The sequence below is a fragment of the Chiloscyllium plagiosum genome, unplaced genomic scaffold (genome assembly GCF_037043375.1).
Source record: "Chiloscyllium plagiosum isolate Xiang-an unplaced genomic scaffold, Cpla_swu_hap1 HiC_scaffold_44, whole genome shotgun sequence".
Classification (NCBI taxonomy): domain Eukaryota; kingdom Metazoa; phylum Chordata; class Chondrichthyes; order Orectolobiformes; family Hemiscylliidae; genus Chiloscyllium; species Chiloscyllium plagiosum.
In genome coordinates, this window is record NW_028270182.1 from 5,157,689 (window position 1) to 5,412,046 (window position 254,358).

General features: G+C 44.1%; 3 protein-coding genes, 1 long non-coding RNA gene and 1 pseudogene across 5 annotated transcripts; 3 read left to right on the forward strand and 2 right to left on the reverse strand.

Annotated features, from left to right (window-relative positions):
* Positions 1 to 25,261: 25,261 nt before the first annotated feature.
* LOC122544294 (arf-GAP with coiled-coil, ANK repeat and PH domain-containing protein 2) lies at positions 25,262 to 154,400 on the reverse strand. Its single transcript, XM_043683385.2, has 22 exons — positions 154,234 to 154,400; positions 97,669 to 97,726; positions 94,694 to 94,813; positions 85,549 to 85,602; positions 84,216 to 84,274; positions 82,291 to 82,474; positions 78,443 to 78,487; positions 77,839 to 77,934; positions 72,238 to 72,312; positions 66,382 to 66,494; positions 59,698 to 59,749; positions 57,631 to 57,731; positions 51,550 to 51,658; positions 50,592 to 50,791; positions 49,204 to 49,273; positions 48,447 to 48,541; positions 48,123 to 48,322; positions 36,557 to 36,753; positions 31,987 to 32,096; positions 30,948 to 31,058; positions 26,989 to 27,050; positions 25,262 to 26,141 (listed from the first exon to the last, which is right to left on the reverse strand). Exons 1-22 carry the CDS (start codon positions 154,284 to 154,286, stop codon positions 26,035 to 26,037), a joined length of 2,271 nt encoding a protein of 756 aa, XP_043539320.1. The 5' UTR covers positions 154,287 to 154,400; the 3' UTR covers positions 25,262 to 26,034.
* LOC148136867 (uncharacterized) lies at positions 110,937 to 114,715 on the reverse strand (annotated as a pseudogene).
* Positions 154,401 to 155,912: 1,512 nt separating the features above from the next.
* Positions 155,913 to 162,088, forward strand: LOC122544295 (zona pellucida sperm-binding protein 3-like). 2 transcript variants are annotated; one of them, XM_087982939.1, is made up of 8 exons: positions 155,913 to 156,277; positions 156,425 to 156,720; positions 156,827 to 157,004; positions 157,090 to 157,207; positions 161,105 to 161,196; positions 161,266 to 161,366; positions 161,621 to 161,749; positions 161,833 to 162,088. In XM_087982939.1, the coding sequence occupies exons 2-8, from the start codon at positions 156,714 to 156,716 to the stop codon at positions 161,961 to 161,963; spliced, it is 756 nt and encodes a 251-aa protein (XP_087839065.1). In that variant the 5' UTR covers positions 155,913 to 156,277; positions 156,425 to 156,713; the 3' UTR covers positions 161,964 to 162,088. The 2 variants fall into 2 exon arrangements, with proteins under 2 accessions (XP_087839065.1, XP_087839066.1); XM_087982940.1 differs by lacking the exon at positions 155,913 to 156,277 and having other exon boundaries at positions 156,356 to 156,720.
* Positions 162,089 to 174,312: 12,224 nt separating this feature from the next.
* LOC148136868 (uncharacterized) lies at positions 174,313 to 180,271 on the forward strand. Its single transcript, XR_015754349.1, has 2 exons — positions 174,313 to 174,546; positions 179,926 to 180,271. It is a non-coding gene; the product is annotated as an uncharacterized LOC148136868 (long non-coding RNA).
* A 9,006-nt stretch (positions 180,272 to 189,277) lies between these two features.
* Positions 189,278 to 218,147, forward strand: LOC122544296 (beta-1,3-galactosyltransferase 5-like). Its single transcript, XM_087982921.1, has 3 exons — positions 189,278 to 189,517; positions 195,671 to 196,266; positions 215,541 to 218,147. The coding sequence occupies exons 1-3, from the start codon at positions 189,513 to 189,515 to the stop codon at positions 215,981 to 215,983; spliced, it is 1,044 nt and encodes a 347-aa protein (XP_087839047.1). The 5' UTR covers positions 189,278 to 189,512; the 3' UTR covers positions 215,984 to 218,147.
* The last annotated feature ends 36,211 nt before the right edge of the window (positions 218,148 to 254,358 follow it).

Sequence of the window (254,358 nt, forward strand, 5' to 3'; positions counted from 1 at the left end):
TCTAGATGGAAGTGGTCATGGGTTTGAAAGGTGCTTCGGTGAATTCCTACAGTGCATCTTGTTGATAGTACACAGCTGGTACCGAGTATCTGTGGTGGAGGGTATGGTGCACGTTATGTATGCTGTTTTGTTTTGGATAGTGACAAGCTTGTTCAGTGTAATTTGAATTGCACCTATTCAGACTAGTGGGGAATATTTCATCACACTTCTGACTTGTGCCTTGTAGATGGTGGAAGACTTTGTGGAGTCAGTTGGTGAGTTAATGGCCACAGTATTCCTAGTCTCTAACCTGCTCTTAAAGCCGTTGTATTTATGTGACAAGTTAAGTTGAGTTTCTCATAACCTCAGAGATGTTGATAGTTGGGGATTCGGTGATAGTAACACCATTGAATGTCAAGGGGTGGTGATTAGATTGGGAGAAAGTGAGGACTGCAGATGCTGGAGATCAGAGCTGAAAAATGTGTTGCTGGAAAAGCGCAGCAGGTCAGGCAGCATCCAAGGAGCAGGAGAATCGATGTTTCGGGCATAAGCCCTTCTTCAGGAATGCCTGAAGAAGGGCTTATGCCTGAAACGTTGATTCTCCTGCTCCTTAGATGCTGCCTGACCTGCTGTGCTTTTCCAGCAACACATTTTTCAGTGGTGATTAGATTGTCTGTTATTGGAGATGGTCATTACTTTTCCATTTGTGCAGCCTGAATGTTGCTTGTCATTTGACGAGATATTATTGTATTTGTACAAGGAATTCTTGTTCAAAAGCCAAGGCTTTTTCATGCCCCCTTCTCAGTCCATTTTTAAGTTTCCTAGCTATCCTGTAAATGAGTTGATGGGGGATGTGGGGAGAAAGGGCATGTGGTTTATTTGGATTTTTAGAAAGCTTTCAACAAAGTCTCAAATAAGAGAAATCCATGGGGGTATTGAGGTGGATAGAAAACTGGCAGATAAGAAACAAAGTGGGAATAAATGGGTCTTTTTCTGTGCTATATCTCAGACTCCAGTACTAGGACCTGTGTATTTAGATGAGGAAACTAAATGTAAAATCTCCAAATTTGCAGACAACAGAAAGCTGAATGGGAGGGTGAGCTGTGAGGAGGATGCAGACATGCTTCAGTGGGATTTGGAAAAGTTGAGTGAGTGGGCAAATGAATGTACTGCATCTGCCATTGTGGATAAATGTGAAGCTATTCACTTTGGTAGCAAAAGCAAAAAGGCAGATTAGCTAAATGGTTGTTCAATGAGAACGGGAATATGCAAGCAGACCTTGGTATCCTCATATAACAGTTGCTGAAGATAAGCATGTGGGTTCAACAGGTGGTTAAAAAAAGACAAAAAAGACGAAAAGAAAAAGACCCATTTATTCCCACTTTGTTTCTTATCTGCCAGTTTTCTATCCACCTCAATACCCCCAATCCCAAGTGCTTTAGTTTTACATGGTATTCTCTTATAGTAAGAGAATGTGAGTATAAGAACAGAATGTCTTACTGCAATTAATCAAATCTGATTCCACACCTGGAATATTGTGTGCAGTTTTGGTCTCCTTAACAGAGGATGGATATTCTTGCTATACAGGGAGTGCAGCAAAGGTTTGCCAGACTGTTTCCTGGGATGGCAGGCCCAACTGTGAGGAGAGATTGAATTGGTTCGGGTTATATTTTGTGGAGTTCAGAAGAATTAGGCAGGGTGGGGATGACTCATGGAAACCTATAAAATTCTAACGCAGGTAAATGCTGAAGGATGTTCTTGAAGGCAAAGGAGTTCAGAACCAGGGATCACAATCTAAGGATATGGGGCAAACTACTTAGGACTGAGATGAGAATTTTTTTTCTCCCCCTGAGACTGGTGAATTCATTGCCACAGAAAGCAATTGAAGCCAAAATGTTTGATTGCAAGATAGGGATCAGAATGATGGGGGGAAAACTGGGAACAGGCTATTGTATAGGTTGGTTAGCTAAAATCGTAATGATTGGTAGAGCAGTCTCAAAGCTCTGAATGGACTACTTCTGCCCCTATTATATGTGCTTCTAAGTTTTAAACTTGAAAAGTATGGAATAGAGTGAAGAGATCACCTGTGAATAGATTTAATGTAGTTCAAAGAGATTATTTAACTCAGTATTTATGTTGTGTCGTTATAGAAAAGTTTTGTGACTTTGGAACTTAAACCCTTCCTGTACAAATATGGATTATGTTAATATGATGATATTTGAACACTTAATCTCTATTGTTAGCCCACTAACATTTCCATTGTACCTAACTATTTGTACGTGGGTCTATACCATTAAAAAGCTTTGAATTAATGTCTGGAATTAATGCAGAATCTCCAAGTCACTTTGTCAATGAAACAATATGCCTGTTAGTCAATGTTACTGATCAGTGGAGTTGGAGATGTAACACTGCCCATGATCTGACCTTTCTAATTGGTCCAGTGTGTTTCATTAACAGGTCTTTTGAATGATAACATTGCAGATATTACAGCAATAGAAATGAAAAGTGGACAGTCTAAATAAAAATTAGGGTTCTTTTCATTCCTACAGTTATTGATCTGGAAGTGCAAGTGAAACAAGAAGACCGGTCTGTACTGAGGAACATGAGATTTTAACAAACTTAATACTGGAGAAGTATTTTCTAAGAAAAGGCTGGTGTTTAAGCAAACCTAGTGAAGATTATACGGTCAAACTGCTTAAGTGTAATCAGATCCAATTTTTCAAAACCAGTTCTCTGAGCCGTGGTACAAGAGATGTACAAGTGAAAACCAGAAATGTCTGTGCTGCACTGTGCCCGGGTCATTGTTCAGCAAGTCTGCGCTATCTTCATTTTCATTTGCAATATTCTTCATATGCTTTTGAAGGGCTGACATTACCTTGATTATACATTTTCTTCTAATTTAGTTGTAAAGATCTTGTTCATGGTAATCTTCTGAATTTTTTTAAATTTCATTTTCCTGCTATCTTTATTTTTCTTTTCATCTTTTCCAATTGTCTGTATTCAACTGTTCATCTGTAGTTCTCCATGGTGACAATTTCAAACAAGGAAATTAATGCAAATGGATGCAAGTTTGTTCACTGAGCTGGAAGGTTCATTTTCTGAAAACGAACCTTCCAGCTCAGCGAGCAAACTTACATCTGAGCTACAAATCTTCTCAAAACTCATTAATGCAAATGGCAAGATATAAATTTCAAAGAAATTGAGGCAGCTTGAGAGATTTGTTTAAATTATCACATTGTATTGAATGCAGTGCCTGCAAGGGTGGTGAAAACAGATTGAATAATCTCTTTTCCAACATGTATTTACCCATTTCTTTTTGAATACATTTATACAGTGAAAGAGATTGGGAAGTGTAATTAACTGTGTAACTCTAACAAAAATCCAGTCAAAGAGTGTGGTGCTGGAAAAGCAAAGCTGGTCAGACAGCATCCGAGGAGCATGCGAATTGACGTTTCAGGCATAAGCCCTTCATCTGGACTTCTAACAAAGATCCAGCACAGGAACCAGGGGCTGAACAGCACTGTGTTTTCCAGAGAACAGGACTCATTCAGCCTTTCCTGATAAATATGTTCTGTAAGTTTTGGTATCATCATTGTGAATCTATTTTGTACTTTTCCCACTACCTTTATATTTTAGATTAGGTTAGATTCCCTACAGTATGGAAACAGGCCCTTCGGCCCAACAAGTCCACACCGACCCTCCAAAGAATAACCCACCCAGACTCATTCCCCGACCTGACATTTACCCCTGACTAATGCACCTAACACTGGGCAGTTTAGCATGGCCAATTCACCTAACTTGCACGTCTTTGGATTGTGGGAGGAAACCTACACTTACACTGTGAGAATGTGAAAACTCCACACAGACACTCGCCCAAGGCCAGAATTGAACCTGGGTCCCTGGTATTATGAGGCAGCAGTGCTAACAACTGAGCTGCCGTACTGGCCCAGCCACCATTTATTTTGTAATATGCAAGTAGTACTGCTCACAGTACTCAACATCCAGGGTTTCTAGTCTTCTAGGTGGTGACTTCGGAAGGCTGTTCAGTGTTCAATGCAACCATTTCCACCTCCAATATTGTCTTTTCAAGTATGATGACTGTACTCCAATAAAGCATAGAAGCCCTAAAACTCACACCCCCCACCCACCTCCCCTCCTCCCAATTCAATCTCCAGAATGGGACTTGAAGCCAAAACTTTTGATGAGTATAGTTTTGTTTCTTTCTTTGTAACTCTAAAGACATTCACTGTATTCTTAACATTGTAGTTCAAAGGCTTCGCTTTGCAGTATTTGAGTTGCCCTCTGATGGCTGCAGAATGGCTGGATTTCTGTTTAGTTTTGTTGGTAAATGCTGATACTACTCATATCTTTGAGCACCAACATAGTTCTGAACAAGAACCTACATAAGGTAATATAACAATTCATTATTTTCAGATTCAGTTGGTTTTGGATCATTTTTGGGGTAAGGGCATAACAACAATTAAACACACACAATGTTCGTTTAGTCCATTGAACGTTATTCTGTATCTTAACATTCTCATTGAAGCCCATCCATCTGGCATTCCAACTCTAATGGAAGCCAAATCACTCCTATATCCTGATACTCCTATTGATGCCCTTCTGACTACTATCCTAACTATTAGAGAGTCATGGAGTCATACAGCACGGAAACAGACCCTTTGATCCAACTTTTCCATGCTGACCAAGTTTCCCAAACTAAGCTAGTCCCAGACAAAAACAGAATGCTGGGTAAGCTCAGCAGGTGTGGCAGCATCTGGAGAGAAATCAGAGTCAATGTTTTGGCTCAAGTCACCCTTTCTGAGAATAGTCCTATTCCCACACTTGGCCTATTTCCTTCTGGACCTTTCCTATTCATCTATAGTGAAAAAGGTTACCTCAGATTGCATTGGAATCTTGATCAGATGTGCCAATGGGCTGAGGAGTGGCAGATGGAGTTTAATTTAGATAAATGTGAGGTGCTGCATTTTGGAAAAACAAATCAGAGCAGGACTTATACACTTAATGGTAAGATCCTAGGGTGTGTTGCTGAATAAAGAGACCTTAGAGTACAGGTTCATAGCTCCTTGAAAGTAGAGTTGCAGGTAGATAGGATAGTGAAGAAGACATTTGGTATGCTTTCCTTTGTTGGTCAGAGCATTGAGTATACAAGTTGGGAGGTCATGTTGCGACAATGTTCAGGACATTGGTTAGGCTGCTTTTGGAATATTGCATGCAATTCCGGCCTCCTTCCTATTGGAAGGATGTTGTGAAACTTGAAAGGATTCAGGGAAGATTACAAGGATGTTGCCATGGTTGGAGGATTTGAGCTATAGAGAGAAGCTGAATAGCCTGGAGCTGTTTTCTCTGGAGCGTCGGAGGCTGAGAGGTAACCTTATAGAGGTTTATAAAATCATGAGGGGCATGGATCGGATAAACAGACAAGGTCTTTTCCCTGGGTTGGGGGAGTCCCGAACTAGAGGGCATAGGTTCAGGGTGAGAGGGGAAACATATAAAAGGTACCTATGGGGCAACTTTTTCACACAGAGGGTTCTGCGTGTATGGAATGAGCTGCCAGAGGAAGTGGTGGAGGCTGGGTAAATTATTGCAGCATTTAAAAGGCATTTGGATGGATAAATGATTAGGAAAGATTTAGAGGGATATGGGTCGTGTGCTGGCAAATGGGACTAGATTAGGTTAGGATATCTGAGCATAATGGACGAGTTGGACCGAAGGGTCTGTTTCCGTGGTGCACAGTTCTATGACCTTTCCAAATGTCTTAATGTTGTAACTGTATCTACCACTTCCTCTGGCAGTTCATTCCACATACGAATCACCCTGTGTGAAAAAGCTCCCCCTCAGATACCTCTTAAATCTTTCTCCTCTCCCTTTAAAATTGTGTCCTCTGGTTTTGAACTCCCTTACCCTGAGAAAAAGACCTTTGCTATTTATCTTATCTATACCCCTCATGATTTTATAAACCTCAATAAGGTCACCCCTTAACCTCCTATGCGTGAAGAAAAGAAGTTCTAGTCCTAGACAGAAGTGGGAAGTTGAGTATGGACCCAGTGGAGACCGGAGAGGTGCTAAACGGACATTTCTCATCGGTTTTCACTCAGGAAAAAGAGAATATTGCAGAGGAGAAGAATGAGATATTAGACTAGAAAGGATCGAGGTTAGTCACGAGCAGGTGTTATCAATTCTAGAAGGAATGAAAGTAGACGTGTCCCCTGGGCCAGATGGGATTTATCCGAGGATTCTCTGGGAAGCTAGGGAGGAGATAACAGAGCCTTTGGTTTTGATAATTGAGTCGTCATTATTTACAGGTTTAGTACCAGAGGACTGGAGGATTGCAAATGTGCCCTTGTTCAAGAAGGGCAGTAGAGATGACCCAAGTAACTATAGACAACTGAGCCTTACTTCTGTTGTAGGAAAGATTTTGGAAAGGATTATAAGAGATAAAATTTATAATCATCTAGCAAGCAACAATTTGATTTCAGATAGTCAACATGGTTTCGTCAAGGGCAGGTCATGTCTCACAAACCTTATTGAGTTTTTTGAGAAAGTGACCAAGCATGTAGATGAGGGTAGGGCAGTTGATGTGGCATACATGGACTTCAGTAAAGCCTTTGATAAGGTTCCACATGGTAGGCTGTTGGAGAAAATACAGAGGCATGGGATTGAGGGTGATTTAGCTGTTTGGATTAGAAATTGGCTTTCTGAAAGAAGGCAGCGTGTGGTGGTTGATGGAAAATATTCAGCCTGGAGTCTGGTTACTAGTGGTATGCCACAAGGATCTGTTTTGGGACCACTGCTGTTGTCATTTTTATAAATGACTTAGACGCAGGCATGGGTGGATGGGTTAGTAAATTTGCAGATGATATTAAAGTCGGTGGAGTAGTGGACAGTTTGGAAGAATGTTACAGGTTGCAGGAGGACTTGGATAAACTGCAGAATTGGACTGAGAGGTGGCAAATGGAGTTCAATGCAGCTAAATGTGAGGTGATGCACTTTGGGAAGAATAACAGGAAGGCAGAGTACTGGGTCAATGGAAAGATTTTTGGTAGTGTGGATGTGCAGAGGGATCTTGGAGTCCATGTACATAGATCCCTGAAAGTTGCCACCCAGGTTGATAGGGTAAAAACAATGACTGCAGATGCTGGAAACCAGATTCTGGATCAGTGGTGCTGGAAGAGCACAGCAATTCAGGCAGCATCGAGGAGCTTCAGCAAAATCGACGTTTCGGGCAAAAGCCCTTCATCAGGAATAAAGGCAGAGAGCCTGAAGCGTGGAGAGATAAGCTAGGGGAGGGTGGGGGTGGGGAGAGAGTAGTCGTAGAGGGACTGAGTTCCGGAGCCGCAATATGATGCTGCAATTATACATAACGCTAGTGCGGCCACACTTGGAATATTGTGTACAATTCTGCTTGCCATATTTCAGAAAGGAAGTGGAAGCATTGGAAAAGATGCAGAGGAGATTTATCAGGATGTTGCCTGGCCTGGAAGGAAGATCTTATGAGGAAAGGCTGAGAAATTTAGGTCTGTTCTCATTGTAAAGAAGAAGGCTAAGAGGGGATTTGATAGAGACATACAAAATGATCAGAGGATTAGATAGAACAATACAGCGCAGAACAGGACCTATGTTCTATTCAGTTTCTCCTTATAGATCAAACCCTCCAGTCCCAGTAATATCCTTGTAATTTTTTTGTATACCCTTTCCAATGGAATAATATCCATCTTATAGCAATGCAAATAGAACTGTATACTGTACTCTAAAAATAACCTCACCTACGTCCGGTAACATGATGTCCCAACTCTTATACTTAGTGGTCTGAGCAATGAAGGCAATCGTGCCAAACTCCCTCTTCACCACCCTCTCTACCTGTGACACAGCTTTCAAAGAACTATGTACCTGAACCCCTAGGTCTCTTCGTATTAGTGATGCTTATTTCTCCTATACCCTATTTCTCTATTATCCTGTTACCAATACTCCTATTGAAGACAATTTCTCTGACAACCTAACTCTCCTTTGAAGTGCCTCCTTCTTATACCTTGAAATCAAAACAGAATAGACTGAAAATGCTTAGATGTCCTGTAGCATTTGTGGAGTGAGAAACAAAGCTAATGTTTCTGTTTAATCACCTTTTCTCAAAACTCGTATCATAGTAGTAAAATTACTAGATTGGTAGTCTAGAGGGCTGGACCATTCTCCAGAGTCATGAGTTCAAATCTTACCTCTGCAGGAATTTAATTCAATTAGTTAATAAATCTGAAGTAAAAAGTTAGCCTTTACGATTATCATGAAACTTGTTATTAAAAACAGGTTCATTTACCTTTTGTATATGTGAATCTGTGCAGGAATGTGATTGGTGTATAAATATTTGCTGAAATGGCCTAACAAGCTAATTGTTGGTTCACTGTCCAGTTTTCAAAGGCAACTAAGGATTGGCAATGGATATCCCCGTCTCATAAGCACATATAAAATTCTCTAGTCATTACTTAATAGAGGCAGATTGGAAGTTCCAACTGGAGGCCCATACTCAATATCAAATGATAATTAGAATTCCTTAACAAAAGAACATATTTATGACACTTTCCTGGCTTTGTCAGTCTTTGAGGAAGTTTCAATTCTCATATTTATTTCTTCAGCAACATCAACTGATTTGATTGAATTCAACTACACTTGATTGTGGTGCCCTTGAGGTGAAACACACCACCTGTGTCATTTCAGAAATGAGACATCACTCTTTTATCCTCCAGGAGCATGGCAACTTTCACAACAACTCTGGATAATCAAACCATTAAAGAAATATCAACATAATGTTTCATTTACTTTTTTTAAGCATGGGCCATTGCTGTCTTGTGTGATTCAGAATGCATTCCATAACTGTTGCTTCATTTTAAGTTGCAGTTTTACAAGTATCATTTATAATTTGGATGATACATGAACCATCAAGCTCTTCTGTTTGATTCACCCTAGTCTAGTTTCTGGTTTATTAGTATTCTGTTCCCTCCAAACTTGCACCCTCCTGCAATAAATGTGGGAATGCTGTTTTTTTTTGTCATTGGTCAGGTCTCCTCATTCTCCAGGATCTCAATAATATTCTTTATCACTGCCCAATATTTCGCAATTTCTTTGGATTTGCATTCTTTGACTTTAAAAGTGCATCTTCTACCTAATAAAGTTTTGGAAGGCCAAACACAAGAAGATATAAGATTCACCTGAAATGACAACTGCAAACTCAACCTTGTTGACCCTATAAAGTCCTCATTAATTATTGGGGCTCGTGCCAAAATTGAGAGAACTGTCTAATAGACTTGGTAAAAACAAGGACTGCAGATGTTGGAAACCAGAGTCTAGATTAGGGTGGTGCTGGAAAAGCACAGCAGGTCAGGCAGCATCCGTCAAGCAACAGCCCAACCTAATCATACTAATAGAATCATACCTTACAGATAATGTTTTAAACTGCATCATCACCATCCCTGGGTATGTACTGTTTAACTGTCAGGATAGACCTACTAGAGGTGACAACACAGTGGTATACAGTTGTGAGAGTTCCTCTTGAAGCACTCAGCATTACCTCCGAACTCCATGAAGTCTCTTGGCATAAGGTAAAAAATGATCAAGGAAGCCTCTTATTGATTGCCATATACTGACTACTACTGCAATAGGCTGATGAATTTGTCTTCCTGCAAGTTCAGCACCACCTAGAGGAATCACTGAGGATAGAAATGGTGCAGAATGTATCTTGGGTGACGTACTTCAATGTCACCACAAAGTGTGGCATGTCAGTATCACTAGTGACAGCTGGTTGAGTGCTAAAGGATATAGCTGCTAGATTGGAACTGTGGCAGGTGGGAAAGAAACCACCATGAGGGAAAAACAGACTAGACCATCTACTCACCAATATGTTCACCACAGATGTACATGTCAATGACAGTCTTTAAAGGAGTGACCAGCAAATAGACCTGGAAATGAAATAATATCTTCATATTGAGGATACCATCCATTGTGTTGTGTTGCTCTATCAATATGTTAAATGGGATAGATTTTGAACAGAGATCTCAATACCACCATTACTAACAAGTGGAGGGATCAACCCTGGTTCATTGAAGAGGACATTAAAAATGAGGTATCAACTTGGTGAAGCTACAACTCAAGATAACTTGCATGCCAAATAGTGCAAGCAGCAACTCTTAGATTAGCTAAGCAGTTCAACAAGCAACGGATCAGATCTATTCCTGCTGCCTTGGTGTGTGCAGAATAGTGAAAGACTTCTCTCACCCCAGTTATACTTTCTTCCATCCTTTTCCATTGGGCAGAAGGTATAAAAGTTTGAATACACGTACAAACAGATACAAGAACAGCCTCTTCGTCTGCTTTTATTAGTCTTTTGAATGCACTTATCAAATGTTAATGTTGATCTCTCACTCTGTCTTCTCTGTGGCTGTAACACTATTCTACACTCTGTTCTGCTACCCTAAATACACTTTGTATGGTATGGTCTGTCTGTATAACACTCATAACAACACTCCTCACTGTATCTTAGTACACATAACAACAATAGATCAATCAATCTAAGCTCTAATCCTACTACACCCAATTGTGAATGGTAGTACAGGTAGTTCTCCTGTAGGGCTGTAGTTGCATTCCAGTGAAACCTCACTAAATGGAAAATCATTGAATATAAATGATGGGGCTCATGGGAAAAGTGGGGTTGGAGCAGATGATCAAAAATTATGACTCAAGATCCCTCAAAAATTAATCAGAGGTCTAACATAAATTATAGCACAGCCTGAATGAAGGTGTAAATCATATTTATCAATGGAACAAAAGTAAATTTAACAGAGTACATTTAAAAAATTTAAGTAATCTGCTCTCTTATAATATCTCTCATGGAAAGCTGCTTTGTCGGTAGCTGAAGAAGGGCATGTGCCCGAAACGTCGAATCTTCTGTTCCCTAGATGCTGCCTGACCTGCTGTGCTGTTCCAGCAATAAAGTTTCAGCTTTGATCTCCAGCGTCTGCAGACCTCACTTTCTCCTCCTTTGTCGGTAGCTGACATGGTCACGTGCAGTATGGCACGAAGACTGGTGCTGACATTGCGCGTGCATAGAATGGCACGGAGACATCAGCATGGACATTGACGCCTGCGCAGAATGGCACAGAGATTTCGGCATGGACACTGGTGTGTGTGCAGAATGGCATGGAAATTTTGGTATGGACATTGGTGCGTGTGCAGAACAGCATGGAGATTTCAGCGTGGACATTGACGCATGTGCAGAATGGCATGGAAATTTCAGCATGGACATTGGCGCATGTGCATACCAGAGCACGCGGACTAATCCCTGCTTGAATCACATTATTGCAAACAGGGGTGAGTGTTCTCGAAGATACTGTCACCTAATTCTTCAGCCAAATCTGCTAAATTGCACGTTATCCCAGAACCACCTGTAGAAGATTAAACAACTTAATGAAGGAGGAGGCTCCCAAATACACCACCATCAATGATGGTGGTCCAACACATCTGTATAAAAAAATAAACATTTTCAACAATATTCAGCAAGGAATGCTGAGTGGATGAGTCCCCAGTATCATAGATGCCAGTCTTCAGCCAATTTGATTGACTCCATATCACATCAAGAAATGACAGACAGCACTGAATACTGCAAAGACTATTGGCCCTGATAACATTCTGGCAATAGCATTGAGGCACGTGCTCCAGAATTTGCAAATCCCTTAAGCTTTTCCAGTATAGCAACAACAGTGGCTTTTAGTGGCAATATGAAAAATTGTCCAGGCATGTCCTATACATAAAACACATGCCATTCCAACCTAGTTAATTATTATTCCATCAGTCTACTATTGATCATTGATAAAGTAATGGAAGGGGTTGTCAAAACTGCACTTGGCATTAATGTGCTGAATATACTCACTTTGGGTTGCATCAGGGCCACTCAGAGTTTGACCTCATGGGCTCAAACATGGTTGAAAGGGTACTAAAGAGTTGAATTCCAGAGGGGAGGTGCGGATGACGGTTCTTGCCATCAAGGCTTCATTTCAACGCCTTGAGATTACCAAGGGACTACCATTGACCAGAAACCATACTAGTCCTGCAAATAGGTTCTGTGGCTATAAGAGTAAGTTAGGGGCTAGGAATCTTGCAATGGCAGCTCACCTTGTGACTCTCCAAAGCCTGTCCACCATCTACAAGGAATAAATAAGGAGTGTGATGGAGTACTCCCCATATTCACTAAAGATCCTTAGATAGAACCTTCCAAACACATGGCCATTTCCATCTAGAAGGACAAGGGTAGCAGATACATGGGAACACCACACGTACAAGTTCCCATCCAAGCCATGTACCATTCTGACTTGGAAATATATTGCTTTTCCTTGATTATTGCTGGGTAAAAATCCTGGAATTCCCTTCCTAATGGCATTGTGGGTCAACCAAGAGCAGATGAACTGCAACAGTTGAAGAAGGCAGCTCACCACCACTTTCATACAGGCTGTTAGACTAGATAGAATTGTGGTACATAAGGAGGAGGTGTTAGCAATTCTGGAAAGCGTGAAAATAGGTAATTCCCCTGGGCCGAATGGAATTTTTCCTAGGATTCTCTGGGAAGCTAGGGAGGAGATTGCAGAACCTTTGGCTTGGATCTTTATGTCATCATTGTCCACAGGAATAGTGCCAGAAGACTGAAGGATAACAAATGTTCAAGAAGGGTAGTAGGGACAACCCTGGTAATTATAGACCAGAAAGCCTTACTTCGGTTGTGGGTAAAGTGTTGGAAAAGATTATAAGAGATAGGATTTATAATCATCTGGAAAGGAATAATTTGATCAGGGATAGTCAACACGGTTTTGTGAAGGGTAGGTTGTACCTCACAAACCTTATTGAATTCTTTGAGAAAGTGACCAAACAGGTGGCTGAGGGTAAAGCCATTGATCTGGTGTATGTGGATTTCAGTAAAGCATTTGATAAGGTTCCCCATGGTAGGCTATTGCAGAAAATGCAGAGGCATGGGATTGAGGGTGATTTAGTGGTTTGGATCAGAAATTGGTTAGTCGAAAGAAGACAGGGTGACGGTTGATGGGAAATGTTCATCCTGGACTTTGTTTACTAGTGGTGTACCACAAAGATCTGTTTCAGGGCCACTGCTATTTGTCATTTTTACAAATGACCTAGATGAGGGTGTAGAAGGATGGGTTAGTAAATTTGCGGATGACACTAAGGTCAGTGGAATTGTGGACAGTGCTGAAGAATGTTGCAGGTTACAGAGAGACATAAATAAGTTGCAGAGCTGGGTTGAGTGGTGGCAAATGGACTTTAATGTGGATAAGTGTGAGGTGATTCGCTTTGGAAGAAGCAACAGGAATAAAGAGTACTGGGCCAATGGTAAGATTCTTGGTAGTGTGGATGAGCAGAGTTGCCATCCATGTTGACAGGGTTGTTAAAAAGGCATACGGTGTGTTAGGTTTTATTGGTAGAAGGATTGAGTTTCGGAGCCATGAGGTCATACTGCAGCTCTACAAAACTCTGGTGTGGCCGCAATTGGAGTATTGCATACAGTTCTGGTCACCACATTATAGGAAGGATGTGGAAGCTTTGGAAAGGGTTCAGAGGAGATTTTCTAGGATGTTGCTTGGTATGGAGGAAATGTCTTGAGGAAAGGCTGAGGGACTTGAGGCTGTTTTTGTTAGAGAGAAGAAGGTTGAGAGTTGACTTAATGAAGACATACAAGATGATCAGAGGATTAGATAGGGTGGACAGTAAGAGCCTTTTTCCTTGGATGGTGATGGCTAGCCCGAGAGGATATAGCTTTAAATTGAGGGGTGATAGATCTAGGACAACTGTCAGAGGTAGCTTCTTTACTCAGAGAGTAGTAGGGGCGTGGAATGCCCTGCAGCAACAGTAGGAGACCCACCAACTTTAGGGTATTTAAATGGTCAATAGAGAAACATATGGATCATAATGGAACAGTGTAGGTTAGAATGGCTTCAGATTGTTTTCACAGTTGGTGAAACATTGAGAGTAGAAGGGCCTGTACTGTGCTGTAATATTTTATGTTTCATTTTCTATGTTCTCAAGGGCAGCTAGGCATTGACAATAAATGCTGGCTACCCAGCAACATCCACATCCCATGAATGAATAAAAAAAAAGAACTTGACAGGACACAGTAGAAGTGATCTTGATCTAACATACTTTCCAGTCAGTTGATAAATAGGGATCAGGAGAGGCATCCTATCTAGTCGATTGTCTGATCAACAGGTGCTGGGGTAGATGCTGGTGAGCCAACTGCTTTTCAGCTATGGAGTGGAGATTGAAACTGAGATCAAACGGGTCTGGATGGCTGATCTAACCTCTGTCTATACCCCCAAGTCCCATCTCAGAATGGCAATAAAGGTTTCCAGAGTTATACCATAGACCACAGATTCCTACCATACCCTTGGCAAGGTTTCTTGCACCTTTTATTAAAGCAGCATCGAAACAATAAACTTCTTAACTCAGCTTATGCCCTGGCACTGTGTGCTCTGCATTATGACACACAACAAACTGACTCAAAGTTTTAAAGGTTTACTAACAGCTGTATTTTCCAACTGACTGACCAATAAGCGTGAATGACAGCTCAGGATTGCATGAGAGAGAAGGTGATATCAAAAGTGGTTATTGTCATTTGGAGCATAAAACCTATACTGTCAATAGAATTGGAAATTATACCTATTGTTCTTACATTTTTATGTGTGAATACAAACACAATTTATAGTGATTTCCAGTAACTTGTTTTTAAAAATCCAACTTCTATCACAGTCCTTGGTTCAAAGCAGTATCCTTTTCTACTTTGGTGTCAAAATTAAAATAAAGACATTTTTAAAAATGTGATCTTAATGTTTAAAAAAATTCTTGGACCCACTCCTTTTTCTCTCAAACTGAATGTAAAATTCAGTCATGTCATGGTGCTGGTTCCTACGGGTACCTTCATCATGAGATCAATAATTAATCCTATCTTGTTGCACAAGACAAGGTTTAGAATATTCTGCTCTCTGGTCACTTCCAGAATGTGCTAATAAACTATCCAAAACACACCTGACTTTTCCAGTCTGCAGGTGGATTAAAATATCCCATAATGATCACCATATCTTTCTGACAATCTCCCATTATTCCCCTTTACATCACTCCTGCAAGTGACTTCTTGTATTCATTATTTCTTCTCTCCATTCAAACCAATTTCATAAATTAGGTTTACTCTCTCAATATTATGCTAATACAACGAGCAAACCACCCCACCCATTTTTCTAGCTTCCTGTCCTTTCACTCCTCCACCTTTTCCTAATTTTCTGTGCTTCCTAAATGACTTGTACCTTTCAATATTCAGGTCCCAATCCTTGTCATCTGACAGCCATGCCTGTGCAATGACTACCAGATCATTTTTATTTATATCTTTTTGTACTATTAGTTCATCTGTTTAGTTTTGATCTTTAATTCTTTTTTGTAAATTCTATTTGATCTAACAATTTACTCTCAGACTCTTAGTTTTGTGTTGTATATCCCTTCCATCCTGGTCTATTTATCATTTCCTGTATTAATAACTTTGTCTCTTGCCTTAACTCTTCAACAACTCCACAGAGGCTGGTATTCAGTCACAAAGTCACCCTTTATTTACATATGGAAAGTCCTTGACACTAATCCAGCTCCCTCAGAGCCAGCTCTCAGAGTGAGTAGGATGTCTGTCGCTCCTTATATGTCAGCCAGGGCTCCCTGATTGGACCATATCAAGCCCCATTCAAAGAATTCATATTCTTTGAGGTCCACCTGGCTGACCGAGTTAAATTGCTACAGTCTCTACTGTTTACTTTGTCACATCTTCCAAATATTATCTCTTGCCCCACTAGTAGGAATTCTGCGCTTCCATTTTAGTTTAAAATTCTCTCTACTTGTTTGCTTAAGTGGCTTGCAAGAAACCAGTACTAATATTGTTCAGGTGGAGACTATCTTGTTCCAATTTGGCCTTGCACTGGTGCCAATGCCACACAAACCGGAACCCACTCCTCTCACACCAGCCTTTGAGCCAAGCATTTATCTTCCTTGTCTAATTAATTCTCTAACCTGATTTCTTCAACGTAGTTTGCATGTGGTTCACGTAATAATCCAGAAATTCTGGGGTCTGTTTCTTAATTTGGTGCATAGCTCCTAATACTGATAATTCAGAACCTGCTTTGTTCTGCCTTTGCCATTGGTACCGACATGGACATCAACCAGTCTCTCTCCTTTCCGCTGCAAATTCCTCTCTAGTCTGAGCCTGCAAGAAAGGATGGAATAGTATGTGCTAATGAAAGATATATGTAAAGAACGGTGTTATGTCAATAAATAAAACAATTTGTAGAACCTACTTAAGTCAGATAACAGCTGCTCATAAGTGAGAGGAAACCATTACAGGCCATAAACTATCAGAAGAGGCAAGGATAGCCATCTCTCATCTGCAGTGTGCAGGATAGAACTTTGAGGCACAAGTCTGATAGCAACAGAAACCACTTACAGAGCAAGAGATTTTCAAATTTGAAAATGAGAAGCAGCTTTACCCAAGGCACACTGCAATTGTGTGATTACAGCAAATTCTGGCCAAGGTATGCAGCTTTAATACAGAGTGTACCACAGCGTTGGTCTTATTTCCTTATCAGTTTATCAATTTACTATCATTGAACTTTCACAGTGAGGTCAGAGGCCACTTGGCACATTTGGTCCATGTAGGCTCTGCAAGATCCTAACCACAAATCACACAATACCAGTTTATAGTCCAAGAGGTTTATTTGGAAGCACTAGCTTTCAGAGCACTGCTCCTTCATCAGGTGGTTGTCAACCACATGATGAAGGAGCAGTGCTCTGAAAGCTAGTGCTTCCAAATAAACCAGTTGGACTATAATCTGGTGCTGTATAATTTTTAACTTTGTACACCCCAGTCCAATACTGGCATCTCCAAATCATGACGTTGCATGAAAACATTTTTCCTCATATCACCGTTGTTACTGTTGTCTTTCAGTTTAAATCAGGTTCTCTACTGTTCTGGCAATAGGAACAGATTTTCTGTTCTGTTAGATCCATCATGATTTTGGATGTATTTGCAGAGAAAGCTTCATCCAGAGACGGATTGCTGATTAGTTTGTGTAATGAAGCTCAGTTGTGGAGGCCAGAACTCACCAACATGACAGCTGTTCACTGATTGGCTCTTTGGGAGGTGAACATCTTGTATGAGTGAACAACACGGAGGAAGAAGCTTCCAGAATGGAACCGTGAAAAGGGTCTCTCACTCTCAGTGATATAACCAAAACTCGGAAAATGGGTAGCTCTTCTCTTCCATCAGTTGGTGTAAACTGTTGCCTCTAACCAGTGACTGAAAACTGTGTAATAGATATGCCAATTGCATTATGTCTTCAAAGAACTGAAAGAATCTGGATGAGGAAATCAGAGAACAGAGGGTTTGGAAGCTGTAAAATTGACACCTCATTGAATCTTGTGGGCTGGTGCTATTGAACTATGTTTCCCCAGTTCATCAACATGGTGGCATGGTGGCTCAGTGGTTAGCACTGCTGCCTCACAGCTCCGGGGTTCCAGGTTTGATCCCAGCCTTGGGTGACTGTGTGGAGCTTGCACATTCTCCCTGTGAATGTGTGGTTCCCCTCTGGGTGCTCTGCTTTCCTCCCACAATCTAAAGGTGTGCAGGTCAGGTGAATTGGTCGTGCTAAATTGTCCCATAGTGTCCAGGGATGTGTGGGTTAGGTGCATGAGTCAGGGGTAAATGTAGGAATGTGTCTGGGTGGGATACTCTTTGGAGGGTTGATGTGGAATTGTTGGGCTGAAGGGCCTGTTTCCACATTGGAGGGATTGTAGTATTTTCCCTTCCTCCCATATGTTAATTTGAAAAAGATCTTGTCTGCATGCCTGTTTTGGGGAGGTGATGGTGTAGTGGCATTATTGCTAGACTTTTAATCAAAGATCCAGATAATGTTCTGGGTACCCTGGTTTGAATCCTGCCATGGCAGATAGCCAATTTGAATTCGGTAAATAAAAACTGGAATTATGAGTCTAATGATGAACATGAAACCACTGTTGATTGTTGGGAAAATGCATCTGATTCACTAATACTCTTTAGGGATGGAAGTTGCCATCCTTACCTGGTCTGGCATACATTTGACCCTAGACCCACCGCAAAGTGGTTGACTGTTACCTGCCCTCTGGGCGATAATTACTGGCCTAGCCAGCGACACCCATATCCTATGTATGAATAAAAAAAATCAGCTACTAGAGTTTTATGTTGATAATTCATAGTTCTGTTTACCTGTGGCTAGAATTTATTTCTTTGCAATAAATAGTAGTTTCCTGTTAAGTGTACAAACCTGACCAATGTTTTCTGTAAACCTGAGTTTATCATACAGGAAAATTGATAAATTTGAGTAGTTTAATTAAATCTTTTAACTTCTATAATGATCCTGGGAGTAGTGGGGCTTGAATATCAGCAAATTTTCCCAAGTGGACCAAGACATTAAACAAGGCCAGTTATGAAGGCATGAAACAAAATTGACTAAAACTGAATTAGACAATCAGGTTAAAGGGTAGGTCAATAGAGAAACAGTGGCAGACATTTCAGGGGATATTTCAGAAGTCAACAAATTTGGAAAATTCCAGAGGACCCAACATTCATTGTAACTAGAAAAGTTAAACAAAGTATAAAGTATTAAGAAAAAGTATATAACGTGTGCAAAGTCGGATGGCAAATCAGAAGGTTGAAAAGAATATAAAAAATCCAAACAATTAACAAGGAGACAAAAAAATTGAGTTTGAGACAAAGCAAGCTTGAAATGTAAAAATATGTTAAGAGTTTAATAAATGTTTACAAAAAAATAAAGTGAGGATTTGTCCTATAGAAAATGAGTGTGGAGAATTGATATTAAAAAAAATGAAGGCGTGGCAGATGAGTTAAGTGATTATTTTACATCACACTAATCTTCACAACAGAAGGTAAAATCCCAGAAGCAGCTATCATTCAGGAAATTGAAAAGAGGGTCTTGGGAAAATTAAAATAATTGGAGAAGTGATACTGAGTAAATTGTTGTGGGTGCAGGCTCATAACTTATAATAGCATTTAGTTTGGTGTTTGGATTTGAGCTAATGGCATGTGGGCTTTGATCTGTGTGTTTCAGTTGATTTAAAGACTAACTTGTAGATATTTCTCTCGTCATGGTAATTTTGTTTGAAAAAAAAGACATATTTCTTGGAGGCCAATGGGACTTTGCTTCTCATGGGAGAGGTTTTACAAATCCACAACGTAAACACTTGTGTATTAGGCTTTCAGTTCAGAAGATCAGCAATTGATATTTTTCTTTGGGGAGAACACCCAGAGTTTGGAAAAAGCTTTTGATTTCGGTTTGGCAAGTTTGCAGAAGTCCTTGTTGAAGTTGGATACCTAAAATAGTCATTCCTCAGAAAGTGAAAAATCACACGACACCAGGTTATAGTCTAACAGGTTTATTTGAAAGTACAAGCTTTCGGAGATCTGTTTTTGGGAAAATTTTAGAAACCATTAACAAAGCCATCATAGCAAGGAACTTCAGTAAATTCCCTGTGATCAGGCAGAGTCAGCATGGTTTTGAAAAGTGATACCATGTTTAACCAATCTGTTGGACTCTTCCACCCCAGGGAAAAGACCTTGTCTATTTATCCTATCCATGCTCCACTCTCTTTAAGAAAGTAATGTGCTGTGGATAAAAAGGAACTGATGGATGTAATGTACCTTGATTTCCAGATGGCATTGGATAAGGTGTAACATCAAAAGATATTATGGAAAATAAAATTTCATGTATCAGGAGCAGCATTTTGGCATGGAAAGAATATTGGCTGGCTAACAGGAAGAATTGAAAAGGGTGGTGCTGGAAAAGTACAACAGGTCAGATAGCATCCAAGGAGCAGGAGATTGGATGTTTCAGGCATAAGCCCTTCATCAGGAATGTGGAGAGTGAAGGGGGAATGAGAGATATATAGCAGGGGTGGGGCTGGGGTGGAAGGTGGGTGGGATGACAATAGGTAGACTCAGTTGGGGGAGCAATTGTAATAGGTCAGTGGGGAGGGTGGAGTGGGTAGGTAGGTAGGAAGGAAGATGTACAGATAGGACAGGATAAGAGGTCGGTGCTGAGTTGGAGGGTTGGATCTCGGATGAGGTCGGGAGGAGGGGAGATTTGGAAACTAATGAATTTGATGTCGATGCGATGTGGTTGGAGGGTCCCAAGGCAGAAGAAGAGGCATTCTTCCAATAAAGAGTAGGCATAGTGGTGTCTTTTTTCGATTGCAAGATGTAATGAGTAGTGCTTCACAGCGATTGGCACTGCGACTTGACTGTTTACAATGTATATAAATGACTTGGATGAAGTGCTGAAGGTATGGTTGCCAAATTTGCTGATAAGAAAACAAAAAGTCATAGCAGGTGTAGGTCGTTTGGCCCTTGAATGCTTCATCATTCATGAAGATGACAGCTAATTTGCCCATGCCTCAGCTCATTTTTCTCAGGCCAATCCATCATAGCTCTCAGTTCCCTGTTATTATGAAAAACTATTTACCTCCTCTTTAGAAGCTAGCAGTGATGCAATCTCCACAACTCTTTAGGGGAAAGAATCCCAGACATTCAATACCTTCTAGCAGAATAAATGCTTTCACATTTTAAATGAGTGTCCTAACATTGTCCCCAATTCAAGATTTCCCCACTAGTGGAAATATCTTCTCAACATCTACCCTGTCAAGTTCCCTCGGGATCTTGTATGTTGCAATAAGGTTATCATTTTGACTGGAAGATAAAAAAAAAAGCAAGCGTGTTATCTCAATGGTGAGAGACTGCAGAGCTCGGAGCTGCAAATCTGGGTATCTTAATACTTGAATCTCAAAAGGCTAGTATGCAGGTATAATTCCTAATTGGGAATGCTTATAGAATGTTATTTATTGCAAGAAGAATTGAATACGAAAATAGGAAAATTATACTTTAAATATGTTGGTACTGCCTGATCACATGTGGAGTGCTTTATACAATATTAGTGTCCAGTCAAGGAAGAATGTGTGTAAATACACTGGAAGCAGTGCAAAGAATGTTTACCAGGCTGACACCTGGAATGGTCCATTTGTGAGGGACTGGGCTAAATAGACTCGGCTTGTATCTGTTGGAATTTAGAAGGGGTGACATGATTGAAACATTTAAGGTCCTGAGGGGTCTAGACAGGGAAATGCAGAAAGAATTTTTCCTGCTATAGGATAATCTAGAACTTGGGATCACTGTTTAAAAATAAGGTGTTACCCATTTAAAACAGAGATGAGGTGAGTTTATTTTTCTTCGAGGATTGGGACTCTTTGGAATTCTCTTCCTGCAAATGAAGTGGGTGGAATCTTGGTAATCAAGGGAGTGAAAGGTTATTGGGGTTTGTGAGATGGTGGAGTTGAAAGATCAGCCATGATCTTATTAAATGACGGAGTAGTCTTGAGATACCAAGTGGCCAACTCCGGTTCCTTGTCTATATGCTCACCTGACTGCTGATGTCATTGTTACATCTAGGTAAACATCATTGCATTATCATAACTATTCCCATTGAACTACTGTAAGTTGTTGGAAGTATGAGCTAGCAATGTTGCAGCAGTGATAGTGAAACATTTTTGACTCAAATGAAAAGCAGGGTCAACAGTTAATCCATAAACTGGTGAAAGGTTAAGAAAATAAAGTAAGAGGGTTGGTAGGAGAGAAGAAACTGTTAATACAGGTTAGAAAGATAAAGAAAAAGGGATACCATTGAGAAGAGATTGGGAGAAATGTGTGACCATATGAACGTGTTCCTACACACATGTATACAATTCCCTGGAAGCTGCTATGCTTCTTTTAACCTGACACAGTTATCTCAGTTTTTTAAGATACTAACACAGGTCCTTAGTTTGTGTCTGCCGAATAAGGGGTGTTCCTTCAGGAAGTCACTGATAATCGCCTTTAAATGGCTGCAAATGGAACATGAATACAATAGTTGGCACCTTGAAGATGTGTTTTGCATGTCTTGGGTGTAGTATCGAGAGTGTGGTGCTGCAAAAGCACAGCAGGTCAGGCAGCATCTGAGGAGCAGGAGAATTGATGTTTCGGGCATAAGCCCTTCATCTTCTCATTCCTGTGCTGTGCTTTTCCAGCACCACACTCTCGACTCTGTTCTCCAGCATCCACAGTCCTCACTTTTTCCTATGTCTTGGGTGTACTCATGCTTGAAGTGCACTTGATAAACTGGTTTGATTTTGAATTGGATCATAGATCCTGCCTTAAAGACAATCACTGATGGACAAGAAATGCTACAAAAGATCATCGTCACCAACAATCTTTTGTTTATCAATACCTTATCTGAAGATCTGGAGAAGGAAACAGCCTTCCATGTCTGGGTATGCTCCTGATAGCATCAATGTGAGATGGATATCAGCATGCAGTCTTTGGTGGCAATAGTAAAAAGCATTTTCATTCTGTAAACATTCTCATTGAGGATTTTAGTTCACAATAGTAGACAAACATATTTAGCAAGGGATTTGTATTTGTCATGTGCTTAATTCTGCTACATTCAAAGATTTGAATGAAACTACCCATCAGTGATTGAGGTCAGAGATGTCCTGCACTTATAAATGCTGCTATACATAGCGTGCCACACATTGATTTGGAAGAAGTGGAGACAGCCTACTCATTTCTTATGCGACATTGCATTAAGGAGATTGGTGAAGTGGCTCATTGTGCAGGGACCTGTTGGTATTGCAGATGCAGCTGCTGGGTTAGGCGGGATCGGCTCTAGGGGCACAGGAGTTGTCCATTTTAGGAACCATTGCGAACATCCTGTTCAGGGAAAACACCTTATTTACTCCATGATTGTTACCAATCATTTTCAGCTAATTGTTTCATATTACTGAGTGAACCTTGTACCTTTACAGGGAGGTGTGCAGCTGTTGCATGCATTCTGAGTGATACTGCACTTGTCTCTCCATGGGACTAGCCATTCTGTCATGATTGGATGTGTGGTTGAACCCCCGAGCCAAGAGAGCACACCACTGTTATAGACTGCTGCATTTTCATTGCACAGACTTGCATTGATTTACAAAATGGTGAAATGTCCACATATCTGGATAACAAGGATACCGTCAGGCTCCTATTTATTGACAGATTCAAGATTAGTAGAATGGTGCTGGAAAAGCACAGCAGGTCAGGCAGCATCAGAGGAGTAGGAAATCGAAGTTTTGGGCAAAAGCTCTTCATCAGGAACCCCTTCCTGATAAAGGGCTTTTGCCCGAAATGTTGATTTTCCTGATCCTCTGATGCTGCCTGACCTGCTGTGCTTTTCCAGCACCACTCTAATCTTGACTCTGATCTCTAGCATCTGCAGTACTCACTTTCTCCTATTTATTGACTACAGCTCTGCCTTTAACACTATAATTCAAACTAATCTCCAAACTTTGAGACCTCGGTCTCTGTTACACTTTGCAACTGGATCCTCGACTTTCTGACTCACATACTACCGTGAGAGTAGGTAACAGCACCTCCTCCACAACAATTCTCAATACTGGTCCTAGCAAGGCTGCATACTTAGCCACTTGCTATACTCCTTGTACACTCATGACTGTGTGACCAAATTTCATCCAAACCCCATCTACAAATTCACTGGCCATACCACAATTGTAGATGTGATTCAAACAACGATAAGGTATAATATAGGAAAGACATTGTTGTCTTGACACCACACTACCAAGCACTCAATCTCTTATTTAACGTCAGCATAACAAAAGAGCTGATCATTGACGTCGGGAAGCAAAAGGGAGGGCACCCCTCTACATCAATGGAGCTGAGGTGGACATGGTCAAGAGTGTCCAGTACCTAGGAGTCATGATCACCAACAATCTGTCCTGGTCCACCCATGTTGAAGCAGTGGTTAAGAAAGCACAATAATGCCTCTATTTCCTCAGGAGGCTAGGGAAATTTGGCTTTTCCATAAAGACTCTTCACAATTTTTATAGATGCAACAAAGAAAGCATTCTACCTGGATGCATCATGGCTTGGTATGGCAACTGCTCTGGCCAGGACTTTAAGAAACTACAGAGAGCTGTGAACACAGCCCAGTCCATCCTGCAAGCTAACCTTCTAGCCATTGACTCCATCTACACTTCTTGCTGCTTCAGAAAGTCAGCCAATATAATCAAAGACTTCTCCCAACCCAGTTAGAAACAGTGGGCAGAAGGTACAACAGCTTAATCACATGTACCAACAGATTCAAGAGCAGCCTCTTTCTGCTGTTATTAAACTTCTGAATGGATCTCTGAAATTTCAGATTTAATGTTTATTTCACTCTTTGTGCATCTTCTCTGTAGCTATAACATTGTATTCCTCGCTTGGTTGTGTTACCCTTTATGCAGTTTACTCAGATCATTTGTATGGTATGATCTGCCTGTTCTGCATGCAAAACAAAACTTTTCACTATAGGTACACGGCAATAATAAATCAAATCAACATCTGCTGCTGATGCTCCAAATATTGTGCTCCATAGGGTGATCCCTGAGACCTTATCCCTATGCATAATGGAGCATTATTGTGACTACTGTCCCTCCTCCAGGGATTTATACGAAGGTGTCACTGACTCAGTTCCTTCACCTGTACTCACCAAATACTACTGATTCTATATGCATGCAACATTCCTCTGATATGCTACCAACCACATTGAGAAAATGCAGGCCAATTAAAAATGCTGCTGCTTCCTTGAATGTCTTTTCCTCCTAATGCCCAAGTATAAAGTTGATCCAGTGAGTTGTTGGGGTGGAGAGAGAAGCAGTAAGTAAGTGAGCTGGGACCTATGTGAGTTATGAACAAAATGTAATGAGGTTTGACCCTTCATATTGAGAGCCATCTTGAAATATGCGATTTACTTTAACCTCTAATCACAACTGTATTGCTTGTATTATGCAACCGAACCATGTACTTGAGATGTAACATTTGTGATTTTTATAGTGTGTTTGCACGATACTAGTTGTACACTAGTAGTATATGTGTGTCTGAAGGGGTTTAGTAATTAATGTGTAAGAACTATAGTACAGATGAGAAGCAGGGGATCTGTACTTTTTCCTTCTGCAACCAAATGGCACTCAGGCCATTGATAGTAACAGCTTCAGCACAGTTGGTGGGAAAGTGTGGATCCCAGAATCTCTCGGTTTAGCACAGTACAATATACTAATTATATATAATGTGAGAAACTGAAAGGCTCCTCTATCTTTATTTCTTGTCAAGGTAATCAATCAAATTTCAATGAAGCATATAAACTGTACATTTCTTTTTAAAAAGGTTTATTTTTTTCAAAACCTCAAGCAAAGCTCTGTTTTATATAAATAATTGTTACAAACTAATGTATTATTTAAAAAAAACTTTCAAAGTGAACTGTATCACAATGTAATAAATTGCCTCAAATTTCTGATACATTTCTTTTGAATCCTGCTATTCATTTTTGAATCCAACAGCTTCAACTTTGGCCTGATCGATTTCCGCAGTCTTAAGCTATGCATGGGACCCGGAATAAAAAGTTGCTCCTCACTTAATTCTGAATTTGAACCTCAAGATCTGTTTGGATTACTGACTTTGGATATCTAATGATTAATAGGAGTCTGATTGAAACTTTATCTGGAAATGTTATCCTGAGATGTTCCAGACTGTAGCTGAATTCAGACATGTTGAGAAGAGAATTAGTTGAGTTCCAGAGTTTGGAGATCAAGGGAAACAGTGTAATTAGATTGGATTTCAATATAGTGAAGATGGAGGGAGCAAGAATCCCCTGGTGCTGGAAAAGAAATGGGGTTCCTCAGTTCCTTATTGTTGTTGAACTCTTAAAAATGATATTCCTGCTGTATGTGAACAATCAACATTTTTTTTTGCTTTCTGTGCTTTAGCTAGTTTGGAAGAAGCATGTTGCACCTGTTGAGGGAATCATACAGCAGCCTGTAGGATATCTCTGGGTGATTGCCAGGTAGGAACACTTAAAGCGTTGAGGTTCTGAGTTCATGACTCTTACGTTTTAACTTCTCCGGGTTATTTGAAGCCATATGCGAGAAATCTCGGAAAATGTCGTTGTACGTTTCATCTCCTGAAAGGAGAAGAAAAAGATATAAAGTGAAAGAAAACATGGGATCAGAAAAGCAAGAAATTCAAACCTACTGACACACAATCCTCAGCATCAAGTAGGGTCAGAAGCACACAGGCATACAGAGGTTTGGTGAACAAATATCTTCTGCTTGATGTACTACACAAAAAGCAGGAGGCGCAAGATTCTGTCATAAACTCACACCAAAATAGTTAATTAGCTACAGTCACCTTCAATATCCCTGGGCTGGGATGGATGGTATTAAAACCAGCTCAGAGCTTCGCAGCTAATCACTACCCATGCCTCTATTGCTAAGTGTGTATATGGATTGAATATAGCTATCATATCTTTTACAGCTGAAGAACTCAATGACTCCCACTGTCCTGGATAACACAAATAATCCAGCAGAGCAGAATGGAGGAACACCAAAATGAAATTACAGCAGCTACTGGGCAAAGGGTACAAAACCGCATTGAAATAACCTCAATGTTATGTGGCCTGAGAACGATCAGAGGGGAAATGCTTGTTAGAGCTAGTTCCAAGTCCCACAGAGATTAATACCAGGGAAATGACTGAATGTCACTCTACATCCCTCATGTTTTGTCAATTTTCTTCTTAAAGAAATGTAAAGAATTCAGTGGCAATCAAACTGCTTCAATTTGATTTGGTTTTCATATCTTTTTTTGGCTACTTGCCTACTCTACTGTGACACAGCAATAGTGCTTTTTTCCCTCACTGCACCCATGTTGCGTGTGTGTACTGATTCAGATTTCAAAGTCCATATTAATTTAACACGTCTTTGATTTAAACCTGGTTGATGACATGCAGCACTGGACACAAAGATACTGACCTGCTTGTCCAAAGACTCCCTCTGCTTCTCGCATCTCTTCATTCATCTTAGCCAAACGAAGCCTGAAAATTCAATGGGCAGATTATTAGGGTTTAACACAGTGAGTCCTTCACTTGGGATCATAAAATCAAAGAAAGAGATAGGTCAGTCCTTCATGTCTATTCGCCTCTTTGAAACAGCATCCAGTTAGATTACTCCCCATCTCTTCCTAACAATCCGGATTTTTGTCCTTCAGGTAAAGAAAATCTTGGAATTTAAGGAATAGCATAGAAACCTTATAGTGTGGGAATAGGCCATCTGGCCCAAGTCCACATTGACTCTCTAAAGAGCATTGCACCCAGACTCACCCCCCTACACTATCCCTGTAACCCTGTATTTCCCATGGCTGATTCACACATCCCTGAATGCTATGAACAATTTAGCATGGCCAAACTACCTAACCAGCACATCTTTGGACTGTGGGAGGAATACGGAGAACCCAGAGGAAATCCACGCAGCGATGGGTAGAACGTGTAAACTCCACACAGACAGTCGCCCGAGGTTGAAATTGAACCTGAGTCCCTGGCGCTGTGAGGCAGCAGTGCTAACCAGTGCCACACCTATACATGAAGTGTTTTGTAATCCCAGGACGTTTAAAAGTGTTCAGTCTATGTTGTGAAGAATCTGGGGAAAACTCTCTTCCCCTTCTTTGAATGGTGCAGTGGGATATTTTACATTACCTTGGGGGCAGATAGAGCTTTAGATGAACATTGGAACTAGAAAAAGAAATCCAATTCCCTTAAAGAGTTGGCATGATCTGCATAGATTCTTGATGAATTTTATGGGCCCCTCCACCCAATGGGACAAGATGATCTAAAAAAAAGGCTTATCTAAAATAAATATTGCTGGGCTTAAGAGAGCTGGAGTGCTTCCCCAGGCCTTGACTCAAATTTGTGGACCAATGTCTTTCTTTACTGTCTGCAATCATGTCAGAACTCCTTCACTCCACCTTCCCTCTGATCGCCACATACAGAACTTATGTCATCCCTCTGCAATTTGATGTGACACCCTTCACCTGGAGTCAAAAATCGGTACTTGATCTTTCAAGAATTAAATTAGGAAATACTTCACACAACGATGGAAACTTGGAACTCTGATAGTAGATCGTTTATCAATTTTTAGGGATGGGCAATAAATGCTGGCTAAGCCACCAATTCCCTATCCTATGAATGGTTAAAAAAAAAATCAGATTGATTTCTGTTAACCAAAGGCTTGGCAATATATTGGAAAAGAGTCATAGAGTCATAAAGGTGTACAGCACGGAAACAAACCCTTCCGTCCAACCTGTCCATGCCAACCAGATATCCCAACCCAATCTAGTCCCACCTGCCAGCGCCTGGCCCGTATCTCTCTTAAACCCTTCCTATTCATATACCCATCCAGATGCCTTTTAAATGTTGTAATTGTACTAGCCTCCACCACTTCGTCTGGCACCGCTCTCTGAGTGAAAAGGTTGCCTCTTAGGTCTCTTTTATATCTTTCCCCTAAACCCATGTCATCTAGTGCTGGACTCCCCCACCCCAGGCAAAAGACTTTATGTATTTATCCTATTCATGCCCCTCATGATTTTGTAAACCTCTATAAGGTCACCCCTCAGCCTCCGACGCTCCAGGGAAAACAGCCCTAGCCATTCAACTTCTCCCTATAGCTCAAATTCTCCAAGCCTGGCAACATCCTTGAAAATCTTTTCTGAACCCTTTCAAGTTTCACATCTTTCCAATAGGAAGGAGACCAGAATTGCATGCAATATTCCATAAGTGACCTAACCAATGTTGTGTACAGCCGCAACATGACCTCCCAACTTCTGTACTCAATACTCTGACCAATAAAAGAAAGGAAGGTGGCATGGTGGCTCAGTGGTTAGCACTGCTGCCTCACAGCGCCAGGGACCCGGGTTCGATTCCAGCCTCGGGCGACTGTCTGTGTGGAGTTTGCACATTCCCCCCATGTCTGCAACACTCCTGAGGACATTACCATTAAGCGGGTTTCCTCAGGGTGCTCTGGTTTTCTCCCACAGGCCAGATGTGCAGGCCAGATGAATTGGCCATGCTAAATTGCCCATAGTGTTAGGTGCATTAGTCAGAGGGAAATGGGTTTGGGTGGGTCACTCTTCGGAGGGTCGGTGTGGACTGGTTGGGCCGAAGGGCCTGTTTCCACACTGTAGGGAATCTAGTCTAAACTCATTGATTTAGGCATGAAATCATGCAACAAATGACTCCCCAAAAACTCCCACCCACCACCTTACCACTTTAAAGCCTTTGCCCCCTTGTTCCTTCTAAATATATTTTCAGTGAAGGCGTGAGAGCCAGTCCTGACAGTGTAGCTCCATCATGTCTCAGACTGTTGCTAATGCCAATTAAACAGACTTTCAGTGACTAGCTCTCCATTGTGACTGTCCTCCATGCAATATTATTCCTTGATCTCATAGGTCATGAGTACATTGTAACTGTTGGGTAGATTCCATGTCTATGGGGCCTCCTCTAAAGATGTGTCTAAGTTCTGTATAATATTGTCCAGACATTCTTCTGACTCCCTTCTAGTCATACCAAACACCTTCTTCACTATCCTATCTACCTGCAACTCCATTTTCAAGGAACTATGAACCTGCACTCGAAGGTCTCTTTGTTCAGCAACACTCCCAAGGACTTTACCATTAAGTGTATAAATCCTGCTACGATTTACTTTCCCAAAATGCAGCACCTCACATTTATCTAAATTAAACACCATCTGCCACTTCTCAGCCCATTGGCCCATCTGATCAAGATCCCGTTGTAATCTGAGGTAACCTTCTTTGTTGTCCACTATACCTCCAATTTTGGTATCATCTACAAATTTACTAACTATACCCCTTATGCTCACATCCAAGTCATTTATATAAATGATGAAAAGTAGTGGACCCAACACCAATCCTTGTGGCACTCCACTGGTCAAAAGCTGGAGATGTGGAGTTAGATCACAGATCAGATAATTTTATTGAATGGTGTAACAGGTTTGAGATATATAACGACCACCTCCTTTTCCTTCCTTCCCCTGCAGTCCTATATTACTGCTGTCTCTATCTTTTCTCCAGAGACGATGAGTTGTAGCAGACACAGTTTACCTAAGCTGTATATAATCTGCTCTCAACATAGTTAACCACTTTCACTCACTGGGGAGTGGGATGGGGAGGAGATAGCTATTCAATAATTAACATTCGGAAGCATTCCCGAGAGCTGGGACTAATCTTCCAGAGCTAAGGTTCCTGAGTAAATCCATATAATCATTTAATGGTGGGGATTATTGTCAGAACTATACAACCTGCTCACTGGCTCCTCTCTTAGCTTAGATTTTAAGGATAGTAGCTTGTGTTACTTAATCACAGAGAGCAGAAATATAATATATTCAGTCTCAAGTCCCTGTTAACTTACTTGTCATGATTTGGAGATGCCAGTGTTGGACTGGGGTGTACAAAGTTAAAAATCACACACCAGGTTATAGTCCAACTGGTTTAATTGAAAGCACTAGCTAGTGCTTCCAATTAAACCTGTTGGACTATAACCTGGTGTTGTGTGATTTTTAACTTTGACTTAGTTGAGTTTGGATAGTGCAAATTATTAACTGCAACAAATGATCTTTGCACCATTGAACCAACCAAGCTATAAAAGAAAAAGCAAGCAAGGGTTTCTGCTTTTTAGTCATTATTCATTGACTCATATGAATGTCAGCTGACTATAAACCAACATCCCATGAACATTCATTGCCTTGATGCAGACATGAGCAATGAGCCCTTGGGTGAGGAACCAGGAGCAGACTGGATACTGTTGAACACAGCCCAGCAAAAGTGAGCATCTTTGTGAGTGGAGAAGGGAGGTAGAAGAAGAGAAGGTAGAGAGGTAAAGAATAGAGGGTAAGAAAGATATCCTGGATGTTGTGGCACTCACAGTGTGACAATGTCTGCATTCGCAGTATCGATAGCGATTGTAATTGGATCTTTGCCATTTTCATCTACTGCAGTTTGGCTTGCTCCACGTTTCAAGAACAGGCACACTAGACTATAATAAATCACAGATTGTAATAAACAGAACATTTTAAAAACACAAATTAAGAGTTGGCATTAATAACTCCGATAGGTGTCAACTGAATTATTATTTAGGAATGCATTATCTTAATGAATAACAATTCACACACTTCAGTGAAGCTGGTATAGTTATTGAAATTTCTTGAGAGCATTGTTCTGCATTAATGTCATCAGGCAAATCGACAGTTAGTGTGGAGCTAAAAACAATGCAATAAGATGACAACTTGTATTTATCTAGCAGTGTTAAACGAGTGAAACATTCCATGGCACTGCAGAGGAATTTAACATTGACTGTGTCATGGAGGTGACATTATGATAAGTAACTAAAGACTGTGCCACAGAGATGTAGAGATGACAAGCTCAAGGGACTAATGGGCCTTTTCCTATTTCAGTGTTTCTAAAGCAAAAAAAAAATAGAAGTCACCTTTGTCCTCTTCTGCCATTGGGATCCAGGATGAAAAATGTTTCTGTAACTAACTTTTACAGTGCCTGCCCTGGGAATATAATGACAGGGAGGTGTAAAGAGATCTTTATTCTGTATCTAACCCATGCAGTATTGGTCAGAATTGATTTTGATAGGGATTGTATGGGTAGAGTTCTAACAGTATCTAACCCTGTGCTGTACCTGTTCTGTGAATGTTTGATGGGACAGCAAATAGGAATTTTCTCATTGTTGTTTCAAACTTTCTAAATTTGACTCAAGTTTTTGAACAAAAAAAACCCAAAGAAAGTGCCAGAAATGAGAGACCAAATCATGATCTCCCAGTATGAATCAATTTTCACTTCTGATTTATAATTAGCTACATTTCCTTTTTAAATAAGTTACATCATTTATGGTGTCAAATCAGCACACATGATTAATTTTGCAGCACTAGATGCATCTAGTGCCAAGCCAGCCTTACCCAGTGTGCCCATGGATAGTAGCATGGTGGAGAGGACCACGACTGTGAATGTCCATTTGATTCACGTTGGCTCCGTTCTGCAACAGAAATTCACAGGCTACCAAGGAACCCTAGGAACCATATCATGGAGCCGAAGAGAAGGAATGTAAAGATGGAACAAAAAAAAGTCAATGGTTAGTCCATTTAGGATCTGAATCACATTTCTCAATGATACAAGGAGCAGGATCTCCACAGAACACACTTAGTCTTATTGAGTACATGTAATTCAGCACAGAGTTATCTTTCTGTCTTTGCATGATTTGACCAAACAGATTACCCACCTAATATACACTTGCCCATTTCTTTTCATTTTAGTTTAGTCTTGAGGGATAATATTTCAAGGAACAATCTGAGCTATTTTTCCTTCCACTCTAGGGATCCTCATAGAATAAATACCAGCTTTCTATTAGCTCTCATTAAGAAGATACCCAATGATGTAAATCACATGCACTTACATGTCAAAGCAAGTACCACTACAATTTTTTAAAACAAGAATATTCGGACAAGATTTCAAGTGAAATCATTATTTATCATTGTATATCATTGTTTAACCAGGCTATGGTGGATTTGATTTGATTTATTGTAGTCATATGTACCTAAGTACGGTGAAAAATTTTGTTTTGCGAGCGGTACAGGCAGATCATAACAAACAAGGACATACAGATCACAGGATGCGTCTATGATCACAGAGCGAGGCATACAGAGTAATGGCACACAGCAAAATCAACATTAGATTTGAAATTGGAGAGGTCCATTCAGCAGTCTAACAATAGCAGGGAAGCAGCTGTTCATGAACCTTTTGTACCTTGTGTCTGATAGAAGAGGTTGGAAGAGAGTATTACTGGGGTGGGAGCGGTCTTTGATGAGCATTGATGAGATTGTGGATCAGAGATTATTGTTGGATTGTGATTATTCCAGCTGTGGCTCAGTGAGGGGAGCACATCAGTTAGAAAAGAAAGACACAAGGGAGTCAGAGTACGTAGTAACTCTGAAGAACTAAACTGCATTTATTTCAATGCAAGGGGTTTTACAGGTAAGGCTGATGAACTGAAGATATGTTTAAGAACATGGGATTGGGACGTCATAACTATTACAGAAACCTAGATGAGAGATGGACAAGACTGGCAGCTCAATGTTCCAGGTTTTACACGCTGTATGAAGGATAGAAAAAGAGTGAAAATATATGGGTAGAAATTACAAATAAGAAAGGAAAGATCACTTTGATGGGATTGTACTATAGGCCCCCCAATAGTAAGAGGGAGATTGAGAAACAAATAAGTAGGGATATCTCAGATATATGTAAGCATTGTAATAATGGAGGATTTTGATTTTCCAAACATTGACTCGGGCTACCATAGTGTTAAAGGCTTGAATGGTGAAGAATTTGTCAAATTTGTTTGAGAAAATTTCCTTTTTCAATCTATGGATGCTATTACTAGAGAAGGAGGAAAATAAGATCTTCTTTTGGCAGGACAGGTGACTGAAGTTAAAGTGGGGGAACACTTTGGGTCTAGCGATCATAGTTCTATGAGTTTCAAAATGGCTATGGAAAACGTTAAGCCTTCCATTTAGAATCATAGAGATGTACAGCATGGAAACAGACCCTTCGGTCCAACCCGTCCATGACCCAATCTAGTCCCACCTGCCAGCACCCGGCTCATATCCCTCCAAACCCTTTCTATTCATATACCCATCCAAATGCCTCTTAAATGTTGCAATTGTACCAGCCTCCACCAAATCCTCTGACAGCTCATTCCATACACGTACCACCCTCTGCATGAAAAAGTTGCCCCTTAGGTCTCTTTTATATCTTTCCCCTCTCACCCTAAACCTATGCCCTCTAGTTCTGGACTCCATGACTCCAGGGAAAAGACTTTGCCTATTTATCCTATCCATGCCCCTCATAATTTTGTAAACTTCTATAAGGTCACCCCTCAGTCTCCGACGCTCCAGGGAAAACAGCCCCAGCCTGTTCAGCCTCTCCCTGTAGCTCAGATCCTCCAACCCTGGCAACATCCTTGTAAATCTTTTCTGAACCCTTTCAAGTTTCACAACATCTTTCCGATAGGAAGGAGACCAGAATTGCACGCAATATTCCAACAGTGCCCTAACCAATGTCCTGTACAGCCGCAACATGACCTCCCAACTCCAGTACTCAATACTCTGACCAATAAAGGAAAGCATACCAAACGCCGCCTTCACTATCCTATCTACCTGCGACTCCACTTTCAAGGAGCTATGAACCTGCACTCCAAGGTCTCTTTGTTCAACAGCACTCCCTAGGACCTTACCATTAAGTGTATAAGTCCTGCTAAGATTTGCTTTCCCAAAATGCGGCACCTCGCATTTAATTGAATTAAACTCCATCTGCCACTTCAAGGTAAATTTTAATGCCACGAGACAAGAGCTTTCAAAAGTTGATTGGAGTAGACTGTTCGCAGGTGCAAGGGTGTCTGACAAGTTGGAGGTGCTGAGGAATGTGATGACGAGAGTTTGGAGGCATTTTATTCATGATAGAGTGGTATGATTAAGGAACAATGGATGAATAAAGATATTGATGTTCTTGTCAAGAATAAAAGAGAATCGTAATTTAGATACAGACAACTTGGTTCAATTGAATCTCTTAATCAATATAAAGAGTGTTGGAGCATTCCTAACAGAGAAATTAGGAAGTCAAAGAGGGGAAAAGATAGCATTGGCAGATAAGGTTAAGGATAATCCAAAGAGATTCTACAAATATAGTAAGAGTAAGGTAACTGAGAGAGGGTAGAGCCTCTTAAAGATCAAGGAGGTCATAAGAACTAGGAGCAGGAGTAGGCCGTCTGGCCCTTCGAGCCTACTCTGCCATTCAATAAGGTCATGGCTGACCTTTTCGTAGACTCAGCTTCACTTACCTGCCCATTCACCATAACCCTTAATTCCTTTATTGTTAAAAAATAAATCTTAGTTTTAAAAACATTTACTGCAGAAACCTCAACTATTTCTCTGGGCAGAGAATTCCACAGATTCACAACCCTCTGGGTGAGGACGTTCCTTCTCAATTCAGTCCTGAATTTGCTCCTCCTAATTTTGAGGCTATTCCCTTGTGTCTTAGTTTCACCTGCCAGTGGAAACATCCTCTCTATGTCTATCTTATCTATTCCGTTCATAATTTTATATGTTTCTCTAAGATCCCCCCTCATTCTTCTGAATTCCAGTGAATATAATCCCAGTCTACTCAGTCTCTCCTCATAAGCCAACCCTGTCAACTCCAGACCTAGGTGAACCTCCTCTGCACCTCCTCCAGTGCCAGTATATCTTTTCTCAAATAAGGAGACCAAAACTGCATGCAGTACTCCAGGTGTGGCCTCACCAGCACCCTGTACAGCTGCAATATAACCTCCCTGATATTCAACGTAATTCCTTCAGCAGTGAAGGACAAAATTCCATTTGCCATCTTAATTACCTGCTGTACCTGCAGACCAACCATATGTGATTTATTCACAAGGGCACCCAGGTCCCTCTGCACAGCAGCGTGCTGCAACTTTTTACCAGGAGATGGGAGAGATACTAAATGAATATTTCTCATCAGTTTTTAGTGTGGAGAAAGAAATGGAGACCAGAGAATGCAGAGAGAGAAATATTGATGTTTTAAAAACAGTTCACACTACAGAAGAGGAAGTTTGGGAGGACGTGGAGAATATAAATGTGTGTAAATCTCCTGGACCTGACCTAATGATCCCAGAACATTGTGGGAAGAAAGAGAGGACATTACGAGACCCCTCGCAGAAATATTTACATCATCTGTAACTACGGGTTGTGGGGGGGGGGGGGGGGGGGGTGGGCGGTGGCTGATGACTGGAGGGTAGCTAATGTTGTACCTTTGTTTAAGAAAGGTTGTAAGGGGAAACTGGGGAACTAAAGACCTGTGAGTCTGACTTTGACTGGCAGGAAATTTTTGAAGGTGATTATAAAAGGTAGGATTTATGGACATTTAGAGAGGCAAAATTGATTAAGGATAGTCCGCATGGTTTTGTGCGAGAAAAATCGTGTCTCACAAACTTGATTGAGTTTTTTTGAGGAAGTTACCAAAAAAGTTGATGATGGCAGAGCAGTAGACATTGTTTATTTGGATTTTAGTAAAACGTTTGACAAGGTTCTGCACGGTAGGTTAATTAGTAAAGTTAGGCCACATGGGATTCAGGATGAGCTTGCCAATTGGATACATAATTAGCTTTTAAGGTGAGTGGACGGAGATTTTAAAAAAGACATAAGAGCCACATTTTTAACACAGAGAGTAGTTCGTGTGTGGAATGAACTTGCAGAGGAAGTGGTGGATGTGGGTACAGTTACAGTGTTTAAAAGACATTTGGTTAACTACATGAATAGGAAAGGTTTGGAGGGATACGGGCCAGGAGCAGGCAGATGGGACTAGCTTGGGATATGTTTGGCATGGACTGTATGTTTTCGTGCTGGGTGACTCTATGATTAGGTGTAGCGCTGCATTCAGCAGATATCACTCTCTCCATCGAAAGTAATGAATTCTTTTTACCGGTGTCACTGCCTGGATAAGTGGAGTTTTGTTCTCATCTGATGCATTCACCCAGTTCACATCAGCCCCATGTGCCAGTGCATCAGCCATGACTGGGAGATTTTGGAGTGCGGCAGCTCGGTAAAGTAGTGCCCCTGGATGGAGGTCTCGCAGCTCGTCACAGCTCTCAGCATTTGAGGCTTCTTTATCATTCACGCCTACAAACAGGGAACAGGAGAAAGAGAAATTGAAATTAGTGAACCTGACCTGACAGTGCATTTCAGCATTTTACGTTTATAAATTCATCTTTAACATAGTAAAAACATTCCAAGGAGTAGCTAGGTAAAGGAAAATTGACATAAGAAAAACGAAGATATTGGGACAGATATGTGAACATGGGACATTGGAAACAGTCCTTTGATTCCTGCTGCTTCATTCATTAGTAAGATCATGGCTGATCTGGCTGTTGTTTCAATTCCACTTTCTAGTCCGTTTCTGTTCCTGGGATAATGGGGTATATTAGGGCCCAACAAATGAGTCCTGGATCACTGGAGCCCCCCCCCCCCCCCCCAGTCCTTGCATGGGGCAGGGCTGCTGTGCTCAGTTGGGGTCCTGAACTAGTGGGGTCTTTGATTTCTGTACCTACTCCTGGACTGCATCCCATAACTTCTAATTCAAATGTTTATCATAAATCTATCCCGGCCCTGTTTACAGACCATTCTCTTCTGGAGAAGAATAATTCCACATTCTTAACTGATCACAGGATACTAAAGTTCTTCTTATCCCTATCTTAAAAGTAACATCCTTTATTTTTCAAGTATGTCGTCTAAATTTAATCTTCAGCACAAAAGGAACCATTCTCTGGGTATCCATCCTTCCCAGTCCCCTGAAGTTTTTGTTTCAATAGTACTAGCTCTTTTTATGGTGGCATGGTGGCACAGTGGTTAGCACTGCTGCCTCACAGCGCCAGAGACCCGGGTTCAATTCCCATCTCAGGTGTCTGTCTGTGTGGAATTTGCACATTCTCCCCGTGTCTGCGTGGGTTTCCTCTGGGTGCTCCAGTTTCCTCCCACAGTCCAAAAATGTGCCGGTTAGGTGAATTGGCCATGCTAAATTGCCTATAGTGTTAGGTGAAGGGGTAAATGTAGGGGAATGGGTCTGGGCGGGTTGCTCTTCGGAGGGTCGGTGTGGACTTGTTGGGCCGAAGGGCCTGTTTCCGCACTGTAAGTAATGTAAATCTAAATCATTCTTCCAAACCCCTAATTTCTAATGGCCAACTGTCCGATGTTTCTTCATAAGATAAGCCCCTCATCGCAGGAATGAGTTGAGTGAACCTTCTTTGAATTATTTCTGAAGCAATTCTACCTTAAAATCAAAATTATGACACCAAAACTACATAGCACTGTAGACATATAACTGGACCTCCAAGGGCCTTTGTTCCAATATAATCTAATCTCAATCCTTTCAAAGGAACATTTCAATTCATCTTTCTTGATCAAAAAATAGATGAAACGTTGAATTCTACCTTTTAGTATATTGTCAATATACTAAATTCAAACTTGATTAGAGTTTGTTTTTTTGGGGGTATAATTTAAACTGATTAGCCAAATTCAAAATTGTTTTTGTCTCTGGGCAACCAGCTATCCTAGCTGCTGGACCACATGTTACATTGTATCTTATTCAGAACACTTGGTGCTGTTGGATAGTTCTGCTCACATTTAACTCTCTTACAGGTACAGTACACCCACATCTTCATAACAATCTATCCAAGCAAGAATCGATTAAGGTATAGATGTTGAATATTGCTGCAAAAAGACATTTTGTGAAAGCTTTCTGTCTTGCACTCATAACAAAATGTTGCAAGAATACCAACTCAAGGGAAAAAAAATCCAACCTTAATGCTACATGAGAAGAGATGGCTGATTGGTTGGCAAGGGGATTCTGATTGGTAGAGATACTCTCCCTGGCAACATCTGTGCAAGTAACATTCTTGCCCACACAATTCCCAGTCAGCCAATGGATATCTCTAACAAGAAAGAATTTAAGCAACACCTCTCCATTCAATGGCACATTGTTGAATCCCCCACTATCAACCTTGGGGTTACCACTGAGCCGAAACTGAACCAGACTAGCCACATTAATACTAATCTACAAGAGCAGGTCAGAGGCTAGGAACCTTGAAGTGAGTAACTCACCTCCTGACTCCCCATAACTTGGAGAAAGTGAGGACTTGGAGATGCTGGAGATCAGAGTCGAGAGTGCGGTGCTGGAAAAGTACAGCAGGTCAGGCAGCATCCGAGGAGCAGGAGAATTGACGTTTCAGGTAAGAGCCTTTCATCAGGAATTCTTGATGAAGGGCTCTTGTCTGAAACGTCGATGCTCCTGCTCCTTGGATGCTGCCTGACCTACTGTGTTTTTCCAGCACCACACTCTTAACTCCCCATAGCTTGGCCACCATCTACAAGGCACAAATAAGGACTAGGATGGAATCCTGTCCACTTGGATGAATGCACCTCCAACTACATTCAAGTGGCTTGACACCATCCAGGACAAAACTGCACTCTTGAGTGATATCCAAAAATGTTTATTCCTCTCACAACCAACACCCAGATGCAGCAATATGTACCATCTACAAGAGGCACCAGAGAAATTTATCAAGACACCTTTGGTAGAAACTTCAAAACCCATGACCACAACCATCTAGAAAGAAAATGGAAACACATACATGTCACCATATGCAGGTTCCTCTCCAAGTCACTCACCATGCTGACTTGTCACTGTTGGTGAGTGAAAATCCTGGAACAGCATAGTGGGTCAATTTACAAATGTCCTGCAGCTGTTTAAAGTGGCACTGTTACTTAATATTGATCTGAGATTTAATAGAATAAGTGAACAGGGTTAATTGGGTATGAATTGATTGAATAAATATGGGGAACTAAGAATCAGTGGAGTGTGAATTTTGTGGTGTATGGTTAACTGAAATGAAGCTCTCGCTGAAAGTATGGACTTCAACTGTTTAAAAACAGCTATCCTGTAATGTATAACAGTAGTAGTGGAGGGTGGTTGAGTCAAACTGTAAAGTTTTAGGGTATGATTTACCCACCTATTTCCTGAAAATGAGCCTTATGACCAGTGGTGTGCATGTCCACATAATATAGAATAGACCGGCTAAACTGCGACCAGGTTTCTGAGTAATAAAGATCGGGTTAATGTTAGAAAATTTGAGAGTCCCATTAATCTCAGACTTTTGGGAATGATAACACACCAGAAGGAGCTAGCCAGTGGAGAAATGTGACTATTAAGTCGGGCAAAGAAGGCCACTGGCAAATGTAAAAGCTGGTTGAACATATAGGGTAAGGACAGGAAGTTAGGTCATGGAGTGGGAATATGAAGATAGAAGGGAATAAAACACTTAGTTGTTGGCTTTGTTAGTAACAAATGCTTGGAAGAGTAGATTAAATAATATTGTTTCTTAGTCCTCCAAACAAGCCACCAAATAGTGAAGCAAAATTAATGTGTATTTTACCTAAATACTGCCATTCCAGTTTGGTACTTCTCAACGAGGTGTGCCTTGTTAAAACTGGGCTGTCAAGTTAAAAATAGACTTTATCATGAGGAGCAGCTTTCAAGCATCTTTATGTTGTGTGTGAATAATTGTTTGTTGAGTGGAAGCAGGAAACTTGAAAACATTGTGATAAGTGGGCTTAAAGAAGAATTCCAAGTTGGATTCTGGAGCTTTTTCACAAATTGGATTGGAAATCAGGTTGAAATGACTGTGTCACTTTAGCAACCTTACCTGGGAAATGTTAGGCTCATTGTTATTAGTCAAAGGGCCTCAGAAAAAGAATGTAGCAGCTTAGAAAACTGAAATGGACTAAATGCAAAGTCTAAACGGACAGCTGAATTGACTTGGTACCCAAACAAAACCAGATGAGAGAGTTTTGTAGCAATACAGTTGAATAAAATTATGAAAAATCCCAACATAGGAGATGTTCTGGTAAACAAGACATTGAAAAAAAACATTTAAAATAAAGCTTTTTGTTAAAGTTTGTATCAGTGTGAAATGCCAGAAACCTCATCATGCTTTTCATCATGCTTCCTAAGCAATCTGTGATGGATTCTTAAGTACAGGAGAGTTTGTAATTCTTCTTGTGAGATGGGGAAGAAAATATTGCAGTTTAGCTTCGGAAGGTAAAAAGATCAGATTTGTAAAAGGAAGGTACTTAGCAACAGAAACTCGCTTTTGTTAAGGCTGTGGATATGGTGTTTCTCTGCAAAAATATTGGAGGAAATTGTAAAAAGCAATTGAGTAGCAACACACTTTGAGTGCTACATTGATAGTACTTTGCTATGGAATAAAATACACTCAACAATTGTGCAAATGGGAAAATACTGAGGCTTGATTTTGTAGTTTTAAAACAGAGACTGGAGAATGGAGAAATCTCCAAATTGGAATGGGTGGATAGCAGGAGTCAGCTAGAGATTATTTGTAAAACAAGAGAGCAAATCCTCAGAAACTGCCATCCATACTGGAAAAGGGATACTTGGAATGCCAATATGCACAGAAGAAATGGGGATATAATATGTTGTCATTTTATATGACTTGTTTTATTTAATTTAAAAAAAGATTTAAAAGGATAAAGAGAATCTGTTATTGTCTAATATAGTCTGAAGGAATGCCTGAGACCTAAAAATTTAATGATAGTCTTTATATACCTTGGTAATTGAGATGAAACACGATTCAGAAAAAGTGTTTTATCATGAGATACATGATGCAAAGATGACAAAACACATGACTTTTATCTGTTCATCCACCTCCTGCCCCCTTCCAAACAAAAATACAAAATTTCAGCATTTCTTAAATCTTTAACTTATACCATCATTTTACACTCTGGGCAATGCATCTGCAACCACATTATTTGCTCCAGAAATATGAATGACCTTACCATTAAATGGTTGAAGTAATATATTCTGAGTAAGTCTTACATTTCAAGTTTTGAACTTATGAATGAATACCAATGGATCACTGTCACTGTAGATTAATGTACTGTACATCTGTTATCATGTCAAACATAAACTTCAAAAAATTGAAGACAATGACATTCTCAAAATCTCTTTTGTAGAGTACATCCACTGAGAAGTATGTCCTAATAAGTTACTCTTGCACTTGTGAATACACTTTTGGGCAAATTTATTACAAAACCAGCCAACTGTAATTTCTTAGCAAGTTTGCTACTGGTCTGACATGTTCCTCCCAGATGTTATTATATATCTCAAAGCCAAAATAGATGTGCAATTATGAATTTCAGCTATGACTTGATTCATTAGCCTTTGGAATGTAGTTTGGTCATTCTTTAATCCAAATGGCATTACTTGAAACTGTTTGTGACCCTTCTTCTTGTTTGATGTTCAGGGCACTTGCCAGTACCACTTCAATACATTTATGTCAGAAAGGAACACAGCACTGCCAACCCATAGAAACACAGGAACATGAGTGGACTATTTTGGCCTTGAGCCTGTTCCACATTTAATTAGATTATGGCTCATCTGTGGCTTAACTCCATTTATCTGCTTTTGGCTCATATTCCTTCCTACCATTTGCTTAACAAAACATTATCTATCTCTGACTTAAAATCAACAATTTTAAGCATTTGCTGATGTTTGTGGAAAAGGCTTGCAAACATCTATCACCTTTTGTGTATAAGAATGTGTAGAAATCTCTCCTGAATAGCTTACCCTAATTCTGAGACTATGCCCCCTAGTTTTAGAATCCCTAACCACTAGAAATAGTTTATCTTTACTATCTTTTCCTGTTAATACAGTCTTCCAATAGTGGGAATGAGTACAAATCTTATTTTCTGACTGCATTTACCTTTCTGTAATCTATACAGTATCTAGTTGATCTATCCAGTTTATAAACTGACAGTATCGTTGAAAGCGAAGTGCTTTGATTGGGTTCATTAAAGTAATTTTCCAGAATGTATTGAATTTATTTTTCCTCCCCGGAGTTTGTTTTTCTGAGCTGAACTGATAAGGATTCTGTCTTATTGGTATGAAGTCTCCATATTATGCCGAGCTAACACAGCACACCCATGCGAGTATCTACAGATTATCTAATACTTCCTCGGTTGTTTTGCAAGATCCTTCCATTGTCCATCATGTAATCATCTCCATGAGGTCTTCATTTAGCTCTGTCTTTTAATCGTGCAATCTTATATCATGATCCTGTAGGTTCGTGTTGCTTTGCTATTATCAGAAATAATATCAAACTTGGAGGTGTGGGAAACAACATGGATGATATCAAACAGCTGTAACAGGGCATGGGCTACTGGAAGAGATAGACAACTGGTAATTTGAATTTAATACAGAGAAATGTGAGGTGATGCATTTTGGCAGAAGGGTTAGGGAGAGGTAGTACATACTGAAAGGTACAGTGCTAAAGAGAGCGCAGTTCCAGAAACATCTGGGAATTAATGTATATTAATCTTGAAGGTAGCAAGACATACTGAAAGAATAATTAGAAAACTTTCTAGGATCTTGTCACACCATAAATAGAGACATTGAGGATGAAAACAGGGTAGTTACGCCTAACCTATATGAAGCTCTGGTGAGACTGCAACCAGATTATGGTGTCCATTTATGGATACTGGACTTTAGGAAGGATATGAGTGTCCTGCAGAGGGTACAGAGGAGGTTTACCAGAATTACTATAGGGATGAAGGATTTGTGATGATGCTGCTCCTTTAACAAGGTAATGTTATCTTTGGTTTTTGTTTTCAGAGTGATTGTAACGACACAGATTCAGAGAGAGCTAAGTTTGAAGGGTATTAGGGCCAATTTGATTATAGCTAACAGATACTGCCTCAGGCAAAAGGTTTTCAAGATTTGAAATAATCACTTGTACGATAAAATGGGAGTGGCCAGTTCTCCCAGCCCAGCTTTTCTCTGCTTTGGTTTGGGGTTTTAGCGAGCAGTCAGTGGTGAAGCTGCAAGACCCAAAGAAGCAGCTCCATGCTGATCCTCCCCCTCTCTGACATCGCTCCTGGAAGACCCTGGGTTTGATTTTACCTTAATTGCCAAGGGGGTGTTTATGGGGATTGTTGCAGGAATTTGGAACAGCATCATTAAGTGGGGATACTCTGTTGGGTTTTCAGACAGGCTAAGTTACTCTATTGTCTGTACCCTTTTGTTTGTGTTTCATTCGGTAATATCGCAAATAAATTCTGTTTTGTTCAGAACTGAGTGGTTGGCCAAATGCATCTCTTCTGGAATATCTACTATAAACCTACTTCAAACAACTAGCAAAGTTAGTGTCCATGCTACTTTCTTGAAATGATTTGAGGGGGACTGTCCTGGTCCATAACAGATTGAGGGCTTGTCTGGGATTTGTTCAATGGTTCCAGTTGGGATTCGTGTTGTTGGACTTAGAGGCAGCGAGTGGCAGGTGTGAGTATCTTTTATTCTGCGTGTTCATTTTGGTTGGTTTAAACAGTGCTTGGGATAGCAATGGCTCTCTCAGTCACTAAGAGTTTTCTGGGGTTGGAAGAAGTGACTTTGGGGGTTTCACAAAAAGAGAATAAGGCCAAGCTGCTGGAATTAGCAGACAAGCTGGGATTGGAGCTACCTCCTTCTGTGTGGGAAGGAGAGATAATTACAGCAATAGCTCAGCATTTAAATTTGTTGGAAAAGCCATCAGAATCTTTCGAGATGGCTAAAATTCAATTGAAAATGAAGCAGCTTCTGTTAGAGGCAAGGAACAGGCAACAGAAATGAAATGGTTTGAATTATGATTAAAAGCAGAGGAAATGGAAAAAGAACCCTGAATCTTTTAGCAGAACATAAAGAAAAAGAGAGAGAGAGAGAGGGACAACAGATAGAAAGAGACAGAGAGGAGAGAGAAAAGGAGAGGGAAGAAAGAAAGGAAGAAAGAGAGGGAGTTTTAACTTCAGAAATTGGCACTGAGACAGGAAAGTCAGCTGAAATGGATGGAGATGAAGGCTGAAGGGAAGTTTAGTGAGGAAGAGAGTGAGGATGAGCAAACCCATGGTAGCTAAAGGGCTGGGGAGAAACTGTTTAAAGCCTTGCCTAACTTCGATGAGAGGAATGTGGAAGCCTTTTTCATCTCATTTGAAAAGTTAGCTAAACAAATGCAGTGGCCAATCATCTTGTGTTAATCCAAACAAAACTTGTAGGTAGAACTAGTGAGGTATTCACGTCACCATCAGAGGATGTATCTGGGCCGTATGAGGAGGTGAAGAAAGCCCTTTTAAGTGCATGTGAGCTTGTGCCAGAAGTCTATAGATAATGTTTCAGGAAACTAAGGATATCGAGTTTGAAAGGATCAAACAAATAATTTTGATAGATGGATAAAGGCATTAAAATAGAGCAAACCCATGATGTTCATAGAGACAATTATTTGGGAGGAGTTCAAAAATTCACTTCTGAAGTAGTGAGAACTTATGCAGAAGAGCAGAGAGTTAAAAACGGCAAGGTTAGCAGCTGAAGTGGCTGATGATTATGAGTTGGTCCATAATTCAAAGTTTAGCTTCCAAAATCAATTTCAATCCGTGAGGGATAGAAGTTGGGACAAAGAGAAATCCTCACGTGGATAGAGAAAAGTAGATCTTGGTGAAGATCATGAGGATAACTTACCACAGGGTACAAAAGGAAACCCTTGAAGGGGAAAGAGAAGTTAAAAAGCTCTGGTGCTTTCACTGCAATAAAGTAGGCCACATGAAATCACAATGTTGCTGGGCCAGGAAAAGCACTGGGAAACCAGATGTAGGAAAAACAGGATAAGCCAGTGAATTTTGTCAGAGTGGTAATGGAAAGCACAGTGTAGGCTAAAAAGCTGACCAGAATGTACAACTTGGTCAGAGGTTGATTAAGGAGGAAGTACCAGATCTTCTTAAACCATATACCTTCAAGGGTAAAGTGTACTCACATAGGCCAGGAGCAGCAGGTAAAGAGGTTACAATATTAAGAGATACAGGATCCTCTCAATCTTTGATGTTGAAAGATGAGGAGCTATGTACCCCTGAAGGACTATTGCCAGAAAAGGCAATCCTGGGATTGAGTGGGTTTTATCGAAAATTCATCCCAAACTTTAGCAGCGTGGCTGCAGAAAGGCAAGAAGTTTCATTGGACAGCGGACTGTCAGAAGGCATTTGACAACCTGAAGGCTGTGTTAACCACTGCCCCGGTATTAGCCACAGCTAATTACGCAAAGTCAATTTAAGGCGATTATCGACGCAAGTGATGCGAGTGTCTGTGCTGTGTTCTTGCAAGAAGATGATGAGAGATAGAAAGACCTATCAGTTATTTCTCAAGGAAATTGAACATTAATCAGCATAAATATTTGACAGGTGAGGAGTCAGAAAAGATTTACAAGGATGTTGCCAGGGTTGGAGGATTTGAGCTATCGGGAGAGGCTGAACAGGCTGGGGCTGTTTTCCCTGGAGCATCGGAGGCTGAGGGATGACCTTATAGAGGTCTATAAAATCATAAGGGGCATGGATAGGGTAAATAGACAAAGTCTTTTTCCCTGGGGTGGGGGAGTCCAGAAATAGAGGGCATAGGTTTAGGGTGAGAGGGGAAAGATATAAAACAGACCTAAGGGGCAACTTTTTCACACAGGGTGGTACGTGTATGGAATGAGCTGCCAGAGGAAGTGGTGGAGGCTGGTACAATGACAACATTTAAAAGGCATCTGAATGGGTATATGAATAGGAAGGGTTTGGCGGGATGTGCGCCATGTGCTGGCAAATGGGACTAGAGTGGGTTGGGATATCTGGTTGGCATGGACGTGGTAGACCAAAGGGTCTATTTCTGTGCTATACATCTCTATGACTCTATGAGTCTTTGAACTTGGTGTTAACGTCATAACATTTCAATGTTTATGTTCCCAGTAATGTATCTGAGACAATCATATACACTGATCAGAATCCACTGAAGTTTGTGGAGAAATTGAAGGACAAAACGTCAGACTGTTTAGATGGAGCATGCTGTTACAGCCAATTTCAAAATTGTGCATGTGGCCGGACAAGAAAACATGATTGCTGACGCCTTTTCGAGTCTCAAATGAGAAACGGAGGTGTTCGATGGCAGGAATACAACAAACTGAAACAGAGTGTAGCAGGGCATATTTGCACAATTATTGTCAATGTAATTTATATGGTTGTTGTGGTATACTAACAATTGAAGATAAAGGGGTTTTAAAATGAAGCTATGTTTGGATATTGATGGTTCATTTTTTTTAAGTGGGGAGGTGTGATGATGCTGCTCCTTTAACAAGGTAATGTTACCCTTGGTTTCTGTTTTCAGAGTGGTTGTAAAGACACAGGCTCTGAGAGATCTAGGTTTGAAGGGTTTTAGGGCCAATTTGATTATAGCTAACCGATACTGCCTCAGGAAAAGGGCTTTCAAGTTTAAAGAAGAACTTGTACAATGAAAGGGGAGTGGCCTGTCTCCAAGCTCAGCTTTTCTCTGCTTTGGTTTTAGCGAGCAGTCAGTGGTGAAGCTGCTAGACCCAAAGAAACAGCTCCATGCTGATCCTCCCCCTCTCTGACATCGCTCCTGGAAGACCCTGGGTTTGATTTTACCTTAATTGCCAAGGGGGTGTTTATGGGGATTGTTGCAGGAATTTGGAACAGCATCATTAAGTGGGGATACTCTGTTGGGTTTTCAGACAGGCTAAGTTACTCTATTGTCTGTACCCTTTTGTTTGTGTTTCATTCGGTAATATCGCAAATAAATTCTGTTTTGTTCAGAACTGAGTGGTTGGCCAACTGCATCTCTTCTGGAATATCTACTATAAACCTGCTTCAAACAACTAGCAAAGTTAGTGTCCACACTACTTTCTTGAAATGATTTGAGGGGGTCTGTCCTGGTCCATAACAGATTTTAGTTACAAAATAAGGTTGGAAAACCTAGAGCTCTTCTAAAAGCAAAGGGGCGGAGGATGGACCTGATTAAGAAGAACAAAATCATCTAGGTTTCCATTCCTATTAACTGATGATGCAAGCCCTATAGGACATCAATTTAAGTTTTTTGACGAGATATTGGTGTATGTGAGGAAGAACTGTTTTCAGAAGTACTGTTCATAGAATCTCTACAGTGTGGAAACAGGCCCTTCAGCCCAACAGCTCTGCACCGACCCTCCAAAGAGTATCCCACCCAGACCCATTCCCCAACCGTTTTATCCCTGCCTAATGCGTCTACACATCCCTGAATGCTATGGGACAATTTCCCATGGCCAATCCATCCTCACCTGTACATCCCTGGACACTATGGGTCAATTTAGCACAGCCAATCCACCCTAACCTGGACACTATGGGACAATTTCCCATGGCCAATCCACCCTAACCCACACATCTTTGGACTGTGGGAAGAAACCGGAGCACACGGAGGAAAATCACACTGACATGGGAAGAATGTGCAAACACCACACAGACAGCTGCCTGAGGCTGGAATTGAACCTGAGACCCTGACGCTGTGAGCAGCACTAACTACTTGAGCCACCTTTGCACAGCAAATGGTAATGACCTGTGGTCGATGGTATTTAAGTGAAAGGAAATTTCAATCTTACCTGAGTTCGAGGACGAGGTTTTCCCTCTTGGCTTCAGGAAAGGTTTTGGTGGTTTTTCAGGTTTTTGGGCTTTCTCCAGAGTGTTGGTACGCTGATTTCGCTTCAAGCTGCATCTTCGAAGTCTGATGCCACTTTCTGGAAGTTTGTGGATAAATTTCTTCTCCACATACTTGGCCCGAATCCAGGCTTCTTTCTCCTGTCTAAGGAAGGAGAGTAGTGAACGAGGCTGTTATTCACTGTGCCTTTTATCAACTTTCAGGATCATGGTAGAAAAAGACCTTTGCAATCTTAAGACAGATGTTATCCTCAAAATATAATCCTTACCGAGGAGATCCAGGGTGAGGCTTTTTCACTGTCATCTCTTCAATTCGAGCTTCATAGATCCGATTAATGGTAGAGTTCCCCAACTCACACATCAGCTGTTTGCGAGAGAAACATAAAGAGTGAAAGGGATGACAGAGTGACGGGAAAATCAAAGCAGGGTTGGGGTAGTAGTGAAAGCTCAGCGATGAAGGAGAGATCTGATGAGTAAACACAGGTTGAGGGCCAGGGGAGTGGGACACAATAAACAGTGAGAAATGGAGATGAGTGAGGGGGTGGAACAGAGGTGGGGGTTAAAATCAGATGTGGATAGGGCTTCAGGGAAAATAACCTGGGAGGAGAATTGGGAAGAAAACGGGGAGAGCCTGACGAAGCGTGGTGGAGATGGGAAATAGAACAGGAAAGGGAAAGGGAAAAGAAATAGGAGCCGTAGGGAAGAGATAGAACAAAGAAAAGGGTGAAGGGGGAAGCAAAGAAGATGGAGGGGGGAGTAAGAGGAAGGGAAAGGTGAAGCAAAGGGTGGGGACAAAAAGATGAATGTGGGATAAAGGTGAGAGGAAGGGAGGGAAAGCAGAGAGAAAGAGGGGGGCATAGGAAAAGTAAAGGAGAATTCAGATGTAGAAATCCAAGGTCACAGGTCGGTGCAACATCGAGGGCCGAAGGGCCTGTTCTGTGCTATATTGTTCTATGTTCTATGTTCTAAATGTAAGAAATCCCATATTATATAGTTTAAACTATATTAATTCTGGAAAGTACTGACCTTTAACAATTCAGGCTCCCAGGAATCAAGAGTCAGTGATCGGACTTTGGAAAAATGGACTCCCAGACTCCTGACAGAAATAAGAGAACCAAAATTAGTTCTCTCTTGCTCAGTACATACTTCCAGTTGTCATGTCTTTAGCCTCTTTTCTGACAGTTACAGCTTCATCCCACTCCTGACATTCTTACAAGAAGTTCCTCAAGATCAGTGCTGGGCTTATTCCGAACACTTAGATTTGTTACTTGTTCCCAGCGTTCAGCTCAAAAGTTCAGAGTTTACAATCCCATTAATAGGTAACCACAGGAGAATAAAATCTGGAAAGTTTATGAATATGAATCTCTGGGCTAAAGTAACAAGGGTTTTGAAAGAAAATAACTGAGAACACTGAATTACTTACTCGTTCTGTAATCAGTATTAGAATAGAATCCCTACAGTGTGGAAACACACCCTTCGGCCAACATGTCCATACCGACCCTCTGAAGATTATCCCACCCACACCCATTCCCCTATTACTTAACATTTCCCCTGACTAATGCACTTAAAATACACATCCCTGCACAGTATGAGCAATTTCTCATGGCCAGTTCACCTGACCTGCACATGTTTGGACTGTAGGAGGAAACCGGAGCATCCAGAGGAAACCCACGGGGAGAATGTGCAAACTCCACACAGACAGTCGCCTGAGGTGGGAATCGAACCTGGGTCCCTGGCGCTATGAGGCAGCAGTGCTAATCGACACTCCCTAACCACCCGATGCCTGGAGGAAGATTGCCTCATCTTCCACCTTCTAACACCATGGCATCAATGTGGGTTTCACCAGTTTCCTCATTTCCCCTCCCCCCTCCATATCCCAGATTCAACCTTCCAACTTGGCACTGCCCTCATGACCTGTCCTACCTGTCCATCTTCCCAGCTATCTGCTCCACCCTCCTCTCCAACCTGTCACCATCACCCCCCCCCCCCATCTACCTATCGCACTCTCAGCTACCTTCCCCCCAACCCCACTCCTCTCTCATTTATTTCTCTACCCCAAGCTCACAAGCCTCATTCCTGAGGAAGGACTTTTTCCCGAAACGTCGACTCTCCTGTTCCTCAGATGCTGCCTGATCTGCTGTGCTTTTCCAGCACCACACTCTCCACTCTAACCACTGAACCACCATGCCGCCTGTATTGTTTAATCCTTGCCAATAATTTGCCTTTATTAAGAGTTTCATGTATAACTAGTTCAAACTGTTAAAGAACTTCGCCAAATACGTCTGAAAGCCTCTATATCTAATATCATACTTTGTTCTACTCAATACTTTAGTCACCTCAAAGGGTGTATTCAGCGACTGCACCAAATTAAAATTTGGGTGAGTTGGCAAATGTGCCTGACTCTTGCCCTTTACCTGTGGATTCCAGAACATTCTATGCAGAGGGTGATGCCAAGATTGATGCTGGCCCATTCTGGCAGGTGTTCATTGCAGTCACAGCACTGGGCATTCCCTGGGATAGCTTGCACCTGCTCCAGACCCTTTTCCTTTCCGGGTCTTGCTTCGTCTGAGAAATCCAAAACTCCTGTAGACATAGACGAAGTCCTTTCCAACTTCTGAAAAGACACCAAGCTGAACTCTAACAAATATAGATAACACTGAGAAATGCTTTAAAAAAATGTAGTCCGTAGCTGAGCAGAGCCAGGATAATTTTCAGGAAGGATGCTGAACAGTTTTTCTGGACAAAGTTATGGGCATTGAACCACACAAACCAAATTTCACTCACATTCTGGTCCTTGATTTCAATTTGGAGGAGGGTAATCAAGGGACCATGACTAACTTCTTGTTTAGAGAAGTGTAAAAATCAGCTGGGTTCCTGTTCCTGATCACAGTCCATTAGTCACTCTGGAAATATATGGCTCTGTGATGTCAGGCATTCACTTCGGCTGTGATGAGCTATTGAATATTTTACAGTCTGCAGCGTCAGAAATGAAAGAAGTCCATTTTGTTAACATAATGGAAAACTGTAGTGGCTTTGCCCCCACCCCTGCCATTGAGAATCAGTATTTGTGAACATTACCAAGTGAGAATTAATGACTGCATAATTATTTATCATTGTGAGTGGAACACACAATGTGCGGGGAGTCCATATTCCTGTGAGAGTCATTGTGTGTAGAATCCAAATTCCAGTGAGTCAGTGTGTGTGCAACCATATTCCAGTGAAAGAATGTACGGGATCAGTATCCTAGTGACAGCTAATATGTTGGAATTATGCCTCTTGAGTGTCAGCATGCATGGAATCCATACCCCTGTGAGATTCAGTGTTTGTGCGTGGAACTTGTAATTGCGAAGTTTCAATGAATTTATTTTGTACCGTATAATTGTCCTCTCGCCTCTCATTAAAGGCTGTTGCAATGCTTGATTGTACCGCCAGGATCCAGGTTTGCTGGTGTTTCTCAGAATCAGCCTGAAGCATGCAGCTCCTGCCAGGGAACATAAGGAGAGCATAAGAACAGGGAACTTGCATCAAGGCTGCAAGTCTTGTAAATGTTAAAACGACTACTGTTTAAAACAGTGTTCTGACAGCAGCACTCGTGTATGTGTGAAGGGAAACATGAGGGATATTTCAGTCAAACGTTGCCCTTCATGGAGTTTGAGGCTCTGATTGCTGTTTAGTTATTATGGGATGTGAGGCTAATTGGTAAGGTGCATATTTATTGTCTGTTTCTTGTATGGTTCTACAGACACTGACTCTCACTAAACACAAGAGGCAATAGCCTGTGAGGGCCAGACCAGAGTGGGTAAGGATAACAAAGGACATTATGAACTGTTTAGGGTTTCGTGACTATCTGATAGATTGTGGTCACTTTTACTGGTACAGCCTTTTATTTTCAGATGTGTTAAATTGAATTCAGATATCTTTAAACATCAATTTGAAATCATGCTTTCTGGTTTACTAGTTCAATAATACAGGGAAATCGTGGTAACACAAATTTGGATAACCTGAAACACTGGTTGAGGTGAAGCTTTCAGTCATTCCCAATGACAGAACAGTAAGTACAATCAAAAGATGCCCACGATAAACCAAATTGTTTTAGCTGAATTCATGCATGCATATGACCAGGGCAACAAATCAGAGCAGAGTTCAACTCACTGGAACATGAAATCACAGGCAAGTTAAGAGTGAACATCAAGATCAAAACCTCTGTGAAAGAATGTTCACCTGCAGGAACGGTTAAACTTATAGAGAAAGTTTAAAATAGATTGGAGACAAAGAGAAATTTGTATGACTCGATATGCAGTGGAAAATCGCAGTGTGAAATAGTGGGACCTTCCACCAGTGAGTTTGTTGACCATTCTGAAACACTGCAGCATGAAAGCACAGGAAATATGATTTGGAGGTGCCAGTGTTGTACTGGAGTGTACAAGGGTAAAAATCACCAACACCAGGTTATAGTCCAACAGGTTCATTTGGAAGCACTAGCTTTCAGAGCGCTGCTCCTTCATCAGGTGATTGTAGAGTATAAGATCATAAGACACATGATTTATAGCAAACATTTACAGTGTGATGTAACTGAAATTATATATTGAAAAAGGTCTGGATTGTTTGTTAAGTCTCTCATCCTTTAGAATGACAGTGTTGATTTCAGTTCTTTCATATGTAAATCCCAGAACTTTTTAAAAAAGTTACATTCTCAGGTTAACTTTAACAATAGGTGCCATGTCGTCTCAGATAATATATGAAGGTGTGAGCTGCCCCAATCTGTGCCCCAATGTTCAGACTGATTCTATTTCTAAAAAAGGAATTTACAGAGTCTGACATGGATTCATGCAGTTTTTGAGCAAAATAAAATATAATTCTGCACGAAATATGTTTGACTTGAATTGACAATATGGTCAACTGTATTGCACTCACTCAAAGACAGTTAGGTGGTGGATCATGTTACGAAGATGTGCGTGTACTTTAAGAAAGTTAAAAGCAGCCAAACTACCGGACAGGGAACCAAGTGTTCTCAATAAGGCAACAATGTAACACTTGGTCGAACAACTCAATTAGATCATTGCCTGGAGACAAAAACAAATTTGAATTCGGCCAATCAGTTTAAATTATACCCCCAAAAATATCAAACTCTAATCCAGTTTGAATTGATTATATTGAAAATCTTAAAAGCCAATGATGCAATCCAATGCTTTGGGTGTATAAGACTGGGGAAAATTGACCAGTTGGGAGGAGAACTGCCAAGCTACCAGCATGTAAACAGACTGCCTGAAAAATAGCTCTCTTAAAAAGGTACCTTATCGATCAGTAACCTGTAATGTAGAAATTCCTAAGAAGAAGAAAAGAAGACACAGGAAGATCTGAACAGAAGAATGAAAGCTGCTGGGTTTTGAGATAAGAAGTCGTGTTTATAAATCTTAATTGGGAGTTTTATCAGACTAGTTTATAGAAGGGAAGGTAGCAGATAGATTAGAGTAAGGAATGGTTAATAGTTGTTAGTTAATTATTCTCTGTTATACTTTAGGAAATAAAGTTGTTAATTTTTACTTTAAATAGTTCGTGGCCACTCGAATTTCTACAGATTATTGCATGGTATAAATCTTTGCTGTGTTGCTGGTTTTAAATTAAACAGGAGGGTTTACCTCGTGTCGTAACAATCGCAAGAAAAGAATTTGTGGAATGTCTAGAAGATGGGTTTTTGGAGTAGCACTAGTAAATAGGCAGTTCTGGATTTAGGGTTGTGCAATGAAAGCAGACTTGATAAGAGAGCTTAAGGTGAAGGAACCCTTAGGAGGCAGTGACCATAATATGATAGAATTTATTCTGCAATTTGAAAGGGAGAAGGTGGAATCAGATATAATGGTATTACAGCTGATTAAAGGCAACTAGAGAGGTATGAGAGAGGAGTTGACCAGAACTGACTGGGGGAGGAGCCGAGCAGGAAAGACAGTGGAACAGCAATGGCAGGGGATTCTGGGAGTAATTCAGGAGACATAGCAGAGATTCATCGCGAGGAAAAGGAAGCGTGGCCCAGGGAGGATGAGGCAACCCTGGCTGACCGGGGAAGTCAGGGACAACGTTAACGCAAAAGAGAAAGCATATAATGCAGTGAAGGGCATTGGGAAGCCACAGGTTTTGGAAGCTTAAAAAGACCTACAGAGGACAGCGAAGAAAATAATAAGGAGGGAGGAGATTAAATATGAGAGTTAGCTAGCCAGTAATATGAAGAACGATTGCAGGAGTTTCTTTAGATATATAAAGAGTGATAAAGAGGCAAAAGTGGACATTGGGCTGCTGAAGAAGTAGCAATGGAGAACGAGGAAATGGCTGAGGAACTAAACAAGTATCTTGCATCAATCTTCACGGTGGAAGACACAAATAATATCCCAAAATTCAACAGACAGAGATGAGTACAGTGGCCATCACCAAGGAAAAGGTACCAGAAAAACTGAAAGGTCTGAAAATAGATAAATCACCTGGACTAGATGGACTGCACCCCAGATTTCTGAAGGTGATAGCTGAAGAGATGATGCAGCCTTCAGTAATAATCTTTCAAGTATCACTGGAGTCAGGGAGAGTCCCAGAGGACTGGAAAATTGCTGACATATCCCCTCATTTAAGAAGGGAGTAAGGCAAAAAATGGGAAATTATAGGCCAATTAGCCTGACCTCAGTTGTTGGTAGGATTTTAGAGTCCATTCTGAAGGATGAGATTTCTGAGTACTTCAAAGTGAATGGTAAAATAGGATAAAGTCACATGGTTTCATCAAGGGGAGACCATGTCTGGCAAATCTGCTAGAATTCTTCGAGGAGGTTACAAGCAGATTAGACCAAGGACAGCCAATGGATGTTATTGACCTGGACTTCCAGAAGGCCTTTGACAAGGTGCTGCACAAGAGGCTGCTGAGTAAGATAAGGGTTCATGGTGTTAGAGACAAGGTACTAGCATGACTGAAAGATTAGCAGAAGGCAGAGAGTGGGGATAAAAGGGACCTTCTCAGTATGGGAGGCATTTCACAAGGGTCAGTGTTATGAACGCAGCTTTTCATTTTATACATTAATGATCTGGATGAAGGAACTGAGGAAATTCTTGCTAAGTTTGGGATGGTACAGAGATAAGTGGAAGATGTAGACAGGTTAGGAGGGTGGGCGAAGATATGGCAGATTGAATATAATGTGAGAAAGTGTGAGGTGATGCACTTTGGTAGGAAGAATAGAGGCATGGGCTATTTTCTAAATGGGGAGAAACTTCATAAATCTGAAGTGCAAAGAGACTTGGGAGTCCTCGTCCATGTTTCTGTTGAGGGAAACTTGCAGGTTGAGACAGTACTTAGGAAGGCAAATACAAGTCATTCATCTCGAGAGGTTTGCTCTTCTGAGGCTTTGTAAAGTTCTGGTCAGACCACATTTAGAGTATTGTGTGCAATTTTGGGCCCCATACCTCAGGGAGGATATATTGGCCCTGGAGTGGGTCCAGAGGAGGTTCATGAGAATGATCCTAGGGTTGAAAGGCTTAATATATATGAGGAATGTTTGAGGACTCTGGGACTGTACTCAATGGAGTTTAGAAGGATGCAGAGGAATCTGATTGAGACTTACAGAATACTGAATGGCCTGGACAGAGTGGATGTTGGGAAGATGTTTCCATTGGTAGGAGACTCGAGAGCCTTTGAGTAAAGGGAAGACCCTTTAGAACAGAGATAAGGAGAAACTTCTTCAGCTAGAATGGTGAACTATAGAATTCACTGCCATAGAAGAAGTTGTGGTGGTCAGATCATTGAGTATATTTAAAACCAAGGTAGATAAGTTCTTGATTGCCAGGGGGATCAAAAGTTATGGGGGGCAAGTGGGAAAATGGGGTTGACAAACCTATCAGTCACAATCGAATGGCAGACCAGACTTGATCGTCTAAATGGCCTAATTTCTGCTCATCTGTCTTATGGTCTTGTGCTAAGTTGAAAAAGATTAGAGATTTATCAGTCCTAACGTCAAGCATTTTTGAGAGAGTTTTTACTGTACAATGTCATGCATTTAAGGTGTGAGAAAAAGTAACGACATTTTCACAAAATCAGAATTTTCATTTCTTTTTGACAGAGCTCGTTTGTGGGCAAATCAGGTTAGATAGGAACTTGGCTCGACTATCTCAAAGCTCTGCTTAACGTGGATTTGTGGGTGGATTTTCTAATGTTTGGTGCATTAGTCTAGGCAAAGCTACTGTATCCCAAGTTCTATTGATAGACACTAGACGATTGTCAGGTTGTATCTGATTCCTCAACACTTATTATTGAACTTGACAGAAATGAGCAATGCTCTTTCCTCATCAATCTCTTAATCTTTCTGTCGAAAGGATCTTGTTTATTATTGTGCACAAAGTTTTTTCATGGATGGATAGTTCAGGATAAGGAGGAGTCTGACTACCTTAAATTATTTACTAGGCCCAGCAAAATTGAGATTGTTTTTGCATTAGAGCAGAAAAGGCTATGGGGAAATTTAATTGAAGTGCAGAATCTTCAAACATTATGTGGAGTTTTGATAGTGAATTAGGAGAATTCTTGTAATATTGTCAGAAGTTTTGTATAATTAGAGCACATTGATTTAAAATAATTGACAAAATAACTACAGGGGACATCAGTTTTTTAAAAAAGTCACAGAGAGCAATGCTCTGTCTGAAAGGGTGATGTAAGCAGGTGCACTAGTAACTTTGAAAGGGAATTAAATTTTAAAAAACTTTCAAAAGTAAACATTCGAAGGCCGTGGAGAATGAATGAAATAACTGGCTAACTCTTTGAACAGAAAAAAACAATTTTCCCCCCAAAAGGCTGAGACTGCTGAAGAAAAAAAAAGGGAGCTTTAAATATTTGTGGGCAAAGGTATCAAAGGATATGGAGCAATGTACCCAACTTAATGAAAGGTACAGAACAACCTTGTGCCTGTTCTCCAAATGCTATATGTAACATGGGCTGACGTTTCCAAGTCCCACATGGATGCCATCTAGCCAAGTTTAGCCCACAGATTTGGATGTTGTAAACAAGCTTTTAAAAACAATTAAAGATATTATCTACTTTATTCTATGATGGAACAGATCTGAAAATGAAGGAATGGTAATGAAGGGGCAACACAGTGGCTCAGTGGTTAGCACTGCTGCCTCACAGTACCAGGGACTTGGATTCGACTCCAGCCTCAGGCGACTGTCTGTGTGGAGTTTGCACATTCTCCCCGTGTCTGTGCGGGTTTCTTCCCACACTCCAAAGATGTGCAGGTCAGGTGGACTGACCATGCTAAATTACCTATAGTGTTCGGTGCATTAGTCAGAGGAAAATGGGTCTGGGTGGGTTACTCTTTGGAGGGTCGGTGTGGACTGGTTGGGTTGAAGGGCCTGTTTCCACACTGTAGGGAATCTAGTCTAATCAATGAAAACATTAAAAGATTTGACAGGCATTGGCCAATTCACACTCACTTTGATGGGGAGACTACCTCAAAGCAGAATCGTCTCTCAGTGTCTGTACCAGACTTGATTGTACACAGTCGGAGGTCTTCCACCACAACCGTTAGATTATCCTGTATCATTGAAAATAATGAATTGAATTTACAGCTTCTTTCAACGGGTTAGCAAAGTCCACAATTCACAGTTTCAAGGTATCTTCCATTCTCTGGTGGGCGGCACGGTAGCACAGTGGTTAGCACTGCTGCCTCACAGCGCCAGAGACCCGGGTTCAATTCCCGCCTCAGGCGAATGACTGTGTGGAGTTTGCACGTTCTCCCCGTGTCTGCGTGGGTTTCCTCCGGGTGCTCCGGTTTCCTCTCACAGTCCAAAGATGTGCAGGTCAGGTGAATTGGCCATGCTAAATTGCCCGTAGTGTTAGGTAAGGGGTAAATGTAGCGGTATGGATGGGTTGCGCTTCGGCGGGTCAGTGTGGACTTGTTGGGCCGAAGGGCCTGTTTCCACACTGTAATGTAATCTAATCTTTAAGTTTCTTTTTTAACGGTTTGTGGGCACTTCAGGCAAGGCTGACACTTAACCTCAATCTCAGTGGTTTTCTAGACTTCTTCCAAGAATTATTAAAAGTCAAACTCGCTGATCTGGTTTATTAATTTGCCATCCTACCAAATCAATGATAATTGGTAATAGACTCTCTTTCAATTCTAGAATTAAGTGATTTTAAATTTTACTAGATGTCTTGGTGTATCTTAAACCCAAGTCCCCAACGTATTACTCTGGGCTGTGGTTTTGCTAGCCAGTAACACCACCACATCTGCACTTTCTCATGAACACAAATTAACTCATTCATGCAATCACCTAGAATCTATAGAAGAGAAATAGACCATTGGTTGACATGATCCAACAATTTTGTGTTGCCTGATATTGAGCCTAAGCTACCTCCTTTAAACTTTATGTCTTTGATGTAGTTCTGTGGATAGCACTTCTCTGCAGTAGATGTGTTTTCAAACCGAGAATGCTACATAGTTAGAAGAGCTTTATTTCTAATTTGACAATTAAACAGTGCCTCTTTGCCCTCTTGGCTAAACTTAAAAGATCTCATTTTGCACATTCTCCTCGTGTCTGCGTGGGTTTCCTCCGGGGGCTCCGGTTTCCTCCCACAGTCCAAAAATGTGCAGGTCAGGTGAATTGGCCATGCTAAATTGCCCGTAGTGTTAGGTAAAGGGGTAAATGGGTCTGGGTGGGTTGCACTTTGGCGGGTTGGTGTGGACTTGCTGGGCCGAAGGGCCTGTTTCCACACTGTAAGTAATCTAATCAAAAGAAAGAAATTCTCTGGCCAATATGTATTCCACAATCAACATCACTCTAGTTATTGTTGCTAATGGTGGGTACTAGTGGTGTGCAAATTAGCTGCAAAATTGCCTACATTATAATATTTCAAATACTTTAGTGGCTATTAAAAAACTATGGAATGTTCTCAGGTGGTGAAGGGTGTTGCAGAAAAGCAACTTTTAATTTCACTTGCACCATTTATCTAGTCATGATGTGGAGGTGCCGGATTGGGGTGGACAAAGTTAAAAATCAGATTCGAAAAGTGTGGTGCTGGAAAAGCACAGCCACTCAGGCAGCATCTGAGGAGCAGGAGAAGTGATGTTTCGAGTATGAGCTCTTCATCAGGAATTGAGCTTATGCCTGAAACGTTGACTCTCCTGCTCCGCGGATGCTACCTGACCTGCTGTGCTTTTCCAGCACCTTACTTTTCGACTCTGATCTCCAGCCTCTGCAGTCCTCGCTTTCTCAAAGTTAAAAATCACACAACACCAGGTTATAGTCCAACAGGTTTATTTGGAAGAACCAGCTTTTGGAGTACTGCTACTTCATCAGGTAGCTGAGCAGCGCTCTGAAAGCTAGTGCTTCCAAATAAACCTGCTGGACTATAACCTGGCGTTGTGTGATCTTACATTTGAGAAAGGGTTAGAGCAGTTTGGTCCAGGTAATATCCCTGGAGTTGGTTTATGATTTAGAAATGAAGGAGATGCAAGTAAGCTACCTCATAGTAATAAGCTGACAAGCAACCCAACTCACCTTGAGCTTCTTCTGATAGACCAGCTGATTGTTTTGAATGGAAAACCACCGTCTGTGAATATAGAACAGAACAATGATGAGGGAAGACAAGCAGATAAGCCCAAGCAAACATTGAAGATGACCTAAATCTAGAGGTCACCTCAGCCAAAACTAAATTTCAATATTCTCAATGCTGGAAGTGCCCGAGAGTTCTCAGGCGCCATGTTGTGCTGAACCACATGGAGGCTCTTTGCAGCCAGCAGTAAGCCAGAGTCGCCAATCTGATTCCCATGTTGAATTGATAAGATAGGAAAATGCATATTAATAAGGTCAGATATGCAGTCAATAAGGTGCATAACAAGCAATAATCCTTCCTAATATGGAACTCTCCGCTCCTTACTGAGAAACTTGTTCGGCATGAGCAGATGCACAGAAGATGCAAAGAGTTAAGAGTTTTTTGGACTGCTTGTGCGACTCTGCCACAAACTTTGCCATAGCCCATATCAGTCAGGCTCCTATAAGATTTTGCCCCTTGCTTCTAACTTTCCCTTTCAAATGATGACCCATAGCCTGTGTTCTTCAGTATGGATCTGTGTTCCTTGCTGCTCATCATCAACCTACATATTTCCAGTACAGCCATTAGAAAACTGAATTGCATTCCTTGTGCAACCAGTATAAACGTGACCGACAAATCTAGTGTAGGTATGGACCATAATGGGAGAAGGCTGAATTAAAAAAACACACTTTCCTGTAATGAGATTTTTGGGATTCAAAAGACAATCAAACTTAGGAAGAAAGGTAGCTGAACAGATGTGAGACGTCTTCTAATCATAAGAAAATAAGTGCAGGAGTAGTCTTTATGGCCCTTGAATCTGCATGCCATTCTGTATTTTGTTCTTTTTATACAGTTCCTTGAGATTAAGGATTCTTTTTAGATTAGTTTAGATTCGATTCGATTCCAAAGAGTAACCCACCCATTCCCGTACTAATGCACCTATCACTGCGGGCAATTTATCATGGCCAATTCACCTGACCTGCACATCTTGGGCGGCACGGTGGCACAGTGGTTAGCACAGTGGTTGCCTCACAGCGCCAGAGACCTGGGTTCAATTCCCGCCTCAGGCGACTGACTGTGTGGAGTTTGCACATTCTCCCCGTGTCTGCGTGGGTTTCCTCCGGGTGCTCCGGTTTCCTCCCACAGTCCAAAGATGTGCAGGTCAGGTGAATTGGCCATGCTAAATTGCCCGTAGTGTTGGGTGTAGGGGTATGGGTGGGTTGCGCTTCGGCGGGTCGGTGTGGACTTGTTGGGCCGAAGGGCCTGTTTCCATACTGTAATGTAATCTAATCTAATCTAATCTTTGGATGTCATGATTTCATTCTGGTTCAATGGTTTGAAATGGCTAATAAGTCCAATGGTCAATCTATAGACTCTGCCACATGTGGGGTTAGTGATTAGATTAGATTCCCTACAGTATGGAAACAGGCCCTTTGGCACAACAAGTCCACGCCAAACCTCCAGACCCATTCCCTTACCCTATATCGAACTGCCTAGCTCCTTTCCACCTATCCACTCCACCCTCTCCTCCCTGACCTATCACCTTCATCCCCTTCCCCACTCACCCATTGTACTCTATGCTACTCTCTCCCCACCCCCACCCCCACCCCCACCCTCCTCTAGCTTATCTCTCCACACTTCAGGCTCATTGCCTTTTTCCTGATGAAGGGCTTTTGCCCGAAATGTTGATTTCGCTGCTCGTTGGATGCGGCCTGAACTGCTGTGCTCTTCCAGTACCACTGATCCAGAATCTGGTTTCCAGCATCTGCAGTCATTGTTTTTACCTCTATATTTACCCCTGACTAATGCATCTAACACCATGGGCAATTTAGCACAGCCAATTCACCTGTTGTGCACATCTTTGGATTGTGGAGGAAACCGGAGCATCCTGAGGAAACCTACGCAGACACATGGAGAATGTGCAAACTCCACACAGACAGTTGCCCGAGGCGGGGATCGAACCTGGGTCCCTGGCGCTGTGAGGCAGCAGTGCTAACCACTGAGCCACTGTGCCGCCCAAAGATAGGTCTTTGAAAGATAGGTCAAATGAGGATTTGAAGGCTTTTGTGCTCCCTCTGACACCAGGCTTTCACCTCTGCATTGTCTGGTAGAAGTCTTTCAATGTGTTTGATGCTTTTCCAAATAAAGACATTCTCCATTTTGGGGCTGACCATAAATTAGCAGGAATGTATGTAAAATCTTTAGGGATGTTTTGAGGACATCCCTAAATGTAGTTCTCCAGGATCTCTCTCTGATTGGGTTTCAAGTAGACCAGTTGCTTAAGAAGATTCTCCTGCTCCTCAGATGCTGCCTGACCTGCTGTGCTTTTCCAGCATCACACTCTTGACTCTGATCTCCAGAATCTGCAGTCCTCACTTTCTCCCAGTTACTTTAGAAATCTATGGTCAGGCATACAATGTCATATCTTGCCCAACGTAGCTGATTTGGAATAGTAAGTACCTTGATGCTGGATTAATTGTCTTGGAAGATGATGTTGCTGTTGGAGTGTATTTCTTGCCATTGGGTTTGAAGGACCTTGCTGGTTTACTTCTTTAGTTCTTTCAATTGCCTTCTCTAGATTCCTGGCCAATCTGATCTGGCCTGAATCAAGGGCTCTCTTACAACCCTTGATACCACTACAGTTTAAGAATCTATCATAGCCTTGGACATAATCAATGACTCCGCTTATACAGTTCTTTGGGGTAGAGAATTCTAAAGATTCTCAACACTCTGATAGAAGAAATCAGTCTAAGTAGAATGATTAAGGGACAGTGATAATTATTGATTTGAACCTGGATGTTGCCTGGTCTGGAGGGAAGGTCTTATGAGGAAAGGCTGAGAGACTTGGGTCTGTTCTCATTGGAAAGAAGAAGGCTAAGGGGGATTTGATAGAGACATACAAGATCATCAGATGATTAGATAGGGGAGACAGTGGAAGTCTTTTTCCAAAGATGATGATGTCGGTTTTTATGAGGGGATATTGCTACAAATTGCGGGGTGATAGATTTAAGACAGATGTCAGAGGCAGGTTCTTTACTCAGAGGGTGGTAAGGGCGTGGAATGCCCTGCCTGCCAATGTAGTTAACTTGGCCACGTTAGGGAGATTTAAACAATCCTTGGATAAGCACATGGATGATGATGATGATGGGATAGTGTAGGAGGATGGGCTTAGATTAGTTTACAGGTTGGTGCAACATCAAGGGCCGAAGGGCCTGTTCTGCACTGAATTGCTCTATGTTCTATGAATGCACAGAGAGGTTATGGATTGGAAGAGTGTTTCAGGGCATTTGGAGCTTGTGAACATGACATAAAAGTTACAATACAGAAGCAGGCTATTTGTTCTAATTGGTTTCTGATGGCTCTTTTACTCCACATAAGCCTCTGTCTATCCTATTTCATCCAAACAACATAACCTTCTAATCGAATTCTTTTCTCCTCATGTGTTTATCTATCTTCCCCTTAAAATGCATCAATGATATTTGCCTCACCTAAACCCAATGGGAGTGAATTACACAGTGTAATTCGCTACTCAGAGTCATAGAATATGGAAACAAACCCTTCAATTCAACTCGTCCATGCCTAAACTGAACTAGTCCCATTTCCTTGCGGTTGATCTATATCCCTCTAAACCTTTCCTGTTCATGTACCCATCCAGGTGCCTTTGAAATGTTATAATTGTACCCACCTCCAACAATTCACCTAGTAGTTTGTTCCACATAGGCACCACCCTCTGTGTGAAAAGTTGCCTCTTAGATCCCTTTTAAATCTTTCCCCTCTCACCTTAAATATATGCTCTGTTTCCCCTCTCCTGGGGAAAAGACCTTGGCTATTCACCCTATCTATGCCTCAAATGATCTTATAATCCTCTATAAGGTCACCCTTTAGCCTCCCAAATTCTAGGGGAGAAATTCCCAGCTTAGCCAGCCTCTCCTTATAGTTCAAACCCTCCAGTATCGGTAACATCCTTGTTAATATTTTCAGCACCTTTTTTCAGTTTAATAAGATTCTTCTTGTAGCAGGGCAACCAGAACTGTATGCAGTACTCCAAAGGTGGTCTCACCAATGTATTGTACAACCGCAACATGATACTCGAACTCCTGTACCTAATGTTCTGACCAGTGAAAGCAAGTGTGCCAAACGCTTTCTTCACCAGCCTGTCTACCTGTGATGCCACTTTCAAGGAACTATGTGTCTGAACCCCTAGGTCTCTCTGTTTGACAACACTATCCAGGGCCGAACCATTAATTGTGCATCAATTTGTCTTATCAAAATGCAATACCTTACATTTATCTAAATTAAACTCTATCTGCCACTCCTTGGACTACTACCCCAGCTGATCAAGATCTCAGTACTCTTTGATAACCTTCTTCATTGTCCATTATAGCACCATCACCTACAAACTTACTAACTATGCTTCCTGCATTCTCATCCAAATTGTTTACATAAATGACAAACAACAGTGGACCCAGCATCGATCTCTGTGGCACACCGCTGGTCACAAGCCTTTAGTCTGAACACAACCCTCTACCACCACTCTGTCTCCTATCATCAAACCAATTTTGTATCCAATTGGCTAGCTGTACCTGGACCTAACTTTACTAACAGTCTACCATGTGGAACCTTGTCAAAGGCCTTGCTAAAGTCCATGTAGATGTCTACCGCTCTGCCTTCATCTATCTTTTTGGTCACCTCTTTGAAACATTTATTCAAGTTTGAGAGACATGATTTCCCATGGACAAGGCCATGCTGACTTCCCTTAATCAATCCTTGCCTTTCCGAATGCAAGTAAATCCTGTCTCTCAGAAGCTTCTTCAACAACTTACCCACCACTGACATCAGGCTCATCAGCGTATACTTCCTTGGCTTTTCCTTGCAGCTTTTCTTAAATAAAGGCACAATATTAGCCACGCTCCTGTCTTCCAGCACCTCACCCGTGGCCGTAGATGATACAAGTAACTTGGCTAGAGGTCCTGCAATTTCTTCCTTAGCTTCCCACAATGTCCTGGAATACCTCCGATCAGGTCCTGAGGATTTACCTACCTTTACGCATTTTAAGACCTCCAGCACCACCTCTTCTGTAATGTGGACTCTTTTCAAAACATCACTATTCATTTCCCCAAGTTCCCTAGCTTCTGTGTCTGTCCTCACAGTAAATACTGAGGCAAAATATTCATTTAGTATCTCACCATCCCGAGCCTTATTAATTAAGGGGCCCTATTCACTCCCTAGTTGCCCTTGTGTCATTAATGTACTTGTAGACTGTCTTTGAATTCTCCTTCACCTGATCTGCCAATGCTATCTCATGTCCTCTTTTGCCTTCCTGATTTCCCTCTTAAGTGTGTTCCTATTCCCCCTACACTCCAAGGGATTCACCAGATCCCAGTTGTCTATACCTGACGAATGCCTCCTTTTTGTTGAACAGAGCCTCAATATCTGTAATCATCCAGCATCATCCTGATGAAGGGCTTTTGCCTGAAACATCGATTCTTCTGCTCCTCAGATGTTGCCTGACCTGCTGTGCTTTTCCAACACCACAGTGTTGACTCTAACCTGGTGTTGTCTTAATACAATCCTGTTATTCTTACTGATATTGGAGATCTCCACACATATTTGCTTCCTCAATTTCTCACTGACTGACTATCAAGGTGATCATTCTCTTATTTCCCTAGTCAAAAACACCACTCCTCCTCTTCTCTTGCTTCCCTTTCTATCCTATTAACATCTATAGCCCAGAACATTGAGCTGCCAGTCTTGTCTTTCCCTCAGCCACTTTTCTGTCATAGCTGTGATATTCTATTCCCATGTTCCCATTCATGCCCTGCATTCATCTGCCGTACCTGTCAGGCATCTTGCATTGAAATAAATGCAGTTTAGTTCATCAGTCTTATCTCGCTCTCTACCGTGCTCCCGCCTGCCTTGTCTCTTTAACTTGCTCCCCTTAAACTCTGTACCAGCCTCAACCTTCTCTCTTCTCTCACTACTGCTTAGGGACCCACCCCCCAGCAGACTTATTTAAACCCTCCCAAACAGCATGAGCAAACCCTCCCACTGGGATATTGGTTCCCCCTATAGTTCAGGTGCAACCTGTCCTTGTACAGGTCGTCTCTTCCCCAGAAGGGATCTCAAGGATCCAAAAATCTGAATCCCTGCCCCTGCACCAGCTCCTCAGCCGTGCATTCATCTGCCCTGTCCTCCTATTCCTACTTTCACTAACATGTGGCACTGGGAATAATCCAAATGAGTATTAACATTTCTCCTGAATTCCGTATTAGATTTATTGAATACTGTCTACATTTTGTGGATTCTAGTTTTGGACTCCCTAACAAATTTAGTATCTTCTCTGTGCCTACTCTATCTATCCTATTCTAGCCTCCACTAGATCACCCTCCAGTAACTTCTGGAGGAAAGAACCAGAAGGAAGAAAGTTTAGAGAACACTGATAGGAAAGGTAAAATAAACAAAAGAAGGATACAGTGCTGAGAAATTTCGCAAGTTCCGCTGAATCATAAAAGCCTGTCTAACGCAATGGCGAGAAAGGAGTTTTGAGTGACGGGAGCAGAACCAGCATTTCGAGGCCTCACCCTTTGCAGTAGACAGTTGATACATCTTTGCGCATATTTCAAACTACAAGTAGAAGATATTTACAGTACCTGTTCCAAGTTTTGAAGGCGTTGCTAGCTCGTTTATACAGATAACCCTCCATAACCACACCATTTGGAGCCTCTATATTAAACTCCACTGCCAAATCATCATAAAACACATCCTGTTGAAAGTAAAAAATGTTTAATTAAACCAGCAACAGTTCAAATAAGCATCCTACTCTTTCAGACGGGAGGAGGAATTTCAATCCTCTGCGTCTTTGCCATTCAGTTTAATCAGAGCTGATATATATCTTAATTCTATTTGTTTTAGTTTCATCATCTATGATACCTTTTTTGATTTAAGTTTCGATATTGATAATTAATTCCCAACTTCAACTGCTTTTTGGGGGAGAAGACTTCAGATTTCCACAGCACTTTAAATGAAAAAAAGGCTTCCTGATATCATCACTGAATGGCCAAAGTCAAATTTCAAGGTTATGTTTTCTTTTTCTGGGCTTCTCTCAAGAGAGGGAACAATTTCTCTCTTTTTCATTTGTGCAATTTCTTAAATTGTCTTAAAACTCAATTAAATTATCCATTGAGTCTCCAAACTCAACAGGATTTTAACTTTGTCTTTGCAAACAGTCTTTTTATTAAAACACGTGAGTCTAGTGACTCAGCACTGCACCTGCTTCAAGGTAGAGAGCAGAAGGCAAATACTCCAAACACACAGTCTAGTGAGAGCATTTTACAGCTGTAACAAAACTTGCACTCCTTGGAGTAATCGGTCCACAACTGTTTGCATTTCTATAATCTTCAGGGGGCAGAGGTTTAAGACATTAAAGCAGTGAGAGCTAATTGATGTTGGTTATGACTCATGCGTAGCCAGGATATAATAGTCCCGGAGATACAGGCTATTGTGATGCTGTGGTAGCGTCTCTACCTCTGAGCAGGAGGCACAGGTCTAAATCCCTCTAGCCCTGGATTTGTAGCATAACATGTTCAAACAGGTTGATTGAAATAACTTGAACAGGCAAGGAAGAAAAAGATGGGAAAGTAAAGTGGTAGGGCATTATCTGATTTATGGATGACACGTTTTAATTGACCTCCGGGCAGATTGAAGTGAAGTGGGGAAGGAACAGGGAGTTTGATTTCAAACAATCTTGCCTATTCCTGATGTACAATTCATAAATTTCAAATAATAATGAAGTGTCATACCATTTACAGTCACAGTCATATACAGCACAGAAACAGTCCCGTCCGTCCAACTTGTCCATGCCAACCAATTATCCTAATCTAATATAGGCCCATTTGCCAGCACTTGGCCCATATCCCTTTAAATCCTTCCTGTTCATATACCAATCCAGATGCCTTTTAAATACTAAAATTGTACCAGCCTCCACCACTTCCTCAGGCAGCTCATTCCATACACACACCACTCTCTGCGTGAAAACATTGCCCCTGAGATCCCTTTTATAGCTTTTCCCTCTCACTCTAAACCTATGCCCTCTAGTTCTGGACTCCCCCATCCATGGGAAAAGACTTTGTCTATTTATCCTATCCATGCCCATCATGATTTTATAAACCTCTATAAGGTCACCCCTCAGCCTCTGACGTTCCAGCCTATTCAGCTCTCCCTATAGCTCCAACCCTGGCAACATCCTTGTAAATCTTTTCTGAACCCTTTCAAGTTTCACAACATCCATCCGATAGGAAGAAGACCAGAATTGCACGCAATATTCCAAAAGTGGCCTAACCAATATCCTGTATAGTCGCAGCATAACCTCCAACTCCTATACTCAATACTCTGACCAATAAAGGAAAGCATACTAAATGCCTTCTTCACTATCCTATCTACCTGTGACTCTACTTTCAAGAAAGTATGAACCTGCACTCCGAGTTCTCATTGTTCAGCAACACTCCCCAGGACCTTACCACGAAGTGTATAAGTCCTGCTCTGATTTGCCTTTCCAAAATGCAGCACCTCGCATTTATCTGAATTAAACTCCATCTGCTACTCCTCAGCCCATTGGCCCATCTGGTCAGGATCTTGTAATCTGAGGTAACCTTCTTCACTGTCCACTACACCTCCAATTTTGGTGTCATCTGCAAACTTACTAACTGTATCTTCTATGTTCACATCCAATTGATTCACATAAATCACGAAAAGTAGTGGGCCCAGCACCATTTCTTGAGTTTTTAGGGAATTTATCACGAGAGTCTGCTGTAGAATCATACTGAGAAACTAGGGGTTTTGATATCTTAATCTTTTTTGTTTTTTCTCAACTAACTCCCTTTTCTGCAATGTCCCTGCCCTGAGAGAGTGTTGAGCACAGAGAGACCTTTACTCTGAATCCAAGCCACATCCTACCTATCCTGGGAGCTTTTGATAGGGACAGTGGGAAAGAGAATACCAAACTTTGTGCTGAAATGTAAACAGAAAGTGCTGAAGAGACTCACCAAATTTGGCAGAATCTATGGAGAGGGAAACAGAGTTAAAATGTTGAGTCTAACATGGACTTTAGACCATAAGACATAGAAATTTGGCCATTTGGCCCATCAAGTCTGCTCCACCATGGCTGATAAGTCTCCCATTCCCATTCTCCTGCTTTCTCCCTGTAACCTTTAATCCCCTTGATATCAAGAACCTATTTCAGTCTTACGTATACTCAGTGAATGGCGTCCACAGCCTTCTGTGGCAGTGAATTCCATTGATTCCCCACACTCTGGTTGAAGACGTTTCTCCTTAACTCCGTTCTAAAAGGACTTCCCTTTACGCTAAGGCTGTGTCGTCAGGTCCTCGTCTCTCCTACCAATGGAAACGTCTTCCCAACATTCACTCTGTCCAGGCCATTCAGTATTCTGCAAGTTTCAATTATATTCCACACACACCCCCCCCCATCCCCATCCTTTAAACTCTCACGAGTGTAGACCTAGAATCCTCAAACATTCCTCATATGTTAAGCCTTTTATTTCTGGAATCATGTCGTGAACCTCCTGTGGACCAGGGCCAGTACATCCTTCCTGAGATATGGGGCCCAAAATTACTCACAATACTCCAAATGTGGTCTGACCAGAGCCTTAGAGAGCCTCAGAAGTACATCCTTGCTTTGAAATTCAAGTCCTCACAAAATAAATGTGTCTGTGCCTTTCTAATTACCGACTCAACCTGCAAGTTTACCTTGAGAGAATCCTGGACATCAACTCCCAAGTTCCTTTGCACTTCAGATTTCTGAATTTTCTCCCATTTAGAAAATATTCAATGCCTCTAATCTTCTGATCAAAATGCATGACCGCATGTTGTATTCCATCTACCATTTCTTTGTCCACTCTCCTAACCTGTCTAAGTCCTTCTGCAACCTCCCCGCCTCCTCAATGCTACCTGTCCCTCTATCTTCCTTTGTATCATCTGCAGACTTAGAACATAGAACATAGAACAATACCGCGCAGAACAGGCCCTTTGGCCCTCGATGTTGTGCCACCCTGTGAACCATTCTAAGCTCATCCCCCTACACTATCCCATCATCATCCATGTGCTTATCTAAGGATTGTTTAAATCTCCCTAATGTGGCAATTCGGGTATTCCACGCCCTCACCACTCTCTGAGTGAAGAACCTTCCTCTGATATCTGTCTTAAATCTATCGCCCTTCAATTTGTAGCTATGCCCCCTCGTACAAGCTGACGTCATCATCCTAGGAAAAAGACTTTCACTGTCTACCCTATCTAATCCTCTGATGATCTCGTATGTCTCTATCAAATCCCCTCTTAGCCTTCTCTTTCCATTGAGAACAGACTCAAGTCTCTCAGCCTTTCCTCATAAGATCTTCCCTCCAGACCAGGCAACATCCTGGTAAATCTCCTCTGCATCTTTTCCAATGCTTCCACATCCTTCCTCTAATGGGACGACCAGAATATTCCAAGTGTGGCCGCACTAGCATTTTGTATAGTTGCAGCATGACATTGCGGTTCTGGAACTCAATCCCTCTACCAATGAAAACTAACACACCGTATGCCTTCTTAACAGCCCTATCAACCTGGGTAGCAACTTTCAGGGATCTGTGTACATGGACTCCAAGATCCTTCTGCACATCCACACTACCAAGAATCTTTCCATTGACCCAGTACTCTGCCTCCCTGTTATTCTTCCCAAATTAAATCACCTCACATTTATCTGCATTGAACTCCATTTGCCACCTCTCAGTCCAATTCTGCAGTTTATCCAAGTCCCCCTGCAACCTGTAACATTCTTCCACGCTGTCCACTACTCTACTGACTTTAGTGTCATCTGCAAACTTACTAATCCATCCACCTATGCCTGTGTCTAAGTCATTTATAAAAATGACAAACAGCAGTGGTCCCACTTGTGGCACACCACTTGTAACCGGACTCTATGCTGAATATTTTCCATCAACCACCACTCGCTGCCTTCTTTCAGAAAGCCAGTTTCTAATCCAAACTGCTAAATCACCCTCAATCCCATGCCTCTGCATTTTCTCCAACAGCCTACCATGTGGAACTTTATCAAAGACTTTACTGAAGTCCATGTATGCCACGTCAACTGCCCTACCCTCATCTACATGCTTGGTCACCTTCTCAAAAAACTCAATGAGGTTTGTGAGACATGACCTGCCCTTGACGAAACCATGTTGACTATCTGAAATCAAATTGTTGTTTGCTAGATGATTATAAATCTTTGCTCTTATAATCCTTTCCAAAGCCTTTCCTACAACAGAAGTAAGGCTCAGTGGTTTATAATTACCTGGGTCACCTCTCCTGCCCTTCTTTAATAAGGGCACATTTGTAATCCTCCAGTCCTGTAGACAATGACAACTCAAATATCAAAGCCAAAGGCTTCACTATCTCCTCCCTAGCTTCCCAGAGAACCCTCGGATAAATCCCATCCGGCCCAGGGGACTTGTCTGCTTTCACTCCTTCTAAAATTGATAACACCTTTTCGTAACTAACCTTGATCCTTTCTCGCCTAATATCTCATATCTCATTCTTCTCCTCTTCAATATTCTCATTTTCCTGAGTGAAAACTGATGAGAAATGTTCATTTAGCACCTCTCTGATCTCCACAGGGTCCACACTCAACTTCCCACTTCTGCCTTTGACTGGCCCATTCCTACCCTCGTCATCCTTTTATTCCTAACATACCTATAGAAAGCTTTAGGGTTCTCCTTTATTCTACCTGCTAAAACCCTAGCCAGAATGCTCTCAGTTCCTTCATTTGGTCATGAATGCAAAAAGTGAAAAGTTGTGGTCCCAACACTGAGCCTCATGGAACACCATTAGTCACCTGCTGCCATCCTGAGAAGGACCCTTTTATCTCCACTCTCTGCCAGACAGCTAAACTTCTATCCATGCCAGCACCATGCCTCTGACACCATGGGTCCTTATCTTACATAGCAGCCTCCTGTGCGGCACCTTGTCAAAGGCCTTCTGGAAGTCCAGGTCGATAACATCCATTGGCTCTCCTTGGTCTAATCTGCTCATTACCTTCTCAAAAGAATCCTAACAGATTTGTCGGGCATGACCTCCCCTTGATGAAATCATGCTGATTTTGGCCTATTTTAACATACACTTCCAAGTTTTCAGAAATGACATCCTTCACAAAGGACTCCAAAATCTTACCAACTGCCCTGGGTATATTTGATGAAATCATGCAGAATAAGCCTTACTCTGTATCTAACCCTGTGATGTACCAGATCTGAATGTGATTGATAGGACAATGGGCAGAAATTATTGGTGTGGAGAGAAGGGTGTCTATAGTTAGTTAGTCAATGAATTAAAATCACCCTCATGCAACGTCACAAAGGTACAAAAAAACTCAAAACAGTATTGCTCATTTCAGTATGGGGCTCTGATGTAGCTCTGTGATTTATGGTATGAATACCCAACAGCTTGATATTCCTATGCCTCACCTTCTGCTTGATAGTGGCATGCCTCTGTTCCATGTCTCGTTTATCTCTTGCTGAATTCAACACCAGCTGATGCAACTGCAAGAAGAGAGAAGCAAACATCATTGAAAACAACACGGAAAATTAGTCATTGTCTTTTTAAAAAGGAGGCCTTCCTTTTCACTTCCTACTGAAGATGCTGATGTTTTCTCTTGGTTCCCTCACACAGTATCTTCACCATGGACCCATCCTTCATATATGAGTGTTTACGTGATACTTGCCTGGAGAGGATACTGCAGTTAGGTGTGAACCTGCCCTCACCTGATCTAGTTCACACTGATGTGAGTTCCACATTCTCTCTCTGCTCTACAAAAAGGAACATCTCTGAAGTTCTTAGTTTGATAGTTAAAGACTGTCTTATGTGAATGTGCAGTGTCGCTCAATAGCACTCAGCAGGAGGTACACGTGATTGATTATTCCTGTTGGATACACTGTGGGACCAACCACAACTGGCTAATGGTTGGGGCAGAGTGTGGCCACCAATTCTTTGTACTCTTTTTAAAACAAATCTTGAATCAGATTGGACTATAACTTGGTTCAGTGTGATTTTTAACTTTGAATCAGGTTAGACATCCATTGGTAAGGCAAAAGAGTTAACCACATTGCTATGGGGCTGGAGCCACGTTTCAGTCAGAGTAGGTAAGGACAGGAAAAGGTTATCAGTGAACCAGATTGGCTTTTATAACAATCGATACTGATTTTATGATCACCAATTCTAGGACTAGTTGTTTTTAAAACTTTTCTTTGACGTTAATTAAATTTGAATTTCACCAGCTGCCATAGTGTGCTTTGCACTTATGTCCCCATAGAGTTATCCTGGGCAGCTAGATAACTAACTTATGGCATAACCATTGTTCCATTGTGTGCCATCAGCCTCCAATCTACATTTTTAAACAAGCTTAAAATCTAGTTCAGGCAGCACCTGAGGAGCAGGAGAATCGACATTTCGGGCAAACACCCTTTAAGCCTGATGAAAGGCTTTTGCCCGAAACGTCGATTTTCCTGCTCCTCAGATGCTGTCTGACTTGCTGTGCTTTTCCAACACCACAGTGGCAACAGCCCCTAATAGGATACTGCATCAAAAATACAAACTGCCAATTAATAGTGACACAAATTCTGGTCCCTTTTTTTCCCCTAAAGGCTGTTCCTTGGCTCAAGGAGACTCTGTCCTTGATTTTTTTCAGAGGGGCAATAAACTGGACTGGACTCCGATTTGGTACAGAGATGAGACTTCAGGCCAAAGTGGTAATGTTTTAGAAGTGCCATGTATAAAGAAAGAGGAGTGGTCAGCTCTCTAGCTGAGCTGGGCTGAGCAGTTGTAGTTTAGTCTTAAACTGGGAAGCTCAACAGGGACCTGTGTGGAAACTCTCTCTCTGTTCTACCCTTCAACTTCAATCTATAAACATGTGTTCCATTTATATTGGGTTTTACAGGGAGTCGCATATTGGGACTTTTTAGTATATTCGGAACAGCCTAATTAAGTCTAGGTTGGATAGACTGAGTTCTGTAGGGGTTCATTATTCTGTTCTTTGTGTTTCATGGTGTAATTTTGTGAATAAATTTTTGTCTGTTTTAAAATCTAGTAGTCAACCTCGCTAACTTACTCCGGGTAATGTTCACTGGACACTTACTGAAAGAAATTGCAAAGTTATGGTCTGGGGCTGCCTGCTTAAGTGTTTTGAGTGGTCTGGCCTACTCCATAACAACAGAAACTTATCAGATTGAAAATAATGTCATCTAAGGTGATGATCCAACCCTGTGGTTCTCACCAGTTTCTAAAGGCTTTTATCATGCTGATGAACACCACATGATCCCTCTCCATGGAGACCACAGCATAGATGTAAAAGCTTCTGTTTTGTTCTGTACTGAGTTTCACATGAACACCAACGCAAGGAAACAGACCATTCAGTTCAACTCGTCCATGCCGACCAGATATCCTAAATTAATCTAGTCCCATTTGCCAGCATTTGTCCATATCCCTCTAAACCCTTTCCTATTCATATACCCATCCAGATGCCTTTTAAATGCTGTAATTGTACCAGCCTCCACCACTTCCTCTGGCAGCTCACTCCATACACGCATCACCCTCTGTGTGAAAAAGTTGCCCTTGAGGTCCCTTTTAAATTTTCCCCTCTCACCCTAAACCTATGCCCTCTAGTTCTGGACTCCCCCACCCCAGGGAAAAGCCTTTGGCGATTCACCCTATTCATGCCCCTCATGATTTTATAAACCTCTATAAGGTCACCCCTCAGCCTCTGCGACGCTCCAGAGAAAACAGCCCCAGCCTGTTCAGCCTCTCCCTATAGCTCAAATCCTCCAACCCTGGCAACATCCTTGTAAATCTTTTCTGAACCCTTTCATGTTTCACAGCATCCTTCCCATAGCAGGGAGACCAGAATTGCACGCAGTATTCCAAAAGTGGCCTAACCAATGTTCTGTACAGTCACAACATGACCTCCCAACTCCTATACTCAATGCTCTGACCAATAAAGGCAAGCATACCAAATGCCTTCTTCACTATTCTGTCTACCTGCACTTTCAAGGAGCTATGAACCTGCACTCTAAGGTCTCTTTGTTCAGCAACAATCCCCAGGATCTTACCATTAAGTGTATAAGTCCTGCCCTGATCTGCTTTTCTGAAATGCAGCACCTCACATTTTTCTAAATTAAACTCCATCTGCCATCCCTCAGCCCATTGGCCCATCTGATCAAGGTCCCGTTGTATTCTGAAGTAACCTCCTTTTCTGTCAGATACACCTCCAATTTTATCTGCAAACTTATTAACTATACCTCCTGTGTTCACACCTAAATCATTTATATAAATGATGAAAAGTAGTGGACCCAGCACTGATCCTTGTGGCACTCCACTGATCACAGGCCTCCAGTCTGAAAAACAACCTTCCACCACCACCACCCTCTGTCTTCTACCTTTGAGCCAGTTCTGTATCCAAATGGCTAGTTCTCCCTGTATTCCATGTGATCTAACTGTGCTAACCAGTCAACCATGAGGAAGCTGTTGAACTTGTAGTCCATCTTGACCACCTGCCTAATAATCTGTTGTTGAGGATAGACCACTGTCGAGTCTTAGGGAGAGGCATATGTTTTACATAACAGGGTGCAGTTTATTGCAATATAACAATAGTTACAAATAACCTTATCTGGTGAGGCATAATTACTACAATCCATTATTTCGAATGTTGATGGTAGCCATGATAAGGAGGTGGCGGTGTTGAACTGAGGTGGACAAAGTCAGAATTCACCCAACACCAAGCTATAGTCCAACAGGTTTATTTGAAATCACAAGCTTCAGGAGCGTTACTCTTTCAGGAACAGGGAAGCGCACAGGCACAGAATTTATATGCAGAGAGATAATGATGTCAAATAAACCTGTTGCATTTTGTTGTGTGACTTCTGACACTGCTTAGAAGGCACTTCATAACTAATAATGAGGCTTTGAAGCCTTTGTGGAAATACCTGGAGTTAATTCTTCCAAACAAGTCATTGAAAAGTCATTGTCAACATTGGACACTTAAGTAAAGCTTGCTAGAAATCAGAAGGCTTATGACATCAGCTTGCTTTATTGGGGCTGTTTGAACAGTAACTAGATGGGGAGTGTTTGGGTATTTTGGAATTCATTCGGGAACATCATGCCTTTGAAGAAGAGCTGTCCAGCTGACCTTTCCTCTTCTCTGTAAAGAGCCCACTTGGTGAGTTCAGGGTGAAATCTATTTGTTCTTCTGAATGAGTAATTGAATAAACTGTTCAGACCGGTAAGTAAGTTAGCTGACTGAGCTGGAAGGTTTATTTTCAGACATTTCGTCACCATACTGGGTAACATCATCAGTGAAAGTGTCCGGTCAAAAACTGGTGTTATGTCCCGCCTCTCTATTGATCGGTCTTTTCTTAAGGTGGGTGACATAATTTTTTTTCAAGAAAAATTGGTAGGATCTATGTCGATGTGTTAATTGATGGAATTCTGGTTAGATTGCCATGCGTCTAAGAATTCTTGCGCGTATCTTAGTTTTGCCCGTCCTAGGATGTGTGTGTTGTCCTGGTTAAAGTGGTGTCCCTCTTTGTCTCAATTTATGGAATTTTCCAAGCAAACGGTGTCTCATCAGGCTCCAGAAACAACTCGGTGTGATTAGTGACTTGACTGCACATGCCAAAACATCAGAATGATATACTTTGGAACATTCTTTGTCTTGTACTTTTATGTTCAGCAGTTACTCTAATTGCCATAAAGTGTTATTTTCTTTTAAAGTGAACCTTTGCAGTAAGAAATTAATTTTTACTAGTTTACTTTTGTGTCTGTTTTGGGTTATTTAGAAGGATTAACATTTATATTTGCACATTTACATGGATGTATCACTACTTGGGATGGCAACTGTACCATTCGAGATCGGAGATGGTTACAGAGAGCAGTGAACTCGGCCCAGACAATCACAAAGGCCAACCTCCCATCTATAGAATCCATCTACAAGGCCCGCTGTCAAGGTAAGGCCACCAGCATTCTCAAAGATCCATCCCACCCTGGCAATGTTTTTCTACAACCTCTACCATCGGGGAGAAGGTACAGAAGCCTGAACACACACACCAGCCGGTTTCGAAACAGTTTCTACTCTATTGTTGTTAGAATACTGAATGAACTCACAAACTCTTAACATTCGCCTGTACCTGTGTTTTTTGTTTTTACTGCAGTTTATCTATTATTTACTTATCTATGTTACTTAACTCTGTGATCTGCCTGTATTGCTCACAAGACAAAGCTTTTCACTGTGTCTCAGTACACGTGACAATAAATTCAATTCAATTCAGTTCAATTCATATTATTGGCTATGCTAATACAGCACATTCTGGTATTATGTGTGTTTTGTCAACACGGACTGGGTATAACATGTTTGACAAATTGTGGTTGCTGTTTGGATAACACGAACTTTCTACTGAACAGGTATAGTGATATTTTTATAGCGATCTTCTACAAAGCGATTCTCTACAGCGGTTTTCCATAGCACGATTTTCTGTAGTGTGAATTTGCAGAGGAACACAACTCTCCTGTTATGCTGATACTACCTGTAATTTATTGCATTTCCTTGAATATAATTATTTGATAATAATTCAGTAACTTTGAGTCCATTAAGAGAACCAGGGTTGATAGATATTATACAAAATTTGATCCTGAAAGGTATTTAATTGGACAACTTTGTAATTGGTAAATATATTTTTATTTAAGTTATGAGCCATGAAGTTAAGCAACAGTTTACTCCTTTAGCGTTGGTTGCAACAGTAGCCAATGTTAAACTAACTATTTCTCCATCAGACTTAGGTGACATCAGATTGGATGGAGCTAACGCAACTTGCACATTAATTGGTTCAGTACCATTACCTTATACAACATTGCTGATTCTATTAAATGGCCCAACAAGCAACTTAAAGGACAGTTAGGGATGGGCCACAAATGCCTGTCTTGTCGGCAATGCATTCATCCCATAAAATCACATTTAAAATCTCTGTTGGTGAATGACCAAGAGCAAAATACTAGAACACTTCAAAAGCTTCACACCATACCTGCTCTGCAAGCTGTTTCTTGTAAGCTTCGATGCTCTTGAATGTATTAAAGCCCTGAGTAAAGAAGCTAGACTGTGCATCCATGAGTGACACCATCTGGAACCAATCAGATCAAAATTCAGGCAGCACAGGAAATCACAGTTGCAGTCACCCAAAAATGCCAAAACCATTTCAATAATTTAAAATAATTGATGCATATGTGACCCATTGGATGTGGGTATTGCCCATTTAGTGTGGGACTCTGTCGAAGATACATTGCATTCTTCATGTGGACATATATCTGACCTCCTTTGGGGTTCTATGATCGTTGTCAGTGTGCCATAGTTGGGATCCAAAGGGGAGAGGTCAGTTACCATTTATAGATTATTCTTTGGAAATAACACTTTGTTAGAGGATAGAATTGGCTGAGCTGTAATTTTAATGATGCATGTTACCAATACAGCTGTCTGCCTCAGGTACCAGAACATGTATGTGAAGTTACGCCATTGTATAATTCTGACATACCAGAAACAGGACAGTCTTTCAAAATAACATATCTCTAAGGACCCATCTCACCCAAAAGTTGACCAAAAGTGGGAGGAATTAAGGTCAAGACCATACTTACAAACTGTAACATCTCATTCTTCTTCTTTGCTTGAATAACATTTATCTGGAAGGAAGTAAGACAGAAAAATATGTCAAGACATTTTTTAAAAAATGAATTGATGGTTTTAACCCAGTTTAGATGCAGACCTCCATCTATTTGTCCCATTAAACACTCCCAGGGCCTGTACAGCAAGAGGGAGAAAGTGAGGACTGCAGATTCTGGAGATCAGAGTCCAGAGTGTGGTACTGGAAAAGCCCATCAGATCAGGCAGCATCCGAGGAGCAGGAGGATTAACGTTTCAAGCATAACCCCTTCATCAGGTACAGCAAGAGCTTAAGATAGTGAAAATTTCTCACTAAACTGTGCCCGTAAAATGCTCCAAGGGGAGGTATAGCATGGGACTAGTTATAGAGCAGAACTCCATTTGTCCCAATAAATGGTGGAGGCTAGTGCGATTGCAACAGTTAAAAGGCATCTGGATGGGTATATGAATAGGAAGGGTTTGGAGGGATATGGGCCAGGTGCTGGCAGGTGGGACTAGATTGGGTTGGGATATCTGATCGGCATGGACGGGTTGGACCGAAGGGTCTGGTTCCGTGCTGTACATCTCTATGACTCTAAATGCTCCCAGTTCCTCTGTGAAATTTCCATTTTTTTCATTAACTATTATGGTTACTTCCTTTCTGGATTTTTGAAAGTGTGACATATATGTATAACATTATCAAAATTTGGCAGTTGGATTTTCAAGATATAAATAGATGTAATTTCTAAAATAACTCCACAGAGGCTGGTATCCCGTCACCATGTTACCTTGTATTTTCACACGTATAGTGTTTCACACTGGTCTAACTTCCTCAATGAGCAGAACCTCTGACACACCTGTGTATATCTGTCAGCCAGAGCTCCCTGATCGGACCAGGTTAATAGCCCCAATCAGGGAACTTATATCCTATGAGGTCTACTTGACTGACCTCATCACAATCACTACGTTTTCAATTCTGCGAAAGTGTTTTTTTTTAATCAAAAACCCATTCAGAACAATGAGCCTGAGAAATAAGGACTGAATTTTTCCAAAAATCAATTAAGTGTAATTTCATGGAGTTCAATGAAGGGTTTCTCTCTGAGAGATCTCACAACCTTTCTCATCTAATTTTACACTGCTCATCTCATCAGGTGTGCAGCATGTCTGTATGGTATCAGTTCTGTACTACCTTCTACTCAGCAGTAGCAAAATGCTTGCTGGTTCCAGGACCTTCAGGTGTTCATGCCACAAGTGCCATATCTATATCCAAGCTACACATCATCTCTAATGCTGCCAGCTTGGTTTGAAGTAGTCATTCAGGTCAGTGTGGTGTCCACAGTCTGGAGGAATGCACAGCCAATGTCACATGACGTTTAATGACCTTCCTCACTCCGCAAAGGTAAGTGTCACCATCTTCACTTGGTGACCTGAAATACACTCTAACATTGCACTTACATCCTACAAAGCTCCATGGTCTAGCATTCCCAATTGTTGCTTGCACTATCTTCCCTCAATGACTGTCACCCACTCCCCATGCCCACCTCCCCTCCCCCCAACTAACTTTCCTGGCTTCTGCATTCCCTGCCCACTCACTTCCCTGACAACCTTCCTTGACTGATGACAGCTCAGCCCCCCTTCACTGTTCATTGCTGCCAAACATGACAAGCTGCCTGGCTATTTGTCTGTGCTGAAAGCAGAAGGCAAGGCAGAGGTCTGTGAACATCCAAGTAGGTCCAAGATAAGTGATCACTGAGAAAGCAACCCCAGGACCAAGGTGCACCCTGTTCAAATGCAGGAAATGGGTGTCCATTCCTGCGTCCAAAGTGACCTGGCAGCAGTGTTGCGATGTCAGGTGCCAGTGAGCTCTGAAGTGCTGAATTGCAGAGTAAGTGAGTTCGAGATGAGCCATTATGATACGGTGAAGTTGCTGCTTTGTCATTGCCAACCTCCCTTTGGGTAATAACTGCGTATCAATCATGCTGGCAATGATTACCCAGGTGGAGATGCAGAGATCATGCCAGCAAGCTGTAGCTGCCATTCAAAATTTTCCTGTTGGGAATTGTCACCATGCATATTATCTCCACAGCCTGGTAAAATAGCAAAGTGTGGAAAAAAGTGGTGAGATTTGATAATAAAGAAACATTAATTTATGCAAATAGTTCATTTGTCACTAACTAGCAAGATTCTCATCTGGGCATTAAAATCTTGGGTGGAAAATCAAACCCTTTTCTCTCACTGCCAAGAACCTGCATTTCTGTTTTCGCATTATTTTCTGATTGATTTGCCAGTTCCAAAGTTTTGAGAGCCTGGGAGGACTCCCTCCATAACTTCCAGCAAGGCATGTGATTCAGTCAAATGAGGAGCAGGACAACTGTGCTGTGCTGTGATGGAACGTTTATACTGCTGAGTTTATGACAGAGAATGCAGACCAGATGCCCTTAATTCCACTATGACTTCAGTTCCGAAGAATCAGAAGTTCAGTTCAGCAGGGAGACCAGCTTCCTCTTCAGGAAAATTAGTCATCCATCCAAAAAGGTTTTAGTTTATGAGACCCACAAGACATGAAAATTCCTTTGGAAGTTTTCAAGTTGATAGACCATCAGAATTTTAAAAAAAATTAATGCCAACGGAGTCAGAAAGAATTTGATTGAAATGTCTCAGCAGTCCAAGGAGAAGAACTGAGAAGAGTCAGTTCAGTAAGAAATTAAAGGGTTGAGATAGAATGCACTGGAATTTGGCATTCTGCAAAAATATTGTGTGGAGAAATAAAATGAAACTTTGTTTTGTTGTTTATGTTAAGGTCTTTCTAAACTGTCATTTACATAGTTTAATTTTCTTATTTTGTAATAAACGCATTCTTTTATTAAAGAACTTTTGTGTTTATGTTCAGTGACTAATCGCCATGATAATCAATTGCAGAAACTAAATACGTGATCAAGCCAGGTTGCACCTTTGAATCTGCCTTATCCAGGGTTAACATCACCTGGGATCAGAAGTTATTTTCTGATGTGGGGAAACCACTCAGTAGCTGATAGGCATCAGCTCTCCTCAATACTCAACATATTCCTGACTTGTCTGTTGGACAAGTCAGGAATGGAGTATTCTGATTAATGGATTAAAGTTAATTAAAAAATTATTAAAAGGAGACGATGTCAAAACTTTTCTTTTTGCTGTCATTACAAATAGGATGCAGAAAACACAAAGAATGGGACAACAATTTAATGTGGCATGAGAAGAGAATGCCATTGTTGGCGTAGGGATACTGTAGAATCAATTAACAGTGTTTACATTTTTAAGTGTGGCGCTGGCAAAGCACAGCCAGTCAGGCAGGATTCGAGGAGCAGGAGGGTCAACGTTTTGGGCATAAACCCTGCATCAGGAAGAGCTTGTGCTCGAAAGGCCAACTCTCCTGCTCCTCAGCTGCTGCCTGACCCCAGCACCACACTTTTCGACCCTGACTCTCCAGCATCTGCAGTCCTCACTTAGCGAGCAATTATCCAATGAAGGGGTTGGGTTTGATTCCTCCACTGGGTAATGTGTACAGAAGGTTGTATATTTGGAACTGGGTTTCCCAGCGTGAAATCAGAAAACACGCCACACAAAGGGCAGTGGAAGTCTGGAACTGCCAATTTCAAAATAAGGCTACTGCATTTGGAGATCAATTGTAATCAGATTACAAAACAGCTTGCTGGATTTTTGTTAAGACAAGGCTGTTGATGTTTATGAAACCAATATATATTAATGAAATTAAGATACAGATCAGCACTGATCTTACGCAATGACGGTACATGCTGAGTGCCTCAATGGTGTCCTCCCAGAAGGCAGTATTGAAAAGGTTCCGCACCTGGAGTACGTAATCCAATGAAACGTGGCGGAACGACCTCCGAGCTGTTAGGAGGGCACTGGTAGCTTCATCCACCTCATGCTGTTTCTTGGGGGGTGCCTGGGCATTCCTATTCAGTGCATTCTCTAGGTCCTCACTACTCTTGTCAAAATGTTTTTTTGTTTCCTTGAATTTCCTCACATCCCTGCGACAGAGAAATAAAAATGAATTAAATTATTTGGGGACTAGAAGGTAAAAGTGAATTCATGATCAGGAAGAGCTCCTTTGGTAACTAATCCACAGGAGCACATTATTAAACCAGAGATACTAAATCCCACCGCTACCATAGTTATGGGTGATATACCTCATGCTACCTCACAGTGCTAGCGACCTGGGTTCGATTCCTGCCTTGGGCGTCTGTCTGTGTGGAGTTTGCACGTTCTCCCAGTGTCTGCGAGGGTTTCCTCCCACAATCCAAAGGTATGCAGGTTTGGTGAATTGGTCATGTGAAATTGCCCATAGTATTAGGTGCATTAGTCAAGGGTAGATTTAGGGGGGGTGGGTTACTCTGCAGAGGATCGGTGTGGACTTGTTGGGCCAAATGGCCTGTTCCCACACTGTAGGGAATCAAATCTAAATCAGTGCAAGTTATCTTTGAAGGATTGGTGAAATTATTCTTTTCAAGCCCGTTGCTTTGCCAAAACGCTGAATTAAAATAAGCTAAAAAAAATGGTGATTCCTCCAGATTACAGTACTTCAATTAGTTTACAGTGCTGAAACCATAAACAGTTCTACACTCTGGTAATCCTTTTAATTTGTATCATGAATTTGTGAGGATGTATTTTATGTGGGACTGAACCTCACAGGTGCCTGACATCTTGCAAGTCCCATCATGATTCAGTCAAGAAGTCTGAAGAAGGACGACTGTCCAGATTCTGATATTAATAAAATGCCTGGGTGAATATTTAGGAACAGCAATGGGCTTGACAGAGGCAGAGATGAGACAATTGAACAGAAAGAAACAGGTGGATGCATAGACAGATATTTACATGCTGATGTAAAGCTGTACGCACACCAGCCTGAATTTAATGTCAAATCCAATGGCTAGAAAGCTCAGGGTGATTATATTAATTTCTGGGAGATCCAACTGGATTACCTGTCAATCAGGAAGTTACATGTCTGTAACCAAGGCTCCCTTTGACGTGATTGATTGCAGTTCAAGAACTGTTAGCCAGAGGGAAAGTAGCTTGTAACTCCAAACAGAATCAATGAGTACAGTGAGCATGGGAGTAGACACAGAGCACCAAACACAAGACAGGGGTGAGTGATACAAGCACATTGGACACGTGCTGGTGAATGGGTTGTTGAGGGGCACAGGGAAAGAGGCAGTCAGTCAGGGGGTTTCTATAGATTATAAGCAGTATTGAGGGTTTTGAAGCACTGTTGTAATGTCCCTACCTGTGGGTCTGACGATGTTGATTCAAGTCCTGCCTGGCCTAGGGGAGTGAAATGTCTGAACCAATAGATGAAAAATACTTGCATGCAACAGGGGGATGAAGTCACTTTATTGGTTGTTATTTAAAAGTGGGAAGACCATCTGTATCATTTCCAATCCCTGACTTAAAGACACAAGCAGTTGGAAAGGTGACAGGCTTCCTACAGTTTCAGAACAAATTATAGATAATTTTTAATGGACCTGTTGAGATATGTTATTACACACTTCTGGACCAGTTGTGACTTGAACTCTAATCCAGAATTGGGAACACTACCACTGCACCACAAGAACCCTCACACTCAATTATTGATATTTCTAATCAACATGGATACCCCCTTAATTGATATCCAGCCCACTTGAGGATGAGATTAAGTTTTGCCGAATGAGTAGTTGGACTCTCATATCCACAAACATTAAAGTTACCAGATGGAACACAGCTCAGTGTACTCACTCCTTGATGAAGCTATACAAATGCTGTTTGACTGATTTCTGAATCACCTCGATGAGTGTCTGAAAAACACAAGAAACACTCATTTGAAGTTCTGGCAGAGCTCAGTGAAGGAAGCAGGATACCAGCAGATTCCTTGTGCATTTACCGTTGTTCTTGATACTTAAGGGAGAGTTTAATAATTTAAAAGATGTCTTCATTTACTTCATCAACTATGGAGTCGAAATGCAACTGTTACAACACGCGGTAAACCCTCCTGCTTAATTTAAACCAGCAACACAGAAAGGATTTATCCCGTGCAGTAGTCTGTGAAAATTCGAGAGACCAAGAAGTGTTTAAAGTAAAAATTAACAACTGTATTTCTTAAAGTATAAAAGAGAATAATTAGCCAACAAATATTTACAACACCTTCCTCTAACCTATCTTTTACTTTTCCTTCTATAATACCAGTCCAATGAAACCACCCCCAACTAAGGTTTACAGAAAAATTCGAATTTCAAAACCAGCCAGCTGTTGAATCTTCTCTTTGCAGATTTGCTCTCCAGGTCAGTGTCGAAGTCTTTTTCTGTGCAAACGCTTTCTTTAGACAGGTACCTCTCAGAGAGTTCTGACTAGCAGCCTACATCTGTTGGTCAGGTGGCAGTTCTCCCCCAGCTGTTCAATTTTCCCCGGTCTTATACCTCCAAAGGATCAGATTGGGTCATTGGCTTTTAATATTGTCAATACAATAAATTCAAACTGAATTGGAATTTGTTTTTTTTTGGGGTATAATTTAAACTGATTGGCCTAATTCAAATTTGTTTTTGTCTCCAGGCAACCAGCTACCCTAGCTGCTGGACCACATGTTACATTGTATCTTATTCAGAAAACTTGGTGCTGTCAGGTAGGTCTGCCAGCTTTTAACTCTCTTAAAGGTACAGTACACCCACATCTTCATAACATAACATTCCATGCATATAACAACTCACATCCAAACCTCGAAAAGCTGTACATCAAGCCATGGAATGGCAATGCTGGGTTTGAAACCACTTCTTGTCAGCACTAATACACTCCCATTATTATATTCCTGTCAATGCAAGCTCATCATGTTTTTCTTTCCTTCCTTTCATGTTTTCCTCCTACATTCCATCTTCCTCTGTCACATTCTTCTTTCTCACATATACTTTCGCCCTTTTTCACATGCTAACTTCCTTTCTGTTTTTCTCATTACGATTTTTCTGCCTTTGGGGGTTGGTAATAAATTCATGAGAAGTCAGGTCTTCCACTCGGAATAATGCAGTTAGTAAACAAGAAGAGAATGAATTTGCTCTGGGAAACATTCAGTGCCGTTACTCACCGTGTGCTGATCAATCATATTACTTAGACTGTTTGAAAATTTCTCCAGACATCCCTGTATGAACAAAAAGTCAAAAGTCAAGAGAAGTGCTTAAAATGCAGAACAGAGAAAGGAGTTAGTAGCTCAATGTTGCAAAGTGGTAATGTGAAGGGATGCTGATTTTATCAGTGACATTTTGATAACAAATGTACAGAATTTTGACCTCTCTAGCTTCCTAACATGTTGGACTCATGTTGGCAGAAATCAGCAGGAATTATTTCTCACAAAATGCTCTCATTGTGAATTCCATTGTCAATTCATCCCTGAAGGGAGGGAATGCAAAATGAAAATCCTTCTCTCAGCCTCTCAATCCCTCTATCCTTTAAGATGCTCCTTGCTTCTTAAGCCAAGCCTTTGGTTCCCTGTTTTGTCACGATCAGACATTGGACAAGAGTCACTCAGTTATTTCGGTTCAGGAAAGGTTACCCCAAATTGTTACGTGCTGAGGTAAAGATCGATGAACTGATTCCACTTCTTTATTCATGCTCTCTCTCAGTTAGTTGCAACAAACTTAATTGGAAAGGGATCCCTCCCTTGTGGATGTCTTTCTCTAAAGTTTCTTGTCCTAATCCCTTGAACAGTGAATGACTGGCAAAATGCAGAGTGAGAGAATCCTTTGTGTTTAGTTTTCTTCTAGCTAGCTTGCTGGCTAGTCTGTTTCTAGTGCACAGAGTGAGAGAATTCATTTGTCTGCAATGCAGGAGTGACAAGAGTCATACAACATGGAAACTGACCCTTTGGTACAACTAATCCATGTCGACTGTGTTCCCAAATCAAACAAATATCACTTGCCTGTGTTTGACCCATATTCCTCCAAACCTTTCCTCTTCATGGACTCATCCAAATGCCTTTAAATGTTGTAACTGCACCTGTATACACCACTTCGTTTGACAGTTCATTCTGCATACAAACCCCAGAGTGTTAAAAAAAATGTCCTTCATTTTAAAAAGATCTTTCTGCTCTCATTAAAAAGATTCCCCCTAGTTTTGAGCTCCCCACCCTGGGGAAAAGATCCTTGCTATTCACCTCATCCATGTCCCTCAGGATTTTGTGTCCCTTCAACCTCTTGTGTACCAGTGGAAAATGTGCCAATCTAATTTTATAACCTAAGCCTTCCATTCCTGGCAACATCCTGGTCAATATTTTCTGAACTCTCTTTAATTTAATAATATCATTCCTATAGCAGAGTGAGCACAACTGTTTGCAGTTCTCCAGAAGAGGCCTCACCAATGTCCTGTACAACCCCAACATGATGTCCCAATTCCTACACTCAAAAGTCTGAGCAATGAAGGCAAGCGAGCTAAAGGCCTTCTTAACCCCTATCTACATATGACATACATTTCAAAGATTTATGTATCTGAACCCCTAGGTCTCTCTGTTTCACAACATTACCCAGGGCCTTAACATTAATTGTAAGAATCGTGCCCTCGTTTGTTTTACCAAAATGTGATCCCTTGCATTTTTCCAAATTAAACTCCATTTGCCACTCCTCAGTCCATTGACCCAATTGATCAAGATCTCTTTGTAAGCTTAGCTAACTTTCCTCACTGTCCACTATGACTTTCATAGCATCCTAGCACTCAAATCCAAGCCTTGATCCTCAAATCTTTTTGCACACTTTCTTCCACATCTTATCCGACCAGTATACACAGAACAGGGTTGCAGTTGGGTTTTAACCCTGTCTTTGTATATTCCTGGAAGGGAAAACACAAAATAAATATCTGAAAGAGATGGCTTCCTCCTGGGAAGGGTGTGTGTGGGGGTGGGGGTGGGGGGGAGGAAGTTGGAGAAGAACCCCTTTCTTATCTTTTCCTCTCTCTGTTTTTTGTCTCTCTCTGTTTGAGATATCAGTACAGGAGTGATATTCTATGGGTCAAGAGTGTGGTGCTGGTAAAGCACAGCCGGTCAGGCAGCATCCAAGGAGCAGGAGAATCGATGTTTCTGGCATAAGCCCTTCATCAGGAGGGCTTTCTTGATGAAGGGCTTATGCCCGAAACGTCGCTTCTCCTGCTTCTCGAATGCTGCCTGACCTCTGAACATAGAACATTACAGCGCAGTACAGGCCCTTCAGCCCTCAATGTTGCACTGCCCTGTGAAACCAATCTAAAGCCCATCTAACCTACACTATTCCATTCTCTGCTGTGCTTTTCCAGCACCACACTCTTGAGTCTCATTTCCAGCATCTGCAATCCACACTTTCTCCTGATATTCTACGGGTCCCACACAAGACTTTGCCAAACAGCACTGAATTTACATCTGCAGGCCTTTTCTCTTTGTAGCACTCTTCTTTAAGAAACACGCACATTCTTGGAATTAAAAGATTAAAATCATTCAATAACACTGCAGGGTTTTTCTCCATTGTTATAACGCTTCACCTGCAGGATGAATAAAATTAGTTTTACTGTCACTTCATTACAAGGAGTGAAAAATAATTAAATGAATAAAAGAATAAACACACGCATACACTCATTCCCTCAGCATCGATCAACATTATCTTTTCGGTTCTAACCTGCTCTCTTTAAGAACTGGACAAAGAGTCTTGTAATCACATTCAATTTCCCAGGAGTGGGTTATTTTTGTTTGATGTAGTTGAAGAAACAACATTCAACGACACAGTTGGAGTTCTCCACAAATGTTAATGGGCTATGGACAAGATTATAGTCTCTCTGTACCCACTTTGACTTAAAACCCAAACTGTCTTGACAGCCTGTATTAAACCAAGGATTTCCTCATCAACTGTGGAGTACGGTTTCTGATGCTCATTTAGTTTTTTTGGAGAAATATCTGCTGGATCTCTCTATTCTGGATTCATCATTTTGATACCCCGGTTTCACTTGCATCGATGGCAATTTCAAATACTCGGATAAAGTTTGGAGACAGAAGCACAAGCACATTTATTAAAATGGCCTAAAGATTTTCAAAACCAGGATACGTGAACATCAACTAGCCACAAAACGACATGACCCACTCTCACTAGTATCCATACATATGGATGAGGAAGGACACCACTTCGACTGGGACAATACATCCATCCTAGGACAAGCCAAACAGAGACACATGAGAATTCCTAGAAGCATGGCATTCTAACTGGAACTCCATCAACAAACACTTTGACTTGGATCCCATTTACCATCCCCTGAGAAGAAGAACAGGAAATGATACCATCGTAGGAATTGATGTCACCACAGGAAATGACATCACCAACCCGAGGAAACTCAAACATATAAATAGAAAGCGGGCTACACCACCAGTGCTTCATTCAGAGGCTCACTGAAGATATTACCTAGTATGGTGATAAAACGTCTGAAAATGAACTTTCCAGCTCAGTGAACAAACCTACATCCAGAACCTCAACCTGAGCTACAAATCTTCTCAAAACTCGCTCATTTTCAAAACCAGTTTGGAATTTCTAATTCTATCCTATCTTTGAATTTTTCTTTGGTAGGTCTGTCAGCTACTGTGCTGACATTTGGGACAAACATACACAAGAATCCACAGGGAATAATGAATTATGCAACTGCAGCTCAGGACAGGACTCATCGTGACCCACTTTGTCCCAAATGGGTCACTTGGGGTCTAGTGAAACAGCTCTTTCTGAGGTTAACCATTAGGACAGCTGACTGTATTTTCTATAAAAGGACTTCCAATTGCTTTAAGTGTATTTCTCAAGTCTTGTACACCAGGCGATTGTCTAGATACACAACACAATTAGATAAGCCTCCCATTATGTGAATCATCAGCCTTTGAAAGGCAGTTGGTGCATTTCAGAGTCTTTTTTTGGACCATGGCATAACCCATCCAGGGTTACTAAAGTGGAGATATAATGTGCATGGGCAATCTGTGGAACCCATCAGTATACCTTGAGTAAATCTACCTTGTAGGCTGCTTTACCAACCATGCCTATGTACTCTTCCAGATGGGGTATCAGATCAGAATTGGATCTGGTCACTGCATTGACTTTAGTAATCAGTACAGAAACATATGGAGCTGTCTGGCTTGGGAGTGAGCACAAGTTTCCGAGCTGCATCTACTGCTGCTTAGCTCTGGAAGTTTGTGCATGTAGTTAATCTCCCAAACCTGGGCCTAAGCTTTTCTGGGTCTGGCCAATAGGGATGTTGTCCTTTGGGAGGGACATTTCCCACATCCACATGACATAAAGCCAGGATAGGACAGCCTGATGAGTTGCTTCATTAAGTCTGCTCTCTGTTCTGCATATAGGTGGATGAACAAGGAGTCCAAATTTGCTTGTACTTCTGTATTGATTAGCTAGGTAGTATGGGGTTCAATGTGGCCCTTCAATTCACTGTTGTTACCCTGTCCTTCAGTTGGTGACAATGGGACAGATGGCACCCTTCCTCCTTCTGAGCAGTGGCAGATTTAGCATGTTGATATGACACAGCTATTGCCTTTCTTTCTGACCTGGGGTCAAAGTCAGATAATTTACTTCCCAAAGCTTCTGGGCCATTCTGGATAAATCGCTGAACCAGGCCTTTAAGATTCACCCAATATTGGTGGGAACATTAGCACGAAGGTTCCTGGCTGAAATGTTCACGCCTTGGCATGTTTGTTTGTCTTTTGTTCCATGATGGTTTGGGAGATTTGAATGTTCTTTGGCCACTTCATAGGGTTACTTTCCAAACTCTGCTGTGTTGATTAACATGGAAACTTTCTTCTTCTGTTCAGAAAACCACTCCAGAGGTCTTTGCAGTTGGTGCTTTTAAATTGGTTCCAATGGAGTAAAACCAATGGATTAAGTTGGTGAAATCCTGATGGTGAATGAGTGAATATCCACGTCTTTATCCCACTCATGGGGTTACTCATTGCAGTTTTATGATCTGGTGCCCCTGACAGATGGCATATTGAAGACTTCCACTAGAGTATTTTGGAAATGCAAGCTCTGATCCAACAGGAATGTTGGTGGGCAGTTGAAAACTTTCCTCACCACTGGTTTGGCAGATGTGATTCTGAGGGGAACAGCTTCCAGGGAATGGGGTGGCCACATCCATGATGGTGGCACGGTGGCTCAGTGGTTAGCACTGCTGCCTCACAGCGCCAGGGACCCGCGTTCGATTCCAGCCTTGGGTGACTGTGTGTGTGGAGTTTGCACGTTCTCTGCGTGGGTTTCCTCTGGGTGCTCCAGTTTCTTCCCACAGTCCAACAACATGCAGTTTAGCTGAATTGGATATGCTGGATTGCATTAGTCAGGGATAAATATAGGTTAGGGGAATGGATTGAGGTGGGTTACTCTTCAGAGGGTTAGTGTGAACTTGTTGGGTTGAAAGACTTGTTCTCACACTGTAGGGATTCTATGGCAGTGAGGTACTGGTGGCCTCCTTGTTTTGGGCAAGAGTCCCACTTAGTCCACCAACACATTGTTGAATGTCTTCCTTTAATCTGACAGCAGGATCGTATGGGAAGCTCTTATTACAGGTTGGTATTTCCAAGCTCTGGAAAATGTTACAATATTATTATGGAGCTGTGGCCAATAAATTACTGGCTGATTTGGGTTCACGGTTTATGTATACCAACATACCCAGCCATTGGGATTTCATGAACATGCTGCAATATTTCCTGCTGTACCTGGACGGTACCATTAAGTGGTAGATCTCTGATCATTCCTGATTTGCAGAAATTTGAGGGGCTTTCCAGTTCCTCCCACCGATTCATTTCAATATAATACCACTCAGGGAGGCTTCTGCCTCAGCTTCAGCCTGCACAGTCAGAACTAAAATGTTTAAATTGTGGATCAACTTGTTGGTTTAATTCCTTGGGATCTTCTAGACTCAGGATAAAGGTTTCAGATATCCAAACTGGAGAGTGTTCTGTTCACAGCTGTATGTCAGCCTCCACTGGCTAACGTTGTTTGACCCTAGACCACATGCCTGCATAGTCAGAGAAATGCGTGTCTGATGCAAGCTCCCTGACCCCCACGGTTTTCTCACTGACGAATAGGAATGCTATCCCTTTTTATCCCACCAGGTCATTGCCAAGGATTGGTCAATCGCATCCGAAGGCAAACTGGGGATAACTCCAATGGTCACTGGCCTTGACATAAGCTCGCACTCCAGATGCACCTGCAAAGAGATTGGCATGTCTCCTTCTTCAATCCCTGTTCCTGGCATCTTTATACTTATTGCACTATCCGGTCAGAACTGCACTGAAGTTTGGCTAGACCCGATATTTCCCAATATCACACCAGGCAAGCTTACCTCACCCTAGAGAAACATGGCCATTCTCTCTTTGGATACAAAATCCTGATAACTCTCTGGAATTTGTCCTTCCTGTAATTCACACTCTCAGGAAGGCTGATACAGGGATTCACAGCTGTAGTCAGAGCCATAACCAGGTTTGTTATGCTCCCTGACTGACTCCCATTCCTTCCACAGGGTGGGTAAGTCTTAATAAATTCCTCTTTTTTTATCCTGTAGTCTTCAGTAGCCGCCCTAGACATTGACTCTGTTAAAACATACATCTTTCTAGGTTGTCTATGAAGAGTAGATATTGTAATGTTGATAGTTAGAATAATCTATTTCTGGATTCTCAGCCTCTGTAGGTTATTTGAAGTCTGTTTTGACCTGTTTCCTTTGGCAGTGGTCACCTGGGAGCATTGAGAGAAAAGGAATCTTTTTTGTCCTGTTTCCTTTTGACCAACTTGCTAGCCAGTTGGCTTCAAGTAGTCAGTGAGTAAGATTATTTTTACCTGCAATGCAGGGGTGATTAATTAAGTGGTTCTTCAGTGGTGACCATCATAGTGTATTAGTGCCTAAATAGGATAGAACACGTGCGCCCTCAGTTCACAAGAACGCCTCCCTTCACCGGCACATGCTCACTCCTTAATAAAGGCAGATCAAGGTTACAGTCAGTCAGTTTTTAATCCTGATTTTGTATGTCCCTAGAAGGGCAAAATACAAAATAAAGAATGGCGAAAGGTGCCTTTCTGCTAAGGTGGCAGAGATAGTCAAACCCCTGGTTAACACTTCTTGTTACATCTCTCTCTCTCTCTGTTTCGAGTTTCCCCGACACTCCACAGATGTGACATTCGGTGTGTCCTACACAATACTTTACCTGATAGCACTGAATTTACATTATTTTTATCGGTAGCTGTACTCTTTTAAAAACACATTTTGGCATTAAAAATGTGAAAAATATTATAGAAATCCGGGTTTTAATCCATTGCTATCTCCTTCTTTTGCTTTGCATCTATTTTTGTATGAAGATCCTCAGGATGCGTTTTCGGGTTTAAAGTTTCTATATTAATGTAAATTGTGTACTGATTTTAAAACAAAGTGTGAAGGGAGTGTTGCTGAACAAAAGACACCTTGGAGTGCAGGTTGATAGCTCCTTGAAAGTGGAGTCACAGGTAGATAGGATAGTGAAGAAGGCGTTTGGTATGCTTTCCTTTATTGGTCAGAGCATTGAGTACAGGAGTTGGGAGGTCATGTTGCGCTGTACAGGACATTGGTTAGGCCACATTTGGAATATTCCATGCAATTTTGGCCTCCTTCCTATCAGAAGGATGTTGTGAAACTTGAAAGTTTCCCGCCTCAGGCGACTGACTGTGTGGAGTTTGCACGTTCTCCCCGTGTCTGCGTGGGTTTCCTCCGGGTGCTCCGGTTTCCTCCCACAATCCAAAGATGTGCAGGGTCAGGTGAATTGGCCATGCTAAATTGCCCGTAGTGTTAGATAAGGGGTAAATGTAGGGGTATGGGTGGGTTTCGCTTCGGCGGGTCGGTGTGGACTTGTTGGGCCGAAGGGCCTGTTTCCACACTGTAATCTAATCTGTAATCTGTAATCTGAAAGTGTTAAGAAAAGATTTACAAGGATGTTGACAGGGTTGGAAGATTTGAGCTATAGGGAGAGGCTGAACAGGCTGGGGCTGTTTTCCCTGGAGCATCAGAGGCTGAGGGTTGACTTTATAGAGGTTTATAAAATCATAAGGGACATAGATAAGATAAATAGACAAGGTCTTTTCCCTGGGTTGAGGGAGTCCAGAACTAGAGGGCCCAGGTTTAGGGTGAGAAGGGAAAGATATAAAAGAGACCTAAGGGGCAACTTTTTTATGCAGAGGTGGTATGTGTACGGGATGAGCTGCCAGAGGAAGTGGTGGAGGCTGGTACAATTGCAACATTTAAAAGGCATCTGGATGGGTATATAAATAAGAAGGGTTTGGAGGGATATGGGCCGGGTGCTGGCAGGTGGGACTAGATTGGGTTGGGATATCTGGTCGGCATGGACGGGTTGGACCGAAGGGCTTGTTTCCGTGATGTACATCTCTATGACTCTGTGACTCTTAAGTTTATAAAGGATTCAGGTTACAGATTTAGAAGGTTAGGGAGTTTTTTTCTTTTGCAATGATTAACAGTACAAAATATTATGCTCTTCAGAGAGTAATCTGGCATAGGCATGAATATAATTGGAGAAAATCTATTGCAGAATGTGTTAGGATCTGAATGGGCTAGTTCTGTGGGGTGCATTATACACCATCCAATGGGATGATGTTATATAGACTTGGATGGGGATCAGCTCTGGATCTCAAAAGAGACAGACCTACAATTGGGGCTCGTTGTGTGTAACAATGTCTATGATACCAAAGTGAAGGTGATAGCAATCCATCTACGATATCTTTCATACCCAGTTACTGAGCATCCATCATTCGATTTCATAATTGGATAAAATGGAATCGGTGGACTGAATGGCTTCTCACTCTGGATTTTCAAAATATTCCAATGATTTGCAAGACCACATCCTACATCTCACATTTTTTTGGGTGTGGGTTCACATTGGTGATTAGATCCCCACCTTTGCATTATCCCAAAGTATATCCAATGCAGAAGGTTCACAGTTTGCTCTCACCCTATAAATATGGAACTCGCTTCTATTACACTTTATACCTTGGATCCCAGTGGCCCAATTAAGGGCACTGGCTATTGGAAATATGGACCCAACCAGTTGTGTAGGGATTCTGCAGACATGCAGATTGACATGCATGCAACACACTCGTGCCTGCATGCAGGCATACACACTCTCACATCTTTTCAGAATGAGTGAAACCACCCAGTCCCTACTCAAAGGATTTTAAAATTGATGCACACAGAGATCTACTTACGCTCATCATCTCATCGTTTTTGCAATGTCCAGACAGTTCTCGGATTCCGTTCACAAATTGCCTGGCATTAGTGCTGTATATTCGACCAGCTTCAAGCGTGGCATTGCATATCTTCACCAGCTGCAACAAGAGGGCCACAAACTAACTACATCACATGGGAATGTTATATAGGAGCAGACCGGATCAATTTGTTTCCGTTTGGGAATGTCCAACGATTGCTGGTGATAAGATAGCCTTTCACCAATTGCTTCAAGGGTCTGAATAGTAACAGGGAAGGGAGGCAGTGTGCATGTGGGCCTCCCTCCCCTAAGCCAGCGGAGGCATTTCTGGGCATGAGCAGTGATTCTTCTATTGGAAATTATTTCTTAAATCATCAGGACTGTGCTAATAGCTATAATGAAAACCAGTTGAAGATCATTAATCAGCAGCACATTGTTCAAAATAGGTGGTCCTCTGGAATGTTGGGAAGTGGAATGTCTCCTCGTACGAGCAGATGTGATGGAAACGGAGGAATTGGGAAAACAGATGGAGGTCTTGCAGGGTACTGTGTCGATGGAGGTCTGTTCCAGGTTGTTATGGGAGTCTGTGGGTTTAGAGTGGATATCCATCCGTATTAGCTTGCCAGTGACAGTAACGAAGAGATCATGAAAAGGGAGGGAAACGTGCGAGATTGTTTTGAACAATGTGCATCCCCCCACCCCTGAAATCTAGACAGCCCTCCACCGCATCTTCTCCATTCCCCGTTCCACTGCTCTAAACACCTCCTCCTCCAAACATAATAAAGACAGGGACCCTCTTGTCCTCACCTCCCACCCCACCAGGCTCTGCATGCAACGGATCATGTTTAAACATTTCCACCAATTCCAGCTAGATCCCATCACCAAGAACATCTTCCCCTTGCTGCCTTCCGCAAAGATTGCTCCCATTGACAGTCCTTGGTTCGCACCACTCTCCTTACCAACATCACCCCCCCACCCCCAAAACCCCAGGTACCTTCCCCTGCAACCAGAAAAGATGTAAAACCTGCTAGTAGACCACCACCCCCCTCACCTTATCCAGGGCCCCAGACAGTCCTTCCAGGTGAGACAGAGGTTCACCTGCCTCTCCTCCAACCTGATTTACTGCATCCGATGCTCCTAATGTGGTCTTCTCTATATTGCTGAGACCAAACATCAGTTAAGGGCATGTTTCACCTAGTATCTCAGCCAAGCTCCTGTCACCAGCCATTTCAATTCCCCTTCCCACTCTCTCTCCAACATGACCATCCTTGGCTTCCTCCAGTGCCACAGCAAATCAGACCGCAAATTGGAGGAACAACACCTCATCTTCCGCCTGGGCAGCCTACAGCCTGGAGTTCTCCAATTTCAAATAACCTCCTTTCCCATCACCGAACTCCCTTCCCAACCCCTCCCCTCCCTTCAATTCCACTCACTCACCTTTCCTTCTAGCCACCAACCAGGTCGAACCCCCCCCCTCCCTGTGTTCACCTATCATTACCTCACCACTCTGCCCCTCTCCCCACCCAAAACCCTCCCCCTCTCCCCCTCTTTATCGGCAGCTCCGTGCATCCCCACCACCCCCAGTCCTGAAGAAGGGTTACACTTGAAACATTAACTTCTCCACTTCCTGATGCTGCCTGGCTTGCTGTGTTCTTCCAGCCTCCTGCTTGTCTGCTTTGGATTCCAGGATTTGGAGGTGCTGGTGTTGGACTGGGATGCACAAAGTTAAAAATCACACAACACCAGGTTATAGTCCAACAGGTTTATTTGGAAGCACTAGCTTTCAGAGCGCTGCTCCTTCATCAGGTGGTTGTGGAGTATAAGATCGTAAGACACAGAATTTATAGCAAGAGTTTACAGTGTGATGTAACTGAAATTGTACATTGAAAAAGACCTGGATTATTTGTTAAGTCTCTCATCTTTTAGAATAAACATGTTGGTTTCAGTTCTTTCATGTGTAAATTGCAAAACATTTTTAAAAGTTAAATTCTCAAATAAACTTTAACGATAGGTGTCATGTCAGCCCAGATAATGCATTGAAGGTGTGAGGTGCCCTGTGTAAGACTGTGCCACAATGGTCAGACTGATCTAATCTAAAAATGGGATTTACAGAATTTTACAAGGATTCATGCAGTTTTTGAGCAAAGTAATATGTAATTCTGCAAGTACAACTTCACCCCACAAACACTGTATGTGTGCCTGTGTGTGTGTGTGTGCAGCGAGGGTATGTGTGTCTGTGAAAGAGTGTGTGTATGTGTGAGTGTGAGTGTAAAAATCTGTGAGAAGGTGTGTGTGTGAGCATATGAGAGAGCGCTTGTAAGCTAGTGCTTCCAAATAAACCTGGTGTTGTGTGATTTTTAACTTTGGATTCCAGCGTCTGTGGGGGGTTTTTTTTTGTCTCTAACCTGGTTTGAAAATTAAGACTGACGGGCAACTGTTTAGCTGCCTCTCCATGCTAAGGATGGTCTAACCAATCAGCATTCTCTTTTCATGTTGTATAAAATGGTGTGTCTCATTAAGTCTGCTTTTTGAATCCTGGTCCTGATGATTTCAAGATAAAAAGCTTTAATTTCTCATCACCGTTTTGCAATGATTAGCTAAATATATTGTAAAAAATAAAACCTATGGGCTACGAAACCAGTTTTCATTCTGGAATTTGTCCAGTATTAGGATCAGTTGGGATCAAAATACTTCTGAAAAAGGGCTGTAGGGGTATATAATATTACCTACTATAAAACCACCATTGTCTTGGAATAGATCATCGTGAGTGATACTGAAATGGGACTGGAACCAGGAATCCTCCTCATTGGTGTATTCCTTCCTACCAGGTAGAATGTTTATTAATTCATCAGTACTAAAAGACGGGTTCTGGTTCTCAGTTTGGATCAAAATGGAGGAAGGTTGGATTCATACGCAAATGGAAAACCACTCCAATCTCACCTTCACCTCTCACTAATCATTGCTTATGGCACTCACCTTCTCAAGTTTGACTTCAAGCTCTGTCACCTCAGTCTCTACTCCTTCAATTGAAGCTCTGGAAGAGAGATTGAATTGGTTAAATACTGAACAAAGTGTTGCTTCTGAATATAAACCGCGAGAGGAGCAAACGTAGGCCAATCAGCCCCTCATGCCGTTTCCACCATTCAATGAAATCATTGCTGATCGGATAATCCTCAATTCCTGTGGCACACCACTGGTTTCAGGTTGTCATCCTGAAAATGTCCCCCTTATCCCAACTCTCTGTCTTCTAATAGTAATACAATCCATGCTAATGTATTACCGCCAGCACCATGAACCATCTTATGAAGTAGCCTAATGTGTGGCACCTTATCAAATGTCTTTTGAACAGCCAAATATATTCCATCCACTATTTTGTCTTTGTCACTCCTGCTTGTTACCTCCTCAAAGAATTCTAGTTCATTTGTGAGGCACGTTTTCCCCTGCACAAAGACATGCTGACTCTGCTTGATCATAGAATGTATTTCTAAATACTCTGCTATTACATCCTTTCTAACAGACTCGAAAATTTACCCAATAACAGACATTAAACTACTTGGCTTATAGTTATCTGTTTTTGTCTCCTTCACCTTTTCAATAAAGGTGTTACATTGGCAAGTTTACAATCCTCTGAGACTTACCCAGAATCTAAGGCATCCTGGAAATTTCCTACCAGTGCATCCAGTGTCTCTAGTGTGATCAAGCTGCTCCTTTAACAAGGTCATGTTATCCTTGGCTTTTTTTTTCAGAGAGGTCGAAGAAGTCTGGGGTGGAAGGGTTTTAGGGCCAACTTGATTATCGCTAACAGATACTGCCTCAGTCAGAAGGCTTTCAAGTTTTAATAAAAGAACACTTGTACAATGAAAGGGGAGTGGCCAGTTCTCCCAGCTCAGCTTTTCCCTGGTTTGGCTTGGTTGTTAGCTGTAATCTGGAAAAAGCTGCTGGACCCAAAGAAGCAGGACCAGGCTTGTACTCTCTCTCCTTGACATCTTTCCTGTAAGACCCTGTGCTTGAACTTACCTTTGGTGCCAAGGGGTCTTTATGGGATTGTTGCAAGTATTTGGAACAGCATCATGAAGTTGGAATGATCTGTTGGGTTTTCGGAGAGATTGTTATTCGGTATTCTGTTTTCTATTATTTGTATTTCATTCAGGAATAACTTCTGTTTTGTTTAAAACTGATTCTCTTCTGGAATATCCACTTTAAACCTGCTTAAAACAACTAGCAAAGTTAGGGCCTGGGCCACTTTCTTGAAACATTTTGAGGGGTCTGGCCTGGTCCATAACACAAGCTACTTCTTTTAATATCCTAGTTTGCATCCCATCAGGGTCTTATCAGTTATAGTCCCATTAGTTTCTTTAGCATGTTTTCTCCAATTATTGTGTTTATATCCTCTCTATTTGCCCCTTGAATATTTAATGATGTTGGGATGCTGTAATGTCCTCTATTGTAAAGACCCACGCAAAGTATTTCCTCAATCCCTCTGCCATTTCCTGGTTCCTCATTATTACGCGCAGCACGGTGTCTCAGTGGTTACACTGCTGCCTCACGGCACCAGGGACCTGGTTCAATCCCAGCCTTAGGCGACTGTCTGTGTGGAGTTTGCACATTCTCCCTGTGTCTGCGTGGGTTTCCTCCGGGTGCTCCGGTTTCCTCCCACAGTCCAAAGATGCTCAGGTTAGGTGAATTGGCCGTGCTAAATTGCACATAGTGTTCAGGGATGTGTAGGCAAGGTGCATTAGTCAGGGGTAAACATAGGGTAATGAGTTTGACGGGAGACTCTTCAGAGGGTTGTGTGGACTTGTTGGGCCAAAGGGCCTGTTTCCACACTGTAGGGATTTTAAGATTTCCCAAATCTTATTTTTTAAGGAGCCTATGTTCACTCGGCTTCTATTCCAATTTATTAATTTAACGAAGCTCTTGCTATCTGTCATAATATTACTTGCAAGCGTACCCTTAAAGTTTACGTACTCCTCTTTATTATTTTTTGGTTGTCTTCAGTTTATTTTTAAGGACTTAGCTTATTTTTTGGTTTAGCACTAATCGTAACAACATTGTATAATTTTTCTGTCACTTTAATGCTTTCGTTAAACTTCCTTGGTAAAACCCCTTCCTTTTCAGTGGCATTGTAGCACCAGGTCTGAAAATCTTTCTCCTTCACTGGAATACGCCTTTACTGGGAGCTTTGCCAGGAAGACCATTGCCAACAGATTTGCGACCTCCGCGGGGTCCATGGCTATCGGGAACAACACAGTTTCTGCCGTCGCCGCAGCCACTTCCGCCCCCAGTGACATCACTCACCTGCACAACGACCACGCCGCACGTGTCTCCGCCCCCACTCCGATCTCCGTCCCCGCCCCCACACCTAACCCCGCCCCCACTCCCAGCTCCAGCCCCACACCAGGTTCTAGCTCCCAGCCCTGCCGTGTTTTCACCATCCCTCCAGAACTACCCCTCTCTGAAGATGAAAGATCAGTCCTCGGCAGAGGCCTCACCTTCATTCCCCTTCGCTCTCGGATCAACGAGTTCAGTACGCGGCGTGACATCGAACAATTCTTCAGCCGCCTTCGCCTCCGCGCCACTTCTTCAACCAGGATTCTCGCCTACCCTCTGACGACCCCTTCTCACGATTCCAACACACCCCTGGACACCCTGTGCTGGCCTCTTACCTGACCTCGATCTCTTCATAGCCAACTGCCGCCGCGACATTAACCGCCTCAACTTCTCCACCCCTCTCACCCACTCCAACCTTTCACCCTCGGAACGTGCAGCCCTCCACTCCAACCTCACTATCAAACCGGCAGACAAGGGAGGCGCGGTGGTAGTTTGGCGCACTGACCTTTACACCGCTGAGGCTAAACGCCAGCTTGCGGACACCTCCTCCTACTGCCCCCTTGACCATGACCCCACCTCCCACCACCAAACCATCATCTCCCAGACCATCCAGAACCTCATCACCTCAGGGGATCTCCCATCCACCGCCTCCAACCTCATAGACCCACCACCCTGCACTGCCCGTTTCTACCTCCTGCCCAAAATCCACAAACCTGACTGCCCCGGCCGACCCATTGTCTCAGCCTGCTCCTGCCCCACCGAACTCCTCTCTGCATACCTCGACACGGTCCTGTCCCCCTTAATCCAAGAACTCCCCACCTACGTTCAGGACACCACCCACCCCCTCCACCTCCTCCATGACTTTCGCTTCCCCTGTCCCCAACGCCTTATTTTCTCCATGGACATCCAGTCCCTGTACACCTCCATCCCCCATCACTAAGGACTCCTCAAAGCCCTCCGCTTCTTCCTTTCCTGCCGTACCAACCAGTACCCTTCCACTGACACCCTCCTTCGACTGACTGAACTGGTCCTCACCCTGAACAACCTCTCTTTCCAATCCTCCCACTTCCTCCAAACCAAAGGAGTAGCCATGGGCACCCGCATGGGCCCCAGCTATGCCTGCCTTTTCGTAGGATGTGTGGAACAGTCCATTTTCCACAGCTACACTGGCACCACCCCCCACCTTTTCCTCCGCCACATCGATGACTGTATCGGCGCTGCCTCGTGCTCCCACGAGGAAGTTGAACAGTTCATCCACTTTACTAACACCTTCCACCCCGATCTCAAATTTACCTGGGCCATCTCAGACTCCTCCCTCCCCTTCTTAGACTTCTCCATTTCTATCTCGGGCGACCGAATCAACACGGACATTTACTATAAACCGACCGACTCCCACAGCTACCTAGACTACACCTCCTCCCACCCTGCCCCCTGTAAAAACGCCATCCCATATTCCCAATTCCTTCGCCTCTGCCGCATCTGCTCCCAGGAGGACCAGTTCCAATACCGAACAACCCAGATGGCCTCCTTCTTCAAAGACCGCAATTTCCCCCCAGACGTGGTCGACGATGCTCTCCACTGCATCTCCTCCACTTCCCGCTCCTCTGCCCTTGAGCCCTGCCCCTCCAATTGCCACCAGGACAGAACCCCACTGGTTCTCACCTACCACCCCACCAACCTCCGGAAACATTGTATCATCCGTCGTTATTTCCACCACCTCCAAACGGACCCTACCACCAGGGATATATTTCCCTCCCCTCCCCTATCAGCATTCCGAAAGACCATTCCCTCCATGACTCCCTCGTCAGGTCCACACACCCCCCACCCACCCAACCTCCACTCCCGGCACCTTCCCCTGCAACCGCAAGAAATGCAAAACCTGCGCCCACACCTCCCACCTTACTTCACTCCAAGGCCCCAAGGGATCCTTCCATATCCACCACAAATTCACCTGCACCTCCACACACATCATTTACTGCATCCACTGCACCTGATGTGGCCTCCTCTATATTGGGGAGACGGGCCGCCTACTTGCGGAACGTTTCAGAGAACACCTCTGGGACACCTTGCCCAACCAACACAACCACCCCGTGGCTGAACACTTTAACTTCCCTCCCACTCCACCAAGGACATGCAGGTCCTTGGACTCCTCCATCACCAGACCATAGCAACACAACGGCTGGAGGAAGAGCGCCTCATCTTCCGCCTAGGAACCCTCCAACCACAAGGGATGAACTCAGATTTCTCCAGTTTCCTCATTTCCCCTCCCCCCACCTTGTCTCAGTCCCAACACTCAAACTCAGCACCGCCTTCCTAACCTGCAATCTTCTTCCTGACCTCTCTGCCACCACACCACTCCAGCCTATCACCCTCACCTTAACCTCCTTCCACCTATCGCATTTCCAACGCCCCTCCCCCAAGTCCCTCCTCCCTACCTTTTATCTTAGCCTGCTGGACACACTTTCCTCATTCCTGAAGAAGGGCTCATGCCCGAAACGTCGATTCTCCTGCTCCTTGGATGCTGCCTGACCTGCTGCGCTTTTCCAGCAACACATTTTTCAGCTCTGATCTCCAGCATCTGCAGTCCTCACTTTCTCCTAGCAGAGTAGGGCTCCCCACCCAGGACTCCTCTGCTGCACATTTGCTTGTGCTTTCATTTCTCTGTTTTAAAGCAGACGCGGAGCAGTGAGAGGGGAATGAGACCCGGAGTAGAGTGATGGGAATGAGACCCGGAGCAGTATGGGGAATGAGACCCGGAACAGAGTGATGGGAATGAGACGCGGAGCAGGATGGGGAATGAGACCCGGAGCAGAGTGATGGGAATGAGACGCGGAGCAGTGCGAGGGGAATGAGATGCGGAGCAGTGCGAGGGGAATGAGACCCGGAGCAGAGTGAGGGGAATGAGACCCGGAGCAGAGTGAGGGGAATGAGACCCGGAGCAGAGTGATGAGAATGAGTCGCGGAGCAGTGTGAGGGGAATGAAACCCGGAGCAGCTTGAGGGGAATGAGACCCGGAGCAGAGTGAGGGGAATGAGACCCGGAGCAGAGTGAGGGGAATGAGACCCAGAGCAGAGTGAGGGGAGTGAGACCCGGAGCAGCGTGAGGGGAATGAGACCCGGAGCAGAGTGAGGGGAATGAGACCCGGAGCAGAGTGAGGGGAATGAGACCCGGAGCAGAGTGAGGGGAATGAGACCCGGAGCAGAGTGAGGGGAATGAGACCCGGAGCAGTCTGTGGGGAATGAGACCCAGAGCAGAGTGAGGGGAGTGAGACCCGGAGCAGCGTGAGGGGAATGAGACCCGGAGCAGCGTGAGGGGAATGAGACCCGGAGCAGCGTGAGGGGAATGAGACCCGGAGCAGAGTGAGGGGAATGAGACCCGGAGCAGAGTGAGGGGAATGAGACCCGGAGCAGAGTGAGGGGAATGAGACCCGGAGCAGAGTGAGGGGAATGAGACCCGGAGCAGAGTGAGGGGAGTGAGACCCGGAGCAGAGTGAGGGGAGTGAGACCCGGAGCAGTGTGAGGGGAATGACCTGGAGCAGAGTGATGGGAATTATACTGGGATCAGTGCGAGGGGATTGAGACCCGGAGCAGAGTGATGAGAATGAGACCCGGAGCAGTGTGAGGGGAATGAGACCCGGAGCAGTTTGAGGGGAATGATACTGGGAACAGTGTGATGGGAATGAGACCCGGAGCAGTGTGATGGGAATTAGACCCGGAGCAGTGCGAGGGGAATGAGACCCGGAGCAGAGTCATGGGAATGAGACCCGGAGCAGAGTAATGGGAATGAGACCCGGAGCAGTATGGGGAATGAGACCCGGAGCAGAGTGATGGGAATGAGACGCGGAGCAGTGCGAGGGGAATGAGATGCGGAGCAGTGCGAGGGGAATGAGACCCGGAGCAGAGTGAGGGGAATGAGACCCGGAGCAGAGTGAGGGGAATGAGACCCGGAGCAGTCTGTGGGGAATGAGACCCGGAGCAGTCTGTGGGGAATGAGACCCAGAGCAGAGTGAGGGGAGTGAGACCCGGAGCAGCGTGAGGGGAATGAGACCCGGAGCAGCGTGAGGGGAATGAGACCCGGAGCAGCGTGAGGGGAATGAGACCCGGAGCAGCGTGAGGGGAATGAGACCCGGAGCAGCGTGAGGGGAATGAGACCCGGAGCAGTGTGAGGGGAATGAGACCCGGAGCAGAGTGAGGGGAATGAGACCCGGAGCAGAGTGAGGGGAATGAGACCCGGAGCAGTGTGAGGGGAATGAGACCCGGAGCAGAGTGAGGGGAATGAGACCCGGAGCAGTGTGAGGGGAATGAGACCCGGAGCAGTGTGAGGGGAATGAGACCCGGAGCAGAGTGAGGGGAATGAGACCCGGAGCAGAGTGAGGGGAATGAGACCCGGAGCAGTGTGAGGGGAATGAGACCCGGAGCAGAGTGAGGGGAATGAGACCCGGAGCAGTGTGAGGGGAATGAGACCCGGAGCAGTATGGGGAATGAGACCCGGAGCAGAGTGATGGGAATGAGACGCGGAGCAGTGCGAGGGGAATGAGATGCGGAGCAGTGCGAGGGGAATGAGACCCGGAGCAGAGTGAGGGGAATGAGACCCGGAGCAGAGTGAGGGGAATGAGACCCGGAGCAGTGTGAGGGGAATGAGACCCGGAGCAGTGTGAGGGGAATGAGACCCGGAGCAGCGTGAGGGGAATGAGACCCGGAGCAGCGTGAGGGGAATGAGACCCGGAGCAGCGTGAGGGGAATGAGACCCGGAGCAGCGTGAGGGGAATGAGACCCGGAGCAGCGTGAGGGGAATGAGACCCGGAGCAGCGTGAGGGGAATGAGACCCGGAGCAGTGTGAGGGGAATGAGACCCGGAGCAGAGTGAGGGGAATGAGACCCGGAGCAGAGTGAGGGGAATGAGACCCGGAGCAGTGTGAGGGAAATGAGACCCGGAGCAGAGTGAGGGGAATGAGACCCGGAGCAGTGTGAGGGGAATGAGACCCGGAGCAGTGTGAGGGGAGTGAGACCCGGAGCAGTGTGAGGGGAATGACCTGGAGCAGAGTGACGGGAATTATACTGGGATCAGTGCGAGGGGATTGAGACCCGGAGCAGAGTGATGAGAATGAGACCCGGAACAGTGTGATGGGAATGAGACCCGGAGCAGTGTGATGGGAATTAGATCCGGAGCAGTGCGAGGGGAATGAGACCCGGAGCAGAGTAATGGGAATGAGACCCGGAGCAGAGTAATGGGAATGAGACCCGGAGCAGTGTGAGGGGAATGAGACCCGGAGCAGAGTAATGGGAATGAGACCCGGAGCAGTGTGAGGGGAATGAGACCCGGAGCAGTGTGAGGGGAATGAGACCCGGAGCAGAGTGAGGGGAATGAGACCCGGAGCAGTGTGAGGGGAATGAGACCCGGAGCAGAGTGATGGGAATGAGACCCGGAGCAGAGTAATGGGAATGAGACCCGGAGCAGTGTAATGGGAATGAGACCCGGAGCAGATTAATGGGAATGCGACCTGCTGAGGAGCAGATTGGAGTCTGGAGCAGAGTGGAACAGTGCCTGGCATGTGTGGTCAGGCTACATGCTGAACTGTTGTCATTTGAAACTCTTTACTGGACTGTAATGTCAATCCTTAATCTATGTTATAACTATCTTAATTCTAACTTTTTTTAGGCACTGTATGTAATACTTTTCCTTTTCTTTCCTTTATTCCTCTTTGTATCCAAGATTTGTACCTGAGTGGTTGTCCCTAAGATGGCTCCATTAGAGGCAACCATTGTAAAAATGTTTCATTGTGTTCCTCTACTTCTGCACACACCACATGTGACAATAAAGGATATTCTATTCTTTTGTACCAGATGTTGTACCTGTTCTTAGGACACTGATTCCCCCCACACGCAAAGGCATTCTGTTCTGGCCAAACACTTTTTCTGCTTACACTGCACATTATTTTTCTGCACACTTTACTGAAAGGTTCTGAAACAGGTGTCTTTTTTTTTTCCGAATATGATCCATTGCTGATTTCAGGCAGTCACCCGGAATAGCCATAAGCCATAATGACCCACGAGGTATTGCATCCATAAATTTATTTTACACTGTTGTATGTGCGAGTAATGAGCAAAATATCGTCACAGTTTCTCCCTCCTGTGAGTCCACCATTTGTAAATACGATTCACCCCAAGTACCAAGATGTCAGATCAGGGCCACCACGTGACTTGAATTGGACGCCCTGCTCTCCAAAGGGAGTCAGAAGAATGTCTGGACAATATTATACAGAATTTAGACACACCTTTCGAGGAGGCCCCATAGACATGGAGTCTACCCAACAGTTACAATGTACTCATGACCTATGAGATCAAGGAATAATATTGCATGGAGGACAGTCACAATGGAGAGCTAGTCACTGAAAGTCCGTTTAATTGGCATTAGCAACAGTCTGAGACATGATGGAGCTACACTGTCAGGACTGGCTCTCACGCCTTCACTGAAAATATATTTAGAAGGAACAAGGGGGCAAAGGCTTTAAAGTGGTAAGGTGGTGGGTGGGAGTTTTTGGGGAGTCACTTTTTGCATGATTTCATGCCTAAATCCACGAGTTTAGATTAGATTCCCTACAGTGTGGAAACAGGCCCTTCAGCCCAACAAGCCCATACCGACCCTCTGAAGAATAATTCACAGAGCCATTCCCCTCTGACTAATGCATCTAACACTATGGGCAATTGAGCATGGCCAATTCACCCTAACCTGCACATCTTTGGACTGCGGGAGGAAACCAGAGCACGCGGAGGAAACCCACGCAGACACGGGGAAAATGTACAAACTCCACACAGACAGTCACCCGAGGTGGGAATCGAACCTGGGTCCCTGATGCTGTGAGGCAACAGTGCTAACCACTGATCCACCATGCTATCCTAAATCACCTGTTGTTTGATTCAAGATACTAAATGAAGACAGAGCAAAGTCAAGAACAGCCTGCTTTACAACACCGTTATATTAGATGAATACCAAGTTCTAACCTGACAATTATATTACTGTAAGCAATTGGGAAGCTAAAGGAAGACGAAGAAACTGATAAGGAAAGGAAGAGTAGAATATGAATGTAATGTAAATTAGCAAAAACATAAAAATGGACTGGAAAGGCTTCTATAAGTATGTAAAAAAAGAAGTATTCAGCTAAAATGTAGGTCTGGTGCAGGCAGAGTCAGAAGAATTGTAATATGGGAATGGAGAAATAGCGGAAAAGTTAAATTGTTATTTTGTTATGTTTTCACTGAGGAAGACACAAGAAATCTCCCAGAACTAGATAGTCAAGTGACTGGGAAGAGTAAGGATTTGAAGGAGATTAGTAAGAACATTGCACTGGAGAAATTAGTGGGGCGAAAAGATCATATCACTGGACCTGCTAGTGTACATCCCACAGTGTTGAAGGAGGCAGCTACACAGCTAGTTGTTGCATTTGTGATCATCTTCCCAAATTTCTTAGATTTGGGAATGATCCTTGCAGATTGGAAGAGAACAAACGTCACCCATTACTTGAGAAAGGACTAAGAAAGAAAACCGGGAACTGCTGATATGTCAGCCTTAAATCAGGAGCAGGGAAAATGCTAGAACCTAACCTTCAGGGCTTTGAAAGTTACAAATTAACCAGGCAAGATCTAAAGAGAGAGCTAAGAAGAGCCACAAGGAGACATGAGAAGTCGTTGGCAGGTAGGATCAAGGAAAACCCTAAAGCTTTCTGTAGCTATATCAGGCATAAAAGAATGGCTAGAGGAAGATGAGGGCCAATCAAGGACAGTGGTGGGAAGTTGTGCGTGGAGTCTGAGGAGACGGGGAAGTGCAAAATGAATATTTTCAACAGCATTCACACTGGAAAAAGACAATGTTGTCAAGGAGAATACTGAGTTACAGGCGACGAGACAGATGGGATTGAGGTTCACAAGGAGGTGGTGTTAGCAATTTTGGGAAGTGCGAAAATAGATAAATAACCCTGGGTCAGATGGGATTTATTCTAGGATTCTCTGGGAAGCCAGTGAGGAGATTGCAGAGCCTTTGGCTTTGATCTTTATGTTGTCATTGTCTACAGGAATAGTGCCAGAAGACTGGAGGATAGCAAATATCTGTTCAAGAAGGGGAGTAGAGACAACTCTGGTAATTATAGACCAATGAGCCTTACTTAGATTGTGGGTAAAACTTTGGAAAAGGTTATAAGAGATAGGACTTATAATCATCCAGAGAGAAATAAGTTGAATAGGGATAGTCAACACGGTTTTGTGAAGGGTAGGTCGTGCCTCACAAACCTTATTGAGTTCTTTGAGAAGGTGGCCAAACAGATGGATGAGGGTAAAGCGGTTGATGTGGTGTATATGGATTTCAGTAAGGTATTTGATAAGGTTCCCCACAGTAGGCTATTGCACAAAATACAGAGGCATAGGATTGAGGGTGATTGAGCAGTTTGGATCAGAAATTGGCGAGCTGAAAGAAGACAGAGGATGGTGATTGATGGGAAATATTCATCCTGGAGTTCAGTTACTAGGGTACCGCAAGGACCTGTTTTGGGGCCACTGCTGTTTGTCATATTTATAAATGACCTGGATGAGGGTGTAGAAGGATGGGCTAATAAATTTGTGGGTGACACTAAGGTTGGTAGAGTTGTGGATAGTGCTGAAGGATGTTGCAGGTTACAGAGGGAAATAGATAAGCTGCAGAGCTGGGCTGAGAGGTGGCAAATGGAGTTTAATGTGGAAAAGTGTGAGGTGATTCACTTGGAAGGAGCAACAAGAATAAAGAGTGCTGGGCTAATGGTAAGGTTCTTGGTGGTGTGAATGAGCAGAGAGATCTTGGTGACAATATACATAGATCCCTGTAAGTTGCCACCCAGGTTGATAGGTTTGTTAAGAAGGTGTGCGGTGTATTAGCTTTTATTGGTAGAAGGATTGAGTTTCGGAACCACGAGGTCATACTGCAGCTGTACAAAACTCTGGTGTGGCCACACTTGGAATATTGCATGCAGTTCTGATCGCTGCATTATAGAAAGGATGTGGAAGCTTTGGAAAGGGTTCAGTGGAGATTTACCGGGATGTTGCCTGGTGTAGAGGGAAGGTCTTATGAGAAAAGGCTGAGGGACTTGAGGCTGTTTTTGTTAGAGAAAAGAAGATTGAGAGGTGACTTAATTGAGACATATAAGGTAATCAGAGGGTTAGGTAGGGTGGATAGTGAGAGCCTTTTTCCTTGGATGATGATGGTTAGCATGAGGGGACATAGCTTTAAATTGACAGGTGATGGATATAGGACAGATGTCAGAGGTAGTTTCTTTACTCAGAGAGTAGTAGGGACGTGGAATGCACTGCCTGAAACAGTAGTAGACTTAGCAACTTTCAGGGCATTTAAATGGTAATTGGATAAACATATGGATGAAAATGTAAAGTGTAGGTTAGATAGGCTTCAGATTGATTCCACAGGTCAGCACAACATCACTGGCCGAAGGACCTGTACTGCGCTGTAATGTTCTACGTTCTGTATCTATCATGCTAAATGGACACTTGGATAAAAATGATCTGTTGGACATAGTCAAAATGGATTTGCAAATGTAAAATCGCGTTTGACAAATTTGGAATTTTTTGAGGATTTGACTTAAAAAAAAGTGATAAACAGTAGTATACCTAGATTTTCAGAAATCTTTTAATAAAGTCCCCCACAGAAAATTAGTTAAACTAAAGCTCATCGGATGACAGATGATGTACTGGCATAGAATAAGGATTGGCTGACAAACAGAAAACAGAGTAGGAATACATGGGTCTTGGCTTGATTTGATTTATTATTGTCACATGTACCTAAGTACGGTGAAAAGTTTTGTTTTGCGAGCAGTACAGGCAGATCATAGCAAACAGGGACTTACAGATCATAGGGTGCTTAGACAGAGGGAGGCATACAGTGTTACAGCTACACAGGAGGTGCACAAAGCAAGATCAACGTTAGATTGAAATTAGAGAGGTCCATTCAGCAATCTAATAAGATCAAGGACAAAGCTGTTCTTGAACTTTTTGATGCATTTGTTCAAGTAGTGCTCGGGCCCCAGCTGTTCACAATATATATTCATGACTTGGATGTGGTGACCAATGTTTACAAATGAAACCGAGCTAAACAGCATCATGAAGATGATGTGAAGCAGTTTTACAAGTATTTGAAGAGACTTAGTGAGTGGGGAAATACATGGCAGGTTGCAGCAAACTATTAAGAAGTCCAATGGAATGTTTGCCTTTATTGCAAGAGATGTCGAGTATGGGAGTGGTTCAATTCTCTAGAAGCTTGGTTAGACCGCACCTGGAGGACTGTGCAATTCTGGTATGCTTACCTCAGGAGAGCATTTGTAAAAGAGGGAGTTCGACAGAAACTCACCAGAGCAACATGAAGAATGGTGGATGCTGGAGATCTATAATAAAAGTGTAACCGGTGAAACTCAGTAGATCTGCCAACATCTGTGGAAAGAAAGCAGAGTTAATGTTTCGGGTTCGGTGATTCTTCATCAGAACTGCTTTGAAGAAGAGTCACAGGTCTTGAAACATTAACTCTGTTTTCTACGCATTGATGTTGCCAGATCACCTGAGTTCCACCAACAGAATCTGGGTTGTCTCAAAGGCCCAGCAGACTCATTCCCAGGATAGTAGGACTGTCCTATAAAGAGAGAGGAGACAAACAAAGCCTGTGTTCTCTTGGGTTTTGAAGAGTGAGAGATGATTTCATTGAAACCTCCAAAAATGCTTAAAGGGATAGACAGGGTGAATACAGATGTTTCTCCTGATTGGAAAACTTGAGGCATGATTTTTTTTAAAAGAAGGGAGTAGTACAGAGGAACTACGATTATCTGGAATTCGATTATCCGAATTTTGGATTATCCAGCAAAATCGCTAAACTGTACTATCTGGCATTCGATTATCCGACAAAACACTCCTTGCCCGTGTCGTTCGGATAATCGAAGTTCCACTGTATTTGGGACCAAATGAGGAGAAATGTTATCACTTAGAGTTGTAAATCTTTGGAATTCTCTACTCTAGGGAGCTGTGGAAGGTCAGTTTTGAGTAGGTTTTTAAAGTTAAGGTTGACAGACTATCGCTTACCAATGGCTTAAAGGGTTATGAAGGTATTATGGGTAAAAGGCATTGAATAACCATAATCAAACACAATCAGATTGAATAGTGGAGCAGGGCTTTTGCCAGAAACGTCGATTTTCCTGCTCCTCGGATGCTGCCTGACCTGCTGTGCTTTTCCAGCACCACTCTAAAATGATAGACCAATCAGTTTAATGTCATTAGTAGGTAAAATAGTGGAATTCCTTCTCAAAGCAGTTCTGATGAAGAACGACCTACTTAAGGAATTCCTACTTTTCCCTAGGATGGGGGTGTCCGGAACTAGAGGGCATATATTTAGGGTGAGAGGGGAAAGATATAAAAGGGACCTAAGGGGCAACTTTTTCACACAGAGGGTGGTGCGTGTATGGACTGAGTTGCCAGAGGAAGTGGTGAAGGCTGGTACATTTGCAACATTTAAATACATCTGGGTATATGAATAGGAAGGGTTTAGAGGGTTATGGGCCAAGTGCTGGCAAATGGGACTAGATTAATTCAGAATATCTGGTCGACATGGATGAGTTGGACCGAAGGGTCTGTTTCCGTGCTGTACATCTCTATGACTCCAATAGAACAACATTTAGAAATGAAAAATATAATGAATGTTAAGCAAGGATTTCAAAAGGAACACTTTTTCCTGACCTTTTGAGGTGTAGGTAAGGGAGAAAAGGGAGGAAAGGAGATGGGATGGCTCTATTGTTTAGGGAGAACATTTCAATGTTGGAAAAAGAGGATAACTCAGAGGGTTCAAGGACAGAATCAATTTGACAAGAGCTAAGGAAGAAAAAGAGAGCATTTATATTCCTCTGTGAAGTCTATTGATATCAACTAGTAGAGGAACAAATCTGCAGGGAAATTGCACAGAATAGTGGGCGGCACGGTGGCACAGTGGTTAGCACTGCTGCCTCGCAGCGCCAGAGACCCGGGTTCAATTCCCGACTCAGGCGACTGACTGTGTGGAGTTTGCACGTTCTCCCCGTGTCTGCGTGGGTTTCCTCCGGGGGCTCCGGTTTCCTCCCACAGTCCAAAGATGTGCAAGTCAGGTGAATTGGCCATGCTAAATTTCCCATAGTATTAGGTAAAGGGGTAAATGTAGCGGTATGGGTGGGTTACGCTTCGGCGGGTCGGTGTGGACTTGTTGGGCCGAAGGGCCTGTTTCCACACTGTAAGTAATCTAATCTAATCTAATATGCCAACGTTATATAGTTAAAATGAGGCAATTTCATTATTCAAATACAGACTGTGATAGTGGTAATTAAAGGGCAAACAATGGGCAAATATTCCTAGTTCGTGTACAGGAGAATTTCCCACAGGAGTATACATCCAATCCATATCCAGCACGTGTCTAGACCTGGTTCTTGGAAATGAGATAGGCTAAGTAGATCAAGTGTCACAAGGTTTGTGAAGGTTTGTAGCTCAGGTTGAGGTTTAGGGTGTAGGTTTGCTCGCTGAGCTGTAGGTTTGATATCCAGACGTTTCATTACCTGGCTAGGTAACATCATCAGTGGCGACCTCCAAGTGAAGCGGAGCTGTTGTCTCCTGCTTTCTATTTATATCTTTCTCCTGGATGTGGTTCCTGGGGTTTGTGGCGATGTCATTTCCTGTTTGTTTTCTGAGGGGCTGATAGATGGCATCTAGATCTATGTGTTTGTTTATGGCGTTGTGGTTGGAGTGCCAGGCCTCGAGGAATTCTCTGGCATGTCTTTGCTTAGCCTGTCCCAGGATAGATGTGTTGTCCCAGTCGAAATGGTGATTTTTTTCATCCGTGTGTAGGGCTACGAGGGAGAGAGGGTCGTGTCTTTTTGTGGCTAGCTGGTGCTCGTGTATCCTGGTGGCTAACTTTCTTCCTGTTTGTCCTATGTAGTGTTTGTGGCAGTCCTTGCATGGAATTTTGTAAATGACGTTGGCTTTGTCCATGGGTTGTACTGGGTCTTTTAAGTTTGTTAGTTTTTGTTTGAGAGTGTTGGTGGGTTTGTGTGCTACTAGGATTCCGAGGGGTCTCAGTAGTCTGGCTGTCATTTCTGAAACTTCTTTGATGTATGGTAAGGTGGTTAGGGTTTCTGGCTGTGTTTTGTCTGCTTGTCATGGTTTGTTCTTGAGGAATCTGGGCACTGTATTTTTTGAGTATCCGTTCTTCTTGAATACGTCGTATAGGTGGTTCTCCTCTGTTTTTCGAAGTTTGTCTGTGCTGCAGTGTGTGGTGGCTCGTTGAAATAGTGTTCTGATACAGCTTCATTTGTGTGTGTTGGGATGGTTGCTGGTGTAGTTGAGTATTTGGTCAGTGTTTGTCGGTTTTCTGGTTTGTAATTCTCCCTTGTCCTTTCTTTCTACTGTGACGTCCAGAAATGCACTCCAACCACTACGCCATAAACAAGCACATAGATCTAGATGCCATCTATCAACTCCTCAGAAAACGAACAGGAAATGACATCACCACAAACCCCAGGAACCCCATCCAGGAGAAAGTTATAAATAGAAAACAGGAGACAACAGCTTCACTTCACTTGGAGGTCGCCACTGATGATGTTACCTAGCCAGGTAATTAAACGTCTGGATATCAAACCTACAGCTCAGCGAGCAAATCTACACCCTAGATCAAGTGTCAGTTGGGGAACATTTAGGAGACAGTGATTATTGTATTGTAAGGTTTAGGATTATAATGTGGAAATACAGTGGTCAATGCGAAATTAGAAACATTCATTGGCAATAGACTGACTTTAATGGGGCAAGAACAGAGCTGGGCTGGATAGACTGGAATGAAAAGTTGGCGGGATAAACTGTAACTGAGCAATGGACCATCCTCAAAGAGGAAATTATTTGAGTACGGTTAAAGTATATTCCTTCCAAAGGGAAAGTCAAACAAATCCAAGTTTCCTGAATGACAAAAGGGATAGAAATTGTTGTAGAGAAGAAAATGTTTACTTATGATGGGTGTCTAGTAGAAAATATAATTGAGAAATGAGGAATGCAGAAGATTTAAAGGGAGGTGAAAAGGCCTATTACAGAAGCAAAGAGGAATTATGAGAAAAGACTGGCAGCCAACATAAAGGAGAATGATAAAATCTTCCATAAGCATCATATATAAATATATATGTATATAAAGAAATATTAGGATTTTAGCGAGTTTTGAGAAGATTCGTAGCTCAGGTTGAGGTTCTGGATGTAGGTTTGCTCGCTGAGCTGGAAGGTTCATTTTAGGACACATCCATCTTAGGACAAGCCAAACAGAAACATGCATGAGAATTCCTGGAAGCAATACATTCCAACTGGTTAGACCCCATCTACCACCCCTTGAGAAAATGAACAGGAAATGGCATCACCACAGGAAATGACATCATCAACCCAAAGAAACCCAAACATATACATAGAAAGCAGGAATCATGTACAGTGTTTCTCCTGAGGCCCGCTTGAGGGTGTTACCTAGTAGATTGATGAAACGTCTGGCAATGAACCTTCCAGTTCAGCGAGCAAACCTACATCCAAAAGATTAGGATTAATTAGTTATCAAAAAGGGGACATGGGTGAGGTATTAAATGTATATTTTCTACCTATCTTTACCAAGGAGGTAGATGATCCCTTGGCCATTTTGAAAACTGAGGCAAATCTTATCACTTTGATAAAATTGATAAGAATAAGGTTGATACTTAAGTATTATTGGCATTTGAAGTTGACAAGGCATTTGGACCAGATGAAATGCAGCCACAGATATTGAAGGGAGTGAGAATGGAAATTGCAGGGGCCCAGGCCACAATATTTCAGTTCTTCCTAGACTCAGGAGAGCATTCCAAAAGATCGCAAATCTCAAATATCAAACCCTTCTTCAGAACTGATTGTAAGGATAAGCCCAGCAATTATAAGCCAGTCAGTTTAACTTCTCTGTCTGGGAAATTTTTAGAAAGAATTATTCTGGATATAGCTAGTCATTACAAATGAAAAGGTGGGTTGATTAGGAAGAGCCAGCAGAGATTTCTAAAATGGAAAAAGCTATTTAACTAACTTACTAAAGTTTTCAGGAGTAGGAAAACCAAAAGGGACATAGATAAGTTGATGGATAGATAAGTTGATTTCATTCCTGGTGGCATATGAAATTCAATGCAGAGATGAGCAAGGCGATCATTTGGTAGGAGGAAAATAAACAGAAAATATAAAATAAGGAACATAATTCTGAATAGGGTGCAAGATTAGAGAGACTAGGTACATATGTGCACAGATGATTGAAGGTGGTAGATGTAAAGAGCAGTTAAAACAGCACGCAGCCTTTCAAACTTTATTAATAGGGGCTAGAGTATTAGAGCAAGAAGGTGATGCCAAACATGTACAAGACATTTGTTGGATCTCATTCAGAGCAATGCATACAGTTCTGGGCACCACACTGGATGACGGATGTGAACGCATTGGAGAAACTAGAAAAGAGATTGACATGAATAGGTCCAGAGATGAGAAACTTTAGTTGAGCATAGACTGGAGAGGTTGGGACAGTTCTCTTTGGAATTATAAAGGCTAATAGAAGGAAGTCATAGAGTTTTATAGCATGGAAAGAAACCCATTTGTCCACCATGTTCATGCAAATCAGCAGACATTCATCAATTCCCCACATAACTACACTTTAAGTATCTTGAGAGTGCCTGCATCTACCACTATGAGTACCACTATCTACAGTGAATTCCCAATACTTACTATCCTCTAGGTGAAACATTTTCTCCTCAGATCCTCTCTAAATGTTCTGCTCCTTATCATGAAAATCCTCCCACAACCCCCACCCCACCATTATTTCCACCTCGACATGGGGGAAATGTTTCAAACCTTATCTATGACCTTTATAATGTTGCCCCTCAGCCTTCCTCGCTCTCAGGAAAACAACACCAGCCTAAATAGTTTACCTTCAGAGCGAAAACACTCCAACCCAGGCAACATTCTGATGAATCTCCTCTGCACCTTTCCTGTGCAGTTTCATTCTCACCACAATGAGCAGAACTGCACACAGTACTCCAGCTGATGCCTAACTAATGTTATATATAGGTCTGTATTCACCTCTTTGCTCTTATATTCAATGCCCTGACTAATAAAGGTAAATTTCCCATATGTCTTCTTAACCATCTTACCTACATGCCCTGCTGCTGTCAAAAATAAGAGAGTTTACAAACCAAGGTCCCTCTGATCCTCTGTACGCCTCAGGACTGTTTCATTCACGGTGTTAGTCCTCCTAAAATGCATTCCCTCACTTTTCAGAATTAAATTCCAGTTCCCACTGTTTAGCCCATCTGACAAGCCTTGACTGTGTCATCCCTTGGTGTAAGGGCTTCCTCCTCGATATTTACCACATGACCAATTTTCAGGCAAATTTACTGATTATACCTCCTACATTCATTTCGAGATCATTTATGTGCACAACAAACAGCCAGAAACCCAACATTGATTCCTGTGAAATGCCACTGGACACAAGCTTCCAATTACAAAACACCATTCAACAATTTGATGTCTGCTTCTTGACATCAAAGTCAAAAACAGTGGTGCTGGAAAAGCACAGCCGGTCAGGAAGTATCCAAGGAGCAGGAGAGTCAACATTTCGAGCATAAGCCTTTCATCAGGAATGCACATCTTTTTCAGCACCACACTTTTTGACTCTGATTTCCAGCATCACTTTCTCCTTCCTGACATCAAGCCAATTATGGATCCCATTCATCAAATTACCCTGGATCCCATGGGCTCTTGGCTTCTTAACCAGTTTGTCATGCAAGACCTTGTCAAAATCCTTACTGACGTCCACGTGGACTACATCAACTGCACTACCTCATCCATATATCTAGCCAGCTCCTCAAAACAATTCTTAGACATAATCTCTCCCTGACAAAGTCATTCTGACTATCCAAGGTTATTCCTTGTCAAGTGTAGGTTAATTTTGTCAGAATTAATTCCCTCAATTTTTTTTCTGTCGTTTCCCTACCACTGATGTCGGATTCACTGGCCTGTCGTTTCCTGGTTCATCCCTACCATTTTTCTTGAATAATGACATCATATGAGCTGTCTTTCAATTCCGTGGCCAGACACGATTCATGTCAGAGTACTGTAATCTTCTACCTTGCCTCCCACAGAACCCTGGGACACATCATCTGGGCCTGGGAATTTATATACCTTTGAGCCACCTAATACTTACACCCTCTCAGTACTAATTTGGTCAAGTATATCATTGTCCGTCTCCCTGATTTCTCTACCTGACCTGATCAGATAAAAGTTTTCAAAATCATGGAGGGGCTGATGAGATTTGACAGGGAGAAAATCTAAAAGGGTCATCAAGAATGAGAGGGCACAGATTTAAAGTGATTTGCAAAAGAAGAGAACATAGCATGGGGAGTTTTTTTCCATACAATGATTGGTTTGGGCCTGGAATAATAAATAAATACATAAATATTAATAAATCAATCTTTGAATGATCAACCATCACGCATCACCTAGTTCCAATTAAAATAATAAGTTGCATGTACTGTCTGGAAATGTGGTGGAGGCAGTTTTAATGATGCATTTATGATGAGTGCAACAGCTGATTGTTTCTATTTAAATAATGTGCAAAGGTATAGGGGAAAGATGGGAGAATAGTGCGAAATAATGATGCTCCTTTAGAGAGCCAATCCAGACATGATAGACTGAGTAGCCACCTTTGATGCTGTAATGCAGCTGTGATTCTGTGAATATAATACCCTTTCAATCGTGTTTGCGAAATGTCTGGCATGATACCTCCTCCATTGCTGCAAATCACTGCATTCACTCTTTTGAGAGGTCAAGCAGTAATCCCATCTTATCTGTCAGTCAGAAGGTTGTGGGATCAAGTTCCAGTCCAGGAGTTTGGGCACACAATCACGCCTGATACTTCCAGTATTCTATTGAGGGAGTGCTGTACGATTAAAAGTAGTCTCTTTCAGATGAACCACTAAAGCAAGACCAAACGTGCTGTCTCAGATCAAGAGAATTCAAATCAGGCCTGCAACTCTGTTTCTCTCTCCACAGATACTGCAAGACTCACTGAGTTTCTCTAGTACTCCGTTTTAACCCCCATTTGTTCCCTGGGTGGATATAAAAGATCCCATTGTGTTATTGTGTGGAAGAGCAGGATGTTCCTGGTTGGTGTGTTGCCCAATATCACTGAAATACATTATTTGGTCATTATCACATTGTTGTCTGAGATTTTGTTATGGTCAGATTTGCTGGCACATTTCTTATATGGTAGCAGTGACAGCATTCAAATTTTGCGAAAGTTGAACAGATTGATAACCATTTGTATTATACAGTAAAAGACTTTCAGATAGTTGCAAGGGTTTTCTTGTAATTCTATAACATAGATTAGATTCCCTACAGTACGGAAACAGGCCCTTCAGCCCAACAAATCCACACCAACCCTCCGAAGAGTAATCCACCCAGACCCATTTCCCTACCCAATATTTACCCCTGACTAATGCAATTTAACACGGCCAATCCACCTGACCTGCACGTCTTTGGATTATAGGAGGAAACTCACGCAGACACAGGGAGAATGTGCAAACTCCACACAGACAGTCACCCGAGATGGGAGTTGAACCTGGGTCCCTGGTGCTGTGAGGAGGCAGTGCTGACCACTGAGCCACCATGCCACCCCAAACAAACACAAGCACAAGTTTTCACCGTTCCTTACTGGATCCTTTCCCTGTTTAGAAGCTAATTCAACTCCTGAGAAAGAAACTTTTAAAAAAAAAAATATACAGACCATAAATTAAACACTCAAAACACAAATAACAAACATTCCACACCAGGGGCAAAAACACACTGTTTTCTTTGTCCACATCCAATCACTTAGAGATCAACCTGAGGACTTCACTACCATCAAGCTAAATAATTAAACTATGTGAACAGTGACAATTAACAGGCACTATCCATCGGGGGCAGGGCAACAGCAACAAAATTTGAGGGTAGACCGAGAGGGAGAGAAGTCCATTTAAATAAAGTTGGAGAGAAATACACCACAGCTCTCACATGCCCACCTTTCTGTATGGAGTTGGTGGACACTAAATGCTCCATAAGACCATAAGACACAGGAGCAGAAATTAGGCCATTCAGCCCATCAAGTTTGTTCCACCATTCAATCATAGCTGAAAAGTTTCTCAACCCCATGCTGCTGCTTTCTCACCATAACCCTTGATCCCTTTTATATTCAAAAACCTATCTATCTCCATCTTAAGTGACCTGGCCTCCACAGTGACCTGGCCTCCACAGCCTTCTGTGGCAGTGAATCCCATCGATTCCCCGCTCTCTGGCTGAAGACGTTTCTCCTTCTCTCGGTTCTAAAAGGTCTTCCCTTTACTCTAAGGCTGTGGCCTCGGGTCCTATTCTCTCCTAACGATGGAAACATCTTCCCAACATCCTCTCTATCCAGGCCATTCAGTATTCTGTATGTTTCATGTAGATCCCCTCCTCATCATTCTGAACTCTATCGAATATAGACCCAGAGTCCTCAAAAGTTCCTCATATGTTAAGCTTTTCATTCCTGGTACCATTCTCATGAACCTCCTCTGAACACTCTCCAGGGTCAGTACATCCTTCCTGAGATATGGGGTCCAAAACTGCTCAGAGTACTCCAAATGTGGTCTGACCAGAGCCTTATAAAGCCACATCCCTGCATTTATATTCAAGTCCTCTCAAAATAAATGCCATCATTGTATTTGTCTTCCTAACTACTGACTCAACCTGCAAGTTCACCTTGAGAGAATTCTGGACTAGAACCCCCCCCCCACCCCAAGTCTCTGCACTTCAGATTTCTGAATTTTCTCCCCATTTTGAAAACAGTCCATACCTCGATTCTTCCTACCAAAGTGCATGACCTCACACTTTGCCTCGTGTACTCCATCTGCCACTTCTTTGTCCACTCTCCTAATCTGCCAAAATCCTCCTGCAGCCTCCCCGCCTCCTCAATGCTACCAGTCCCTTTACCTATCTTTGTATCATCCACTAACTTAGCCAGAATGTCCTCAGTTCCTTCAACTAGATCGTTATAATGTATAAAGTAAAAGTGGTCCCAACATTGAGCCTTGCGGAAAACCACTCCTCTCCGGCTGCCATCCTGAGAAGGAACCTTTTTCTCCTCACTCTGTGCTTTCTGTCAGACAGCCAAGCTTCTATCCATGCTAGCACCTTGCTGTAATACCATGGGGCCCTTATCTTGCTCAGTAGCCTCCTGTGCAGCACCTTGTCAAAGGCCTTCTTGAAGTCCAGATAGATAACATCCATTGGCTCTCTTTGGTCTAACCTGCTCATTGCCACCTCAAAGAATTCTAGCAGATTTGTCAGGTATGACCTCCCCTTGATGAAACCATGCTGAGTTTGCCCTGTTTTACCATGTATTCAGAAATCTCATCCTTCACAATGGCTTCCAGGGTCCTCCCCACGACCGAGATTAGGCTATTTCGCCGATAATTTTCCACCTTTTACTTCACTCTCTTCTTAAACAATGGGTTATGTTAGTGATTTCCAATCCTCTGAGACCCTCCCTGATTGTAGCAATTCCTGAAAGATCCCCACCAATGCCTTCACTATCTCTTCAGCTACTTCCCTTCAAACTCTGGGATGCAGTCCATCTGGTCCAGGAGATTTATCCATCTTCAGGCCATTCAGTCTTTCTAGCACCTTCTCCTTGGTGATGGCCACCATACTCAGCTCTGCCCCTACACACTCTTGAATTTTTAGGATATTACTCATGTCTTCCACCGTGAAGGCTGACGCAAAGTAATTATTCAGTTCCTCAGCCATTTCTTTATTCCCCACTACTATCTCTCCGGTGTCATTTTCCAGTGGCCTCTCTTTTGCCCTTTATATATTGAAAGAAATTGTTACAGTCTTCCTTTATATTACTGGCTAGCTTACCCTCATATTTAATCTCCTCCCTCCTTATTTCTTTTTTTTTGTTGCCCTCTGTTAGTCTTTGTAAACTTCCAAATCCTTTGGTTTCCCATTGCCCTTCACTGCATTATATGCTTTCTCTGTTGCTTTTACGCTGTCCCTGACTTCCCCGGTCAGCCAGGGTTGCCTCATCCTCCCTGGGCCACGCTTCTTTTGCCTTGGGGTGAAGCTCTGCTGTGTCTCCTGCATTACTCCCATAATCCCCTGCCGTTGCTGTTCCACTGTCTTTCCTGCTAAGCTCCTTTCCCAATCAGTTCTATCCTCGTGCTTCTGTAGTTGTCTTTATTCAGCTGTAATACCACGACCTCTGATTCTATCTTCTCTCTCACAAATTGCAGAGTAAATTTGACCATGTTATGATCACTGCTTTCTAAGAGTTCCTTATTAACTCTGCCTCATTGCACAACATTAAAGCCAGTGTTGGCCTGTTCCCTAGTGGGCTCCACCACAAGATGCTCCAAAAAGCCATCTCGTAGACATTTCACAAATTCCTTTTCTCACCATCCCCTACCAACCTGACTTTCCCAGTCCACCTGGATGTTGAAATCCCCTGTGATCACTGTAACTTTGCCTTTCCTTCACACCCTTTCTATCTCCTGGTGTATCTTACGTCCCAGCTCCTGACTACTCTATGGAGGCCTGTACATAACTCCAACTATGGTTTTTTTCCACCTTTGTCATTCCTCAATTCTACCTGCACAGATTCTACACCATCTGAACCTACTTCGTTTTTTACTATTGATATAATTTCATTTTTTATTAATAAAGCGAACCCACCCCCTCTGCCCACCTGCCTATCTTTTCGATAGGATGTCTATCCTTGAATATTCAGCTCCCAATCCTGATCCCCTTGCAGCCATGTCTCCTTGATGCCCACCATGTCATACCTGCTGATTTCGATCTGCGTCACAAGCTCATCTACCTTATTCCTTAGACTGTGTGCATTCAGATATAACACTTTCAATCCTGGATTTACTGTCCCTATTCTCATTATCATTCATTTATTCAGCGTGCTTGCAGTTTGATTGTTCACCCTTTCCAAACACTCTTTCCTCTTGGTGTCTGTGCTGGAGACTTTAATAACCTCCCCAAGTTCTGCACTCTTACCTCTTCCTTTAATTTGCATTTTCTAACTTCCTCTATAACTGACCCCTACCCTCCTATTTAGTTTAAAGCCCTATCTGCAGCTCTAGTTATGGGTTTCACTAGCACTCTGGTCCCAGCAGGTTCCGATGAAGACCATCCTTTCGGAACAAGTCCCTCCTTCCCCAGTACTGGTGCCAATGTCCCATGAATTCAAACCCATTTCTCTCACACCAATCTTTGAGCCATGCATTTACCTGCTTAATCTTATTGACCCTGTGCCAGTTAGCTCGTGGCTCAGATAGTAATCCATAGATTACTACGTTTTTAAGGTTCTGATTTTTAATTTAGCTCCTAGCTGTTCATATTCCCCTAGCAGAACCTCTACCCTAGCTTTGTCTATGTTGCTGATACCTACATGGACCACTAGATCTTTCCCCTCCCACTTCAAGTTCCTCTGCAGCCCAGATGAAATTTCCGAACCCCAGCACCAGGCAGGCAACACATCCTTCAGTGTCTATGCATCTGACTGCACTATTCCCAATTACAACATTTCTCTTCCCCCCCAACTTGAATGGCTCCCTCCACCACAGTGCTGTGGTCAGTTGGCTCATCCTCCCCGCAATCCTCATTCCCAACCATACCGGGAGCAAAACTCTTGAACCTGTTGGACAAGGATAAGGGCTGAAGGTCCTGCAACTCTACCTCCTGGATCCTTCTACCTGCCTCACTCACAGCCACAGCCTGCTGTTCCTGACCAATGGCTGAATTAGAGTTAGTTAGTCTAAGGGGGTGTGACTGTCTCCTGAAACACAGAATCCAGGAAACTCTTCCCGCTCCTTGATGTGTCTCAATGTTTGAAGCTCAGACTCCAGCTCATCGACTCTGAGCCGGAGGTTTTCCTGCAACATTTACTACAGACATGGTCACTGGGAACCACAATGGGAACCAACAGCTCCCACATCACGTAGAAACAACACATCACCTGACCCTCCACCCTTACTTTATTTAATTAGTTTGAATTTTTACAAATTTTTAAACTATTTTTGTATCTCTGTTTTTGTTTATGCAAGTTGTAACCAATAAATAAATTACTGGGATTCAATTTAGCACAGATTCAAATTTCGCAGACCCCTTATTAGCCAATCAAATCACAGTCCTCCTGTGACGTCACCTTTTAATTTCCCACTCAGATTCAAATAAAATCACTCACTTTCCCAGAATGCTGTCTGCTTAGTTGCTCTCCTGAAGTGAAGGCCCTAAGTCCACGTGGTAAGCTTTTATACCATTTACCTTCCCAGAATGCTCTCTGCTCAGTTGCTCTCCTGAAGTGTAGGCCCCAAGTCCATGTGGTAAGCTTTTATACCATTTACCTTCCCAGAATGCTCTCTGCTCAGTTGCTCTCCTGAAGTGAAGGCCCCAAGTCCACGTGGTAAGCTTTTATACAATTTACCTTCCCAGAATGCTCTCTGCTCAGTTGCTCTCCTGAAGTGTAGGCCCCAAGTCCATGTGGTAAGCTTTTATACCATTTACCTTCCCAGAATGCTCTCTGCTCAGTTGCTCTCCTGAAGTGAAGGCCCCAAGTCCACGTGGTAAGCTTTTATACCATTTACCTTCCCAGAATGCTGTCTGCTCAATTGCTCTCCTGAAGTGTAGGCCCCAAGTCCACGTGGTAAGCTTTTGTACCATTTACCTTCCCAGAATGCTCTCTGCTCAGTTGCTCTCCTGAAGTGTAGGCCCCAAGTCCACGTGGTAAGCTTTTATACCATTTACCTTCCCAGAATGCTGTCTGCTCAATTGCTCTCCTGAAGTGTAGGCCCCAAGTCCACGTGGTAAGCTTTTATACCATTTACCTTCCCAGAATGCTCTCTGCTCAGTTGCTCTCCTGAAGTGAAGACCCCAAGTCCACGTGGTAAGCTTTTATACCATTTACCTTCCCAGAATTTTTTCTGCTCGGCTGCACCCTTTTTAAGGAGACGTGAGCACAAATCTAGCTATGGAAGAGAGGCAGGCAATAGAGAACTATAACCCTTTTGCAGTCTGGTGCCTGGACCTGTTATGATTTCTTTTGCCAGGCCTGTAAGGATGTCCTCTAACTTGCCTACACCCCTCCATTCTTCACCAGGTACCCACAGCTCAAGAGCATAGGCCTGTAATGCAGCCAAAAGAATAGCAGAAAACAAAAAATCAATGAACTAAAAATGGGCTGCAATCACCCACAACTAACGTACATGAGATCCACAGACTCCATAGAACTGCAAATAGTTCTTCAGTTGAAGAACCTAGCTGTGTTTAAAAATAACAGACCATCATTAAGTCACCCATGTCACTAATTAAAATAACAAGTTGCACGTACTGCCACCACAGGCAGGGCAACAATAAAAAAGTGAAGGGTAGGGAAAGAGGGAGTGGATTAAATTAAAATGGAGTTGGATGAACAAATAATGCATTCCAACCTCGACTGTGCCCACCTCTCTCAAAAGGAGAGCCTACTTAAATTTTTTAAATAAACCTCCACAAAGTCATCCATGTCATCAATTAACCAATTAACAAACTACAAGCACGAGGCAAAAGTGGGTACTGCAGATACTGGAGATTAGAGCCAAGATCAGAGTGGTGCTGGAAAAGCACAGCAAGGCAGGCAGCATCCGAGGAGCAGGAAGATCGATGTTTCGGGCAAAAGCCTGATGAAGGGCTTTTACCCGAAACATCGATTTTTCCTGCTCCTCAGATGCTGTCTGACCTGCTGTGCTTTTCCAGCACCACTCTAATCTTGAAACTACAAGCACTGCTCACCAAGAGCTGTGCAATAATGACAGAAGTACAGGCCGGGGAGAAGAGAGGGAGGGAACACCATTAATATGGAGTTGGAAGGGATATAATACACACCAACCCTTCTACTGCTGACCTGTCTATAAAGAAGAGCAAATCTCTATCTTTACAGACTTTCACAAAAATCACCCTTATCTTTAATTCAGCATTCAAATGAGAGATCGTGTAACAGTAATAAAAATAGGGGAGGGTAGGAAGAGAGAGAGGGAATTTAATTAAAATGGATTTGAAGGAGGAGATAGGAGATTAAAAAAAGCTCTTTTTTTTAATAACCCACCATCAAATCACCCATACAGAGTCTTAGAGATGTACAGCATGGAAACAGGCACTTTAGTCCAACTCGACCATGTTGACCAGATTTCCTAAATGAATCTAGTCCCACCTGCCAGCACCTGGCCCATATCCCTCTGAACCCTTCCTATTCATATACCCATCCAGATGCCTTTTAAATGTTGCAATTGTACCAGCCTCCACCACTTCCTCTGGCAGCTCATTCCATACACGTACCATCCTCTGTGTGAAAAAGTTGCCCCTAAGGTCCTTTTTATATCTTTCCCCTCTCACCCTAAACCTATACCGTCCAGTTCTGGACTCCCCCACCCCAGGGAAAAGGCTTTGTCTATTTATCGTGTTTTTATAAACCTCTATAAGGTCACTCCTCAGCCTCCGACGCTCCAGGGAAAACAGCCCCAGCCTGTTCAGCCTCTCCCTGTAGCTCAAATCCTCCAACCCTGACAACATCCTTGTAAATCATTTCTGAACCCTTTCAAGTTTCACAATATCTTTTCGATAGGAAGGAGACCAGAACTGTTCACAATATTCCAACAGTGGCCTAACCAATGTCCTGTACAGCTGCAACATGACCTCCCAACTCCTATACTCAATGTTTTGTCCAATAAAGGAAAGCATACCAAACACCTTCTTCACTATCCTATCTCCCTGTGACTCCACTTTCAAGGAGCTATGAACCTGCACACCAAGGTCTCTTTGTTCAGCAACACTCCCCAGGACCTTACCATTAAGTGTTATAAGTCCTGCTAAGATTTGCTTTCCCAAAATGCAGCACCTCGCATTTATCTGAATTAAACTCCATCTGCCACTTCCATTGGCCCATCTGATCAAGATCCCATTGTAATCTGAGGTAACCTTCTTCGCTGTCCACTACACCTCCAATTTTGGTGTCATCTTCAAACTTACTAACTATACCTCTTAATGTTCACATCCAAATCATTTATATAAATGACAAAAAGTAGTGGACCGGCACCGATCCTTGAGGCACACCACTGATCACAGGCCTCCAGTCTGAAAAACAACCCTCTACCACCACCCTCTGTCTTCTACCTTTTGAGCCAGTTCTGTATCCAAATGGCTAGTTCTCCCTGTATTCCATGAGATCTAACCTTGCTAATCAGTCTCCCATGGGGAACCTTGTCGAATGCCTTGCTGAAGTCCACATAGATCACGTCCACTGCTCTGTCTTCATCAATCCTCTTTGTTACTTCAAAAAACTCAATCAAGTTTGTGAGACATGATTTCCCATGCACAAAGCCATGTTGACTATCCTTAATCAGTCCATGCCTTTCCAAATACATGTACATCCTGTCCCTCAGGATTCCCTCCAACAACTTGTCCACCACTGACATCAGGCTCACTGATCTATAGTTCCCTGGCTTGTCCTACCACCTTTCTTTAATAGTGGCATCACGTTAGCCAACCTCCAGTCTTACAGCACCTCAGCTGTGACTATCGATGATATTAATATCTCCGTAAGGAGCCCAGCAATTATTTCCCTAGCTTCCCACAGAGTTCTAGGGTACATCTGATCAGGTCCTGGGGATTTATCCACTTTTATGACCTCCTCCTCTGTAATATGGACGTTTTTTAAGATGTCACCATCTATTTCCCTCCATTATATATCCTCCGTGTCCTTTTCCACAGTAAATACTGATGCAAAATACTTGTTTAGTATCTCCCCCATCACCTGAGGCTCCACACAAAGGCTGCCTTGCTGATCTTTGAGTGGCCCTGTTTGCTCCCTAGTTATCCTTTTGTCCTTAATGTATTTGTAAAAACCTTTGGATTCTCCTTAACACTATTTGCCAAAGCTATCTCATATCCCCGTTTTGCCCTCCTGATTTCCCTCTTAAGTATACTCCTACTGCCTTTACACTCTTCCAAGGATTCACTCGATCCATCCTGTCTATACCTGACATACACTTCCTTCTTTTTCTTAACCAAACCCTCAATTTCTTTCGTCATCCAGCATTCTCTACACCTACCAGCCTTCCTTTTACCCTAACAGGAATATACTGTCTCTGGATTCTCATTATCTCATTTCTGAAGGCTTCCCATTTTCCAGCTGTCCCTTTTCTGTGAACATCTGTCCCCAATCAGCTTTTGAAAGTTCTTGCCTAATACCATCAAAATTGGCCTTCCTCCAATTTAGAATTTCAACTTTTGGATTTGGTCTAACCTACACTAGCCCACTATCCTCCATATGCTATTCCAATGCCCGTTTAAATGCCCATAAAGAGGGAGAGTCCACCACTGCTACATTTCAGGCTGGACACTCCAGATGAAGGGCTTTTGCCTGAACCGTTGATTCTCCTGCTCCTCAGATGCTGCCTGACCAGCTGTGCTTTTCCAGTGCCACACTCTGGACTCCAGATTCCCCAGACTGGCATCTTTCACATTAGCCCCATGTGGTATTCTGGTAGTGTCCCTACCTTTTGAGCCAGGAGGACGTGTGTTCAAATTCCACCTGCTCCAGAGGTGTGTAATAACATCTCTGAATAGGTTTATCCGAAAAAATAAACTTCTGGTTAACCGTCAAAGGAACCTTTGTTTCTCACACTGACAGTGAAACAGACACTATAAGTGGAATTTCTTCCATCCTTTACCAATTTGACAGTTTGAGTTATAAAGAAAGGTTGAATAGGTTGGGCGTTTTTCCACTGTAGCGTAGAAGGTTAATAGGCGACCTGGTAGAAGTTTATAAAATAATGAGGGGTATAATTAAGTTAATGTTAGTTTGTCTTTTTCATAGGATGGGGGTTTTCAAGACCAGGAGGCACATTTTTAAGGTGAGAGGAGAGAGATTTACAAAAGGTATGAGAGGCAAGTGTTTTACACAGAGAGTGGTTCGCGTGTGGAATGAACTTCCTGAGGAAGTGGTGGATGCAGTTACAATTACGACGTTTAAAAGACATTTGAGTCGGTACATGAATAGGAAAGGTTTTTGAGGGATATGGGCCAGGAGCAGGCAGGTGGGACTAGTTTAGTTTGGGATTACGTTCATCGTGGACTGGTTGGAGCAAAGGGTCTGTTTCCATGCTGGATGACTCTATGACAATGTCAATTTAATTCCCAAATAATTCATCAGGGATAAGTTGCAATGGTTCAAGGTGTGCATGATTACAGGTGACAATCATGAAACGGTGGAGCCCAATAGATTAGAGCAAAAGATAAAGCCGAAACATTTGCAAGAGTGTTCAACCAGAAGTGTCAGATGAATGATTCATTTTGGCATCTTCCAGAGGTGCCCACCATCACAGATGCCAGTCTTTACCCAGTTTGATTGATTCCACATTATATTAACAGCTGAAGACACTGGATACGGCAAAGACTATGGGCCCAGACAACATTCTGGCAGTAGTACTGAAGATGTATACCCCAGAATTTGCCTCAGTCCCAGCCAAGTTATTCGAGTACAGCTACCACGCTGGCATCTACTTGACAGTGTGGAAAAGTTCCCAGGTGTGGCGTGTACACAAAGAGGATAAATCTAGCCTGGCCAATTACTGCTCCATCGATCGACTCTCAGTCATCAGTGAAGTGATGGAAGTTGTCATCAAGAGTGCTATGAAGCAGCACTTGCTTAGCAACAAATGAACTTACTGGGGCCCAATTTGGGTTCCGCCAAAGCCACACAGCTCTTGACCTTAACACAGCCTTGGATCAAATGTGGACCAAAGGAGGCGAATGCCTCAGGTAAAGTGAGAATGACCCTGGATGTCAAAGCTGCATTTAGCTGAGTATGGCAATAAAGAAACCCAACAAAACTGGAGTCAATGGGAATCAGAGGGAAAACTCTCCACTTGTTGGAGTCATATGTGGCAATAAAAGAAGATGGTTGTTGTTGGAGATCAGTCATCTCAGTTCCGGAACATCTCTGCAGGAGTTCCTCAGGGTAGTGTCCTAGGCCCAACCATCATCAATGACCTTCCCTCCATCACAAGCTCAGAAATAGGGATATTTGTTGATTGTGCAATGTTCAGCATCATTCATGACTCAAAACAGATTGAGAGAGTTCATGTCCAAATGTAGCAAGACTTGGACTTCAGCTGAAAAATGGCAAATAACATTCGCGTCACACAATTGCCAGATAACGGCCATCTCTGGTAAAAGAACTTAACCATTTTCCTTGATACTCAATGATATTACCATCACTAAATTCTTTCCACATTACTAACAGCCTTGGAGTTACCATTGATCAATTCCTGATGAAGAGCTTTTGCCCGAAACATTGATTCTCCTGCTCCTCGGATGCTGCCTGACCTGCTGTGTTTTTCCAGCACCACTCTAATCTCGACTCTAATCTCCAGCATCTGCAGTCCTGACTTTCGCCACAATCTGAACTGTCCTTGCCATATAAGTGCAGTGGTTTCGAGAGCAAATCAGAGGCTACAAAATACTGCAGCAGGTAACCTGACATCCCAACGCCTGTCCGTCATCCACTGGTCACAAGTCAGGAGTGTGATGGAATATTCCCCACTGCCCGGATGAATGCAGCTCCAACAATGCTCAAGAAAGTTGACACCTTGCAGATCAAAACAACTTGATTGGTGCAACATCTACAAATACCCACTCCCTCCACTGATGCTCAGTAGCAGCACTGTGTACCGTCTACAAGATACACAGCAGAAATTGACCAAGGCTCTTTAGACAGCACCTTCCAAGCCCAGAACCATTTCTGTCTCTTGGGAACACAGGTGCCTGCAAGTTACCCTCCAGGCCTCTCATCATCCTGACTTGAAAATATATTGCTATTCTTTGCAAGGTTTGTAGCTCAGGTTGAGGTTTAGGGTGTAGGCTTGCTCACTCAGCTGTAGATTTGATATCCAGGCAGTGGGGAATATTCCATCACACTCCTGATTTGTGACCAGTAGATGATGGATATCAAACCTACAGTTCAGCGAGCAAACCTACACCCCATATTGCTATTCCTTCAGTGTCACTGGGTCAAAATTCTGAAACTCTCTCCCTAACAGCAGTGTGGCTCTACAATGTGCATGCCCTCAAACAAGTCTATGGTTCTGTGATTGAGCCAATTACTCAACAAACTATGGTTGATCTCTGGTTGTAAAATTGTTTGGCAGGGAATACTTTGTCTGCTTTTATAGTCCTCGTTTAAAAGAATGAGAACAAAATTATCTGTTGCCTGGGCTGACTTTTGAGTTCCTATGCTTGTGGTTATTGCTACTTCCTATGTGCTTTTATCGGTCCCCACCATCAATCAACCTAACATTGCTAGTTTCCTGCTGTCACAGCTGTTGCCTAGCGATGATTCATGATAGTGTGTGTTAAGGCTCCATAACATAGGCTAGGCCGGCTGCATTGGGTTCTTTTATTCAAATGAGGCGATGCACCAGCATACTTCCTTTGAGCTAATTGGCACTTCATCTTTAGATTCCCTACAGTGTGGAAATAGGACCTTCGGCCCAACAAGTCCACACCAACCCTCCAAAGAGTAACCCACCCAGACCTATTTCCCTCTGACTAAGGCATCTAACACTACGGGCAATTTCCCATGGCCAATCCACCTGATCTGTACATCTTTGGACCGTGGGAGGAAACTAGAGCACCTGGAGGAAACCCACGCAGACACGGGGAGAATGTGCAAACTCCACACAGACAGTTGCCTGAGGCTGGAATCGAACCCATCTCCCTGGTGCTGTGAGACAGCAGCACTAACCACTGAGCCACCATGACGCCCTTTAGCAAGACACCCCTTTAGTTGACAAAATCCATTTTTGAAGTGTGAACAACTCTCTCAAGCTGACGGTATCTGTCCTAGGAATAGCGAGACACCCCCCTTCCATGTCTTTCAGTTCTGCTTTCAACTCTGCAGAATCTCAAAAAGTGAATCTCAAAAGGGAACTTTATAAATTATATTAATTGTGGTTATATTAACTGAGATTAAAGATGAGGAACCTTCTTATGACCACAGAGTAGGCTTTTACTGTGTATCTAACCTGTGTTCTACCGACCCTAAAAGTCATGATGTAGAGGATTTGGAGGAGCCGGTGTTGGACTGGGGTGTACAAAGTTAAAAATCACACAACACCAGGTTATAGTCCAACAGGTTTAATTGGAAGCACACTAGCTTTCGGAGCGCTACTCCTTCATCAGGTGATTGTGGAGGAGACAGTGTTGGACTGGGGTCGACAAAGTTAAAAATCACACAACAACAGGTTATAGTCCAATAGGGTTATTTGGAAGCACTAGCTTTGGAGCACTGCTCCTTCATCAGGTAGCTCAGCATCGCTCTGTAGGCTAGTACTTCCAATAAACCTGTTGGACTATAACCTGGTGTTGTGTGACTTGTAACTTTACCCTAAGACTGTTTAGCAGGACTGTGTAGAGGGGAGCTTTACTCTGTATCTAAACACTTGCTGTCCTGTCCTGGGAGTGTTTGATGGGGTCATTGTAGAGGAAACTTTATGCTGTACACGGCTTTACTATTTAACCTGTGCTGCAGCTGCCCTCACTGTTTGATGGGACAGTAGATAGGGAGCTATACTCTGTTTCTAAACTGTCTATTATTTGCCCTGGAGATGTGGTGGAACTGTGTTAACAATGCAATTAACCAGACATTGACAAGTTTCTCAATGTTTTTATTTAGGGTTAAGAAGAAACCAGAGATGGCTATTAATTATCTGAGCACATATACAGGGATTTGACATTGAAAAGAAGCTGCAGCCTACATGTTTGACTTTTTTTAATTAAACTGACAGCATGTCATTAATTTTAAGTGGTTTTAGATTTGAAAAATCTAGTCATACGCAGGATCAAGGCTTTTTGTGGTGCAATGGTTCTGTCCCTAGCTCTGAGTCAGAAGGCTGCTCGAAAAGGTGTGGACTATCTCTGTACAGGTTGATTAGAAAATATCCATATATCGGGATCAGGGACTCTTATGGCACAGCAGTAGTGTCCCTTACCTTTGAGCTATGAGGTCCAGATTCAAGGTGCACCTGTTCCGAAGGTACGTAATATCACCTCTGAATAGGTTGATTAAAACATAGATTTAAAAAAAACACACACGCAAATAGAGACTGGGAAAAGTGGGGGTGCAGTGGTAATATCACCGGATCAATGATCCAGGATAATGTTATGAGACAAGAGTTTGAATCTCACCAAGATAGATGGTGAAATTTGAATTCAATTTAAAAAAGTATACAGGGATCACCCAAGGAATCAGAGGGGTGAGCCTGAGCAATTCAATAAATTCTTTCCAAAAAAGAGAAAGGTATATCAGTCCTAATTTCAATGTCCACAACTAACTTGGAATCTATTAATGTTGGCAACAGAAAATGATGCAGATTGGAAATTAAGGGTTCAATTTTATAATCTATTGGTTAACGTCAAGTGAAGTTATTTAGAGAGTTCTTCCACCACAGGGCCATTTTCTCAACGTGTCTTACCAAACCTACCTCATTGATTACCTAACCCAGCCCAGACGTGAGTGGCACACCCTTCTGTCTGCCATCTCACATTCACTATCTCTACTACCTCGCACCAAGGCTCATTCTCTGCCACTCTCACTCTTTTCTGCAACGTCTCGTGCTGCCAGCCCTCACACCCCTGAGCCTCCAACACCACTAACACCGCACGCCTTCTGCTAGGCCTACTCACTCATCTGGGTGGTTCAGGTAGCAGCTTTTGTGTAATCCACATTTTTGTTCAGGACCGCCTCACCCACCCAAACTGGGTATGTCACATGATCTGACCTCGTGTCATACCCATGTAGGACGTTTTCTGTGGTTTTGACACCAAACTTCATCCCCTGAAGTTAGCTGCCTCTCTCACTTAGAGAGGACACGTGCCCAGCATTGGCGTTCCTGATGCTGTTTCACCCTCTCACCCAGGTCTGCGAATATCAGATTTAACCTGGTGCGGAGTCTACTCCCCATTAGCAAACCTGCTGGAACTTTCTCTCTAGTTATGTGAGGGGTGGTTCTATAATCGAATAGTAACTGGGACAGTTTGGTATCGAGTGAAGCTGTCGGCTGTTTCTTTAAGCCAGCCTTCAATGTTTGGACTGTCCTTTCTGCCAAACCATTGGACGATAGATGGTTTGGATGCCATTCACCTTTAGAAAATACTCAAAATCCCTGCTGGTTATTCACATCCCATTGTCCATGATCAGTATTTCTGGGAGTCTGTGTATCTCAGACAATGCTCTCGGCTTTACAAACATCATCCCTGAGTCTGACGAACAAACTCTGCACAAATCCAACCATTTTGGGTGGGCATCAACGATGAGCAAGAACATTGAGCCCATGAAAGGACTGGCATAGCTGATGTGTGACTGAGTCCAGAATTTATCTAGCCATTCCGCTGCATGTGGGGACATGTTGGTAGTAATTTCTGTCCTTGTTGGCTCTGAGCACTGGCCCACCAACCCAGCTATGGTGGCAGCCAATTCTGGCCACCAGGCATAACTCCTCGCCAACATTCTCATTTTGGAAATCTCTCGATGACTTTGGTGGAGTTCAGCCAGTACCTGACAGCAACCTTTACTTGGGACAATCCCTCTTGTTCACCAAAATAATAGAATAACAGAATCATAGAATCCCTACAGTGTGGAAACAGTCCCTTTGGCCCAACAAGTCCAAACTGACTCTCTGACGAATAACCCACCCAGATCCATTTCCCGAACCTATTACTCGGCATTTACCCCTAACTAATGCACCTAATCTACACATCCCTGAACACGATGGGCAATTTAACACGGCCAACTCACTTAACCTGCACATCTTTGGATTGTGGGAGGAAACTGGAGCACCCAGAGGAAACCCACGCAGACACGGGGGAGAATGTGCTGTCCTCTACGATAATCTAGTCGCACTGGTCCAGAAAGGATTGTCTTTTTGTTGTGATGGTTCCTTCACTTTCCAGCCTCCTGATTTCTGCCTCTACTTTTATATTTATGGCAAATAGCAATCGCAGGTTAGCTTGGCTCCTTTGATAGTCGCTAGTCTTTGCTGAAAATCCTCTGGGTATTGAATTAGGATTTCACTCAGGCAGCGATTTTCTAATCGAAAAATGTTGAGCGAATCAAGGTAAATCTTTCTCAGCCATTTCCACCCATCAAATTTGAACCTTTTTTCTACCAACCGTGGTAACTACACCAACCGTTTCTCATAGGAGACCGGAACCGAAGACATACCCTTAATCTGTAACAGTTCCCCAGTATACATTCTTGGTCTGGGAGAAAGTGAGGACTGCAGATGCTGGCGGTTAGAGTCAAAACGTGTGGTGCTGGAAAAGCACAGCATCCGAGGAGCAGGCGGATCGACGTTTTGAGTATCGGCTCTTCATCATTCCTGGCACGTTGACTCTCCTGCTCCTCGGATGCTGCCTGACCGGCTCTGCTTTTCCAGCGCCACACTTTTTCAGCACATTCTCAGTCCGGCCGAGGTCTTGCACAAGCCTAAAGGTTGGAGTCCAGAGTGAATCTTGTTAAAGGCTGGTTCTGCAACCACTGTTCGAGGTGTGACAGTATCGACCTCTGGGGGTGGCCATTTAACCAGACACTTAGTTCGATTGGTTCTGATTTGGATGTTGCTAAGCAATTTAACTGATCCAAACCTCAAGTGGGTGGACTTTCCAGGATGTGCACTCTCCTGGATAATGACCTATGAGTTTTCTTACTGAAGTCAGGCCTCGGAGGATTCCTTTGCTGTGTCAAGTCTACATACCGGCAGTAATTACAATGGCTTGACAGCCCGGCTCCTGAAGAACATTTTAGCCACTTGGCCAAGGATCAGTTTTGTTTTTGGGTTTTGCTGTGGGCTGATCTAGAGTTCCTCTTCTTAGGATATGTTCTACATCAGGCTCTGTGATTTCCTATACTAAAGTGCTGTTCCCCCAGCTCAGTCAGACAGGTGACAGTGTCCACTCCCACTGGGATACCCTGTAGCTCATATGCTCCACTTGCTGCATTTTCTAATGACAAGAGTCACAGAGACATAGGGATGTACAGCACAGAAACGGACCCTTCGGTCCAACCCGTCCATGCCGACCAGATATCCCAACCCAATCTAGTCCCACCTGCCAGCACCCGGCCCATATCCATCCAAACCCTTCCTTTTCATATACCCATCCAAAGGCCTTTTAAATGTTGCAATTGTACCAGCCTCCTCCACTTCCTCTGGCAGCTCATTCCACTTATGTAATACAGTGTGTGTGAAAAAGTTGGCCATTACGTCCCTTTTATATCTTTTCGCTCTCACTCTAAACCAATGCCCTCTAGTTCTGGACTCCCCCACTCCAGGAAAAACATTTTGCCTGTTTATCCTATTCATGTCCCTAATGATTTTACAAACCTCTATAAGGTCACCCCTCAGCCTCTGATGCTCCAGGGAAAACAGCCCCAGCCTGTTCAGCCTCTCTCTATAGCCTACAGCCCTGGCAACATCCTTGTAAATCATTTCTGAACCCTTTGAAGTTTCAAACATCCTTCCAGTAGGAAGGAGACCTGAATTACATGCAATTAGACAAAGCCAGTTGTCCTGTCTGTTTGAAGTCCAGTTGGGCTAATAGATGCTTTTGCATGGTTACATCATTAATTCTACATACCAAATGGTCTCTCAGTATCTCGTTCAGGGTTAACCCAAAATCGTATGCCTCTGGTAGTCACAACTTTGTTAATAATACCAATATGGATTCTCCTACTTCTGAAAGTGCCGAATAAAACTGATAGCATCACAGAATTAGAGGAGGTTGGGGTTCTAATATTCGTTCAATAAATCCATCAACTCTTGAAAGGTTTTAGGATCTGGTGCTTCAGGGAAAGTTAGGCTCCTAATAACCAAAAATGCTGCAGGTCCACAAGCAGTCAGAAGAATTACTCATTGCCTTTCCTCTGCCCCAATGTCATTTGCCCGGAAAAAAATAACAGATTCCCTCCACGTACTGTGCCCAGTCTTTGAGAGCAGGATTGAACAAGTCAAGCTTCCCAAATAAAGGCATGATGCCAGGAATGCTTACCCTAACTCAAAGACAGCTGCCATGAGTGAATTTTCTTCAGGACCGGAGTGTTTTCTTTCATTGTTACTGAAATAACAGCGCAGAGGCTGGTATCTTGTCACCGAGTCACCTTTTATTTACATGAGCACACTACATGAACTCTGACCAGTGAGCTCAGAGCAAATCCATGGAGTGAGATGACTTATCATAGAATCCCTACAGTGTGGAAACAGGCCATTTGGCCCAACAAGTCCACACCGACCTTCTGAAGAGTAACCCACCCAGACCCATTCCCCTATCCTGTTACTCTACATTTACCACTGAGTAATGCACCTAAGCTACACATCCCTGAACACAATGGGGCAATTTAACATGTGCAAATCACCTAAGCTGCACATCTTTGGACTGTGGGAGGAAACCAGAGCACCTGGAGGAAAGCCACACAGACACGGGGAAAATGTGCAAACTCCACACAGACAGTTGCCTGAGGCTGGAATCAAACCCAGGTCCCTGGCGCTGTGAGGCAGCAGTGCTAACCACTGAGCCACCATGCAACCCATGCAATCATGACTGATTGAAGACTTTAAGTACCTTTTACCTGCTCCCGTCCCATAAGTCCGTGTACCAGGAGTTGCAGTCATGCAATGAACCATGCAATCTTCTGCCTGCTTCCATGAACAGTGTTGGTAGCTGCACTAGAGAACTGGGGCTGCTGGAGGGGTACATAAACCTGCACTCCGTCGCCCGAGTCATTGGTTCATAGGAACAAAGTCACGTCGACGGAGGGTTGGGAAACCTGGAGCGTGCTTGAGATTCTCCTTCCTCACAAGGGGACAAGACGCTACCAAGAGGCATCCAACCAGAGGAGAAATTTCACGCAGCCCACTCAGAGGTCTCCGGTCAACGCACTCAAGAGGTGGCTATGCCTTTCTCCTCCACCCTCCCTGCCCCCCCCTCTGACCCTTGGAAGATCAGACTAAGGAGGGTTGAGTTTCCTGTTGCAGGAAAACACTGGGCATATCTGTACAGCCCAGACATAAAGGCCTATGGGGTCCATAAGACCATAAGACCATAAGACATAGGAGTGGAAGTAAGGCCATTCGGCCCATCGAGTCCACTCCGCCATTCAATCATGGCTGATGCGCATTTCAGCTCCACTTACCAGCGTTCTCCCCGTAGCCCTTAATTCCTCTAGACAACAAGAATCTATCAATCTCGGCCTTGAAGACATTTAGCGTCCCGGCTTCCACTGCACTCCGTGGCAATGAATTCCACAGACCCACCACTCTCTGGCTGAAGAAATGTCTCCGCATTTCTGTTCTGAAATGACCCCCTCTAATTCTAAGGCTGTGTCCACGGGTCCTAGTCTCCTCGTTTAACTGAAACAATTTCCTAGCATCCACCTTTTCCAAGCCATGTATTATTTTGTACGTCTCTATTAAGTCACCCGAACAAACTTCCAATGGCCTCCACTCCTGAGCAGTTTGTTTCCACAGCAGCTGCGGACCAGGGAGTACACTGAGATGTAGTGGAGGGAGAAAAAGAAGACACCCTATTGAAGGAACTTTGGGAGCACGGGTGACAATGCACTAGACACTATTTATCCCTTTTTAAATAAATATCAGTGCTCTGACCCGGCATTTCCTTATTTCTCTCTCTGTGTAGCCTTAAATGTAACCATTCCAGCATGATACATACCTTCATGGCCACACAGGGTGCTACAATTGTAAAGGGGTGCAACAGTGTTTAAAAGGAAGGTGGGGGGGGGGGGGGAGGGTGAATTCAGTAAATTAGGTTTCGAAACAGTTTCTACCCTACTGTTGTTAGAATACTGAATGGACTCACAAACTCTTAACATTCGCCTGTACCTGTGTTTTTGTTTTTGCCGCTGTTTACCTATTACTTACTTATCTATGCTAGTTAACTCTGTGATCTGCCTGTATTACTTGCAAGACAAAGCTTTTCACTGTGCCTCGGTACACGTGACAATAAATTCAATTCAAAATCATGGGTAGGAAAAGGTTTATTCAGGAGTGGTGGGGTTAATTCACGAGCATTTGGTTTGTGGAGAAAAATCCAAAAATGTCTTTGGTAAGCAGTGATTATCCCTACCTTGGGAAGAGACTGCAATTAGTTTCATTGCTTTTTCTGAGTATCTGAATACTCAGTGTGCAGAAAGAAAGGCATTCATTAACTCTGGGGTTAGAGTAAAATTCAGTGAGTCTTGCAGCATTATGAAAAAGAAATCTGGGAGACGTGGTATATTGCAAAAGAGAGGGGCAGGAGAAGTGGAAAGGTCCAGGTCAGGTTATGGATAGTGATGAAGAAAACAGATAATTTTTACACTGCGGCAATCAGACTGTTAGGATGCATTGCTCAAGGCTAGTTCTGAAGAAGGGTCACAGGATTCGAAATGTTCTCTCCAGAAATGCTGCCAGACTTGCTGAATACCTCCATCAACTTCTGGTCTTGTTTTTTTCGGATCTCCGACACGTGAAATTATTTGTTTTATTCCTCAAGGTTAACAGGCAGAGCTTATATATTCACAGAATCTAAACACCTCGCCCTTTGCGAGCGTAAAACAGACGGTACCGAGGAGCAGATCAAGGCAGATAAAGAACTCACTGAATGTGGACACAGTGATATCGATGGACAAGATAAGGCTACATTTTCAAGAGGACCTTGACCAAACTTTGGGTCACTAAACATGCCAGAGACATTTGTACGCCAGAATTAGAATTAGAACTAGAATTAGAATTAGAATCCCTACAGTGTGGAAACAGGCCCTTTGGCCCAACAAGTCCGCACCGACCCTCCGAAGCCACCCAGATCTATTCCCCTACCTTATTCCTATACATTTACCCCTGACTAATGCACCTAACCCACACATCCCTGAATACAATGGGCAATTTAGCACGGCCAACTCACCCTAACCTGCACATCTTTGGATTGTGGGAGGAAGCTGGAGCACCCGGAGGAAACCCACGCAGACACAGGGAGAGAGAGAGCAAACTCCACACTGACAGTCGCCCGAGGGTGGAATCAAACTCAGGTCCATGGTGCTGTGAGACAGCGGTGCTAACCACTGAGTCACCGTGCCACAGAAGTGACAGTAAATGGAGGGATGCCCCCATGAAATTGAAAGAAGAAAAAGCCAATAGCAAAAATGATGAAAATGCAAGATGAGGAAAATGATTTGTCAAAACGAGATAAGGATGTAAAGGAAGTACAGAATGAATCCTGAAAATAGGCTTGGAAGTGAACATGGACCTAGGGAAAGGTCACAGACTGGTGAAAGGAACGCTGATCATACAAGAGGGAGATAGTGTAGTAGCCCAGACTAAAGCATGAGGAGAGATTGTATTTGGACAAGAACAAAAAAACCAGGGAACACACCAAGGTTAGAAGAGACGTTTGAGTTACAAAGCCAAATTCGAAGATACGTTGATAAAGGATGCAAAACAGAAATGTTGGAAAGGATTTGATGTTGACACTGAGGTGCAGGATGGGAAACATGCAGCTTTATATCACAGGTCTGAAGAGGAGTCATACCAGATTCGAAATGTTGACTCCATTTCCCTATCCACTGAGTCTGCCAGCCCTGCTGAGCTTCACCTGCTTCTTACAACACCGATAGATGTGTACAGAAAAGATGTTTGCTGCTGATTCCTTTAGGTTAATATCAGACCAATGGCTTGGGGTTTTGAAGAAAGACTTGGGTGATCAAAATATCAGAGTCAATTTTCCTACAGCAGGAGAGCTGTTTTTGAGCTGTTGAAGCAACATATTCCTAGGAATATAAACAAATGATGTAAACTTGCACTGGATCCCTGTACGGGTTGATTAAAACTAGGGGTTCTGAAATAACTGCACAGAGGTCAGTATCCCATCACAAGTCACCCTTTATTCACTTGTGCACAGTACACTGGCTGGGGCTAGCCAGCTTGGAGTCAGTCATCTGAACTGAGGAGATTCCAAATTTCCTGTTAATATTGGTTAGCCAGGGCTTTTCTGATTGGCCCAGGTTAATACCCCAATCAACAATCTTGTAGTCAACAAGTCAACCTGGTTCCAATCGCGACAGGTACTTGTGGTGCAGTGGTAGTATTTCTACATCTGAGCCAGAACACCTGGGTTTTGGTTCGACCTTCTCTAGAGGTCAGTCAAAACATCTCTGAACAAGTTGATTTGGAGAAATATTTTTCCTAATCAATCCACCTAATTGACTCCACCGGATATGGAATGAGAAAGTTAAGGCTGAGGAAGTCAATAAACTCTCACAATCGAGAAGCTATATCAGTCTTGATTTGAATCTCTCTAAGTGGCTTGCAATCTGTTAACAGTGAGCTTTACTCCTTCTCAAGCCCCTTTGTATTACTGTGGCGGTGGTGTTTGTGCCATTGAGAGCAGAGATTTCGAAATAAAGAGGTAGGAGCATTATCAAGCCTGTTCTTTGAGCCAGCTGGGCCATTCAATATGATTGCTGCTGACCTGATTGCAGCTTTAATTTCAATTTCATGCCGAAACCCCATTATCCTCAAATCTCTTGAACATCAAGAGTATTGATTCAGCCCCCGACTCTCTCTCAGGTTGAGAACTGCAAAGATTACTCTTTGGAGGGTTGGTGTGGAGTTGTTGGGCCGAAGGGCCCATTTCCACACTGTAGGGAATCTAACCTAATCTAATCTCTCTAGGTGAAGAAGTTCCTCTCCACCTTGTGCCTTCTCATTTTCATTGCCCCTAGGAGCGATACATCTCCTCAGTATCTATCCTGTCAAGATCCCTCTGAATCTTACATGTATCAGTAAGATCTCCCCTCCTAGAAACTCCAAACATGGACTCAAGCTTCCTTATAAACCCATCCCTTTATTCCAGGAACTCATGTATTAACTTGACCTGAACTGTTTCCAAATTGTGTGCATTTATCTAATGAGCCATTATCTAAAAAGACAATAGGCATCTTTCTTCTTTGGAGAGACAGTTGGTTCTGCACAGTTTGAGGGTAATTACTCCACATGAACTATTATATCCACTACAGGAACATGAAAACCTATCCTTAATAAGGAAGCCATAACTGTATGGAACTGGCCTCACTGATGCCCTGTATAGTTGGAGCAAGACTTCCTTCCTTTTACATTCCACCCTCTGTTTTGCAACAACAGACAATCGTTAATTTGTCTTCCAAAGGCTAGGCCCCTCCCCTGCCTTGCGGATGCCCTCATTACTGAGCTTTGTGAAGCTGTGAAATTTCACTTCAAGGCCTTGTGGTGAGGTAAAAGCTGTCAACATTCAAGATGAGTGGAAAATAAAGAATAGCCTTCATACAAAGCCTTTCACCACTCATAACTACCGAAAGCACTTTCCAACCAGGTTTTGGGTTCCAGAAGTAGGTCTTTATTCAGGAAATGTGGCACCTTGATCTCTCTGTACTGCAGAATTCTGCAGTCTCTCTGCTTTCCTATCCTTCATCAAAGTGAAGGTGTTGACGGAATGATAATATCACTGGACTAGTAATCCAAAAAGCCAAAGTGAGGACTGCAGATGCTGGAGATTAGAGTCGAGAGTGTGGCGCTGGAAAAGCACAGCAGGTCAGGCAGCATCCGAGGAGCAGGAAGAATAATGTTTCAGGCATAAGCCCTTCATCCATTTTACCCAAAACGTCAATTCTCCTGCTCCTCAGATGCTGCCTGACCTGCTGTGCTTTTCCAGCACCACACTCTTAACTAGTAATCCAAAACCCCAGCTAATATCCTGGGAACACAGATTCAAATCTGACCAGGGCAGATGATGAAATTTGATTTCAATTTGAAGAAAATGTGGAAAAAGAGCTGACTGAATGCTGACCATGTAACTACTATTAATTGTTAGAAAATACAAGATGGTTCACTGCCATTTTGGGAAGGGAATCTGCCATCCTTAGCTGGTCTGGCCTACATATGATCCCATAGCCACATCAATAGGGTTGACTCTGAACTGCCCTCTGGACAATAAATGCAAGTCAAGCCAATAACACCCATCTTCTTTGAATAAACTTTCTTGAAAAATGACATGCTATGTTCAGATTCAAATTTTTACCCACAACTATCTTATCCACATTTCTCTGTAAACTCTTTATGACCTTGCTTATTTTTATATCGGTCTTTGCATCATTATCAAATTTGGCCACAATGCAGTTGGGCCTTTCATGCAGGTCATTAATATAGATTGTACCAGCACAGATCTGTGTGTCACTCCATTAGATATTGCTTGCCAAGTTGAACACTACCTCTTTATCCCTACTCTCTGATACCTGTTAATTAGATAATCCTCTATCGCGGTCCTCTATTACCCTCAAAACCATGAGTTCTTGTCCGATGTGACAACATTTCATGGGGTACTTTATTCAATACATTTTAGAATTGAAACACACATCTACTGTCTCCCTTTTAGCCACTGACACACTATGTTCAAAATAATGGATTGCATCATTTTCCCAAAACAGGTCAAACTATTGGCTAACTGGCCTAAAATTTCCCATTCTTTCTTGAATAGAAGTGTTACGTATGCAGTTTTCAAATCCACTGTGATCTTCCCAGAATCAAGGGAATTAAAGCAGTTTAAAATCAATGCATTCACTAACTCTGCAGCCACTCCGTTAAAATATAGGCCATTGGACCAATGGTTTAGTATCAATTTAACGGAATTGAGTTGGCACAGTTCCAAATGCAGTTGATATGGAGCCTCAATGGCATGATATTGAAAGAGTTGAAATACGTGTCCAAAATGAGACTTTTACCCCCTCACCAACACGTTTACCCCCCTTGCTGGCACAAATCGCTGACAGTAGCCAAGAGTGGAAACCTCAGCTTATTCTGAGGGCTGTGCAAGATGAAATCGAGGGCAAATGTAGCAGTGAAATGATCACCCAAACTGAGTTGAGAATACACTACAGAACAGAAAAAGGGATCTTTCTTGCTCCACTCCCCAGCACCAAGAATTGAGTAATATTTACAGGCCTAACTGGAGCTCACAGCGCAGAAAGAGGCTATTTGGCCAATCGAGTCTGCACTTACCCCCCTGAAGAGTAACCCACCCCCACACCCTATCCCTGCATTTACCATGGCTAATCCACCTAGCCTGCATATCTTTGGGCTGAGGGAGGAAACCGAGCACCTGACCAAAACCCACACAGACACAGAGAGAACATGCAAACTCCACACAGATAGTCACTAAAGGTTGGAATTGGACCCGACTCCCTGGCGCTGTGATGTGACAGTACTAAGCACTATGCACTGAGCACGTTGAACTCTAGAACTAAGGCAGCCACAGTAAAACTGATTTCCTGCCAACTGAGGTCTTATTCATTTGTGGTTTTCAAATTGCTAATTTTGTTCTTATAACAATCAGCATATTCATCACATCCTCAGGACAGAGTTATCAGTAAATAAAGGCCTTCCCTTCTTTCAGCTCTACGTGTCAGTTAGGTACATTATTTTCTGAGGCTGAGGTTTGTTCCCTTTATTTACTGGCATTTTGGAACTGTTTTCATGGTCAAAGAGACAGAAAGCATCCCAACATTGGCAAAAAATAAAGAGGAAATAACGAATTTAATCACTATCACTAGTCATAGAGTCATAGACACGTACAGAACAGAAACAGACCCTTTGGTCCAACCCGTCCATGCTGACCAGATATCCCAAACCAATCTAGTCCCACCTGCCAGCACCCGGCCAATATCCCTCCAAACCCTTCCTATTCATATACCCATCCAAATGCCTCTTAAATGTTGCAATTGTACCAGCCTCCACCACTTCCTCTGGCAGCTCATTCCATACATGTACTACCCTCTGTGTGAAAAAGTTGCCCCGTAGGTCTCTTTTATATCTCTCACCCTAAACCTATGCCCTCTAGTTCTGGACTCCCCAACCCCAGGGAAAATACTTTGCCTAATTACCCTATCCATGCCCCTCATAATTTTGTAAACCTCTATAAGGTCACCCCTCGGCCTCTGATGCTCCAGGGAAAACAGCCCCAGCCTATTCAGCCTCTTCCTATAGTGAAAAAGTGTCAGGAATATTACTGGTACGAAAGGCTGATAACTTCCCAGGATGTTTTAAAAATTCTTTTACAATATGAGGGCATCGCTGGCTGGGCAGCATTTATTACTCATCCCCTAATTGCCCAGAGGGCAGTTGAGAGTCAAACACTTTGTTGTGGATTTAGAGTCACATGTAGGCCAGACTTCTTTTCCTAAAGGGGCATGAGTGAATCAGATGGGTTTTTCTGACAACTAGGCAATGGATTTAAAGTAATCATTAGATTCTTAATTCCAGATATTTATTGAATTCAAATTCCACCATCTGCCATGGTGGGTTTAGAACCCAGGTGCCCGGAACATTATCTGGGGCCTATGGATTAACAGTCCAGAGCCAGGGAGTCGGGTTCAATTCCAGCCTTTAGTGACTGTCTGTGTGGAGTTTGCATGTTCTCTCTGTGTCTGTGTGGGTTTTGGTCAGGTATTCTGGTGGTCTCCCTCAGCCCAAAGAAGTGCAGGCTCGGTGGATTAGCCATGGTAAATGCAGGGTTACAGGGATTTGATGTGAGGGTGGATTGCTCTTCGGAGGGTCAAATGGTCTCAACTATACTGGAATTTAGAATTAGAATCCCTGCAGTGTGGAAACAGGCCCTTCGGCCCAACAAGTCCGCACCAACCATCTGGAGAGCAACCCACCCAGACCCCTAACCTATATTTACCCCTGACTTAATAACCTACACAATGGGCAATTTAGCATGGCCAATTCACCTAACCTGCATATCTTTGGATTGCGGGAGGTAACCCACGTAGACACGGGGAGAATATGCAAACTCCACACAGACAGTCACCCGAGGCTAGAATCGAACCCGGGTCCCTGGTGCTGCGAAGCAGCAGTGCTAACCACAGTGCCATCGTGCCACCCCAAGAACTCAATGCATATACACATTGGCTGAATTACTTCCCACTCATTAATCTCCTATTCTCTGCCAGGCCTTCTCAGCTTCAGGGCCTTCCTCTGCCTTGTGGAACACTGATGCCTTCACTACGGAGAACTGTGAAGCTGTAAAATTTCACTTCAAATGTTTGTGGTAAGGTTAAACCTATCAACATTCAAGGTTAGGAAGTGTTGCCTTTACACAAAGCCTTTCAGCACCTCAGAACTTCCTAAAACACTCTCCAGCCAGATATTTGATTTTGGAACTCTGTGAGAGAAATGCGGCAGCCAACATACACACAACGAGCTTCCACATAATGATTGCCAAATAATCTGTTCTCTAACTGATATTAGAGTAGATTCCCTACAGTGTGGAAACAGGCCCTTCGGCCCAACAAGTCGACACTAAACCTCCGAACAGTAACCCACCCAGGCCCATTTCCCGCTGACTAATGCATCTAACACTATAGGCAATTTAGCATGGCCAATTCACCTGACCTGCACATTCTTGGATTGTAGGAGGAAACCAATGCACCCGGAGGAAATCCACGCAGACACAGGGAGAATGTGCAAACTCCACATATTGACTGAGGGATAAATATTGTTTTCGGGACAGCAAGAGAACTGCTCTGCTTTTCACTCAGCAGTGACCATAGGCTCTCTTACATCCAGCTATATACTGATAACGCTGCCCTGAGGATGTGATGAAAATGCTGATCGTTAAAAGAACAAAATCAGCAATTTCAAAATCACAAGTGAATAAGACCTCAGTTGGCAGGAAATCAATTTTACTGTGGCTGCCTTAGTTCTAGAGTTCAACGTGCTCAGTGCATAGTGCTTAATACTGTCGCATCACAGCGCCAGGGAGTCGGGTTCGATTCCAGTCTTTGGTGACGGCAAACAGGGCCTTACAGTTCATCCAAAAGGAAGTACCTGCAAGAGCACAGAGCACCCTCAGCATTGCCCAGCGTCTGTCGGCCTGGATTTTGTGATTAATTGTCTAAGTGGAACTCAAATTTATAACCTTTTGGTGCAGACGGGAGAGTGCTACCCACTGAAGAAGTGTTTAGTGAAGTAATGGAATTACTTCCATCCATTAGATTAAAAACCAGAGGGGAAAATGAAACAAGCTGAGGGAACAGCAAGCCTAATTGTACCCAGTGTTGCAGTCATTCTTGAAAAGGAATGGACAATGGTCACGCAGAACAGAAAATTCACCAAACTTCTGTTAGTGGAAACAATGGCCCAACTCCCCCGTGCGTCTGTCGAAGTACGAAAAGGCAGCCTGTGGTTTTTCGACTGAAGCGCTGCAGTGTATCTTGCAACATCCTGTGATCGAATCTGTGTGACACTGACAGTACAACTCCCAGCCATACTTGGTTTGAGTGCAAGCCACCACAGGCTACAACCAGCACACAGCCCTCTACAGCAGAGTGCTAGCCAGACCACAATCACAATGAGAAAGGAGGTTGGGGGGGTTGGGGGGGCGGGGGAGTGGAGAATGTGCTGATCGCCCCATCTGAGTTCACCTTCGTCTAATGGTATTCCTTCTTAGGCATTGCTCTCTTCCTTCTTGGAGCACCATACCGCACGCTTGCTGCAAGTGGTGATTATCTATTGGCTAAGCAAGTCATAAACTATTGTGGGGTGAATCTTAACCAAAGCCTGACTTTCTCTTCTTTATGCTGTTCCCTTTTATAAGCTGAGGATAAGGGTCCAAAAGCCTTTTCCTTCCTCCACTTCCTGTGAGTGCTGTCTCACCTGCACTCCATCTCAGCTACGTTCAAACGACAACACAGAAACTTGTACTCTATCTGGGATCTTTCCTGTCAAATTCTCTCTAATTACATCTCAACCCTTTCACTTAATGGTTATGGAGATGCTGAAACTTAGGAAAACTGCTCTTGAGCAAGCAATTAGTTAACTTGGCAAGAGTGTTCATTTTCCAGTTGAGCATTGGAAAGTTTGTCACCATGGAAATGAGGGTCAGGTGACCAACTGCAGAACCAAGAGAGTGGGGTGGTGGGCGCCAGGAAGTCACATGATTCGGCCTCCAGGAGTATACCCTGGGCAGACCTGCCAACCCAATTACATTGGGCACAAAATGGATTTACCCAGAACTTTGGGTGCAGAATGCATAATTTGCAGTGTGCCCACCCCTGTTCAAATTGTGGTTTGACAATATTTACCTAATCAGCTCTTCAAAAATGGTTGTGGCATTAGTTCTTGGGCATCTGGCATTGATGTTTTCTTTTCAATCCTGCACACAACAGGAGGGGAAACAGCTATGCATAGTGGCCTGCGTTTTCTTAAAAGGCAAGTTCTTTCTCAAATGAAACATGAAGAAAAAGATTGATGCATTAGAAATTCTTGCAAATTGAACGCAAGGCTATATCCAGATCCAGACTTATGGAGCCAATGCTGAGGCATTTACAGTATATATGAATAAGAGATGATGCCATGGTCGCATGGAAGCATTCTGAGGAAGGGTACTGGATCTATAACATTAACTCTTTTTTTCTCTTCACAGATGCTGCCAGACCTGCTGAGTTTTTCCAGTAATTTCTATTTTTGCTCCTCTTTTGAGTTCTTGTTTGCAATCTGTCATAGTAGCCTGAGGAGAAGGACTTAAAGCAATTGCACATCAGTTGGTCACGTGCATTGGAGGCTAAAATGTAGTCAGGAATAACATGACCAGTCATTGATCTCCAGTGGGTATTAGAAGTGGCACGATGCAAACATATTTCTCATCCACTACCACATTGTATTAGACAATGGACTAAATAACCAGATTTAAAGAGGTTGCATTGCAGTTGCACTGTCATGTGTGTAGCTGCAGATGCCTGTGTCTAGAAAGGATCTAGAGCTGGAAAGAGATAGTGTGTTGATTTACCAAGGTAATTCAGGGATGAAATTCCCTGCTTACAAAGAGACAATTAAAAATTGAAAAAGCACAAAATATGGCATTTTGATTCGTCATGTCTGAGCTGTCACTTTAAAGAGTGACAGTTTGTCCTAACTCCCCCACCCATTCTCCCACGGCCTGCAATTGTTCTCTCCTCTCGAAACATTAATTTTGTTTCTCTCTCCACAGATGCTGCCAATCTTTTTGAGTTTCCCCAGCATTGTCTGTTTTTATTTCAGATGTCCAACATTTGCGTTATTTGACTTTGATTTTACTCTGTATTAATTTGTTGTTAATGGGATTTTGGAGGGAATACAACTCAAATTTACTGCACTAACACTGTATCCAAAAGTGTTCAGCATCTCCATAACCACTAAGTGAAAGAACTTTCTCCCAGTAATTATTCACTTCCCTTTAGAGCCACTGGAACTGCTTTAACTCGAGCAGAGGCGAAAGGAAATTGAACAGCCGCTTTAAAATTATTAAATTAGGCGAGTGAATAAGAAGTGATTTGTTTATTGTCCCAGATAAGGGATCATCAGTTGGAAATTGCAAGTCAGAGAGGCTGGAGAAGAGTGGTTAGGGAAGACAGAGAACATAACAACCAGATAAATATTACAAACACGGAGAAGGGAGAGAGCAGGGCAGTACGAATAATGTTAGATTTATTCAGAACGTTGAAGAGAGCACAGGCATGGACGCATTGACACAGAACTATCTGAGAAGTGACAGGATGGTGGGATTACTTTTAGATTGACACAGAGCCATAAAGAGATAAATGGTGGTGCCATTAGTTTTATATTAATCCAGGGATATGTGGTAAGTGCATGATACTTGGATTAATTTGAGATTTATGCAGGGCTGTGAGGAGTTTGGGACATTGGGATTAATGTTAGATTGATGCAAATCTATCAAAGACATGGCAGCAGGATAGGATACAATCTATGATTAGGCTACAATAATACAGTATAGCGCTTCGAAGACAGAATGAGACAGTGTGATTCGGGTTGAACTGAGATGAGACTATGATAAGGGAGAGTCCATGGGTTTAGCCTTGGATTGGCACAAGGCTATGAAGAGAGAGAAGTGCAATGGGATTTATGTGAGGATGATACAGAGGTATGGGAAGAGAGCAGAACAATATTTAATCTCTCAATCAGCATTACTAAAAGAGATTCATTTACTGTTTGAAAGTTCAAAGAATCCTGAGAAGTCATTTGGGTCTTGAAATGTTAATTTTGTTTCTCTCTCCACAGATGCTGCCAAACTTGTTGAGTTTCTTCAGCATTGTCTGTTTTTATTTCAGATGTCCAACATTTGCATTATTTGACTTTGGTTTTACTGCGTATTGACTTGTTCTTAACGAGACCTTGGAGGGAATACAGCTCAAGTTTACTGCACTAACACTGTAACTAAGTGTTCAATTATGAGGCTAGACTGCATTGTATTATCTTAGCAACAAGTGAATGAGGAGTGTTGAGATGCTTCTAATATTAAAAGAATTTGATAAGTTGATAATGAGAAACAAACTCCTTTGTTGGGGAAATGAAGAAAATGGGGATATTCTAATCACAGCTAAGATATTTGAAGTCAAGCTTTTTGTAAATTGTCGTAGAAATCAGGCATTCTCTCCATCTCTCTCCTCTTGGGATCAGTTGGAGTTTTAAGACCTAAGCTTGGTTGTTTTATCATGAACTCTTCTGCCAGTGGTAACTGAGACTTGATTACACTACCAAATCTCTTAGTTTCTATTGTACCATTTAGTTCATATTGCCTACCTTCAGTCTCCCTGTCAAAGTTAATAATATTGCACTTGCAATATGGCCTCCTAAGGTCTGCTGCTATCATTGTTGACTACAATAAAGCCAATAAAGAGAAATGGCCCAGAGGTGAATAAATGCAGTTGAGATGTAAATCAGCCATGACCTAACTTTATGGAAAAGCAGGCATAGTGAATAGTAACCTTCTTTTCTCCCTAATGTTCCTAGGATTAATTAGATGTTAGCACGAGACCTTGCTTCCAACTCCTATCTGAAGTAGATAACTCAAAGCAGTATTAAATTATTTGCATTTGAGGACATTAATCAATTCTATGCTTACTTAGTTACAAGCAGAGATAGAATATTCCAGCAGAGAAGGTGTCACAGAGCCTTTCGGCCAGGTTACTAGGGTGATTTCCCCTGCTCCTCTTCAGGTTCTCTCCTCTTCCTGAGGTTTGGATGTACCAGTTACTTCTATTATCAGCAGCAAGGTTTAACTGCTAACATTGGGATGTTAATTGGTAAGGTCCCAATCTTATTCAAAGTGACTGCCCACAAGTTCACCTCATCAGGGGAATGCCCTGAATGTGACGCAGATCTAGACGTTGTCTGCCTTTAGAGCTGCTGTCTACTTGTTAAGGGTCACTTGATTCTTCCATTGTTCCAGATGGCATGCACTTTAAGGACAGTTGTACTAACACCAATGAAGCTGATGCTGCCCTGACTTAGTTTAGTTAATCAGCCAAGTTGAGATGTCAGGATGTGCCAATGTGTACACTACCAGCTGCTTGAGGGCAAAGAGAGAGCTGCGTCAGCTCAATCCGCATTCAAAACCAGAGGGTACGGCCAGAAATTACTCATTTCTATCACTGACATGGTGCCAACAAGTATTCTAAGCTCAGCTCAGAGGGAAAATGGGACCTTGGTTCATTTGAAAAGTGGCACTTGTGACAATGCAACTGTCTGATTTTTGTGCTCAGATTTCTGAAGTGAGACTTGAATGCAGAAACCAGAGTGCAACCAACTGATTCATGGTTAACAGGCCTGAAAAACTGAAAGGGTAAAGGAGGTGAGGATTTAAGATCCTGGTAAAGTGTTAGCTAAAATAGAAGCCAATGCATTGATAAGGAAGAGTGCACAGAATAGAATGGAATATCCTTCATTGTCAGAATGATATAATTGCGGTATTGGATGCAATTGTGTTCACAGCAGTGCTGACAAAGGAAGACTGATCAAATAAGGAAAGAAGGGGAAAGAAAAACTTGTACTTTTAGAGTATCTTTCACTACTTAAGGACCCCTGAAAGCCCTTCATACTAATAAAACACTTTTGAAACGTGGCCACTGATTTAAAGTAGAAATGGTGATTTGCATAAAGTAAGATCCTGCAAACAGCAATGAAATAATTAGAGTCACAGAGTCATAGAGATGTACAGAACGGAAACAGACCCTTCAGCCCAACCCGTCCATGCCGACCAGATATCCCAACCCAATCTAGGCCCACCTGCCAGCACCCAGTCCATATCCCTCCAAACTCTTCCTATTCATATACCCATCCAGATGCCTTTTAAATGTTGCAATTGTACCAGCCTCCACCACTTCCTCTGGTAGCTCATTCCATACACGTACCACCCTCTGTGTGAAAAAGTTGCCCCTTAGGTCTCTTTTATATCTTTCCCCTCTCACCCTAAACCTATGCCCTCTAGTTCTGGCCTCCCCCACCCCAGGGAAACAATTTGCCTATTTACCCTATCCATGCTCCTCATGATTTTATAAACCTCTATGGGGTCACCCCTCAGCCTCCAACGCTCCAGGGAAAACAGCCCTAGCCTGTTCAGCCTCTCCCTATAGCTCAAATCTTCCAACCCTGGCAACATCCTTGTAAATCTTTTCTGAAGCCTTTCAAGTTTCACAACATCTTTCCGATAGGAAGGAGACCAGAATTGCACACAATATTCCAACAGTGGCCTAACCAATGTCCTGTACAGCTGCATCATGACCTCCCAACTCCTGTACTCAATACTCTGACCAATAAAGGAAAGCATACCAAACACCTTCTTCACTATCCTATTTACCTGTGACTCCATTTTCAAGGAGCTATGAACCTGCACTCCAAGGACTATTTGTTCAGCAACACTCCCTAGGACCTTACCATTAAGTGTGTAAGTCCTGCTAAGATTTGCTTTCCCAAAATGCAGCACCTCGCATTTATCTAAATTATACTCCATCTGCCACTTCTCAGCCCATTGGCCCATCTGGTCAGGATCCTGTTGTAATCTGAGGTAACCCTCTTCACTGTCCACTGCACCTCCAATTTTGGTGTAATCTGCAAACTTACTAACTATACCTCTTATGCTCACATCCAAATCATTTATATAAATGATGAAAAGTAGTGGACCCAGCCCCGATCCTTGTGGCACTCCACTGGTCACAGGCCTCCAGTCTGAAAAACAACCCTCCACAACCATCCTCTGTCTTCTACCTTTTGAGCCAGTTCTATATCCAAATGGCTAGTTCTCCCTGTATTCCATGAGATCTAGGACCATGAGATCTAGGAGAAAGTGAGGACTGCAGATACTGGAGATCAGAGCTGAAAAATGTGTTGCTGGAAAAATGCAGCAGGTCAGGCAGCATCCAAGGAGCAGGAGAATTGACATTTTGGGCATAAGCCCTTCTTCAGGAATTCTTCCTTGAGATCTAACCTTGCTAACCAGTCTCCCATGGGGAACCTTGTCGAACACCTTACTGAAGTCCACATAGATCACATCTACCACTCGGCCCTCATCAATCCTCTTTGTTACTTCTTCAAACACTATCAAGTTAGTGAGATATGATTTCCCATGCACAAAGCCATGTTGACTATCCCTAATCAGTCCTTTGCCATTCCAAAAAAATGTACATCCTGTCCCTCAGGATTCCCTCCAACAACTTGCCCACCACCGACGCCAGGCTCACTGGTCCATTCATTCCTGATGAAGGGCTTTTACCCAAAATGTCAATTTTCCTGCTCCTCGGATGCTGCCTGACTGTTGTGCTTTTCCAGCAGCACTCTAATCTAGGCTCTGATCTCCATCATCTGCAGTCCTCACTTTTGCCTCACTGGTCTATAGTTCTCTGGCTTGTCCTTACCACCTTTCTTAAATAGTGGCACCACATTAGCCAACCTCCAGTCTTCTGCCATCTCACCTGTGACTATCGATGATACGAATGTCTCAGCAATCACTTCTCTAGCTTCCCACAGAGCTCTCGGGTACACCTGATCAGGTCCTGGGGATTTATCCACTTTTATGCATTTCAAGACATCCAGAATTTACTCCTCTGTAATATGGACATTTTTCAAGATGTCACCATCTATTTCCCCACATTCTATATCTTCCATGTCCTTTTCCACAGTAAATACTGATGCAAAATACTCGTTTAGTATCTCTCCCATCTCCTGTGGCTCCACACACAGGCCGCCTTGCTGATCTTTAAGGGGCCTATCCTTTTCCTAGTTACCCTTTTCTCTTTAATGTATTTGTAAATTAATGCATTCTTTGTTTTCAGATTTTGATTGAAGGAGAAATATTAGCTGAGGACACATGGAATATATCCCCTTCTCTTCCAACAGTGTCACAACATCACTGATCTTTTTTGAGAGTGAATACGGCGTCTAACAGCTCATCCAAAGGACAACACTTTCAATGATACATAATGCGAGAGAGGAGTGACAGGTTATGTCTGGCAGGCAGAACAAGCTCTTGACTAAAAGCATAATTTGTATTGGATTCACAAATGACAGTTTAGACAGATTTGAGAAACTTCCATCAATTCCTTCGAACAAGTCAATGCAATGAAAGGATATTAGGCAACAAAACAAGAGGTGGATGTTTTAATTTTTCATTGCATCATGGGAAACAGCTTATTTTATTTCTAACACAGTATAGCAAACTATTGGCAAAATGTAGTATTCAAATCCATCAAAGGGCCAACAAAGTGGGCTGAATGACTTCCTGAGGTACTGTAGATGTTTTCTAATCAACATGTTCAGAGACGCTCTACATCTGGATTAAGGGACTGAACTCGATTGGGTGGAGGTAGGGACTCTACCACAATGCGAGAAGAGCCCAGTCCTTCTCTACACTGTTTTTTTCTAAGAGGGCAGAGAATCAATGATTAACTCCTTCTCCTATGAACCAAAAAGAGGTCTACGCAAGTGATTAGTTTTAAAACACTGTATTTTTAATACAATGCAGTTTAAATTGTTCAAAATTAGTTTGGAGTTACGGGGCAAGAATCAATTTTGTAAGCAGCACTTTGTGGAAAGAGTGTAGCAGAGTGTAGGGATAGTGGGTGATGCTGTGACTTACATCTTTGAAAATATTAACCTTTTAACCAGAGGCTGAAGATGACTCAGTCCTACCTGAACTTCAGGGAGTCCTTCAGACACTCTTCGAAGTCCACAGAGATGGTCATCTTGGCCAGCTGATGTGGGGATAAAGGGGCAATGGCAAAGATCTTCTGCCTTTAATTGTCCATCTTCTCCAGAGAAAGGCTGCGAGTGTGGGTTCAAGGCGGTTGATCAGTTTCTTGCAAGAGGAAGGGTAGTGTAGGCGGAGCAAGGCTGGTAACCACATCCTGGAAATACAGAATCAATTTAGTAAAACTGCACAAAACATTTTTGATAGAACAAAGAGAGTGCCATCTACTGAACCTACTGTGGAAATCAACTAGTCAATGTGGAGTTTACTGCGCCACGATCTAGTCAGTCAACGTCCGTCGTCAAACTCATTTGAGTGAATGATGTCAGTAGTGGAGCTTGGGGCAGGGTCAACAAGCAGCACCCATTGAGAAGGTACAGCGCAGGTTCGAATCAGTGTAAAAACCCAACTATGTCGTCCCCACCCCAAACAATTCCATGGAATGGAGTACTAAAATGCATTTGTCCCATTTATGGGTGTGAGGTGTTGTAATTTGTGACCTACCAGGGCTGATTCCATCAGTGACAGGCAGTGCACAAACTTGGTGTGTCCAACTCATTAAGCTAATTGTAGTATGGGGCTGAGAGTTGGTAAGTCTTTTTCGCGGACGGCTGCCTCTGTGCATAACAGGTGCAAATCATCACTCTTTGCTCCTTCATCTTCCATCATATTGATGATGAACTTGACCTTTCACCCCAAACACCATTCTCAAGGTGGGACACCTGCAGTCCTCAGATCTTACAAAGAGGTACCCAGGTTATTTCTAAGAAATGCACTGAGAATAAGCCTATCCCCTGGTCTAATCCCCACTGTTCCTGATATCCGCTGTCCACGGCTCTGGTCAGCAGGGACTCCAAACCCAGTTTCAGTGGAGCAGATGAAACTGCGCTAACCTCAATTTGTTCCAATCCCACCCACCATCATGAGAAACATGAGAGGATTTGGGGATTCTTTGCTGCTTCTAGCAATGTAGACGGTCAGTCTCACACTCCTGACATTTGGCTGGCCAGACATGGAGGGGATCTCTTCCTGAATCTGCCCCTGGCCTCACCATGATAGCTACCTTAAAGGTCCAGACAGAGAGCAGAAAACAGGGGGATTTGACCAAGCTGCCCACCGGCCTGAATTCTGTAACTATCTCGGTGTTCAATTGTTCAGAGTAACAGCCTGCTGTGCCTGTTTGAGGTTTTCTATGGCTCAGGGACAGCAGATAGAGTGGACAGCATTGTGGATTTAATAAACAGAATTATAATTTGATAAGTTTTTGAGTTAACTGTATCATAATTTAGAATATAATGCAGTGGCCCTTTGGAAAGGTTACTTAATTGTTTAAGTTCTTAAATATTCCCATGTGATGATTTAATAATTCTTATTAAATTAACTGAAAGGGGAGACTGCACCCTCCATAATTCTAATATGAATTCTGAGACAGAGTGACATTGGCAGGACAGAGGATGCTAAAACACATGATTATTATAATTGATTCAATTGGGCTGTGTATTCTTTAGAAACTTCCTATTGGTGAGGAAGTGGGTGGGTTGAGCTGAATATAAGCAGGCTAATTCTAAACAGCATGTTTGCTGGGTTTTTGTATTCAGCAGTGTGTAGGAAGGGTGGTTAGTAATGTGGTCCTTATTTTCCGTCCTTTTAATTGGAGTAGTTTGTTGTAATCATAGTGAATATTTAACACAGCAAGAGATTCTGAAGGGCAGCTTCAGGGTGACTCCTGACCTCATTCCTAGTGATTGGGTTCTTGCCTCCATTACAAGTGTTTTCCACTCCTCCTCCTTGCATGCTATTGCTGCTCTGTGTGGGGAGCAGGCATTACTAGTGATAGTCAAGTTAGACCTACTTGGAACTGGCTACTTAATCCAGGCTGTGGATTTGACTCTTGGGCCTGCAGGGTGCCTGTTCACTTATGTGGATGCAGGGACAAACATTGTGCTGTTTTACTATCCCCTCCCTGAGTGTGGCACTACTGTAATGGTAAGATAGTGGAATTAGATGACCACTAATATCTTGCCTCCTCTTGTTCTTTCCCTTTTTAGGGGAAGAGCCAGAGGATGACTACTTCCTCTTTGTTTTAATTTTTTTTGATCCTTAACTAAGAAGTTAACAATTACTACTCTTCAGGTAACCAAGCACCATTTCCTCTACTCCACCCACCTGTACTATATGCTAAAGGAACCCAGGCTGGCTATAGTGAGAACTAGTTCAGACATTGCTCTCATTGAGTGCCATTACCCCAGGTAATACTCCCCAGCGCTGTTCTATGTTCTGGTTTTCAGTGTAAACTGGAAGTTGATGGCCTTTTCCTTCTGGTAGGAATGATGATGTCAATAGTCAAGCTGTGTGGCCCACCTGGCTCCCCTTCAAATCTCTCTTGAAGAGAAGAGGATTTCTATCATATTCTTTGCGACAGATGAATGGTAAGGCCCATGATGCTTGTTCTAAACTATAGCTGGAATTTTAAGCTATGATTGAGTTTAAACTGTGGTAGCTGTAACATCTTTGACTCTTTCTTCCACTTTCTAGATAAGTGGGATGCAGAGCGTGTATCAAATGTCTACTATCTGGGAGAGCTCATCCATATTGAGGCCTCTGTCATGACTATAGACCATGAGCCCTTGAGACTTTATGTTGATAGCTGTGTGGCAACAGTGACTCCAGACAAGGACTCCACTCCCAGATACCAACTTATTGATTTCAATGGGTGAGGGTATGCACAGTTAGTCTTGGATAAAGCTTGTTATTTAGTCTTACTAGTACACTGATGCATTCTGTCTACTTCCTTCCAGTTGCCTGATGGATAGTCACGCTAGTGATTCCTGTTCTTCTTTTGTGTCTCCAAGAGTTCATCAGGACAAACTCCAGATCAGCCTGTGTGCATTCAGATTCTCCAAGGGAAAGAACTTGGTAAGGTCATCTGAGTTAACACCTCTGGAGCAACGTACTATTGGGATTGTTCTCCAGTTTGAAGTTGAGGGGTTTAATTGAACAGCTCAAAATTCAGGGGTTTGTCGAGCAAGGAGAAACTGTTTCACTATTCAGAAGTAGAAAGTGAGGACTGTGGGCGCTGGAGATCAGCATTGTGTGTGGTGCTGGGAAAAGCACAACAAGTCAGGCAGTGTCCGAGGAGCAGGAGAGTTGACATTTTGGGTATAAGTTCACTATTCAGAAGCCTCTTAACCAAAGGAAACAGATCTGATCAAGAATGGAGTGGCTGAAAAGATGAGCAGCTTCAACAGTAATTTTCAAAAGCTAATTAGACTAAATTACCTACAGTATGGAAACAGGCCCTTCAGCCCAACAAGTCCACACCAGCTCTCCAAATAGTAACCCACCCAGACCCATTCCCCTACCCTATATTTATCCCTGACTAATGCATCTAACACTATGGGCAATTTAGCATAGTCAATTCACCTGACATCCACACCTTTTGGATTGTGGGAGGAAACCAGAGCACCTGAAGGAGACCGATGCAGACATGGGGAGAACGTGCAAACTCCACAGTCACCCGAGGCAGGAATTGAACCTGGGTCCCTGGTGCTGAGGCAACCGTGCTAACTACTGAGACACCATGCCACCCATAGATACTGGAGAGAAAAGTAAACTTACAGGACTTTACCAGTCACACATTCCTAATGTTAGCTTGCTGCTGAGAGCTGGCATGGACTTAGTGCTATGAAGCAGTTTTTTTCTGTGCTATGTTAGTCATACTGTTGCTAGATTTGGGGAGACTTCCTGATTATGCAGATTGCTTGAGTTTAAAGGATCCTGTAATAGAGGGCGGATGGGAGTGTAACTCACTAACACAAGTGTAGGCAGCATGTAGAGATGATTGAGTGCTGATATAGGTGGTTAGAAGGCTTGTCCCAATCTTAAACATTGTAAAATTGCCTTAGCTGTCAGGCCCTCTGTTCAATTTGCATTATCCAACTGCAGAGCAGCTTCTCCATTATTAACCACGGGCAGCCCCTCTGGATCTATGAAAATAAAAGTTAAAGCTTCTAACAATGTACTATTAAGGCTGAGTGTCAGAATGCCATTCATGAAACTCATAAAAATACTAAGTTCAAGAGTTTAATGTTGAAAACTTATTTTTTATTAATAATGTCAAAGTTAACCCTTCCAAGGCTTCACTAAAAATTTCAAGGCATGAACTTAGCAGAAGGTAGAGCAAAAGCATTTTTGTAATGACCTCAGCTGTGATAACTTCAGAAAGGTCGCAAGTATCTTTCTTGAAATTGTAAGAACAGATGGTAATATGTTTCTTAATCAATATCAGATGGCTGGTCAAAGTAGTCCAATAGGGAGTGTTTGCTAAACAGTAATGGATGTGATTCAGCATTTTCAAAATCCCAGCCCTCTTCTGATCACTTCAGATCAGGATATTGAAACAGACCATGTATGTCCTCCAAAGGTGTTTGTGACAATTGTGGTTCCCACTCTTCCCATTATAGAAAGGATGTGGAAGCTTTGGAAAGGGTTCAGAGATTTATCAGGATGTTGCCTGATAGGAGGGAAGGCCTCATGAGGAAAGATTGAGGGACTTGAGGCTGTTTTTGTTAGAGGAAGGTTGAGAGGTGACTCAATTGAGACATAAGATGGAGGGTTGGAAAGGTTGGACAGTAAGAGCCTTTTTCCTCAGATGGTGATGGCTAGCATGAAGGAACATAGCTTTAAATTGAGCGGTAATAGATAGTCAGAGTAGTAGGGGCGTGGAATGCACTGCCTGCAACAGTAGTAGACTCATAACTTTAAGGGCATTTAAACAATTATTGGATAGACATATGGTCAGAATGGAATTGTGTAGGTTAAATGGGCTTCAGATTGGTTCCACAGGTTGTTGCAACATCAAAGGGACTATACTGCACTAGAATGTTCTATGGTGTTAAGGCCCATGGAATATTGAAAATGGGCTATTTGAATGCAACACTAATTTCAAGTGGTCAGGCTGAGTTGGGAGGTTTCACCTGTGAGCCACACCTTGCCTGCTTCCCCCTTTGGCAAAAACGAGAGTGGTATTTTCACCTCCAGGTTCTGGTCACCATTTTGTGTCCCCTCCATCTAATTCTGCATGCGTCTGTCCCAAATCATCAATATTTGGGGGGAGGGAGGGATCCCATGCAATGGGAGCCATCACGTTTGAGTTGGATGTGTTGTCTAAATTACCACAAACCACTGTTTGGCCACTTACATTTCACTATCAAATACTGAAACATTATTTAAATGTTTCACATAGCAAACAAGACCCTTCAAGTTGGCAAGTTAAGCCTCATAATTCTGCATAACTATTGCATAAATGTGTGCTACATATATACCTTCCTCCAGATCATTTATGTATAGATAGTCATCTGCAAACTTGCTAATCAGACCAAGATTGGCAGAGTAGCAGCTAGTGAAGGGACTGTCTGAATACAGCAGAAAATAGATTGGAGAGTTGGGTGGAGAAATGGCAGATGGAGTTAAATTTGGGCAAATGAGGTGATGCATTTTGGAAGATCCAATTCAAGAGCGAACTAGACAGAAAAAGTCTGGGAGGGAGATTATGGAGAGAGATCTGGGTGTTCAGGTCCATTGTTCCCTGGTGGCAACACTCGTCATTAGTAGTCAAAAAGCATATGGCATGCTTTCCTTCCTTGGACGGGGTATTGAGTACAAGAGTTGGCAGGTCATGTTACAGTTGTATAGGACTTTGGTTTGGCCACATCTGGAATACTGTGTATAATTCTGGTCACTGTATTCCAAAGCGTCCACCTCCTTTTTGGTGGAGGGTGCAGAGGAGGTTCACCAGGATGTTGCCTGGTATGGAGGGTGCTAGCTATGAAGAGGTTGAGTAGATTAGATTTCTTTCATTAGAAAGATGGAGTTGGTGGGGGGTGAAATCCTGATTTGAGGTCTACAAAATCATGAGGTATAGGCAGGGTGGATGGCAAGAAGCTTTTTCCCAGAATGGGGGACTCCATTACTAGCATCACATCTTCAAAGTAAGAGGGGAAAATTTAAGGGAGGTATGGTGGAAATTCTTTAGACATTGCTAATGCAGGTGGGCACGATAGCATCATTCTAGATGTATCTAGACAGATACATGAATGGGCAAGGAGCAGAGGGATACAGATCCTTAGAAAATAAGGTGACAAGTTTAGATAGAGGATCTGGATTGGTGCAGGGTTGGCGGGCTGAAGGGCCTGTTCTTGTGATGTAATTTTCTTTGCCACTTAATTGGTTAATAGAACATTTAGCTAGGAGTCCAACCAACAGTGTCTGTCTTGATGTTCAGAGTTTGATACTTGTGTAGTGTTCTTGAGCTTCTGCTACTGAAGACTCCTGAACTGATTACTTATTGGAGTTTTGTCTTGTAATGTTAGTGACATTGTTGATCCTTTAGATTCATTCATCTACAGCGTTCATTTAAACTTCTGGAGTTAAGTCCAGACCTTGATAGCTTCTCTTCTTTGTTACATTTGGCATTGACTCTGTTCACAATGCAATTTTCCAGGAATTAATCCCTTTGCAGAAGGCATGTCTGGAGGTAATCTGAATTGTCCATTTGACATGTGGCAGCAGGTTATCAAGCAGTTACCACCTCCCCCCCCCCCCCCCCCCCCCCCCCATCCCCCCATCAGCTTGCTTCCCCTCCCTCATCCCACAATGGTTAATGAGCATACTGTCCTTAGGCAATTTCTCCTTGTCCTTTTTTGTCTCTGGAAAGTTTATTTCCGAATGTTATTGCTGATTCTTTTAATCTGAATAGTTAATGTTAAGTCTACAGTATCACAGATGGCCTCTGATTTGAGACTTCCATTGCAGATTTTCATCACCTGTAATTTAAAAGTCACTGAGATAGATGGAGTACCAGATTCAGTCAACAAAGCTTGTTTCTTCCAAAAACTGGACAATGAGTAAGTGCCTTACCTTTAGCTTCTCTGCAAATTACTGATGGCAAGCTGAGAAATTTCCCTTTTCTATAGGTGGATGCCTGTTGAGGGATTGAATGAAATTTGTCGATGCTGTGACCATGGGAACTGCAGAGGTAGCAGAAGAAATGTTCTCTTTCAGCAGAGAGCAGCTGGTATGTATTCCTGGGGGCAAATTATTTTGCTGGCTTACCTTGCTGTTTCAAGTTAACTTTCACTTGATGGCTGATGGTTTAATCTGAGTTGTCGTACCTTTGGTAAGGTTGAGAAGGCATCTCTTATGGATAATAATTGTCACTCTGCATTGCCAAACCTGTCATCCAGCCAACTGGCTCCCAACTTCATGTTGGATTGATGAACACTTTAGCATTTCAACTGTTAAATGTCATGTATAAACACTGTTGTTTAGTGTCTCTGTCTCAGGAAGACCAACTAAGGAAGGCAGGTGAAATTCAGATGGGACCCTTGGTAATCCTGGCTTCTAGAATGCAAAGAGAAAACCAGAATATATCAAATGGGCAAGGAACTCCTGAGCACAGTAAGGATCTAGAATCACCTGGCTTACTTGAACCTTCCCTGTATTAAGAGCTAACCAATGATTTTTTTTTTCCCTTTTCCCAGATGGTGTGGACCTGATGATTGTAGTGGGAGTCGTGGGGGCTGTGGCTCTGCTGCTGTCAGCCTTGGTGGTAGGGGGAGTTGTAATCTGTGGATCTCTGACTATTAACAAGCTGGTCAAGCCCTCCATTTAGCCCTGGGCTTGAATTAACCTGAGCAAACCAAGACGAAGCAAGTTTCTGCAATGGACGAGCTGTCATAGATATCACTCACGCTGTATCTGGAATGTCTGACCTCTGCCACTTGTACAAGTGGCAATGTCATTTTAAATGTAAAATGTTAATTAAATGTTGCTCTTTTTGGAAGACTGACAGTTCTTTTGGCCAGTGTAGATGTCATGGGTTGAATGGTCTTTGGTTTCTTCCATGGTTCTGTGGCCTACAGAACATGTACTTTTTTACTACAACACTTGCAGACTGGGTTTTCTTTAACTTGTGCTGAGATAAACTTGGAGATACCATTCAGCGCAAGCTTTTATTCAGTACTTGGAACACAGCACAGATGATGTGGCTGAAAAATCCCATACAGTCACCGCTTTGTCGATCAGATGCAGAGGAGGAACCAGAACCTGTTTGAGCTCTGAGCTGCTTGCTGCAGTAGACTACCCTGAAGTGACCATTGCAGGTGCAACTTTACACATTGGTAGCTGGGTAAACTTTGCAGTGGGCTAAATGGTGCAAGTACAAGATATTGTTGGCTGTGCTGCTGCCTTCTAGGAGCAGGGGTTGTCTATTCCAGCCTGATCCACCATTCAATACAATCTCATTGTCTTACTCAGCTCCTGCTTTTGGTCCATTCTGTTTAATACCTTTTTAAACCTCAGTGATATGATTAGGTTAGGTTCCCTATAGTGTGGAAACAGGCCCATCGGCCCAACAAGTCCACACTGACCAGCCAAAGAGTAACCCATGCAGACCCATTTTCTCCTATATATTTACCCCAACTAATGGGCAACTTAGCATAGCCAATTCACCTGGCAAACATATATCTTTGGATTATGGGAGGAAACTGGAACACCTAGAGGAAACCCATGCAGACACTGGGAGAATGTGCAGTGTTTGCACAGTCATCCAATGTGGGACTTTAAACCTGGGTTCCTGGTGCTGAGGCAGTAGTGTTAACCACTGAGCCACCATGCTGCCCTCTATCTAACCCTTATTGAAAGTAGTGGTTTAGACTCTATTACTCTGATAAAATTTCACAGGATCACTATTGGAGAAGAACGTTCTCAATCCTAAATAGCCTGCCCAGATCATTCCGCAAAAACATTTGCATTTTTGTTGTATGCTGGCTGTGGTTTCACCAGGTCCCTGCAGCAAGGTGTCCCTGTTCTTCTATTCCAATCCTCTTGCTAGGAAGGCCAGGAAATCATTCACCTTTTATCCAGTGCTCCTGCATACTTCCTTTTGGTAATGGTGTACAAGGGTATTCTGGTAGTGTTGCCCTATCTCTTTCCTAATCTGTTGCCATTTTGGAAAATTGCTTTTCTGTGTTGCTGCCAAAGTGGATAACTGCCCATATGTACACATTATACACCAACTCTGAGTATTTGCTCACTCTCTCAACATGTCTAACTCACACTGAAGCATCTCTGCATCCTGCTCACAGTTCAACCTTCCATCCAGCTTTGTGTTGGCTGCAAATATGAAAGTATTACCTTTTTTGCTGTTCTCGTCTGGGGGTCCAAGCACCGATCCCTGTTGTCCCACCTTGTGGCTGGCTCTCATGCAGTAAATGACCTGTTCCCTTCCTGCCAGTTAGTTCTTAACAAACATCGGTATGTTGCCCCCAATCAGTGTTTTAATTTTAAATGTTGGACACCTGTTTGTGACCTTGTCAAACTCCTGGCAATAAGTAAACTGCATCCACTGGTTTTTCCTCTGACTAACTCTACTAGTTACAGCCTCTATTTCCAGTGATTTATCAAGCATGATTTCCCTTGTGTACATCCATGCTAATTCTGTCCAATCCTGTCACTTTTCCAACTGCTTCGCTATTAATCCATTGTAATGGACTCTGGCATTTTCTCTACTGATGGCAGGTTAACCAGCCTATAATTCCCTGACTTTTCTTCCTGCCTTTTTTAAATAGTAGGGTTACATTAGCCAACTGTGTAGGTACCGTTATAGAGTCTTGGAGGGTGACCCACTAATGCATCTATTTATTTCTAGGGCCACTCTGGAATGTAGATTCAGGCCCTAAGAATTTGGCCTTTAATCCCATTACTTTCCCAACCGTTTCTGTACTAACTGATTTCCTTCAGTTCCCCTTTAGATCTAGTATTCAAAATGTTTTGGATGTTATTCGTTATAGTCAATCGTACAGCACGAAAACTGACTCTTTGGTCCAACCAGTCCATCCTGACCATAGTCCCACACTAAACTAGTCTCACCAGCCTGCACCTGGTCCACATCCCTCCAAACCCTTCCTACTAATGTAATTATCAAGATGTCTCTTAAATGTTGTAACTGTACCTGCATCTGGGCGGCACAGTGGTTAGCACCGCTGCATCACAGCGCCCAAGACCCGGGTTCAGTTCCCGCCTCAGGCGACTGTCTGTGTGGAGTTTGCACGTTCTCCCCGTGTCTGCGTGGGTTTCCTCCGGGTGCTCCGGTTTCCTCCCACAGTCCAAAGATGTGCAGGTCAGGTGAATTGGCCATGCTAAATTGTCCCATAGTGTTAGGTAAGGGGTAAATGTAGGGGTATGGGTGGGTTGTGCTTCGGCGGGGCGGTGTGGACTTGTTGGGCCGAAGGGCCTGTTTCCACACTGTAAGTAATCTAATCTAATCTGCCATTTCCTCTGGCACTTAATTCCACACATAAACCACTAGGGGGCATGTTTTCTCCTCATGTCCTTTTTTAAATCTTTCTCTCATTAAATATGCGTCGGAGTCTTGAAATCCCCCATTCTAGGGAAGTGACACTTGTTCACTTTATATATACATACCTCAAATTTTATAAATGTGTTCTGCTTTGTAAAGATGACAAAATATACTAACTTTATTCCCCATCCAACACCAACATGACTTCCACTAACCTCTCTTCCTGTTCACATAAAAAAGCTTCTCTAAGTATGCTCCCTGCAAGCTCTCACTTAGCTGATTTTCTTTTCAATCACACCTTCTGTTAAATTCTAAACTGTTCCCAGCCCTCAGGTCTGCTCTCTTTGGCCAATTTGTATGCCCTTTCCTTGGATTAAAGTGTCCCTAGTTTCCCTTGATGGCTGTGCTATAGCCACCTTCTCTATTTCATATATGCTAAACAGATGAACAATCACTGCAGGTCTACCATGCACTCTAAACGTTTGCTGTTGCCCATTTGCCATCATCCCTTAACTAATGATCCCAATCTATCATAAACAGCTTATGCCTCATAATGCACATAGATGTCGTGTCCTGCTTAGGTTCAGGGCCATTGTCTCAGAATCCACTGTCATAGTCCATGTTAATGAAAGTTTGTGATAATATATCAATCTGTAATGAGCCCTTCAACAAAATTGCTGACTATTCCTTTCTCACTGTACAATGTGAAGACTTGTTTTTGAGTTGCTTCCTCAACATATTGGTGCAGAAAAGCATCCAATGCACATGTCAAAAATTTCTTTTCTATGGCATGCTTTTACTGATTTGATTTGTCTTGATACATTTGTAGATTAAGTCACTCAAATATTACCTTTATTGCTGTGGCTCTAATTAATACCTTCCCCACCATTGCTCTCACTTTCTGCCCCTTGATGTTTGGAAGCTCTACCCATACAGATTCAACTTCACTGGAGCTAATCTTTTCTCATGACAGTATTAATGTCTTTAACCAGCAATGCTATCCCAACTCCTTTCCCTCCTGTTCCTGAAAACCATAGATATTCAGTTATCCATCTGGTTCACTAATGTTCTTTAGGGAAGGAAACTGCCATCTTACCTGGAGTCAATAAGGACTGCAAGATGCTGGAAACGAGAGTCAATAGATCTGGAGCTGGAGAAGCGCAGCAGGTCAGACCACATCAGAGCAAGCATGTTGGGCTGGAACCCTTCATCAGGTCCTGGTGAAGGGTCATTGCCTGTCCTGCTTTGATGCTAATCTGACCTGTGTTTCTGCAGCTCCACATCTATTGCCATCCTCCCTGGTCTGGCCAAATGAGACTATACAGCCACTGCAAATGGTTGACTCTTAAGTGCCTGATTTGGGATGGGCAGTAAATATTGGCCTTGCCATTGACATCCTCATCCTGTGACTAAATAAGAAAGAGTTCCCATTCCTGGTCACCCTATAACCACGACTCTGTAATCCTAACTATATCTTTTTATATCCATTTACAAAACTAATTCATTCACTTTATTACAAATGCTCTGTGCATAATGCCTTGACATTTACTCCTGTTCCCATTATTTAGCACTGGCTTGAATTATCTGCCGATTACTTTATTTCCCATACTCGTTATGCAACATGGAAACAGACCCTTCAGTCTAACTTATCCATGCTGACCAAATTTCCCCAACTAGACTTAGTCCCATATGTCTGTTTGGCTCCTATCCCTTTCCTATTCATGCACCTGTCCAAATGTCTTTCGATGTTGTACATGTACCTGCATCTACCACTTCCTCTGGCAGTTCGTTTCACATACGGACCCCTGTGTGTGGAAAAAGCTGCCCCCTAAGGTCCCTTTTAAAGTGAATAGTGGACAAGCTTTGGGGTGTCAGGAGGCAAGTTTCCTCCTGCAGGATTCCTCGCCACAGACCTGCTCTTGAAGCCACTGTATGTGTGGCCAGTTGACTCTGTTTCTGGTTAATGGTAATCTCAGGGTGGTGTTAGTGGGGAGTTCAGTGATGGTAATACCACTAATTATAAAAAAAATGCAAAAGTTAGATTCTCATTGAAAATGGTATGTGCGGCATGAATCTTATCTGCCACTTGTAATCCCAGCCCTAGATGTTGTTCAGGTTTTGCAACATTTTTATCATGCACTGCTTCAGTATCTGAACAGTTGCAAATGGTGCTGAGCATTGCAATCATCAGCAAACATCCCCCACTTCTGATCATCTCGTGAAGAGAATTGTACTGAGTCACAGTGGAAAGCTTTGCCTTGCAAGCAATACAGGCAGATCACATAGTTAAGTAGCATAGATAGGAAATAATAGGTAAACAGTGACAAAAACAAAAACACAAGTAAAAGCGAATGTTAAGAGTTTGAATCCATTCAGTATTCTAACAACAATAGAGTGGAAACTGTTGCAAAACTGGTTGGTATGTGTGTTCAGAGCTGAAAATGTGTTGCTGGAAAAGCGCAGCAGGTCAGGCAGCATCCAGGGAACAGGAGAATCGACATTTCGGGCATAAGCCCTTCTTCAGGCTTATGCCCGAAACGTCGATTCTCCTGTTCCCTGGATGCTGCCTGACCTGCTGCGCTTTTCCAGCAACACATTTTCAGCTCTGATCTCCAGCATCTGCAGACCTCACTTTCTCCTGGTGTGTGTGTTCAGGCTTCTGTACCTTCTCCCCGATGGTAGAGGTTGTAGAAAAACATTGCCAGGGTGGGATGGATCTTTGAGAATGCTGGCGGCCTTTCCTTGACAGTGGGCCTGGTAGATGGATTCTATAGATGGGAGGTTGGCCTTTGTGATTGTCCGGGCCGAGTTCACCGTTCTCTGTAACCGTCTCCGATCTCGAATGGTGCAGTTGCCATCCCAGGTAGTGATACATCTAGACCGAATGCTCTCTGCTGCACCCATAAAAATTGGCAAGGGTGTTTGCCGTCATGCCAAATTTCCTCAGCTGCCTGAGGAAGAAGAGACATTGTTGGGCCTTTGTAATCAGTGCGTTCACATGAGTCCAAGAAAGCTTGTTGTGGATGACCATTCCCAGGAGCTTGACACTCTCCACTCATTCCATCTTTGTGCTGTTAATGTGTAGGGGGGCATGAGTAACATCCAGCTAAAAGTCAATAATGAGTTCCTTGATTTTGCCAGCATTGAGAGTTAGGTTGTTCTCAGTGCACCATTTTTCCAGGTCTTCCACTTCCGGCTATAGTCCGTTTCGTCACCATTTGAGATTTGACCTATTATGGTAGTGTCATCAGCGAACTAGTAAATGGCATTAGTCTGGTATTTGGCGATGCGGTTGGGGTATACAGTGAGTACAGTAGGGGGCTGAATACGCACTCTTGGGGGGGGCTCCAGTGTTGAGTGTTGGTGAGGATGAAATATTGTCCCCAATCTTCACTGACTGTGGCCTATGGGTCAGGTAACTGAGGATCCAGTTGCAGAGAGTGGGGCTTAGTCCGAGATCACTAAGTTTAGTAATCTGTCTCGAGGGGACAATAGTGTTGAAGGCTGAACTGTAGTCAATGAGTAGGATTCTTATGTAGCTGGGTGTCAAGATGTTCTAGGGAGGAGAGAAGGGCCAGTGATTATGGCATCTGATTTGGATCTTTTGGTCCAATAGGCAAATTGGAGTGGGTCAAGAGTAGTGGGGAGGCTGCAGTTGATTAATGCCATGACTGGCCTTTCAAAGTACTTCATGACCATGGAAGTTAGGGCCACTGGGCGGTAGTCATTGAGACATGCTGCATGAGCCTTCTTAGGCCCAGGGATGATGTTGGCCCCCTTAAAACAGGTAGGTCGTTGATGAAGCAGCTGAAGAAGGTTGGGCCCAGAATGCTTATCTGAGGATCTCTTACAGATTCCTCTGGAAACTGAGATGACTGATCTCCAACAATCACTATCCTCTTCCTTTGTTTTAGGTATGACTCCATCCAGAGTTTCACCCTGATTCACATTGACTCTCTAGTTTTGTTAGGCCTCCAGATTGCCATACCCTGGTCAAAAGTTGTCTTGATGTCAAAGCAGTTACTGTCATATCACTTCTGGAGTTCAGCTGTTTAGTCTGTTTGAATCAAAGCTGTAATAAGAGTATGTGCTGAATGGCCCTGGTGGAACCATAATGAGCACCTAAGAGGAAGTTGTTACTGAGCAAGTGCTGCTTGATAGCAATGTTAATTATCCTTTCCATCACTTCACAGTAGACTGGAGTGATAACTGGCTGGGTTGGATTTGTCCTTTTGTATGCAGGTCATACCTAGGCAACTTTCCAAATTGTCAGGTAGACACCAGTATTAAAGCTGTACTAAAACAGTTCTGGAGCACAAATCTTCAGTACTATTACTGGAATGGTGTCAGGGCCAGTAGCCTTCACAATATCTAGTGTCTTCAGCTGTTTTCTTGGTCACCTGGAGTGAATCAGCTTGGCTAAAGGCTGAAGTGAGCAAAATTTGAAGAACAATAATGAGGGAAATGGGGGCCCGGTGTCTCAGTGATTAGCACTGCTGCCTCACGGCGCCAGGGTCCCAGGTTCGATTCTAGCCTTGGGCAACTGTCAGTGTGGAGTTTGCGCATTCTCCCAGTGTCTGTGTGGTTTTCCTGCAGTTTGATCCCACAATCCAAAGATATGCAGGTGAGGTGAATTGGCCATGCTAAATTGTCCATAGTTAGGTGTGTTAGTCAGAGGAAAATGGGTCTGGGTGGGTTACTCTTCAGAGGGTCAGTGTGGACTTGTTGGGCTGAAGGACCTGTTTCCACACTGTCGAGAATCTAATCTAAACAATTAAGGGCTGAGTGCAAACACATAAGGATCCTCAGGACAGATACAGATGAAGGGAAGGCAGGAGAACAGAGTCAATGTACAATATATCAATGGTATTTGGTGATGATCTGCAGGTGGGGAACTTGAGTAAAACCAAATTAAGGAGCATAAATGTGGTTGATATTATTCCGATTATGGATGCAGTGAATGTTAATGAAGGGTAAACTGAAACCTCAAACTATACAAATATGTAGGTGATTTAAAGGTTAACGAGTGATCAAGAACACTAAGACAAGGGGTGAGAAAGTTAAATATTCACCTGTAAGAGCGAAAGATTCCAAGGAAGTATTTTTGACTTGCGCAAATTACAAATTATATTGTGAATTAAAAAATGAAACTCTCGTTTTCTATTAAGAGTATGGCCAATGACTTGTTTGGTTAGAATTACACGAGTGGAAAGATAGAAAGCAAGCTATCATACTTAGCAAAGAGAAATAGGATGGAAAGTATTTGAAACCAAGTTTTTTAGATTAGTTTCCCCAGAGTGTGGGAACAGGCCCTTCAGCCCAACAAGCCCACACCGACCCTCCGGAGAGTAACCCACCCAAACCCATTTCCATCTGACTAATGTGCCTAACATTATGAGCAATTTAGCACAGCCAATTCACCTGGCATGCACATCTCTTTACTGTGGGAGGAAACCCACACAGACAGTCGCTCAAGGCTGGAATCAAACCTGGGACCCTGGTGCTATGAGGCAGTAGTGCTAACTACTGAGCCACCGTGCCACCCCACTAATTTTCCAATCTTTATTGAATAGCATGTGAGAGCTTGGATTCAGTCACTGTTTTATGTGGGTAACAGTAATTAAATCAGTGAGCTGTCTTTACCTTCTTTCTCATTTACTTATGACATGCCAAATAATTTAAACATGACAGATATTCCATGAGGAGCTGAACTTCTGCATTAAGCTAACTTAGAGGTGATGATGCAGAAATTAGAATTCTATCTACAACTGCATGATAGATAAAATTTTGTGAGGCATCAAATGCAAAGCACTTTCAGCCTCAAGGGGAAGAATTGTAAGATTAGTAGGGAACTTAATTTTGAAACTAGCACCTTATAAATGACTTATTTCAGCTATAATCACAGAATGAAAGTACATTAATTGATTGACCTAATATTATAGTAGAATGTGTTGCTGAAAAAGCGCAGCATCAAATGCTGCCTGACCTCCTGCGCTTTTCCAGCAACACATTTTTCAGCTCTGATCTCCAGCATCTGCAGTCCTCACTTTCTCCTAATATTATAGTATTCTGCCTAAGTATAGCCAATGTACATTGTGACATTCTAACATCTTCTGACTTAGCTTCATTTTAACATAGGAAAGTACCATGGGATTGCAAACAGGTTGAAGACCATTATCTACTGTTTGATTTCCAGCTAAAAGGCTGAGGAGCATCTGTTTAGTATCTGATCCAGACTTCCAAAGTTGAATAAGACAGTCCCAAGTTTGTTAGCCCTTGGCAAAGAATCATGATGACAACAAAGCCCTGTCTTAAAGTGTTGCAGGTGACTAAATGTAACCATTGGGATGGAGTTACCTATGTACAATATAATCAACATTATAGTTAGCATTCTTTCTGATCTTGCGTATTAAGGGGGTTGGTTGTCTGGATGGCTGGCTTACAATCAGTGATGTATTAGCATGGGTTTAATTCTGGCACCAGCTGACATTACCATGAGGCACTCTGCTTCTCAACCCTGCCCCTCATCTGAGGTGTGGTGACCCTTGGGTTAAATCATCACCAGTCTTCTCTCTAGAAGCCCAATGAGCAGGTAGGACTATAGTGACTCTATCTTTGTGTTTCTTGCATTGCCTTTATGATGTTTCCAAATATTCCCGAAGCAAACTTTCAGTAATGTCTTTTCTAATTTTGCCCTTGTTACTCCCAGTTCTTTCAGCTCCCATTCCCCTGCCATTTTAGTTTAAACTCTCCCTGTTTGCTTCAGCAAGTACACCATCTTTGTACATCTCTCCAGCCATGTATTCAGCTGATGGTATCTGGCTATTTCTACCCTGACTAGCCATTCTGTCCAGTAACAAAATATTTGAGATTTCATAGTCAGAGGTGTACAGCATGGAAACAGACCCTTCGGTCCAACCTGTCCATTTCGTATTCTGGTTGTCTTGCTGAATCATTAACCAACCCTAGTTTTAGGAGAGATCATGTATTCAGTGAGATACAAGAACATGCTGACTTGTTCTGACCCTTGTAAGAAGTCTGAACTCCTGAATGAGAATCTTCAGTGCCAATTGTGCCATTATATAGCCTATTGAGTGCTCCATACATGAACAGCTTAGAAGTGCTGTCTCCATGTGGTAGTTTTGAAGCATATTAATGTGTTGCTGGAAAAGCGCAGCAGGTCAGGCAGCATCCAAGGAACAGGAGAATCGACGTTTCGGGCATAAGCCCTTCTTGCCCGAAACGTCGATTCTCCTGTTCCTTGGATGCTGCTTGACCTGCTGCGCTTTTCCAGCAACACATTTTTCAGCTCTGATCTCCAGCATCTGCAGTCCTCACTTTCTCCTTGAAGCATATTAAATCAGGCTAAACTTGTTTTTGTCTTGTTCTTCATTTTGTTTGGGAGCATTGGTCCATTTTCACTTGGCTTGTAGCTTTCAGTTGCTCTGGCCATTGGGCCCATCTGCCATCAAGTCTGCTAATTCTGCCTACCGCTTGAATTTGTCTACCTGGAATTGGCTCCTGCTTTGCATTGGGTCTGCTGCATGTTCTCAACTTAACAACTGCAACTTGCTGCTACACAACCTTCCAGAATATGCTGCCTTGAGGTGTTAGTTAACGGAGTCTGTCTGCTCTGCAATTGCTAGTCTCTTTGATTGGCTGTCGCCTGAGACTATCTCCTGTGGCCTCCTTAATTTACAACTCCCTCCATCTTGCTGGAATGTTGTTTGTAAACATCAGACATGGCTACCACTGCTGTTCATTGTAGTTCTAAACTTTCATGTCAATGCTGGATATTGGTATCGCTGCTCCAAAGAAAGTTCTACGACTGTCACCACCCAAGTGTGATTAAACATGTGCAGACGAGAAGTCTTGGGGACTAGACTAACTTGAATTCTTTGGAGCAGGAGAGAAGGCATTAGTCTGATGTAACCTAATGACTCTTCCTGTTATTTATCCTGTTGATGCTGTCTTGTGCAAGGTGCACATTCTTTGGTAGCAAGGCCAAAGTTCATGTTGCCCATTCTAGTTAACCATGGAGGTGGTGCTAAACTGCACTGAGTTACTGACATATGGTGTAGTTACACTTTCAGAGCTGCTGGGGAGACTTTCAGGACATTCACTGTCCAGAGGCAAAAGTAAGGAAGCTGCTTTGTCTTAGTGTTGAGCTATCTCAATTTGGGAACTGCACTCCACCCAAGTAGATGGGTGAACATTCCATTACATTTGACTTGTGCTTTTAGATAATGGTGTGAGATGAGTTACCCTCCTCAGAACTTACAGCCTCTGCACTTGGAGCCATGGTATTGAGTGGCCTGGTTCAGTTTCTGGTTGGCTAACGCCTCGGATATTGATAATGGAAGAATTCATTATCATGCTATCAGAGGGCGATGGCAGTCAACGTCTAGTGGTCTTGAGTACTTTGTAAATTTTCTCTCTAACTCATTTGAGATGTCATATTGTACATACTGAAGGTATTATGTGGTGCTTTGAAGTAAAATTAATTTCAATAAACTCAGATAGCCTCATTACATTTCCCTTTTGAAACTAGAGTAACTGGATGATAAAAAATAGGAAAGTTCCTTTCGAAAGAACTGTACTGTGTATATCAAAAGTAGAAGTGCAATTTTGTAACTCCAAATTGATCTATCCAAAATGTTAGTGATTCTAAACCAGACTGTCCACAATAGATCCCTGAAATAGGAAAGCAACCCTTGGTGCCTACATCATCAGGTTTCCGAATAGCCTTTCGCAGGATGACTCCTTAGTCAGTCACTGTCTCTGACTTCGTAGGGAAGACCCTTCTAGAATGGAGATGAGGGGAAACTTCTTCAGCCAGAGTGGTGAATCGATGGAATTCATTGCCACAGAAGCCTGGAGGCCAAGTCATTGAGTGTATTTAGGACAGAGATAAGTTCTTGATTATCATAGGGCATCAAAGATTATGGGGAGAAAGGTTTCTCAACCCCGTTCTCTCACTATCAGCCATGATTGAATGGCGGAGCAGACTTGATGGGCTGAATGGCCTAATTTCAGCTACTATGTCTTAAGATCTTTGCATTTGACTAGACCACCACTCAGCTGTAGCAGCAAATCTTTGAAGCACTGACCCTTTCAGCTCCATTGCAACATTTTGAGGGTTTGGCACTTAAAGAAATGAGATGTTAAAAAAACTGGAAGTCTCCATTTCAAAGGCAGCAGAGGCGGGATTAAGAAGATTTAACCACCTGACAGGTCTGTACCTGTCTTCTTTTTACACTGAAGGTCAATAAATGTTCACTGAGCACTGCTAAGTCTTCTGGCTGTAAACAGATTACCTCTCGTCTTTATACTTTCCTAGTTACACATTTTTTGTTTTAAAAACCCTTCTGTTTTCCTTTATTCGATTCACCAATACTTTCTGATGCAATTTCTTAGGTTTCCTTATTTCCTTTTGGAATTCCTCCCCTGCACATTTTATAATACATGTGGGTTTCTGCTGTAATCAGCCTTCGGTCTCTGTCACAAGTTTCACTCTTTGTGCTAACTTATGAATCCCTTGGTATTTATAGTTGTTTGCTCTTAGTCACACCCTTATCATTAGAATTTTATTCTCTTGCTATATCTTCCTAGCATGATTACGTTGTTCAATTTTAATTGGAAACAGCTGCTCTTTGTTCACCTGGACCAAATTTGCATCTTTTTTAAAATTTAGTTTAAAACTTGATTCTTTCCCAGTCCATATGTTCATATCTGGATATCTTCCTCCATATCATTGCAATTCTCAGTCTTGAGTTATGTTTAGTATATCCAAAAGGTTCTTACTGATAGCCTGACTTCTGAATATTAGGTTCATTTCGCTAGTAGCAGCAACAGTGGGTCGTGTAACAGCAGGCACCAGGGGCCTGCCGAGAAGGTAAATTTAAAATTATATAAACTTACCTTGTGAACAGGAGGAGTGCATGCTGAGCAGGAGCAGACACTGGACTGCTGAGTAACTGAGGTAACATATTTGGGTGGTTGTGTTACCTGAAACACTACTTAGGTAGTGTCTCCCACCCATCCTCCTCTTCTAATCAAACAAAAGGTCTGTGCCCCGGATTGGAAAGGTAACTAATTTGTTTTTTTAAATCTTTGTTTCTATCGTCTCTTTGAGAATTTAGAACAGTGGGAATGGTAGTTAGGGCAGTTGAATGTTCCTCCTGCAGAATGTGGGAGGTAAGGGTCACCTCGAGTGTCCCTGCTGACTGCATCTGCAGGAAGTACACCCAACTCCAGCTCCATGGAAACTGTTAGGGAGCTGGAGCTGGATGAACTTTGGATCATTCGGGAGGGGGTTACAGGGAGGTAGCCACACTCAGATACAAGAAGAAGGTAGATGGGTTACCATCAGAGAATGGAAAGGGAACCGGCAGGTAGTGCAGGGAACTCCTGTGGCCGTTCCCCTCAATAACAAGTATACTGTTTTGGATACTGTTGGGGGGACAGGTCTCTGGCATAGTCTGTCCCCCTTCCTGAGAAGGGAAGGGGAGAGAGGAGCAGAGCATTAGGGGACTACATAATTCAGGGGACAGATAGGAGATTCTGTGGGAAAGAGAGACTCTCAATTGGTGTGTTGCCTCCCAGGTGCCAGGGTTTGTGATGTCTTGGATTGTGTTTTCGGGATCCTTGAAGCAGTGGGGGAAGCAGCCCCAAGTCGTGGTCCACATAGGCACTAACAACATAAGGAGGCAAAGGGATGTGGATCTAAGGCAGAAGTTCAGGGAGCTAGGGTGGAAGCTTAGAGCGAGAACAAACAGTTGTTATCTCTGGTTTGTTGCTTGTGACATGTGCTAGCGAGCTGATGAGTCAGGAGAGAGGAATTGAACACATGGCTACAGGGATGGTGCAGGAGGGAGGGATTCAGACACACAGATAATTGTGGCTCATTCTGGGGTAGGTGGGAACTCTACAAACAGGATGGTCTACATCTGAACCATTGGGTACCAATATCTTGGGGTGGGGGGAGAAATATGCTAATGCTATTTGGGATGGAAACCTAAATTATAGTTCCAGCGTCCAGGAGGTTGAGAGTGGTGAGGTCAGAAATATGGTTTCAAGGTCACAAGAGTTCACCAGCAATCAGGAAGGTGGTTTGAAGTATGTCTACTTCATCACCATGAGCATCTGGAATAAGGTGGGGGAACTTGCAACATGGGTTGGTACCTGGGACTTCGATGTTGTGGCCATTTCGGAGACATGGATAGAGCAGGGACAGGAATAGTTGTTGCAGGTTCTGGAGTTTAGATGTTTCAGCAAGAACAGAGAAGATGGTAAGAGGGGGAGTTGTGGCATTGTTAGTCAAGGATAATATTACGGTGGCAGAAAGGATGTTTGAGGACTCATCTACTAAGGTAGTATGGGCTGAGGTTAGAAATGGGAAAAGAGAGGTCACAGTGTTGGGAGTTTTCTATAGGCCTCCAAATAGTTCCAGAGATGTAGAGGAAAGGATAGCAAAGATGATTATGAATAGGAGTGAGAATAACAGGGTAGTTGTTATGGGGAACTTTAACTTTCTAAATATTGATTGGAAATACTATAGTTCGAGTACTTTAGATGGATCAATTTTTGTCCAATGTGTATGACCAACAATGGACAAGCTCACATTAGATTTGGTACTGGGTAATGAACCCGGCCAGGTGTTAGATTTGGAGATAGGTGAGTACTTTGGTGATAGTGACCACAATTCGGTTATGTTTACTTTAGCAATGGGAAGGGATACATATATACTGCAGGGTAAGAGTTATTACTGGGGGGAGACATGTATGATGCAATTAGGTAAGATTTAGGATGCATTGCATGGGGAAGGAAATTGCAGGAATGGGCACAATTGAAATGTGGAGCTTATTCAAGGAACAGCTACTGCATGTCCTTGATAGGTATGTATTGGTCAGGCAGGGAGGAAGTGATCGAGTGAGGGAGCTGTGGTTTACTAAAGAAGTTGAATCTCTTGTCAAGAGGAAGAAGAAGGCCTATGTTAGGAGGAGATGTGATGGCTCAGTTAGGGCACTTGAGAATTACAAGTTCTTCAGGAAAGACCTAAAGAGCTAAGAAGAGCCGGGGTAGGTGGGTGGGGGATATGGGAAGTCATTGGCAGGTAGGATCAAGGAAAACCCTAAAGCTTTCTATAGGTATATCAGGAACAAAAGAATGACTAGAGAAAGATTAGGGCCCTAGGCCAATCAAGGACAGTAGTGGGAAGTTGTGTGTGGAGTCCGAGGAGATAGGGGTAAGCACAAAATGAATATTTTTCATCAGTATTCACACTGGAAAAAGACAACATTGTCGAAGAGAATCCTGAGATACAGGGATACCAGATTAGATGGGATTGAGGTTCACAAGAAGGTGGTGTTAGCAATTTTGGAAAGTGTGTAAATAGATAAGTCCCCTGGGTCGGATGGGATTTATCCTCTGATTCTCTGGGAAGCCAGCGGGGAGATTGCAGAGCCTTTGGCTTTGATCTTTATGTCGTCATTGTCTACAGGTATAGTGCCAGAAGACTGGAGGATAGCAAATGTCCCCTTGTTCAAGAAGGGGAGTAGGGATAACCCTGGTAATTATAGACCAGTGAGCCTTACTTCAGTTGTGGGTAAAGTGTTGGAAAAGGTTAGAAGAGATAGGATTTAAATCCTATCGAGAGAGGAATAAATTGATTAGGGATAGTCAACATGGTTTTGTGAAGGGTAGGTCTTGCCTCACAAACCTTATTGAGTTCTTTGAGATGATGACCAAACCGGTGGATGAGGGTAAAGTGGTTGACGTGATGTATATGGATTTCAGTAAAGCATTTGATAAGGTTCCCACGGTAGGCTATTGCATAAAATATGGAGGGATGGGATTGAAGGTGATTTAGTGGGTTGGATCATAAATTGGTTAGCTGAAAGAAGATAGCATGATGGTTGATGGGAAATATTCATCTTGAAGTTCAGTTACTAGTGGTGTACCACAAGGATCTGTTTTAGAACCACTGGTATTTGTCATTTTTATAAATGACCTAGATGAGGGAAGGATGGGTTTGCAAATTTGTGGATGACACTAAGGTCAGTGGAGTTGTGGATAGTGCTGAAGGATGTTGCAGGTTACAGAGGGACATAGATAAGCTGCAGAGCTGGGCTGACAGGTGGCAAATGGAGTTTAATGTGGAAAAGTGTGAGGTGATTCACTTTGGAAGGAGCAACAAGAATAAATAGTACTGGGCTAATGATAAGATTCTTAGCAGTGAGAGATCTGTGTCCATGTATATAGATCCCTGAAAGTTGCCACCCAGGTTGATAGGGTTGTTAAGAAGGCATACGATGTATTAGCTTTTATTGGTGGAGGGATTGAGTTTTGGAGCCACGAGATCATGCTATAGTTGTACAAAACTCTAGTGTGGCCGCACTTGGAGTATTGCATACAATTTTGGTCACCGCCTTATAGAAACTTTGGAAAGGGTGCAGAGGAGATTTACCAGGATGTTGCTTGATATGGAGAGAAGGTCTTATGCGGAAAGGCTGAGGGACTTGAGGCTGTTTTTGTTAGAGAGAAGGTGGCTAAGAGGTGACTTAATTGAGAGATGGAAGATGATCAGAGGGTTAGATAGAGTGGACGGCACAGATGGTGACGGCTAGCATGAGGGAACATAGCTTTAAATTGAGGGGTGATAGATATAGGACAGATGTCAGAGGTAGTTTCTTTACTCAGGGTAATAGGGACGTGGAATGCACTGCCTGCAACAGTAGTAGACTCACTAACCTTTAAGGGCATTTAAATGGTTGTTGGATAAATATATGGATGAAAATGGAATAGTGTCGGTTGATGGGTTCAGACTGGTTCCACAGGTCAGTGCAACATTGAGGCTGAAGGGCAGGTACTGTGCTGTAATGTTCTATGTTCTAAAGAACAAAGAAAATTTACAGCCCAGAAACAGGCCCTTTGGCACCCCCCCTCCCCCACCCCAAGCCTGCGTTGATCCAAATCCACTGTCTAAACCTGTCGCCCAATTCCTAAGCCTCTGTATCCCCCTGCTCCACCTCCTGCATCTGTCCAGATGCATCTTAAATGAATCTACCGTGCCTGCCTCTACTACCTCTGCTGGCAACGCGTTCCAGGCACCCTACCACCCTCTATGTAAAGTACTTGCCTTAAGCTTTTCACCTCTCGCCTTGAAAGCGTGACTTCTCGTTATTGAATCCTTCACCCTGGGAACTGTTCTGTCCTGTTTTGGGTGTCTACTTACTAGCTGAAAACATTCTTTATGTAATTTTGGAAATTTGCTTCCTCCCTCTTACACTAAAACTATCCAAGATGATACTCTGATAGGCAAACTCCTGGACTAGTACTGCTGTATCATTCTTACACTTGAAATTTGATATTTTGATCCCCTCCCTTACTGTTGGAGCCTACAGTTCCAATAGTGTTTGCCTCTTTTGTGTATTTTACTCCTATTTAAAGGCTTCATTTGACACACCTTGCAAGATAGTATCCCTTTTCACTAACATAATGGATTCCTTGATCAATAGTGTGACACCCCTAACTTGCTCTTCTATTCCCCCTCCATTTTATCTTTAATCCAGGAATATTGAATCTAGCCCATCTTTTAGCCAAGTCTTGGTCAACAATTCAATGTTCCTATCTTTGCCCTCAACCCATTGGTTTTATTTCTCTGAACACAGAACAGTACAGGCCCTTTGGCCCTCTAAGATCAGACTAACCTACATACCCTTTACCCTTCATTGTACTAACTTCCATGTGCTTATCCAAGAGTCACTTAAATGTCCCTCATGTATCTATCAATTCTATATCTGAGGCTCCTTGTATTGAAATATTCCATTGAGCCTTAAACTTGCTTCTTTAGCCCATACTTCCTCTGCCTTCCAAACCCCCTCACTAGTGTTTTAACTTCCAATTCCAACTCAGCTTCTCTCCCCACTAAGCTACCTGTTGGGATCTCAATCCCAAGCCAATTTAGTTTTAAATCTACCCCAATAATATTAGCAATAGTCCCCAAAAGGATGTTCCCATTCCTGTTCAGATGTAACTCACCTAAGGTGTGCAGGTCCTAACTCTCGCAGAAATGGTTCCAAACCTCAGTAGTCAAAAGCCCTCCCTCCTGCAGCACCTTTTCAGTCTTGTTATAGGGCAGACTAAACACACCTTAAACTCATCAAAGAGATGGCCTAACATTTCTTAAAGCAATTGTAAGGTGCTGTGTTCCAGATGTAATTGGATTGGTCATACTACTCAGCTTTACTCAGAACATGCTTTTTCTTTACAGGTCAAGCACAAACAAAGGAAAAAGACTTGGAATAACTTTACACTGTTGGCAAACTTAACAAAATCATAAATCATTGAAGGACTCAACAGCAATTGCTTCAAAATGGTAACATCCCATAAACATACCCTTGGCAAAGGCAAATTCAGTAAAATTGTCTCATGCAATATTTTTCCAATCCAGGAGGAAAGAACATCAAAAGAAAGTTCTGGCAGAGAGATAGTGTTTTGCTATGGACAGCTTCAAAGCCCTTAAAGCTAAACTGAAACCCTGGATCTGTGGGAGCCTGACCCCACCCATTCAGGTTGCATCTATTGTTCCAACTTTTAAATAAAAAAACTCCAAGGTGCCTCAAGCTGTTTACTTTATTGGCCAGGAACAGACTAAGCATCACCTCTGTCTCAAACTCTCCATTTTTCTTTTCAAATAAACAAAAAGACAAAACACACCTCTTAGATTAGATTACATTACAGTGTGGAAACAGGCCCTTCGGCCCAACAAGTCCACACCAACCTGCCGAAGCGCAACCCACCCATACCCCTACATTTATCCCTTACCTAACACTACGGGCAATTTTGGCATGGCCAATTCACCTGACCTGCACATCTTTGGACTGTGGGAGGAAACCGGAGCACCCGGAGGAAACCCACGCAGACACGGGGAGAACGTGCAAACTCCACACAGACAGTCGCCTGAGGCGGCAATTGAACCCGGGTCTCTGGCGCTGTGAGGCAGCAGTGCTAACCACTGTGCCACTGTGCCGCCCACAAAGTCATAGTGTCAGCACACCTTCCTTCTCTTCCATCCTTCTGCACTCAACTAGTAATGTACAAAGATGGCTTCACTTTTAAAACACTTTAATCTCAGTATTAGCATACTACAAACATTTACATTACATTGACTGTAAACATGCAAACATTCATATGCTGCAGTCCATTTCAATCAGTTTCTTCCACCATGGAGTGTCTTCATCCTTCCAAGTTGTTGCAACGTGTCAGCATTTATGTTCTCGTATTCTGCCATTTGCAAAGTCTTCAAATGAAATGCCTGTAACAATAAATTCTATCTGAACTCTGGTATTTTTATCTTTTTTTTTCCAAAAAATGTTAAGGGGCTATGATCAGGATACGGAATTTGTTCAGGTATTACTGGTGACCTAACTGTTGAAAGGTTGCAAAGCCGGTGTTGGACTGGGATGGATAAAGTTTCAAAATTACACAACACCAGGTTAGAGTCCAACAGGTTTATTTGGAAGCATCAGTACAAGCTTTCAGAGTGCTGCTCCTTCGTCAGATAGCAAATTGGGCAGGATCATAGGACGCCTAGAGATCATCATGTCCGATTATTCGACTATATGTCAAATTGTAGGGAAAGAATATATCAGGTGAGTTGGCTGGACAGCATTTGAAAGTAACACGTGATGAAACAGGAAGCAGACATGACAAAATATCTTTAGTTTCACTTGAGGAGATAAACTATTACTATCAGTGAAACTGAGATTCACCTGCATCTCCTCCAACCTAGTTTAAGGCATCCAGAACTCCCGATGTAGTCTTCTCTACATTGGTGTTGTTACGGACTAGGCCAGTCCACTCAAAACATTCTTAAGCAGGCAGCCCCAGACTATAACTTTGCAATTTGTTTCAGTAAGTGTACAGTGAACATTACCTAGAATAGGTTAGCAAGGTTGACGACCAGGTTTTAAACAGACAAACATTTATTCACAAAATTACACAATGAAACACAAAGAACAGAATAATGAACCCTTACAGAACTCAGTCTATCCAAACTAGACTTAATTATGCTGTTCACAATATATACAGTCCCAATAAGCAAACTCCCTTTAAAACCCACTATAAATGGAACACATGCTTACAGGTTGAAGTTGAAGGGCAGAAAGAGAGAGAGAGAGAGAGAGTTTACGCACAGCTCCCTGTTGAACTTCTCACTAGTTCAGGACTGAACTAAACTGCTCAGTTAGAGAGCTGACCACTCCCCTTTCATTGTACAGATCACTTCTAAAATATGACCACTTTGTCTTGAAGTCTCATCTGTTTACATATAAACAAAAGACCTCTCAAAATCTTTTTCATCTCTGTACCAAACCGGACTGATTGGAGCCTGGCCGGGTTTGTTGCCCCTCTGAAAAAAATCAAAGACAGAGTCTCCGTGAGCCAAGGATCAGCTTTTAGAAAAAAAAAACGGCCTAGCTTTGTGACAGTTAGACCAAACAAAAACGAAGGCAACATTTGTCGAGCATCTCAGCCAGGCTTGTAAAGGCCTGACCTCCCAGTCACCACCCATTTCACTTCCCCTTCCCACTCCCTGTCCAAAATATCCATCCTCAGCCTCCTCATTTGCCATAGTGAATCGGACCGCAAATTGGCGCAGCAATGCCTGGGCAGCCTACACCCCAGAGGACTCAACACTGAGTTCTCCCATTTCAAATAACCTTCCAACCCATTTCCTACCTTGCTTTTCAGCCACGTCAACTCCTCCCTTCCATTCCACCTACTGACTCTTCCTTCCAGCTACCAATGAGATTCATTCCTCCCGTCGACCAACCCAATCGTACCCTTCTCTTTATTTGCAGGTCCACCTAACCCCAGCTCTATTCCTGGAGAAGGGTTACACCCAAAATATTGAGTTCTCCAGCTCCTGATGCTGCCCGGCTTGTGTTTAGATTAGATTCGATTACTTACAGTGTGGAAACAGGCCCTTCGGCCCAACAAGTCCACACTGACCCACCGAAGCGCAACCCACCCAGACTCATTCCCCTACATTTACCCCTTCACCTAACACTACGGGCAATTTAGCATGGCCAATTCACCTGACCTGCACATTTTTGGACTGTGGGAGGAAACCGGAGCACCCGGAGGAAACCCACGCAGACACGGGTAGAATGTGCAAACTCCACACAGACAGTTGCCTGAGGCGAGTATTGAAGCCGGGTCTCCGGAGCTATGAGGAAGCAGTGCTAACCACTGTGTCACCGTTCTCTGGGGAAGAGAAATCCCCCAGGCTCACCACCCTTTGAGAGGGCTTATCCTATATTGCAACATCTGTCATAGTGTTTTTCCTAAACCATTAACACTGGGACTTCACGAGTCCTATTTTATTATCGTGAAAACATTGGAGGGATTTTGTTTCTGTTACACCCTCATAAGTTTCCTTTCATAACCTGTGGTAAACTATCTTTACTGTCTTCAATGGAATCTTCGTTCCTTTTACTACCTGAGGATTTGTCTCTTTCATCAATTTCTACCCCTCACAGATTGAACTTGATGTTCAAAGTCAAACTTTGATTTATGAACTAATTTCTAATCATCTACCATCTCTGCTATTAATCTTGCAGTTTTAACTCTCTGCCGTTCAACGTGAGTTCTCGCTACTTCAGGAAGTGAGTCTCTCTGAGAGCATCATATGTTTGATCTATTTTCCATGACCTTATCCATAATATCTTTGTTTGATCCTTTCAGATTCTGTATGTTTGACCAGGTTCCCTCCTTAATTCCTAAAATTTTGTCTATAAGTTCTGGCACTAGTTGTGAAACTTGAAAGGGTTCAGAAAAGATTTACAAGCATGTTGCCAGGGTTGGAGGATTTGAGCTATAGAGAGAGGCTGAACAGGTTGGGGCTGTTTTCCCTGGAGCGCTGGAGGCTGAGGGGTGACCTTATAGAGGTTTACAAAATTATGAGGGGCATGGATAGGGTAAATAGGCAAAGCCTTTTCCCTGGGGTCGGGGAGTCCAGAACTAGAGGGCATAGGTCTAGGGTGAGAGGGGCAAGATATAAGAGAGACCTAAGGGGCAACTTTTTCATGTAGAGGGTGGTATGTGTATGGAATGAGCTACCAGAGGAAGTGGTGGAGGCTGGTACAATTGCAACATTTAAGAGGCATTTGGATGGATATATGAATAGGAAGGGTTTGGAGGGATATGGGCTGGGTGCTGGCAGGTGGGACTAGATTGGGTTGGGATATCTGGGTCAGCATGGATAGGTTGGACCAAAGGGTCTGTTTCCATGCTGTACATCTCTATGACTTAAGATGGCTTTATCCACCTCATCATATTCCCCAGATTCATTCCCCAGGATGTGGTGAAAGAGCCACCTTAAGTGCACATCAACCTGTGCTAACAAATTAAATTGGCCAGTGACCATGTTGGTATTGGTGATTCAAACAAAATTGGTCAGGAGGTCTCGTGAGGTAAGTGCCTCACTATCAGGTTCACCCACAGGATGAGGTAATCTCCAGGATGAATCTGATAGTGATGCAAATACTTCACTCGCTCAACCTATCAGTTTTCTTTGAATTAACAAAACCAACAGTCACTGGCCATTTCATTTGTTTAGCCACTTTCTCAAATGAAATGAAAAACGCTTCTATGTCCTTCTCATCAGATGTTAGTAATGCTTGGACATACTTTAACAGATCCCCACCAGGCCTTTGGCTCCGAAGGATTTGCTCTTCATCACTTTTCCCATCACCACTACTATCTTCTATCTTCTCCACCATTTGAAGTCAACTTTCAATGCAGACTTCTGAAGTTCAAGACTTCTTCCTTTCTCCCTGTGTCTTCTGCTAGAGCTTTCCTTCCTCTTGCTTTTTCCTCTGCTTTTAATCATCATTCAAACTGTTTCAGTTCCTTTTCATATTTGTGCTGCTTTATTTGCAACTATTCTGTTTGCATTCCTGGCGATTGTAAATGCAGAGTAATGGCTGCAATGATTTCCCCTTCCTCGCAGAAATCAGCAACTCCAACTCCAATTTATCTGCCAATTCCAAAAGCTTTGCCTTGTTGACATTCTTTAAAGCAGCTAAGTGAGTTCTTCGACCCCAGGAAACCTTTAATGACTGAACGATCCATTACGGAACACCCTGCTCAAACCAACTGAACACCTGAAAATAACATTAACACTCACCACTCACTGTCTTTGAGTCCAATAATTTTAAACTCAAGCTGGAATTAAAGATTTTTATCTTGACAAGAGCCTCCAATTAGTTATCTACCAGATCAAGACCCCTTAAATATATCAAGGAGATAGTCTAGACCCTAACTTCCATCTTATTTAAAGGTACATATATTGGTCAGAGTATTGAGTACAGGAGTTGGGAGGTCATGTTGAGACTGTACAGGACATTGGTTAGGCCACTTTTGGAATATTGTGTGCAATTCTGGTCTCCTTCCTATCAGAAGGGTGTTGTGAAACTTGACAGGGTTCGGAAAAGATTTACAAAGAAGTTGCTGGGGTTGGAGGATTAGCTATAGGGAGAGGTTGAATAGGGTGGGGCTGTTTTCCCTGGAGCTTCGGAGGCTGAGGGGTCCCTGTCAAGGTTTATAGAATCATGAGGGGCAATGATAGGATAAATAAACAAAGTCTCTTCCCTGGGGTGGGGGAGTCCAGAACTAGAGGGCAGAGATTTAGGGTGAGGGGGGAAAGATATAAAAGAGACCTATGGGGCAACTTTTTCATGCAGTGGGTGGTACGTGTATGGAATGAGCTGCCAGGGGGACGGTTCAATTATAACATTTATCTGGATGGGTATATGAATAGAGGAGAAAGTGAGGACTGCAGATGCTGGAGATCGGAGCTGAAAATGTGTTGCTGGAAAAGCGCAGCAGGTCAGGCAGCATCCAAGGGACAGGAGAATTGACGTTTCGGGCATAAGCCCTTCTTCAGGTTCCTGAAGAAGGGCTTATGCCCGAAACATCGATTCTCCTGTTCCTTGGATGCTGCCTGACCTGCTGCGCTTTTCCAGCAACACATTTTCAGCTGGGTATATGAATAGGAAGGGTTTGGAGGCATATGGGCCAGGTGCTGGCAAATGGGACTAGATTGGTTAGGATATCTGATTGGCATGGAGTGTGCAAGTTAGGTGCATTAGGCAGGGATAAATGTACGGTAATAGGGGAATGAGTCTGGGTGGGTTAATCTTTGGAGGGTTGGTGTGGACTTGTTGGTAAAAACAATGACTGCAGATGCTGGAAACCAGATTCTGGATTAGAGTGATGCTGGAAGAGCACAGCAGTTCAGGCAGCATCCGAGGAGCAGGAAAATCGACGTTTCGGGCAAAAGCCCTTCATCAGGAATAAAGGCAGAGAGCTTGAAGGGTGGAGAGATAAATGAGAGGAGGGTGGGGGTGGGGAGAAAGTAGCATAGAGTACAATAGGTGAGTGGGGGAGGGGATGAAGGTGATAGGTCGAGGAGGAGGGTGGAGTGGATAGGTGGAAAAGAAGATAGGCAGGTAGGACAAGTCATGGGACAGTGCTGAGCTGGAAGTTTGGAACTAGGGTGAGGTGGGGGAAGGGGAAATGAAGAAACTGTTGGAGTCCACATTGATGCCCTGGGGTTGAAGTGTTCCGAGGCGGAAGATGAGGCGTTCTTCCTCCAGGTGTCTGGTGGTGAGGGAGCGGCGGTGAAGGAGGCCCAGAACCTCCATGTCTTCGGCAGAGTGGGAGGGGGGAGTTGAAATGTTGGGCCACAGGGCGGTGTGGTTGATTAGTGTGGGTGTCCCGGAGATGTTCCCTAAAGCGCTCTGCTGGGAGGCGTCCAGTCTCCCCAATGTAGAGGAGACCGCATCGGGAGCAACGGATACAATAAATGATATTTGATGGATGTGGAAGGCTCCTTTAGGGCCTTGGATGGAGGTGAGGGAGGAGATGTGGGCACAGGTTTTGCAATTCCTGCAGTGGCAGGGGAAGGTGCCAGGATGGGAGGGTGGGTTGTAGGGGGGCGTGGACCTGACCAGGTAGTCATGGAGGGAACGGTCTTTGTGGAAGGTGGAAAGGGGTGGGGAGGGAAATATATCCCTGGTGGTGGGGTCCGTTTGGAGGTGGCGGAAATGTCGGCAGATGATTTGGTTTATGCGAAGGTTGGTAGGGTGGAAGGTGAGCACCAGGGGCGTTCTGTCCTTGTTACGGTTGGAGGGGTGGGGTCTGAGGGCGGAGGTGCGGGATGTGGACGAGATGCGTTGGAGGGCATCTTTAACCACATGGGAAGGGAAATTGCGGTCTCTAAAGAAGGAGGCCATCTGGTGTGTTCTGTGGTGGAACTAGTCCTCCTGGGAGCAGATACAGCGGAGGTGGAGGAATTGGGAATACGGGATGGCACTTTTGCAAGAGGTAGGGTGGGAAGAGGTGTAATCCAGGTAGCTGTGGGAGTCGGTGGGTTTGTAAAAAATGTCAGTGTCAAGTCGGTCGTCATTAATGGAGATGCAGAGGTCCAGGAAGGGGAGGGAGGTGTCAGAGATGGTCCAGGTAAATTTAAGGTCAGGGTGGAATGCGTTGGTGAAGTTGATGAATTGCTCAACCTCCTCGCGGGAGCATGAGGTGGCGCCAATGCAGTCATCAATGTAGCGGAGGAAAGAGGTGGGGAGTGGTGCCGGTGTAATTACGGAAGATCAACTGTTCTATGTAGCCAACCAAGAGACAGGCATAGCTGGGGCCCATATGTGTGCCCATGGCTACCCCTTTGGTCTGGAGGAAGTGGGAGGATTTGAAGGAGAAATTGTAAAGGGTGAGGACCAGTTCGACCAAATGAATGAGAGTGTCGGTGGAAGGGTACTGTTGGGAACGTCGGGAGGGGAAAAAACGGAGGGCTTGGAGGCCCTGGTCATGGCGGATGGAGGTGTAGAGGGATTGGATATCCATGGTGAAGATCAGGCATTGGGGGCCGGGGAAACGGAAGTCTTGGAGGAGGTGGAGGGCGTGGGTGGTGTCTCAAACGTATGTGGGGAGTTCCTGGACTAGGGGGGATAGGACAGTGTCAAGCTAGGTAGAGATGAGTTCAGTGAGGCAGGAGCATGCTGAGACAATGGGTCGGCCAGGGTGGTCAGGCTTGTGGATCTTGGGAAGGAGGTAGAACCGGGCAGTGCGGGGTTCCTGGACTATGAGGTTGGAAGCTGTGGGTGGGTGATCTCCTGAAGTGATGAGGTTCTGTATGGTCTGGGAGATGATGGTTTGGTGATGGGGGTGGGGTCATGATCGAGGGGGCAGTAGGAAGAGGTGTCCTCGAGTTGGCATCTGGCTTCAGCGGTGTAGAGGTCAGTGCGCCAGACTACCACCGCACCCCCTTTATCCGCTGGTTTGATGGTGAGGTTGGGATTAGAACAGAGGGATTGGAGGGCTGCGCGTTGTGAGGGTGAGAGGTTGGAGTGGGGGAGGGGGGTAGACAGGTTGAGGCGGTTAATGTTCCGGCGGCAGTTGGAAATGAAGAGGTCGAGGGCAGGTAATAGGCCAGCGCGGGGTGTCCAGGTGGATGCAGTGTGTTGGAGGTGGGCGAAGGGGTCCTCGGAAGGTGGGCGGGAATCCTGATTGTGAAAGTAAGCTCGGAGGCGGAGGCAGCGGATATTAAATTCATTGATGCGTGGACGGAGGGGGATGAAGGTGAGTCCTTTGCTGAGGACTGATCGTTCGTCCTCAGTGAGGGGGAGGTCTGGAGGGATGGTGAAAACTCGGCAGGGCTGGGAGCTGGATTAGTGGTGCTGGAAGAGCACAGCAGTTCAGGCAGCATCCGAGGAGCAGCGAAATCGATGATTCGGGCGAAAGCCCTTCATCAGGATTTTGCCCGAAACATTGATTTCGCTGCTCCTCGGATGCTGCCTGAACTGCTGTGCTCTTCCAGCACCACTGATCCAGAATCTGGTTCCTAGCATCTGCAGTCATTGTTTTTACCAGGGTTGGGGAGCTGGGATCTGGTGTGGGTGTGGGGGGAATGCAGCAGGGTTCTGGGGGCCGGGGATGGTGACAGTGGGATCTGGGGGGGTGGGTGGGTGACAGTGGGATCTGGTGGGTGACAGTGGGATCTGGGGGGGTGGGTGACAGTGGGATCTGGGTGGGTGACAGTGGGATCTGGGTGGGTGACAGTGGGATCTGGGGGGGGTGGGTGGGTGACAGTGGGATCTGGGGTGGGTGGGTGGGTGACAGTGGGATCTGGGGTGGGTGGGTGGGTGACAGTGGGATCTGGGGTGGGTGGGTGGGTGGGTGACAGTGGGATCTGGGGTGGGTGGGTGGGTGGGTGACAGTGGGATCTGGGGTGGGTGGGTGGGTGGGTGACAGTGGGATCTGGGGTGGGTGGGTGGGTGGGTGACAGTGGGATCTGGGGTGGGTGGGTGGGTGGGTGACAGTGGGATCTGGGGTGGGTGGGTGGGTGGGTGACAGTGGGATCTGGGGGGGTGTCAGCAGGATGTAGGTGAGTGGCGTTGGTAGGGGGCAGAAGTAACTGGAAGGGCCTGTTTCCAAACAGTGGGGGTTCTGTGCTGAGCCTTTCCAGAAATTCGTGCTGTTGTTTCCCACCTCCAGGATCCTCAGTCAGTCCTTGCCGACTGCAAGTGTGCACCTCCCACTGGGGAATTGAGGTTTACCCAGGGGAGCAACCGCCCTGTCCCCTGCCCATCCCAGGGAGACGCCCCAGGGTAGGGTGGGGTGGATGGGAGACCTCCTGCGCCTGACTTGCACTCACTTCCCCGGCAGGCTGGTCCATTCCCCTCCCACCCCCATCCCATCGTGCGGAAGCCGCCCTGAGCTTGGGATGGCCAGAGCTGGTGAGAGGAGCAGAGGTGTCGCCGCAGAGGTCGGAAGTGAACCATCATGAGGTAGGCGCGCAGCTTTCTGTCAGAGAGTCAACCAGAAATCGATGGAAAATCTCCGGCAGAGAGAAACGGGCGAACCCTGTCACCCTTCCTCGGGACTGGTTTTCTGTCCGTGCTGCAGAGCTCTCCTATTTCTGATTTTGATTCTGCTCACCAGTGTGTTTGACTGGATTGGTGGCTGTCTTTCGGTTTTCTGTGTGTGACTGGGTGCGTCTGTGAGTGTGTGTCCGTGAGTGTGTGTGTCTGGGTCTGTGTGTGTCTGGGTCTGTGTGTGTCCGGGTCTGTGTGTGTCCGTGAGTGTGTGTATCTGGGTCTCTGTGTGTGTCTGGGTCAGTGTGTCTGTGCTTTTGTGATTGTGTGAGCGTGTGTCTGTGTGCTTTTGTGTGTGAGTCTGTGAGTGTGTGTGCCTATGTGTATGTGAGTATGTGTGTCTGTGTGTATGTGAGTGTGTCTGTGTATGTGAGTGTGTGTGTCTAGGTCAGTGTGTGTATCTGTCTGTGTCGGTGTGAGCTTGGGTCTGCGTGTGATGCTGTGTGTGTCTGTGAGTGTGCCTGTGTGTGTGGGTGTCTGTCTGCATGTGTGTGTCTAAGTGTGTGTCTGTGTCTCTGTGTGAGAGTGTGTGGATCTGTGTCTGTGTGTGTGTGTATGCATGGAGATCTGTCTATGTGTGTGTGTCTATGTGTCTGTCTACGTGTGTGTGTCTGTCTACGTGTGTGTCTGATTAGATTAGATTAGATTAGATTAGATTACAGTGTGGAAACAGGCCCTTCGGCCCAACAAGTCCACAATGACCCGCCGAAGCGTAACCCACCCATACCCCTACATTTACCCCTTACCTAACACTGGGCAATTTCTCGTGGCCAATTCACCTGACCTGCACATCTTTGGACTGTGGGAGGAAACCGGAGCATCCGGAGGAAACCCACGCAGACACGGGGAGAACGTGCAAACTCCGCACAGTCAGTCGCCTGAGGCGGGAATTGAACCCGGGTCTCTGGCGCTGTGAGGCAGCAGTGCTAGCCACTGTGTCTGTGTGAGTATGTGTGCATCTCTGTGTGTGTCTGTGTAAGTGTGTGTGTATTTGTGTGTGTGTCTGTGTGTGTGTGTCTGAGAGTGTGTGTGTGTGAGTCTGTGTCTGAGAGTGTATATGTGTGTGTGTGTGTACGGGACTGTAGTGGGTTCAGTTTGGAAATATAGGGCTTTTGCCCGAAGTGTCGATCCTCCTGCTCCTTGGATGCTATCTGACCTGCTGTGCTTTTCGAACACCACCGTAACCTTGACTCTGATCTCCAGCATCTGCAGTACCACTTTCACCTTGGTTTGCAAATGTTTGGTTTGGCAGTCTTAGGACCTGCCCTGTACCCAGGAACTGCGGTGGGGGGGTGCAAACGATAGCAAATGAACTTTGCCCGAGCTTCCATCATTTCTGATTTGGAGGTGAAGGTGTTGGAATGGGGTGGACAAAGTTAAAAATCACCCACCACCAGGTAAGAGTCCAACAGATTTATTTGGAAGCACTAGCTTTCGGAGCGCTGCCCCTTCATGTGGTTGTGGAGTATGCGATCATAAGACACGGAATTTATACCAAAGGTTTGCAGTGTGATGTAACTGAAATTATATTTTGCAAAAGATTTGGATTATTTGTTAAGTCATCTTTTAGAATGAACATGTTGGTTTCAATTTTTTCATATGCAAATTCGAGAACTTTTTAAAGTTCCATTCTCAAGTGAACATAATTTGGAGATTCTGGTGTTGGGCTGGGCTGCACAAAGTTAAAAACCACACAACACCAGGTTATAATCCAACAGGTTAAACCTGTTAGACTTTAACCTGTTGTTGTGTGGTTTTTAATTTCTCAAGTGAACTTTAATAATTGGTGCTGAGTTGGCCCAGATAATGCATTGAAGGTGTGAGGTGTGTGAGACTGTCTGTGTCACTATGTTCAGACTGATTATATTTCTAAAAAAGGGATTTACAGAATCTTACATGGATTCATGCAGTTTTTGAGCAAAATAAAATGTAATTCTGCAAGTACAAATTCACCCCACAAACTGTGCGTGTTTGTGTGTGTGGGGGGGAGGGGGTATGAGTGTCTGTGACACAGACCCTTCCCTCATACACTCACACAAACACACCCACACTCACATGCCCACACACCCTCTCACAGACTTATACCCCTTTACACTCTCACACACTCTCTCCCCGCACGCACACACACTCTCTCACAAACACTCACTCCCCCCCCCGCGCATGCACCCACACTCACATACACACACTCTCACAGACACTCACACTCTCCCTCGCGCGCGCACACACACTCACATACACACACACTCTCACTGGCACTCACACTCCCCCCCCCCCCCCCACACACACACACACACACACACACTCATATACGCACACTCTCTCACAGATACTCACACTCTCCCCCCGCGCGCACCCACCCACACTCACATACTCACACCAGACACTCACACTCCCCCCCGCACACACTCACTCACAGACACTCACACACCCCTCTGCGCGCACACAGTCACACTCACATACACGCACTCTCACAGACACACTCCCCCCACGCGCACACACACACACACACTCAGACACTCTCACAGACACTCACACTCCCCCCGCACACACACTCACACTCATACACACACACTCTCATAGACAGTCATACTCCCCCCCGCATGCACACACACTCACATACACACACTCTCACAGACACTCACATTCCCCCGCGTGCGCACACACACTCACACTCCCCCTGCGCGCACACACTCACATACACACACACTCACATACACACACACTCTCACTGGCACTCACACTCCCCCCCTCCCCCACACACTCACTCATATACACACACTCTCTCACAGACACTCACTCCCCCCCCGCGCGCGCACACACACACGCACTCTCTCACAGATACTCACACTCCCCCCCCCCCCCCGTGCACATACCCACACTCTCATACTCACACCAGACACTCACACTCCCCCCGCACACACACTCTCACACTCACATACACACACTCTCTCATAGACAGTCATACTCCCCCCCGCACGCACACACACTCACATACACACACTCACATACACACACTCATATACACACACTCTCACAGACACTCGCACTCCCCCCTTGCGTGCACGCGCGCATACACACACACATACACATATATCTAAGTTTGTGGGGTGAACTTGTACTTGCAGAATTACATTTTTTTTTGCTCAAAAACTGCATGAATTCTTTTAAGATTTTGTCAATCCCTTTTGCAGAATGTAACTTTAAGAAAAACGTTCTGGGATTTACATATGAAAGAACTGAAACCAACATGGTCATTCTAAAAGATGAGAGACTTAACAAACAATCCAGCCCTTTTTCAATGTGTAATTTCAGTTACATCACACTGTAAATGTTTGCTCTCAATTCTGTGTCTTACGCTCTTATACTCCATAACCACCTGATGAAGGAGCAGTGCTCTAAAAGCTAGCGCTTCCAAATGAACCTGTTGGACTATAACCTGGTGTTGTGTGATTTTTAACTCTTATCGTTTCTGTAATTAAGATGGCGTCGAACTGTGGTGACCTGTCCACATCTCATGGTATTTTCATCAATATAAGTGGCTGTAAATTGCTATTTGATTCTAACAGTTGACTCAGTTGATTATGGATACACTGGTCATTTGGTGAGCGGATTGGTGCAATGTGTTTGCTCCACGTGGGGTGGCTGGGTAGCTCGATCTATTCATGGAAGTGTTGACTGGTTCAGGAGGTTCGATGACTCAGGGTGGGAAGAGGGGGAGGCAGGGGCGCTATTGGTTGGCTACAGAGCAATATTCTGGTTTTTACCTCATCCATTTGTTTGAATATTATCCTTTTCTGACCAATTGAAAGCCTTCTGGCGCAGAGAGTATTGTCCCTGGCTCTGACCTAGTGGTCAGAATGAGATTCTCAAGTAGGCGCCTTCCAGTATTGATATTCCTGATCAACCTGTTCAGAGAGATGTTATGACACCCCTCCGTAGTGGGTGGGACTTGAACCCAGGCCTCCTGCTCTAGAGGCAGGGACACTACCACTGTGCCACAACAGCCTCTTTTAAAGCTATTGCAGTCTGGGATATAAAGCGATATTCTCTCGCGCCTATCTTGTCCCTGGGATGTAGCAACACTGACTTCAGTGCCTGATGGTTGCCTCCCATTTAGGCCCAGCCTGTACTGTGTAACTGGACTGATGGCAGTGGTCCTTGTTGCTCCCCACCTCGAACACAGAACATAGAATATTCCAGCGTAATACAGGCCCGTTGGCCCTCGATGTTGCACCGATCTGTGAAATCAATCTGAAGCCCATCTCACCGACACTATTGCATTCTTGTCCATATGTTTATCCAATGACCATTTAAATGCCCATAAAATTAATGAGTCTACTACTGTTGCAGACAGTACATTCCATGCCCCTGCTACTCTCTGAGTAAAGAAACTACCTCTGACATCTGTCCTAAATCTGTCACCCCTCAATTTAAAGCTATGTCACCTTGTGTTAGCCATCACCATCCCAGGAAAAGGGCTCTCACTGTGAACCTTATCTAACCCTCTGATTACCTTATATGTCTCAATGAAGTCGCCTCTCAGCCTTCTTCTCTCTACCGAAAACAGCCTCAAGTCCCTCAGCCTTTCCTCATAAAACCTTCCCTCCATCCCAGGCAAGTAAATCCTAGTAAATCTCCTCTGAACCCTTTCCAAAGCTCAGAGGAGTTGAGAGTGTGGTGCTGGAAAAGCACAGCAGTCAGGTAGCATCCGAGGAGCAGGAGAATCGAACTGCACTGCGCTCTCGACTCTGATCTCTAGCATCTGCAGTCCTCACTTTCTCCATAGCTCAGAGGAGCTTTGGAAAACTTTTAAAATCATTGCAGTCGAGGATAAGGCATTTGACAAGGTTCCCCATGGGAGACTGATTAGCAAGGTTAGATCTCATGGAATACAGGGAGAACTAGCCATTTGGATACAGAACTGGCTCAAAAGGTAGAAGACAGAGGGTGGTGGTGGAGGGTTGTTTTTCAGACTGGAGGCCTGTGACCAGTGGAGTGCCACAAGGATCGGTGCTGGGTTCATTACTTTTCATCATTTATATAAATGATTTGGATGTGAGCATAAGAGGTACAGTTAGTAAGTTTGCTGATGACACTAAAATTGGAGGTGTAGTGGACAGCAAAGAAGGTTACCTGAGCTTACAACGTGATCTTGATCAGATGGGCCAATGGGCTGAGAAATGGCAGATGGAGTTTAATTCAGATAAATGTGAGGTGCAGCGTTTTGGGAAAGCTAATCTTAGCAGGACTTATACACTTAATGGTAAGGTCCTAGGGAGTGTAGCTGAACAAAGAGACCTTGGAGTCCAGGTTCATAGCTGCTTGCAAGTGGGGTCGCAGGTAGATAGGATAGTGAAGAACGAGTTTGGTATGCTTTCCTTTATTGGTCAGAGTATTGAGTACAGGAGTTGGGAGGTCATGTTGTGGCTGTACAAGACATTGGTTAGGCCACTGTTGGATTATTGCGTGCAATTCTGGTCTCCTTCCTATCGGAAAGATGTTGTGAAACTTGAAAGGGTTCAGAAAAGATTTACAAGGATGTTGCCAGGGTTGGAGGTTTTGAGCTATAGGGAGAGGCTGAACAGGCTGGGGCTGTTTTCCCTGGAGCGTCAGAGGCTGAGGGGTGACCTTATAGAGGTTTATAAAATCATGAGGGGCATGGATAGGGTAAATAGACAAAGCCTTTTCACTGGGGTCGGGGAGTCCAGAAGTAGAGGGCATAGGTTTAGGGTGAGAGGGGAAAGATATAAGAGAGACCTGAGGGGCAACTTTTTCACGCAGAGGGTGGTACGTGTATGGAATGAGGAAGTGGTGGAGGCTGGTACAATTGCAATGTTTAAGAGGCATTTGGATGGGTATATGAATAGGAAGGGTTTGGAGGGATATGGGCCGGGTGCTGGCAGGTGGGATTAGATTGGGTTGGGATATCTGGTCGGCGTGGACGGGTTGGACCGAAGAGTCTGTTTCCGTGCTGTACATCTCTATGACTGTATATAAAGCGATATTCTCTACCTCCTATCTTGTCCTTGGGATGTAGCGACACTGACTCCCGTGCCTCCCATTTAGGAACATGGTGTACTGTGTAATTGGCCTGATGACAGTGGGCTTTGTTGCTATTCACCTCTTGGATTCTTCTTGGTTGAAAGCCAACGTTATGAATAAATTTGTCAAGAACTCCGTTCCTTCTCCAAGGAAAGTGAATGCCTCCAAAGAACTCTACCACAGACAATCGATCAACCTGACTGATGGGAACACCACTTACCACATGGACTTGAACCGCTATCGGAAGGAGTACGGCTACATGCAAGAGTACAGTTGTGACGTTAAGATTAGCCACCCTGAAATGTGCTCTGCACCGGAGAACAGCTCGTTCCTGTTAATCGCGACCAACTCTCATCCGAATTCGTTCAGTAGGAGGTTAGCGTTGAGAAGAGCCTACGCCAAGCGGCAACAAATTAAGAACTACCTGGTCGTCACGGTTTTTATGTTAGCCATGTCCCGCAATGACAAATTGATGGAGCTCATAGCTTACGAGTCCCGTTATTATGGGGACATCATTGTGTGGGATTTTGAAGAGCATCGCGCCAATTTAACCCTGAAGATAAGCTGCCTCCTGCAATGGCTGAATGAGGAGTGCACGGCGGCAGACTTTTTCGTGAAAGGTGAGTGCCTTGCGGACCGAGCAGCTGCATGAATGGATCTGTCGAAAGAGTTTCTGGTGAATTGTTGGTGACGGTGGGTTGCTGGTGATGGGTCCTGCTATTGCTTGACACAACCCAGCTGTTTAGCTAACACCTGTAAAGAATTTTTAAAAAAATTGACAATGTGGAACAAAATAAATTGGAGTAACGTAACAGGCTTGGAGACATCTGTGTAGAGACAACAGATGAATCAGACTAAATTCAAAATGTTTTACTTTCCTCAGATGCTGCCAGAGTTGCTGACTTTCTCCCTCAATTTCTATTTTTATTTAAGCTGCCTTTGTTTGTTTTAAACATAATTTTTACAGCAATTAAAGTCTGACCTCCTTTTCTACTGGCACAGTGCGGATGATTGGGGGTCAGTTGTGAGTTGGGTGGGATTGGGGGTGTTAGTTGTCAGGAGGTTGTGTGCACCTGGTCAGTAGGTGTGTTTGGGGGTCAAGGTGCACTGGTCAGGTCAGGGATCGAGTTGGATGGTCAGGGCGGGCTAGTTATGTTCAAGGTGGAGTAATGGGCTCAGGTAGTAGAGTGGTAAAAACAATGACTGCAGGTCAAGGATTTGGGGGAGTAGTTTGAATTTAGGGGGATGGTTGTGGAATCAGTGGGTTGGTTAGATGGACTAAGTGGAAGGTCTGAGTGGGTTTATTTATTATTCATTTCTGTGACTTGGGTGTCGCTGGCTGGCCAGCATTGATAGCCCATCCCTATTTGCCCCTTGTGAAGGTGGTGGTGAGCTGCCATCTTGAATTGCTGCAGTCCACTTGCTGATTGTTGACCCACAATGCCGATAGGGAGGGAATTCCAGGATTTTGACCCAACAACTGTGAAGGAACAGTGATATATTTCCAAGTCAGGATGGTGAGGGGCTCAGAGGGGAACTTGCAGGGGCTGGTGTTCCCATGTATCTGCTGCCCCTTGTCCTTCTAGATGGAAGTGGCCGTGGGTTTGGAAGGTGCTGCCTAAGGATCTTTGGTGAGTTTCTGCAGTGCATCTTGTAGATGGTACACACTGCTGCTACTGAGCGTCGGTGGGTAAGGGAGAGAGGGGATGTTTGTGGACGTGGGGCCAATCAAGCGTGGGCGGCTTTGTCCCTGGATGGTGTCGAGCTTCTTGAGTGTTGTTGGAGCTACCCCCATCCAGGGGCAAGTGGGGAGTATTCCCTCACCCTCCTGACTTGTGCCTTGTAGATGGTGGGTCAGGCTTTGGGGTGTCAGGAGGTGAATTACTGACCGCAGTACCTCTTGTCTCTGACCTGCTCTTGAAGCCACTGTGTTTATGTGGTGAGTCAAGTTAAGTTTCTGGTCAATGGTAACCCCAAGGATGTTGACAGTAGGGGATTCAGTGATGGCAATGCTGTTGAATGAAAAGAGGCAGTGGTTACAGTGTCTCTTATTGGTGATGGTTATTGTCTGGCATTTGTGTGCCGTCAATGCTAATTGCCACTTATCGGCCCAAGCCTGGATATTGTCCAGATCTTGTTGCATTTGAGCATGGACTGCTTCCGTACGTGAGGAGTCCGGAATGGTGCTGAACACTGCAATCATCGGCAAACATCCCCACTTCTGACCTGATGACATAGGGAAGGTCGTTGATGAAGCAGCTGAAGATTGGTGGGCCTAGGACACTAGAGTCACAGAGTCATAGAGATGGACAGCATGGAAACAGACCCTTCGGTCCAACCCGTCCATGCTGACCAGATATCCCAACCTAATCTAGTCCCACCTGCCAGCACCCAGCCCATATCCCTCCAAACCCTTCCTATTCATATACCCATCCAAATGCTGTTGTGGAAAAAATATGGGATCATAATTGCAGGCATTATTCCATGTGTGTTCTCAATAGACACTCTCTACAATTGTAGCAAGACCTCTTTATACTTGTATTCTAATCTGCTTATAATTAAGGCTGGAATGCCAGTTGCCTTTCTAATTGCATGCTGTATCTGCATGCTAACCTTTTTGTCCCAGTTTGAGTGCCTCCAGTTCTCTGATCAGAAGCATTTACAAGTTTTGCACCTTTTCAAAAATTCTGCTTTTGTATTCTTAGGACCAAAGTGAAAGTCCTCACATCATTCTCAATCGGCCACTTTATTGCCCAATCACAAAAACTATCTGTATCTGTGTAATTTCTTTGTGCCTTCTCTCAATTTGCATTCCCACTTCACTTTGTGTTGTGAGTGAGTTTGGATATATTATCATCTCCCTGTATAGTTCACGAATAAAGCTCAAGTTCCAGTGTTAAACCCTGTTTTACTACACAGTTACAAACTGCTATCTTCCTTATGCCATTTCTCCTAATTCTCTGCTTTCTCTCCGTTCATGAATCCTCTGTCTGTGCTAATATATTATCCCAACGCCATGGGCAATTCTGAAGAACAGTGATATTGGACCCCACCGTTAACCATTTCCTGTTTTCACTCATTCGTGAACCGTGGACAGGCCACATTTATTGTCTGTCCCGAGCTGCCCTTGAACTGAGTGGCTTGCTAGGCCATTTCAGAGGGCAGTTGAGAGAAGACGTCATTGCTGTGGGTCTGGTCATGTAAGCCAGGCCAGGTGAGAATGGTACATTTCCTTCCCTGAAAGTCATTAGTGAACCAGATGGGGTTTTCCCAACAATTGACAGCAGTTTCACGGTAGATTATTCAATTCCAGATTTTTTTTTTTCGATCAGCTGTGTTGGAATTTGAGCCTGGTTCCCAGAGCATTTGCCCACTTTCTGGATTGGCAGTCTAGCGATGGCGCCAGTGGGCTGACTCCTTCCCATTGCCTTTTCTCTCCATTGTAGCTGCCCGACCAGCTGAACTTCTCCACCATTTAGCGAATCAATCTGACGAGGTCGTTGTGGTGAACAAGGAAATGGCAGAGAAGTTAAACAGATACTTCGCATCAGTCTTTAGGGTGGAAGATACTTTTTGTGCCTCCCATTAACATTAAAGACTCCAGGAGGAGGAATTAAATATTACCACTGGAGAAGTAGTTTTAGGCAAAATAAAAAGGCTAATGACACAAATCTCTTGCCTCTGTTACCTTGCACCCAAGCATCCTAAAATAAGTAGCTACAGAGATAGTGAATGAATTGGGTCTAATTTTCTACAAAAACTTGGACTCTGGAGCAGTGCTGGCAGATTGGAAAACTGCCAATATGTCACACCTATAAGTCAGTTGGTATCTATTGTTGAACAGATATATGTAAACTATGGAGGAAGTAATTTGAGCTATAGGGAGAGGTTGAACAGGCTGGGGCTGTTTTTCTTGGAGAGGTGGTATGTTGTATTTGACAAAGTACCTTACCAATGGTTAAGTCATGAAATAAACGTTTGTGGTGTTGGAGGTGGTATATTGGAGCATCAGAGGCTGAGGCATGACCTTATAGAGGTTTCTGAAATTATGAGGGGCATGGATAGGGTAAGTAGGCAAAGTCTTTTTCCTGGGGTCGAGGAGTTCAGAACTAGAGGGCATAGGTTTAGGGTGAGAGGGGAAAGATATAAAAGAGACCTAAGGGGCAACTTTTTCACACAGAGGGTGGTGCGTGTATGGAATGAGCTGCCAGAGGAAGTGATGGAGGCTGGAACAATTACAACATTTAAAAGACATCTGGATGGGTATATGAATGGGAAGGGTTTGGAGGGAGATGGGCCGGGTCCTGGCAGGTGGGACTAGATTGGGTTGGGATATCTGGTCGGCATGGACAGGTTGGACTGAAGGGTCTGTTTCCGTGCTGTATATCTCTATGACTCTTAAGTAATTTGAGAAATCATGATCTGATCAAGCAGAGTCAACATGACTTTTAATTAGATTCTCTACAGTATAGAAACAGGCCCTTCAGCCCAACAAGTCCACACCGACCCTCCGAAGAGTGACCCACCCAAATCCACTCCCCTACCCTATATTCACTCCTGACTAATGCACCTAACACTATGGGCAATTTAGCATAGCCAATTCACCTGACCTGCACATCTTTGGATTGTGGGAGGAAACCAGAGCACCCAGACGAAATCCACACAGACTCGGGGAGAATGTGCAAACTCCGCACAGTCAGTCGCCCAAGGCTGGAATCGAACCCGGGTCCCTGGTGCTGTGAGGCAGCAATGCTAACCACTGAGCCACCGTGCCACCTTCATGAAAGGGAACTTGTATCTGAGTTCTTTGCAAAAGTCTCAACCAGAGTGGATAGAGGGGAGGCATGTTGTATTTGACAAAGTACCTTACAAAAGGTTAAGTCATAAAATAAACGTTTGTGGTGTTGGAGGTGGTATATTGACATAGAGAATTGGCTGATGGGCAGGAAACAACTTGTTGGGACGAGGTGTTCTTATTCAGCTTGGCAACATGAAGGCCAGTAGGGTTTCACTGGGATCAGTGCTGGGACTGGAACATTTTACACGATATATTAATGACTTAAAGGAAGCAAATGTAGTGTAGCCAGAATTGAAAGGCCACAGAAAGAGCTAGGTTAGAACATAGAACATAGGACAATGCAGCACAGAACAGGCCCTTCGGCCCACGATGTTGTGCCGAACATTTGTCCTAGCTTAAGCACCCATCCATGTACCTATCCAATTGCCGCTTAAAGGTCACCAAAGATTCTGACTCTGCCACTCCCACAGGCAGCGCATTCCATGCCCCCACCACTCTCTGAGTAAAGAACCCACCCCTGACATCTCCCCTATACCTTCCATCCTTCACCTTAAATTTATGTCCCCTTGTAACACTCTGTTGTACCCGGGGAAAAAGTTTCTGACTGTCTACTCTATCTATTCCTCTGATCATCTTATAAACCTCTATCAAGTTACCCCTCATCCTTCGCCGTTCCAACGAGAAAAGGCCTAGCACTTTCAACCTATCCTCGTACGACCTATTCTCCATTCCAGGCAACATCCTGGTAAATCTTCTCTGCACCCTCTCCAAAGCTTCCACATCTTTTCTAAAGTGAGGTGACCAGAACTGCACACAGTACTCCAAATGTGGCCTTACCAAAGTCCTGTACAGTTGCAACATCACTTCATGACTCTTGAATTCAATCCCTCTGCTAATGAACGCTAATACACCATAGGCCTTCTTACAAGCTCTATCCACCTGAGTGGCAACTTTCAAAGATCTATGAACATAGACCCCAAGATTCCTCTGTTCCTCCACCTTACTAAGAACCCTACCGTTAACCCTGTATTCCGCATTCTTATTTGTCTTTACAAAATGGACAACCTCACACTTGGCAGGGTTGAACTCCATCTGCCACTCCTCAGCCCAGCTCTGCATCATATCTAAGTCCCTTTGCAGCCAACAACAGCCCTCCTCACTATCCACAACTCCATCAATCTTTGTATCATCTGCAAATTTACTGACTCATCCTTCGACTCTCTCCATAACCAAGGTGAAAGTCACAGAATTGTGGTCACCATCACCAAAATGTTCACCCACTAACAAGCCCATCACTTGTCCCGGTTCATTACCGAGTACCAAATCCAATATGGCCTCCCCTCTGGTCGGACAATCTACATACTGAGTTAGAAAAGCTTCCTGGACACACTGCGCAAACACCGCCCCATCCAATCTACTTGATCTAAAGAGCTTCCAATCAATATTTGGGAAGTTGAAATCGCCCATGACTACTACCCTGTGGCTTCTGCACCTTTCCAAAATCTGTTTCCCAATCTGTTTCTCTACATCTCTGCTGCTATTGGGGGGCCTATAGTAAACACCCAACAAGGTGACTGCACCTTTCCTATTTCTGACTTCAGCCCATACTACCTCCAAAGGCAGATCCCCCTCGAACTGCCTTTCTGCAGCCGTTATACCATTTCTAATTAGCAACGCCACCCCCCCCCCCTCCTTTTTTACCCCCCTCCCTAACCTTACAGGTTGTGACAGGGACGCAAACAGTTTACAAAGAGATGTTGATAAGTTAAGTTAGCGGGCAAAAAGTTGGCAATTAGAGTATCGTGTGGGAAAATGACATGTTGCTTGTTTTGGAAAGAGCAGAATTCTTCTGAAAAGAACAGAATATTATTTAAACAGAGAAAAGCTACTGAAAGCTGGAACACAAAGGGACTTTCAGATCCTTTTGCATGAAACATTGAAAGCTAACATCCGGGTGCAGCATGTGATCAGGCAGGCGAGTGGAATATTTGTAAAATCCTTAGTGTGGAAGCAGGCCATTATGCCCATTTCTGAAGATCATCCCAACCAGACCCACACTCTTATCCTGTAATCCTACATTTCCTGTAACTAATCCACCGAGCTTCCACATTCTGTACAGTATGGAAACAGGCCCTTCGTCCCAACAAGTCCACACCGACCCTCCGAAGAGTAACCCACCTATATTCACCCCTGACTAATGCACCTAACACTACGGGCAATTTAGTATGGCCAATTCACCTGACTTGCACATCTTTGGACTGTGGGAGGAAACCGGAGCACCCAGAGGAAACCCATGCAGTCATAGTATTAAGGGTTTAGATGGGGAGGAATTTGTTAAGTGTGTACAAGAAAGCTTTCAGATTCAGTATGTGGATGGACTTACTAGAGAAGGTGAAAAACTTGACCTACTCTTGGGAAATAAGGCAGGGCAGGTGACTGAGGTGTCAGTGGGGGAGCACTTTGGGGCCAGTGACCATAATTCTATTAGCTTTAAAATAGTGATGGAAAAGGATAGACCAGATCTAAAAGTTGAAGTTCTAAATTGGAGAAAGGCCAATTTTGACGGTATTAGGCAAGAACTTTCAAAAGCTGATTGGGGGCAGGTGTTCGCAGGTAAAGGGACGGCTGAAAAATGGGAATCCTTCAGAAATGAGATAACAAGAATCCAGAGAAAGTATATTCCTGTCAGGGTGAAAGGGAAGGCTGGTAGGTATAGGGAATGCTGGATGACCAAAGAAATTGAGGGTTTGGTTAAGAAAAAGAAGGAAGCATATGTCAGGTACAGACAGGATAGATCGAGTGAATCCTTAGAGTATAAAGGAAGAAGGAGTATACTTAAGAGGGAAATCAGGAGGGCAAAAAGGGGACATGAGATAGTTTTGGCAAAAAGTGTTAAGGAGAATCCAAAGGGTTTTTACAAATACATTAAGGACAAAAGGGTAACTAGGGAGAGAATAGGGCCCCTCAAAGATCAGCAAGGCAGCCTTTTATGTGGAGACGCAGGAGATGGGGAAGATACTTAACGAGTATTTTGCATCAGAATTTACTGTGGAAAAGGATATGGAAGATATAGACTGTAGGGAACTAGATGTGACATCTTGAAAAATGTCTATATTACAGAGGAGGAAATGCAGGATGTCTTGAAATGCAGTAAAGTGGATAAATCCCCAGGACCTGATCAGATGTACCCGAGAACTCTGTGGGAAGCTAGAGAAGTGATTGCTGGGCCTCTTACTGAGATATTTGTATCATTGATAGTCACAGGTGAGATGCTGGAAGACTGGAGGTTGGCTAACATGGTGCCACTGTTTAAAAAAGGTGGTAACGACAAGCCAGGGAACTATAGACCGGTGAGCATGACGTCGGTGGTGGGCAAGTTGTTGGAGGGAATCCTGAGGGACAGGATGCACATGTATTTGGAAAGGCAAGGACTGATGAGGGACAGTCAACATGGCTTTGTGCGTGGAAAATCATGTCTCACAAACTTGATTGAATTTTTTGAAGAAGTAACAAAGAGGATTGATGAGGGCAGAGCAGTAGATGTGATCTATATGGACTTCAGTAAGGCGTTCGACAAGGTTCCCCATGGGAGTCTGGTTAGCAAGATTAGATCTCATGGAATACAGGGAGAACTAGCCATTTGGATACAGAATTGGCTCAAAGGTAGAAGACAGAGGGTGGGGGTGAAGGGTTGCTTTCAGACTGGAGGCCTGTGACCAGTGGAGTGTCACAAGGATCGATGTTGGGTCCACTACCTTTCATCATATATACATAGAAATGATTTGGATGTGAGCATAAGAGTACAGTTAGTAAGTTTGCAGTTGACACCAGAATAGGAGGTGTAGTGGACAACGAAGAGGGTTACCTCAGCTTATAACAGGATCTTGATCAGATGGGACAATGGGCTGAGAAGTGGCAGATGGAGTTTAAGTTAGATAACTGTGAGGTGCTGCATTTTGGGAAAGCAAATCTTAGCAGGACTTTTACACTTAATGGTAAGGTCCTAGGGAGTGTTGCTGAACAAAGAGACCTTGGAGTCCAGGTTCATAGCTCCTTGAAAGTGGAGTCGCAGGTAGATAGGATAGTGAAGAAGGCATTTGGTATGCATACAGGAGTTGGGAGGTCATGTTGCAGCTGTACAGGACATTGGTTAGACCACTGTTGGAATATTACATGCAATTCTAATCTCCTTCCTATTGGAAGGATATGTGAAACTTGAAAGGGTTCAGAAAAGATTTACAAGGATGTTGCCAAGGAGAGGCTGAACAGGTTGGGGCTGTTTTCCCTGGAGCATCGGAGGCTGAGGGGTGACCTTATAGAGGTTTATGAAATCATGAGGAGCATGGAGAGGGTAAATCCAGAACTAGAGGGCTTAGGTCTAGGGTGAGAGGGGAAAGATATAAAGCAGTCCTACGGGGCAACTTTTTCACGCAGAGGGTGGTACGTGTATGGAATGAGCTGCCAGAGGAAATGGTGGAGGCTGGTAGAATTGCAACATTTAAAAGGCATCTGGATGGGTATATGAATAGGAAGGGTTTGGAGGGATGTGGGCTGGGTGCTGGCAGGTGGGACTAGATTGGGTTGGGATATCTGGTCAGCATGGACAGGTTAGACCAAAGGATCTGTTTCCGTGCTTTTCATCTCTATGACTCTCTTTACAGAATATTGAGTAATTATAAAAAGATTACCAGGAGATTCAGAAAATCATTCACAAACTTAAACTTTAATCTTACAAAATCAAAGCTGTGACAGCCAGAAAATGTCTTCCCTGTCTGCTCACGAAATCTTTGTTTCTCTGTAATTTATACAAACTTCGGTTTCCGGATTAAGGGCATACCCCTTGTACAGGGTGGTGCAGAGTCGGGTGTGATAGGGCATTGGCACTACCAGCGAGATCCGCCAGGTCCACCAAATCGATGGACCCCAGGTCAGCACAGGAGCAGAAAGGGTCAGGACTGGGGAGGGGGCTTCAGTGACCTGCCCCAACCCGTCCTCAGCCACACCATCAGGAGAAATGACACCTTCCCCGCAGGCACCGGTATCCCCAAAGGCCACACTCACCGACTGCCCAAGGTCATGGAAAGGGGTATTGGTTCCCCTTTCAACCACCGCCCTCACATACCTCAACCCCAGAGTCCGTCTGTACCTATGGGAGCACCCTGGTACAGTGATGAACCACGCGGATTGACCCACCATTGGAACGGCAGTACGTGACGCCCTGGGTTACCGTAAAGGAGCCCTCTCCCCTTGGCTCGTTCCCCTTTCTCCGAAAAACCCGTGCATACACCTGACCCCCAGGTTTAATAGGCCCCTCCTTGTTACCAGACACTGGCTCCCTCAGTATTTCCTGTGTGGGGATAGACTCCTGAATCATAGTTAGCTGTTGCATGTACTACTTAAGCTCAAGTTCCAATTGTTCCAAGTTGGGCCTATCGTACAGACCCCTCCACTCGGGCACTGGCATGGGTCCAGCGGTGAGCATTTCATATAGCGTCAAGGTGGTCATGTGGTCAATCTGCATATGGTCGCTCATTAGTGCCAGTGCCAGCTCATCGATCCATTTCAGATTGGTGCTCACACAAATTTTATTCAACTTAGCTTTTAAAATACTGTTAATCCGTTCCACTATACCTTGCAACTGGGGGAGGAGTGGGGGGGGGTGGGAGGTGACATACACACCCAAACCTCTGCCTGATCCTCAAAGTCTGCAGCACCTACTGTACCACCGTTTGGATTAAAGCAGGCTCACAGCCTGAACTGATCACTGACAGTATGCCATACCCTGGAATTACTTCAGTTGTTAAGAATGTTACCATTGTGCAATGCAGCTCAGACGTGGGTGGCTTAACTTCAGCCAGTAACGGTAAAACATCCTTCCTCCATTTTTCCCAAGTCTCCCAAATATAACCCTCTATGTCTCCGATCCTAATCCCATTTGAGTACATTCTAATTTAAATTCTAATTTCAGGTAAGGCTGCTACCCTAGAAAATTAATTGGCATCGCCTTCAAACTAATAAAGGCAAGTCGACTGTTTTACTGTCCATTTATAAACTTGCTGGGGCTGTAAATCTTGTTAACTGCGGTTTATCCAAGAACCCTGCAGTCTCAAGAAATGTTCCTGACCTGGGAAGGAGGGAGGCAGATTGGGGTTGAACACCAATATAGGTAGCTGGAAATGTGTTGCTGGAAAAGCGCAGCAGGTCAGGCAGCATCCAGGGAACAGGAGAATCGACGTTTCGGGCATAAGCCCTTCTTCAGGCTTATGCCCGAAACGTTGATTCTCCTGTTCCCTGGATGCTGCCTGACCTGCTGCGCTTTTCCAGCAACACATTTCCAGCTCTGATCTCCAGCATCTGCAGACCTCACTTTCTCCACCAATATAGGTAGCTCCAGCAACTATCATCACGGGTGTCAACTGTCCTTCCCACTAACCTGCACAGTAGGTTCCTGTTCAGCCTCCCGTATCATTGGGTGCTGCTCCTTCCCACTCGGGATCTCTGGGCACCCCGAGCACATCCTGTACGGATTAACAGGCCCATTGGGTCCGTAGGGATTTTGAGGTGGGACAGCCAGACGTTCCTGACTCATAGGTCCACCCTGGGGCTGGGAGGGTCAGGTCCAATATGGGCAATTTCTTTGAAAATAGTCTGGTTTATAACACCCCCAACACATTATTTCTGATCCTCTCTGAGCCTGACTTCTCACTATACCCTTTGGCACTGCACCACCTCTTTGCCTGTGTCCTTCAAGGCCCCAGTTCTGTCTGGCCTGTTAGTTAATTTTATTTTGACCTTGGCATGGTCTCCATGGAAAAGTCCCTCCAAAAATGTTTATTATCGGCATGGGGTTGTCTGGCCCTTGCCAGGTGGTGGTCGAGGGTTTTCCCTGGACCAGCATGTTATTCATTTCTTTAGCGCTGTTGTCACTGACAACATCCTCGTGCTTATCTCTCTCTCTCTCTCTCTCTTTAAGTTCCTCGAGTTGCAGTTGTGTCAACTTCCTTTGGACCTCCTCCTGTTATTCGGCCAGCTTCTTTTTGTCTTTCCTGTATCTTTCGACTGCATGGTCTCTGAATTCCTGACAGGCCACTGCCTCCTCTGGCTTAGACCCAATTTGAGGGACATTGCCCCAACAGTAGCAGTCCGGAACATTCTGGTTAACTGTTGGCTACCTCCCACATATTGTTCTGTACCAAGCCTCCACCTTTTTAGCCAGTTTCCCAAATTGGGCTACTGAGTTTTCAGTGTCTCCCAGTGGATTCCTTCTAAGCTTTAGGATCGATCTTAGTTGGGTAACAGACTAAGGGCCTGCCATACCCTTTGTCTTACTCTTTCAAACCCAGCATCGTCAATCATCGGATTGTCCACCACATTCTTCAAGCGAACTCGGTCCATTATCTCTCTTAATATCGGCAGTTCCCCCCACCTGTACTAACACTGCCTCTAAATCCCCCACAGCCAACAACTGTCCTGTGGTTTCCTCTTCTAAAGGCTCTAATCCAGTTTCCTGCTCCATCATGTAAACTGGGCAACACGTTCATCGGCCTTTCCAGATCCTGGGTTCCCTAAGGAATGCATTGCAGCCGTCTCCCCCCTTTTAAAAGCAATGGCATATTTCCCCACTGAGAGCTTCTTTCCCTTATTAAAATCATTACATTGTGATTCGTCATTGGATTCCAAATCTAACCAAACTTGTATTTCTTCCCATCTTCCTGCCACCTCTGCTCCACTCCCTCAGCACTCTATGCTAGTCTCTGCTTAACATTCGTGGAATGATTTAGATGTGTCTCATAGTCTCTTTGTTCTCTTGACTTGCGTAACCTCTGAATTTCACCTTGCAATCTCGGTTTTTCCTGTTATAAAGCTTCAACTTTGCCTCCTCGCTTGTCCCGCCTCCCGTTTTATTTTTAACACATTCTGCTCTGGGTCAGCTTCCTCCCAATTCAATTCCCCCTCTTTCTCTACTTTGTTGCCCCGTATTACAGGACGGTGTGTGACATTCTCTTCACCCGAATTGAGAGGTGGTGGGGTGGGGGTGGGGGTGGGGAGACTTTTCTAATTGTGTAATCCAGGGTTTCATATCCAAAGGCTCTGCGTTCTGCTCGGAACACATGGAGATTTTCTCCGCCTAAGTCTGCTCAAAACGCTGCTCGTTTGGCTGTCTGGCACCCCCCCCCCCCCCACCTCCCTCGTCGTACCTGGTGTCTGAAAGGATTTCTTTCCTCAATCCTCCCCTACTATTCCAAACAGCTTTAAAATTTCTACCTCTTCAAGATTCTCTTTTTTGATTTATCCTTAGTTGGATCTGTAAGTCTTAATTAACCCTTCCATTTCATTTGCACATATTTACATCAAAGGTACCCTCTCTTGGCCATTTAGTTAGTTCTTCTTTCCCATTTTTGAGAATTTTTTTACGATATTGTTTCTTGCTACTGGAAATTTCTTACTCAATATTTCAACCACAGTCCCTTTGTTCCTCCTGACATATGTCTCAGTCCAGCGAATCTCTGTTCTCACAGTTCACTCCCTTATGCCTTACAAGTCCAGTAGCGTCTCGTCAATTACTGTGTGTTCCCTAATTCCACAACTTGCAATCATCCCTCATCAATCGATCAGTGCCTAAACATCCTCAGCTTCAACTAATGAATAAAGACAATCTCTTCTCATTCGTCCTGCCTATGCTATTCTAAGACTGTATCTGCAGAATGCACTGATCACTGATGGTTCCTTGAAAAACCTGCTAAAAAAACAATGCTATCTTAAATTCCGACAATGCAAACTAAAATCAAAACACTCCCGGATCTTCAGCTCCTGGGAACCAGATACAAACATTTAACAACCAAAACCCAGTTGTGCATACAAACCCAATCACAATGGTTAACCTCTCTCTCTTTCTCCCTCACACGCACACACACACACAAACCCTTTCTCTCTCTTTCTCTCACACACAGATCTTATCTGCCTAAGCAGACCCTTTGTCCATATGTATACTTATTTCAGTCAAATGACAATCCAGTCTTTTTTTTTTAAAAAATCAACAGTGCACCAGCACTTTAGAAAACTTGGCTATTCTCTAATATTTTATTTATAATCCTCAACTACCAACCAATCTGCTGGTTTTCAATTTCATTCAAAATCACAAATACTATCAAAACAATTCAATCCCCTAGTTTTCCTTTGCTTTTTGTTTTGTATTTCTTCATTTTGCTCGATAACAATAGGGCACGATCCACAGGGCCGTACTGACACAGCCCTGCCCAAGCAGACCCTCACACGACCCGTGAAGGGGTATCCACAGGGACGTACTGACACAGCCCTGCCCGAGCAGACCCTCCCACACCCGGCGAGACCCTCACACGACCCGTGATGTGGTATCCACAGGGACATACTGACACAGCCCCGCCCGAGCAGACCCTCACACACCCGGCGAGACCCTCACACGACCCGTGAAGGGGTATCCACAGGGACGTACTGACACAGCCCTGCCCGAGCAGACCCTCCCACACCCAGCGAGACCCTCACACGACCCGTGAAGGGGTATCCACAGGGACGTACTGACCCCACACGGAATTTTCTCTCAATCTCTTTGTTCTTCACCTCCTCACCCCGCTGTGCAGTTTTCCTGAACAATCCTCTGCATCTCCTCAAACTTTAATTTACCGTTCACCTTCTGGTTCTTTGGACCGGAGAGGCCCACTTGAAGCTTTCTTTACACTTCTGTGTTCTCACTCAGGCCAGCTATGTCAGTATCGTAGCCAGAGTTCCCAATCCATTACAACTATTTGCCATTCAGGTCTGTCATTGTTGGAGTTTTCTAGAAGGGTCATGATGGTCCAGGTGCCAAAATTCATTTGGCTGGATGGAGGGGTGGTGCTGAGCTGGAAGATGCCTTTGTGTGGATTTTTATAACACTGTAAGATCATCACAAAGCAACCACCACAGGGTCACAGTGGAGCAACGTTTTGAGCAAATGACAGGGAAAATCAGCGATGACTAGGCTGTGCTGTAGGATAGGATATAATCAGTCATTTTCCATCAAACATTCCCTATCACTACCACAGTGAAGTAGGGAAAAGCCCATGGTGCTGGTGACCAGCACCGTCTCAGTGTCGGAGGGGTATCCAGGCTGAAGGCTGGGGCCTGGCTACAAGCCACTCACTTGCCTGAGCTCTTGCAATAATGCGTTCAAGACTGAGTCAAGATGGCACATGTACCTGGGAGAGGCCCTCCCTGTGGCTTGTTATTAGATCGAACCAGTGTTTCTCTGTATACCTGGTTTTAGTTCAGAGCGGTTCCAAACATGCACATTTGAATTCTTGCTGCACTGTTGGCACAGCTGCTGTTGTGGCCTCCTCACAATCCTTTGCCATCTTCCCCATTGCCAGCTGCCCGGCTAGGTTCCTGAGACACCACCAGTTCTGGGGGAGCAAACGTGGGCCTGCCCACCCACCAACTCACTCTAACCTCCAGTTGCCAAAGTGGCTGCCTGCCTTTGCTGACCCTGTGGACACAGATGGGTCAGTAAAGACTTGTTACAGTTAGCTTGAAATTTAAATAATGCCCTCTTTAACAACTCATTTGAACCCGCCTTCACATGATCCCAAGCAGAGCACTCCAAGCCCAGACCACTCACAGTGTGAAAAAATTGTTCTCACCTGCCTTCTGGTTCTTCAACCTTTTTATGAGCCAGTTTCTCCCTGTGTCCAGCCCCTGTTTAGTTAATCCCATTCCCCTTCCCACTATCCTGAATTTTGTTTCCTTTTGAGGACACAGTCACCTTTCCAGTCTGGAAATCTATTGTTTGGCAAGTTCAGCTATCTGGAAATATTTTTTGACTCAATTGAAACAACTCAGCATCATTTTAATACAGTGCTATGACAGTTAAAACATGGAAGATACAATAAGTAACACAAATTGTATTACAGTTTTCTATGTTTTTTTAACTGTTTTATGCTTTGAGTAAATACAGTACTTAATCTCACTCTGCTTTCAAGTTTGCACACTTGTTAGACATTATTTTAGGCATGGCACTTTTCACTAGTAATTTGTTTACCTGTGCTCATTTTAAGTTCTGCCTAGATGACTTGGCTTCAGTCCTAATTGCAGACTTAGTCTAAACATGGACAAAAAAGATTAATTTTGAAAGTGCGGTGAAATTAAGTAGCCATGAGGCTGAGTAATACAGAAGTCAATGAGATTCAGGAAAAAATGTGCCGCTGGCCATTGACACAACAAGCACAAAGTAATATTGCTGTACGCTCTGAAAGCTGATATCTCAGCCCAGCATGTGGCTGCCAAAGTTCCTCAGAATAAGAAATTCAAAGATTCTTTATACTGCAAAAATGAGTTGGTCCCCAGCATTTAGATCAGAGAGGTAAAGTGTACTTATCCATTCCCTACTGGAAGTTGCAGCGCTTTTGAGCATGCATTCCATATCATAACCTGCTGCACAGATAACATATTGTCCCCTTCATGCTCTGCTTTGTTTGGGTTACTGAAAGCTCTTCTGCCGTAGAAACAATGGCTTTTTGTTTACTTTTTCAAAGTTCCTCAAAGGTTTGGTCACGCAAGATTAAATTTTCAAAGCGAATACACTGCGGATTTCCATTTGTTCAATGAGTCAGGTTAGGGTTTGGCTGTATTCATGTCAGACAAGTTTCTGCAGTGTGTAATCTTTACACACAATGCTTGAGCCAATGGCAGTCCTAGATTAGAGTGGTGCTGGCAAAGCACTGAGGTTCAGGCAGCATCCGAGGAGCAGGAAAATCTTCTGTGTTTGGAAAGTTAAAATCCCTGACCATAACCACCCCATTATTCTTACAGATAATTGAGATGTCCTTACAAATCTGTTTCTCAATTTCCCGCTGACTAATAGGGGGTCAATAATACAATCCCAATAAGGTGATCATCCCTTTCTTATTTCTCCAAATAACTTCCCTGGATGTATTCCCAGGAATATCCTCCCTCAGTACAGCGGTAATGCTATCCCTTATCAAAAACGCCACTCCCTCTCCTATCTGCCTCCCTTTCTATCCTTCCTTTAACATTTGTATCCTGGAACATTAAGCTGCCAGTCCTGCCTGTCCCTGAGCCACGTTTCTGTAATTCCGGTCCCATGTTCCTAACCATGCCCTGAGTTCATCTGCCTTCCCTATTAGGCCTCTTGTATTGAAATAAATGCAGCTTAATGTAGCAGTCTTACCTCGTTCTCTACTTTGTCCCTGCCTGCCCTGACCGTTTAACTCTCCTCTTTTCTCAACTGTACTAGTCTCAGCTTGATCCCTTTCATGACTGTCTCCCTGGATCCTACCCACCCCCACACCTTTCTAGTTTAACTCCCCCTGAGCAGCTCTTGCAAATCTCCCTGCCAGTAAAAGTTGTGACTTTCTAGCAATTTGATACAGCTGAGTGGCTTGCTCGGCCTATTCAGAGGACAGTTAAGAGTCAACCACATTGCTGTGGGCCTGGGGTCACATGTAGGCCAGACAGGTAAGGATGGCAGATTTCCTTCCATGAAGGGGTTAGTGAACCAGGTGGCTTTTTCCAATAATTGACAATCCTTAGTCGACTCTTAATTCCAGATTTTATTTTGTTGAATTCGAACTCCACAATCTGTCGTGGTGGGATTCAGATCCCAGTCCCCAGAACATTATTCTGGGTTACTGGATTAATAGTCCAGTGATAATACCACTAGGCCATGGCCTCCTCTGAAGGAGTGATTGAGGCCTCAGTTTTGCACTTACCTAGATGTTAGACTAACGTGTCTAATGCGTTTAATGTGTCTAACATGGTTCCAAACCAAAGGAATGTGCCCTTTGGTAATTTCCAGGTAATTCCCATGGAGTTCAGTGTATTAGAACTTCTGCAGAAAATACAATGGCCATCATTGATCTGATCCAGGGATTGGAAGATTGAATACAGTATGATTCAACCTGAGCCCACTCTAATTAGCTTAATGTCTTGATGCATTTGCTCCAATATTCAATCAGATGTGCCAAGTGGAAGATGCATCTCAGCCGTCTCTGGAGATCCTGAGTATTACAGAAGCCAATTTTCAGCCAGTTCAATTCACTTGTGATACAAGTAACAGCTCAAGACACTGATTAGGCAATGAGTCTGACAACATTACGGCAAGAGTACTGAAGATTTGTGCTTGTGCTATTTCTACACCCTTAGCTAAACTGTTTCAGAGCAACGGCAATACTGACATCTCACCAGCAATGCAGTAAGTAGCCCACCAATGCCTTGTGCCGACAAAAGGATGGCACGGTGGCTCAGTGGCTAGCACTGCTTCCTAACAGCACCAGGGACCTGGGTTCAATTCCAGCCTTGGGTGGCTCTCTGTGTAGAGTTTGCACTTTCTCTCTGTGTCTGTGAGTTTCCTCCAGGTGTTCCAGTTTCCTCCTACAGTCCAAAGATGTGCTGGTTATGGTGGATTGACAATGTTAAATTGCCCATAATATTCAGGGATGTGTAGGTTAGGTGAATTATTCATGGGAAATGTTGAGTAATAGGAGTAGGGGAATGGGTCTGGGTTGGGTACTCTTTGAAGGATCAGTGTGGACTTGTTGGGCCAAATGGCCTGTTTCCATACTGTAGGGTTTCTATTCTATGAACACAGGAAAAGTTTAACCTGCCCAATTACTGCCCATCACCCTGCTCTTGATTAATAAAATAATGGAAGGTGTCATCAACAGTGTTGTCAACCAACATTTGCTTAGAACTAAGCTGCTCACTGACGTTCTGCTTGGATCACCCAGCTCCTGACCTTGTTAAAGCCTTTGGTCAAACATGGACAAAAGAACTGAATTCCACAATTGAGGCAAGAGTGACTCTCCATGATATCAAGGCCATAATTGACTTGGTGTGGCCTAGCAAAATGAGTCAATGGGAGTCAGGCAGGAAACTCTCTGCTGGTTGGTCCAAGAACAAAGAAAAATGGCCAGTCATCTCAGGTCCAGGACCCTCTGCAAGAGTGTTTCCTTCAGAGATGTCTCCTAGACCCAATCATTTTCAGCTGCTTTGTCAATAATCTTTCCTTTATCATTAGGTCAGCAGTAGGGAAGTTTGCTAATGTTTAACATTGTTTGCAACTCCAAAGATACTGTCCAGGCAAGTAACGTTCTTACCATACAAGTGCCGAGCCATGACAATCTTCAAGAAGAGACCCTAACCATCGCCCTTGACATTCAATTATGTTACCATTACTGATTACCCCACACTCAATATCTTGGAGGTTACCATTGACTAGCCCAGAAATGTAACCCAATCAGCCATATAAATACGATGTTTCCAAGTGCTAGTTGGAGTAGATCACTTTCTGACTCCCCAAGTCAGTCCACAATCTACAAGATTTCTCAGGAGTGTAGCAACACTCTCCTTACTTGCCTGAGTACAACACTCAAGAATCTTGATAATCATCCAAGACAAAGATCCTGCTTAATTAGCACCATATCTACAAACATCCACTCCATCCATCACTGATGCTCAGTAGCAGCAGTGCATACTATTTGGAAAATGAACTGTGGAAATTCAGTATGGCTTCTTCAACAGTATCTTCCAAACATACAACCACTAACAACTAGACCAGGGCAGCAGATACACGGGAACCACCATCAGCAAGTTCCCCTCTAAGCCACATGCCACCCTGATTTGGAAACGTATCACCGTTCCTTCAGTCTCCATGTATTAAAATCCTGCAAATCCCTCCTAATATGGGGGCAAACCAAATCAACTGCAGTGGTTTAAAACAGCAGTTCCCACCACCAGAGCAGCTAGGGATGGACAATAAATGCTAGCCTAGTCGGTGCTGTCCACATCCAGTGAATTAATAAAACAGATGTTGTGAACTTGCTGCTCGGACCCTGGGTCTAGCCAGTTCAATTGGAGACTTTTGATATTATGATTCCTTTTTGTCTCAGTTCTGGTGCTCGTGTCCCGGTTTGTCCCAGCCTGCCTTGCCTCTCTATTTTTGTCATTTTGTCTTGTCTCTGGATCCCTCTTTTCTTTGCATGTCAATATCTCTATCACTTTAGCTCTCTGACCGCATTGTCTGCCTGTGTTGAGCTTACTTATGTTCATTTTGCTGTTTCAAAGCTGACGACGATGAATTTGTCAACCCTGAGGCGATTGTGAACTACATCACAACTGACAACACCTCACAGAAAGTTATTTCTGGTTACATCTATAAACGAAACATGGTCTACCGATTTGGCAACAACAAAGTGAGCCAATATCTTTTGGTCAATGACATCTACCCAGACTTCCCAGCTGGTGGAGGATACATGGTGCCGAGATCATTCATCCCAGAGCTGAACTGGAAATCCAAGACTTTACCTGCTTTCCCTGTTGACGACGTTTTCATGGGATTTCTGGCTCTTTCTAGCAAGATCCCACTGAAACACAAGAAAGAGTTTTATATGTGGGGACTCAAGTACTCAGTGCAGCATTTTAAGGATGCATTTATTGTACATTCATTATCTTCAGAAAAGATTATAGAAATGTGGGAAATGTTGCACAATGAAAAACAGAAAGATTAATTGCATAAAGATCTTAATTACTTGGGTGAGTGGGCAAGCTTTATTTTCAGATACGATTTGGTGTCCCCAATACTCTCCAGGACTGCTAATTAAATCCAGATAATAGGTAACATGGCGAGACATCATATTGTTTGATGCTATTCATCTTTAACTTTCTTATGCTAATTTTGCTTTGTTGTAAGAAAAGAAATATTGCAGTTGGTGTCTGGGGGTTGAGAATAGGTGGTTAGCTAACTGTGTAAGGTCAGTCCAATGGGTTTTCCAGTGAAAGAGCGGAAGGGGGAAATGGTGAGGTTGGATGTGATTGGAGATGTGGGTCAATTGATTGGAACTGGGATTTCATACAATCGGAGGCTCCAGGAACAGATGGAAGCAGAGTCGGCAACCCTCCAGCTAGACACAATCCATTTGCCAGGAGATGAATTACAACTACAACTTTCTTTCATATCTTGTCTCTGATCTAGCAAAATTTCCCACGGTACTTCACTGGAGTGATTATCAAATAAAGTTTGACTTGGAGCTAAGTGAGGAGATATTAGGACTGATAAGCAAAAAACTTGGTCAACCAACAAGCTATCAGGCAGTCTATAATGTGGAAAGGTTTAGGGAGAGACTTCTAGAGCTAAGAGCTAACTAAAGGTGGGGGAACACATTGGTAGCGTGAAGAGAATTGGTAAGTGTGCAAGAGTCCAGTGTTTGAGGAGCACAGAGATATGTGAGTATGAGTATTGACTTCTTGGCCTGATGTTGTTTCTGCACTCTCTACATTTTGTGCTTCTATACAACTGGCAATGTCCAATAACGAGACTGAGTCACCACAGTTAGCCAGCATTGTGGTGATTTAATCGGTGGATATCGAGATATCCAGATGTTCCCAAATCCTGGATCAGACCACAAACGGTTAATCCTCGTACAACAGTGGGTTTTTAAATCTCAGTGCTGCTAATTACTGTTATAGAACTGAGAGAAGTCAAAGAGTAATTGACCCATTGTTTCATTTTAAAGAAATATTTAAGGATCTTGAGCCTCCGAAGTGTTTTAACTTAAAACCATTTTGATTATTCTGAGTTCAAGATTTACTGCTTTCTTAGTTGAAACTTTATTGCTGGAACAGCACAGCAGGTCAGGCAGCATCCAGGGAACAGGAGATTCGACGTTTCGGGCACAGGCCCTTCTTCAGGCCCTTACTGCTTTCTTACTCAGGAAATATTTTTTTAAAAGTTTTGTGATTTAACCAAAACCCAACATCACAGAGTTGCAATTCTCATCTGTTCCAATGTAAAAAGGCACCCAACCATTGTTCCTGAAAGGAAAATGTTACACAGGCTGGCAAAGAGCACCATGAAAAATTTGAAATACAAATAAAATTAATTGGTTCTTTTGACTTTAAATTTCATATAATCAGTAAGTTTCTGGTAGGAACCTTCTGAATCTCCCAGTCTTCACACATGCAGCGATAACCTGTGTTTATGTAGCACTTTTAATATAGTTAAAAGATCCCAAGGCCCTTGTGGACAGAAAATGGCACCTAGCCAAAGGAGATGACAGTTGGACAGATCTTTTAATGTGTGCTAACTGAAAATTTGGTCAGTAATGGAGTTTTAAGGAGTGTCTTGAGAGGCACCACCTTCAGTGGCTTGTTTGGGAAAAACTTGGGAGTGCTTTGTTTACTTTATTATTAAATCTGAATTATTTTACACCTATAGGAGAATATCTACATTGGTTGTCAAGACAGCCACTGAGACTGAGGGCTATGGTATGGGTTTTCAATTGGTTCATAGCAATGAAACTCTGGAAAACCTCAGATCAGCCTTTGCCTGTGTTGACTTAGTTGATCCTAATTGATGCAACAGTATAATTCTATGATTACCTTATTCACTGAAGGGAAAAAATACCTGAAGAATACAGCAAACAGTACTCAATATGTTTGAGTAGTTAGTGAGTAAGGAAGAGTATTAGATTTAATTATGTAACTCACTTAGTTAACAACAAGAATGTCAATTTCCATTTATGCTTCACTCTGTTGATTTAGCTGATTTTAAAAAAATGATTTATTTTGATTGTGATATGGAATGCTGTAACTGTGATTGCCACTACTGCTGAGCACTTCTAGGAATATCAGGGATTGGAAAGATTTTAATAAATGAAAGTAATTTTAATCATTTCTCAGTTTGTTAGAAACACCTGTAATGTGACTGCTTGATTGATATTCAGTCAATTATTATGCCAAAGATGTTGCGATGCTGCTGACCAGCCCTCTGTTACCAGTGGTTCGAGGTGTTACCTACTGAACCTTCTTGGCCAAACAATGCTCAGTTCACAGCTGATTAATGGGTTGTTTAAATGAAACACTGGTTGACAGGTTGGTTTGGGTGACACTACATGTTCCTGGGTGACAATGAGTGCCAGATTCATCCAGTTGAAACTGCCTGATTTCCTGACAATGATTTGTGTTGCTGTAAGATGCTAGATAGTAGCATAAAATATTGTTGCTGAATATAAGAGGCATAAAATTTACAGTCTAACTCATAGATCCTAAAGTAGCCAGTAATTATTTGTAAATATCTTTAAGTATTTATTAAAAAGCAGTAGTTTAGATAAGGTACATTACCTAAACAGACAGAAAAAGTATACAACCTGTTACGACACAGGATAAATTCTCCTGCTTAATTTAAAACCAGCAGCACGGAAAAGATTTATCACGTGCAGTAATCTGTAAAAATTCGAGAGGCCAAGAACTATGTAAAGTAAAAATTAATAACTTTATTTAGAGTCATGGAGTCATAAAGACGTACAGCATGGAAACAGACCCTTCGTCCAACACGTCCATGCCGACCAGATATCCCAACCCAATCTAGTCCCACCTGCCAGTACCCAGCCCATATCCCTCCAAACCCTTCCTATTCATATACCCATCCAAATGCCTCTTAAATGTTGCAATTGTACCAGCCTCCACCACATCCTCTGGCAGCTCATTCCATACACGTACTACCCTCTGTGTGAAAAAGTTGCCCCTTAGGTCTCTATTATATCTTTCCCCTCTCACCCTAAATCTATGTCCTCTAGTTCTGGACTCCCTGACCCCAGGGAAAAGACTTTGTCTATTTATCCTATCCACGCCCCTCATAATTTTGTAAACCTCTATAAGGTCACCCCTCAACCTCCGACGCTCCAGGGAAAACAGCCCCAGCCTGTTCAGCCTCTCCCTGTAGCTCAGATCCTCCAACCCTGGCAACATCCTTGTAAATCTTAAAGTATAATGGAGAATAATTAACGAACTACTATTTACAATTTCTTTCTCTAAACTATCTTTTACCTTCCCTTCTCTAATACTAGTCTGATAAAACTCCCATTTAAGACATACAAAACAACACATCTTATCTCAAAACCAGGCAACTGTAGGTTCTTGTCTTTGGATCCTCCTGTGTCTTCTTTTCTCCATGTTAGGAATTTATGTGTCACAGGTTGTTGATGGAAAGGGTACTTTTAAGAGAGATATTTTTGTCAAGCAGTCTGTTACATGCTAGGACTTGGCAGTACTCCTCTCAACTGTTCAATGTCACAGAAGTAATATGGTGCAGAAGGAGGCCATTCAGCACATCGTTCCTGTGCTGGCTCTATTATCTAATCCAGTTATATTAACTAGTGCCAATTTTCTGCCTTTTCCCATATCCCTCCAAACCACGAATATCCAAACCACCTTTGGATACCTCAATTGAACCATATTTCCAGGCAATGTGTTCCTATAACAGCAAAAGAAATAGGAACATCAGGAGGCCATTCAGCCCCTTGAGCCTGATCTGCTATTCAATAGGATCAGAGCTGATCTGACATTTGTCATGGACCAGACCAACCTCCTCCACCCTGCAGATATATCAAGGAAATAGCCTGGACCCTAACTTTTATATCTTTGAACATAGAATCCCTACAGTGCGGAAGCAGGCCATTTAGCCCATTGAGTCCATACTGACCCCTCCAAAGTGCATCCCACCCAGACCAACACCTCTATCCTGTCCCTTACCCCTGCATTTCCCATGGCCAATCCACCCTAACCTGCACATCCCTGGGCACTACGGGGTAATTTAACACGGCCAATCCACCATAACCTGCACATCCCTGGGCACTACGGGGTAATTTAACACGGCCAATCCACCCTAACCTGCACATCCCTGGGCACTACGGGCAATTTAATACGGCCAATCCACCCTAACCTGCACATCCCTGGGCACTATGGGACAATTTCCCATGGCCAATCCACCCTAACCTGCACATCCCTGGGCACTACGGGGCAATTTAACACGGCCAATCCACCCTAACCTGCACATCCCTGGGCACTATGGGGCAATTTAACTTGGCCAATCCACCCTAACCTGCACATCCCTGGGCACTACGGGGCAATTAAACACGGCCAATCCACCCTAACCTGCACATCCCTGGGCACTACGGGGTAATTTAACACGGCCAATCCACCCTAACCTGCACATCCCGGGCACTACGGGTTAATTTAACATGGCCAATCCACCCTAACCTGCACATCCCTGGGCACTACGGGGTAATTTAACACGGCCAATCCACCCTAACCTGCACATCCCTGGGCACTACGTGGTAATTTAACACGGCCAATCCACCCTAACCTGCACATCCCTGGGCACTACGTGGTAATTTAACACGGCCAATCCACCCTAACCTGCACATCCCTGGGCACTATGGGGCAATTTAACGCGGCCAATCCACCCTAACCTGCACATCCCTGGGCACTACGGGGTAAATTAACACGGCCAATGCACCCTAACCTGCACATCCCTGGGCACTACGGGGTAATTTAACACGGCCAATCCACCCTAACCTGCACATCCCTGGGCACAATGGGACAATTTCCCATGGCCAATCCACCCTAACCTGCACATCCCTGGGCGCTACGGGGCAATTTAACACGGCCAATCCACCCTAACCTGCACATCCCTGTGCTCTACGGGGTAATTTAACACGGCCAATCCACCCTAACCTGCACATCCCTGGGCACTGCGTGGTAATTTAACACAGCCAATCCATCCTAACCTGCACATCCCTGGGCACTACGGGGTAATTTAACACGGCCAATTCACCCTAACCTGCACATCCCTGGGCACTACGGGGCAATTTAACACGGCCAATCCACCCTAACCTGCACATCCCTGGGCACTATGGGGCAATTTAACGCGGCCAATCCACCCTAACCTGCACATCCCTGGGCACTACGGGGTAATTTAACACGGCCAATCCACCCTAACCTGCACATCCCTGGGCACTGCGTGGTAATTTAACACAGCCAATCCATCCTAACCTGCACATCCCTGGGCACTACGGGGTAATTTAACACGGCCAATTCACCCTAACCTGCACATCCCTGGGCACTACGGGGCAATTTAACACGGCCAATCCACCCTAACCTGCACATCCCTGGGCACTATGGGACAATTTCCCATGGCCAATCCACCCTAACCTGCACATCCCGGGCACTACGGGTTAATTTAACATGGCCAATCCACCCTAACCTGCACATCCCTGGGCACTACGGGGTAATTTAACACGGCCAATTCACCCTAACCTGCACGTCCCTGGGCACTACGGGGCAATTTAACACGGCCAATCCACCCTAACCTGCACATCCCTGGGCACTATGGGGCAATTTAACGCGGCCAATCCACCCTAACCTGCACATCCCTGGGCACTACGGGGTAAATTAACACGGCCAATGCACCCTAACCTGCACATCCCTGGGCACTATGGGGCAATTTAACACGGCCAATCCACCCTAACCTGCACATCCCTGTGCTCTACGGGGTAATTTAACACGGCCAATCCACCCTAACCTGCACATCCCTGGGCACTGCGTGGTAATTTAACACAGCCAATCCATCCTAACCTGCACATCCCTGGGCACTACGGGGTAATTTAACACGGCCAATTCACCCTAACCTGCACATCCCTGGGCACTACGGGGCAATTTAACACGGCCAATCCACCCTAACCTGCACATCCCTGGGCACTATGGGACAATTTCCCATGGCCAATCCACCCTAACCTGCACATCCCGGGCACTACGGGTTAATTTAACATGGCCAATCCACCCTAACCTGCACATCCCTGGGCACTACGGGGTAATTTAACACGGCCAATCCACCCTAACCTGCACATCCCTGGGCACTACGTGGTAATTTAACACGGCCAATCCACCCTAACCTGCACATCCCTGGGCACTACGTGGTAATTTAACACGGCCAATCCACCCTAACCTGCACATCCCTGGGCACTATGGGGCAATTTAACACGGCCAATCCACCCAAACCGGCACATCCCTGGGCACTACGGGGTAAATTAACACCGCCAATGCACCCTAACCTGCACATCCCTGGGCACTACGGGGCAATTTAACGCGGCCAATCCACCCTAACCTGCACATCCCTGTGCTCTACGGGGTAATTTAACACGGCCAATCCACCCTAACCTGCACATCCCTGGGCACTGCGTGGTAATTTAACACAGCCAATCCACCCTAACCTGCACATCCCTGGGCACTACGGGGTAATTTAACACGGCCAATTCACCCTAACCTGCACATCCCTGGGCACTACGGGGCAATTTAACACGGCCAATCCACCCTAACCTGCACATCCCTGGGCACTACGGGACAATTTCCCATGGCCAATCCACCCTAACCTGCACATCCCTGGGCACTACGGGGCAATTTAACGCGGCCAATCCACCCTAACTTGCACATCCCTGGGCACTACGTGGTAATTTAACACGGCCAATCCACCCTAACCTGCACATCCCTGGGCACTACGGGGTAAATTAACACGGCCAATGCACCCTAACCTGCACATCCCTGGGCACTACGGGGTAATTTAACACGGCCAATCCATCCTAACCTGCACATCCCTGGGCACTACAGGGTAATTTAACACGGCCAATCCACCCTAACCTGCACATCCCTGGGCACTACGGGGTAAATTAACACGGCCAATGCACCCTAACCTGCACATCCCTGGGCACTACGGGGTAATTTAACACGGCCAATCCACCCTAACCTGCACATCCCTGGGCACTACGGGGTAATTTAACACGGCCAATCCACCCTAACCTGCACATCCCTGGGCACTATGGGACAATTTCACAGCTGATTAATGGGTTGTTTAAATGAAACACTGGTTGACAGGTTGGTTTGGGTGACACTACATGTTCCTGGGTGACAATGAGTACCAGATTCATCCAGTTGAAACTGCCTGATTTCCTGACAATGATTTGTGTTGCTGTAAGCTGCTAGATAAAAGCATAAGATATTGTTGCTGAAAATAAGAGGCATAAAATTTACAGTCTAACTCATAGATCCTAACGTAGCCAGTAATTATTTGTAAATATCTTTAAGTATTTATTAAAAAGCAGTAGTTTAGATATGGTACATTACCTAAACAGACAGAAAAAGTATACAACCTGTTACGACACACGATAAATTCTCCTGCTTAATTTAAAACCAGCAGCACGGAAAAGATTTATCACGTGCAGTAATCTGTAAAAATTCGAGAGGCCAAGTACTATGTAAAGTAAAAATTAATAACTTTATTTAGAGTCATAGAGTCATAAAGATGTACAGCATGGAAACAGACTCTTCGGTCCAACACGTCCATGCCGACCAGATATCCCAACCCAATCTAGTCCCACCTGCCAGTACCCAGCCCATATCCATCCAAACCCTTCCTATTCATATACCCATCCAAATGCCTCTTAAATGTTGCAATTGTACCAGACTCCACCACATCCTCTGGCAGCTCATTCCATACACGCACCACCCTCTGTGTGAAAAAGTTGCCCCTTAGGTCTCTTTTATATCTTTCCCCTCTCACCCGAAACCCATGCCCTCTAGTTCTGGACTCCCTGACCCCAGGGAAAAGACTTTGTCTATTTATCCTATCCACGCCCCTCATAAGTTTGTAAACCTCTATAAGGTCACCCCTCAACCTCCGACGCTCCAGGGAAAACAGCCCCAGCCTGTTCAGCCTCTCCCTGTAGCTCAGATCCTCCAACCCTGGCAACATCCTTGTAAATCTTAAAGTATAATGGAGAATAATTAACGAACTACTATTTACAATTTCTTTCTCTAAACTATCTTTTACCTTCCCTTCTCTAATACTAGTCTGATAAAACTCCCATTTAAGACATACAAAACAACACATCTTATCTCAAAACCAGGCAACTGTAGGTTCTTGTCTTTGGAGCCTCCTGTGTCTTCTTTTCTCCTTGTTAGGAATTTATGTGTCACAGGTTGTTGATGGAAAGGGTACTTTTAAGAGAGATATTTTTGTCAAGCAGTCTGTTACATGCTAGGACTTGGCAGTACTCCTCTCAACTGTTCAATGTCACAGAAGTAATATGGTGCAGAAGGAGGCCATTCAGCACATCGTTCCTGTGCTGGCTCTATTATCTAATCCAGTTATATTAACTAGTGCCAATTTTCTGCCTTTTCCCATATCCCTCCAAACCACGAATATCCAAACCACCTTTGGATACCTCAATTGAACCATATTTCCAGGCAATGTGTTCCTATAACAGCAAAAGAAATAGGAACATCAGGAGGCCATTCAACCCCTTGAGCCTGATCTGCTATTCAATAGGATCAGAGCTGATCTGACATTTGTCATGGACCAGACCAACCTCCTCCACCCTGCAGATATATCAAGGAAATAGCCTGGACCCTAACTTTTATTTGTTTGAACACAGAATCCCTACAGTGCGGAAGCAGGCCATTTAGCCCATTGAGTCCATACTGACCCCTCCAAAGTGCATCCCACCCAGACCAAGACCTCTATCCTGTCCCTTACCCCTGCATTTCCCATGGCCAATCCACCCTAACCTGCACATCCCTGGGCACTACGGGGTAATTTAACACGGCCAATCCACCCTAACCTGCACATCCCTGGGCACTACTGGGTAATTTAACACGGCCAGTCCACCCTAACCTGCACATCCCTGGGCACTACGGGCAACTTAATACGGCCAATCCACCCTAACCTGCACATCCCTGGGCACTACGGGGTAATTTAACATGGCCAATCCACCCTAACCTGCACATCCCTGGGCACTACGGGGTAATTTAACACGGCCAATCCACCCTAACCTGCACATCCCTGGGCACTACGTGGTAATTTAACACGGCCAATCCACCCTAACCTGCACATCCCTGGGCACTACGGGGTAATTTAACACGGCCAATCCACCCTAACCTGCACATCCCTGGGCACTACGTGGTAATTTAACACGGCCAATTCACCCTAACCTGCACATCCCTGGGCACTACGGGGTAATTTAACACGGCCAATCCACCCTAACCTGCACATCCCTGGGCACTACGGGGCAATTTAACACGGCCAATCCACCCTAACCTGCACATCCCTGGGCACTATGGGACAATTTCCCATGGCCAATCCACCCTAACCTGCACATCCCTGGGCACTACGGGGCAATTTAACACGGCCAATCCACCCTAACCTGCACATCCCTGGGCACTATGGGACAATTTCCCATGGCCAATCCACCCTAACCTGCACATCCCTGGGCACTACGGGGCAATTTAACACGGCCAATCCACCCTAACCTGCACATCCCTGGGCACTACGGGGTAATTTAAACGGCCAATCCACCCTAACCTGCACATCCCTGGGCACTACGGGTTAATTTAACATGGCCAATCCACCCTAACCTGCACATCCCTGGGCACTACGGGGCAATTTAACACGGCCAATCCACCCTAACCTGCACATCCCTGGGCACTATGGGACAATTTCCCATGGCCAATCCACCCTAACCTGCACATCCCTGGGCACTACGGGGCAATTTAACACGGCCAATCCACCCTAACCTGCACATCCCTGGGCACTACGTGGTAATTTAACACGGCCAATCCACCCTAACCTGCACATCCCTGGGCACTACGGGGTAAATTAACACGGCCAATGCACCCTAACCTGCACATCCCTGGGCACTACGGGGTAATTTAACACGGCCAATTCACCCTAACCTGCACATCCCTGGGCACTACGGGGCAATTTAACACGGCCAATCCACCCTAACCTGCACATCCCTGGGCACTACGGGGCAATTTAACACGGCCAATCCACCCTAACCTGCACATCCCTGGGCACAATGGGACAATTTCCCATGGCCAATCCACCCTAACCTGCACATCCCTGGGCACTACGGGGCAATTTAACACGGCCAATTCACCCTAACCTGCACATCCCTGGGCACTACGGGGTAATTTAACACGGCCAATCCACCCTAACCTGCACATCCCTGGGCACTATGGGACAATTTCCCATGGCCAATCCACCCTAACCTGCACATCCCTGGGCACTACGGGGCAATTTAACGCGGCCAATCCACCCTAACCTGCACATCCCTGGGCACTACGGGGCAATTTAACACGGCCAATCCACCCTAACCTGCACATCCCTGGGCACTACGTGGTAATTTAACACGGCCAATCCACCCTAACCTGCACATCCCTGGGCACCATGGGGTAATTTAACACGGCCAATCCACCCTAACCTGCACATCCCTGGGCACTACGGGGCAATTTAACACGGCCAATCCACCCTAACCTGCACATCCCTGGGCACTACGGGGCAATTTAACACGGCCAATCCACCCTAACCTGCACATCCCTGGGCACTATGGGGCAATTTAACACGGCCAATCCACCCTAACCTGCACATCCCTGGGCACTATGGGGCAATTTAACACGGCCAATCCACCCTAACCTGCACATTCCTGGGCACTACGGGGCAATTTAACACGGCCAATCCACCCTAACCTGCACATCCCTGGGCACTACGTGGTAATTTAACACGGCCAATCCACCCTAACCTGCACATCCCTGGGCACCATGGGGTAATTTAACACGGCCAATCCACCCTAACCTGCACATCCCTGGGCACTACGGGGCAATTTAACACGGCCAATCCACCCTAACCTGCACATCCCTGGGCACTATGGGGCAATTTAACACGGCCAATCCACCCTAACCTGCACATCCCTGGGCACTATGGGGCAATTTAACACGGCCAATCCACCCTAACCTGCACATTCCTGGGCACTACGGGGCAATTTAACACGGCAAATCCACCCTAACCTGCACATCCCTGGGCACTACGGGGCAATTTAACACGGCCAATCCACCCTAACCTGCACATCCCTGGGCACTACGGGGCAACTTAACACGGCCAATCCACCCTAACCTGCACATCCCTGGGCACTACGGGGCAATTTAACACGGCCAATCCACCCTAACCTGCACATTCCTGGGCACTACGGGGCAATTTAACACGGCCAATCCACCCTAACCTGCACATCCCTGGGCACTATGGGGCAATTTAACACGGCCAATCCACCCTAACCTGCACATCCCTGGGCACTACGGGGCAATTTAACACGGCCAATCCACCCTAACCTGCACATCCCTGGGCACTACGGGGCAATTTAACACGGCCAATCCACCCTAACCTGCACATCCCTGGGCACTACGGGGCAACTTAACACGGCCAATCCACCCTAACCTGCACATCCCTGGGCACTACGGGGCAACTTAACACGGCCAATCCACCCTAACCTGCACATCCCTGGGCACTACGGGGTAATTTAACACGGCCAATCCACCCTAACCTGCATACCTTTGGACTGTGGGTGGAAACCGGAGCACTCAGAGTAAACCCACGTAGACACTGGAAGAAAATGCAAGCTCCACACATACAGCGACCCGAGGGTGGATCAAGGTCAGAGGGGAACATACAAGACTATCCATGGAGCAACAAAGTAGTGGGTCTGGATCTCAATGACTCTATGAAACAGCCAGCAGAGATGCTAAGGGCCGAATGTTACCTTCTACACTTTAAATCTCCTCACAGGCCTCTATATCACCCATGTTTTAGGCTTCAAGAAATGCCGTAATAAGTGACACGCTTGCCTCTGTGTTGGAAGTTGACTTGTTTACAGGTTCACATGTCACTGCAATACAAAGGGAGTGAGGGAATTCCCCTTTTTGGATAAGATGCTACGCTGCCCTGCGTGGTAGATGGTGAAAGAATCTACTGTGTTATTATGGAGAAGTAAGGAGTTCTCCTCTCAACACGTATCCCTCAACCATTATAAAACCCATCACAGAGGAACCCCAACCGTCCGAAGGACACGGGTGGGGAGTATTTCGTTCGGATAATCGAATTTCGGACAATCGAATGCTGTCAGCCAAACATCGGGATCTTGGGATTAGATTACTTACAGTGTGGAAACAGGCCCTTCGGCCCAACAAGTCCACGCCGACCCACAACCCACCCAGACCCATTCCCCTACATTTACCCCTTCACCTAACACAATGGGCAATTTAGCATGGCCAGTTCACTTAATTTGCACATTTTTGGACTGTGGGAGGAAACCGGTGCACCCGGATGAAACCCACGTAGACACGGGTAGAATGTGCAAACTGCACATAGAGTCACCTGAGGCGGGATCTTGCTGGATAATCCAATATTCGGATAAGTGTGATTCCTCTGTAATTATGATCTGGTATAATTGTCAAGTTGATGCAAATAAGCCAGCACATTTCTGGCATTAGATCAATAACGCCACTTCAAAAGGTATTTCATCAGCTGTAAGCTGCTTTGGAACATCCTGAGGTGGTGATAGATAGTGGGGGAATACAAGCACTTCCTTTCTTTATCACTCTCACAGCAGAATTGTGTTACATTGCTGGAGAAAATCTTCCGAATGAACAGACTCTGCGTTGCTCTCTGTGCTCCCTATCCAGCGTCCATTAAAATGTGTAAGTTCAGAATAAACATGACAATGACTACTGATAACACAACTTCCAAATGGCACAATCTTCCCTATTCTTGTAGAATGACTACTCAACCTTGGAACTCTCTCTCTTCATCCCAACTTCCTGTTTCCACCATAGGATGATGAGAAGGAAAATGGAAGTATATCCTGCGAGATCAATGAAAGAAAATCAACACAGCGTTCTGAAAATGTTCTTTAAGAAACAATTCCTTGAAGCCTTTGATTGTAAAAATATCGGAGATGACATATAAAAGCTGTTTGAGAATCAAAATCCATCCAACCAGGTCATGAACACTACCTCCGCTTTGTGATTAGCCATTGTTAAGCATGGTCAGATGTCAAACAACACTGGGTTATTGTCCAACAGGTTTATTAGAAATCACAAGCATTCGGAGCACTGCTCCTTCATCAGGTGAAGTGAAGGCAAGCACACAGGCGTGGTAGGCAGAGATCACAGGGTCATACGAATGTTGTGAGTGGAGTGTCGATAGGCTTGATAATAAGACTTTGCAGGTGATCAAGAGTATCAGACTGTGTGAGTAAAATGTCAAGTGATGGGATGGTGTATAATCAAATTAGGTAAAAACAATGACTGCAGATGCTGGAAACCAGATTCTGGATCAGTGGTGCTGGAAGAGCACAGCAGTTCAGGCAGCATCCAAGGAGCAGCGAAATTGACGTTTCGGGCAAAAGCCCTTCATCAGGAATAATGGCAGAGAGTCTGAAGTATGGAGAGATAAGCTAGAGGAGGGTGGGGGTGGGGAGAAAGTAGCATAGAGTACAATAGGTGAGTGGGGGAGGGGATGAAGGTGATAGGTCAGGGAGGAGAGAGTGGAGTGGACAGGTGGAAAAGGAGATAGGCAGGTAGGACAAGTCCGGACAAGTCATGGGGACAGTGCTGAGCTGGAAGTTTGGAACTAGGGTGAGATGGGAGAAGGGGAAATGAAGAAACTGTTGAAGTCCACATTGATGCCCTGGGGTTGAAGTGTTCCGAGGCGGAAGATGAGGCGTTCTTCCTCCAGACGTCTGGTGGTGAGGGAGCGGCGGTGAAGGAGGTCCAGAACCAGCTGAGGCAGAGAGAGATAATTACAAAAAAAAAAAAAAAATAAAGTGGTGCTGAAGATAAACCAACTTGCTGGAGTAACATGCTACGTATAAGAGTCGCATGCTGAGGGTTGAACCAGAGTAACAAGTAATCCAAAACTGTACAAACTAATTCAGGGAGAGAGATCATATCAAGGTGATGGTGTCAAAACAGGACAGTAAGGAAGATTTTACAGATACAGAACAGTATGGTGAGGTCACATGTCATGGACCCAAGATCACTGTTGAGGCTGTCTTCATGGAAACTTGGCCATTTGTTTCTGGTCAGCGATTCTGTGTTCTTTTGTGTCTCAGAGAATGCTTACCTGAAGATCAGGGGGTGAATCTCCTTGACTGCTGAAGTGCTCCCTGACAGAGAGCGAACTTTCCTGTCAGGTGATGGTCCATCCATTGTCATAGCATCCACATGATCTCGTCAAGATACTATGCCTTGGGGTGTCCTTTCCTGCAGCGTATGAGGTAGGCAACATTGGCTGAGTCACCTGAGTATCTGCTGTCTACACAGTGGGTGGAGTTCTCATGTGTGATGGTGGTATACATGTCGGTCATCTGCCAATCGAGGAACACTTCAGTGGTCAAGGACATTCAACCTCTGAGCTTTGGGTAAGCTTCCTCCAAGACTGCCTTCGAGATCGACAACAACGCAGAACCATTGAGCAGAAACTGATAGCCAAGTTGTGTACTCGGGAAGACAGCCTCAACTATGGTCTTTGGTTCGGGCCGCACTACATGTCACCTCACCTTACTGTTCTGTCTCTGTAAACTCTTCCTCACCATCATCTTAACACCATCATCTTGATGACATGTTATGATTAGTTTGTACAGTTTTGGATTACGTGTTACTTTGGTTAGACCCATGACGTGTGACTCTTACACCTATCATGTTATTCCATCCATTTGATTTGTCTCTAGCACCACCTTTTTAATGTTTTGTAATAATATCTCTGCCTCAATTAATTAGATTACAGGTTATTCCTTCAGTTGTTATTCAGCTGTTGACACTTTACTCACAGTCTGACACTTTTGATCACCTGCAGAGACTTATTATTTAGCCTGTCAACACTCTATGCACACCTGGATATTCCAGTGATGCAGCTGGCCCTGTTATGGACCAGGCCAGGCCACTCAAAACATTCTTAAGCAGGCAGCCCCAGACCATAACTTTGCAATTTCTTTCAGTAAGCATACAGTGAAAATGACCCGGAGTAAGTTAGCGAGGTTGACTACCAGGTTTTAAAACAGACAAAAATTTATTCACAAAATTACACAGTGAAACACAAAGAACAGAATAATGAACCCCTACAGAACTCGGTCTACCCAAACTAGACTTAATTATGCTGTTCCAAATATACACAATAGTCCCGTTAAGCAAATCTCCTTTAAAACCCAGTATAAATGGAACAAATGCTTACAGGTTAAAGTTGGAAGGGGGGAGAGAGAGAGAGCCTGTTTCCACACAGCTCACTGTTGAACTCCTAACTAATTCTGGACTGAACTGCTCAGCTGGAGAGCTGACCACTCCCCTTTCGTTATACAGGTCCCTTCTAAAGCATGACCACTTTGGCCTGAAGTCTTATCTGTTTACACATAAACAAAAATGCCTCTCAATACCCTTTAATCTCTATACCGAACCAGTCTGATCGGAGCCCGGCCTGGTTTATCACCCCTCTGAAAAAAAAACAAGGACATACTATCCTTGAGAAAAGGAACAGCTTTTAGAAAAAAAGGGACCAGCTTTGTCACACCTCTCCCCTTACGAAAATACCACAAGATGGCTTCATTTTCTAAAGCCCTTCAAAAACCCAGTGAATAGTCTAAACACTCACGTGTACACTCTACTAACAATACACATGCAACAATGCACAACCACATGCAAATTCAACCACCTAACGCCTCTGTATCTTATTCATGTCTTGATAACGCATCGGCCATCACATTTTCGCAACTTGCCACATGCACAATTGTCAAATTAAATGGTTGTAACAAGCTCCATCTAAACAGTCTGGCATTTTTGTCCTTAACTTTTTCCACAAATGTCAATGGGTTATGATCAGTGTATATGATTGTCTCAGATGCATCACTGGTGATATAGACACTGAAATGTTGTCATGCCAACACCAAGCTTAAGGTCTCTTTCTCCATCATTAAATATTTCTGTTGATGAACGTTCAATTTCCTGGAAAAATACCCGATGAGTCTTTCTATTCCCTCCTCATCCTCCTGCAGGAGCACCGCACCGACACCCACATCACTGGCATCGATAACCAACTTGAAAGGCTTTGTGTGGCTAATACTGGGGCAGTGGTTAACACAGATTTTAGGCTGTCAGGTGCCTTTTGACAGTCTGCTGTCCACTGAAACGTCTTGCCATTTTTTAACACTTCGGTGAGTGGAACAGCCACATTGCTAAAGTTCGGCACAAACTTTCGGTAAAATCCACTCAGCCCCAGGAACCGTGGTACTGCTTTGTTCGTCAACGGTGTGGGAAATTCCCCAATTAGTTTCGTTTTTGCATCCCTTGGGGCCATTTGTCCATGTCCAATAACATGGCCCAGGAAGGCGGCTTGGGCTTTGGCAAATTCATTTTTAGTTAGGTTTACCACCAAGCTTGCCTTCCAAAGTCAATCAAACACACCCGATAAACGCTGTGAATGTTCCTTCCATGAGTGACTAAAAATCACCAAGTCATCAATATACACCACACAGTTGAGTAATTCAGCAATGACCTTATTAGTCAGTCTCTGAAATGTGGCTGGAGCGTTTTTCATACCAAATGGAATGTCTTTGTACTGATATAGTCCATTTGGTGTTACAAAAGCTAAAATTGCCTTTGCTGTCTCTGACAGACGTACTTGCCAGTAGCCTCTGAGCAAGCCCAACTTAGAAATGTAAGTTGCTTGTCCCTCTTTTTCGACACAGTCCTCCAACCGTGGAATTGGATATGCATCAGTCTTTGTAATGGTGTTGACTTTGCAATGGTCCAGACATAACCGTTGGGTACCATCTGTCTTTGGCACCATGACTATGGTCGCTGCAGTCGCTGTAACTCACTTTGATTATGATACCTTGGAGCATGCGCTTTATCTCCTTCTGAAACTGTGCCAACTTCAGAGGGTTATGCCTATAAGGATGTTGCTTAATTAGAACAGTATCTCCTATATCTACATCAGGCACAATTAGGTTAGTACTTCCCAGTTTATTTCTGCATATCTCTCCATGTGATAGTAATAACTGTTCCAGGTCATTTTGATTTTCTTGTGGAAGGTAACTCAATAATTTATCCCAATTTTTGGTAACTTCCTCATTGTTTAATTTGATTTGAGGAATGTCCAATTCAGAATCCTCTGAACATGGTTCTTCCTTCTGTGCTGTAATCATTAACACCTTCTCCTCTTGCTTTCCTTCCCTATCAAAGAACCTTTTGAGCATATTCACATGACACACACTGTGAGATTTCTTCCTGCCTGGAGTCCTTGTCAAGTAGTTCACCTCACTCACTATGATCAGGTCCACTAAACCTGGCTTTTAAAGGTTCACCTATTACTGGAAGTAACACCAATACTTTCTCCCCAAAGGCAAAATTGTGAATTTGTGATTTCTTATCCACTTCCTGTTTCATTGTATGCTGTGATACTTTTAAATGCTGTCCAGCTAACTCCCCAGCTCTATTTAATAATTCTCTAAAATTTGACACATACTCCAAATGGGTGGTCTCTGAATTCTGACTTATTAATTTTGCCTTAATCAACTTTAATGGCCTCTCACTTCATGCCCAAACATTAATTCAAATTACACTGAATTTGGTCGATTCATCCGGTGCATCTCTGATCACAAAATGTACAAATGGAACTCCCTTGACCCAATCGTCTGGATAATCCTGACCATCAGCCCTCAACATTGTCTTTAGTGTTTGATGTCATCTTTCTAATGCTCCCTGTGATTCTAGATGGTACACAGTAGATTTGAATTGCTTTATTTCCAAGTTATCCATAACCTCCTTGAATAGTTTGGATGTGAAGTTTGATCCTTGATCTGACTGGATCTCGATTGATAGTCCATATCTAGTATAACATTTGAGTAATTCTTCTCCAACCCTTTTTGCTGTGATGTTGCACAATGGGATTACCTCTGGAAATCTAGTTGACACATCCATTGTTGTTAATAAATACTTATTCCCACTTTTTGCTTGAGGTAGAGGACCTAAGCAATCAATCAAGACTCTTGTGAAAGGTTCCTCAAATGCTGGAAGAGGTATTAAAGGTGCAGGTTTTATTACTGCCTGGGGTTTTCCCATTAGCTGACATGTACGACATGTCTGCGAAAATTCACCTACATTCTTGTGTAGTCCAGGCCAGTAAAAATGTCTTTGTATTTGAGCCTGTGTTTTCCTCACCCCTAAATAACTTTCAAGTGGTAGCTCATGCACCACTCGCAGCACCTCCACTCTATACCCTACTGGCAAAACAATTTGATGAATCTCTGCCCATTTCTCATCTGCTTGGTGTGATGGTCTTCATTTCCTCATTAAGACATCGTTTGTTAAGTAATAACACACAGGTATGCATTCACTCTCCTCTGTAAATGCCTTTTGATACAACTGTTTTAACTCCTCATCTTTCTTCTGTAATTCAATCAGCTTAGCAGAGCTAAAGATACTTGCATGTTTACCTATTTGCTCCTTCTCTGTTCCACTTATCTGATTAAAGAATGTTTCAGATAACATATGTCAGCTTCCTTATCTGTGCCTTTTGATCTCTCCTGCTTCAGCTTGTGCCTCTGTGATCTTGTGATCACACAATCTGGGAAAATTCCTGGAAAAACATCCTTCATTTCTTCAGTTGCCTGCGACTGCACTGGCTTTTCAACTAGAGTAGGCAGCACGCGTACCGGTGAATCAGCTATATCATTTGTATTCCTGGAGCTGAGAGTGTGTCCAGTACTCCCACCACAGATTCTCCAGTTTTCTCTTGACTCTCTAACCTCACTTTACAGAATTGAGCACTTTTTGTCTCACCATGAATTCCTGTTACCAGTACCTTTTCTGGCAATAGTCCCTTGGGAGTACATATCTCCTCATCCTTCAGCATCACAGACTGAGAGGATCCTGTGTCCCTTAATATTATAACCTCTTTACCTGCTACTCCTGGCCTAAGTGAATAAACTTTACCCTTGCATGTATATCTTTTAAGCAGATCTGGCACTTCCTCCTTAACCAATCTCTGATCATCTTGTACACTCTGAGGCAGTTGTCGAACTTCCCTTGTGCTTTTTGTTACTAGTCCAACAAAACTCCCAGGCTTGTCTGGTTTTCCTACATCTGGCTTTCTCCTAGCCCACCAACTCTGTGTTTTTGTCTGGCCCACTTTATTACGATGAAACACCAGAGCCTTTTAACTTCTTTCACCCCTCAATGGTTTCTTTTGTGCCCACAAGGTAAGATATCCTTGTGATCTTCACTGAGATCTATCTTTCCCTTTCCACGTGAGGGTTTCTCTTTGCCCCAATTTCTATCCCTCATGGACTGAAATTGGTTCTGGAAGCCAAACCGAGTTTTATGGACCAGCTCAGAATCATCAGCCCCTTCAGCTGCTAACCTTGTGTTTTAACTCTCTGCTCTTTCACAGAGTTCGTACTACATCAGGCAGTGAATTTTTGAATTCCTCTAAAATAATTCCTTCTCTGAGGGCATCATAGGTTTGCTCGATTTTTAAAGCTCTTATCCATCTCTCAAAATTAGTCCTTTTAATCCCAATATAGTTTTGACCAGGGTCCCTCCTTAGATTCCTGAAACATTGTCTATAGGCTTCTGCTACAAGCTCATCTGCACTAAAAATGGCCTTTTTCACCTCCTTATACTCCCCAGATATCTCCTCTGATAGTGATGCGAATACCTCACTAGCCCTACCTACACGATTCGTTTGGATCAACAAAAGTCACATTGTCACTGGCCACTGCATTTGTTTAGCCACCTATTCAAATGAGATGAAAAAGGCTTCCACATCTTTCTCATTAAATTGAGGCAATGCTTGAACATACTTAATCAGTTTCTCACTTGGCTTCTGACTACCAGGGGCTTACTCACCCTCACTCGCTTCCCCACTAAGCCTACCCTCAGCCTTAATCCCAGGCCTTTTAAGTTGCTTTATTTTTTAAGTGTCAGTTTCTGAAGTTCAAAAGCTCTCTCTTTTTCCCTCTCTTCTGCTGCTCTCTCTTTTATTCTCTGTTCTGCTGTTCTCTATTTTTCCCTCTCTTCTGCTTTTAATCGTAACTCAAACTGTTTCATTTCTGCTGCCCTTTCCTTATCTCTCACCACTAAGTCAAGCTGCTTCATTTGCAATCGAATTCTTGCCACCTCTATAGATTCTGATGGTTACTCCAGCAAGTTTAAATGCTGAGCTACTGCTGTAATTGTCTCTCCTTTCCTCACAGAAGCAGGTATGGAAGTTATTATGGCAGTAATGTAGAGTTGCAATGTACGCCCAGGATCATGTTCCAGGTTATGTTACACACATTGTTCCAATAACAGATAATGGTAGTGCATTGTGATGATGTTAAAAATCACACAACACCAGGTTATAGTCCAACAGGTTTAATTGGAAGCACACTAGCTTTCAGAGCGACGCTCCTTCATCAGGTGGTAGTGGAGGGCTCAATCCTAACACACAGAATTTATAGCAAAAATTTACAGTGTGATGTAACTGAAATTATACATTGAAAAATTGATTGTTAAGCCTTTCATCTGTTGGAATACAGTGATAATTTCACTTCTTCCATGTGTAAATCACAAAACCTTTTTTAAAAAAAGTTGCATTCCCTGGTTAGCTGTTAGCAATAGTGATAGCTAGACAATATGTTGAAGGTGTTAGCCCACTGTGTTCTCTGTCTATGACCTGATGTTCAGATTGATTCTAATCTAAAAAGTGAGGTAACGGAGTTTTACATAAATTCATGCAGTTTTTGAGCTCAGAGTTCTACATGAATGCATGCAGTTTTTGAGCAAAGTACAATGTAACCCTGCAAGTACAAATTCACCCCACAAAATATATGTGTGCATTTGGGTCTTTGGCTGTGTGTGTGTGTGTCTGGGTTCGGGGTTGTGAGTGTGAGAAAGTGTATGTGTGTATGTAGTGAGTGCAGAGTGTCTTAAGTTTGTGAAGGGGTGCATGTGTGAGTGTGGGAGTGTGTGTGTCTGTAATGGTGCGTATGTGTGTCTGTGTGCGCGTCTGTGTGTATGTGTGTCCGTGTGTATGTGTGTATAGGAGTGCCTGTGTGTGTGTGAGAGTGTGTGTGTGTGTAGGAGTATCTGTGTGTGTGTGTAAAGTGCAATGGTGGTCACCTGTAATGTGACATGAACCCAAGGTCCCGGTTGAGGCCCCCCCATGGGTACCGAACTTAGCTATCAGCCTCTGTTTGGCCACATTTCTCTGCTGCCTGTCCCGAAGGGCACCTTGGAGGATGATCACCCGAAGGTCCGAGGCTGAATGTCCTGGACCACTGAAGTGTTCCCCAACTGGGAGGGAACCCTCCTGTCTGTTGATTGTTGTGATATTAGCACCAACTACGCACTGTTTAAAATCCTGCAAAGAGCCCCCAATCTGTTATGGACCAGGCCAGACCACTCAAAACATTCTTCAGCAGGCAGCCCCAGACCATAACTTTGCAATTTGTCTTAGTAAGCGTACAGTGAAAATTACACAGAGTAAGTTAGTGTGGTTGACTACCAAGTGTTTTAGATTAGATTCCCTACAGTGGGAATCAAGCCCTTTGGCCCAACAATGACCTTTCGAAGAGTAACCCACCCAGACCCATTTCCCTCTGACTAATGCACCTAATACTATGGGCAATTTAGCATGGCCAATTCACCTAACCCGCACATCTTTGGACTGTGGGAAGAAACCGGAGCACCCGGAGGAAACCCACGCAGACACAGGGAGAATGTCTGTGTGGAGTTTGCACAGTCACCCAAGGCTGGAATCGAACCTGGGTCTCTGGCGCTGTGAGGCAATAGTGCTAACCACTGAGCTACTGTGCCGTGTTTTAAAACAGACCAAAATGTATTCACAAAATCACACAATGAAACACAAAGACCAGAATAATGAACCCCTACAGAACTCAGTCTATCCAACCTAGACTTAATTTGGCTGTTCCAAATAAACATAACAGTCCCATTATGCAAACCTCCTTAAAAACCAATATGAATGGAACAAATGCTTATAGGTTGCCATTAGAAGGGCAGAAGGAGAGAGAGAGTTTGTTTCCACACAGTTCACTGCTGAACTCCTAATTAGTTCTGGACTGAGCTGCTCAGCTAGAGAGCTGACCACTCCCCTTTCATTATACAGGTCACTTCTAAAGCATGACCACTTTGGTCTGAAGTCTCATCTGTTTACACATAAACAAAAAGGCCTCTCAATACCCTTTAATCTCTGTCCCAAACCAGTCTGATCGGAGCCCGGCCTGGTTTATCACCCCTCTGAAAAAAATCAAGGACACAGTATCCTTGAGAAAACGAACAGCTTTTAGAAAAAAAGAAGGGATTACCTTTGTGACACCCAACCACTTGGTTTTAAACGAAACGGAATTGATTTGCAATCTTACCGAATGAAACACAAACAAAAGGGAACGGAATATGAAATACCTTAGCCTGTCTGAAAACCCAACAGACCATCCCAACTTAAAGATGCTGTTCCAAATTCCTTCAACAATCCCCAATAAATACCCCCATAGATGGCAAATAAGGTTAAATCAAAGACAGGGTCTTATAGCAGAGAGAGATGGCAGAGAGTTTCAGCATGGAACACCTTCTCCCGTAGAGCTGTTTCTTTGGACTCCTGGCTAACGTCTGACCAGCAGTTCTGAACAGTCAGACTACTGAAAACCAAAATAAACGAGAGAAACACTGAGCTGGGAAAACTGGCCTCACTCCTTTTTCATTGTACAAGTGTTTTTTTTTAATTGGAAGCTTGAGGCAGTGTCTGTTTGCTCTGAACAAATTGGCCCTAAATCCATCTGAACCAGACACATTGGAGTCTACAGATTTACAACCCCTCTGAAAAAAACCAAGGACAACCGAACCTTGTTAAAGAGCAGTATTGTCACATATGTGGTTACTGACCTTGTCCACCCCAATCTAACACTGGCACCTCCATTTTATGAATAAGCAAGGCAATACAAAGATGACGTGTTAGATAACCAGTGGTAGGACGGCCTGGTGGAGATTTAAAGGCAATTGTCAGGTGCTGTGTTCCAGATGTAACTGGACTGGTCGCACTACTCAGCTTTACACAGAACATGCTTTATTCTTACACTATGGGTAAAGCACAAACTAAGGAAAGAAGAATTGGAATAATCGAGGAGTAGTAGTAGCAGCTTTTAATTTGTCATTTCTACCATATACAACTGATACAGTAAAAAAAGAGACAGCGTTCCTCCAGGACCGAGGGTGCTACATGGACAGCACAAACTACACACTTGTACATTACTCTGTTGGCAAACCTAACAGAATGAGAAGTTATTTAAGTACCCAACAGCAACTGTTCCAATGCAGTAACATCCCATAAACACATCTTTGGCGAAGGCAAAGTCAGTGAAAGAGATTGTCTGACGTGTGATTCTGGCAGCAAGAAGAGAACCCAAGCTTTTAGCTGTAACAACAGAGTGAACATTCTGAGAAAGAGAGAGAGAGAGAGAGAGCTTCCATAATCAACTTCAAAACCCCAACAACTGCTGAAAGCTGAACAAAAACCCCTGTTTCTGTGGGAGCCTGACTTCACCCATTCCTGCTGCTTCTATTATAACAACTTAAAAAAAATCCAAGGCCTCACAAGCTGTTAACTTTATCGGCTTCGAATAGACATCTCGACTCCGATGGCTCAAATCCTCTCTTCAAATAACAGCCAGAACAAAATATACCTTTTAAAGCCATTGTATTGTCAACCTCCCCCTAGAAAAGGGGACCATCAATCTACAACAATAGTTTCATTTTTATAAACATTTAGTCTTGCACGTTTAACACACTACAATACATATCCGTTACATTGATTGCAGGCTTAAAGTCAATACTACAATCTATTCAATCCATTTCTTCTGCTGCCTAACATATTTGTCATCCTTTATCAAAGTTATTACATCGAATGACAATTACATTCACTCAGCCTGCCATGTATGTAATTTTCAAACTGAATGGCTATGACAAGAAACTCCATCCAAACAGGCTGGTATTTTAATCTTTAAATTTTTCCAAAAACATTAGGAGGTTATGATCAGTATACGCCATTGGTCAGACACATTGTTGACAACATAAATGTTAAAATGTTGCAAAGCCAACACCAAACTCAAGGTCTCCTTCCAAATTGTGGGATATTTCTATTGGTGAAGGTTCAATTTTATGGAAAATTACTCAAATATGTCTTGCTACCTTCTTGTCGTCTTCTTGCAAGAGTACAGAACCCAACACCCACATCACTCACATCGATAGCCATTTTAAATGGCTTTGCATAATTAGGTGTAGCTAACCACTCAGTCTCAGAATTGCCAACTCCCCCATAACCTGTGTTTTCGCATCCCATTGGGCCATCAGTCCACGTCCAATGATATGGTCTGGCACATGACTTAGGCTTTTGCAAACTCACTGTCAGCCAGATTTATCGCCAAGCCTGCCTTCTGGAATGGATTGGACAACTTCAATAGATATTCCAAATGTTCCTTCCACATGTGACTAATAATCACCAGATTGTGAACGTACACCACACAAATGGATAATCTCAAAATGACTTTATTCATTCGTCTTTGAAATGTAGCTGGTGTACTTTTTTTATCCCAAATCACAAAACTTTGAATTGGTCAAGTCCATCGGTGTCCCAAGAGGTGACATTTCCTTCGCTCTCTTGAGTAAAGGTATCTGCCAGTATCCTTTGAGTAAGACCAACTTCAAAATGTAAGTTGCTTTGTCCACCCTTCTCAATACAGTCTTCCAGCCGTGCAGTAGGATATGAGTCAGATTTCGTAACTGCATTGATTTTGCGGTAATCAATACACAAACATTAGGTTCCATCTGGTTTTGGCACCATCACAACTCACTTCGATGATACTATCTTTCAATATCATTGAGCCTGTGCCAATTTGAGACAGCCAAGTCTTTAAGAAGTTGCTTATTTGGAACAGCATTTCTTATATTTACACCGTGTGTAATCATGTTAGTACCCCCTAGCTTATACTCAGGTATTTCTCGATATGGTTGTCATACCGCTTTCAGGTCATTAGATTTTCCCCTGGAAGGTAACTCAATAATTTATACCAATAGACGGGGACGGGGAGGTGGATGGGGAGGGGGAGGGGGAGGGGGAAGGGGACGGGGATGGGGATGGGGACGGGGACGGGGACGGGTCAAGGACAGACACAGGGATGGGGATGGGGACGGGGATGGGTCAAGGACGGGGACGGGGATGGGGACGGGGACGGGGACGGGGATGGGGCCGGCGACGGGGAGGGGGACGGGTCGTGGACAGGGACGGGGACGGGTACGGGGAGGGGGACGGGTCAAGGACATGGACGGGGATGGGGATGGGGAGGGGGATGGGTCAAGGACAGGAACGGGGAAGGGGGCAGGGATGGTGATGGGGACGGGGATGGGGAGGGGGATGGGGACGGGTCAAGGACAGGGACGGAGATGGGAATGGGGAGGGGGATGGGGACGGGTCAAGGACAGGGACGGGGATGGGACAGGGATGGGGGACGGGGACGAGGACGGGGACGAGACGAGGACGGGGACGGGTCAAGGACAGGGACGGGGACGGGGATGGGGATGGGTCAAGAACAGGGATGGGAACGGGGATGGGGGACGGGGACGGGGACGGGTCAAGGACAGGGACGGGGACGGGGACGGGGATGGGGATGGGTCAAGAACCGGGACGGGGATGGGGACGGGGATGGGGGACGGAGACGGGGACGGAGACGGGGACGGGGATGGGGACGGGGACGGGTCAAGAACAGGGACGGGGATGGGGAGGGGGACGGGTCAAGGACAGGGACGGGGATGGGGACGGGGACGGGTCAAGAACAGGGACGGGGATGGGGACGGGGACGGGTCAAGAACAGGGACGGGGATGGGGACGGGGATGGGGGACGGGGACGGGTCAAGAACAGGGATGGGGATGGGGACGGGGATGGGGGACGGGGACGGGTCAAGAACAGGGACGGGGACGGGGACGGGGATGGGGGACGGGGACGGGTCAAGAACAGGGACGGGGATGGGGACGGGGATGGGGGACGGGGACGGGGACGGGGACGGGTCGAGGACAGGGACGGGGATGGGGTCGGGGATGGGGGACGGGGACGGGGATGGGGACGGGGACGGGGACGGGTCAAGGACAGGGACGGGGATGGGGACGGGGATGGGGGACGGGGATGGGGGACGGGGACGGGGACGGGGACGGGGGCGGGGACCGGGACGGGGACAGGGACGGGTCAAGAACAGGGACGGGGATGGGGACGGGGATGGGGACGGGGACGGGGAAGGGGACGGGGACGGGGAAGGGGACGGGGACGGGGATGGGGACGGGGACGGGGATGGGGACGGGGATGGGGACGGGGACGGGTCAAGAACAGGGACGGGGACGGGGACGGGGATGGGGACGGGGACGGGGATGGGGACGGGGACGGGTCAAGAACAGGGACGGGGACGGGGACGGGGATGGGGACGGGGACGGGGAAGGGGACGGGGACGGGGATGGGGACGGGGACGGGGATGGGGACGGGGATGGGGACGGGGACGGGTCAAGAACAGGGACGGGGACGGGGACGGGGATGGGGACGGGGACGGGGATGGGGACGGGGACGGGTCAAGAACAGGGACGGGGACGGGGACGGGGATGGGGGACGGGGACGGGTCAAGAACAGGGACGGGGATGGGGACGGGGACGGGTCAAGGACGGGGACAGGGACGGGGACGGGGACGGGTCAAGGACAGGGACGGGGACGGGGACGGGGACGGGGACGGGGACGGGGACAAGGCCGGGGCCGGGGCCTTATCAAATTGAAAGGAAACGGAGTAAGGTGGATTATTTGATAGGAAAGCCAGATAGAAGGAAAACCCATACAGTGTGTCATGTTAATATACTCGAGCAGTATTTTGACAGGGAAGTAAAGCAGGAGAATGTGGTACTTATTACAACTTGGAGTGAAAAACCCAATCCAGATAAATTTGAATTTAATGTTCCTCAAATTAAATTGGACAATGAGGAAGTTCCCAAAAATTGGTATAAATTATTGAGTTACCTTCCAGGGGAAAATCTAATGACCTGAAAGCGGTATGACAACCATATCGAGAAATACCTGAGTATAAGCTAGGGGGTACTAACATGATTACACACGGTGTAAATATAAGAAATGCTGTTCCAAATAAGCAACTTCTTAAAGACTTGGCTGTCTCAAATTGGCACAGGCTCAATGATATTGAAAGATAGTATCATCGAAGTGAGTTGTGATGGTGCCAAAACCAGATGGAACCTAATGTTTGTGTATTGATTACCGCAAAATCAATGCAGTTACGAAATCTGACTCATATCCTACTGCACGGCTGGAAGACTGTATTGAGAAGGGTGGACAAAGCAACTTACATTTTGAAGTTGGTCTTACTCAAAGGATACTGGCAGATACCTTTACTCAAGAGAGCGAAGGAAATGTCAGCTCTTGGGACACCGATGGACTTGACCAATTCAAAGTTTTGTGATTTGGGATAAAAAAAGTACACCAGCTACATTTCAAAGACGAATGAATAAAGTCATTTTGAGATTATCCATTTGTGTGGTGTACGTTCACAACCTGGTGATTATTAGTCACATGTGGAAGGAACATTTGGAATATCTATTGAAGTTGTCCAATCCATTCCAGAAGGCAGGCTTGGCAATAAACCTGGCTGACAGTGAGTTTGCAAAAGCCTAAGTCATGTGCCAGACCATATCATTGGACGTGGACAGATGGCCCAATGGGATGCGAAAACACAGGTTATGGGGGAGTTGGCAATTCTGAGACTGAGTGGTTAGCTACACCTAATTATGCAAAGCCATTTAAAATGGCTATCGATGTGAGTGATGTGGGTGTTGGGTTCTGTACTCTTGCAAGAAGACGACAAGAAGGTAGCAAGACATATTTGAGTAATTTTCCATAAAATTGAACCTTCATCAATAGAAATATCCCACAATTTGGAAGGAGACCTTGAGTTTGGTGTTGGCTTTGCAACATTTTAACATTTATGTTGTCAACAATGTGTCTGACCAATGGCGTATACTGATCATAACCTCCTAATGTTTTTGGAAAAATTTAAAGATTAAAATACCAGCCTGTTTGGATGGAGTTTCTTGTCATAGCCATTCAGTTTGAAAATTACATACATGGCAGGCTGAGTGAATGTAATTGTCATTCGATGTAATAACTTTGATAAAGGATGACAAATATGTTAGGCAGCAGAAGAAATGGATTGAATAGATTGTAGTATTGACTTTAAGCCTGCAATCAATGTAACGGATATGTATTGTAGTGTGTTGAATGTGCAAGACTAAATGTTTATAAAAATGAAACTATCGTTGTAGATTGATGGTCCCCTTTTCTAGGGGGAGGTTGACAATACAATGGCTTTAAAAGGTATATTTTGTTCTGGCTGTTATTTGAAGAGAGGATTTGAGCCATCGGAGTCGAGATGTCTATTCGAAGCCGATAAAGTTAACAGCTTGTGAGGCCTTGGATTTTTTTTAAGTTGTTATAATAGAAGCAGCAGGAATGGGTGAAGTCAGGCTCCCACAGAAACAGGGGTTTTTGTTCAGCTTTCAGCAGTTGTTGGGGTTTTGAAGTTGGTTATGGAAGCTCTCTCTCTCTCTCTCTCTCTCTCAGAATGTTCACTCTGTTGTTACAGCTAAAAGCTTGGGTTCTCTTCTTGCTGCCAGAATCACACGTCAGACAATCTCTTTCACTGACTTTGCCTTCGCCAAAGATGTGTTTATGGGATGTTACTGCATTGGAACAGTTGCTGTTGGGTACTTAAATAACTTCTCATTCTGTTAGGTTTGCCAACAGAGTAATGTACAAGTGTGTAGTTTGTGTTGTCCATGTAGCACCCTTGGTCTGAAGGAACGCTGTCTCTTTTTTTACTGTATCAGTTGTATATGGTAGAAATGACAAATTAAAAGCTGCTACTACTACTCCTCGATTATTCCAATTCTTCTTTCCTTAGTTTGTGCTTTACCCATAGTGTAAGAATAAAGCATGTTCTATGTAAAGCTGAGTAGTGCGACCAGTCCAGTTACATCTGGAACACACCACCTGACAATTACCTTTAAATCTCCACCAGGCCGTCCTACCACTGGTTATCTAACACGTCATCTTTGTATTGCCTTGCTTATTCATAACGTGGAGGTGCCAGTGTTAGATTGGGGTGGACAAGGTCAGTAACCACACATGTGACAATACTGCTCTTTAACAAGGTTCGGTTGTCCTTGGTTTTTTTCAGAGGGGTTGTAAATCTGTAGACTCCAATGTGTCTGGTTCAGATGGATTTAGGGCCAATTTGTTTAGAGCAAACAGACACTGCCTCAAGCTTTCAATTAAAAAAAAACACTTGTATAATGAAAAAGGAGTGAGGCCAGTTTTCCCAGCTCAGTGTTTCTCTCGTTTATTTTGGTTTTCAGTAGTCTGACTGTTCAGAACTGCTGGTCAGACGTTAGCCAGGAGTCCAAAGAAACAGCTCTACGGGAGAAGGTGTTCCATGCTGAAACTCTCTGCCATCTCTCTCTGCTATAAGACCCTGTCTTTGATTTAACCTTATTTGCCATCTATGGGGGTATTTATTGGGGATTGTTGAAGGAATTTGGAACAGCATCTTTAAGTTGGGATTGTCTGTTGGGTTTTCAGACAGGCTAAATCGATCCCCTGACCTGTCCGGACTTGTCCGACCTGCCCAGCTCCTTTTCCACCTATCCACTCCACCCTCTCCTCCCTTACCTATCACCTTCATCTCCTCCCCCACTGGCCTGTTGTGCTCTGTGCTGCTCTCTCCCCACCCCCACCCCCACCCTCCTCTAGCTTATCTCTCCACGCTTCAGGCTCTCTGCCTTTATTCCTGATGAAGGGCTTTTGCCCGAAACGTCGATTTTGCCTGTCTTCGGATGCTGCCTGAATTGCTGTGCTCTTCCAGCACCACTGATCCAGAATAAGGTGTTTTATATTCCGTTCCCTTTTGTTTGGGTTTCATTCGGTAATATTGCAAATCAATTCCGTTTTGTTTAAAACCAAGTGGTTGGGTGTCACAAAGGTAATCCCTTCTTTTTTTCTAAAAGCTGTTCGTTTTCTCAAGGATACTGTGTCCTTGATTTTTTTTCAGAGGGGTGATAAACCAGGCCGGGCTCCGATCAGACTGGTTTGAGACAGAGATTAACGGGTATTGAGAGGCCTTTTTGTTTATGTGTAAACAGATGAGACTTCAGACCAAAGTGGTCATGCTTTAGAAGTGACCTGTATAATGAAAGGGGAGTGGTCAGCTCTCTAGCTGAGCAGCTCAGTCCAGAACTAATTAGGAGTTCAACAGTGAACTGTGTGGAAACAAACTCTCTCTCTCCTTCTGCCTTTCTAATGGCAACCTATAAGCATTTGTTCCATTCATATTGGTTTTTAAGGAGGTTTGCATAATGGGACTGTTATGTTTATTTGGAACAGCCAAATTAAGTCTAGGTTGGATAGACTGAGTTCTGTAGGGGTTCATTATTCTGGTCTTTGTGTTTCATTGTGTGATTTTGTGAATACATTTTGGTCTGTTTTAAAATACGACACAGTAGCTCAGTGGTTAGCACTGTTGCCTCACAGCGCCAGAGACCCAGGTTCGATTCCAGCCTTGGGTGACTGTGCAAACTCCACACAGACATTCTCCCTGTGTCTGCGTGGGTTTCCTCCGGGTGCTCCGGTTTCTTCCCACAGTCCAAAGATGTGCGGTTAGGTGAATTGGCCATACTAAATTGCCCATAGTATTAGGTGCATTAGTCAGAGGGAAATGGGTCTGGGTGGGTTACTCTTCGAAAGGTCATTGTTGGGCCGAAGGGCTTGATTCCCACTGTAGGGAATCTAATCTAAAACACCTGGTAGTCAACCACACTAACTTACTCTGTGTAATTTTCACTGTACGCTTACTAAGACAAATTGCAAAGTTATTTAGTCTGAGGCTGCCTGCTGAAGAATGTTTTGAGTGGTCTGGCCTGGTTCTTAACAGATTGGGGGCTCTTTGCAGGATTTTAAACAGTGCGTAGTTGGTGCTAATATCACAACAATCAACAGACAGGAGGGTTCCCTCCCAGTTGGGGAACACTTCAGTGGTCCAGGACATTCAGCCTCGGACCATCCTCCAAGGTGCCCTTCGGGACAGGCAGCAGAGAAATGTGGCCAAGCAGAGGCTGATAGCTAAATTCGGTACCCATAGGGAGGGCCTCAACTGGGACCTTGGGTTCATGTCACATTACAGGTGACCACCATTGCACTATACACACACAGATACTCCTACACACACACACACTCTCACACACACACTCCTATACACACATACACACGGACACACATACACACAGACGCGCACACAGACGCACACACACACCTTTACAGACACACACACTCCCACACTCACACATGCACCCCCTCACAAACTTAAGACACTCTGCACTCACTACATACACACATACACTTTCTCACACTCACAATCCCCAACCCAGACACACACACACACACAGCCAAAGACCCAAATGCACACATATATTTTGTGGGTGAATTTGTACTTGCAGGGTTACATTGTACTTTGCTCAAAAACTGCATGCATTCATGTAGAACTCCGAGCTCAAAAACTGCATGAATTTATGTAAAACTCCATTACCTCACTTTTTAGATTAGGATCAATCTAAACATCAGGTCATAGACAGAGAACACAGGGGGCTAACACCTTCAACATATTGTCTAGCTATCACCATTGCTAACAGCTAACCAGAGAATGCAACTTTTTTTAAAAAAGGTTTTGTGATTTACACATGGAAGAAGTGAAATTATCACTGTATTCCAACAGATGAAAGGCTTAACAGACAATCAATTTTTCAATGTATAATTTCAGTTACATCACACTGTAAATTTTTGCTATAAATTCTGTGTGTTAGGATTGAGCCCTCCACTACCACCTGATGAAGGAGCGTCATTCCGAAAGCTAGTGTGCTTCCAATTAAACCTGTTGGACTATAACCTGGTGTTGTGTGGTTTTTAACATCATCACAATGCACTCCCATTATCTGTTATTGGAACAATGTGTGTAACATAACCTGGAACATGATCCTGGGCGTACATTGCAACTCTACATTACTGCCATAATAACTTCCATACCTGCTTCTGTGAGGAAAGGAGAGACAATTACAGCAGTAGCTCAGCATTTAAACTTGCTGGAGAAATCATCAGAATCTATAGAGATGGCAAGAATTTGATTGAAAATGAGGCAGCTTGACTTAGTGGTGAGAGATAAGGAAAGGGTAGCAGAAATGAAACAGTTTGAGTTATGATTAAAAGCAGAAGAGAGGGTCGGGGACGGGGACAGGTCAAGGACAGGGGTGGGGATGGGGATGGGGACGGGGACGGGGGACGGGGACGGGGACGGGGACGGGGTCGGGGACGGGGACGGGGACGGGGTCGGGGACGGGGACGGGGACGGGGACGGGGTCGGGGACGGGGACGGGGACGGGGTCGGGGACGGGGACGGGGTCGGGGTCGGGGACGGGGACGGGGACGGGGACGGGGACGGGGTCGGGGACGGGGATGGGGACGGGGACGGGGACGGGGACGGGGATGGGGACGGGGACGAGGATGGGAACGGGGATGGGGACGGGGACAGGGATGGGAACGGGGAGGGGGACGGGGATGGGGACGGGGACGATGACGGGGATGAGAAGGGGGAGGGGGAGGGGGACGGGGACAGGGACTGGGACGGGGATGGGGACGGGGACGGGGACGGGGACGGGCGGGGAGGGGGGGGGGACGGGGACGGGAAGGGGTCGGGGACGGGAAAAGGTCAGGGACGGGGATGATGACGGGGACAGGTCAAGGACAGGGGCGGGGATGGGGACAGGGACGGGGATGGGGACGGGGACTGGGACGGGGACGGGGAGGGGGACGGGGAGGGGGACGGGGAGGGGGACGGGGACGGGGACGGGGAGGGGGACGGGGAGGGAGACGGGGAGGGGGACGGGGACGGGGACTGGGACGGGGACGGGGACAGGGAGGGGGACTGGGACGGGGACGGGGACGGGGACGGGGAGGGGGAGGGGGACGGGGACGGGGACTGGGAGGGGGACTGGGACGGGGACGGGGACTGGGACGGGGAGGGGGAGGGGGACGGGGACGGGGACGGGGACGGGGAGGGGGAGGGGGACGGGGACGGGGACTGGGACGGGCAGGGGGACGGGGACGGGGACGGGGACGGGGAGGGGGAGGGGGACGGGGATGGGGAGGGGGATGGGGAGGGGGATGGGGACGGGGAGGGGGAGGGGGACGGGGACGGGGACGGGGAGGGGGAGGGGGACGGGGACGGGGACTGGGACGGGGACGGGGACGGGGACGGGGAGGGGGAGGGGGACGGGGATGGGGAGGGGGATGGGGACGGGGAGGGGGAGGGGGACGGGGACGGGGACGGGGACGGGGACGGGGACGGGGAGGGGGACGGGGACGGGGACGGGGAGGGGGACGGGGACGGGGACGGGGACGGGGACGGGGACGGGGAGGGGGAGGGGGAGGGGGACGGGGACTGGGACGGGGAGGGGGACGGGGACGGGGAGGGGGATGGGGACGGGGACGGGGAGGGGGATGGGGACGGGGACTGGGACGGGGAGGGGGACGGGGACGGGGACGGGGACGGGGAGGGGGAGGGGGACGGGGACTGGGACGGGGAGGGGGACGGGGACGGGGACGGGGACGGGGAGGGGGAGGGGGACGGGGACTGGGACGGGGAGGGGGACGGGGACGGGGAGGGGGATGGGGACGGGGACTGGGACGGGGACGGGGACGGGGACGGGGACGGGGAGGGGGAGGGGGACGGGGACGGGGACGGGGACGGGGACGGGGACTGGGACGGGGAGGGGGAGGGGGACGGGGAGGGGGACGGGGAGGGGGAGGGGGACGGGGACTGGGACGGGGAGGGGGACGGGGACGGGGAGGGGGACGGGGAGGGGGAGGGGGACGGGGACTGGGACGGGGAGGGGGATGGGGACGGGGACTGGGACGGGGACGGGGACGGGGACGGGGACGGGGACGGGGAGGGGGAGGGGGAGGGGGACGGGGACGGGGACTGGGACTGGGACGGGGAGGGGGAGGGGGACGGGGAGGGGGACGGGGAGGGGGAGGGGGACGGGGACTGGGACGGGGAGGGGGACGGGGACGGGGAGGGGGACGGGGAGGGGGAGGGGGACGGGGACTGGGACGGGGAGGGGGACGGGGACGGGGAGGGGGATGGGGACGGGGACGGGGAGGGGGATGGGGACGGGGACGGGGACTGGGACGGGGAGGGGGAGGGGGACGGGGACGGGGACTGGGACGGGGAGGGGGAGGGGGACGGGGAGGGGGATGGGGACGGGGACGGGGATGGGGAGGGGGATGGGGACGGGGACGGGGAGGGGGACGGGGACGGGGACTGGGACGGGGACGGGGAGGGGGACGGGGAGGGGGACGGGGACGGGGAGGGGGATGGGGACGGGGACGGGGAGGGGGAGGGGGACGGGGACGGGGACGGGGACGGGGAGGGGGACGGGGACGGGGAGGGGGATGGGGACGGGGACGGGGAGGGGGAGGGGGAGGGGGACGGGGACGGGGACGGGGACGGGGACGGGGACGGGGAGGGGGACGGGGACGGGGAGGGGGATGGGGACGGGGACGGGGATGGGGACGGGGAGAGGGAGGGGGACGGGGAGGGGGAGGGGGACGGGGAGGGGGACGGGGAGGGGGAGGGGGAGGGGGACGGGGACGGGGACGGGGACGGGGAGGGGGACGGGGGACGGGGGAGGGGGATGGGGACGGGGAGGCGGAGCGGGAGGGGGAGGGGGAGGGGGACGGGGAGGGGGACGGGGACGGGGAGGGGGAGGGGGACGGGGAGAGGGAGGGGGACGGTGACGGGGATGGGGACGCGGACGGGGAGGGGGATGAATCCTCTCCAGTTTAATAATATAACGGAGGGACCAGAACAGGACACAGTATTCCAGAAGAGGCCTCACCAAAGTCCTGTACAACCTCAACATAATGTTTCAACTCCGATACTCAGAGGTCTGAGCAATGAAGGCAAGCATGCCAAACACCTTCTTATCTACTCTGTCTATGTGCGATACAAACTTCAAAGAATTGAACCCCTACGTCTCTCTGTTCTACAACACTCCCCAAGGCCCTACTTTTAATTGTACAAGTCCTGCCCATGTTTTGTTTACCAAAATGCAAGTCCTCCAAACTAAACTCCAACTGCTACTCTTCAGCTTATTCACCCAATTGATCAAGATCTCTTTGTATCTTAGATAACCTTCTTTACTGTCCACTGTGCCACCAATTTTAGTGTCATCTGCAAACTTACTAACCACACCTCCTATATTCCCATCTCAATCATTTATATAAATGACAAATAAAAGTGGATCCCTGTGGAACACTGCTGGTCACAGGCCTCCAGTCTGAACAACAACCCTTCCCTATCACTCTCTGTTTCCAGCTGTTAAACCAATTTTGTATCCAACTGGCAAGCTCACCCTAAACCCATGTGATCTAGCATTACTAATTAGTGTACCATGTGGAACGTTGGCAAAAGCTTTACTAAAATCTAAGTAAACAATGTCTACTGCTCTGCCCTCATCCAGCTTCTTAGTTACTTCCTCAATCAAGAGACACAACTTCCCTCACACAAAACCATGTTGACTATCCCTAATCATTCGTTGTCTCTCCAAATGCATATAAATCCCATCTTTTAGAATCACCTCCAACAACTTACCCACTGTTAGAAACGAAAATCGCTTCTCAATAATCGCTCTAGACAAATTCAGGAAAACAAAGTTTTATTAGCAAGTCAGCAGAGTTGGGCACTCTTCTGAGAAAAGCGCGCCGAGGCTAACAATGTCTTCTGATTAAATACAGGACAAGTCCCTCCCCTCTGTGGCTGTAAAGAGTCACGAGGTTCACATTCTAAACCGTTCAGCAATTTTCCATTCTATATCCTTATCTTAAAGTCGATAGCAGATGTCTCCCGAGTTGTTTTTTTCTTCTTACCCTGTAGTCTTATCAGTCAAGGACTTATTCTTCTCTGTCAGAGTTAGTGGTCCTATTAATCAAGGACTTGTTTTTCTATTCTGTGTGAGTGGTCTTATCAATCAAGGACTTGTATTTCTACTCTGTCAATGTGAGTGGTCTTATCAACCCGTAGCAGCAGATGTCTCGTCTTTTATTACAGAGAAGCATGTTTTACCCTACCCCTATGGCTCTATTCCCCTTAGACTCTGAGGTCATGCACATCTCAGTTGTTTGTACCGAAATCGTCTCTCACACCCACCACCAAAATCAAACTCAAAGGTTTATAGTTCCCAGACTTCTCCTTACATCCCTTCTTCAATAAAGGCACAACATTAACTACTCTCTGGTCATCCAGCACCTCACCAATAGTTACAGATGATAGAAATAAATCGGCAAGAGGTCCTGCAATTTCCCCCCTAACTTGCCTCAACATTCTGCGATACTCTAGATCGGGTCCTGGACATTTATCCAGCATTATGTTTAAGAAGACCCTCAGCACTTTCTCTTTTGTAATGTGAACTGTTTTCAAAACATCAAAATTTACTTTCCTTAGTACTGTAGCCTCCATTCCTTTCTCCACAATGAAAACTGACACAAAATATTAATTTAATATCTCTCCCATTTCCTGAGGCTCAACATAAAGATGACCTCTTTGATCTTTAAGGGGCCCTACTCTCTCTCTAGTTGCTCTCTTGCTCTCAATGTGCTTGTAGAATCTCTTTGGATTATCCTTAACCTTATTGACCAAGGCTGTTTCAATCCTCTCTTTGCCTTTCTGATCTCCCTCTTCAGAATGCCCCTCCACTCTTTATACTGTTCAGGAGATTCATTTGAACCCAGTTGTCTGTATCTAATGTATGATTCTTTTTTTTATCCTTGACTAGAGCCTCAATATCTTTATTTACCCATTGTTCTTTAATCCTACTAGCCTTAGATTTCACTCTAACAAGAACATTATGACTCTGAACTTTTGTTATTCCACTTTTGAAAGCTTCCCAGTTATCAATGTATTTTTACCTATGAACAGCCTACTCTAATCAACTTTTTAAACGTTAAAATTTGCCATACTCCATTTAAAAACTTAACCTTTTCCATCACTATTTTAAAACAAATAGAATTGTGATCACTCGACCCAAAGTGTTCTCCTAATATCACTTCAGTCACTTGCTCTGTCTTATTACCCAAAAGAAGGTCAATATTTGTTCTTTCTCTGGTTGGAACATTTACATATTGATGACAAAATTTTTCTTGAACACATTTAATAAATTCTTCACCATCCAAACCTTAACGTTATGGTAATCCCAGTCAATGTTTGGAAAATTAAATCACATACTATATCAGCCTTACTATTCTTATCTGAGATCTCTCTACATACATGTTCCTCAATTTCCCTCTGACTATTTTCTATGGAACAATCCCATCAAGGTGATCATCCCTTTCTTATTACTAATTTCAACCCATATATTTTCACTGGATGATTTTTCAAGAATTATCTTTTCTAGTTACAGCAGCACGGTTTTCCTTAATCAAAATGCCACTCCCCCTCCCCTTCTGAAAACTGAAAGCTGCCAGTCCGAACCCTTTCTGAAACTGGAAGATTTTGCTGCCAGTCCTGTCCATCCCCGAGCCAAGTTTCGGTAGTAGGTATGATGTCCAAATCCCATCCTCCTAAACATGCCCTGAGTTCCTCAGCCTTACCTGTCAGATCTCTTACATTGAAGTAAGTGCAGTTTAACTCTTCAGAGTTATTCTTATCTGTGTGCTGTAATGAACTTATTCTTTTCAGATTCAAAACCACCTGCATGTAACTTTCTATTTACACTGCTGTTTAGGATCCTTCCACTATCGCTGTTCCCTAATAAATGTATGGTTATCCACTTTGGTGGCAAGAACAGGAAGGCAGATTACTACCTAAATGGAGTCAAGTTAGGTAAAGGGGCAGTACAGAGAGATCTGGGTGTTCTTGTACACCAGTCAATGAAGGTAAGCATGCAGGTACAGCAGGTGGTGAAGAAGGCTAATAGCATGCTGGCCTTCGTAACAAGAGGGATTGAGAATAGAAGCAAAGAGGTTCTTCTGCAGCTGTA

Bases quoted from the DNA above. Each gene is read 5' to 3' on its own strand.
- LOC122544295 (XM_087982939.1), top strand. The intron at 161,197-161,265 runs GTAAGTGCCTTA...CCTTTTCTATAG, and splicing joins TTCCAAAAACTGGACAATGA to GTGGATGCCTGTTGAGGGAT. The intron at 161,367-161,620 runs GTATGTATTCCT...ACTGTTGTTTAG, and splicing joins CTTTCAGCAGAGAGCAGCTG to TGTCTCTGTCTCAGGAAGAC.
- LOC122544296 (XM_087982921.1), top strand. The intron at 196,267-215,540 runs GTGAGTGCCTTG...GCTGTTTCAAAG, and splicing joins GGCAGACTTTTTCGTGAAAG to CTGACGACGATGAATTTGTC.
- LOC122544294 (XM_043683385.2), bottom strand. From the start codon at position 154,286: ATGACCATCTCTGTGGACTTCGAAGAGTGTCTGAAGGACTCCCTGAAG. The intron at 97,727-154,233 runs GTAGGACTGAGT...TCTCTCTTCCAG, and splicing joins AAGGACTCCCTGAAGTTCAG to AGCTTCAATTGAAGGAGTAG. The intron at 82,475-84,215 runs GTGAGTACACTG...TCTCTGTCGCAG, and splicing joins TTGTATAGCTTCATCAAGGA to GGATGTGAGGAAATTCAAGG.